The sequence below is a fragment of the Plectropomus leopardus genome, chromosome 19 (assembly GCF_008729295.1).
Source record: "Plectropomus leopardus isolate mb chromosome 19, YSFRI_Pleo_2.0, whole genome shotgun sequence".
Lineage (NCBI taxonomy): Eukaryota > Metazoa > Chordata > Actinopteri > Perciformes > Serranidae > Plectropomus > Plectropomus leopardus.
The window spans coordinates 14,631,103-14,885,650 of record NC_056481.1 but is presented as its reverse complement, the minus strand read 5'-3'; the positions used below and the strand labels follow the sequence as shown (position 1 = coordinate 14,885,650).

At 38.7% G+C, this 254,548-nt stretch overlaps 10 protein-coding genes across 16 annotated transcripts in view; 7 read left to right on the top strand and 3 right to left on the bottom strand.

Moving 5' to 3' along the window:
* Positions 1 to 843, top strand: part of LOC121959060 (pancreatic secretory granule membrane major glycoprotein GP2-like) — a 7,051-nt gene extending 6,208 nt beyond the window's left edge. The window contains exons 2-4 of the mRNA XM_042508242.1: positions 163 to 322; positions 413 to 515; positions 618 to 843. Of these exons, the coding sequence (XP_042364176.1) occupies positions 163 to 322; positions 413 to 515; positions 618 to 709 (355 nt within the window). The 3' untranslated portion in view covers positions 710 to 843. The remainder of the gene's footprint in view (positions 1 to 162; positions 323 to 412; positions 516 to 617) is intronic.
* A 2,336-nt stretch (positions 844 to 3,179) lies between these two features.
* Positions 3,180 to 20,233, top strand: LOC121959171 (alpha-tectorin-like). The gene is made up of 23 exons (XM_042508382.1): positions 3,180 to 3,222; positions 3,480 to 3,625; positions 3,916 to 4,194; positions 5,082 to 5,177; positions 5,288 to 5,453; positions 6,292 to 6,692; positions 6,785 to 7,361; positions 7,443 to 8,026; positions 8,243 to 8,795; positions 8,875 to 9,473; positions 9,581 to 9,738; positions 9,874 to 10,274; positions 15,326 to 15,522; positions 15,611 to 16,006; positions 16,118 to 16,401; positions 16,480 to 16,757; positions 16,910 to 17,029; positions 17,300 to 17,484; positions 17,623 to 17,783; positions 18,491 to 18,742; positions 18,891 to 19,050; positions 19,866 to 19,959; positions 20,142 to 20,233. Exons 1-23 carry the CDS (start codon positions 3,180 to 3,182, stop codon positions 20,231 to 20,233), a joined length of 6,222 nt encoding a protein of 2,073 aa, XP_042364316.1.
* Positions 20,234 to 42,879: 22,646 nt separating this feature from the next.
* On the bottom strand, positions 42,880 to 78,868 carry ngfrb (nerve growth factor receptor b). The gene is made up of 6 exons (XM_042508223.1): positions 78,539 to 78,868; positions 72,431 to 72,572; positions 66,050 to 66,406; positions 50,902 to 51,148; positions 49,494 to 49,654; positions 42,880 to 47,761 (listed from the first exon to the last, which is right to left on the bottom strand). Exons 1-6 carry the CDS (start codon positions 78,590 to 78,592, stop codon positions 47,418 to 47,420), a joined length of 1,305 nt encoding a protein of 434 aa, XP_042364157.1. The 5' UTR covers positions 78,593 to 78,868; the 3' UTR covers positions 42,880 to 47,417.
* A 13,600-nt stretch (positions 78,869 to 92,468) lies between these two features.
* On the top strand, positions 92,469 to 105,623 carry LOC121958711 (band 3 anion exchange protein-like). The gene is given in 18 exon segments (XM_042507808.1): positions 92,469 to 92,513; positions 95,678 to 95,851; positions 96,214 to 96,349; positions 97,626 to 97,698; positions 97,935 to 97,977; positions 98,110 to 98,294; positions 99,444 to 99,654; positions 99,784 to 99,987; positions 100,533 to 100,591; positions 100,593 to 100,682; positions 101,287 to 101,481; positions 101,604 to 101,852; positions 102,571 to 102,660; positions 103,122 to 103,288; positions 103,390 to 103,631; positions 103,736 to 103,905; positions 104,885 to 105,058; positions 105,147 to 105,623. Coding segments are annotated over 17 exon segments (2,526 nt in total). The 5' UTR covers positions 92,469 to 92,513; positions 95,678 to 95,694; the 3' UTR covers positions 105,228 to 105,623.
* A 1,141-nt stretch (positions 105,624 to 106,764) lies between these two features.
* LOC121959059 (nucleolar transcription factor 1-like) lies at positions 106,765 to 115,192 on the top strand. The gene is made up of 15 exons (XM_042508241.1): positions 106,765 to 107,117; positions 107,262 to 107,437; positions 108,961 to 109,038; positions 109,917 to 110,072; positions 110,167 to 110,231; positions 110,328 to 110,382; positions 110,644 to 110,708; positions 111,625 to 111,766; positions 111,881 to 111,919; positions 112,697 to 112,749; positions 112,877 to 113,066; positions 113,158 to 113,205; positions 113,303 to 113,386; positions 114,668 to 114,739; positions 114,833 to 115,192. Exons 1-15 carry the CDS (start codon positions 107,084 to 107,086, stop codon positions 114,878 to 114,880), a joined length of 1,305 nt encoding a protein of 434 aa, XP_042364175.1. The 5' UTR covers positions 106,765 to 107,083; the 3' UTR covers positions 114,881 to 115,192.
* A 1,410-nt stretch (positions 115,193 to 116,602) lies between these two features.
* On the top strand, positions 116,603 to 122,321 carry atxn7l3b (ataxin 7 like 3b). Of its 2 annotated transcripts, none has more exons than XM_042508135.1 (9): positions 116,603 to 116,693; positions 117,202 to 117,249; positions 117,356 to 117,479; positions 117,586 to 117,718; positions 119,087 to 119,258; positions 119,717 to 119,817; positions 119,962 to 119,984; positions 120,145 to 120,190; positions 121,351 to 122,321. In XM_042508135.1, the coding sequence occupies exons 3-9, from the start codon at positions 117,429 to 117,431 to the stop codon at positions 121,428 to 121,430; spliced, it is 606 nt and encodes a 201-aa protein (XP_042364069.1). In that variant the 5' UTR covers positions 116,603 to 116,693; positions 117,202 to 117,249; positions 117,356 to 117,428; the 3' UTR covers positions 121,431 to 122,321. The 2 variants fall into 2 exon arrangements, with proteins under 2 accessions (XP_042364069.1, XP_042364070.1); XM_042508136.1 differs by lacking the exon at positions 116,603 to 116,693 and adding an exon at positions 116,786 to 116,871.
* Positions 122,322 to 124,174: 1,853 nt separating this feature from the next.
* Positions 124,175 to 137,129, top strand: smarcd2 (SWI/SNF related, matrix associated, actin dependent regulator of chromatin, subfamily d, member 2). The gene is made up of 13 exons (XM_042507989.1): positions 124,175 to 124,762; positions 126,902 to 127,098; positions 129,299 to 129,341; positions 129,737 to 129,859; positions 130,543 to 130,662; positions 131,372 to 131,467; positions 132,699 to 132,800; positions 132,917 to 133,078; positions 133,453 to 133,550; positions 134,281 to 134,416; positions 134,523 to 134,645; positions 135,632 to 135,733; positions 135,834 to 137,129. Exons 1-13 carry the CDS (start codon positions 124,613 to 124,615, stop codon positions 135,885 to 135,887), a joined length of 1,506 nt encoding a protein of 501 aa, XP_042363923.1. The 5' UTR covers positions 124,175 to 124,612; the 3' UTR covers positions 135,888 to 137,129.
* Positions 137,130 to 138,012: 883 nt separating this feature from the next.
* psmc5 (proteasome 26S subunit, ATPase 5) lies at positions 138,013 to 147,941 on the top strand. The gene is made up of 12 exons (XM_042507675.1): positions 138,013 to 138,074; positions 140,812 to 140,883; positions 141,209 to 141,278; positions 141,392 to 141,489; positions 141,577 to 141,633; positions 142,531 to 142,761; positions 144,467 to 144,593; positions 144,677 to 144,867; positions 145,782 to 145,880; positions 145,966 to 146,076; positions 146,160 to 146,246; positions 147,792 to 147,941. Exons 1-12 carry the CDS (start codon positions 138,051 to 138,053, stop codon positions 147,843 to 147,845), a joined length of 1,221 nt encoding a protein of 406 aa, XP_042363609.1. The 5' UTR covers positions 138,013 to 138,050; the 3' UTR covers positions 147,846 to 147,941.
* Positions 147,942 to 148,029: 88 nt separating this feature from the next.
* On the bottom strand, positions 148,030 to 179,981 carry LOC121958621 (MAGUK p55 subfamily member 3-like). 6 transcript variants are annotated; one of them, XM_042507668.1, is made up of 19 exons: positions 179,805 to 179,981; positions 177,916 to 178,040; positions 176,691 to 176,768; positions 176,414 to 176,494; positions 175,855 to 175,992; positions 173,662 to 173,743; positions 173,155 to 173,240; positions 172,969 to 173,043; positions 171,861 to 172,057; positions 171,239 to 171,297; positions 168,615 to 168,632; positions 168,285 to 168,326; positions 167,245 to 167,310; positions 166,885 to 167,043; positions 166,577 to 166,657; positions 165,372 to 165,465; positions 165,169 to 165,277; positions 148,783 to 148,902; positions 148,030 to 148,661 (listed from the first exon to the last, which is right to left on the bottom strand). In XM_042507668.1, exons 1-19 carry the CDS (start codon positions 179,839 to 179,841, stop codon positions 148,482 to 148,484), a joined length of 1,827 nt encoding a protein of 608 aa, XP_042363602.1. In that variant the 5' UTR covers positions 179,842 to 179,981; the 3' UTR covers positions 148,030 to 148,481. The 6 variants fall into 6 exon arrangements, with proteins under 6 accessions (XP_042363602.1, XP_042363604.1, XP_042363605.1 ...); XM_042507670.1 differs by having other exon boundaries at positions 177,916 to 178,034; XM_042507671.1 differs by lacking the exon at positions 167,245 to 167,310.
* Positions 179,982 to 194,544: 14,563 nt separating this feature from the next.
* On the bottom strand, positions 194,545 to 251,645 carry lrp2b (low density lipoprotein receptor-related protein 2b). The gene is made up of 81 exons (XM_042507998.1): positions 251,579 to 251,645; positions 250,296 to 250,406; positions 249,954 to 250,076; positions 249,340 to 249,456; positions 249,083 to 249,193; positions 247,428 to 247,544; positions 246,749 to 246,865; positions 246,335 to 246,478; positions 245,725 to 245,841; positions 244,459 to 244,587; positions 244,046 to 244,215; positions 243,552 to 243,775; positions 242,616 to 242,822; positions 242,292 to 242,494; positions 241,156 to 241,296; positions 240,567 to 240,776; positions 240,163 to 240,355; positions 239,410 to 239,535; positions 239,172 to 239,302; positions 238,347 to 238,484; positions 237,227 to 237,502; positions 236,878 to 237,117; positions 236,612 to 236,734; positions 235,574 to 235,690; positions 234,906 to 235,283; positions 233,785 to 234,033; positions 233,165 to 233,373; positions 232,818 to 233,002; positions 232,424 to 232,652; positions 231,210 to 231,387; positions 230,726 to 230,854; positions 229,781 to 229,947; positions 229,491 to 229,634; positions 228,948 to 229,057; positions 228,184 to 228,361; positions 227,114 to 227,327; positions 225,711 to 225,947; positions 225,395 to 225,586; positions 224,699 to 225,171; positions 223,802 to 224,249; positions 222,544 to 222,709; positions 222,273 to 222,431; positions 221,884 to 222,173; positions 220,832 to 221,035; positions 220,355 to 220,597; positions 218,552 to 218,677; positions 218,308 to 218,427; positions 217,312 to 217,443; positions 216,078 to 216,279; positions 215,672 to 215,967; positions 213,945 to 214,461; positions 213,593 to 213,748; positions 213,141 to 213,311; positions 212,398 to 212,621; positions 212,131 to 212,308; positions 211,307 to 211,503; positions 210,829 to 211,074; positions 210,293 to 210,421; positions 210,069 to 210,188; positions 209,590 to 209,706; positions 209,388 to 209,504; positions 208,830 to 208,967; positions 208,346 to 208,468; positions 206,739 to 206,867; positions 205,712 to 205,843; positions 204,838 to 204,963; positions 204,479 to 204,622; positions 204,201 to 204,366; positions 203,780 to 203,908; positions 202,962 to 203,182; positions 202,619 to 202,801; positions 201,655 to 201,774; positions 200,441 to 200,528; positions 200,203 to 200,267; positions 199,925 to 200,096; positions 199,608 to 199,671; positions 197,819 to 197,950; positions 197,099 to 197,188; positions 196,390 to 196,473; positions 196,201 to 196,257; positions 194,545 to 194,577 (listed from the first exon to the last, which is right to left on the bottom strand). The coding sequence occupies exons 1-81, from the start codon at positions 251,643 to 251,645 to the stop codon at positions 194,551 to 194,553; spliced, it is 13,872 nt and encodes a 4,623-aa protein (XP_042363932.1). The 3' UTR covers positions 194,545 to 194,550.
* Between the last annotated feature and the right edge of the window lie 2,903 nt (positions 251,646 to 254,548).

Here is a 254,548-nt window from a genome sequence, read left to right as displayed (position 1 = left end):
CATTAGTGCAGAGTAAAGAAACTTTTGGAAATTCTTCTTATTTTAGCGCTCAAAGGCCTCTTTTCACTTGCTCCACCCATCCTCTCTTTAGCAACTTTGCCCTGTTTCCTTTGCAGCCCATCTGTTAATACCATAGGTCTTACAACTTTCCTTGTCTTCCAGGTGTCCTAACACAGCAGACGATAGAGTACAGCTGATTCAGAACGGTATCTCCACCGTGTCCCGATTCTCCTTTAGGCTGTTCACCTTTACCAACTTTTCATCCATCTATCTGCACTGCCAGGTTCACCTGTGTCTTTTGAGACATAACAACTGCACAGCTGTAAGTACGACTGTGTGTGTGTTTGTACTAAGTTTAGACAGATTATCAACAGATGCCTCAACAAAAGTCTGCAATGTTGTTTTCCTGCAGCACTGCTATCCAGGTTACCACAGGCAAGTGAAGAGGGACATATCCTACCATGCCACTACAGACATCTCACTAGGACCACTAACTCTGGTGCCACATAAGATGGGTAAAGCTATTTTATCTTTTTATAACTTCTGTACTCATGTAGATGACACAGAGATCTATCAATGCATTTTTTGTAACTTTAATTTTGGTTCTTCTCCTGCAGTCAGAATGGTGAAATCAAGCAGCGCTACAGGCCAGCTGACCTCGCTGATGACTCTGCTGATCAGTTTGCTGACTGCTAAAACTCTGGTGTAGGGTGATCAACAATGATCCATGTTCTACAGTCACTCAACAAATGTTTGCTCCTGGATTGTATTTCTTATCCTTGTTATGTTTTGTATTTCTGGTTAGTTAAAAAGTAGAAGCAGTTATTACTTTATCACATTAAGGGACGCCATTGTACGGCATGGAAAAGTTGAGGTCACTTTCTCCATTGTTGTACTCACTATGTATGATGTTTATCATTTGTATACTTGGTTTCTTTGTGTAGGTTCTTATCATTAAATATCTGTTATAAAAGACTTAATCATATAAAATTAAGGTTAAAATTAAAATAAAGGATATTTGTTCATTAAGTATGGATCTTATCTTTTGCCAATGAATGAGATTTACAGTTTTCTACAGATGTAGTGGAAGGTTCTGTGGATTCTACAAGCTGCCAGCATCGTTAAATAATTTTATCAACAACATTAAGGTTGTGGCGTAATATCTGCAGTAACATGCAACTTACAGTTAAACAGCACAATGCAATATGTCCTTGTAAATTATTTTGCAAAAAAATATGTAAGGAAGATGCTTCTTCAAAATATTTTGGTAAAATGATTTTAACTTTCCTTTATTGGCAAAATGCATTAAAAGTGCATGAGTTAACTCTAGAGAAACAGTTGAATGTTGAGTCTCATTCCTATGTCACAAAATATTAATGCTTTGGGTTGATGGTTTGGTCCAACTGGCACCCCTAGGTCATCAGTATTTGATGGTAATAAAATAAAAATCAAATGTATACTCTTGATTAATTAATTTACATTGATTTTTCAACCACGCTGTAAGCATTTTCATTTTGGAAATAAATTTATTTGTGAATGATCACTCTCTGCTTGCCTTTTCTTTTGGCTCGGGTATGACTGCAGATTTGTTTGAGAAGTACGATAGTCTCAGTGCAGTGAATCAATGAACACATCAGTTACTCATCTGCTAAAATATTCCCCTTGTTTCCTTATCCTGAACCTGAATCTCTGAACCAGTTTATTATTTTATGGGATAGTATTGGCTTTGCTTACAGGAGCACCAAAATGCATAAAACATAATGACAATGACAATCTTTTTTTTTTTTTTTTATCTTTCGGGAATTAAGAGGTATCTTTGAGATCGGGACAAGGCTTGGCTTTTGACAACACTGTAAAGGTTAAACAATCTTCTCTGTTATCTTGTCCAGTTGGTTTTCTATTGTTCCTACTTTTTGTAGCTGAGAATATAGGTCAACTGAAGTTTATATTTACTGCCTCACAAAAAGAAATTTGACTTGCTCCCATAATTCAATACCGTTACTCATAATCACATCAAACATTTTATAAAAGTCTACCTCAGTAGCTGACCATAAAAAATATAACTTGCATAACAAGGACAATCATAAAAAACGGTGAAAACAATGAGACCATTCAAATAAAAAAAATCAATAAAAACATTCAGCAGTATAGTATAAAACATTCAAAATACTAAAACAAAGCAGTGCAGCAGATGTGATACAATCTAAACAGGCTACACACAAGGAAGAATGCATCTGTGTAACTGTGAAGTATCACATTGCATCATAATGAAGTGATCCATTTTATTTAATCAACCACAAAATAAGAGAATGTTGTTTGCCAGTTTAACAAGATAGGTTTCTCTACCACACAATCACACATCCTCAGGAAGAAAACTGTTTTTCTGCACTTGCACACAGAGCATTTGCAGGTCTCAAAAGCAAATGTTTTAGGCCATTAGATAATCCAGGAATCTATATTTTCAGTAATATCAGCTGATATCAATTTCCCTGAAATTCAGTTGAAGCTTTTACTTTTGGTGTGCCACCCCAAGATTTTTGAGGGCAGGGCACCCTGAAGCTCATCTAGTAGAGCATTTGCCCAATGTACCATGCCTGTGTCCTTGCCACAGTGGCAGGGGGTTCGATTGCTGTCCAATCAAATAAAGGCAAAGAGCCAAAAAATAACCTTAAAACAATTCAAGAGCTCCATCAAGACAGACCTATGAAAAATATCTGGGGGCGCCATTGTTTGATATCATCAGTATTGTAACATTATCAGTTTTGGGCTAGGTGATGGATTAATAATGGTATAACCTAACAGGAAAAACAACCAGTTATTTTTTTAAATTTTGAATATGTTCAAAACCATCAATGTTAAACCATCAATGACCCAAACACAAAAGATAAAACAAATCAGTACTTCTGTAAGTACTAGAGAAAGTCAGGTTTATGGCTCTGTGCCACTAGAGAAAATCAGGTTATGGCTCTGTGCCAGCGTTTATTATATAAAGCCTGGTTTTAGCCTTGCAGTCTCAAATGGATGAGAGGGAAGCAGACAGCATACATGAACAGGTGATTATTTCAAAGAGGGCAAAATTTAATGTCAAAAACTAGATTTTACTCAGTGCTTTGTTATGGTAAAATGTTGATAACGTTCATTATGTTTGTACAGCAGATTTGATGTTTGAGCTTGACAGAATGGCCTGTCAAATCATGTTGTTTGTGCTGCTTTTGGGGATGATAAGTGAGTAATTTTATGTATTTTATTTCATTAGGCCTATAGTTTCAACAGTTTTTTTGTTATTCTATCTAACTCATCAACCTACATTGCTGGATTGTTTCAAAAACAAAATATTCTGCTCATTTATTTATTTTATTCTTCTTTCTTATTTATTTGTTTCACTACAGGTGTGGTGACTCCTCAGGTCGTAAGTAAGTTCACATCTTGAATCCTTTTTAACATTTTAATATTATATATATAATATACTACATTTTTGTTCATTTTTGTGATACACCCTTGTTCCCTAGGACCCCTCTACACAATATCTGGAACTGCAAGCTCTCGATCAGATGATGGAAGTTCTCCACGGATTGCCCTAAAGCGACCTTTTGTCTATTTTGGACGGACATACCATCAAATTTATGTATGTAAAATTTACTTACAAAATAATGTACATATAAATGGAGATTGTGAAAACATTTTCCTGTCAAATTAAGTTTCCCATCACTGAAACTGCTTCCAATATTGCAAAAGCCAAAATATGAAATATAATTTTGTAAAACTGCCACATAGTATTTAATTTTTTACACATACTCAGAAAAATCTGAGCCTTTGAATGTAGAATGTGCAGCTAATGAACAATACTCACCATTCATTCATTCATTCATTCATTTATATGTATGTATTTATTTATTTTTACTCATTTATTTGCAGGTCAACCACAATGGACACCTGACATTTGACAATCCACTCAGGGCACATTCACCTCAAAGGTTCCCGCTATATGTACCCAGAGACTTCATCGCTCCATTCTGGACAGATCTCGACAACAGAGAGATTGGTCAGGTCTACTACAACCAATACACCAGTGGCAGTGTACTCCAACAAGCTACACGGGACATTAATGACTACTTCCCAAACATGAACTTCAATGCCAACTGGGTCTTTGTTGCAACATGGTATGAAGTGGCCTACTTTCCAAATTCGGGAACAGTAAGTCAACTAAACCCAAAAGGGCTTCCAGAATGGTGAAATTACAGTGAAGTATGAAAATTTTAATGGAAAAAAAGGCTAAAATAGCACTTAACTTAAAATGTTACAAATGATCATGGTGATGAAATTGTAATTCAAATTCATTTTTTTTAATTAATTCCGGAGCAAAAATGTGGCACAAGAGGGGGTTTTCTGAGCATTATGCCTTTCTTAGCATGAAATAAAGAAATTAGGCAATTTTCACACAGTTATTCATGCAAATTTTCTAAATTTGCAATTTTAAAATTAATATTAACAACAATGAACTGAAAACTAATATAGAAGCATGAAATAATAAATAAATTATTTAATAGTGATACACTGAGACAGTGTTGCATCATCAATTTTGGGCTGGGGGGGGGGCACAATATGCAACTTGTTCTTGAAAACTGACCTATTTTTACAACTTAGTGTGAGTATTTCCCTCTGCAAATACTGTGAATGATGTGAATGATTTACTGAATTCCATCAGTAAATCATTTGACAGAGTGCAATATATCCCATTTCTAGGGCAGTAAAAGGAACAGCATAACTATTACCCACAATAGTGACTGATGTCATTCTAATATACTGTAAACTAGAGTTGAGGAAAATGTTACACATTTGGTAGAATATTGTGACACAAAGTGTGGCATTTTTCAGTCTTTTATACCAGTTGTCTAAATTACAGATTTTATTTAACAATGATTGCAATGAATTGAAAAGTAACTTAGAAATACTAGATAATAAATGAATTACCTAATGGAGGGATATACTGATAGAGTGTTGTAACAAAGTGTTTCTGAACTGCAATATCTAGTAATACATGGAAAAAGCAGCATATATGACAATTAATTAATATTTTCCAGCGTACAACCGTCCAGGTGGTGTTGATCTCTGGAGCACAGCACTCGTTTGTGTTGATGAACTATGGGACAATAGCCTCAACCAATTGGAACGTTCAGGTCAGATCCCCTACATTTCATATGTTTTGCTGTGACTAATTATGAAAAATGATAATGTATATTTCTTATTCTAACTATATTCATTTTATTTCAATTTTTTGTATTTTCAGGCTGGCTATGATACAATAAACTCAACTCATCATTTTACCATACCTGGATCATTCACTAATGCTGCAACAGGCAGTAATTCAAACTTCCTCCTGAGCAGCAATGTCAATGTACCCGGTCGCTGGGCTTTCCAGATAGACCATGGATCAAGATTCTGCACATTCAATGGTAAAATGAGATAAAGAGGTTGATCATTACTGTGTGCTTTATGCAGCATGTGCTCTACAGCAACACATATCCATGGGAGAGTTCTGTAGGGACCTAAAACTATGAAACCAGCCTTGTACCAGCACCTGTCAGACCTGATACAACTGAAACTGCCTGGTACTGCCAAATTTGAGACCCAAACCCAAATCCAGAGGCTATATATATGTTATTTCTTCTTTGATGACAAAGACATATGGTAGCTTTGGACCCTGGAAAAGACTTTCTCACAAATGGACAATAAAAGAAGTCTATGAGCAGATCTATGTAGATTTACAGACAGTATGGCACAGCAATCAACAGGCACAAAACATATGCAACTTTTACAAGCTGACAGGGCTGCAATGAATTATGAATAGACAAGAAAAAACACCAAAACTGCCATTAGATGCCAAAACATCCCCCAGTGAGTCTGAGGATACCTCATTACAAGCTGCAACAATGACACAAAATGGTATTAACTACCGGTCTCCTAAGTGGGCGTGGCAGTCTCTCCTCTGCATACCTTCACCTCTTTTAGAAGTGTAATATATATTGTGTGCATAGATCAAATACGATTCATACAATTCAACACTTTTCCTTATTTTGACTCAGATTTTAATCTGCTACCAACTGAGTCAAAAATCACGTTAATTGTTGCTACATCTCGCCAAAGTATGTTGCAAAAGCAAATGTCTCAAACAAAGTTCATTTTCTTCTAATTTGTCTGTCTGAAAAGATGCCATTTCAGTGTCAGGATTTGTAGAAGGCTTGAGGCCTGTCTTTACCCTTAAGTCACCTTTGATTTCTTGTTCTCTTCAAGGTGTACCCATTCAGCTGGGTGACTCATTCTGGAGCGACAGTACCTGTGCACAAAAGTGCACCTGCACCACAGCAGGCTTGAAGTGTCACAGCCAACCCTGCACCTTTTCCCAAATCTGCCAACCTGCTGACTTTCAGTTCTCCTGCCAGACGGTGGAGAAAGGCACCTGCAGCATAAGTGGTGATCCACATTACTATACCTTTGATGACAGAGTGTTTCACTTCCAGGGAACCTGTACTTATGTTCTCTCAGAGCAATGTGGTCATGGGCTGCCCTACTATAGAGTAGAGGGCAAGAACGAGCACCGGGGCAGTACTCGAGTCTCTTGGACAAGACTGGTCAAAGTGTACGTCTATAATGAAACAATCGAGATTGTCAAGGGACGTCGTGGTCAGGCAAAGGTTAGCAATAACAACTAAGTCTTTATTTAGTGATGTATTTTTATTTAGTTCAAATTTTGTGACTATGTTTTTGCTTGCTGTTGTGCTCACAGGTTAATGGCAACTTTGTTGCCACTCCCATCTCCCTTAACAATGGCACAGTCCAGGTTTATGAGTCAGGATTTTCTGTGATCGTCAGTACTAACTTTGGCTTAGATGTGTCTTATGACACCAATCATTATGTTTGGATCAGTGTGCCCTACACTTACCAGAATGCAACATGTGGCCTGTGTGGAAACTTCAACAATGATCCCAGAGATGACTTCAGAACCCGCCAAGGTGAGCTTGTGAGCTCTGATGTGGTTTTTGCAAACAGTTGGCAAGCATCAGGAGACGATGAGCCTGGTTGTGGACCACAGTGTGAAGGTCTGGACTGTACTACCTGCACTGATGCTGAGATAGCATTATACAACAACAATGCCCATTGTGGTATGCTCTCGAACATTTCTGGACCTTTTGCCGCTTGCCATGAGCAACTTCCCCCACAGAACTTTGTGGAGAGTTGTGTTTATGATCTTTGTCTGGGAGGAGGGTATCAACCCATTCTGTGCCAAGCCCTAAATGTGTATGCAAGTCAGTGTCAACAGAATGGTATAGAGCTGCCGAGCTGGAGGAGACAAGGCTTCTGTGGTATGTTATTATTTATTTTAAATAATCCTTTTGGGTAAAATGCCCATGATTTGAAGATCAATGTTGTTTTCTTTTGTCTAGAAATCCCCTGCCCTGCCAACAGCCACTTTGAGTCCCAAGGCACAGGATGTCCAGCAACTTGTGTCAATCCAAATTCTACCCACAACTGTCCTCTCCCTGCCCAGGAAAGCTGCATCTGCAATTCAGGCTACGTCCTTAGTGCTGGAGTCTGCGTCCCTCATGCCAAGTGTGGCTGCAGCTTTGAGGGTCGCTACTACCGCTCTGGAGAAACTGTAATACTAGATGAGGACTGTGGGAGACGTTGTAGTTGCAGTTATGGCACTATGACCTGCCGCTCCCATGGATGTGGCCCACTTGAATCATGCAGCATAGAGGAGGGAGAAAGAGGATGCAGACCTAAGAATTATGCAACATGCTGGATAAGAGGCCCAGGGACATATCAAACTTTTGATGGACTGACATACCACTATCCTGGAGCATGTCGATTGACTCTTGCCAAAGTAATGGGATTGTCTAGTCACCCACATTTTGTGGTGACAGCTGAAAAAGTGCCCAAAGGCCAACAAGGTTTTGCCCGGTTGCTAAAGTTTGAGGCAGAGGGAGTACATGTGTCCATTGAGATGGAAAATAGCAGCAGAATACATGTAAGTGACTGGCCCTTTTTTGAGAGCAATCTTGAATGCAATCATGAATCCTGAACACTTATGAAGACAAATGTGACAAAATGGTAGTGGATATGTGAGAAAAATTTAGTGACATGAATATTATCACTGGTACTTTTCTTCTGAATATTTAACAGCACATAGTACCTTTGTTTAAATCTTGTTAACTACAAAGAATGAATCTCAATGGCCCTGTAGGTTGATGGTCAGCGGATCAGACTACCCTTCAGCTCAGCATCCAGCAGAATCCAGATCTACCACAGCAACATTCACAGTATCATCCTGCGCACCTCCTTTGGTGTAACTGTGCAGACGGTCTGGCCTCACTTTGTGCGTGTCACTGCACCTGGCATCTACAGTAGTTCACTGGGTGGACTCTGTGGTAACTACAATGGTCAACCACATGACGACTTCCGTACACCCAATGGCATTCTGGTCAACAGCTCTCAGGACTTTGGGGACAGTTGGCGAGATGGCTCTCTTGCTGCACACTGTGTGGAAAGTGTAAATCAAAACTCTACAATAAACTACAATTCTAGCGAGTACTGTGGCATTCTTGGCTTACCGCATGGACCATTTTCCCAGTGTTGGGACATGGTGGACCCACAGCAGAATATGGATGCATGTGTGGAGATCATTAAGACCTCCAGAGATCCATCATCGGCACTATGTGAGGTCCTACGAGATTACGTACTCATGTGTCAACTAAAGGGTGTAGCCCTTGGACACTGGAGGAAAGCAACTAGTTGTGGTAAGCACACTCCTTTTTGGATTAAGCTTGGATATTGTATATATGATATTTTAAAAAAAAATAATTTTTTTTTCTCTAGAGCAAAACTGCCCTCAAAACAGCCATTATGAAGTCTGTGGAACCTCTTGTCCCTCCACCTGTCCCAGTCTCTCTTTCCCTTTTGAATGTGGTACTGTGTGCCAGGAGGGTTGCCAATGCAAGGATGGTTTTGTCCTCAATGGAAACCAGTGCGTACCACCAACACATTGCGGATGCCATCACCAGGGACGGTACTGGCAAGCTGGCGAACAGTTCTGGGATGGTGAGGAGTGTCAGAGCTTTTGTGCCTGTGATGGCACTACTGGGGTAGTCCACTGTGTCCCCAACTCCTGTGGTCCCCAGGAGTCCTGCCGTGTGGTGGAGGGTGAGTTTGGCTGCCATCCAAACCATCATGGCACCTGCTCTGCCTCAGGTGACCCTCACTACATCACCTTTGATCGCAAGGCCTATGACTTCCAGGGAACCTGCCGCTATACTCTGGTGACCCTTTGTAATACCACTGATGGACTCCACCAATTTTCTGTGGAGGCTAAGAATGAGCCGTGGAGTGGGCTGCCAGTTTCAATCACAGCTGAAGTTTTTGTAAATGTGTGGGGTTTTCAGTTGCACATGTCAAGAGACAGACATGGTGTGGTTCAAGTAAGTTGTTAAAATAGAATAAAACTTTTTGTACAATTTTATGTGAATGTCAAAGGATTAACAAAATGAGAAAACACACCTGATCTTTCTTCCAAACTCTCTTTCAGGTAAATGGAGAAACTAAAACTGTACCTATTCTATTGAATGGAGGTCAGGTTTCAATCTATTCAAGTGGACCTCGTGTATTTGTCAGTGCTGATTTTGGCTTGAGTGTTACCTTTGATGGATATAGTTCAGTGTTTATCTCTGTACCAGCAGATTACAGGTATCTGCCATTCAGAAGAGCTAAAAATAAAATGTCTTGACATACTTAAAAACTATTTCCAAATAAAGACACTTAATAACCCTCTATATTCTGATTTCTGACACTGAAAGTATTCAATCATTGTCATCAATGCAGAGGAAAAACATGTGGACTTTGTGGAAATTTCAATGGAAATCCAAATGATGAGTTCCACACTCCATCTGGAATGATGGTCACCACTCCAGATGAGTTTGGGGCAGCTTGGAAAGTGGAAGGCGACTATACCTGCAGTGATGGGTGTGGCTCCTCCTGCCCACAATGCACCAATGACCTCCCTGCTAGAACCCAATGTGAGGTGATTCAAGCAGCTGATGGCCCCCTCAGCTTCTGCCATGAAGAGGTGGACCCAGCACCATATTTTAAAGACTGTGTGTTTGATGTTTGTGTGTCGGGAAATGAGGGGCAAGATCTTCTATGCAGAGCCATTGAGGCATACGTAAGTGCCTGTCAGTCTGCTAATGTTCGAATCTACCCTTGGAGACAGGACACCCCCTGCAGTAAGTCAACCAGTCAATCATTAACCTAAGATGTCTTTTCTGAATAACTCATCACATATGGATAAAAGTACTTGGGTCATCTGATAATTGTCAATTATTTCCACACTTACACAGGACTTGACTGTCCAGTAAACAGCCATTATGAGCTGTGCGGTACCGACTGTGGTCACACCTGTGCCAGCAGCATTGATGCCACCTGTGAGCAGGGTTGCTCTGAGGGATGTTTCTGCGACGAAGGTTTTCTCAGGAGTGGGACAAGATGTGTCCCTGTGGAAAGCTGTGGCTGTCAGTATAATGGGTTCTACTATGATGTAAGTCACATCCATGTGAATACTAAATAATATACAGAGTTGCTCATTCACAAAAAATGAACCATGAACTTAATGGATTGCATATCATAATTGCTTCTACAAGTTGCCTCAGATCTAAAAAATATGATGTTAATTCCACTGCAGAAGAGACTTGATGATCACTAAAATTAGGTAGGGGAAAAAAGTGCACATATTGATATGGGTTTAGGTCAAATGAGTTGTTATATATCGGCATATCAGATATTGGCAAAAAATCTAATATTCTGCATCCCTAGTGTCCCCTAAATCAGAGCGTTGTAATGACTTTCATCCATGGAGACAATAATCCAGAGAGAAACAGAAAGGTATAACAAATGAAGCAGAACAGAGCAAAGCTCAATTTTCAGTAGAAATAACAAAGCATCAAGCAAATCAAGCAATAAACACAAGCTTACACTTCAACTACTCTTCTTTTCAAGTAAAATAATCTGAGAATGTCAGAACAACACAGAAACCCAGCAAGGACACAAGGAAAGCATCAAGTAAACCATGGCCACCACAGCGAGCGCAATAGGCAGTATGACAGGCGTATTAATCAAATGGTGAATAATACAATAAATATCTATTACTTAAACTTCTTTAACAGTCAATACCAGAAGATCACCACGGCGGGTGCAGAAGCAGGACACATACACACATAACCAGGGTTCCCACCCATTTTCATGGACAAAATTGCTTTGTTTTTTTAAAAAGCAAGGGAAAATGTAGAGAAAACTATATGTATAAATATCAGGATTGTGCACACATGCATGTATATTAAAGATTATGTAACAGAATTATTTTTTTTCACGTCATTCCTTGTTTGTTTTTGTTTTTTACTTTCCCTATTTTTGCCCTTTTAAGCTTTTTTTAGGTAATTTGGTCATTTATTGCTATTTTGGAATCATTTCCTTTTTATAAATTGCTCAATACCTTGTTCCCCTTTTCAAAAAAACAAAAGCAAATTTGCGCAAAAGTCAACTGATTTTGTAATGAAGAACATAGTTTTGTGGAAACAAAAAATTGCTGAGCGACCTATCCACGGCTTTTTGCATATGTGGACCACATTGGACCAGGTCCAAATAAGAAAACCACGATGCTTAGACAGGTCAAATCCAGACTTACCTGGGAAGCAAAATATTATTTAAAACACCGTTTCAGATTTGTGAAATCATTATATTTTTGAAAAATGAAGAAAGGAAAGAAAGGGAGAGAGAAAGAGAGAGAAACGACTTTTCCTGGTTTTTCATGACCGTGGGAACCCTGCACAACAAAGCCACGAAGAAAGGAACTTAAGATAATAAAAATGACCGACCTCCTTTCTTTAAATATTGTTGAGAGATCCTTCGTGTGTTCACACTGATCCATGACGATCCACGACTCCGGTATTTAATTCCTTTGGACGGCGTTCATCCTCTTCACTGCGTGGAAAGGTTTAGTCCAGTCTGGTTAATGGTCACTGTGATGACTTTGAACAGAGTCTCATGCGCAGCTTGTTGACACATTTACCTCCGAAACGTTGCATTTGTGTCACGGTAAAGACACTTTAGTGGTGTTCGTTTTTTCTCTCCACTTTCACAAGAGTAGGCTGATGTTGAGTAACAGGCTGTATCCAGTGCCGAAATCTGTTATTTAAGGTGTAATGACTTGACGAATATACCGGTGATACAAACGAAGTTTTCGACAGCTGAGCTATCCGGCATTTGTTTGTATAGCGCCGTCTTGCTAATGCTTCTTCCTAACTGAAACCGCACTGTTAGCTTTATTTACAAGTTTACCAGCGACTCCAGGATAGTTCAACAGCGGCCAGAAATTTCTGCCTCCACCAACTAGCAGAAAGCACAAGTCGTAGTAAACATTAGCCGTGTTTCCTGCTTCCGTCGGTGGCTTCCTCCATAATGGTAAGTTTTAGCTAACATACCAATAAGGTAGGCCTATGTTGGTTTTGTCCCGGACCAATCTTTAGTTATCTAAAGCAGAGCAAAAATAATGTGCTCTGGGGTTCTGACACGACAGAATGTCAACCAAGCCACTTTTAAATGATTAAAAAATCTCCAGGTATATAAATGTAGGTTTGAAAATAGTGGCAAAATAAACAGTAAAGGTACTCTCCAAACGATGCCGCGCGGCGGGTCCGTTGAGGAGTTCGGGACCTGTTTCACGAGACAACACGATGCTGAAGTCAGTTTCAGATTGGTGGCGTCCCATTCAGCGGATAAGAGGAGAGTTAAAAAAAAACAAAAACTCAACCCTTTGATATCTGAGCAAATTTGCTTGATTTCTGTTAATAACATGGTAGGAGGGCATTAACAGCTAAACAAGGAATGTCCCAAAAATTGGCAAGAAAATGATTAAGAAATTAGGTTATTAGAAAATTACCTGAAAATTTTTGTAGCACTTTTTTATACAACAGCGTAATTCAAAGTGCTGTACAGAGTAATTAAATATAAAATGTAATAAAGGATAGAGATTTACAGTAAAAGAGTGAAGAGATAATAAAGCTAAAATTAATTACTAAATGATTTATAATTTTTAAATTAAAAAAAAAAAAAATAGCCTCATATGTTTATTACTTTAGTAGAAAGCATGAAAAAAACTAAGTTCATTTTTAAAAAGTTTTATGGGACAATAATTGTGCATAAATTCAAAGGGTGTACAAAAATTTCACAGCACAGAGCAAACATCAAGAATAATTCATGTTTATGCAACTCTGTAATGAAGAGCAAAGTTCTGGGGAAACATAACTTGTCGCTGTCTGAAGTCCATTTTCAAATTTGTGAAATATTTATTCTCTGAGAAAATGCAAAAAGGGAGTTTGTACTAGTTTGAAACATCAAGACCACATTGGACCAGATAAAAACTACTACTTAGACAGATCAAATCTGGATAGGATTCTCTAAGAGAGGCAAAACATGAATTAAAACAGGGTTTAAGATTTCTGAAACCTTTATTGTCTTTGTGAAAATACAATACAGGAGATTTAACTGTGTTTTCCACATGAAGACCACATCGGACCAGGCCCAGATTAAAAATCACAATACTTGGAGGTGGTAGCCTAAATCTTGATTTCAACTGCATTTTCACACGAAGACCACATTGGACCAGTCGTAACATACTGTAGCTTTTCTATAGTAAGGAAGTGGTTATGTTCTGGATGGCTTCAGTATCATGGCAGGAAAAGCAGAAGTGGAACTTCTCGATGGTTCTGCTCCATTAACTGTGCCTCCAGGAGACTTTTCCAGGCTCAGTAAATTGAATGCAGCCTTCATTGACATATCAAAATATCCATTATAAAAAACAAGCCAGCGACTGTTTTGACCTATGTGTTGTATGTTTGTTTTTTTCTTGCCTGTTGCAGGATGGTGAGTCCTTCTGGACAGAAGGGTGCTCTCAGCGATGTGAGTGCCATGCTCCCAATGACCTACGTTGTACTGCTGCATCCTGCTCTCCAACACAAAAGTGCACCATCGAAAATGGCCAGCTGGGCTGTTTTGATGATTTGACTACCTGCACTGTGTGGGGGGATCCACATTACATCACCTTTGATCACAAGGCATACGACTTTCAGGGAACCTGCCGTTATGTTTTGGCCACACTATGTAACGACATCGATGGGATCCATGGATTTTCAGTGGAAGCTAAGAATGAGCCGTGGAGAGGGTTGAAAATTTCAGTCACAGCTGAAGTTTTTGTAAATGTGTGGGGCTATGAAGTGCATATGTCAAGGGAGAGCCATGGTGTGGTAAACGTGAGTTAAGCAACTTTCCAACACTTACAGACATTCGTAATGAAATCTAATCTACACTGGAAACAAAATATATCATTTTCAAAAGCACCAGACAGTTGCAACACAAATTCAATTATATGATTGTTCATCCACTTCTGTTTTTCTGATGTTAAAGGTGAATGGAGTGACGAAAAACCTACCTGTTCTCTTGAATGAAACTCGTGTTTCTATCTATGCAAGAGGATCTCACACACATCTCACTACTGATTTTGGCCTGATTGTCACATATGATGGATTGTATAAAGTCTTAGTCTCTCTACCTTCAAGATACAGGTATGTGGCATGTTTAAATGTTTTCCTTTAAACTAAAAAATCTTTATCATCAAATATTTGATACATGTAGCTTCAATCAATCAACTTAATGTCATCAATGTAGAGGAAAAACATGTGGACTTTGTGGAAACTTCAATGGAAACCCAAATGATGAGTTCCACACCCCATCTGGAATGATGGTCACCACTCCAGATGAGTTTGGGGCAGCTTGGAAAGTGGAAGGCGACGACACATGCAGTGATGGGTGTGGCTCTTCCTGTCCACAATGCACCAATGACCTCCCTGCCAGAGCCCAATGCGATGTGATTCAGGCAAATGACGGTCCCTTCAGCTCCTGCCATCAGCAGGTTGACCCAGAGCCATATTTCAAGAGCTGTGTGTTTGATGTATGTATCGCTGGAATTGATTCCCTTTGCGGGGCCATTGAGGCGTACGTCAGCGCCTGTCAGTCTGCTAATGTTCAAGTCAACCCGTGGAGACAGGATACCCCCTGCAGTAAGTCAGCTAGTCAAGGTCCCATTTAAAAATGACATAGATACTAATATCAGCAATTTATTTTCCTCAACATGCCTCCTGAGCAACTGTAGACTCAAAAATGTGTGTAATGGACTTTAGTGATTATCGTAATCTTACAGCCATCTCTTCTCTCCTCACTTATAAAGGACTTGACTGTCCAGCCAACAGCCATTATGAGCTGTGTGGTACCGACTGCGGCCACACCTGTGCCAGCAGCATTGATGCTGCCTGTGAGCAGGGTTGCTCTGAGGGATGTTTCTGTGATGAAGGTTTTCTCAGGAGCGGGACGAGATGTGTCCCAGTCGAAAGCTGTGGCTGTCAGTATGCAGGCTTCTACTACAATGTAAGTCAATTTCCTGTTAATACTTTCCATGGTTACAATATGCAACATTTACATGAGAAACTATTCTTTACTCTTTTTCATGTTGCAGGCTGGTGAGTCCTTCTGGACAGAAGGTTGCTCCCAGCGATGTGAGTGTCATGCTCCCAATGACCTGCGCTGCTTTGCTGCATCATGCACTTCGACACAAGAGTGCACCATCAAAAATGGCCAGCTTGGCTGTTTCGATGATTTGACCACCTGCACTGTGTTCGGGGACCCACACTACATCACTTTTGATGGGGCATTGGCTCATTTCCAGGGCACATGCTCTTACATCATTACTGAAAGTCTGAGCCACGGCACCAATGAAACCCAGTTTCAGGTCGTGGCTACCAATAATCACCGTGGCAACAACCATGTGTCATTTGTGTCAACAGTGGATATATACCTCACAAATCAGCCTGAGAGTGTGAATGTTAGGATTGGACCCAACAAAAGAGTGAAGGTAAAGTCTTTATGACTTTAAACAAAAACAACTTTCTATATCTGTCTGGTGTAAACATACCGCACAACAAAAGCCTTATGTCTGCCTCTTTCTAATCTCTGATCTCTCCAGGTAAATGGAAGTGAGGTGTCTCTTCCCACCACTGTAGGAACATTAGCTCAGGTAGTAAGGCAGGAAAACTACATCGTGGTCAGTGCTGATGACTTGATAGTCCAGTTTGACGGGCAGAGTACTTTACTGGTCAGAGTGGGCCACCATCGTCAAAACAGAGTCACTGGGATGTGTGGAAACTTCAACAGTGACCCTGCAGATGACAAAGTCCTGCCCAATGGCACATCTGCCCAAAATGACAACCACTTTGGACACAGCTGGAAGTCACCAACAAGCCAACCACAGTGAGCCGTTATGAAAAACAAATGTCCATAATTTTATGAATACTGCAGCAGACAGTAATGGCAATGTGTCTTTTACAGATGTGGATCCACAGATGAGGATAATGGTGATGGACTGAACGACTGTCCCTTCATGGAAGAATACTCTGAGCTCTGTCGTGTCATCACCAACAGTAGCGGCCCATTTGGTGCCTGTCACCTGCACTCTGACCCGCGGCCGTTTTTCACTTCCTGCGTTTATGATCTCTGCCTCTACACTCCAGCCAACGGCATGCTGTGTTCTGCAGTCTCCGCCTATGAGAGAACCTGCTCTGCTTTGGGGTTGAACATCCCAGAGTGGCGCCCTGCTTTGAAATGTGGTAAGTTGCCTTAGACTAATAAGATAATTAATGAGAAAAGGGTATACTCCTTAGAAGAACTTGCCATTTGTCCTTGTGGTGCCTAAGGGCATCTTCTCTTTTACCCGTTTTGTTTCACTTTCATCACTCCTCCTCTCATTCTTTCCTCATAGCTGAGTCAGACCCCTGTGAACAGCTGGACTGCACAGAGTATGAGTGGTGTGGTGAGAAGGACGGTGTGTACGGCTGCTTTTGTGATGAACACCACCATCGACCCAACAATGAGAGCTACGGTGAGCCAGTTCCTCCTAAACACTGCTTTGTTTTGATGAGATCATGAAAGATAATAGATTGAACTTGCTGCACTAGAGTATAAACTATAACTCAACTAGACACATCAACAATGAGGCTGCAAACTAACTATTTTCATATGTAAATGATCTGCCTTATAACTGGTCCATAAAGGACTGACAACAATTAAATGCCATCCACTACAAATGTCTCTTTTTGCCTTTACAAGCCTATAGACATATTATGTTATCACATATATCTTTCTTTCACAGACTCGTCCATCACCTGCGTCAGTAGTTCAGGCACCATGTCTGTATCGCGCTGCCAGCTGTTTGAAGCTGGCTTCCCCTCCAGTGCCCTCCACCTCCGAGATGACACCTGCAAAGGGACTGTCCAGGATGGACGACTGGTGTTCCACTTTAACAATGATGACCAGCTGTGTGGGACAGTTCTCAGGGTACAGTCCATATATGTTCTTGACACAGAATCAAAAGCATGTAGATATTTACCTCCGTATTACATAGCTTTATATGTAAAAGTAAAAAGCATATTGTATCAAAATGCTTAAACACTTTTTGTCATCTTACTCTTAAAGAGCAACGGGACCCATTTCATGTATGAGAACGCCATCCAGGGCAACGTGGACCCTCATGAGGGCCTCATTAGCCGTGAGAAGAGAATCCTCCTGCACTTCTCCTGTGAATACCCTCTAGCCCAGGCCTTGTCTATGGATGTGGGCATCAACCCTATAGAGAGGTGGCAACCACAATACCATCTTCATCACTGTTATCATTGAATTTTTGGTCAGCTGAAGCTCTGGTGGCTAAAGCACAGCTTACTTTTGCAAAAGCACATTTTATTTGTTAGTTTGTCAGGGACAGTACAAAGACATTGTCACAAGGTACAATAACAATAACGTATATTTATTTGGGGTGAACTTTTCCTTTAAACAGATCATGACATATTATCATTACCACAAGAACACTAGTCAGATGAAAATGATACATGATAAATAGTGACATTATTAATGACAATATATGTGTATTGGCATAATTTTATGGATGTGTGTGTTCGTGTGCATGCAAGCACATGTATGTATGTATGTATGTTTATCTATGTGTATCTGTTACTGTCTGTGTGTGTGTGTGTGTGTGTGTGTGTGTGTGCGCCCAAGTGCATGATCAGAAATCATTTATCACAGGTTTGGTTTTGTTTTATTTAGCTTTTTATTAAGTTTTCAGGTGAGTTTGTGTTTTATTTCCATCAGTAGGGCATTTCAGAAATATATTCATTTCACTGAAGAGGATGACTTACAAAATACTTTTATGGCAACTTTTTTGGCCCTAATGTTTGTGAATATTTTACTCATGTTGACACTGTACTTACACATTTGAAAACAAACTATCCAAAACCTAGTTTAGAGTCTGTCCTTCTCAGAATTAATCACATTTGTTTTTCCGTAGCATTGTGAACAAAAGGCTTCCACTCGGCCTGGGTCGTTATAATTTGCGGATGATCCTTTTTGAGGACCCTGGCTTCCACATCCCCCTGACCAGAAACAGGAATCTAGAAGTGGAAATGGACCAGCGGTTGTATATTGAGGTGCAGACAGATGGAGTCGATGAACAGCAGATCTCCACCATTCTGGATTCATGCTGGGCAACACCTTTCAATGACGCAAGCTACCCTGTCCGCTGGGATCTCATCACTGCACAGTAAAGAAATGGTTTTACCTTGTGTCAGCACTCTGATTCCAAGTCCCCTTACATATTCTAAAAACTTGCATATAAGATTACCCTAGACAATTATTACATATAGCTTGAAGTCGACATTGTAACTTCCACCATCTTCCCTGTCTCCCAGGTGTCCTAATTCAGAAGATGAAACAGTAGAGCTGATTCAGAATGGCGTCTCCACTGTGGCGCAATTCTCCTTCAGGATGTTCACCTTTACCAACTTTTCATCCATCTACTTGCACTGCCAGATTCACCTGTGTCTTTTGAGACACAACAACTGCACAGCTGTAAGTACAACTGTGTTTGTGTGTATTTGTATTAATGCTGGAAAAAACATCCTGTATACCACTGATTCCCAACCTGAGGGTCATGACATCCACTACAGGTGGCAAAGGTCCACAGGGGACCACAAGACCTTCTAGATTTTAATGGGTGTAAGATTTTTTTAAAGAAAATATAGTCATTTGACCCTATATCACAGTATTTAGTTCATTTATGTGGAAAAAAATCAAACTGATATTTTTCCAAGTCTAGATTTTTATTTAAGATATAAGCTTTAACAAAGACTTCTCACATGATAAGAGAATAGGCTCTATTCTCACAGCCTTGCCATGGATTAGAAAAGTTTGCAGTTAAAACAACCAAACAGCTAATAAAACAATGGTCAAGCACCAGGGAGTAGAAAACATTTAACTAAGTTACAGACAGTAATACTATAAGGTATGCATGACTGTTAAAAAAAACATTGGGCAGATAGAGCACTGTAATATAAGTTCATAAAAATGAAAACAAAACAAAACCCCAAATAATTTCTTATCTATTTGCAGCAAATAATCTGCTCAAAATGTATCCCAATAGCTTGTTTTACACAAATTCCTGAAGTTACTGCCTTCACTATTTGGGTTAAAAGTACAGTTTATCAGTTGATCTGTACTGTCATTGTTACACAGTGAATATAATATGAAATATCCATAAAATATGTTACTTAGTCAGGGGCTGTATACTCAGTGATATAGAGGGGGTCCTCAAGGAAAAAGTTGGGAACCACTGCAGTATACAAGCTGCTGTAACATCTGAAAACTTGTGATGTTGTGTCCCACAGCATTGCTACCCGGGTTACCACACAAGAGTAGCAAGGGATGTTTCACATCATGACACTGCAGCAATCTCATTAGGACCACTAATCCTGAAAAAAGGTAACTCTTACATAACAGCTGTGTTCTTGTTCAGTCGATGACATACTTGAATTAAATAGAAATACTACAAGCGGTTCAAATCATATTGTGCACGTTTAAATCAGCACAGTGTTCGTATTTGTGGAAAAATACTTTTTTTTTTATTTCAAAGCTGATGTTAGGTTTCTGTTTTTCTCTTGCAGATGACAGCATGAAATTGAGCCGTGCTTCAGGCCAGTTTGCCTCACTGGTGACCCTGCTAGTCAGTTTGCTGACGGCCAAATCTCTGAGCTAGAGAGATCCAAGATACGCGCACGTACAGTAAACAGAAGTATACATATCATATTACACCACAACATATTAATCAGTCTGCAGCAGCTTCAGAGATTTGAAGCACAGATAGATTGTATGCCTAGATTTCAGAATGAATAGTTAATTTACTTTTGTATTGCACTCAAAAAGTTATAGAATAAGACGCCCTTTTGGTTAGACAGTGATGATGATGCAGGCCTGACAAAGTTAAAAATGTTACAAAATATTTGGAAATGCATCCTCATTTATGTTCCTCAGAGGTCTTTTCAAAAGTTGAAGTAATTTTTCTTTACAACATTAGAGGGCAGTATAAGATCAAATACACATTTGGCTCTTCTCACCTTTTTGTATTTAGTATAATGTTTTAATTGTGTTTATTCTCAGGGCTGTAGCAATGATTTTATTATCATTGTATCAATATTTCATGAGTGACAATACTTAATAATAACGATTATGATAAGATTTATGATTAGAAATAGTAATTCTCTTGTGATTACTTTGTATACATTTTTTTACTCTGGATAATATTTGAATTTTCCACATATAAAAGATACTGACTTGAGTGAAGAGTGATTTCTTGAAAATACATAGAGACATCAAACAATCAGTTGTTTCAGTTCATAATTTATTTGTTACAAAGTTACATGAGGTACAACTCCAATGAAATGCGATCCTATCAGTTCCTGCAGCTTGTACACTGCAGTTTAGTTCCTATTTAACTTCTTCTTACATTGTTGGCTGCTGCTTATTTGCTGCTTATCTGCTCATTTTCTAAATTATTAATATTACAAATACAAAATAAGCTTTTGGCATCTTAATAGAATATTACAATCAATTGCTTTTTAGTCTGCTAGATACATTTTGCTGCAACAAAAATAAAGTGAGATGGACAAATTAATTTAAAACTTTATCTTATCAAGATAAAAAAGATGTTGACAAAATTTTAATATGGGGAGACAATGTACAGTTGAATAAAAAGGTAATAACTAGCAATTTATCACAACAGATGTTATCACAATACTCAGCAAATAGCAAATCATTTAAAATCACGATAATGTATGTGACTTGAGTATCATGATAATATAGTATCATGACTTAAGTGTCTTGATGATATCATATCGTGACTATATTGTATTGTGATATCATTATATTGTGACTTAAGTATTGTGATATTTTATCGTGGCTTAAGTACCATGATAATATTGTATTGTGAATTAAGTGTCACAGTGATATTATATAGTGACTAAAGCACCATTATAATATTGCATCATGACTAAATCATTGCAATAATATTTTATCATTATCAGTAAATTCAGTGATGTCATCTGTGAGACTGGACATCAATCACATCACTGGGGGACTGGGTTATAGTTTGTTTACATATCTTAACTTCAACAAGATGGCCACATGGTTGCTATCTGCTCTGCAGCTGCCTCTGAACGGCATGTAGTAGTGATCCAGAGTGTTTATTCCCATTGGTGTTGTGTGAGCTGAGAGACAGCAGCTCACATCCCCACTGTCTCACTTAGTCCTTACTAATTAGAAACAATAGACAGTAATTAAGTACGAAAACTCTACTGTGAAGTCACAACAAGTTCTGTGACGGAGACATGAATGTAACCATTACCACAATCCAAACCATAAATACCGGATGGTTCTCACTGCACATACATAAAAAAAAAAGTTGTCAGTGATACACGAGGTCAGGTTTCTCTCTTTTGTGCTGAACTTCCTTTGTCTGGCTGAGTGTGGAGGCCGACAGAGCCGATATCTCCTGTGTCATCTATTTGGGGGCTAGAATTCATCATTGTCAGTCAACGTGTCCCCAGCAGTATGGGATGAGACTTACAGTAGACATAACAACGCTTATCACACACCCACAACATGTAATTTGTCACTGGTGTTACTGCACGGTAAAGTACAAAGACTTCAAAGAGGGGCAATATGTCCAAAACCACATGGCCCAATACACAGGCTCTCCTGTCCAGTACTGTCAATCCAGATAAGTTATGTGGGGATTACTTTACAGATCATATTTCACATCTGTGGGCCTAATAGAAAAAGAATGTAAGTGTATAATCTAATTTAGCAGGTTTCATGGTCTACGTCTGTACCCAAAACGTATTCAATAGATGTGAGAGGACGAACACACCTCTTTATTTTTGGGTAATTGTTTGATAATGCAGTGTTTTTCATGTAATAGTTTAGTTCCTCTGACAGTGCACCAATGGAAGATGAATCCTGTGGTTTATGTGGCATTTATAGGCTTTTAAAGTCAATGTGTGAACATGAATGTGAGAGGGAAACGGAGACTCAAAATAAAATACATAGTTTACATTGGAGCTGATATCCTCATGACGAATCAAATGTCATGCCCAGGCTTTGCAGGAAACCATGTGCCTGAGCTCTACATATGATGACAAGGTAGGTTTAGTGAGTACGTTTAGCTCTTCACAGTTTACTGAAGGGAAATTCAGCTTGAATGAAATAATCCTTAGTTGAAAGTTGTACATACAATTTAGAAAATAAGTTTAAGGAATATTTCACCCCCAACATTACAATGTTCAATAAAAACCTTAATATTCAAAACACTTACGCATGAACAGTGGAGGCGCGCTTCTTTTCTGCGCGTGAGACTGTTTATGCAAGAGTGTTTCGATGAAGTAGTTGTGTTGTTAAACATGGACCCTTATGACTTCAGTTCATTAAGACTTTTCTCTCACCTTGGAGGCATGCAAAAAAAGAAAAAACAATCTTCCAAAATTCAACACAAGATGAGGTGAAAAGTTGATATACAAATGTTCTTTGAAGGGTGAAGTATTCCTAGCATGATGTGGCAGGATGGTTTCAGGTGAGAATGCAATCGGACAGGTCAATTCTTATTACGCCCCGGTGGACAGACAGATGACACCACTTGAGAAAGCAGCCGGACGGACCCTTTCATGCCCACATGAAAGGCGGCAGGACGGCGGCGGGTTGAAACACTGCAGGCAACAATATAATATAAGGTGTGCAAAGGTGCTCATAGGGTGGGAGGGTAGTGGATGGGTCACCAGACTTTCATGCAGGAGTCCGATGTTTGCTTCCTGTCTGTATGTGATGTTTTTTCCTAAACATTACCATGTGTCTCCTTCCCCTAATCCTAACCACCTTTTTCACCTTAATCTAACCATCTGTGCCAGCATGTGCATTTGCTGATGTCGTTGGTTGCCATGTGCTTTTGTCACCTTAAGATAACCATTTGAAGCATCATCCCATGTGTTTGTGTTGACATCACAGTTGTGGCATCCTGGAACAAAAAGAGAAAATGCAGAAGCACAACTGGAGCATAATATGTAGATGTATGTTACACCTTGGGTTGAGAGCGTGTTGGGAGATCATAATAGGCCAAAGTTGTTTAGATATTTCAATCTCGAACAAAGTGGTAGACCAATTAGACCACCTGCAGATTGACATTGGTATTCCTAAAGTTGCAAAAAAAATTAAAGCTGTGACTAAATTTGATTAGTATTTGTGAAGTCTCTACCCTAAAAATCAAAGGTATAATATATCCTCCTAAAGTGCAGTCCCAGGGATTATGCCCTTTTCTTTAACTCTCCTTTCATATATCTAATCGAATTAACTAAATGCAGTTTCTGAAGCCTCACAGATTCCACCCTACCTATTTAAACCCACCTGTGTATGTCAGACTTAACAGCATCCATATGCGGCGAGTCATACCTTATCTTGGACTTGTAAACTGCTGTCATACAATCACTCTATCATGCTCTCCTTGATGTGGAGAGCTGCTGGTCTAACGGCATCAACATTAGATGGCTTGAGGAAGAAAAGAGCAGGCTGGTAATTAACATCACACTGTCATGGATTTCTCTGCAACAACTTAACTATAGGTAACAATTTTTTCTGAGTTTAAATTGTTGTATTGACAAATCTCAGAGGACATCATTAAAGGTTCATTAAATCTCACAAGCGGTTCTCAGACATTTTGTTTGTTTTTGGTCTGGTTTCAAGGCAAAAATTGCCTACCGAGCAATTTCCAACTCAGAAGCCAAGTTAAACACTTATCCTTTTACTTCAGGCCGGTTTTTAGAAGCGGGCCTGGGAGTTTTAAGCCTCAGGAGGGCGGTAAGGAGAGAGGCAGAATGAAGAGGAAAATGGTGAAAGAAAAAGAAAAGGTGGTGGATGGGGAAAAGAGAGAAATATGAGTGATAGGTTGTTGACTTTTACAAGATGCTGAGGGCTTAGTGGGCCTAATTGGATTTGCTTGTAGATTCCCCCGTGTGGTGTGTTGGAGGGGTCAGGAATGGTCCCATCTGACGTTTGACCTCTCCTGTTCCCCTCATGTCAGCACCACTGACCACGATGCAGCTCACAGCAATTACGCCTGAACTTGAGTCTATTTATCCAGATTCCGTGGGATCTTTTATACAGAGAGGATTTATGTGAATACGTTTTAACGAGTAGAACTTTGTGGTTTTGAAAAAAAGTCTTTAAACTCTTTAAAACCTGGTTCAGCATTGGTTTTCTTGTGCTGCATTCAGATGCCTTTCACAAGCTATTTAGCTCTTTTTTTTTCAAAGACATAGCAAAAGGCATTGACCAACAAGAAATGTCCCACAAATTGTTATACATTATTAAAAGTTGTCAAAATTATGTTACAAAGAATACATACATATATTTTTCTAATTTTCTGCAATTCTTTTAGGGTCATTTTCTTGTTTGTTGGATCTTTTCCCTTTTTTTCTTCCTTTTTTTTTAAACTTTTCTTTTGTTTTTTGTTTTTCCTTTTTTAGATAATTTTCTTTTCACTTTTTTTAACCAATTTCTTGCTATTTTATTGGCCATTCTTTGTTTAGTTGCTCCCTGCATTCTTTTCGTGTTTTTGAAAGAACTCAAACCATTTTGCCCAGGTTTCAAAGGGTTAACCACTGATATTTAACTTGTTTTAAATTCCCCCAAAATTATCGCAACATCCTAACTATACTTCACTGTGCTACATGCTGCCAGTTTGAAAGACATGTTAAAGGTCTGGTTATGAGGTTGAATATGGGCATACTTAAAAGGTATTGTTATTGAAGATTAATAGAATAAGACTGCTAACATTCAAGGTATTAAACAAACAAATGAGCTACAAGTTAATTAAGTCTTTGAATACGACTATCATTCATTACCGTTTCCATTTTCCATATAAAAGCAGTGATTTAAAAAAAAAACATTTAAACAAGGCATTCAATGTGTTCATGGGATTCTGTGGAAAAAAATGTACTGATAGATAAGTGGATTGGGAAGCCTAAAAGTTGTGGTCTATAGGTTTGTATACTACAAACCAAACATCAATCAAGGTTTAATGGCCCTGAAGATATTGTTATGGGTTAAAATGGAAATGACAACACCTTTGTACTAACAGTAAGCTATTGCTGGTTTTAATGCTTTATTTTGCAGTTTTTAAAATGCTTGTATGAACATCGGTTGAAGTGTCATTTGTGTTTTGTTTTCTCTGATACTCTCCCAACAGATACAAGCAGGAGACAGCTAATTAATGTGAAGGTGAACTGAGAAATAGACATAATCATGACATTTGGATAATAAAACTTAAATATTTAATTACACATTTTAAAGGGAATGAAAACAAACTTTATTCATTTACAGTGTAAAGTGAAACCACTATGACTGTAAGAATTCAGTATAATAATTTAGTGCTAATTCTAGAAAACACCAGTTTTTACACTGACTAATATATTAATTCCTGTTAGCACCGAGTTTACTTTGGCACATCCTGATCCTGTGTGAACAGAAATTCATAGGAAAGGATATTTTTTTGTCCTTTGTTTTCCTTGTTGTTCACAAGGCCTTTTGTTTTGATCAGAGCTCTCTTGATGAGGAAATATCCGTCCATCTAGTGTTTCTGTCTAGAGTAATTAGATTTCCCAGGTGAATTCTATACTCCTGAGAAGGCTGGACAGTCAGGGAACTGTAGCTGCAATCCTAGAAGTCATGAAATCGTCTTAGCAAATCATGTGTGAAAAATCAACACTTTGTAAAAAGGAAAAATATGTACCATGACTTTTATCCATTCTGTGTTTTTACGAGATTTACAGTGACATTTTTACTATCCAGAAAATTACATTTAACCACAGCGAAATTCATGTTTTTCTTTAAAAAATCTCATCTATAGTCTTAATGTATTTCAGTAGTGTCCCATTCAAAGGGATATAAAACTAAAAATTTAATCATATCTTATCACTCCCTCTTCCCTGCTTTAGGTATAATAACTATTACATTGTGTGTGGTCATGCTTATTAATTAATTCATGCCATTAAAATCCATTCTAATAAAACTGTCATAATTATGAATTATATTGTCTATGGCATACTGTTTCCATCAGCCCTCCATTTGATATATTAGATCAGAGGTTTACCAGAGAGCTTCCTTTTGCCATCTGGTTCTGCTGTCAACCCATGATTGCATCATAGAGTCCACAGTGACTCCTTAAAGATTTGTCTCTAAAAGGGTCTGGGCATCTTACTTCTTTGGGTCTTTTTTTTTTATTGTTACCAAATTGTAGTAAGTGATACATGAAATTTACATCTCATCCTGTGAGAGCCCCCCTGGCTGCTCTCATGTGTTCTGTTTTTTCCAGTTCATGCTTCATTGTGCAACTTCAAGATTAAATATCCTAATCACATTTAAGATTCAGGCCTCAGAAGTACAGTATTGCCTTTGGCTGCTGGAATTTGGAGGTTCACAAGATGTTGATGTCACTTCTGTTGAGAACATAATGCTTTTACTTCTCGGGGTTTCCCTTTCAAGGATTTTTTATTCACTTTCTTAAAGAGTCAGATGAGGAGATCAATGACACTGTCGCATATACATGAAGCAAGAGCCAGGTGCTAATTAGCTTAGCTCAGTACAAAGACTAGGAACAGATGAAAACAGCTCCAAAGGTCACAAAGTCCAGCACTGAGACTCACTAATCAACATATCCTCATACAATGATTTATATGATATCAAACAAATAAGCACCCTACAAATTGTAAATTTGCGATGGTTAGGTTTAAGCAAGTAAAAGTAAGTATAAGTTCATGAAAATAAATGCAATGAGGACGTACCTTAAAATGTCTTAAAATTCACTAGGTTTTACAGAGGGCACAAACACTGGCAGTAAAAATAAAGAGCATGAAGATGCCTACAGGGTGGTTCGGAGGGGCACTGCATTGGTACAACAAACCCCAGATTTTCATACGGGAATCTAATGTTCACTTCCAGTTTGAATGTGAATGTTTTTTTTTCTACACTTTACTGTGTACCACCTTACCCAAATCCTAACCATTCTTGATAACGTGTGTTTGGATGTTGGTTGCCATGTGCTTTTGTTATGTTAACATAACTCCGTGCAGCGTAATCCCACTATGTGTTTGTGTTGATGTCACGATAGTGATATCCTGAAATGTAAACAGCAGACGCAAAGGATACAGATCATAATATGGTGACGCAGAAGTCCTTTGCAAAGTGGCATCATGTGACGACCTGGGAGGAAATGTGTTGGGATGATCTACTTCCACACTGTGCAGTCCATAAAGCAAGCGTACTGGAGACTTATGGCGGCAGAGCGCTATAGAATGCGTCCGAATGGCTAACCTCTGCACGACCACACAGTAAACTTAATTTAGATGAAATTATTTAATGTTGCAGCTATTATAGACTGTTTCCTGATTACAAAACAGCTCATTTCATGGGGATTGTGATGTTAAAAAAATAATATCATAATATGTATGAAAGACATCTCTTTCACCATTTTGGTTAATGAGGAAAAAGTTTTTTTGGGCCACGGGGCATGCCATGATGTTGTAATGACAGTATGGCCACTACTAAAATTGGCTTCAAAGCCAATGGGTTTTGTTGCTAAGCCAAGCTAACATGCTTTCTGCAGAAGCTTCATATTTGAGCAAGTATGCTGGTATAATGAGAAACAGTCTCACTCTCAGCTCTTAAATCATTTGATAAGACCAGATAACATGCTGTTTTCTGAGTCATTTCAATTTACTCAAAATGCTTTTAGCTAATTTGCCTACATACTCTAATTAAGTTTGTCCCAAGAATTATAAGGCTAGAGGTTGATGGAGTAAGTGATGGACTCGACAGAAGATAATGACAGCCCTCCTGCTTTCCTTTTCCACTGTGTCACCATATTCTCTTTCCTCCGCCCCAACACCACTTCACTGCCTCCAACAGTGACCATGGGCTGTTTATCGACTGGCTTCTCCTTCCTGTTTGTGGTACTAAGAGGCTGAAATTAGATCTGCATCGCTGAGGATTTGAGATAAATTGGGCAACGGATCGGTCCTAACTCAATTTTCTCTTGGTTTTGGATGGGGTAGAGGAGGATAGTCCGGTACGATGCAGCAGGATAACACCAGGTTAACACGGACAAGGATGGGGTGAATGTGGATCTGTTGAGTGTGGGGTGTGCTGAAATTAAAGATTATTATGTGATGGGTCAGCACTGGAGTTGTGTATGCAAAAATTTAGAAAACAGTTGGCATCATGATGGACATAGCTCAATAGGAAAGAAAATAATCCCAAGGATCGGGCCTCATACAGCAACATTCTCTTAAATTTCTCTTATATTTTCTCTTAATTATCTGTTTAAGAGAGATTAAAATACTCAAGTAAAGTAAAAGTTACTCAGATTTGAACTTAAGTACACTACTTGAGTAAATGTGCGTAGTTACATTCAGCTCTGGTCAGCAGAGAGATGCACAGTAACTAAAATAACAGTCACTGGGATCAGTGCACAAAGTATAGTATAATTTTTTAGCCCTAAAGTGTAGTATCCAGTCATAATAATAACAACTATAAAACATAAACTGAATTTGATTAAAAGATATTCAAGCATTTTGTTAAATGTTCCTCAGATTTTATGGCTTTTATTTATGGCTTGTGAAAATAAGATGTTTTTCTCTTAACTCGGTAAGGGCGCTCTCAACCACTCATAAAATTTATCTTAGAAGCGCAGAAATATGGAAACATTGATGAATTCCCAAAATTGGAGGTTACTAACAAAATAAGACAGAAACAGTGGATATGAGCCAAAAAAAAGAGAGAGAGAATTTGTTCGTATATCATTTCTATATCTATATCTATCTATATCATGAGGCCATTTGTCTAGCTCTGGTCCATGCTATGTAGGGCCTCATCGCTGGCTGCGTGCTATCCTCCACTGTAGCTCCCTTGGGTTGGCCCAAATGGCTGTGGTACACAGGGGTAATCGGCCGCTCCCATTACAACTCCCAGGGGAGGGGGGTTTGCTCCTTAGCTTCTTTGTATGGTTAGGAGTTGCGGTGTTGATCTCACTCTTTTCACTATCCCACTTTGATCTGACTCCAATCCCTGACAGCTGATACTGTAGCTGAACCTGACACTCGGTGCTGCCTCTGAACAAATCTGGAATGAGAAGAGGAGAATGGGATTGAGACAAGCAGAGCTGAATGCCAGAGTATCTGTTGTTTTGTGTGCCAGACAGACATGATGACCCTCTTGGTTAAACTCAGCCCAAGAGGTCATGGCCCGTACTGAAGAGGAGGAAATTCCCTGAGGGTAAACAAGTGCCTGTTGGTGTTTTTGTCTTATCTGTTCAAATGGAGGCATAAAATAACTTGGAGGTGATGGTAATATGGGATTGTGTATCAGCAGCAGCATTTGCCACGGCCTGCTGTGTCCTAATGCCATCAGACTTTTTTTGGAAGACTGGACTAAGTGTCTGTAACAGACTCATTTCAGTAATTAGTTAGTCTGTCTCTGTTTTCACCCGGTCGGTTTATTAATATGAAGATTGTAAATTCTTAATTATTTGGGGTTCTGTTGACTGTGTTGTTTCCCTCTTGTGTTCCTGTGCTGCTGCTCCCTCCTTTATACCCGCCTACACACCTGCCCTGCATCAGCCTCGTTAGTCCCTCCCTGCTCCAGAGTTTTTTTCCAGCCAGTCAGCTCCCTGCCTGTTCCTAATTACCTTATTCCCCTCACCTAAGCTTCTCCCCCCTTTTTCTCCACCTGCACTTCATCCCCTCATCAGACTTGTTTGTAGTTAAAGAGGTACTTTCAACCAGCTTTGACTCAAACAATGTGGGTTGCATATGTAGATTAACACACAGTGAAACTCCACTGAAGGAGTTTCGCTTGGTTTTGAACTTTTGCTCTACAGACTGTACTTCCACATTTTCATATTGCTCACAACCAATCTGTGGACACAAAGAGTATAGGGATGGATCAAAAGACTTACCATCCACACCTTTATTGCCTAATCCTAAACATGCTTTTGTTTACATTCCAGCATTGGTTGCCATGTGCTTTTGTTTCCTTAATATAACCACTTGTTTTTGAAGCCTAATCCCACCATGTTATTTGTTGACATCCCAGCGAAATTAGGGATACCCTGAAACGTTAAAGGTAGACGCAGAAGGATGTCTAGCGTGTATGTAATATGCAGACCTGAACCACTGACAAAGCTACAATATGTGACGACTTGGGATGTGAACGTGTTGGACTGTTATAATTTATCTTCGCCCAATATTCATTTTTACAAAAGAAGTCTTGAACACATCTTAATGTAACTCAACTTCTGTAAGCAGTCAGTTGCAGCCACCAGCTGCTAACACTTAACATTAACTAGCTCTCCTCCTGCCAATTTAAAAATGGATTAGTTTTCCACAATATCAGGGAAACATTAGGGTACATTTTGTGATCTGCTGATAGTGAGTTTTCTGCATCTTTTTCATCCTGTCGGCACCCTGGGGAAGATCTATGGTCATCTGAAAAATGTTTTATTAGTTTTGAACCATGCTTTTTAAACCGGTGCAAAATTTATGTGACACAACAGAAAAACATCGACCATTGCCATCAGTGAATGAAAGTTTGATGCATCCCTGGTTTCCAATGAGTATGAAGCATTTTACTTGCTGCTTTTGCACTGCTGAGCATCTCTCATTTTTCTGCTCTATGCAACTTGTGCTTTAGCCAGAACGAGTTAAAAATCCTTCAACTCAGAGCAAAAAATAAATTGGGATGTCGGCTTTCCGTGGTGGCAAGGCAACAAGAAGCAGCGTACATGGTTTGTGTGAAGCTAACATTTGCACACTTTCAACGTTGCCCCAGGCAAGCTGCAAGACTTATCTGAACAAATTGTCACCTTAACTACTGTCTAATGTTTTACCCACCATAATAGGTCCGTCGAATGACAGGAGATTGTAAACCTGACTCATCCTAAAATAAGCCTTGAACCAACCATCATCCCGGTAAAGCTCCTAGATCAGCTGGTGGTACTCTTTGTGATCTTTCCTCTTTCTGAAGGGTCTCATGTACCCCTACAGATATCTGTTTCTCTGTGAGCAACACACAATTTCGGAAGAGCCTCTCGCAATCAGTCATAACCAGAGCAAGTGCCCTCAGCCTGTTCTTTTTTAAACGCAGATTTTAAAGTACAAATCTATAGCGGTTAAGATAAGGATAGGTAACACTTAACACAAACGTAGCGCCTTGTCTGACAGGGGCTGGCTTCAAGCAAAAAAAGGCAGTGTGTCCTCTTGTTTTGCAGCCTGAGTAAGGGAATCCGGGCCTGAGTCTTTCTGGGTCAAATAAAATGAGTTTCAGTTTGTGACAGATTGTACATTACCAGCAGGGGGAGGGTGGCAAGAGAGAGGGGAGTAACTTGATTTATTCAGAAAGAAAGGGGTCTCCTTCATTAAAGTTAATACAAACCTGACTATAATCTACTGTTTTTGATTGATGACCAAAGATTGTCAATGCTGGTTAATTGCAGCCCAAAAGTCACAATACCAAGGAGCCTTAAGTTTGTCCTTGGGTTAAGACTACAATATTTGCTGCTAAGTCTTTGACCAAAGAAGTTCAGAACATGTCAGAGGACATTTTAACAACAAAGGAAGAGCTTAACTTTCTCATAACTTCTACAGTTCTGACAGCTGTATTTTACCTGAAGGGACATACAGACTGAGACTGAAACTCTATGGCGAGCCCTCTGCAGGTGCTACAACTGGGCCCCACCAGCATTAGCTGCAAAGCTCTTTTGGCTGAATGGTAAAGAGCCATCAGCAATCCGAGCCTTCCTGAATTAAATTGAGAGAGAAGCCTTTTAAACGGTGGCTATCCAAGATCCCTTGGGATACATGGGGGCTTTCAAAGACTTCCCTTTATTTTTGTGTGATGAATCAGCTGTCTTACGCTTGTTCACACAACAAGGCGTGCATTTCTCTGTATATATGATTAACCAAGCTTAACAAGCGTCAATGAGGTGTTTTGGGTTCCACCTTTGTTTTCTTAGAAATACTTGAAGGCAAGATTCCCACTCTCGATTCTCAACATCACCATGGTAGTTTGCATACATTACAAACAGACAAGCTGCAACACATTCTGCCTCAAGTCAACACTAAAACTGATGCTGACCGGTTGGGCCTCTTGTCTGTCATCACAGACCATGAAAATACCTCAACAATACTGTGGAAAGAACCTACAATTGTGAGATTCTCCACCATGTTAGGTCATATTTAGGACCTTCAAACCAACAGATCCTTAAGTAAAGAATGGTGCAGGATTGAGTCCTAAAAAGTGAGAAATTAGTTGTTATTTTTATACCTCCAGTTGTTGTCTTGAAGTAAACTATGGGTATTTTCAGTGGGTTTTTGGTTGGATGCCTGATATAAGGTCTGTGCAAACTTTTGTTTACCTCAGAGTTTGTTTTGGAAAAATCCCATTGCAGGGTTCCCACACAGTTTAATGGACACATTTCAAAACCTTTGACTATTTAAAGACCCATTATTGTTTTTTTTCTTGCCCAGTGTTTTTCACACATATTATATTATATTATGGAATGGAATTACTGTAACAAAGTAATTACACACACAAGATTTAATGACTTTAAGAACTTTCAATCGTTTTTACTAATGTCAAGGCCAAAATTTGATTGTGAAATTCCTGCACCACTCTATTTTCACCTTTGACTGGAGGTAATGTTAACTAAAGAATGCATGTTTCTCAGAGGCCCATTTAAAACCCATATGGTAACAACAAATTGCTAAAATCATTTTTTTATCATTAGCATGTAGGAAATTGACCATAAGGGTTGCTTTTAACCTTCCACAAGAGATTTTGGCAGCTCTAGCACAATGGTTTCTTTATTCAAAGATTGTTATTGGAAAAACTCTTGCTTTACACGGTATCAGTATCTTCAACACATGAAAAACACCAGGATGAGGTACCAGAACCCACAGGCTCTTTCTCTTTCTTGGATGTCGAGATAGATGTGGGAAAGGTCCTTGTCATACAAGAGAGCTGTATTATCTTTTGGAGTACAATAATCTGCTCCCGTGTTCTCTTCCATATCCACAGTGCAACATTACATCACTCCTTTATTTAGAGGCCATATCAATGTGACATCATGAGCATCACTCTATACCTGCATTCACCACAGAGACAAGCGGCCGGGATTGAAACTCAAGCCTGTATATTATATGAGATGCAGAACATCAACGTTTGTCCTTGGCTATTCTGAAGGCTAATCAGATTTCATGAGACAGAATATGGGGACAGAGTTCCAGTTTCCCGTACGCACTGTCCAGATAACAGAGTGGACATCTCACAAATCACATATGTCTTGAGGAGATCATTTTGGTGGTTAGCATGTCTTGGCCAAGGCTGGATTACCAACAGGGCCCAGAGGACCCCACGTGGCAATAAGTTGAACTTACTGTAGTGTCTAGAAAAAAATCATTTGTGTTGTCAATGTTCTGAAAAGTTGCATTGTCTCTCTTTGATTTTATATGTGTACGGTTATAAGGTCATCACATAACAAAGCAGTTATGAGCAAGGAGTAATTTTCAAGGCCGTAGTATCAGTACCTTCACTACCTCATACCCCCATATTTTAATTCTAACAGACACATTTCAGTACTGCTTTTACTTTCTCCATAAGACGACGTGGATGTGATTCATGTCTACAGTACTTGCAGTTACTAATATTCTCAGCATGTGCTGAAAACTACCCATCCATGATATAATAGGATTTTCTAATGGAACAAAAAACAATGTTAAAATGTAAAGCATTTCATGTTAAGCACTTATAAAGTTTCAAAGCTTCTTTGACAGGCGTTTGAAATGAACAGCTGGCTCAGAGTATCAGTGTCAGTGAAGCAGTGTGTTTGTACCTCTAGGTGCAGATCAGGCTTCGGGGGTATCGTCTTGGACCAATTGTTATCGTGTTGTAGATCTTTTTTCTGTTATGACACCAGGGCTCTGTTGGCTCACCGACTCACTTGTCAGGACGGGTGAACAAAGAATCAAAGGGAGGAAGCATGTGCAAAATATTCACATGAATGTGTGATGAAGCAAGTCAACATTTTGAACAACAGGTTCTGTCTACAGTTGACATCTTGTTAATGTAGCGACGACGAGATAGATTTTCTCTTTCAAAACAGTTTGCTGGGTGACATTCTTATGAATTCTGTCATAAACACGAGAAGCCACGTGCCTGTTCCTGAGAGTGGCTGAATACTTTCTAATGGCACATTCGATGAGTATGTCAGGCACCTGGTGAGCAGATGGGACACACAAATAGAAGCAGGGAACATATGTGGTTTTACATAAAATGCAATTAAACCAGTAATATTTTAATGGCATTCCCCACTTGCACCAATCCATGATAAACAAATAAATACTTTCCCATTCATCACGAAGCCACTGGCTGAAATGCCTTACCAATTACAAGCTTCTAAAAGACGCTGTGTGAATTGTGTCAAATGTTCCTTATTTTGTCGCTTCCTACTAAACACATTAAAGCGCCATTGTCGCTGAAAATGGAATGATTGTGGTCAATAAAATTCGTGACTCTCCAAAGCTTGTTAAGCTTTAATCACCTGTTTTAAGACCGCAGACATTTTATAACCCTTCAGTCAACAAAGATGTTGTTACTTAGGAATGCATTAACTGTTGGATCAATTTGATTCATTAAATAGTTAACTGGATTTGAATGTACTTGACAGTTTAGAACTTTTTTCCCTGTTTCTTTGAGGCCACAGTTAAAGATTTACATGCGGGAGGCATGACAAACAAACATACATGTTTTGCATCAACGCTGTTCAACAGCCATTTGAATTTGTAACAGTTGCAACAGCAGAAGAATAGTGGTGGTAATTTTGTTCAGATTCAACTTGTCTCCTTAAATTCAGCCAACTTAAAATGTTAAGGCAGCCTGGACACTAACTTTTTTAAGTTAAAACAATTAATTTCTTTTAACAGTGAGGTTTGCCTGTGTCTTGATGTTGTGATGCAGCTTCCATTCAGCACAGTGGAATTGGTTGATGGTTTTATTTGCAGTACAAAAGCTCAGAAAAATAGTAAATAAAATAAATAATAGTCTCGTTCTGAAAAATATTGCTGTTTTTTTTGCACCCTAATACTGACGCTCTTTGTGAAAGTACAACATATTCCTGAGTATCTGTAACAGTTGCAACAAGTCTGCTCTTTAACAAGTTTCCTACATTAGTTCGTCTGTTTTTGATTTTACGTAGTTGATTTGTTATGAAGAAGATTGTGTTTTCTTGGTTTGGGGGTCTCTGTTTATTCTGTGTTTCCCTCTTGTGAGTAAGTAAGTAAAGCTTTATTTATATAGCACTTCTTAAAACACGCAGTTACAAAGTGCTTTACAAACACATGAACACACACTTTAAGAAAACGAGTGGTGCTTGAAACAGTCCAGGGACTTACTGAATCTGATGGACTAGGGAAGATTGTTCCAGATGAAAGGGGCTTAAACAGCAAATGCATGATCACCTTATGTTTTGCAGCTGGGGTGGTGGATGGATGAGAGGCCAAGATTTGAGGATCCTGTGTTCCTGTGCTGCCTTTCCCTCGTTTGCCCATCTACACAGCTGCCCTGCATCAGCCACGTTAGTCCCTCCCTGCTCCTCACTTTTTCCCAGCCAGTCAGCTCCCTGCCTGTTCTCTGGTCTAATCATGTTATTCCCCTTACCTGAGCTTGTGTACCCTTTTCTCCACCAGCACTTCATCTGCTTCTCAGCCTTGTTTGCATTTAAGCCCTGGTGTTCTGTTCAGTCTTTGTTGGATCCTTGGTTTTTGTTGTGTGATCTTCAGTTTGCTTTTTCCCAGCTCTAACCTTAAATAAAGGGTGATTATTTGATTTCCTGTTGCCTGCAGTACTTGCGTTTAGGTACACCTGTTCCACAACAGATGACGTCACCCATGGGTTTGCAGACTTTTGTTTTGTCATTACTGTGGGAAATAAACTACAGAGACCAAAATCGTCAGGCTATAAACATGTTTTTTTTCAGCGGTATAGTTTGGTGTTTTAACATTAGGAGCTGCAGTTTTAGTTTATCCAATGAATAATTGTAATAAATAAATAAACAGATAATTGTTAATATTTGATTTTGGATATGTTGGTCTATGCATATATTTTTAATGTTTATGTTTTATTTACATCATATGGCAGGGAAACAACAGAAATAGGACTGTAACTGAGAGGACACAGAAAGGCACAATGCAGAGAAACAAGAGTTCAGAGAAAAGAGAAGCGTTTTCCAGGGAGGACTCAAAATCATGATGCACCTTCTTTGAAGAGGAGAGAGGGAAGGACAGGAGGAGGAATTGTATAACAGGCTGATGTGGAGGGAGGTGAAAAATGGCTCTATTATAAGCCTAATAGAATTTCCCTTGGCCCCAGAGGGACACAGAATGGACTCTCCCTCCTTCCTACTTTGCCTCTCTAGCCCCCTCATCTCTCCATTTGCCCGTGCCGGAGATATAATTTCATCACTCTTCACTTAATTGTGTGTGTTGCTGGCAGAGGCTCTCTTTCTGTTCCAGCAAACACAGGCAGGTGGGAGAGGAGAAGGAGGAGCAGAATAATAGAACAGAGTGGGAAACCACATCACTTCATTTTTATAGATGGACAGCTTGTAAAAGCGATGGGTTTCGTGGTCCCCTCTGAGTAGGCAACTGTAAACACAGACAGAACAGCGAGCGGGATCTCAGCGTGTCTTACAGGATACAGAACAGGATGGATTTACAGTTACGCACTGTTAAACACTGACATAATTATTGCCTTTGTTTACATTCTATTGATTAAAATAGTTAAGAGAAAATGAAACATATTGTACTGTGCATTGATGAAGTGTGGTTCGAAAGATGATTTTAACACTTTAAAACCTGGATCGGCATCTTTTTCCTTGTGCTGCTTTCAGATGCCTTTGATATTTAAATCTTTGAGCCCTAAACAAATTGATGCAATTTATTTGGAAAAGTACAACTTGGTAAGAAGTGATCTGGGATTTGCAACAAATCAGTCAATTTCGATTTCGATAAGCCCATTATCCCAAATCACAATACGCCTCATACGCCTTACAACATGCAACATTCCTCTGTCCTTAGACCCTCACAGCAACTAAGGATTCCCCCAGACAGATGTGCAATAGATGTTGTAAAGAACAATAAAATTACAGTACATGAAATATATATATATCATTTTTATTTTAAAAAAGCAGAGGAAAAAATGTTTAGGGATAAGAGGGAAAACAGACATAATCATACCCACAGATATAAAATTATATTACAAAATTAACATAACTTTTTTTTTTTTTACTACTTTGCTTGCATACATGTTGCCTTATTGCATTGTTTTTGAAAATTTTCAAACCTTACTAAAGGGGACAAACAGCTGTGAGATACTTACTTTGGTGTTCAACTTTGTCATGTGTCACAATCACAGTCCTCAGGTAAAAAAGAAACGGCTTTGGTTCATCCTTATTATCTGTGTCTGAATATTACTATATTGTAAGAGAAGAGAAATAAACAGTTTCTTAATTAACCTGCTGTATTGGGAAGATGTTATATCAAACCTGGCTGGTACAAATTTCAATATACTGTATACAAAACAGGATGTAAGTTTAAAGTGACCCACCAAAGAAAGAAAAGAAAGTTGCTCCGCCTCGTCAGACATCAACCTTTGACCTCAGCAGAGATCAGTCACTCCTTCCCTACTGTCCTGCTCGAGAACACCATGTTGCTACTTTCAAAGGTTGCATCGTGCATTTGATCTTCTGTTGAAGTCCTCCGTGACCAAAGAGAACACGTGTGGCATCGTCTGCAGAGATGTGCAGACTTGCTACAGTCAGTCATACATCATCATGAGCGTCTGCTCAGCTCCTCAGAGAGATGCTCTTCACTTGGTTGTAAAGAAGATGCTTCTGACCTTCAACCTCAATCCCATAATTGCCTTTTTAAAGAGCATTGTGCTAACTTGTATGGTATGAGGCATAAAAAGCATGGAGGTTAGGAGGTTGGGGTCAGATATTTTACTGTAACATAAGGAAAATGACTTACAAGGAGCTCTTAAAGGAGCTGTAGGACATTCAGAGTATTTATACAGCAGCAAACAACTATTTGTTATGTCAAGGTATAGTGGAGTAATGGTGTCCAGAGCAGAAAATAAAGCTATGCTACCTCTGTGTATTTTGCAAGCTGGAGCTTATCTGTTTTTTTGTTGTGGTAGACAGTCTTGCCGCGTGTCCACATTAGTGCATGTGAGTCCACTCATTGCGCTTATGGAACGGTTACCACAGTAAGCTGCTTCCTGCTGTCTCAGCTACCTACATGTCAACATGGTCTCACTCTGAAGTCATCACATGGTGACAGTCGGTCAGTGACCTTCCACGTCAACCTAAGACATTTTAGGTATCCCTGCTGCATCAACGTATGATGTTCCGAGTTTGGAGTGAGAACAGGTCGGAACCACATAATATAAGGAGCGAGGAATGTGGGTGGAGAGGTGGATGGGTCCCTCAAACAACCCACTTTCGTGCGGAGTTTTGTAGTTTGCAACCTGTGTGTGTGTGTGTGTGTGTGTGTTTTTCTACACATTACCATGGGCCTTTTTTGCCTAAACCTAACCGTCCATGATTGTGGTGCCAAATCCCAACCAATGTGACAGTCCACGCTGTTGTGTGAACATAGAGACCTTGCTGTGTCATCCCACCACTAGTGCATATGTTGACATGACGATAGTGGCATCCCGGAGCATCATAGGCTGACATGGAAATTCACTAACTGACCATATGACAAGTTTGGAGTGAGAACCTGCTGTACATGTTGAGTGCTGTTTGCAGACTGCATGACATTTGCAGACCGATACGTTCTGGATGTCATACAGAGCTCCTCTAAATCTGCTTCACATGCAGATATGGTGCTTCTGACTCTTCAGTTTTACTTTTTTTTTACATAAAGTCTATAATTATGATTCAGTCAGCATAACTTGCCATGTCTGTATCTGCAGAAATATTTAGGTTGAATGCTGTTAAAGGAAATGTTTGACATTTTGAGGAAATACCTTTATGGTTGAGAGTTAGATTAGAAAATTAATACCACTCTTGGCCAGAGTGTGTTATCAATCTCCCCATCTAACACAGCAAAACAGCAAACAAGCATATTTCCTCAAAAATCCCAACTATAGCTTTATGACTGAATCTTAATATCTATTTCTTAGTTTCTTCTCAACCCATCTACCTGATACACCCACATTTTCAACCATCACTACACCTCTGCAACAAACCTCACAAAAAACAGGGCTTTGCATGATCTTGATTTTATTTTAATTAGATGTGAAGGATGAATCTTCAGAGATTATTTGGTGTTGTTTGTGCAAGTCCCACAGAAAAGGTCTTTTTGGGGCAAAGGTTTCACAGCCTAACACTTCTGGACAATCCTAAGGGAATCCCTTTCCCACATTCTCACTTTGTCCCAGTGGTGATTTGTAGAGAAAATAAGCTATATGTTACTCAGAGACCACACTGAGTCTGAGCCATAAAACTGACCATAAAATGTTGTAAATTAGGTGAGTTAAAAGTGTGCAGCAGGTTGGCATATTACATGAAAATCATCACCTACTTGTTTTCCCACTACTATAACTAAATCATGTAATGACAGTTTACTTTATATAAGCAATAAAAATCATGTATATATATACTGTGTATATATATATATCTTGCTGCAATATATATATATATAATCCTCTCCTCTTGTCAATGTGTTGTTTTGTGACTTTAAATTAAAAATACAACTTTTATGTACTTTGATCAACCTGATTATTAATTTAGCTTATTGTGCTTTATATATGTCTTTTTTTTTCAATTTTATTTTTGACAGAATAAATGGCAGCATTAAAGTGTGACTGAATGTTTTTAACATTAAATGTAACCTTGCTGCAAAATCTGGACAGCTTTTAGATCCATCTTTTTAGTGCGAACCACATTAGGAAGTAATCACTTAAGAGGAACGTCAGTAGGGATTTTATCATCACAGAGTAAATAAGCTTATGTTTAAGATAATGAAAAGTTTCTATTAACACAAAAGTTCTGATTATTATTGTGTAGCTCTACAGACTAACAACTTTTCTTCACTCTGTTTAACATGAACCTGAAACTCAACCAGTCACCCAAACTCAACGTGGCCTATCCTCTTTCACCACCACTTGTCACTGCTGCACACATGGTTCCCTTCACACTTCAAACATGCCCAGTAACGACTCACTGGAGGTTAGCAGCAGTTAGCAGGGGAATGTGTTTTCCATTTGAGCCACGGTTCAATGAGAAACTGATCCTGCATACTGGGACTGAGTCAGAACCTGTTGATGCCATTTCTGATCTGAATAAGTAGAAACAGGTCGGGGTAGAGAGAGCAAGAATGCAGCAAAAGATTGTTGTTAACTTAAATCAAGTTTAATTGGATTGGGAGAAAAGTGGAGCAGGAAGTTTGTCTTTCCCATTACAGAGTAATTTTGTATGATTTCGAATGTAAGAGAAATGGCAGAGTGGAGTGAATGTGAATGAGAGCGCTAGAGTAAGAGAAAATGAAATGCAAAAGCCATCTGAGGAACAACAATAGCAACAAGAAGATGAAATTTTCAAATTTGGATATATCATATTCTCAAATTGTATTCTTACTTTGCTCTTGTTGTAGTTAGCAATAATAACAATACATATAAAAAAATTAATATAATGAAATATTACTGTATAATAATAATGGGATAGGGTGGAAGGGACTTGCCTAGGGTGCAGAATGTGCTAGAGCCAGCACTGACTATCTGCAAATTAACCAGACTAAGAAAGAAGAACAAAGCTTCTTAATTTATTTTTCCTATTTAATTTCCTCATATATAGTTTTCTTTCTTTGTTTATACCTCTTTAGATTGTTTTATGTCCTGTTGTAATATGCCAGTTTCCCCTCTGGTAATCAATGAAGTCTTATATTGTCTTATTTTACTTCAAAGTTTGACATTATTTTTTCTCAACTCACATACAAATTACAACAAAAGCAAATATTTACTTTTAAACCATAAAGTACACTAATCCATCACAATATTTTACTTGAGCACACAGTGACATAAAAATATGAAACCAGTGGGAACCAGTGTGCCAGCATGTGTCATTTCATGGACCATTACCCTGCCGTCACTCACCAGAGTAAGTCTAATTGCGTCGACAGGCTGTTAGTTTCTATTATTATAGTATTGTGTTGCGGTAGTGACACTGACCACACGCAATGCCATAATTCATGCAGTCAGTTTGATGAAGCTAGAGAGGAACACGTCCATCCTACTTTGCCTCCCTCTCAGTCCCCCCTTCCTCTTCTGTCCCTCCTTGGGTTGCAACTGTTGACGCTTCCAGTAATCAGTCTGTCTCATTTGGCTTGGATTACCTTTCAGAAGGACTTCAGTGGCTCTTAAGGAAAATGCACAGACCTCCATCCTGAGGGCAAAACACAAAAAGAATCCAGGGCAAATCTATGGATCCCCAAAGTGTGCAAGATTGAATAAATAAATAAGTATGAAATTAATAATGCAATGCGTGACATGAACCAATAAATTGTAACTCATTTATCAAATTAATGAGAAAAAAAACTTATTTTGAAATGTTACTTCATCCCTCTTATGTTAGCAATCTTGACAGTAACAATTTTATTGTAGCTCTTTTTAATTGCTTTAATAAAATGTTTTTATTTAATGTAATTTTTTTCTTAACGTTTTCAGTCTATTTAATGTCACATTTCTCCACTTTTTATTTTATTAACAAGGCTACACATGCTAAGGTATTTAGCTTGAATGCTAACTATGTTTTCATGTGGGAATACATTATTACCTGTTGTTAGCAGCAGCAGCTAGCTGGCTAATAGAGAGGGGTTTTTTTGGACAACGTAGTGATTCTGAAGATGTTCCTCACAAACAAAAAAAGAACCGTGACTTGCAACATCCAGTCTGTCTCTGTGGTTTCTCAAACCGTCGGGAGTGAACTAACAGATGTTTGTGTTTGCATTGTTGAATCAATACAGGATATAAGTGGTTTAAGAGCTTTATTATTGGTTTTACTGCTTGTCTGATGTAGGAATTTTGCAAATTCACATTAAGTATAGTACAGTATATGTATTAGTATACAAGGAACATTCAGTATTTCTCAGATCTGTACAATTCAGTCCTGGTACACTGTCGGTCTTGTCACCATGAGTTACATTACCAGGGCTTTTTTAAAACCTACCCTCCAAAGACGGTCTTTTATCCCTCCCACCCACCCTAAAATCCCCATCTGCATGACTACTTTGTTACTCTCAAGTGCAATTTTATAACATGTTCACCTTCAGTTAGGTTTACTGTACACACAATTCAATGTTTGGTTACCTAAACAAATACTGTCCAAGGAAAAGGCCTCCAACTTCAGTCACAGTTCACAACTCTGAAGACAGTGTTGAGTTAATTATAGTACAATGAACAAGGGGCTTTCAGGAAAGGTCATTCTCTAGAAGGCATGAACACATCTGGCAAATCTCTTCAATCCTGCTAACTGCTAATTTGCCAGTCATATTTTGCTTTGTGTAACTTTTCAATAAGTCTGTCTTTTTGGTAAATATATGGTTATAGACAGCTACCAGTTAGCTAAGCTTAGCATAAAGACTGGAAACAGGGGGTCACAGCTAGCCTGACCCCGTGCAATGGAATATAATCTGCCAAAGTGCATCAGAGTAGTTATGCTAGTGGAATTACACCATCCGGGTCTGCACATGATGCCACTGGGCCCAAGATTAACTTATTTTAATCCCATTCAAGATAGCAGAGTGCTAGACTGGAAGTTAGCTGTTAGGCTGGCTGAAGTTAGCCCCTTGGCTGCACTAAACCATTTCTGGTGTTCTTGCCTTATCGGCCCCCTAATTTGGAAGATGCAGATCATTTCATACCATGGCAACAGAGCTTTTTCAGTTTCATAAGCCACTGAGCAACTTTCATATGAATAAACGGGGCCCTGCGTTGAATACTGTAGCTATCCAGTTCTCTTAATACATCCATGAAATCACCACAACTTTTTGTTCTCACACTTACACATTTAAAAAAAAAATGAGATGCTAATTGGTTATCGTGCTAACTTTAGAGTTAGTGGTATGCAGATTTTGTTACCTTTCTACAGAGCCAGGCTAGGTGTTTCCCTTGTTTCCAGTCCTAATGCTAAGCTAAGGTAACCACCTGATGACTGTAGCATTGTATTGAACGCACACATATTTGGCTGATATCTATCTTCTTATCTCACTCTCAGCAAGGGAGCTAGTAAGGGTATTTTCCAAAATGTCATAGGCAACTGCAAAATGATTGAGTTTCTGTACAGGGCACCTATACTGAAATTGCATTGCATCTTATAATAAAATTGTATAGTTGAGTTTGGTGATGTTTTTACAAATGGATTTGTAGAGCATTTCCAGTTCTGATTAGCCTTAAAGGTATTTTGAATATGTGTTCCCTATTTAGTTCAGTTGTAATGATGCACTGCATTTATACATCTGATGGGCCTAACTGGGCTGAAAAATGGGCCCTTTATGGGATTATCCACAGGGTCCACAATAGCATGGGTAGGTCTACCCATGTGGGCCCCATATGGGTTATACTAGGGCTACCAGGTACCAGTGGGCATGTGGGCATGTGTCTAATGATAATCCTATGAAGGGCCCATTTTTCAGCCCATTTACAATCCAAATGGACCCCATATATAAATGTTGTCTGATCTGCCTACAGATGGTTTATAGAATAGGCCTATTTGTAACATTTCAACAGATTATGACTTGAGATTCAAAAATGTAACTGTTTCACTTTATTCTATCTGATGTTAAACGGTATATGTGACAATTGATGGACATACCTACATATTTTTATAATAATTTTGTTGGACTTTCACTCAGCCTAGGCAGCGAAGGTTGAGTGAAGAGTTTAAATTGATCTACATTATTCAGAGAATATATAGTGAGTTGTCACACAGGCTCTATAATATAGGTCTACAGACAAAGCTAAACTTTGAGTTGCAAAAATTAATAAGATGTTAAAATGTTACAAATACTCCATTAACTATCTGTAGATTATCCGAATAAAGTGTTACCAAATAATTTGTTACTTTACAAAGGCACCTACCTTCCTTTTGCCCTTCTTACCCTTTTAAAACTAGCACAGCATTGATATTGTAGTCCTATTCACATAGATATTGTAAAGTGGCGCCCTCTCGGCTTTAACTAAAATAAAAACTAGAAAAAGACAAACTATTTACAAGTTAAAAAAAAAGTCAACTAACAAAAATGTACTTACAAAAACGGCGAAAAACAGCAAATATACAACATCAGTGGACACCTGAAATAGTTCCCAGGCACTTGTGATGCAAGACAGACATAATTACATATTTATGCACTAGAATCTATGACAATAACATAAAAAACCATTAAAATACAACAACTCTTAGAAAGCAGAGTGAGAATACCTTCATTTAGAGTAATACTAAAGCATGAATCTCAGTATGCCAGTGGTTAGTAACGATGTAGAAGTAACAGATGAAGTTGGTGATATAGGTAAGTTTAGCACAGTGGACTATTTGCTCCTTCAAATATTTTCCCCAAAAGGGAGTTAGGGGTCCTCAGTTGGCAGCATAATATATAAACTATGCTTTGCTAAATTCAACACAAATAGGTGCAACAGAACACAGTGTAAAAAGCATGTACTGCCATGAGCAGAGGAATGCATGCTTATATTTAAATAAGCTGATTAATGTAAATGTTGAATTGGGCTGGGTTTCACCTTTACATTTAAGTAATCTGAACCTGTTCTGCTCTCCCTCAGTCTGATCATCCCACATCCATTGACTTATGTCTCCACTGACTTGCCTTTTATCCAGAGGTCATTGTTGCAAACAATGAGGAAACAAGACACCCTTTTTCTTTTTTCTCTGCCAGGTTTCCCTCGCTTATTCACCTGTTTAAAGGATTGTCAGTCGCAAGAATCACTGCTGTGGATAAAATATTGATGTAGTAACACAATCATTTAAGATACCCTGAGAAATAAAGCAAAAACAGTTAGAAAACCCTGGATTTTTGTTTTGAATCCTAATTATTCTGTTTGTTGGTTGAAATTTGTGCACTGGTTGACAATGGGTTGTTAGTTTCTACATGCTGTTTACTGTTAAGGTAGCATTTCACCATCTAAAGCAAACATTGCAAATTATATGGATTTTCGGCATACTTTAGGACACAGAGTTACCTTATATTGGCTACTAATAATGAGATTAAACAATACAGATACAGCCACCTACAATATCCTCTCACTTGGTGATGGGGCCCAGGCAGATCTGTGGTCGATCCCTGCTGGGACCTTGCCAGGCTCTTGGCTTGAATGTGATCCCCTTCAATGATGTACTCAACCTGAGGCTGACTTGTAACACCTCAAAGCAAAAACAGTTAGGCAGAGCAGTGATTATGGAGGTTGAAGCGGTCAACTGTGCCTAAAATCAGCTGGGATTTATTGTCAGCTGAAAGGCCTTCGGATGAAGGGAAATTCTCAGTGACTGCATCCGTACATGGTCCGCTCATAAGAGTGTCCCATACAGTATATGGCAGGTTCTGAAGTTTTCTGTCTTCTACAATGAGTAAGAATGTAAATGTATACATTGTCTGTGTGTGTTTGTATTGTACATGCATGCATGGTTACACACTGTATGTCTGTATGTGTGTGTGTATATATGTATGGTATGTGTATGGTGTGTGCCTATGTACATACAATATACACAGTTGTTACTGAGTGACTCAAGTTTTGAATTCCACATCCCTCTGTTTTCTTGGCCATATGAAGGAGTTTGTGTGGGAGCTCCTGTGTTATGCAGATAAACCCGAGCACATAGAGTAGTGTCTCATGTTGCCTTGGTCAATGACCTGCCTCACAGACCACCTAGTCGGCAAAGTCTCGCCAGCAGTTCTTATAGCACTTGTCGGAAAACAGTAGAGTCTGCAGAAACCACTTAAGACAAAGCCAATGTTGAGATTAATTCCATGTGTGCTGCAGTTCAATGTCTTAAACCTGACACAAGCATTTAAAATGAAAGTAAATAGCTGGCTGGACTTTTGTTTTTGCTGAGGGAGAACAGGTTCATTTGAAAAGTGTCCAAGCATCCTTCCTCAGGTTGTCATGTTTGCAAAGATCCAGATACTCTGCGGTATGCAGACCACAACGAGCAGCAATAACAGACGCAAGTCATCTGACAACTTAAATTCAAAAAGTCTAACATGGCATGTAAATAATGTTGCTTGTCGGGTATAGTCTCCAAACATTTACTCCTCTTTGGTAGCATGGATCTGTAAAGTAACATTTAAAGATACAACACTGGCTTATGAATGCGATAAGGAACAAACTGACTATGAATGTTAATGAATAAAGATGCAGAAGATAGAGATGTAGGAATGAAAGAGCTGGGTATCCACAATAAATTCAGTCTGTGGTCCATTGCTGCTCCGTAGTGGTGTGGGAAGGCAGGTGGATGTCCAGGCTCAAAAATGGAATGATTATAGATGATTTCCTTCCACATAGGCTTTACATTGTGTGGATTCTTAAAATGTGACGAGTGATTATAAGCACATCCTGATGGTTAAGTGAAGTGTTTTGACTGGATTACGCTGACTTGTGATATTTGACTACTGGCTTCAAGAGGGAATAACTTAAAGCGGTTCTAGCATGAATTATGTGGAGTGAGGGAGGCCATGGAAGAATATTAAGGTTCAGGTGGTTTGCTCACTGTTATGCTTTAATCACACTACAGAAGTGGCGGTGGGCTTTGGGGCACTCGGGCTCAGCACCAGACTCTGGGCGATGTCGTCACGGTTGATCTTGCGCAGCGCCGTGCACAGCGTGTCGATGCTGGCGCAGTCCTTTCTGGCCCAGTCAGACAGGAGTGCACGAACAGGATGCTCTTCCTGCCGGAATGTGGCAATCCGCTCCTCCTCGTATCCCAGGAGGCCCGCTAGGTTGCACCAGTCACTGTCCTCCATGTGGTTACAGTCGTCTCCTTCACTGCCCATGTACAGCAGCTTCTCCACTTTCTCTCTGGTGTGGAGAGGAAGGAGCAAACAAGGCTCTTCATCCATTGTGACCACTGCAGAGGAAAAAAGAACAAAAAAAAGTTCATTTCATTGTTAGCTAAATATGATGTGAAAGAATACTAAATCTAAGAATAATTACATTTATCCTTGAACAAAACTTTTAAATATTTTACAATGTATGCTACACAAAAAAGGGATACTCTGAGAAATCCATACACATTGCTTTCTGTGGCTGACCACTGCATCACATGGTGATTTTATCTACATCTTGTTTATTAGCATTTTAACGGACAGGAACAACAGTGGTGTAACTACAACTTTCATGTCCATCATGTGATGCCATAGGGACTCCCATATACTTGCACTGGGAAAGAGAAATCTGTAAATCAGTGGATACATTTTTTGAGTGTCACAATTCCTGCAAAATTCTTTCGTTTTATTATCAGGATTTTAACCAATTGTTTTTTTCCTCCTTAAAATTTGGTGAGGGCTAAATCTGACGTAGCTGGCTCACTGGCGGAAGTTAATCACTTGACCAGCTACCTCTCTAGTGAGCTTTCTCTTTAGGCCCAAAAATACTCAAGATCTGCATTATCTAACATCTAAGAAATCAAAGTTTTTTTGGCTTCATGTGCCAATGAGCAACTTTCGTAAGAATGAACATGGCCCTGCCTTCACTGCTGTATCTGGTTCTCTTTATGCATTCATGATATTCTATTGTTTGGCAGCAACCTCTAGTTACCATAGAAATATAACTGAAGCAAAGGAGAATGTCATGTGACGTAGTATAAAAAGTGAAAGTCTGCGTTGGGATGAGGTCAGGGTGATGGCAGGGTCAAACAAACACAGGATTTTCACCCAGTGGACCACTTTTTATGTTCTGTGTGAACATAAATGTTTTAAATAAACTCATTTTAAGCCAAACCATGACCCTTATCCTAGACCCAACCAAGTAGATCTGGATCAAAACTGCAGCCATTAGTACATGCACTTGACATTGGTACACCCCAACTGTTGTATATGTCACTGTGGGAGTCATTTGCAAATGACCTATTCTGTTGTTTAGGTATGTGGATGTGATGAAGCACACTGTAGCTGCTTTGCATGAGCAGCAATAGCTTCACTGGCTGACCAGTTTGATGAAAACATCATTACAGATAATCCAAGAAAAAGACATTCTTTGGCCACACTGTCTGACTGTCAACACAAGTCAACAGCTTGTTTAGCACCCAAAATGCTTCCACACATCGCACCTACTACCACTCCATTACAACAATGCAAACATTTCTTCTGTTTGTACCACTTTGTTTTCTTCCTTTACTATAATCTGGACAAGAATGTGCTTTCTTAAAGTCTTTACTTCTCTCAAACTGGTTTGTCAGGGCAGGACTGGAAAATGCCAGGAGCACATGTTGCCAAAATGCAATCACTACAGCTCTGTCAGTGCTGTAATCCCTGTTTGCTGACTTGCTACAGTAAGTTTGAAAGGTCGTATTCCAGGAGGAGTGGATGAGGCCACCAGACGCTTCAGTCCTGAGGGGAAATTCTTTTCTTTCGACCAATGTGGGAACAGTTCGGTGCAGTCTGTGTGTTAATTCACAGAAATACATCAGGCTTATTTATGGATTAGAAGAAACTCATTATCACAGGAATTTGGTGCCAAATAAACACTGGCTTTTGTGCTGAAATGTGCTTAATTTAGGTGCAATAGTCTGATAAATGAGGCCTATTGTATTTCTTGTTGAGATGGGAGTGGCCTCTGTTTAGGAACAGGTAGTGTGTTACCTGTCTGTGCCTGAGTCTGGCCCTGCTGCTCCTGCAGACTTTGGCTGTCCACAGAAATGCCGCTGTCACTGTGCAGCTTCTCCCCCTCAGGTGACGTTGTCTGGTTCTGGTTGGCTGTGCAGTTGTTGGCGCCTTGCTTGTTCTGCTTACAGCTGTTCCATCTAAATGAGAGTGCATCAGAAATGAAGAAAACTCAACTCAAAAAAAAAATGCAGGAAATAAACAATAGTGCAGAAACAAACTGTGAACACATCATTTACATTTTAGCACCCATTTAGTTGATGTGGTGAGTTAGTTCACGCACAGTTGCCTACATCCAGGAGAAATGAAGCAACATTAGTATAACTTTAAGTTTTGTGTAGTTACCATAGACTGTATATAAAAATGAAAAACATGACAGCTCCCCCAAAGTGAGGCAATTCCATTTTGATCACCCCTGGTGTCAAATAAATTTTTCCCAAAGATGGTTTCTGTCACTGAAGGTAGTCATCACCCTGATGTTTCTTCAAGTGTTTGTTTTTATAATAAACTCAGTTTTAATGAGTTTTTAAATTATACAAAGGGGGCTTTTCCTGCCATGATTGACAGCCACAACAGTCAACCAATGTGCTCGCATTCAATTGAGCTGCTCACGATTGGTTGGATGGGTGTTTTGGCGGGTACTCCACCACCATGGATAAGTGGGGCCTGTTGTCCATCTTTATACAGTCTATGGTAGTTACCTGATAAATGTTATATCAATATTCAGTCTCCACCGACTCCTGAAGGAAATATCTGGCTTTTTAGCTTTTGAATGCTCCATGATGTCCACGACCTAGTAGTTAACTTTGTCTGTATGCAATCTGGTGCTGGGCAGGTATGCATTGGGGCTTTTTTTGTTTGTTTGTTTGTTTGTTTTTTAAGCTTTTTTGCTATGGCAAAAAAAACAACATGGAAATAGAAACACAAATTAATGCATAGACTTGTAACACTTGCCTTGCCACACAACATAGATGGATGAACATATTGTACTTTTTTTTAAGTTATCATGACTATAACTTTTGATTTTGCTCAGCAGACAGTGAGAACAAAATGCAAACCATACACTGTAAATCAAAGCATCACAGCAATATGGTTTGTGCCTTAGACCACAGGTTACCATCCTGGGGGTCAGGACTACCCATGTGGTCTAAAGATATATTTAAGGGGTCACAAGATGGTAAAGATAATAATATATGTTGCAGTTACTCAAATGTTTTCATTTTTAAAAGATTTTTCTCAAATTTCTCTTTTATTTTTCTTTTAAAACATTAGGATATTTTCACCTAGAATTACAATATTATGATTCAGCAGTGGGTCTTCAGTCACTATTATGCATTCCTTTTCTGTGTGCTTTAAAATTTGTTTCTGTCTTTAACTCTTTCCTCACCTCTTGAAGATAATGAAGGCCACAAGGCCAACAACAACAGCTGCGAGGATGGAGCAGTAGATGGGGATCAGTTTGTCGTTCAGATGGTGGATCGGCTCCTTAGTATCACCATTAGTGGTGGTGGTTGTGGTGTCTGGAAGGCCCTCTGGTGGGAGGCCTCCTGGCAGGAAGTCATAATAGGTGGGCGGGGAGTTATCCGTAAAAGGCGTGGTAGATACTGGTTCTTCGTAACCTGTGGGAGCTGGGACTGTAAACCAAAACAGTGAAGTTAATTGGTGTAACATCATCTTTAATCAAATCAAAGGACTTTTTTTCTCAGAGACAAAGTCCTCCAAGCTAAAGGTTTGCCCACCATCAGTGGCAGCAGAAGGAGAAACATGCTGTAGACCTTATTGTTTTTTTGTGCTTTTTTTTAAACTCCTGTTGTGATGTTATTATTGTACTCATGTTTTGTTCTTTTTACCTTTTTCTTTTTGCACTGCACTTTGTAACATTTCAAAAGGTGCTATATAAATCAGTTGTACTTACTTACTAGGCCAGTGATATTAATGATAAAGTGCCTGGTGGCCACGCCAACCATTACCTAATTCACAATATTTATTTTTTTTTAATCAAAAGAGAGTGCCAGTGGAGAGTCGCCCGTACCCCCGACAAAGGTCCTGGCTAAACCCATAATGTCCTAAAACCCTAAAAGTGCCCTGAAATCCTAGAAACTTCCTAAAATCCTAGAAATGTCCAAAAATCTGAGAAATGTCCTAAAATTCTGGAAACATCTTAAAATCCCAGACATGTCCTCCAAGTGTAAAATCATCCTAAAATTCTTACAACATCCTAAATTCCGAGAAGTGTCCTAAAGTCCTAGAAATGTCATAAAATCCTAGAAACATGTACTGTATAGGGCTGCTACATCTGGCCCCTGGCCTCCTGTCATTTTCCAAACATACCCCTGCTGTAGACCCTTTGATACTCCTGCAGATCAGGACATTTTCATCTTAAAGATATGTCTAAAAAATTGCATCCAAGATTTAAATATGGTTACAAATACGACAGATCATCTATCTTCAACCTCCTATCACTATTTTTACCTCTACCCACCATAACCAGTATAACCATAAATGTCTATCATGCTGCAAACACATACAACAAGCACACCCACACATTACATCCCGCATCACTTGGGTCCTTTCCCCTCCTCCCCAGGGAGCCATTAACATGGGGAAGAGCAAGTATGTCCATCCAGTCCTGCCCACTTTCCTCGGACCATTAACGCTAAGCAGACATGTTCGCTTCTCACCACGGATGTGGAAACCTATCCTCGCCTGTCACTTACTTACAGTTACTCACATCATCAACAGGAAATCATCCCGTTGGCTTCCAAGGACTCTAAAACCCTCAGGAGAGAAGCTGAATGTGAGGCGGTCATTTTTTTCCTCTAATGAGGTGAAAACATTTTTAATGAGAGCTTATTTAGATGGATGCACAGAGCAGCTGAGGGCTTTTAGCTGAAGGAATTTGTGATAAGTACTTTATGGTGACACCAATATACTGAACATCCCATTAACTTCTTATGCCGGACGTCCATCATTCTCACTCCTTAACCTGTCAAGACATTGGTTTGTTTCACTAAAAAACTCTTATGATGATGTTGATGTCATAAGGCTAAACAGAAATGATGAAGGTGACACTTTTAAGTGTTAAGTATTCACTATTTTCATATCGGCCTGTTTGTCTTGCTTGTTTGCATCAGTCTTTAGCCTGCTTTATACTTTGACGGGTCAGTGAAGCCTCCTCCTGCTGGGTTCAATGAGCCGCAACCTCCAGGTGTTTTCAGCTCTCTCAGCACAGTACATGTTACTTATAATTGGCTTTCTAAAGTCAGTGATCTCTCTTACGCTCTTAAACTCTCCTGGACCAATCACTGGCCCCTGTGTTTCAGCTAAATAATGTTCAGATCCATATAAACTTATTTTAAATTCTATTGGAGATACCACACTTCAAAAAGCTTGAAAATTAGCAATTTCCACCAAAATCTTGGTGAACAGTTTATAAAATCTAAAATTTATTGTGACAATCAATTATTTCAAAGGTTAAAACTATCAAAATTTAATTGTTTTACTGCTTTTTTGGAACAAACCAACTTGTTTACATTTCTGTAGAAACAAACTCATAACAATGGCTGCCTATATACGTGTACAATATTATTTTTAACAAGTTATTTAGTCCCAGTATTCTGTTAAAATAATATTTTGGGACTGAATATCTTGTTAAGAAGGATAGCTTGTTTGTAAACAAGTTGTTAGTTTGGTTTTACAAAAATTGTAAGCAAGTTGGTTTGTACCAGAAATTGATCAAATAATGCATTGTTTTGTTACAGTTTTAACCTCCGAAAGCATTGATTTTCACAACATTTTAGTGGAAATTCAATTTTTTCTAGGTCCCATCTGGTAGTTTTGGAAAGTTTGGGATCTCCAATAGAATTTAAAATTTGTTTCAATGGATTTGAGCAACGTATAGCCAAAACACAGGAGCCAATGATTGGTCCAGCAGAGTTAAGCAAGTATCAACTGGGATTGAGGACTACAAGTTTGAAAATGCAAAAAAATCATTACAAAACATAGGTTTTATGTATCCACTACATAACATACAAAGTTTTCATATCCACAGCTTGCAGAAACTTACAATACCAACATTTATTCTGGCGACTGGGTTGGTATAACAGTGTCACAGCTCTGGCAGTGAACTTAGTTTTTTCCTGTTTTCCTATTGTTCTCCTGCTCCCCCTCCCCTCTTTGTCAGAGTGTGTCTGTCTCTGGAGGGCGTGGCTGCTGCCATCAAGCACCTGGCCGAACCTCACACCTGCAACTCATCCCCCTCTCGTCAGCCTCAGTATAAGAACCCGAGCTTCACCTCTGCTATTCACCAGGTTATTCCATCTGCTCCAGATAGTAGTTAATGTTGGCTGCTCTAACCTCTTTACAGTTTGTGTGTTTTTCTAAGAGCTACCAGTTAGTTTTTCTAATGTGATTTTTTTCCTCATGTTCACATTTCACCAACATCTACTTCTCATGTCTGTCCTCACCTTCAACCAGTTCAGAGAGGACTCAGTCAGAAGAAACTGCTCAGTCTGCCAGCTCTCTGCCATTTTGCCTCAACCTGCCTGCCTACAGTCTCCGTCAACCCCACCTTGATCATTCTGCTTCTGCCAGCAACCAGCTCTACAAAAAAACTCACTGAACTTTTATTTTGCCTTCTGAGTCTGCTTTAAGGCTCCAAATATCATAACAAACCTTAACAAACAGACTTCTGTAGCCTGCTCCCCATCTCTAATTGGGGCTAACAGCCACGCAGTCTCCCGCTGGACTGTCAGTGATTTGAGTTGCATTGTGGGGAGGGTATGCATCATGTTTTTTAAAGGAAGAAATAAAAAAAGATCTCTGGTGCCACCACATCAGTTTTGATCTTTTTTTCAGTGGTCGTCTGAAAAATGTTATTGGACGGCAGTATTCTTGGCTACAATGCCAATTTCTTGAGCTTATATGTATAAATGAAGTGCCTGAGAAACACTAAATACATGCATATCATGCTGATGATGCACTGCAGCATCTGTTTTTCTCTTAGTCTTTCTGAATTTGGAAAGAAAGTTATGAGTGGATATAAATGAAACTTGTGGTTGTATGCACAAAAAACCCCTTCCCATCCTATATTCAATATCCCAGACAGCCATACACACCAATATGGGTTGTCTTTTTCTACCCGAATGTTTTTGATTCCTATCCACACACACACACACACACACACACACACACACACACACACACACACACACACACACACACACACACACACTCACAAACACACTTGAAACCAGACACCATTCATTGACAGAAATCTTCTTTGTCCAGCACAAAAAAACCCTCCCCATCTCTCCATCCTTCAATCTTCTCTCTATTTTAACGAAGGCTGCACTTTTGCTCGCTCCAATCAGGTATTTCCTTTCTATCAATCAGTCTTATGATCATTCAGACACCACTTCTTTTTTTTTTTTTTGGTCTTTTCACCTCCCCATGAGCCCTTCCACTGATGCTAAAACACAGCATCATTGTTGTCTACCCTCCCTGGTTATATCCTTTATTCCTTTTGTTCATTAACCATTTATCTCACTCCATCAATCCCATCGTTTACTCTCTACATTACTGTGCTCTCCCTCCCTCTATGAACAGTTAAAACAAGGCCCTAAGTGCCTTTACTGAACCTCTCACATTGGATTGTCTGGCCTCAGAGGGGAGTGACCTTCTCCTGCTGAGCTCAGCTTGTTTCCACTGTGCAGAGTGGTTACTGGACCGCTGCTCTCAGAGTCGAGACATGTTTTAATGATCGGCACAGCAACAGCTCCCTTATACTGTACCCTCAAGTCACCAGCTGCTTGTGTAAAATCATTTCCATTCATGTACAAGAAATGAAATGATTGTTAAAAATAAATGTACTGAATTAGGAAAAAAGTGCATGCATGCATGCACCTTAAGCTACAGACTGAGAAAATATAATTTAATTCACTATGCCGCTCAAAGGACACCACTGGCAGGAACTGGCAACTTTTTAGATGATTTTTAGAGTCAGAAATATTCTGTTTCCTTACTTGGAGAAAAAGATGCAGTAATCCGGTGTGCTCCTACTACACCCCTAGCTGCAATATTTGCACATATCCATAAAGCTGTTGATATCAGTGTGCGGCAAACTTTGATAAAAGCACCAAGTGAGGTGCATATGTGCTGTATACTTGTCCAAAGAATGCTCCTACTGCTAAACTGCAGTAATATCAGCATATCCCACTTGTCTTAATCAGAAAATACTACATTTGGAATATCCAAATGGAAGATAATCTTTGTTTCCTTGTTTCCTCTAATGCTAATGTATATTATTAAAATTTATGTCATGAATCCTTATGCTATATCTCATACAGTATATGCCTCATCAAGATGGTAATATGTTCAAGTCTTGAAATGGTCTTCAATGATGCTCTATCCCCGATCCCAACACCCAAAGAGGACCCACACATAAATCTCACAGTGCTTTCATATACAATACGGCATTCCCATTTTAAAATCATAGGACTGCACATGTGCCTCTGTGTCACAGTTTAAAATGTGCCAGTAGCTTGTCATTAAGATCATAAAAATTTAAAGATGTGTAACTGTCAAAATAACAGGTTCAGCAAACTGTAACTCTTGTCAACAAACCATTTACTGTATTTATTGTTAAGCGTTATTTGGATGTTAGTGAAATTACTGGAATTTTCCTTCCGTCTGTTAATGACTAGCGTGTAACTGGAAATCCGGGCACATGTGTACTTGCCAGCATTAGATGAGTAATTATATAGAGAGAACCCCACCCGTCACCTATGCATGCAGTGAGAGTGAGTCTGTTTGTGTACAGTGTGTGTGGGCTTTTCTACAGCAGCCACGCCTGAGTAAAGCTCGTCATTCCAACCTCTTGCACACAGGTGTTGCTGCTATGTCGACACCATATACTTTAAAAGCTGACTTTGGAGTTAAACAGAAAGGAAAAGGAGGGGTTTCTGACATGAGTCAGTTGGTTTTTTATTATATATCATTACGCGTGAGCTCAGCCGTGACTACTGCCAGGACCTGTCCAACCAACACCTCAACAGTGACTGACAAATTTTAAGGAACAGTTCACCCCCATAATCAAAAACATTTGAAAACACTCTACTCAAAAAAAAGGTCTGTTGATTATCTTGACCGACTGGGTCATGATTTCTGGAAGGAAACACTGCTGTTGAGCTCATCAAAAGTGTTTCTTAGTGCTTTGAGCACCACAAGCCGAGTGCTATCTAGCTCCATTATATTGGACAGAAGGCAGACATCTCTACAGCTCATATCTCACTCTGCAACTCACACCAAAACAATGTAAATTGCTAAACAGCGCGACAGGTAGGAGGAATAATATGCATTTTGGGGGTGAACTGTCCCTTTAAGGAATTTATGTTGCTACAACAAGCACAAGTGAAGGGTTAAATGAAGATCACTGAATAATGCTGTTGCTCCTGCTTTGTTGATCCACGTTCAACACTTGTAATTTCTTTCGATCCGATATCTCTCCCCTCTTTTCTCACACGTTCTCTTTCTCCTTGAGGCCTCGGTTCCTACCTTACATGACCCATCTCATTTTTCTGTCCATGTGCCGCAGATTGAACACACCCCTGAACGTGTGTGCATGTTTGCGATTTTGTACAGGGTGCATGTGTGTGCACAGCTGTGGCTTTATGTGTGTGTGTGGGGGGCCTGTTCTGCGGCAGAATGTGATCAGCACTCGTAGAGGTCAACCAGAGAAACCTGAGAGTGTAGAGGAGTAACTCCATCGCTTTTATCGATCAGGCCACATTCTCAGCATCTGTTCGTTCTCTCCACTCTTTCAAGCTTCCTCCATCGCTTTGTTTTCTGAAGCTCTCTGTTCACTTTTCTACGTAGTAATTTTTTGCCTTTTTTTGTTGTTGTTTTGTGTCTGTGGTTATTTCGCCCCTTTTTGTAGTTATTTTGTTTCTTTGTACAGTGCCTTTATTTTCATTTTTATTTTTATTTTGTGGTCATTCTAATATAAGTGACATTTTGAAGGTGGAGGCCAAGGGGGCCCTGACATTTTGTGCCTATGCCTGTTAGGCTTGTTCAGTAATCCATCCATGATCCTAGTCGTTTTACACATTTTTGGAATAACTAAATCTCTAGAATTTTAGCTGAGAATTTTGAAAAAGAGCAAATTGTAGAAAATCCCAACATCATTTTTCACAATGACAGACATAGAGCATCAATCAAGTCATCAACTAAAAATTAAATGGAATTCCTTCTTTTCGCATCATTGCAGTAATTTAGCTAGAAACCGCTATGACTGATAGAAAGATAAATATCTCTGAGAGAAATTCTTGGCTTGGCAGAGACACAATCTCCCGGCACATACTATAAATCCTCACGAGGACAAACCTTTGACTCCCCAAGTAGAATTTTTGGCAAAGAATGAACGGCACGAGCGAAAGCGCGAGTGTTGTGTTCACCCTTGGACCAGAGCGTCCTGCTCATGCCAAATCACCTCCAAAAATTTCCCCCGGAACGTCGAGGGGCAAATTCCTGGAGAATGGCGGGCAACTTCAGGAGACTGAGTCATTGTCACAAGGGGTCGATTCTTGTTTGGGAGCGCAGAAAGAGACACAGACAACTTTAAAACTTCCGTCGTCGTTACAATGGTCGTACTGTGTGGAGCAGGAGAAAGAGGATTTAAGAGAGAGGGTCAACTGTGGCCATCGAGCCCAAGTCAGCAGAGATATAAGTCAGTAGATGTGTCGAGACCAAGCTATGGCCACACAATGAGTGTCTGTGCGATACAAAGACTGTGAATTGTTTAGTCAGACTGGGGTTGGTCGATTCTTCAGAACTAATGATGTGGTAATGCTTTGGACGCAGGAAATCAGAAATGTCGATGGCATTTTTTCCTTTATCATTTTTCTCATTTATCTTTCTCTCTTTAACCATCTGTCAGATGCTGGAACTGACCATTCACTCAGCCGCACCTACGCACAGTGATTGTCCAATCATAGCTTCTATAGGCATCCGATATATCCACCACTTGAAGTGGTGGCATAGGGCTCACGAAAAAGCAACACAATATTTTAAGATTTTGGAGGGTGCTGTCTTTTGTAAGCATTTGCAAAACTAAAAATACAGAAAAAGTTTAAATGGATTAAACTGTGTGCTTGTCTGCTCTACAATAAGCTGCATTGGCATGTATAGAAAACTACCTTGCTACCTACAAGACAACTTTGAGTTACAGGTAATGTAAAAAATATATATCTATATAAATTTGAAAAAAAACATTGTACTATCTGATATTTCTTTCACTGGAAGCCAGTCCTGGGCCCTTTTAAAGTTTAGACCCTTTTAACGTTAGCGACGCTGTCCTGCTCTTTGCTGGATTCGGATACTCTAGTGACCCCTCATGTTTTTGTCCTCAATAACAATTTGATAGCATTGATACCAACAATAACATTGATAACATTTTACTGTAGGCCTATAATATTTATGTTGACTAAAGCTCTACACCACATTTCATAATTTTTATGCCTTCTACATGAATCATCAACTGTTGAGGATACTGACTTTTTGCCTGTGACTTGTTAACGTTAGCCTCTGTAGTCTTTTAGTATATAGGTGATATAATAATAATAATTATTATTATTATTAAGGACAAAAAAAAGGTCCTTCCCCTACTACGTAAAAACAATAGTTTATCTACAAAAATACAATACATTTTTTTAAAAAAAACAGGAAATACACAACACTACATATTTAGCCACCATAGTTATGACCTCTTTTACAATATCCTGTTTTTTAAATAAATCATCTTAAAAACATTTTCAAAAGTCTGCCAAAGATGGGTTTTGCTTTTGTCTACCTCACAGTTTAGAGAATTATGAAATTTGATAAGTGATTGTGGCATTCATAATTTTAGACTGCTTATTGCTGCAGGCGCAAATCTCCTATCTCGAAAATTGCTATTTTTCAGGATTTAGAAAAAACGCTGTATTTTTAAAAATGATCCAATGGCGATAGGTTTAGTCACAAGCTTTTTAAAATGTTATTAAATAAGCGTAGTAAGTAGAAACCCTCTTTTTGTTACAGGCCACTAAACACACTAGATTAAATGACGAACTGGATCTGTCTGTTTTTTTGTAAATGGCATTTGGTTTCTTTAAATTTGAATAATATATATTAACTATGTTATTCAGTTGATGTCATGATGTTACCAATTGTTTGTTGAGTTACGTTTTGGCCTCAATAGCACCATCTTTTGGACATTTAATGTGCTGACATCCTCTGCAGGCCACAAACATATTCCCAAGACGATATTTGCTATTGGGGGAGTACCACTTTAAAAGAGACCTATTGTGTACTGACATCAGTTTGCTTTACTTCCTGATGAAGGCTTGATGCCGAAAGTCAAAGTTTGTTTTTAAAGCTTTGCATGACATAGCCGTGATATTAAAGCCATTTTAATAGTTTGAAGAGAGTGCCTTGGAGTTTTTCCTGTACTTTTCATAAAACAAAGCTCAACAGGTGTGGCAACAGTAAGGGCAGCGTGGCTGCGCAACTGGTCAACTGCACAGGCACCAGTTCTGCTGACATATATCAAAAAGTGAAAGCTCCTCTCCCTCATTCATTACCATCTTCCCCCTCTCTCCTTTCCTTCCTCTATCCCTCCACGTTCTGTCCTCCTCTGTCTTTCTGTCTTGATTTGGTTAAACTGGTCTGGCCCTGAGTGCTGTGCATGGGGCTGGTTAGCAGATCACACTCTCTGATTTCTGTCGATCATTAAGGTCAACCAAACTCAGGAAGGAAACAGCTCCCTCCTCCTACTAACCTATCAATTCAATAACCAAATGCACTTGGTTCAATCACCCTCCCCTGCACCCTCTTGCTTCCTCTCAGCCGCACCCACTCGACCTTCATCCTTCCATATGCTGTCTCAGATCTGAAATGTTCAATAAGTCATCTTATTGATTTCAATCCATGTGTAGGAGCAGGAGTATCGGTGCCCGTCTGCTTATTGCTCTCTGTGTGTGTGTGTGTGTGTGTGTGTGTGTGTGTGTGTGTGTGCGTGCGTGTGTGTGTGTGTGTGTGTTTTATGACTCACATTTGAGTAATCATTCAAAGTTCCTTTCTGTGGGTGTACATTTGTGAATTATGCTGTAAACCAAAACCTGCTGCCCCTGCTTCCACAGGACCAAAGACCCAGGCTTTGGGTGATAGGTCAGCCCACATATGTGCACTTGATCCTAGGTACAATCTCAAACGGGGAACAGGGTCAAGGAGTGAAAATCTCTTTTTCCTACAAGCCTTGAGGGCGTTTAGCCAAAACCTCAGGCTGATAAGAACAGGCAGCCATTACTCTGTCAAACTAAAGCAAGGCTCACTCAACTTTAACCATGGTATGAAAGGGCCTTGTCAAAGTGTGTTAGCATTGGCTGACCATTCCTATTGTTAATGCATTTTCAAATAATCTCTCTGGGATTGACAAGCATCACCCCATAACCAATCCTACTTTATCATTGGTCATATAAAACACCGGTTTCATACCCAGTTGTGTCCTCTGCAAAAAAAACCAAAAAACACTCAAACTCTTCATCGCTGTCACCTAGAAATTGCATTTATAAAGTACAAATTAATCTATTTTATCACTTACATTATGGTAAAAAAAAAAAAAATTGCTGAATATTATATTATACTCCAATTTCTGCAAATACCTCCCTCTAAATCCTACATACTGGATCTTTAATAGAAAATGTATTCAGGGCAGCATTACATGAAAAAACAACATATTTTTAGTAGTTGCATACATAAATTCTAACAGACAAAATTGATCCATACAGTACAAGTTTGTCTTGGCTGATTTATGATAACATGGTAGATGTCACTTCAAGGAGTTGGTAATAAGAGCACTAATCAGCTTCACTTGTCTCTGTGTTGCTGTGACCCCTAAAGGGATTGTGGGGATTATGCCATGTTGTTCAGCGCACATCCCCAAGGGAAACTCACACTACCTGATCTTCCCACAAAGACCCCCTGCTATGACCTTTAACCTCTGACCTCGCTCAGCAGCCTACAAGAGTGGAAGTCATATAACACTTCTTTAGATAGACATCTTGTCTTCGACCCTCAACTCTGTTGGTCTGGTTGGTGTAAGCATGTTTTACCGTCAGAGAGATGAAGAGAGTGGGTTTTTCTCTCATGTAAGATTGAAAACAAACCACTAATCCCTTTGGAAGTGTGGAAGGAAATTAGATTTTCACCCCATGTAACAGCTGAGCTTGTATCCACATAAAGGGGAGAATTCAGCACTGGCCTAAACTCAAATATGACCCAAACAATCACAGCAGTCAATCCATCTTTCTCTCCAAAGATAACCTACAGTACAGTCAAGGTGATGGTCCTGTCCCTCCACTTGAAGTTAAAATATGTCTCTAATGTCTCAAGTTACGACTTGCCTTTTCACAGGCAGTGGCCTTCTCCTTGCGCTCACTCCACCCTCCTGGCTGCATTTAGCCTTCAGGCCTGTGTCGCCTGACTCCTAATGGATATGGATGTCTGGCAGCACTACAGATTTGTAAGTGCTGATAACGCTTGTGCTTCGGTAAAAAGATTACATTAGAAATAAAGAGCACATGATTGGGTTAGAGTGAGGAATAACATATGATGATGAAGCCCATACACAGTGAGCTGTGTGCCTGGAATTACAGCAAATTCACATTCATCATGAAGTATACTGCGTTAGTTATCTAAAGGATGTTTTAGTATTGGAGCTCTGGCTCCTTAGATCTTGATCTTGGATGAATCATCTCTCCGTGCACCACTCTTCTCTTTCAAACCACAAGTTGAATCAAGCTGCATTAAAATGGCATCCTCAATGGAAGATGGATTTTACAGCAGAGGGGCACTTGGTAAAAAAAGCATCACTACATGTAATGTCCACTTCTGCTTATCAAATGACCCTTTATGTTTGTGGTATTTTCCCAGGTTCTTATAAATCTGAACAGACACTGCAATTTATTAATCTTCTACATAACCACTTCAGACCCAGGCGCACCAAAGCAGCATGAAAGAACTTGTGTTGACAAAGGCCAACTCTTTTGCCGTTTTAATTTGCCTGTGTCTTGACCAAAAAGTTACACTTGAACACACACCAAAGATTACAGCCAATGAAAAACTAGCATGTATGGTGTTCACCTGCGTGTGGGGAAAATAACCTCTAACCGGCAGACGGCAATTGTCTGTATTGGTCATTTAAAAGAGAAACTGGAAGTTAGCCATTTAGCACATTGACAACACAAGCTGATGTTAAAAAAACAAAGGATATTTGCTGTGTGCTTGCGAACAATTAAAATCAATCATGAACTACTTCTGCTAAGAAGCAACAAAAATAATCTTAACTACTAAAACAAGTTTGTTTCTATCTCACGCCCTCTTGACTTTAGCCGTTATTTTACTTTCCTCACTTCTGTTTCAGTCTTCGTGTGCTCAGTTGAACTACCAATAGGAGTGACGGGCTCTGCTGTCTCTGACGCTGATTCAACATGCTTAGTCAACTAAAAAACAAGAGACAAGTGCCAACTAGTGTGGGACCACAAAAAACAAGGGCGACAGACATCCACTGACAGCCCATCATTGACCAGTGGCGGATCATCGGCTTGGTGTGTCAGGGCTCTTGTATGTTCCCTTTGCAATTTGGTTGAACAATCACAGATTGGGTGATCACCAGTGTTGAAAAATGTAATCAATTGCTCATTACGAAATGAACACATTATTTAAATAATTACTAAAAAGCCTAAGTAATTACAAGAGAACTCCAAGCCACTCTCTTCTAAACAATTAAAATGGCTTTTGTAAAGGCACACTCAGGCTGGACTTACAAACTCCAGTGGGCTTTGGCATCAAGCCATGGCCATTAAAACGTAATGTCAGTAAGTACTACAACATGTAAAATGCTACTCCTATAGCCCAGCCAACAGCCAACAGCCATTTCATTGATATTTGAAGCAATTCATATGTTACCATGTGCCTCCTAAAATGAATCCGACCTTGTGGAAATTTAGCATGATTCTAAAACCGGGTTTTATCCATTCAGTTTCTGCACAGCTCAAGCAGCCAACTTTAATCACCTAAAAGCCTTTAAATAACACAAATACTCCAGCGTGACTTAAATAAAGCTCAAAGCAAAGCATAAAAATCCCCCAAACAGGAAGAAATAGTCACAACTATACGAAGGACAAATCTACATTAGTTTCACTGTCTGTTTTACTCATTACTAGCTCCTTCAAGAAGCCCCATGGGCTAAACTGAGAGCCCTCGCAGGCCAACGGGATCATGGGAGAGGCACAAAGGACTCCCTTTAGCCTGAGACTTGCTCTGTCTTCACCACTGTGATAACAGCATCCTTCAAACTGCTGGCCCAACAGACTGCATGGCTGATCAACAGACTCCTTTTATTGTCATTTCACAAAAGCGTTGATATAATCTGAGAGGCATCAGGTCATTGGAATGAGCGGTGACAGCAGTCATGAGGAATTTGTGATTTGGAGTGTGATACCCACAGGGTGCAATGATATAAAAGAAATTCAGAGGCCCGTTCAGAGATATGACCTCCTCCTAAACCCTCAACATACGAAGAGTGTGGCCTTTGTATCTGTTGATGGGATGAGTCCATGAAGACAATGAGACAAGCTTCGGCGTGGCATTTAGGTTGATGAGCCGACAATGTCTATAGTGTCGCACTGAGACCTTCTGATTATTTGGCTGAAGATGCGGATGCCCACACTGTCTGTTCAGTGCTGCAGAGCGAATGTGTGGACCGATTCTGTTCAGGCCATCATGACCCCGGGCCATGCACTCCCCCATTCAACTTTACTAGCTCTGAACAGAGGTTCATGGTAAACTTGCCCAGTGTTTTGATAGGGTCATCCCACAGCCATTTACTAAATAGTTGAAATATAAATAATAAATCTCCGAACAAGTGAATTAAGTATCTGTTAAAAGAATAAATCAGTTTTGGAGGAATTTCTCGTTTCCTCCAAACTCAGAGTAAAACAATTTTATGAATGCCTTATTCATCTCCCTGCAGGAAGTTTAGTGTTACAAGTGTTGAACATTTTGAACTTTATGGCCTTTTATTCAATAGCCAGATCTACCCAACTGCAAAAGATATAAAGACACTTGAGAGCCAGACTAGCTGTTTTACTGTTTCTAGTTTTTGTGCTAAGCTAAGCTTAATGGCCTCAGCTCCCTGTCTACTGGGCATATTTGAGAGTGGTGTCCATCTTTTCATCTTCCTACTTGGCAAGACATCGATCAAGCTTATTTCCCAAAATGTCCAGCTTTTGCTGTAAATATAGTCAGCAATTCTGGAGAAACACCTACACACTTTAGCATGTGCCAGATTTCTCACTCCCACTGCCTTTCTTTTTAAACATCCTTGGCCTTTCCCCTGTCCTGTGCACAATCAGCATTTTCCCCTGTTGCTGGAATAGTTTTGTTTCCCATTTACAGAGCCAGGGCTACCATTTTTTTTAGCACATGCACAAAATGCACAGCTAGTGGAGGAGATGTTTCCTGAATATGATCAAAAAGTGTATTGAATTAGAATCACTGACTTCACCTTTATAAGAGCTCTTTATCATATTTAGAGCATTAACATAACAGCAGACAACTATTTCATAAGACAGTGGTTAACAATATTAACTGATTGGTGTTAGCACCCTTAGCTGCTAGCCAACCACCTCCATGTTGACAACTGTGTGTGTACAATCTCTGAATCACTAATATGCTCTGAATGTTGAAGGGTGAGAACCAGAGGGGCGTTAAAGCAATATTATGCAACCTTTAGTTGATTGTTGAGTCTCATTCCTAAGTCGTCAAATACCAGTGTTTTGGGTTTGTGTGTGGTCTGACTATCAACCAAATGTGGTCATATTTGACAACCTCAAAATGAGACTCAAGAATCAATAAAAAGTTGCATAATGTTGCTTCAAGTGACATCTGATCAACTTTACAGAACAACCAAAACAAAACATTATCGTGCGGTATCTCAACTTTGTTTATTGATTTTAATCCTTAATAATCCATATTAAGGATCCATCCATAAAAAAATGTGGATGACAATATACCTAAAGATCAATATTTAGACTTTTTCTTTTTTTTAAGTGTGTAAGTGCACTTATGGCTTTTTTTGGGCGCAAATAGTTCAGTGTTTTCAGTGTTATGTCTTTAGGTTTATCGATTATTACTCTGAATTCGTTTAAAATTCACATCTATCCCTTTGGCAAAAGAAAAAGCTCACCAGGAGCTTTCAATTGATACAAATAATTCATTCTTGCCCAAAATGTCACCGATGCCCATTTGGCTCTCATGCCTTGATACTGAATAGAGCAAATTTAACTTGTAAACATCCATGTAGCTGAAAGGAGCCACATGACATACATTTAAACACGTGATTTAATGTATGAGAGTATGTCTGGAGAGCAGAAACCTAACGCACAGGATCATGTCTGTTTTGGAATATATCAGGGCCTTAATTTGGTCCATTGTCTTACCTTGACAAACTGTATCAGAGAAAGAGGTACATGGCTGTAACGTTTCCCCGTCATCACAGGTGGAGCAGGGCATGCAGGGTTCCCGAGAACTTTCCTGGTCGGAGTATGTGTCCCCAGTGCACTCCTCACACACAGTGTCACGGTCAGACTCACAGTTAAACAGTGTGCCGTGGCCTTCAGGACATTTGGTGCAGGGTACACACTGCTCAGAGATTTCATTAAAATAGTAGTTGTAGTCACAAGCGCAGGTGGCGTCGTTGGAGTCTGTGCAGGGCGCCTTCATGCGGAGTAGACCTGTGCATATTGTACACGGCTGACATTCCTCTGTGTGACTGAAGTTTTCTGAGAAGGTTTCACCTGAAAGGAAATGGGAAAAAAGCAGTCTTTGAACTTTTTTATCTGACAGAGGCCTGACTTCTGTTTTTTCAACCATCCCTTTAAATGCATTTACAGTGTATGCATCATATTTCCCCTCCTGCAGCCTTCGTATATCATCTGTCCAAATACCTCTGAGCTCAAAGCAGAAGTTACACACTTCCAGTCAGAGACTGATTGTGTCTTTTGCAAAGTCACCTTTGGTAATATTGTAAATTACCATCCAGTCAGTTGTCCCTTTATTACTGTAATACATTTTTAAAAGCCTGTGTCTAAACTCTGGATTTTGAATCAACAAAAATTCTCAATTCTACATTAAAGGTGCAGTGTGTAGGATTCATTGAGGTTACAGAATTAAAACTTGTTCCCTGTGTCCAGCGTGTAGGAAAACTTCAGTGGCTGATGCAAAAATGTAAATGGCCCTATCTAGATCCAGTGTTTGATTTGTCCTGTCTGGGCTACTGTAGAAACAACATGATGGACTCTGTTGAAGAGGACCCTCTGTAGATATAAATGGCTCATTCTAAGGTAACAAAAGCATGACAATTCTTAGTTACAGGTGATTCAACACTGATGAAAACATATTGATGAATATTGTATACCATTTCTGCCAATAGATGCCCCCATGACCTTTTAAGGAGTAATGTGTTATATTATATGTGCCCATTTATTCATTTTTTGTTTATTTTACTTTACAGCCGTTGTTTTAAATGCCCTTTTTCTCAACTCTTGAATAGCTTGTTTCTGTGAACCAATTTGGATTCAGCTCACACTAACATGGGAATTCAGTTTTAGGGTCATCTCCCTTGGTAGATATGTGACTGCAGAAAGATCACTTTGGAAAAGAAATTATCCTGAAAAAAATATGTTTGAGCACCAACATCCTTTTTTCAAAGGATTTTTTAGATGATGAACTTACATGTATCATATATGTTTCATAAATGCTTTATATACCTGACAGATATATCAGGAGAGGACACAATCAATATTGCATGTTTTATGGAATTGTATTTCGGCGGGATAGAGAACTGGGAAACACACTAAATTATGCAACAGACCTATTTGTAAGAGCAGCTTGTGTGTGTGTGTGTGTGTGTGTGTGTGTGTGTGTGTGTAAGAGAGAAAGAAAGAAAGATGGGGAGATGGGGGATAGATTGTGAGAATATGACCTAAAATCTATCACACAGTATGTCTGAACAGTTGACAAGCCTTGTTTGTACAACGCACTTCTTATTTATTTCGAGCTAAGCGTTTAAATGACAAAACAATTAAGTCAGTTAAGTGATTAGTGGATCGACACATGAATCATCTGCAACTATGTGTAACATTTTTCAACAATAATACCAAATATTCTCTAGCTTCAACTTTTCATGTGTGAGGATTTTCTGCTTTTCTTTGTCTTATGTGACAAAACTTTATATCTGAAGTCAGTAAAGCGTTGATCGGACTAAACATATTGTATTTCATTTTTTCTCACATCTTCATTTTCATAGATCAAACTTTAAATTGATCAAGACAGCAATAAGAAGATTAATCGACAATGACAGGGTTGTTATTTGCAATACTAATGTAAACTAAAACTTGATTAAACCTTCCTTTAAAACTCTAGTTTAAAACTCTGTTTGCTCAAAATCTCACTTTTCCAGATCTTTCCTTTGTTGTGCTGTCCATAGAGCTGCAGCTATTTTTTTCAGTACTGATTAATCTGCTGATTATTTTCTCAACTAACACTTTTGACTAATAATTGTATTGTGAATTTTTCAATATATTATCATATAGGACAAAAACTGACAAATGTTCACCTTTTGGCAATTGGTACCACAGTTTGGGGGATTTTAACATTTTTATTAGAGCTCATAATGAACTGAACTGTGTGTGGTGGAGGACAGAAGGGAGCTGTGTTTGTCTCATGGCATATCAAGTTTTGGGTCTGCGTCACTGGCCCACCAACCACAGCGAACGCTCCGATGATGCAGAGATTAAAACTGAGATGAGGAGAGATAGAGGCTGACACAGAGACACCGGGACAAGTGGAGAGAAGACAAGAAAGCAGTAACTGTGTCATTTGAGATGAATCTGTCCGAAATTGGTGGTGTCCAATGTAGGTCCTTTTTTGTTTAATTCTGTCTTGGAGGAAGTGGACAAACTATCGTCCAGTCTAGTCACCCACCCCCTCACCCCATTATCTCCTGCATCACCCTCCCACTCTTCAAACAGACATGCACACTCAGACTACCCCCCCACCCCCCACCACGAGTGCTCTCAGAGCCATTATCATAATGCCATGCATCAATAATGCAAGTCAATACATTAATAACGCTAGCCTGCAGCATGGAGGGGGGTTGAAGGAGGAGGGGGTGAGGTGATGGGGAGGGGAGGGGGGTACAGACGGTCTTTTCCTGGCTCAGCATATCGTGTCATAACAGTACTTTTCCCTCTAACGTTCAATCCTTTGTTTTCGACACCCTTAAAAGGACTCCTGACTTCATCCGCTCGACTACTGAGCAGCATGAGGTGTGTGTGTTGGGTCAATGTGTGGGAGTTTTGTGTCTGTGTGTGCGTGTGTGTGTGTGTATGAACCATTAGCTGCTGTCTGAGAAGTTGTCTCCATTCCAGCTGTACAGCTGTACTTGGTCTGTTTCATCTCCGCCCATCTGTTCATTCATCCAAACTCCTCCATGTGTTTTAGCTGGCTGTCCTTTTTAGCACATCAGCCTGGCCCCTGTTACCTATTTGCACTAAATGAAGCCTGAACGCTATCTGGAAACCTCAGTCTGTCTCTTCTAAATGGATGCTTGATGCTATCAGCTGTGGGCGACCAAATAACTCACGCAAAGACATATGACGGGTGGGAGTTGATGTTGACAGAAAATTAGTAAGAAAAATTGCCTGACACAAGATGTGAGGAATTTCTGTTGCGAGGTTTTGTTCACACCTCGCAAAAGATAAATTTTGTATAGGCTAAAGATGAACAAAAGTATTTCCATGTTCATAAATCAGGAAATATATGTAACTCCTCACAAAATATGCTACGAAATGCCCTTGGCTAGGTTAAGTTTGTTAAGTTTTTTTAAACACTTTTTTTAATAAATACCTCCTATTAATTTTTCTGTTTTAAAGAGAATCAGCCCTATCCAAGCTGTTGATATATGCAGTATCACAAAGCTTGATAGACCTATTATGCCTTATTTGCTTAGCTATTATTGGACAATGACTGTTTCAGGGGAAGGGTTTGGTGAGTGGTCAGCTGACAGGAGCCCAAATGACCGTCTCATGGCTGAGACAAGTTGTTTTTTTCAGCTCTATCAGCTTGCATTACTGATCTAATCAATGTGTTTGATGTGTTCTTAAATTATCATCTGTTATCTGATGGAGCACTATCCGCTTTGCATTTCTCTTTTTCCATGAGTCAGTGCGGAGCCTGTCAGGCCTCATGACGGCTTTGAGAGCCTGTCACAGTCTGTTTGTTCAGGTCTGAGCTAAACAAGCACTGCGAGAGTGAAAGTTATCACCTCTAAAGCCTTTATGATGTTGTGAAACAGAAAGCAACCTCAGAGACACAATCAATGGCAATAATTAAATCATTTTGAGCCTAAAATATAGTTTTAATATAGTTTTTATACAAACAGAACATGGTGAGCAGTCCAGGGCTTATTTTTTTCTGTACGAGACAACAATATGTAATAAAGATCTAACTCTTGATCCGAGACACACTTATAAAAGCACAAATCATTCCAGAGAAGCCCCACGAAAATACAAATAAATGATTTTCTCCATGTCCACATTCTTTGTGACTTCTCTCATGACCTTAAGTCTGAATTATTTTCTGAGCGTGGGGCTCCTTGGCTCAGGGATTGCCATCCTTCACTGACCCAGAGAGGTTTACAACCACTTCCTAGAGTGGATGCAGGATAGTCAAGAATTCATAAAAGGGAAAACTCTGGGAACAGTAGAGGATCTGGCTGTGAACCAGCCCTGGCCTCTGCAGGCTCAAGCTGACCTTTAACCTCAAATGATAGAGTTACAAAAAAATAAATCCTAAATGTTGATTTGTTTCCAGCAGAAATGTACAGAATATCCTTAGATATCCTTTGAGCTCTTCGGTCAGCAGTGATGTTTACAAAATCAAAATCTCCACTGCTTACTGTCTTAATCACTGTGACATAACAACTTGTCTGATGCTTTAAATATCTTCCACTGCAACAACATTTGGAGCTGGTCCCACTCTTGTATCCTCTCAATATCACTGTCCTCATAAAGTCTTTCAGTCCAGTACAGCCTCTCTCCCTACATGGCTGGGGCCATGAAGAGGGCGGTAATGCTGGAACACAGTAGGGTCTGGCATCTAGTTTACTCCGTAACATGCAGCAGAATAAGTTGGAGGATTTACAGGCTGCAATCAAAAAACTAGGGCCTGTTTAAGCCACCCTTGAGGCAATATAAGTCAGTTGGTCGGTTTAAAGTGAAATATCTACACAAAGCCGAGGCAGATTGCAATGATATTTGGTGCAGATATCCATGGCCCCAGACGATGAATCATATTGACTTTGCTGATCCTCTGACTTTCCATCAAGCACCACCAGCGCAAACAACTTTTTATTTATCCTGTGAAAAATCTCTACATTTTATGAATGGATGGGCATAAAATTTGGTATCTACATACAGCTTCCCAAGATGATCCCTCCTTTAAACTGAACTTGTAAGCTTGTAGTCACGACACGACATGCTATGCATTCGAGTCCTGAGAGCATTGCTGTCAACTGCAACATGTCAGCATGTAGAGGCCACTGAGGCTAACAATTTAGCAAGCTAGTAAGCAAGAACCACAGGAATGAGTCCTGAAACCTGGAAATCAGTTATCATTTCAGCACCTTCGGTTTCCTCGTCTCAAAGTCGGTGGGGTTTAATTTTATGAATGGGTTTTTGGTTAGAAACCTCAAAGTAAGGTCTGTGGTGAACACTCGCTAAAGAGACTTTTACATTTTGTTCTATGACATTAAATATGTCGTTAAATACCCCGCTTGTGAACTTTTTAGCATCATCAAGTCGAACTGCGCTAAACACTCTTTTACAACCTCATTGTGGCGGTGATCCTTAGTTGTGAGAGCTGGTGCAGTTCATTTAAAAGCTAACATACGCCTTTTATTTCTGGTGATTGCATTTAGGCTTCAAAAATCCTAAAAGTGATAGTGTTAGTGAAGCTTATCTTGCAGAGCAAAACTTATATGTACCATGCACGTTTGGTAACCGTAGAGCTTATTTTCTGCAAAGATCCAAAATGGCAAAATCCTACAGGCTTTTTGACAAAAGAAGCAGGGCAACTTTAGCTTCTGGGTTAGTCTACAGGAAAAAACATTATCCCTGGGGCACTCTATTGGTTAGTAAGTGATGACTGAGAGGGATTGCTTTTGTCTCAGTCTTTTCATTGCTTTTTTTCTTTTCTTTTTTTAAGAAAATCCTGCAGTATACCTTTCACATTCACTTATGCCCAAGAGTGGGATCCACATAATGCTTACAACCAACAGAACTACCACCACTAGACAAAAGAAAGACAAAACTATTAATGTCATACTTAAACAAGATCGCGTTGCCAAAACTACAGACACCATCATTGTCATGTCCAGATTGACTGACTTTTTTAGAATCCAGCAGCACAATCTTGTATCCTAATTCAAATTTTGCAGAAGCACTGCTGTAATTTACGACCCTGCAGACCTAAAACTGCAGTTTGAACCATGTGTCCTCTCCAGGAGCAGCAAGTACAGTAGTGGATTTTCATGAGGAGGACATAACTTACAGAAAGAATGTCACAGTGGCAGCACTTTAATAGTTTTTTTGTGTCAGATGAAACACTAAATCACTTCAACTGTTCAATACATGACATGATGTATGTAAGTGTGTTTCACAATCTCTGCATTGAGGCATGCGTCCAACACAGCTCCTCTATCTGTGTGTGTGTGTGTGTGTGTGTGTGTGTGTTTGACAGCTGTTTTTTGGGTTACTCACTGTCAAGGCAGGGGGCGCAGACAGTCTGTTTGACTCCACATGGTTTGATGACGCCCTCACCGGGCTGGCACTGCTCACAACATTCTCCGCTGGTTGTATACTGGCCTGACGGACAGACCTCCTTATTGGCCAGAGCCCCAACCTGTCAATCACCAGGGATATCATTCAAAGTGGGACAAGCATAGTAACATTTACATCCATCAGCGACCATAAGATTAAAAATACTGTCTACAAAAAACTTTTATTGTCTTAATCAAAGCAATGTCTGGTATTGTGCAATGTGAGCAACCCAAGGGTGTTTTTCCTTTATTTTCATCATTTCCTGAGGCCCGAAAGAGGTGCAAACATTCGGTATTTCACAAGAAAAAGCAGTAGAAAGAAACACTTTGTCTTTAATCATCCCCGTAGATTTATTTTGGAACCACTAAACCAGCGGTTCCTACTGTGTAGGCGTCAAGATCGAGCAACAGGCAAGTTAAATCTAAGGGGGTGTGGATGATTAATGGATAGGGAAGAAGAAAATGCAGATTTCAGCATCCCATAATTGTCTATTGTTCTGGGTTCTTTATGTATTGTCTATGTTCTTGGGGAATATTAGATAACTTTTCCTTATTGAGTTTTAAAAATGTTCAAATGAAACAATCTAAGGAGGGAAAATCACTCTTAGGTTGAACTGCTTACAGCTCATAGACACATGGGACCTATAATGCTTATGATAGAGTTCTGATTTTATCTGTGTAGTCTGCTTGCCATGTTATTGCCTATTTATCGCTTTATATCTATGGGTGTTTTCTCTGTTTTCAGATTGCTTTATATCTCAAGTTGTATGTACTCGAATTTCATGTCTGCACTGTTTTTATATCTTATCTGTAATCTGCACTGTATTTCAATGTGCCGGACCCAAGGAAGACTAAGAGCACATTCTTGCTTCTGTGTGACGCTCTACACACTCATTCCCTTGCTGCAAGTACACTGCTACATGTAGCTACAAACTAAAGTCAGAGAATCATGTAATCTTGGTTTTGGATCATATTCCTGCTGGAACATGTCTGGTTGATGATTAATGATATTTCACAGTAGAAGATGTCACTATACTCCATCAGTCATTTCCCAAGCAACAATGATGGTCCAAGCCCCCAGGAAGTGTGCCAGGCTTTGAAAGTGGAATTACACCATCTGGTACCAACACGTGATGCCATGGGAACCAGAAAGACATTTTCTTTTGACTTACATTAGGAGAAAGATGTCTGTAAACCAGTGGATACATTTTTGTGAGCATAAAAACCTCAGCAAAATGACTCATTTCACTACAAGAATTTAATCTATTTAGTTCAGTAACATTTGGAAAGTCCAAAAGAGCCACAAGATTAAATGATTTGACCGCCATTCAAGCTAGCAAAGCCCTAAATCAGAAGTAATTTGCTCCGGCAGCGGAAGTAACCCGCTGGGGTACAGTGCATATGCTCTATGCTCCCGGAAATGCGGAAGATCTGGGTACTTTCATGCCATGGAAATAGAGCATTTTTTTTTTTTGCTTCATGCGCCAGTAAGCAGCTCTTATAGGAATAAATGGGCCCCCACCTTCATAGCTGTATCCAGATTTTCTTAATACATCCATGGGTGACAGCAAGATGTGTAAGAACAGGAAATGCTGACCAATCAGAGCATATTAGGCTTGCTCGGGATGGGGGATTTAAAGAGACAGGCACTAAAACTCAGACAGAGGATGAATACAGATATTCCAACACAGACTGTATGATGAAAATAAAATGTTTTTTGGCCATTAAAGCATGTAAAAATGTCCTAGTAGAAACGTGGCACATGGCAAAACGCATTTTAAAATTCACATTAAAAGTCACAGATACAATAAAGAAAGTAAACAAAGACGTACACTCCAGGTAATGCTGCATAATGTCTTCTCTGCATTCTTCAAACTGTGACCTGTTGAGAGCTCTATGTTGGCCGTTGACAGGTGGAGATGTTGCTGCGTGCCTTTACATTTGCAAATGCATGAGAGCACGTACACACTTGCAAACTCACTCCCCGACCTGGATGTTTCCAGAAGTCTGTGTTTATGTGACCTTTTGCATTAAATCATGCTCAATCTTTCCTCTCTGACAGTGGGTCTTTTTCATCTTCCTGCTCACCTTGATCTCCAAAGCAAACCTTGATAAAGGCAGTGATTGCCCTCTGACACCGAGCCAGAGGAGAGGTCTGGTTTTCATTCTATCTAGATACACAAGGAGGGGTTGTTTTTAGGCCTTTATTTATGAGGTTATGATGGTCCACTGTTAGACAGTGTATCTGTCACTGGTTGACAGACAAGCTGCAGACCAGAGGGCAAAAGAAAACTTAATTTCAAACTGGTTTTGATCCAAAATTTCAAATAATAGAAGCAAGTGTGGAAATTTAAAGAATATTACAGTTTCTTCATCTGTGTCATTTTGCTCTAAATTGATTTGAATATTGTTCCAGGCTCATGTTTAGCTGCTTAGCAACATTGAGCCACACACTTATTAACATAGTTTCAGTGTGTGTGTGTGTGTGTGTGTGTTCATGTATATGTGTGTGTAGGAGGTTTACCCGACATAAATTGTCAGGCGTCAGGGTTCAGGTGTGTGTGGAATGCTGCTGACAGGAACGAGAGGAGCTCTAAAAAACATCAAGTGTCCCCTCAGGCGCTTCTGAGTCAGCTGGTAGATAATGTGTGTGTGTTTGAGTGTGTGCACACACACATGCCTCTCTCTTGCCCTTGATGATGTCACAGCCCATTCACCTTCAAGTCTCTGGTATTCAGTTAACCATGTTGTCCATGTTCAAGAAAGCATCTTTGGCTTTGTGAGGAAACTGACTTGAAATGTTTCATCAGACGTGCCTGATAATATCTGAACATTTCTTAAAACGTAACGTTTTTATTAAAGGAAAACTTTTGGAAAACAAAAACATCGATCTTATCCTGAAGAGCCCATGAGTTTTGGTGATTTTTTGTTTTAAAAGGATGGTTCTGATTTTTTGAAGTTGGGTTGTATAGGGTACCTATCAGCGTATTACATACAAGAGATGTCAGTTGGCAAGACACCAAGAAGACTAGAGTCCGACATGGAAGCTAAGTAATGCTGTGGATGGGGGTCAGAAACAAAACGTACTTTAGCCACCTAAAAAAAGTCCCACCTATAATATAACAATATCAGTTTAAGTGTACGCTACATTTAGAGTATTTTCTGTCAGACAGCCTGTTTTGACAGGGAAGCTGTTAACAACCTCAGTTCCCCATCTATGCTCTTTTCAAAGGTACCGGACTCCACTGAAAAAAACAGTAATTTTAGCACACTGTACACAGGAGCTGCTGGTGTACCACTGCTTTAATCAGTTAGTTAGTTTGTGACATTGTGTGACTTTAGTGAATCCAAACCAACACTTACAGATGCAAAAGTCCCACAGTAACACAAACAACATAACTGTTCAAGGCAGCAGTAGATCAGCAGCTTCTGTATTCAGAAATATTAAATCACTGTTTTTCTTAGTGGAGTCTGGCTTTAAAGAGAGTGATATAATGGCTTCATTTTATTATTAAAGGCCACTTTCTGACATTAAGGTGAATAAGTAAAAAATACCCTCAACATAGTGTGCATTTAAACAGGCACTGATTTTATTTAAGGTGGAATTTTTTTAGAAATTAAATTAATTTTTGTTGCTGATGCCTCCACAGCAGTACATTGTTCAGTTTCCATTTCAGACTCCAGCCTGCTACCCCAAACTGGTGTCAACTGACATCTACTGTATGTAATAAACTGCCTATGGATAAGCAGTCCATACAACCCCACTTGAAAAAAGGCCTGAAACTATCTCATTAATTTCAATTTAATTAATCAATCCTCCGCAATTAAACACATGAATCTGTCCTCAGAGCTTTGCTGACCTTACTCTGTTTATTTCTTTACCTTGCACCTTATGCAACAAGCATTCATTAAGACATGAATCAGTTCTGTCATCACACACACTTCCCCTGATCTGTCTCCTTATATGCTGTACACACCCATCGGCACGCAGACGCTTGTGAACAAACCTGCTCAGAAGCGTCTGACTGACACTTTTGAAACTACTCCAGCTCTCGGCTTCTACTTACTTTTTCTGTGACCTTACTCTAGCTCCGGGTGTGGGTGCAACACCGAAACAAAAACTCAGATATAAGTGCACTACTAATGACAGCTAAGTTGTGCATACATTTGAATTAGAGTGTAATGTGATTTGAGCAAATAGCTCTTGGAATGAAAGAAAAAGGATGCACTTAGCAAGTTGCAGCTCGATTTTCCTGTAATTGGTCCTGAGATGGAAGTATGAGGGTTCAACTTTTGTCTGCTCCGTGAAGCTAAAGCAAGTCGATCGCGTCAACAAATGCGTGTGCAGGAGCATCTGGACACATAACTTGAAAGCAACCAATCTTACTAATGCTGCAGTCAATTTTCAGTTGGAGGCACTTAACCTCTGGACCTCAGCTGTCAGCGCTTGTTAAGCCATTATAGAGTTCCACTATACAAGCCGTCCAATAGGCCCTAATTTAAATCCAAGCATGGATCCTGAACTGCGACACCACAATGACTTTACAGCTAAGCAACATCGTCATCTCTTATGAGGCGCGAGGAAGAGACAGACAGATGGAGAAGAGAGGGATGTGAGTGTGAGGTAGTAGGAGAGGAAGTGTGTGTGTGTGTGTGTGTGTGTGTGTATGCGTGTGTGTGTGTGTGTGTGTGTGTGTGTGCGCGCGCGTGCGTGTGTATGTGTGGAGGGTTGGGGGTTCAGGCTGTATCAATATTGCATGCGCTGAGCCAGCAGAGGATGCATACCCATCAGCGGGAGCAGCTGTCATGTATCAGTGATGCAGCCTGTTCTTTAACCAGGACCTTGACAAGCTGTGCAGCCCTGACTGACCGGGTCCTGTCAGATACTGGGAAATATGCTTCCTTCCTGGGCCTGCAAAGCCTCAAGGGAATTAGAGATAAATCAGGGAGATTACAAAATGTATCCTCTCAAGATTTTAGTTGATTTCTGCTAGTGAAGTCGGGGATGGGGGGAACCCACCTCATCAGTGCAGTTTATTGGTGATATCCCTGCACAGAGGCCACTGCGACATTGTTATTGTCCTGCTGTCTGCAGGGCCACATGTAACTGAGAAGGGTGGAACTACGATTCCAGCAACTGGAGCTATAGAGTAACAACCTGAAAGGCTGCTGCATACATCCGCTCTGCTTTATACTGAAGACAGGACAGGTGCAAGGACACCGACTCTTATGGTTTTCAGACTTAAAAGAGCCACTAAAGATATTTGTTTACCAGTAGCATCACAAATGTGAAATTTAAACAGTTAGTAAGTTAACTGTTTGAAACCTGGATCGACATCTGTTTTCTTGTGCTGCGTTTAGACGCCCTTCACAAGCTGTTTGACCCTTTAAAACCTAAACAAAATGATTTGATTTCTTCTTGAAAAATGGAAAAAGGCAACTTGACAAGAAATGACCTTAAAATTAGCTTTAAAAAAGGGGGGAGAATTATTAGAAATGCATTAAAAAGGGGGAAAATGTACTATATTTTTTATTATTATAATTTCATATTTAAAATGATGTTAGAAGTACATAATATGATAAAAATAGAATTTAACAAATACATACCCTATATATTTTTTTATTATTTATATATAATCATATTATTATTTCTATATCATTTTATATTTTATTTTCAGCACTTTTTAAAGGTCATTTTCTTGTTTGTACTTGTCTTTTTTTTTGCTTGTTCTCAGATACTTTTCTTGTAACTTTTCTTTTCATTCATTTTTTTGATAATTCCTTTTACCATGTCTTGTTAATTTACTCCACGTTTTTTTGAAAGGAATCAAACCAATTTGCTCAGTCATCAAAGGGTTAAATCTCACTTTTAGGCAGAGAAAAGCCAATGATTTCAGAGATTTTTCTGTAAATCTCCTGTCAATATGTGATGTGTGCTGAAGGCTGCACCAAAGAGTTAAGTTTCACCTGAACTTATGGGGCTGCGTGGTTGCGCAGGTGGTATCCAAGTGCAGTTTACGGCTAACACACTTTGTAAGAGACTACTCACCACAACAAATAACACTGCAATGAAAGCGGACTTCATCCTGTATCTCCTCTGCATCCTCACAGAAGGGTCAGTCGGATCGGATGCGGCGCAAAGAGATGCGGGTCTCAATCACTTCGAGGTGACACAAACTCTGCTGTCATCGTTGCGCTTCTTTTCAGTTCACTTCAAGAAAAAAAAAAAGAAATTCTCCAGGTAACTCTTCGCTGCCAGTCGCAGTGAATCACTCAGTCCACAGGCTGTGATCGTGCATAGGATCCCGTCAGTAAACTCAGCTGAGATTGACCCATTAGATGTTCGGCTCTGGTGCGCTTTTCTCCAACTGGACTCATATGTCAGACGTGCTCAGCTCAACGGCTTCAGGGAAGGAGCCATCTCCCTCTCCACGCCCACTGCGCGCAGACACGCACACACACACACACACACACACACTCACACACACACACAAACCGGCTCTCCCTTTAACAGCTTCAATCATGCCCCTGGCTGTTCCTGCTGAGTCGGACAAACCAACCACCTTTATCAGCTGACAAATTAAGTCTTAAATAAATCGTCCGTTTAGCGTGCGGTTTACAGACTGCCAACTGTGCCAACTGAATTAAAGTCTCTCTACAAACTAATGAATTAAACGTAATTTTCTCCAACTTTCACTCCCTTGAACCACGTTTCAAACTGCAGATTGCTGTCTGTTTCTGCCTGCCTGCTCATTCCCTGAAGCATTGAGCTGACCTTGCTTAACCCTTTAAAACCTGAGCAAATTGGTTTGATTTCTTTCAAAAACATAGGGGGAAAGCAACAAGCAACTTATCAAGACATGGCTCGAAAATTAGCACAAAAAAACCCTGAAAATATGCAATCAAAAAAAAAAAAAAGAAAGAAAATTACATAGAACAAGTGATGAAAATAAATAAATAAGAAACAAGAAAGCTTGTTTTACTTTTAATGTATTATTATCTAAAATTATTATCATCATTATTATTATTATTATTATTATTATTACTTACATTTACATTTATTATTTTGATCACTTTCAAAGGTAATTTCCCTTTATTTCCTCTCTCTTTTGTCTGTATAGCTAATTTCTGGTAATTTTCTTACTGTCTTTTTTTAATTGCTCATTGCCTGCAAAAAAGAAAATCAAGCCATTTTGCTCAAAGGTTTAATGGACAAAAACAGTAATAGGCCTGCTCCATTATGCAGCTAATTATCATGCCAGGAGTCATTTTTGTATGAGCACCAACTAGTTTGGCTTTGCCTTTGGGGTAGTAAGTGTTTTGGCTGCACCACAACAATTACAAAAAAAGAAACAGATACAAGATAACTTATTTCGCTGCAGGGAAATTCAGTTTGTTGAGATCGTGCACAAACATCAAATACTGTATAATAAGCACACCTTAACCTTGCAAATAACTGCCAGTCTCCACACTGAGCAGGGTGGCATGTTTAGTCATGATCGGAGCCCGAATAGAACATGGCAAACTCCCTCGGTTTATATGAGGCCAACGTTTGGCCTCGGGTGTCAACTTTCCCGTCAGTGCCTCTTTTTATGTATAAAGGCAGCAATGTTTCTGATAAGCCATCCTGCGATTCCATTTACTGTAAAGTTTTGAGTGTCAAACACTGAATTTTTCTGCATTCTGGTGATTTTTATGCACCACTTTGTGCCTTTTCTGCATCAGTTTATGGTAAATCCTCTGCTACTTTCGTGTTTCTATCATAGGCTGTAAATAATCTACGTAGCTACCGTGATATCAGCCATTAGTTTGTGGACTGCCGTTTTTAAGCCTTGGTGTGGCATTTCGGCCGTTGCCACCTTGGTTTTTTAGAGCAAGAAGTGGCCATATTTGGGCAAGAGGCTGGAGCTGTGAATGAACGAGGGGTGAATCTGACTGGACAGGACACTTTTGGCAGACAGCCTGTCACTTAAGCAGCCCTGCCCTTAAATATGCATAATTTGGGGCCTTAATAAAATTTAAAAATGAGTAAAAAATCTACTCTTTATTCAGTTGTCATGAATGTTAGCTGAAGTAAATGAGAATATAAATAATGTAACATAACTGTGAACATGTTTATTTCTGCTGTAAACTTGGACATTTTAACATGGGGGTCAATGAGAATTTACTCTGGTTTTAAGCCAGCCTCAAGTGGCCAGCTGATGAATACCAGATTTTGGCATATTTGCAATCGCTTCATTTTTCAGTCTCTTCAATGTCCCATCAGAGACTCTTATGCCTGACAGACATTACATTTGTTTGGAAAATTTTGGTTGATAAAACTTCAACTGTCTAGTGTCTTTAGAATCTTACATTGTGTGGATGATAACATCATTGTTTTTATAGTTGCTGTTAGAGGTTGCAGTGATTGATGTAGACTGTGTAAGGACTGAGGGCAGTGGGGGACATTGGTCGGCGGATGAGGAGAGAGAGCAAGCTGGGTTGCTATGGGTGGATAAATAAAGCATGAGAGAGAAACAGACAGACTGAAAGAAAGAAAATCTGTTTCAAAATCTGTCACTAATGTGGGCCAAAATAGATTAATCTAATTTTCTATGCAGCTGCAGTGTATCGCGGAAAAGAATCACCCCTTCTTTTACCTGAAATGACGTTGTAAAATTGCAGATTATTTATGCTGAAATGATGCAAAGACTACTTAAATACACAGCACACTAACTAAAAAAGCCTCAAAGAGCACATTAACAGGAACACAGGTTGCTCTCTTTTGGTAGCTATGAAAGAAATCAGATGATAAATTATCAAAGGAGACTGTAAGCAGCTGATATGAGATGAAACTTTCCACAACGTTGTAGTTAACATGTGGTTAGTTTTAGGAAAAAGTTCATGTTTTAGCTTAAAATACCCAGTTTTGGTGCTTAAACCACATCAGGGAATTCCTCAATGTATTACTATACAGCAACTGGATGTGCTGTAGACGTATAGATGGCCCAGAGGTGCTCGATTCAGTCAGCACCTCTGGGCTGATTAAGTACCGCAAGGATTTCACTGGCAGATGTTATAAGGGCGGGGGTTACAGTCGATTGAAGTTCTTGCCGATACTACATTCCTAACCTTCATCGCTTCATATCGCTCACCTCCCGTGGCTGCCCCCAGCATTTTGCATCCTTGAGCACACACATTGAATTTTTAATGCCTGTTTGGTGTAGAAAGAATTTAGAAACACCTGACTACATGTATATATTCATTTAAATGGTGTAGGTGCCAGTAATAATTTGTGAATGCTGACAAAACTTTCAGAATTATAACAACAGTTGAACAGTTATGAATATTAGGGACACTATAAAAATGAATTTATTGAAGTTTTTCCCAATAAATATTCCTCAAAATTGTACAAATGCCTTTAAAAAAAACTCTTATAGGACACATTGAAGAAAATGAAGAAAAGATTAAATGAACTCAATATATAAGAAATATGAGCAATTGAATGTATACTCCTCCTCTGACATGAATTGTCTTCGATGTTTCAATTAAAAAAATCCTTTTCCTGATTATGACTTCAGTAATGTTTTTTGATGATTTTTAATCGTAGGAAGTATGTATAAGTTTCACTAAAAGAGCAAAATGATTTTCTCACATTGACACAAAGACTATGCTCACAGTCATGCAGTCACACAGATGTGCACATACACACACACACACACACATACACACACACACACACACACACACACACACACACACACACACACACACACAAACACACACACACAGACCATCTGTCACCAATGAGTGGACAGAGGATGGGTGGTCCAGGAGACATTCACTGTCCCATCTCAGGTTCCAAGTAAAGGATCTGTTCCAAGTGGCCGGTCCTGCGGAAAGAAGTGTTTATGATTGTGTGTGTGTGTGTGTGTGTGTGTGTGTGTGTGTGTGTATCTTTGTTACAACACAACATGGAAGTAAAGAATAAAATGTAAAGAAGTGTAAAGTTTCACGTATTTGCCACATATTAAACATACAAATTGAACATATCTATGTTTTGCTGAAACCTACGATGCCAGCATTTATTGTGGCAATTGGGCTGACTTATCCTCAGCTTGTGAAATAGTTTTTCTTTCTACCAGCACTGGCCACCTGTCACTCATACAACAACAGCAGCAGAGAGAGCACAGACGTTTCTGGCAATGGGATCCACAGCCTCTTTCTTGCTAGCTTTCCTTCTAATGCACTTTAATAGATGGAGAGGCATCATATGACGAGCCAAGGAAGCCCTTAAATTACTCTGAGAGCACTCACACCAATAACTGGCATGAGAGTGATATCATGTTGTGTTGAGAGAGCACTGCAGTGCCAGCAGTGCATTCCTCTTATGTGCTGTATTTGGTAAACAACTTCAGGTTCAACAAACCAGCATCATTATGCGCAATAAAGGTTCAGGCTGGTGAGTCGTTGCAGATATCCTTAATTTGGTTGTGTGCCCGCTGTGGGGATGAAATGGTTCAGCTTATTTTGTGCCAGAGTGAACCTCGGACAGGCCAGATGGCAGCAAACCCCACTTCTTCCCGTGGGACTCCCTCATCTGCGCTTTATTGATCTGATCTGTCTATCCCCTTTCTCTCTCTTTTTACTGTACTCCCTCCATCCTCTGTTCACTGGCTGCTACATCTCAGAGAAAAATTTTTAAGCAAAGCATAAGCATATAAAGCACAAGTTGATTTAACATCAGAATCTGGACGTTTTTTATTACCTATTCATCCTCTTCAAAATCTTTCTAAATCTGTGATGCCATTTATCAGTCTAGACCGTTTTGGTGTGACTTGGCGAGTGTTAGAGATATTGGTCATAGAAATGTCTGCCTTCTTCCAAGTATAATGGAACTAGATGGCAATTGGCTTGTTGTGCTCATAGCGCCAAAAACATATTTGAAAAACTAAACAGCGATGTCTTTTTTCAGAAATCATGACCTGGTTACTCAAGATAAGTCACAGACGTTGTTGTGACCAGTTTCATGAAGGAACTATTTTATTTCTAACAAACTACACTTGCCAACCATATCACAGGGAAGAAGAAAACGTGCATCTACAGCTAGTTCTCTTAACACCGAGCTAGCAAATATCACAGCTCAGCTGAGGGTGCAATTAATGTTTACATCTCCCTCTCTCACGAACATGAACCTCTCTTCCATGAGTAGATGCACGATTCCTGCTGTACAGTGATGCAGTTGACAGGTGTAGTTCGGTAGGAAGGAAACTGCTATATACAACTGCTTACAACAAGAGGAGTTTTTGGACCAAACATCATGAGACAAACTGGGGAGCTCAACCAAGAACCACATAGCCTACTTTTTTTTCTGTTGTCATTCACGTCACCAATAGCAACGCTGAAGTGATGTACTGTAGGCCCACCAGCGATTGGTATAGCACTGTCATGTTCGCCGTGATAAATCAAAATCGTCGATCATGTCGAATTTTCACCATCACCTATATGCTCAGTAAAGCTTTGACTTGATTTTTAATTAATTTGTCCATTTCTCCTTCCATTTCTTTTCATTTCAAGCTCTTGTTTGTGTTTTGTGTTTTTTCTTTCTTTTTTTTTAAATGGCTGTTTCCAGTGCTGCATTGGGCTGTGTTTTGACCAATACGCTTACGACATATGGACCAGTCACCATATACTTACAAAGGTCATGGTTTGTCTTGTGCTGAGACAGTACCTCTGAAATAGGAAATTAAAAAAAACCTTCAAACTGTGTCCTAAGAACTACAATGATTCCTTGTTCTTGCCATGTATATACAACAAATAACAAATAAGGGGGTTCTTAGAACCATGAAAAAGTTACTCTGGTCTGAAAACGCCTGCGGTCTGTGAATTATCTTGAGTAACTGGGTCATGAGGTTTGAAAAAGAGAACATTGCTGTTAAGATTTTCAATTTTATTTATTTATTCATTTATTTATTTATTTATTGGCACTTTTAGCACCACAAGCCGAGTGCCATCTGTATCCATTATGTTGGAGAGAGGGCAGACATCTCTACGGTCGATATTTCTAACACTCGACAGCTGATACCAAAACAAACTACATTGACGAATAGTACTACCGGCCAGCTGAACAATAATACAAATGTAAAAGCTCAAAACAAATATGTGTTTCTACTACAAGATGCTCTAAGGTTTCATTTTCTGAAAATTGCTCACAACTATTAAGAATGAATGAATGAATGTATCTCGTCAGCTGAACAACTTGGTGACCTTTTGACTCCGATCTGACACGAGACAACACGAATCCCACAGTGTCGGTGTTTACAGCATGTGTGCATACTTTCTATCAGCTGATATTCTCGATGTGTCTACTGTCACATCTACTATTCATGATGATGTCCACACATTTGTGTAAAACCATGTTTGCTTATCTCCACTGGATCAATAATAAATTGATTTCAAAGTTTTTTGTTTTCCTATTGCTGAAGAGAGCCAAAATTGAGGGACTTTTTTGGCGTGGTGAACAGGCCTTTGTATTGATCAGATTTGGGCAGACACAGTTCGGTTTAACACAGACTGGGGTAAAAATGAGCCTTAGGCTGTTGACTGTCAATGCTTTCCATTATGCATTCAGAGACACAGATTTGGCTGATATGACGTAAGTACATGCACTCACAGAATACAATAGTAACCTGCTGGATTCAGACACAGAAATCATTAAAAATGGTTTATATTGTCCTTTTAATGATGTGTTTAAGTAAACGTACAAATACCACAGTCTAAAGTACTCTGTGACAAGTAAAACTCCTCAATTCAAAATGTAACTTAATTAATAGTACACAAGTATTATCAGCAAAACTTACTTCATATACTAAAAGCAAAGGTAGTTGTCCTGGAGAACGGCCTTTTACAAGTATTTTTAAATCTTTGAACCCTGAGCAAATTCATGCGTTTTCTTCCAAAAACATGTGAAAAAAGGCAAGAAGTAACTTGTTAAGAAATGTTCCACAATTTGCCAGAAATGAGTAGATTTAGAAAATTGTATGTATTTATCTATCTATTAATTTATTCATTTGTTTAAATTTCAGATATTTTTTCTGGTACTTTTTACTAATTTTTGGTAGATTTCATCTTTTGCTACTCATTGCCTTCTTCACCTGTTTTCAAAAGAAATCAAGCCACTTTGGTCAGGTTTCAAGGGGTTAAGAGTTTTCTTGTATGTTGTAATTATAGAATATTATCATTTGGGGTTTTTTCATCTCTAATGAATACATGTGAGAGTATTTTGTTGTAGCTTGTCAATGGAGCCAAATATAGATGATTTATTTATTTATTACTAGATACAGTAAGTAGTGCCGTGCAATAAAGTAATTGTAATTGTCAGCTAAATTTAGCATAGTAAAAAGTACAATATTTGCCTCTGAGATGAATTGGAATAGATTCTTATTTAATTTGCTGGGATTTTTTAAAAAAATCGATCACTTTTTATTGCACTTGTTACAAGGCTGCAACAAAGAAGGGAGACAAGATGAGTATACTAATTAGTGTATTTATTTACAAAAATAACAATTAAGAACAGAATAAAAGTGTCAGTAATCACTTGTGTACGCATCTATGGGTGTATGGAAATATCTGTAGTAATCAAAAGAAACAGCAATTGTACCCTTAAGGTCAGTCAAAATCTTCAATATATTTAGTTTTTGTTGGTGTTGTTGTTTTGTTTTGTTTTGTTTTTATTTTATTTTTTAAAGTGATTTAATGGAGGAGTTTAGTGAAACTCTTCTGGTCATAAATTGTATCATTTTCACGTTTTCCTATTAGAGCATGTCTTGGGTGAAGAGGTCTTAAGTGTGGTGGAGTAAGTATATATTCTGATTTCAAATGTTCAGTGTAGTTTTCTTCTTTTATACTTACTATTCGTTGAAACTTAAATTAAAGAATCAGTTTTATATACTCATAGAGTTTAGTCCTGCTCTCGCTGATGATGCTGCTCCACGAATAAAGAAATGCTGCCCTCTGCTGAGCTGAAGACCATCATCCGGTCAGAGATCACAGTTGATTTCACAGCTGACACTCGGTGTAACAGACACTGATTTACAAAATGTTTAAATGTGGGGTAAAAAAAAGTAATGCTACACCAGTCAAATCAAAACTTGGCAACCTAAAATTTGTCCTCGTGAATTCTTTATTAACTAACTAATTCATGGTTTCTCAATACTAATCTACAAGCCATTGATGAATTACAATTGGTGTGTCTATTATAAAAGCTATCAATGAAGCAATTAGAAACCCGTTACTATCTAAAAGTTTAATAAAACAAACAGCACAAAACTATGACTGAAACATCATTTCATGCCCTTGTGATATTCTGGTGTACAGTAAATCAGATTTACAGTGATGCCTCATCTTCCCTTTGCATCCTCTGCAGATTTTTTATCCTCCATTGATCCCCTGACATCTCGTCATCTGCCTCCTGTCTGCACAGCTGCTGCTCCTCGGCTCCTCAGACGATGATTTTCCGGATGTTTTTTGCCATAAGCGTCACCCAGCTGCCTCCTACCCGTTTCCTCCTCTGGCTACCTGTTGCTGATGTCCTGATGGTTTTTGAAGTTTGCCTGATGCTGCCGGTGACCATCTGTAAGCCAAATCTTAAACTTCCTTTAACCCTTTCTGTTTTGTTCATGTGTCCAGTAATGTGAAATCTGCTGCCAACAACAGCAGCTTAAAAGATGAGGAAAAAACAATCATTTAAAATGGTTCAGACAGCTCTCTCCTTTTTTTTTCCAAGATAAATGATGTCTGCAGGAAGTGACATGGACCTACTGATACTCTCCGACCTCTTTCCATTGACTGTGATAGTACAATATTTTGAGTAGAAACACTTGAGGTTATCTTCAGCTCTGGCTCCATTTGTCAACATTTTAAAACTGCAGTCGTGTGAAACTTAGTGTGTATGTTTCCACATTGTGAGGCATTAATCTGTTATGTAAATTATCCTTATTAGCAAATACTTGTTCTTTTATTTTGTTTTTTAATTAAGCCAAATTACAGTCATTTAATCAGCAAACTATGATTGTGTATCAAAATTAACCATTATGCATGATTAAATTCTTACAAAAAAGCACTAGTGATCTCACGTGAAGCACAATTTCTCATTTGAGAGTTCATCTTAAAATTTACATTTGATAAGAGACAACATATTTTTGCCACTCTACATGTGAATGCAATTCTTTAAATGCGAAAAATTTAATATCACATTAGAAGTGAAACATTTCACATCAATTGTTGTGATTCATCAAACCTTTCTTTAGAAGTCAATTTATTGAATTACGTTTTATTTTGCTTTTGTGAAATAATAAAACATCTCCAGTGTTACAATGCAAACTTAAAGGAAAAATACAACATTTACACTATTGATTTTTACCGTCCAGAGAGGAATTAATATAGGTGTGCAGTGACTGCATGCTGCAGGCTTATTTTAAATGATAGCTGCTTTTGTTCTGCTCGTTCTGGCTTGTTGCTGCACACTCAGCAGGTGAAGCCTCTCCCACTGTTATGTCGTCACTATATTATCAAAATTACCCTGTGAGTCGTCATATCAGCATCATGCACACACAGCAACTGCGACAGTGCCTGTTACAGCTGCTCTGGCTCAAACCTCAGTGTCAAATATCTTCCCCTTGACTTATTAAATTGGTATAAATTTGATTTAATTAGCACCACAATTGCCATTTCCCTTTTCCCATTTTAAAATCACTTTTACAGCAAACTGAAAACAGTTACCAAATTTTTCACATGAATCACTTGTCTTATGTGTTTGAATGCTGTTAAAAGTTTTTGACAGTGCTGGTTAATCAACCTCTACAGAGAACGACAGTAATGAGTCTCAAAACCTGGACATGAATTAGCATTTCTGCACTTCCAGCCATAAATAAGGTCTGTGTTTAACACAGGCTGAAGAGACTTTCACATTTTGTTCCAAAACATAAAAAACATCAGTAAATGCCTCACCCGCAAACTTAAAAGCTTTATAAGGCAGTAGTTTGCTCTAACCTAACAATAATTTTTTACCTCTGGCAAGAACATTTAAGCTTCAGCAATCGTGGAAGTGGGGTTAATTTGTGGAGATTATCTTGATAAACAAAATATGTAAGCATCATTAATGTTGGCTTACAGGAAAAAGGTCATCCCTAAGGAACTCTATAGACTCGCTGAAAAGAATTTATGAGTAACCCCAAATTAAGGACACATTAAAAGCCCCACTGTCTCTATATGTATGTTCTTGGTGGCCTTTTTGTAACGTTTAGAACTGAGCATCTACCTGTGGCCCCTGGCTGGGTGTGGTGGTCAGGGAAGGGTTCTTTTCAGCTGGATAGCCCCTTATGTGAGCCAGATGTGAGTGGTTGATAGCATCCTGCGCCCCTGGACAGCTGTTATCTTGCTCCTGTCTGAGTGAGGGAGGGATGAGTTGCTGGCCCCTTTAAAACAGAGCCTGTGGTCTGAGGGTTCTGAGGTCAATTTATATTGAACAGCAAATGCTGAATGCGTCCTAATTATGCTCACCACTAATCAGTGGTTATTATAAGATTACATTAGGGGCACATTAGGGTCCTGGGAGCTTCACATGCAGCACCAGAATGATTTTTATTTGATTTATTTTTTTATTGTTGTATGTTTTGTTGTTGTTATAATATTAGTATTAGTATTTTACTGTTACTGTTTTACAGATAACCAACTGCCATTTCAGGTTTTTGTGTCTCACAGCCCATATTAATGCCAGGATTTCCACTAGACTCTAAGCTTTGAAAACATTTTTAGGAAAGTAAAACCCTGGAGGCAAGGAATCTTACAGGTTTCATTCCTCCATAAAATGGGACAACTAATAAGGGAATTTAAATAGAAAGTTCACCCCAAAATTAAAACAACATATTTTTCCTCTGACCTGTTGTCCTATTTATCAGCCTAGATTGTTTTGGTGTGAGTTGCTGAGGGTTACAGATATCGGCTATAGAGATGTTTGCGATCTCTGGAACTGGAACAAGACGGCACTCAGCTTGTGGTGCTCAAAAGTGCCAAAAATACATCTGAATGCAATATCTCCTTCCATAAATCATGGGTAACCCACAGACCCTGTTGTGAGCAGTTTCATTTAGGAACTAGTTTCTATCTACAGAAATAAACCCGCCAGCCATGTAGCAGAAGGAAGTGTGCATCCACTAATCGAAAAGAGGCTTGTGCTCGTAACAGTGCAAGATGCCAACATTAATGGCATCCTCCTAAACTGAGCTGTAATGTTAGCTTGCTCAGTGGTGCTAGGTGAGCTTGCAGATGCATGCTTCCTTCTCTGCGGTGATTCTGTCGTTGGTGTAGTTCAGGAGGCAGAAAAAAGTTTCAACATAAACTGCTAGCAACAAAGACTGTTTATTATTTTGAATAACCGGGTCATGATTTCTGGAAAAAGACATTTTTCTGTGCTTTGAGCACCACAAGGCTGAGTGCCATCTAGTTCCATTTGAGAAAAGGCAGACACCTCTAGGGTCAATATCTCCAGCCCCTTGGTAACTCACACCAAAAGAATCTAGACTAATAAATAGCACTATAGGTAAAATGAAAAATATGTATTTTGGATTTTGGGGCGAACTGTTCCTTTAACATTCATTACAAAATGCATAGTAATACTATGGAGGCCCTCAGCTACCGGAGTCATGAAGTGACACACTACTAATTTAGCCTGAGAGGCAAAACATCTTCAAGACTCCACTCAGGTTTTTGTGTCATATCACATCTCAACATTTGGTCACACGGGCTATACTATAAAGAAGTAATATAACCAGAATGTCCCTGATCACAAACTCAACCACAACAAAGTGAAGACTAAACAGATGATAATAATACAGTCCTTACAGATATATAATGTTGCTTGACAGGACGCTGCTGGTGTCCTCTATTTACACTCTGTACAGTTTCAATACATGTATACTAAACACCTCAGTGGAAAGGCAATCAGAGTGAAACATTTGTTGAAAAACATACTGAAAATGGGTGAATAAAGCCTTCTCATTTTGCCTGTTTTGTCATACTGAGGTAAATTAAATTTTATGATGACAAATATGATGAATAAGGTCCACTTGACTAATCTAGAATATTTATCCATTAAGTAGAAAAAATCAAAATTGAAGTACTTGTACTTTTCTACTATTTAAAACACTTCTGCATGAACAGTCTCGGGTACAGATGAACAGTGGGCATGCACTGTTTATGCTGGGGTGCTTTAAATAGGGCTGGCATAAAATCATGATTATCGTGGCCAATAGAGTTCATTCATCTTTCACGTTTGTTCTTTTTTTTCTATTTGGCAAATGAATGACACTTTTCTTCATAAGAAGAAAACTTTTTGACAGTTTGCTTTATAAATTTGACACAGGGTGAATAATTGACATACAACTAATAATAATCATTATGGGGGGAAGTAGAGTACTTATTTCGGCATTAAACACAGTTTGACAAACTGACGAAAAGAATGGTTTGAAAACCTATTATTTATTCAAAATCAGATGGAAACATTGCAAAGAATCATTTATTAACTTATCAACATTTACGTTTTTTTGTAAAATCTGTGGTGTCTCACAAATTGCAAAGACTGGCTGACCGTTCCAGTACCCAAACTACCAATCTATATAGTACGGTAAAGAAAGATTTAATATGTCCCAATACATAGTATGTAAGATGCAATATGCCAAAAAATATCCGGATGTTCCACTATATCTGGCTGGATTTTGCAGTATTCAAGCCAGCATGCTTTTCTGGCTATTTTGACCCACAATCCTCTGCACAGTGGCAGATATGTCACATATTGGCAGCTGGTTGACAGCTGATTTACAGCTGTCAGAAGGTGCACTGATACATGACAGCACATTTGTAATATAAATTAAGTGAACATTTATAAAGATGACCAACAACAAAAAAGGGGAAAAAAATGACAGAAAAATGCATAAGTAGGCTAATTTTTACTGTCATGAGTATAAAATGTTAGTATCTTAAGCAGCTATAACTTAAAAGTTAAAACTACATTCATTGCAAAAAGAAAAAGTCTGTGATACAGAATCACCCCAAGTAACACACACTGTAGCTTGACACAGGTATCCCATCTGTGGCCACACTTCTTACATAATTTTCAGACATCAGACACCTGTAAAAAAGTATAAATATACTGTAAATGTATGCATGTGTGCAGCCATGCACGTGTAAATATACACAGTACGTGTGTATGATATCCCAGGTAGAATCTCTAACATTCAGCACAGTGTGAAGGTTACTACATCTCTGAGATAATCCTTTAATGAATGGAATCCAGATGTCACTAAAGCATGGAAAATTGGGTTTCAATATGGTTAAATGCATATTTTCACTTTAACAGACCCAAAATGAACCAGAGTGCTCCTTCTGCATCCCCTCCAGAGGGTAAGTACCCTAACTTTTTTTTAACCAGAACATTCAGTGTCACACTCCAATGTGCAGGTGACTGACAGTGCGTTTAAAGTTTGCCATGTCTCAGGCCTCAGTGTCAGGAGATTTCGGCCTTCTGAAAGGGAGAAGCAGAGAAGAAGATGAAAGGCGTCCAAAGTTTCACTCTTCTCCCCGGCGGTGTTGAAGGTGAACATGCAGGGCCGCCACTGTAATCCAAGCCTATGTTGTCTTCACAAACACAGACATTAAATGCGATAAGATGCTGGTGGGATAATGACACAGTGCGACTGGTTTTCTGCACATACCAAGTCGGTTTATTTACTATCAATATTATGGGTGAGACAGAACACATTGCTCTGCTGGATGTGTGGTTCAGAGAGAATTAGAGTGTGCATGTCCATGTGTGTGTGTGTGTGTGTGTGTGTGTGTGTGTGTGTGTGTGTGTGTTAGTCCCACCCATTATCATCAGGCAGCATGCACCCACACATACAAACAGAGGCTGCTTTAAAGAGGTGGTGGTTAGTCACGCTTTTTTGCCACTCCAGGGTCAGTCACTTGTCACTGCTGATTGCCTGCAGGAGGTAAGTATCACCTTTTCTGCTCAAGTCATGAATGACATTAGTGCAGTAATATATAAAATATATGACAACTTTTTAATATCTTATAGTCAATGCTGCAGTAGGATGATTTGCAAAGAATTGTTCAGTTGTCTGTTTAGTCTTACTCAAATTCTGACCAGCAAAGTAAAACACTTTTCAAGAAAATCTGAGCCATGAGGCATGAAAGCTGCAGATTTCTTTCAGTGATAATGTGGGACAACTGAGGAGGAAATTTCTAATGTTTTACAAAATGCACAATAATACCATGGAGGCTCTCAGCAATCCAAGTCATGGAGCGGTCATTCAAGCTGTTGAGCCTAAGGGGCAAAACATCTTCAAGACTACACAGCAGGCTTATTTTGATGATATATTCAGACCATAAGTGTGTAAGTGAGATGCTCACATTTAATGATTCAGCTGATAGAGTTAAAAGAAGGCCCCTGTGCTTAAGTGAGAAAAATACCCACAAATTCTGTAATGTTGGTTAAAAAAACATATGAATTTGCTGAAGAAATTTTACATGCCCAGTTTTAAAAGATAAGTAATTTAGGGTGTGGACATTAATTGCTATCTTTCCACACGCATATTGGTGTAAGGGGGCTTTTGTGCACTTTGGACACATGCAATAAAAACTGTGTATGTGTGTTAGATGCTTATTTTCATGCAAAACTGAACCAAGGGAAGGGCCATGGGAGCTAGCCAGGGCACCTAATGTTCTAGGCCCAGCACTGCAGATACATCTCCACTTGTGTGCATACTGCACCTACAACTACTAATGTAAGGATTGATATTTATTTAAAGAACATAGAAGAACATGCATATTTGTACTTGATAATTCACATATGCACACAGGCATGTGCATACGCGCGCACACACACACACATACACACACATGCATGCATGCACTAGCGTCTAGTTGGTCTGATCTGAATCTTCCACCCCTTTGCTCAGCTGTGTTTTGGAAATAAATTTTTCTGTTGTCACAGACAACTTCAGCGCTTTGGTCTAATCTGAGATAAAAATGGACACTCCAAAGATATGTTACATAAGACTAAACAACAACCTAAATCCATATTTCCTATAAAATGTATGTCTTTGTTGCAAATTTAAACATGAATTAATTTAGTTCATGTTTTAGTACTTTTCAACAAAGCTTTTAATAAACAAATTTAAAAGAACCACATTATTTCTTGATTGCCTAAATACACACATTTTATTCAAAATTTAAACTTTGTATTTGTATAAAATGTGTATGGAAGTTAACTGGGGTCATGTGAGGAACATATTCTCAGTAATATGTTAGTGGAAAAAATATCTTAGTGTTGAAAACCGGAGTGTTTTTTAACTGGATCCATTGTGTCTGGTCCAGCTGCCTGAAACATAGACGCCAACCCCAGTGCAGAGTGACGGGTAAGAAGCGCACTCGCGCGCACACACACACATACACACACACACACACACACACTGTATCCCCACTCCAGGCACACGACATGTATTGACAGTCTAAACATGTCCAGGGTGAGCCGTCATTCATGTCCACACCGGAAACGAGCAGTGGCCCAGAGCCTGGAGCCTGCTGGTGGCTGAGACGGGACACAGCCAACATGTTTACCTTATAGACACAGAAGTGTCATCTGGACATCACCTTTCCACATTAGTCTGATCCATATCCACATTGTTGCTGCCAAGATGAAATTACAGTAGCTTAATGTGACACTTGGGTGGAAAACAATACCCAAAATATCATCAGTGTTTTTATGATGCAGTGAAGCATGGACATGGTATATCTGATCCTGTTTGAGGTGTGAGGGTGTCTCTTTAAGGGGCCATAAGGCATGATTATATCTCTGTCATCTACAAGTATGACCTTAAGCTGAAGGCAACACACTCAGGCATAATCAGCAAGGTTTGTTCAAAGTCATTGTGGGTGGCTTTCACTGTAGTGAAAGTTACTCTTGATAAGAAATTAAACTGAATACCTGAAAAATGCACATAGCAACACCACATATACAGCAACAGGCAAGCCGCCTTCTAAAAATCTCACTTTTACTGGAAAAGTTTTCTGTTTTTATCAGCCTTCACCATTATGTCCATTTTAATACTGTTATTTTTTTTTTAAATTATTCAGTTTTATCATTTTTATTCTTTTAATTTCATTAATCTTCCCTTTGCTTTAGCAAATGTTACAATTTATCTCAGTTTTGCTATGTTGTTCTTACTGTGAAACTTTTTATTAATGAAAAGCGCTGAATTTTTATGATACATTCATTAATATCCTTATTAATACAAATAGAATGTTACACATTGTTTTAATTACAATCAAGTATTGATTCACCTGAATGTTTATAGTGGTAAAAATAATCATCTTATTCATAGATGAAGGATATGTTTGCACTTTTTCAAGTCAATAAAGCAACACACATTCAAATTAACACACATTCAAATTAAAAAATGACTTCTGAAGTTCAAGTGAAACAAATATGAGGCTTTAACAGTCTGAGTATGTCAGATCAAGAAAAAATCTTCCAAAATTAAAGACTTATAAATATCAAATTCCATCTTTGTGTCGCTTGATTCTTTGTTAAGCTACAGTGAGAAAAGGCTGAAATAATTTGATACAAAACATACTGAAACTTTGGTAGGAAAGGAAAAAACTGTAAGAATTTGTAAACAAATGTTTTGATATAACTTTGCCGTTGTTAAACGTGGACTTTATTACTCCAGTTTATCAAGAATTTTCTCAGTTTTTGGATTGTTCACTATGGAGGCATGTAGGAAAAAATAGATTTATTAACAACATGGAGTGAGTAATATGATCATTTTATGATCATTAATATGGACCTTTTCTTTAACCAAAAAAAAGCCTTAAATTTTCTTGATATAAAAGCTATTTGTACTTAAAATTTCCATTTTAAGGTTGGATGGAGACCAAATATTAACTCACAGTGACACAGACAAGTAGGAAGTGGCTATTGAAACCACAGTTGTGGAAACACATGTTTACACTGTAATTGTGGGAGGTGCAAGTTTAATTCATCCACCTGCCCCGTCCAGATTTTCACTCTGTCTCACATTGTTAGCGTCTGTCTCCCATGTTCATGTCCATCTCAGCCATTGTTTACATCTGTGTCTATCTGTGCTTTCAGAGGAACTGAAGAAGCTAATGAAGGACCAAAAGCAGCAGACCTACTGGCAGGAAACGGGCCGATGGGCGGGCTACGAGGAGAGCTTCGACCCTCAGGCCGGGGTGTGGGCGTCCTCCAGCATCTCCTACCTCACCTTCAAGAGCCTCGTCCAGCTTCGACGCACCATGAACACAGGTCAGAGGAAATCAATCAGAACATGTTGCACTTTATGCTTCACTACAATACTCTGAGATGGCAGTATTATTCTTTTTAATTCACCATACATTGACTGACAGCTTAAGTTACCTTGTGAATTCAAAGTATTATTACCAAATATAACAAACAAATGTGTTATTTTAGATTAAACTTCCAAGCTGCATTTTTTGTACAGATTTTTTTTTTTTTATCACGAGAGTGCCAAACCCTTAAAACCTATTTTTTTTTGGGACTTTGCGCTTAGTTCTAGCTTTAGGTTTTGTCTGAAGCTCCCCTCACACTACAAACACACCAGCCTCCTCTTCTTCACAGTTATCTTTGACTATGTCTCTTTGTCAAAGGTGTAACAATTTTCGACTGTGAAGAGCAGACACTGGCCACCATCGCAGAGAAGATGGTCACAGAGATGGTTAACAAGAGGGAGATCAGGCCAGGGGACCGTGAGGGAGTGCTGAAAGCTCTTCTTCAGAACCGCAGGTATCCCTCCAAGACATCACCCAACCGTGACTCAAACACAAATGACCTACATTTAGGCTTTGAGCTGATGCTTTTATCTAAAGCTGAGTTTAACTATCTTGCTCAGAGAATGTTGAACACAACACGTACGTAGCTATTGTTGAGATCAAACCTGTAATTATGAAACAGCGTCTCTGACCACAGAACCATTGTGCCTGTAAGTCTTTATTAAGGTGACCAAATCGTACTGTAGTTACCTCGCACTTCACCTTCTAAAAGGGTATATATTGTCATTGTGTTTCCAAATTCTTGTTCAATAAGCATAGAAATCTAAATGAAAACTGCAAACCTCAGATACGTTACATTTGTTCATTATTATGTAGCCAGTTCTTTGAAACTTTATGTTTTGTTTCAAAAAGCTGTGGTTAACAAGTTGATAGGATGAGGCACAAAAAAACTTGGTTATGGTTAGGAAGAGATCGTGTTTTGGCAACAAAAAACATTTTAGTCCAACATGTTTTGGGTTTCCTGCTCGAACCCCACCGCCAGCTCAGCCCTCTCCTCTTCTCTTCCTCTCCCCTTTCTCAACCACAAGAACTACCAGCTGCCTGAAAAGCACCGACAACTGGAAATACCCAGTACATGTAAACAAGATAGTACATATACATTTTTATAAAATACTAAACCAAAGTTTACACTGTTATGTTAACCTCAGACAATTTAACTCTTACTATATGATACCTGTAAAATATGCAAATGTTAATATTCATGGCAACTGTGCTGTAAGTTGCCCGAGTCTATTTTGCTGAGATGTAAAGGTTTATTCACAAGAACAAATGGCAATCTGGTCAATTCCTTTTGTTTTGAGTCCAAGCCAACCTCTCGCTCCCCTTTAAAATTTATTCTAAATATTGTTCCTTTACACTGCTTGATAAGATCCAGTAATCAGAAGATTATATTATCTATTTATTGATTCAGTATTATATAAGGGATTTATTTCATTTTCTTCCTTTGCCTGAACAAATTCAGACTCTAAGACTGGCTTTGAATACAAAAAACATCTCACAATCAGATCAGATTGTGTGACATTCTTAGAAATATGCTAATATGCTTTCTTGCTGAGAGTGGCTCTGTCCACAGACAACATCTGCCTCCTATCACCTAATCACATATTTTGTTGAGTGACTGTTTTGTCAGGTGAATGTATACATACACAACTTTCCTCCTGTCTGTCTGTCATCGCAGCCACTCAGTCTGACACAAAAACAGCTAATGACATGTGATTTTCTTCCTCCAGCCAATCAGATGACCCAGAGAGACAAGCTCTGACTGATGGTGTGGACCTGCAGAAGTTTTCCGTTAAGGATAGGGTAAGTTCTTCCAATGATGAGATTATCCATATGTCATTGGTGATAACCTGATCGGATATCATGATAATGGTGGTATAATGACAAAGGTGAAAGGGACTTCTGGCATCAGACCGTTTCAAAAGTCTGACAGAGAAACTTTCAGAGGAGTCTGTTTTTGGATTTGTTTTGATGCACATTCAGATTTTTTGTTCCGATATACATAACCTCAGTTTTGGATTCGTTCTGTGTTCCTTCAGAGAGATGAATCTGACAGCGTTGAGGCCTCCATGGTGCTAGTAGGTAAGCCAGTATTTGCTTTTCATTAAGGATCTGGAGTAGAATATGTGTCTGGCTATGGAAGTGTTTGTGTGCATCTTTAATGTATATGTGTGTGTTCATCTGTGGTAACAACATTTCTGCATCTTGAACCAGGAGCCTTGGAGTTCCTAGAAAGGCCTACAGTCGTGTTTGTGCGTCTGAAGGAAGCGGTGGTGCTTGATTCGGCATTGGAAGCCCCGGTGCCTGTACGCTTTGTCTTTGCTCTGGTTGGCCCCAACAAGACTGACATGGATTACCGAGAGACTGGCCGCGCGATGGCAGCACTTATGGCAGATAAGGTAAATGAGCTGATAAGCTTTTTACAGACCTAAAACATGTGAGCAGGGACACATTAAAAGAATATTTCATCTCCCAAGTGAACATTTGTTCATCAATAACTCACATCATAAATGTTGAATTTGTGAAGAAAAAGTTGTTTGCATGCCTTTGGTGAACAATGAATACAAAAACAGAGAAAAATCTTGATGAATTAAAGTCATAGTCAGCAATGCCGTATCACAACATCAAATTGAAAAACTCTTACATGTTATCCAAATTTTATTTATCCAGTGTACGCTCAGTGCTTCTCAAACAGATAGCCCTCCTGAATTTTATCCATGCTCTCTTCAAAGCCAGATTCCATTGAAAAAAATAAAAAAATAAAAAAACATTTTAAAAAATAATTTCACCTCACTGAACACATGAGCTGCTGGTCTGCTTTTGCCTTGATCGGTTGTTTATTTGTGTTATTGTGTGAATCTGGATTAACTGTTTAAAACACCAAAGTCAAACAATAACACAAAGAAGCTGCTGACAGGATCACCAGCTCCTATGTTCAGCGAGATAAAATGACTGGTTTTGTCAATGGAATCTGACTTTGAAGAGAGCATTAAATTTCACTTTTATTTCAATTACAGGGTTTTCTGTTAGGAAGTTATGAGCATCTGACTGAATAAATGAGACTTCAATCAAACTACACAAGTTGTGTGAGCGTGTGGAAACAGAGACTTTAGTATAGTTTAGCTGTTGTTAAATGCAGATCTCCATGACTTCAATTCATCAAGATTTTTTTTTTCCATTTTGGGATTCTTCTTTCATGGGAGGCATGTAGGAAAAACAAGGTTTTCTCCACAAATTCAACATAACACATGGTGAGTAATTGATACACCAATGATCATTTTGTGGGGTGAAGTATTCCTTTAACAGAGCACATAATTGTTAAAAGACGTGATGACTTCTGGTACAAACTAAAGCCCTGATTTTGGTCATCATATTTAAAGCCACAAATGAGTCTAAGGAGTCAGTCTGAGTCAGGATTTATTGCTACAAACACTCCAAACAATGAAATTGTGCAGACAAAATCAATGTTTAGAGCATAGAAATGCATCGCCACTCTTCCCCAAAGCCAGCGTGCAGTCTTAAGATCCTCTTCACTATCTCCATCCCAGGTGTTCAGTCAGGCAGCGATTCAGGCAAAGAGCCCCCGCGAGCTGACAGACGCTGTGGCCGACTTCATGGACTGCAGTATCGTCATCCCACCCACAGAGATCCAGGACGAAGCGATGCTCAGCTCCATTATCAGTTTTCAGAAGAAACTCCTGCAGGACAGGATCCAGTCTCCCGATTCCATCGTCCGCAAGGACTCCACACCTCGCAGGGGTGAATGCTATCAATTCACACCCAATACTATCGTCATGGAACTGATATGATATGACAATTATGTACAGGAGCTGTTTTCTAGTTTAAGTTTATAGTATTCATATTAAATTGGAATTCTTTTCCCCCCAGTATCCATCTCTACTGGTCCTCCACCTGAAGACCCCCTGTCCCGCACTGGTCGACCATTTGGCGGGATGATGCGAGACATAAAAAGACGCTACCAGCACTACAAGAGTGATATCACAGATGCTCTCAATGCCCAGGTTCTTGCTGCCATCATCTTTATCTACTTTGCCGCCCTGTCTCCTGCCATCACCTTTGGCGGACTGTTGGGTATGAATCCATATTGGTTTTATTTGCTGATTCCCGCACAATTTCATAAAATTTCAAAACATTTTCATGATTTTTTTTGTTGTTGTTGTTGCCCAGCATTTTTCACAAATGTCAGATTAAAACCGCTATTCGGACATAATGTCAGCTAGCAGTTGCTTAAGGTGGCACTTTGGCAAAGGCGGCAAAATGTGAGCAAACTAGTCATGAATAACCAATAACAGTAACTGCAGGCTCCAAGCATACTAGGCAACGCTTTCTGTAGGCACATTGAATTGAGACATCTGTCACGCTGCACCTGCGTCCGTTTGATGCATTATTTGTAGCGTATATGAATTTGCAAATTGGCCTGCCTTGTGAGTCATGCAAACTTTGAAACTGCATGACCATTTGCCTTATATATAAGCCGTACAAATGAGATTGTGAAATTCCATGTTTTTCCAGGTTTTCAGTGATCATAGTATCATAGTATAGAATCAATGTATTTGTATGAGACTATTGTTATTGTATGCTACATTACTACTTTCTTGTGATCTTTGTCACTACAGCCGATAAGGTGGACAATATGATGGGCGTTTCAGAGCTGCTCATTTCCACCAGCATTCAGGGGGATCATCTTCTGCTTCGTTGCTGCTCAGCCTGTCCTAGTCATTGGATTCTCTGGTCCTCTGTTAGTGTTTGAGGAGGCCTTCTTTGCTGTGAGTTATAACACTGAATCATTATTTATATTCAGGAGAGCTTTTGTGATCCATGTCATCCCATTAAAGTGACAGCTTCCATACTCCATAGCCATTATTTCTTTAATTCATTTGAAACCTGCACAAATTGGCTTGATTTCCTTCAAAAACATGAAAGGAAATTGGTAAAAAAAAAAAAAAAAAAAAAAAAAAAAAAAAAAGAAAAGAAAAGTTCAAGAAAAGTTTAAAAAAAAATACCTTAAGATTAGCAAAAATGAAAGGAAAGGGAAAAAAACAAAATAATGAAATTACTTTGAAATAAAAAGGGCTTAAGAAATAACTGTAATTCTGTAACATAATTTTAAACACCTAATTATGACAATTATATATTATTTATTATGACAGTTTATCATATACTTTAAATCCCCCTAGCTCTTTTTAATTTTTTTAAATCTACTTCTTTTTTTTTTTTTTTTTTTAAATGTGGTGCAATTCTTGTAAGTTGCTCTATGCCTTTTTTCCATGTTTTTTTTAAAGGAAAGCAGAGCAGTTAGCTCGGGTTCAAAGACTGAAATTTTTGTAAAGGCATCTTAAGTTCATCTCATCCCTGGTTTCCTCTATTCAGTTCTGCAAGTCCCAGGACATTGAGTACATTGTGGGGAGAGTATGGGTTGGTGTGTGGCTGGTCATCATTGTGGTGGTCATTGTGGCCTTTGAGGGCAGCTTCCTGGTGCGTTTCATCTCCCGCTTCACCCAGGAAATCTTCTCCATCCTCATCTCTCTCATCTTCATCTATGAAACCTTTGCCAAGCTGGGGAGGGTAAACTATCATCATCAATCTCACGTTTCATCTGTTCAAATAAAATCGGACATTTAATTGCTGTGTTTATAGTGCTGTGATTATATTGTTTCTTCTACTACTGTCTCCTGACCTCTTTTTAGACTTTTAAAGCTCATCCGCTGATTCTAAATTACGATCATCTGAATGGAACTCTGGAGAATCCGTGGCACCCAAAGGTGGAAGAGTTATTCATCTATGACAATGCTACCGGCAACACAACTATTATCATCAACACCATTAAGCCACCTTACCCCAACACAGCGCTGCTCTCCATGTGCCTCATGTTGGGCTGCTTCTTCATTGCTTACTTCCTGCGACAGTTCAAGAACGGCACATTTCTTCCTGGAAAGGTGAGTTGGCTCTACAGGCCAGATTGTTTCAGCAAAGACCTTTTGCCTTTTATAACTGAACAGGTTATTCATGTTATCAAGCATTTAAAGGTGTACTTTGCAGGAACTGGTCTGTTATTGTGTAAACACAACATTCAAACTTGGTCCCATCCTCATTACACTGCTTGTTTGTACACTGCAAGCTGCTTTTGTAAGGGAAAAGCTAATACTTTAGGAAGCAAACTATGCTAACCGCCGACACTTACCTGTTCCAAAATTTGCACAGAATTATCAACTTCGACTTACAATGGAGGGCAGCATAATGCTTCTGCAATAATTACTGTTGCCACTAGAGAGCAGCTCCTCATAATGAATATACTGTAGGTATGGGTTGTAAAAGGCTGCAAGCATAGTCTACCTATGTTGGGAGAGGAGGTTGACAAATCCCCAATTTTGCCGCCATGCTGTCATTGGCTGGGGGCTACACACCACTGCCCAAAGGTTGCAGCCCAGGAATGTCTTAAATACAGCCAAATAAGAAGACAATAAGAAAATCCAAACAGAAGGCAGAGTCTCTGCAGATAAATACATCACCACACACTTGTAGTTGGTCATAAGTGATAATTGAGAGAGATTACTTCTGAAGGAGTCTACACTTTTTTTTAAGGAAAATCCTCTGTAATATACATCCAATTAAAATTTTACCTTGATAATCATTAATCTTATTTGTGCTCACCAGGTCAGACGTTTGCTGGGTGACTTTGGTGTGCCCATTGCCATTTTCCTCATGATTGTCGTGGACTACAACATTAATGATACCTACACTCAGGTTGGCCCATCAGTCTAAGCTATAAAAGCCCGGTTTATTGGCTGAATACATGTATAATCCATCTGAAATGGTAAAGGGATAGGTTTACAATTTTTAAGAATACCTTAAGACAATACCCAGATGCCCATATGGACGCTGAAACAGGTCTTGTTTGCTGTTATCATTCCTCCTGTTCATACTGGTCAGTAAATTGTCCCTTCCATGTACTTTCACTGTAAGTAATGAAGGACAAAATCCATGTTTCTCTTTCTGTGGAAAACAAAAAGACAATTCAAAGTTAATCTAAAGCTAATACAAGGCTTCAGTTTGGAGCTCTTGTTGGCTGGTATGAAAAGGTGGCAAAATCTGTTTCTATGCACACTATTGTTTTCATACAAAAGAAAGATAGAATGAAAACCTATCCCTTAACATTCATCAAATCTGATAGATTTAATCAAAAACTGGTGCCTTTTTCTGAACAGAAACTAGTGGTTCCCAAAGGTCTGACAGTGTCCAACCCATCCAAAAGAGGCTGGCTCATCAATCCTTTTGGAGAGCACAAGGCTTTCCCTGTGTGGGTGATGTTTGCCTGCTGTGTCCCAGCCTTGCTCGTCTTTATTCTAATTTTCCTTGAGTCTCAGATCACAACGTGAGTCTTACATCACAGCAACATCAATCACTGGATTATCAAACTTTGATAACATTTAATGGCCTGTCCTTAACCGAACTTCATGCTTTACCTCTTTACAGTTTGATAATTAGTAAGCCAGAGAGGAAGATGGTCAAAGGCTCTGGATTCCACTTTGACTTGCTGGTTTTAGTTGGCATGGGAGGGCTCAGTGCAATATTCGGTGTACCGTGGCTCAGTGCTGCTACGGTGAGATCCGTCACTCACGCCAACGCCCTCACCGTCATGAGCAAAGGAGCAAAACCTGTGATTGAGAAGGTGAATGAGCAGAGGGTCAGTGGCATCGTGGTGGCATTGCTGGTTGGTAGGTACTTTCTAATCACCCATGCAACTTTTCTTTAACTGCAAGTCTACAAGTCTGTTATTAATAGTGCACCATCCTTTATCTGAATGCCTGTTTGTGTCGAGGTCTATCAATTCTGATGGAGCCAATTCTGAAGTTGATTCCCATGTCGGCCTTGTTTGGGATCTTTCTCTACATGGGAGTAACGTCACTCAACGGGATCCAGCTGTGGGATCGTATGCTGCTTCTGCTCATCCCTAAGAAATACCACCCTGACGAACCCTACGCCACCAAAGTGAGAGTCCCGTGATTCCATGATAACTAAAGTGCATGATGCTCTAGAATGCTAAAGCTGGGTATACACTGTTCAGTTTGAACCTATTTCAGACATGTTGATGTTTCAGTTCAACTCTCACTCTAGGAGTAAATCCTCTGTAAAGTAACCTCAAACCTCACAATTTATGTCCTCACACTAAACGGACAGATCGACAAGCCACAACCTGTGTGTTTACAATGTGCATGTAAAATAAAATGATGCAGTTAAGTGTCATTTTAAAGCACCGACGTCAGGTTTGTCTGCTGGCAGAGGTCTGTAACATAACACCAGTACAGTTGACAGTTGTTGCCGCAGCTCAAAAACTAAACCATCATACTGTCCATCTATTTGGTGCATCATGTCGCCATGGCAGTTTCAGAAGCTCTCTTTGTTACTTTTCGCCGGCGCATTGGGGAAAAAAAAGCAATGATGTTGGGGAATCCACTAGTGGCTCTGTTTCAGATTTGGAGAGCCTGTCAACAGCAGACCAAATTTCAGACATGTCAGAATTTTATTTGAAGACGTGGGACACTTAGGAGCAGTTGAATGGACCCACTCACTTTCTTTTTTTCATACTTAAATTGGCTTTATTCAGTTGTACTGTTATCAGTTCTCAAACACAAAATGTACCCATATACTCAGAAATCCCAATTTAATATTCACAGAGCAGCTCCAGACTTTATACTTGATGACATCATACATATGAGTTTTAGCTCTCCGGTTTTATTTGAGATTTGGGAGAGTTGTTCATGTTCACTATTTTGGCTTTTGTTCGACAAATGGGTTTATTTCCCATTTAAGAATAATAATGTGCTTTACAGTAACAAACCCATATGTGAACTTATATCGTATCATGTCATGTGTTGGCTGCTGTTAGAGCCTGTAAATCATATCTGAGGGCAAAAAGTATCCATGTGTGCAGTCATGTCTGACTGATATTTTGACATGTTTGCCACAGGTGAGCACAGGACGCATGCACTTGTTCACAGCCATCCAGATAGTGTGCCTTGCAGCTTTGTGGATTGTGAAGTCCAGTCCAGCTTCCCTCGCACTACCCTTCATACTCATCCTAACCATCCCTTTACGCATGTTTATGACCGGCCGTCTCTTCACTGAACTGGAGATGAAATGTGTAAGTGGTTACCTTGTGTCATTTGAATAAATGAGAGCAGATGTAAGCATTATTTAGGAGTTATTTATTCTGTCTGTTGTGTTTGTAGTTGGATGCTGACGACGCCAAAGTGACATTCGAGGAGGAGCCGGGGCAGGATGTATACTGTGAATCTCAGATGCCATTATAGATTACTTCTATGACAGCTATCATGCCAGCAATACTTTTATTTTGAAAAAAAAAATATTTATTTTATATGTGCCTCAAATTAATGTTTCATCCACCTCTGAGCACAAATATGTTTTTTTTTTGTTGTCGTTTTTGTTTTAATATATCTTTATTGTTTTCTTTTTAGAGTTGAATTACAGAGGAAAAAAAGAGAAAAGATTAAAATAAAATCAATTAAAAAAGAACACAGCATAAAAGGAGGAAGAAGTCTAACCCCTATTGTGCCTCTTTTGATTTAGACATAGAATATTTTCCCCGGCCTTTTACAAAATGTAATATTGTTCTCCAACATCCACAGTTGCTTCCATACGTCCCAATTTTAAAACAAGACATAATCAGGGAGTTTCATAACCTGGTATCTCACACAGAAATATATATATATATATACCATCCCAGAAGGGCTGTATTTTAATGGAACTAAGAAAAAAAATGTGTGTGTGGTTTGGCACCATGTGGTCACATAATAGTCTCCATCTTGGCTGTTGAATATTTTGTTTACTTTTAATTTTGGGTGTCATGAAAAACCAATTTTGAGTCTTCCAAATAAAGTCTCTCACTGTGTAATAAAGTCTGTCCCTGTGCAGTGGTCTGGTGTATTTTCATACATTACATCTTTTCCTCAATCACTTATTGATATTTTAGCAGGAATTGTCAAACTGACAACACTGGAGAGCAATGTCGGGAGCTTAAAAATTATGAATTTTTCAGTGGTTTTAGGACCTATTAGCTCTAGTCCTATTTTAGTTCGGTGTGGCAGGCTTTTGATTGGTGCAAGCAGGGACCAATTAAAGGTTCTGTTGTTCCTATTGTTGACTTTTATTAGAACATTTACTTAGAACATTAATTTATTGTGGTGTTATTGGGGTGCAATGTTGTACAGACAATGGATGGATACATTTAAATCCCTAATTTTTTAACAGTCTGCAGTAATGGAAAATGAGGTAAGATAAGAAAGGAGAAATTTGTCTTGGACATTACAGAGAACACAGACAACATGGCCACACATGTAGAATCAAACTGCAATTAACATACAGTATCACCCCCGAATCCTATTGCACAGTGCCCTTGACCCAGCTGTTGCATAGATGCTCTACCTAAAATAATTGCACTTGCACACACACACACACACACACACACACACACACACACACCACAGAAAGTGGTGGTAAGAATGAAGGTTAAAAGGGCTGATGATAAACCAGTGGACATGTATTTTTCTCTGGACACACGACAATGGCAATTACAATTTTTAAAATGTATTATCTAATTTCGATTTTTTGTGATTTAATAGTATTCAGTTGATTAAGTGCCATGATTTAACACCTTCCGCATCAATAGGTGGCGCTTTGTAACATCAACGCTGCTCGAAGAGCCAGTAAATACGAAGAAGAAGAGGAGCAAGCTTATTGGTTGTTTGGCTATTTCCGGTGACGCTCTTTTTTTTTTTTTTTTTTTTTTTTTTTTTGCTCGTTTCTGATTGGTTGCTCTCTCAACTGACCCGCCTACTAAACACACAGAAACATAACATGTTGGCACAGGGATCGTATTTTAAGTGTTGGCGGCTACAAAAACAACAGTGACGAATGTTTTTGTGTAGCTCCATGTGGTGTTTTTGTGCTGCTTTTGAGCGTTACGGCAACAACGGCAATTCATATATATCGTAAGGCGGGATAACGCTAGCTCTCAGTTAACTTGCTAACAAAGCTAAGCTTAACAGGTTAGCTAACATGCTAATGTGTAGTTCAACATGGAGTGAGTTTTGACTTTGCATCCAGCTGATAACAAAAGACTTCTGCCGAAAACACGTTTATTTGAAAAATGGATCAAACTAAAAAAGCGACTGAAGAAGCTGGTGGGTATAATAAATGGCTTTTATTATTAAGTAATTTATCATTACTTAAATTACACAAATTACTTAATAGTAGCTTTTCTTTGCAAGACGTGTTTGTTATTGTAATGATTGACTGTACTTTCTGTACCTGTGACATGATTACAGTGTGGACCAAGGAAGACCTCCAGAAGCTTCTGGCTGCAATCAAAAGCAACATCCCAGCACAGGACAGGATGACTGTATACACCAAAGTACTACAGACTTTAAACTGGAGTGAGGTGGCTTTCCCCCCTTTCTCTCCTGAAGACTGCAAAGAGAAGTGGAGACAGATTCTTCAGAGGGTGAATCACAATTTAACTTTTAGTTGATGAAACAGTTTCACCACTCAGTAGCTGTTCTGAGATTTCCAGTGATGTCACACAAGATGCTACAGCCGATGAGGTTGGCAGGTTGAAGAGGATGAGCTCTTAATGCCAGTGACTGTCCGTTTTATATTGGTCGAAACAGTTCATTTCAGCATCATCTGATTTAGGTTTCCTGACTAACTTGAACATTTTTTATACATTTTATACGTAAAATGTTAGACTAAATTCACCTTCGTTTATATAGCGCCTGTCATACACACATGCAAAGTACCTCAAGTGGCAACATTGAATTAACACAGACACAATTTAAAGGACAAAACAAACAGCTAGGGATTGACAGCTTATTAACCTGGCTGATTATCGGGGCTGATATATGGCATTTTGCCGATTATCTGTATCGGCATTTTATTTTAATAATCTCAGATCAAATTAATTAATAAAAAAGTGTGCATATTCCACTCAACCAACACCAGGAAAGGCAAGTATCAGCATAGGGGGAACTTTTATTTTTCAAAACCTCAGGGAGATATTTTTATTTATTCATTTTTTTATTAAAATGTTCAATTAACTTTATAAAAAAAAAAAGCTGGGAATTCACCGTATTTGTTGTTGAAAGTTTCAGTTTTGATTAAACATTTGCTAAACAATCAAAACAAAAATATTTTCATTGTTAATGTTCATGCATATCAGTTCAAAATATAGGTTTTCTGTCTCATTAAGTAATTATAATCGGTATCATATCAGCCCTGAAAAACCAATATCATTGGTTTATATAATAAAAATTGTGTAAAATGCTGTAAAAACCAATGATTAAAACTTTAAATTAGGACTGTAATGTTATCCCAAATGAAAAAAAAAACATAAAAAAAACAGATCTTTAATTTACTTTTTTTTTAAAAAATATACCAAAAATACCTGCGATAGAATGCAATATCAAAATATCAAAAACATATATAACAGATTTGAATTCTGAATTCAGAAGTGAATCGTTACTTTTAGGATTTCATTAACTGCTAAAGGGGAACCGTAATTGTAATTGTAAGGGAGCATGCTTGTTTGGTGCATACCCCAACAAAAATCAATATAGCAATATCTGTCAACGTAATTGCAATATGTATTTTAATTTTGCATAATGTGCAGCCCTTTATCTTGATAAAAGCTAATGTTTTTAACCCTTAAGGTATTTTTTACCCTCTTGCTCTTGGTCAGGGACACTTAAGTAGTGCAGAAGCTTGATTCTGGATCTCCAGATTAAGGGAAGACTTTCCTGCTCATACTTCCTCCGTGGTGTTTTTTTCTGTTCCTTTTCCTGTCATGCTAGTAACAGTACACACTGGTTTTCACTGGAAAGTTTGGCAGGTTTTTCCAATTAAAAAGTCACCAAATGTAAAAGATGTTCCTGCAGAATGAGGAACTGCAAAAATGTACAATGTATTAAAATATTCCTTGAAGATATTCTATCAGTTCTGTCAGTTGAATGTGATGTCCTTGTTCTTCAGATGCGTAAGGTTCGGAGCCTCACAGAACTCGTTGTTGAAGCTGAAGATTTAATTTCCTCTCCTGTCTCTGAGATTAAGGTAAGTACAGCATGTTGTAAATACTAAATTGTTCTGCAAGGTCATATATGAAATACCATGGATGTCACTGTCTCTGCTACTGCAGAATTCGTTAAGACAACATCACTCATCTGTTGAAACAATGCACACCCATTTGTGTTGCCGGTCAGTTGTGCAGTGTTATGTAGTCAGTGTATTGCTTGGTTAATTATGCATGTGCACTGAAAGTCCCATAACACCTTTTTACCCAGAGAATATGCTATGGGGCCTTTGCTAAGTCCTTTCATCATGCATCCTTTGCATTTTTACACAGAATCAAATGACGACAGCATCATTCTGTTCCAGTCAGTGATTTTAGACAGCATGCCAGCATCACTGAACCAAAGAGGTGTGAGTGCCATAATTGTAACACAACAGCGTCGGCCTCTAGTGTGACATAAAACATACACATTGGCAGCACTTTATAAACAATAGGAATGGCATAACATGGCAATAATGTTTATTTTGAATTATCTTTTGTTATATGGTGGCTGTTTTCATTCTCTACTCAGAGGGTAAGAAGCTCCTGGCAGTTATTTTTTCCAGATTTGCGGATATTTACAGCTGCAGTTCTTCCTCTTTGAGTTAGCTGCTAACTGTTAACAGATAATTTTTAAATGTCTTGCAGTGGATCGCAGGCATAACACATCGTCAAATGTCACCGCCATGCCACTCATGGCGCGGTCCTGATTGCTGTCCTGTTTATAAAGACACCATTTTAGGGCTGTTATTACCTCCTATCGCAGTACCTTGTATACAGAAGGGCAAGACGGCATAACAGCGTGATATCCCCGCCCTGAATGGGCAGTGTAAAGGGGCTTTTCATTCAGTGAGTTGACAGTGTGTAATTCTACCTGCAGACCCATCTGGATCGCCCGAAAAAACCCATCCGACCACATATCAACTTTTATGAGGAGAACCGTGCTGAGTTTCTTGAGAAGCACCCAGACCTTGGCCGCCGAAGTCTGTTCGAGCTCCTAACGAAGAAGTACAGGGAGCTCCCAGATGAAGAGAAGGTACAGTCAGTGAAAGGCTGAAACGGCACCTTTTTTCATTTAGCGTTGCCCAGAGAGTCAAATTTTAAAAGGTGAATTAACTGACATTTTCCAGGCACCGTATGTGGAGAAACACAAGCTTGCAATGGACAAATACAAAAAGAAGATGCTGGAGTTCAGGTTGTTGATTAACGCACATCCTGTTCCATATCGACTCATGATTTAGTCCAGGTTGCGCAGGTAAATTCAGTGTCAAACAAACTCTTTGTCTTTCAGCAAACAATACAAACTGCGATCCAAGGGAGAGGGGCATTCTGCAAACGCTCAATCAGTAAGTGACGGTCACATCTGCTACACCTAGACATAAACACTAGTGTACTGTTTGCATGGACAGCTGGGTTTATTGTTTTCCCCCAACTACCTATATATATATATATATATATATATAATTTTTATACGATTTAATATAGTTAATATGACAGTAGTTATTTGGAAGGGCAGATGTTTGATTGTAGTTATATAACACTTCTGGCAAGGTTCTCATTAAGTAATTGTCATCTTCAAATTGGTGTTTGACCTCTCTTTACTAAAGCATGTTGAAAGGCAAGATGGAGATGAAGATGAAGCTGCAAACAAACTGCCTCCCAGGCCTCCTTAGTAAGTGTCTCACACACACACACACACACACACATGCGCGCGCACACACACACACACACACACACACACACACACACCAGTGAGAGTATATATATATTGACGGGACTTTAATTTTGAAGCTTCATCTAAGTGAATGAAATAATTGTCGTTACTGTTGTGGATGAGGATGTCATTGGAGGCCCCAGTTCAGAAGGTGCAAAAAGCAACGTGCGTTCATAAAGGGTGTCTTTGGTATTTTTCAACCTGGACCCTATTTTCTCATACTTTTGTATCAAGTGAATAATCGAGACAATATTTTCTGTGGGGTCTGATGGAAAGAGGCTCTCTTCCTGCTCTCTCTGCTGGCACAAGCCAACAAACAACAGCAGACACTATGCCGTTAAATGGAACCAACAATCTCACGCCAAAAGCGAAACAGCTCAACTCTGTCATTAAACCCGTTGATAAACGATAATGTTAGCTGTGAGAGGCCAATAGTTATTCCTGCGTGTGTGTGTGATAAAATGAGATTTGACCCATTCTAAACAGTCATATTTAGCTAAAGTTACAGTGATTGGTCACATTTGCATGGTCTAGCAAAATTCATGTGGACTGGCTGAATTTTTGGTAATTGTTGCAATCATGAAACCCTTGAGGGACTGATTTGAAAGGTAACCTCATTCACGTCCTCATCCATTATAGGGCATGGCATTTCCAAAGATGCTCAATATTTCCTGCCATCATTAGACTTGAGGAAGAAGAAAATTTTAGAAGCTAAAGCGGATTTAGTCACGGCCTTATAAATGTAGCTTGATTACAGTTTTTTCACCTGTTATGTCTTAATTTTTCAGTAATGGACTAAATCATCTCAGGCTAATAATGATGCAACCAGGGAATAAACTGTCAGCTGAGCATGTGTGTGTATTTGTGTCTTTAGCAATGGCTATATTCTGTTCTGCAAAGAGCAAGGTACATCCATGCCATATTCCACAACAACTACCATCGTGCGTGTGTGGGCCCAACGTTGGTGGGATTTGACTGAGGAACAGAGGAAAGAGTACAACTCACGCTGCAAAATGGTATCAGCACACACAATCTGGTTCATAAAGACAGTATTGCGAAATATTGGCATTTTATGTTACAGAAAAAATATCACTTGAATCTGAAGTAAATACTTTGGTCTTTTCTTTCAGCTGCAGAATCAGTACTCAATCAAGCTGAATTCTCTAAGGGTGAGTAATTTACAAGATTACAGTTGCAACGTTTAGCTGATGATGTTAGTCTTTGTGTGACCATGTTGTTTATGTTCTACAGAATTCATTTCATGTTTCCTGCACATGCACAGATCTGGATGGTTTTCTTGATGTCACAATCTCAAAGATTTAAGTTCTGGTTGATTTTGCAGCACCTGTAGTTACTGGTGGTAAATGCAGTTTAACACTACAGGTCAAAGAGCTCTGGGGCAGCAAAATAAAATATTGTTATTTTAACATGGAAGTCGGGCAATGGTAGTAGCAGTAGTGCTTATCTCTCCAACCAAAACACTGCATTTCTTGTGACTACTTGATTATAAAAATCAACTTATGTTTTACCAGGGAAATGTTTTTACTGTTAAAGCTGCAGCAGTAGGAAATGTTTTCGGTTTGCTTTTGGAGTGACTTGATACAGCCTTTTTTCCACAGACGACACCCCCAGCACTGCAAATATATCAGTAATGTAAAACTTTCATCAGTGGGCTGTCACTTCCCATAAAGAAACGCTGTTTTCAACACTTGGTTGACTAGTGTGGTAACAATTTTCAGGAACTTTGATTTTATTGAACCTATTTGTTCGCTTCTCCAGCTACCAGTTGTTCATTTTCTGTGTAGTTAAGGAGTCTGTGTTTTTTTTACCTCATTTTTGCCTCATACAAAGAACAGATTTTACTCAGTGGATGTTTGTGATCTCTCTTCACTTAAAAAATACATATTTTACAAGTTTTACAAATAAATCTTGTCATTTACATGCAGGTCAGAAAAAAGCATCCAACATATCTTCCTGGCGAACCCAAGAGACCACCTCGGTGAGCATTACCGGAAAATATTTGTTGCTTTGAATTACCCAGAGTAAATGACAACTTGCAACAAATCAAATCCGTATTTGTCTACTTGCAGACAAACTCGTGACTGATTTTTTTTCTCTACTCACAGATCTGCTACTTCACTTTTCTGCAAAACTCAGATGGAACTTCTGAAGAATAAAATCCAAGACCGGAGGGAGCGCTTCGCAAAGAGTAACAAATTGTGGCACAACCTCTCCCTTCAGGAGAAGGAACGCTACAGAAAGAAAGCACTAGAAAGCAAGATAAAATATGCGATCGAGCTGAATAAATGGTTTACGGTAAAAAATAATTTTTTTTTAATTCAAGGCAGTTTTGTTTTAATCTTCAGACCAGAAGGTCCTAAAAATCATCCCCTTTTGTATTCCTCAGACGTTGCCAATAGCAGAGCAGATCACTTACCGGAATACCAAGCCCAGTGTAAGCACTTACACAAATTCAAGAACCCATTTGTTTCTTTAATTATAGGTTTCTCTAACTTTTATTTCTAATATTAATAATCTGTCTCTATTTGCAGAAACAACAATACCTCTTTGTCACCCAAATGGAAATTAATCAGTTAGGCAGAGAAGAAGCCTGTGATGCTGTGTACAGACCATCAGTAAGTTGACATGTTGATGCAACACATATGAAGTAAACAGTTCTTAACCACACCAATGCAAAGCTCTGATAGTACAGCTGTCTTTCGCCTGAATTCTACCTGTGACTTATTTTTGCTCTATCCTCTGCTGTGCATCATACAGATGTGAATTTGCAGATTTGATCATTTTTTCCTTGATATTTATGCTCCTACCTCAAGTAACTAGGCTATGTAGTTGCAGCAAATAGTTTCTTTTTTGTTGTTTTTAATGTGTTTATTGTTGTTATTTCCTACTTAGGGTTTCCCACACATTTATTTGTGGCAGGCTGCCACAATTAAAACATCTGTCACCAAAAATAAATTTTCTAGCGCTATTAAAATATATATATATACCGTGCAGTTATTTATTGCACCAGACTGTCGGAGTGCCGAGCATACTGTTATCACAGATGGAGCAGCAGAACACCAGGCAGTGAAAGTGAAACTGTGGTTTACTTATTTACTTACTTACTTACTTATTTTTTATTATTAGGGATGCACGATAATATCGGTAAGTCGTCGGTATCAGCAGATATGGGCTTTAAAATTAATCTGCAAAGATGCTTTTTACTTTTTTTGTACCTTACCTTGAAAAGCATTGTATTTCATGTCTCCATCTGCTGGTGGGCCATCACGAGAGCTGTATGCACAATATGGCGTTAATTCCACCACAGAAGAAACTTGATTATTAAAATTAGGTGGGGGAAAAAATATATCTATTAGTATCGGTTATCAGCCAAATGAGTTGTTACATATCAGCATACCATCAAAAAATCCAATACTCTGTATCTCTAACATTTAGATTTAATGAGGGTTTATTTTGAAAAATGACTGTATGTGCCATTCCACTCTCTGGCCAGCTTGATCTGTTTTGTGCGACTGCGTCAAAAATAGACAAGTATTTTTAGCAGAACAGAACAGAGAGCTGCTACTGGAACGTGCTGCAGCACTTCTGGTGAAATCACATGTATTGTTTTGAGAGGCCACAGTCGGCTCCTCGTCTCACCCCACAGCCACTTCTGGTGGAATTGGGATTATTGTAAAGTTTCAAGTAAATGTAATTCATTGGAAATTATTCTTTAGGTTTACTTATGACTCCTATATAATGTTAGTTGATGTATGCTAATTAGTACATACTCAATTAATGCTTCAAAATAAGGAACGTGGCAATAGTTTTAGGGTTACTGTGATTTATGTCCAGAATATCTAGATGCTGCACTCAGGTTTAAAAAGCTCAGTAAAAATATGTCCTTTGTTACACAGGATTCAGAAGATGAAGACATAGAGGACAGCAGCAGCAGTGATGAAGAGGAAATGGATTTTAACACTTCTGAGGTTAGAACTCTTAAAACTTCTTTTTTTTTGTAGTTTTTAATTATTTTTTTCAGTTCAGTTTGTTTGTTTTAACTATCAACTGTTGATCTACAGGTCGAGGAAGAAGACGATGACGATGTCGTCATGTTTGAGGTGTATTAGATTGTGACGCGAGAAGAACAACAGATCGCCACATTGAGTTCAGAGCTGGATTGTTCGACAGATGGCCTGCACACTGGATCACATTTGAAACGATGGACGATGTTTTGCTCTCAGATTGACTAATTTTATACTCCGTGTTCTCAAAGTTATGTCTTTACCACCTGTTTTTTTTATTTAATTTTTATTATTTTGTGGAAAAACAAAAAAATAGACTTTGTCAAGTATTGTTTTTTCACTGGTATAAACCCTTGCACATGTTGTTTGTAAATACCAGAGAGAAGAAATGGTTCCAATAAACATGATTCATCTGGATTGCCTTATGCTGTGCAGTTCAAATAACAAGGCACAAACCGAAGCAGACCACAGTTTAAAAAAAAAGGATGGTTTATAATGACAAAGCCAAACAAAAGGCCAATATAACCCCCAAATTATGCAGGGTAACATGCAGTCACGCTGGCCTGGATTCAGTGGTGGAATGTTACTAAGTACATTTACTCAAGTCCTTAAATATGAATTTGAGGTACTTGCACTTTCTGTGAGTATTTTCACGCTACTTTATAGTTTTTCTGTACTACATTTTAAAGGGAAATATTCTACTTTGTACTTCACTTTATCAGCTTTAGTTACTTTACAAATTAAGCTTTTTGCATTAAAAAATAAGTGGTTCTAAAACATGTTTTGTAATAAATTAACAGTTCAAACAAGCACAGTTGCAACAATTAGCTGATTAACTCTTTTAAACCTGGGGGGAAAAAAATCTTTAAAAAACAAAGTACAAGAAAACTCTGAAATTTTGTAAACAAAAAAGGGAAAAAGTAGGGAAATGACCTGGGAAAAGAGCTTAGAAATGATTTTTAAAACATTGAGACATAATTTTAATTTTGTCAGTGTGATAATTTCACAGTTTTTCTCAAGTTTTCCTTAATTTTTCCTTAGACATTTTACCTTGCTTAAAAAAATCTACTAATTTGTGAATCATTCATTACCAAGTTACTCATTGCCTCTTTCCCATGTTTCCAAAAGGTATCACACCATTGTGCTCATGATTCAAAAGTTTAAATACTTGTGAAATGCATCTGAAAGCAGTAAAAAAAACAAAGTGATGTCTCCAGGTTTCAAAGGGTTAACAAATCAGTTGATTAATGATAAACTAACTGCCAACTATTTAATGACTTTTGTTTATTTTTACAATTTTGAGATGTGGAGTGTTTCAGCTTTTTTGTGTTTTTTCCCTTCTTTCCTTTTTAATAATATGAGGTGTTTATATATGTGTGTGTGTGTGTGTGTGTAGCCTATTTTCTTTACAACATTTTGAGCTGGGGTGGTCTTTACCTTTAACCTTTTTTTCATAATTTTATTTTTTCATCATTTTTGAGTTGTTTTTTCGGGTTTTTTTTTTTTTTTTATTTATTTATTAATTTTATCTATTTAATGATTTGGGGCTGGGCTGTTTTTTTAATTTTGAAATGTTTTGGGGGGTTTTTATAATATTTTTCTACATTGTATAATTTTACGTTTAATAATTTAAGTACATTTTCCTGATTTTGCATACTTTTAATTACTTAAGAACCATATCCAGCGCGCGGAATATTGTTTGTAACAGTATTTTCACAGGGTGGCATTTGTACTTTTACTGAAGTGCGGGATGTAAATACTCTTTCCACTATTGCCTGCATGACAAACACGCTCTCAGTGAAGTAGATGGGAAAAGCTCCGGCAGTGCTGCAAAGGAAGCGCTCGGTGGAAACTCGTGTAGCGATCGATTGCTACTGTCTGATCCCTGTGATGTAAAGATGGATGCCTGCCGAAATAGGTAAATAAACACAATTAGTGAATTTGCGTGGCTGTGATTGCGGTATTCCTCGTGGATAGGGTTTATATGCGGATAAAAGCGTGATTTTGGATCATTCGGGGTTTGTGCGGGGAGCTGAGAGGCGAAAACAGCCGCAGTGCAGCAGCGGGTCCGGGCACAAGCCTCGCTGTGGTCAAATGTAATTCTTCAACAGCAAAAACATGCAAACAGCTACAAATGTGTGACATTGTTTCTGTTTACTCAGTCGAGTCTGGTACATTTTTGGACACGTTTAGCTCGTAGCTGCTGCTGGTGGGGGAGGATACCGCCTCTCTTGTAACGTTAACCTCTTGGCATGTTCAATTCCTCCTGCCTATTCATAGCCACGCTCTTTGTTTTCCTCAGCAAGCTTTTGGCTAAGCTACCTTCATTAGACAGTAACTACTGGGGCCAGCAGGGTGTTTAAAAACTGAGCTAACGTCATGTTTCTCCGCAGTGCTACAGTTATTGTGTCTTGTGTTATTCGCAGGTTATAAACGTGGGAAGTGAAGTCCCTGGCAGTGTTCAACGTGCAGTTGTGAGTAGCTGCATCACATCTGAGGCGTCAATTGTTGCCCATGCACTGATTTAAATGAACTCTAATGCCACTGTGTTGCTAATTGTGTGTTTGCCTCCTGCTGCAGCCCTGTTTTGGCCAATGCTTGCTGCGCTACAGCATGACCACAGCAGTGTCGGCTCATCTGGTAGTTCTGGCAAATGAAAATGGAGGAGGTTTCAATGTCCAGCCTGGACAACAGCAAGCTGGAGGTACAGTGGAGCAGGGACACTGTGATGGTGCTTCAAGCAGCTTTGGAGGTGCACATCTGCAGACACACAGACAGACAGTGGGCTGACTTGTGTCTCTGTTTCTCAGGGCCTAGCTCAGGACATCCTGTCTGACCTGGTGGAGGATGCATGCCTGGGTCTTTGCTTTGAGGTCCATCGGGCCGTCAAGCAGGGCTATTTTTTCCTGGATGACACGGACCAAGAAAGCATGAGGGACTTTGGTGAGCACAGAATCTCCCTAGTGAGATTAAGGTGACATAAACAATGGTAGTGGAGTAAATTCACAGTTTTCTGTGCATATTAAAGGTCCAGTGTTTAGGATTTAGGGTCAGATCTCATGGCAGGTATTGTATGTAATAATCATAATAAGTTTTCATTAGTTTGTAATTATCTGAAAATACGAATCAATGTTTTTGCGTTATCTTAAAATGAGCTGTTTATAAAAAACATATGAAGAGTCTGCCATGTTCTACATCATAGAAACAAAAGAATCGTGACCGGCATTATGTTTAATACAACAGCATCTGGCTCTGATGTGATATACAACTTTTGTGTCAGCAGCTATTTCTAAACAATAAAAATGCTATAATAGGGCAATAAAAATAATTTACCATCCCTGATACGTGGCAGCTGATCGTGTCCTCTGCTCAAAGGGTAAGAAGCTCCTAAATAACATCAGTGGCTGCTGTTCTTCTTTGAGTTCGCTGCTAACAGCTCTCAGTTGCTTTTAAAATCTCTCGCAGTGGGTCATTAACACATCATCAAAACGTTACACCCTGTCCATAATCTTGCCCCGCAGGCTGTCCCTTTTACATAGACCCAATTTTGGCATTGTTACTGGGTTCGCACCATTTTCACACCAACGTAGGCTGAGTCTGCACACCATTTGATGGGTATCATAGCCGGCAGATACGCCACATCCACTGCTAAATTTGAGAGATGAGAGCACGAAATCACGACCGCGTCCAATACAAACACAAACAAGTCGAGAGATTGAGAAAACAGCAAACTCTTGAATGTTGTTCAGGCTTAAATAAAATCATTTTGTGAACATTACTGTCCTTGCAGGCATCTGATTTGTCAACTAGGAAAGCTACTGTGGCTTTTGTCCTGTCAAACGACATTGTTGTTTGTTTTGTCAGCTGAGTTATGTAGTCTCTGCCGTTGGCCGACAAATGGCACTCCATCTAAACAGCTCTAAACAGTTTTGAGTTGAGCGGTGCACCAGTGCACTAAAATGGAGCGCACCAACCAGCTCAGGTGCCAGCTCAAAGGCGAGACAACCCTTTCTGTGATTGCCACTGCCTTGAGTGTGAAAGGGACTAAAGACTGGCCAATCACATTTCATATTTTCACATTATCATGTCGGCAGTCGCTCACTCGGCACACAGGGGAAGTGTCAGTTCTGTATCGTCACCACTAGATGCCACTAAATCTTTCACACTGGACCTTTAATGTAACGATAACAGACAGAAACAATACATTTAGGCAATAAAATCTCTGTAAACCAACAGTAAGTTTGTGTATTTTAAGTTCTATGCAACTATATCTTAAAGCGGAGCCATTTATTGCTTGCTTTAAATTTCCAGAAATTGTGGACCAGCCGGGATTGGATGTGTTCGGCCAGGTGTACAACCAGTGGAAAAACAAAGAGTGTGTGTGTCCCAACTGCAGCCGAAGCATCGCTGCCTCACGCTTTGCCCCACATCTGGAGAAATGCCTGGGAATGGGACGCAACAGCAGCCGCATTGCCAACCGCAGGTATGAGAGTCAACTCAGATCAAAATCAAATCAAGTATATATGGCACATTTAAAAACAAAAAGAGATGACCAAAGTGCTATAAAAACTTTAGTCAAAAGTTGCACACATCTCTTGTCAAAAACCAATATAAACTCATGCAGAACGTTTGTTTACTGAGACATCTCCTCTTTTGTCTTGTAGGCTCAGTAAAATGCAGCCTCCTGTGAGCATAAAATTAAGATTTTTTCTGTGCACAAGTGCCATTTTCGTGTTGTTGAGATGTGATCCCACTTTGTAGTGACTGTATATTCAGTGGGGATATAATGCTCCCTTTCTGTATTCCTCATAATAGAACGATGCAAACTTTTCTAAAAGTGTTTCAATTCGGACTGTATTTGTTTTATAATCAGACTGTTGGTTGCAGTGAGTAATGCTGAGTCATTGTGTGTGTCATGCTTTATTCTCTCCTCTTTAACAGAATAGTCACCGGTAACAACACCAACAACAAGTCCGAGAGCGACCAAGAGGATAATGACGACGTCAATGATAATGACTGGTCTTATGGGGCAGAAAAGAAAGGTGACATACTGGTGCTTCTTTTTACCTCTATTTTTAGTAGTGCTGAATGCTGATTGCCAATATAATACTCCAATGACGTAGTTAAACGTGTATGAAATGACTCACGATTTTAAAATTCTAAAATATTATGTCTTTCTCTTACAGCCAAGAAAAGGAAATCTGACAAGGTGCTTTTATTTTACTCCTAACAATTAATATAACAATGTTGTCGAGCATTGCACTGTTTTATTATCCTTACCATCTATTAATTTGTATAAACACACAGTAAGTATTTCCTCATTATTCCTAATTTGTCAACTCAAAGTTGTTATTCTTTTTCCACCTCAGAATCCAAACTCACCCAGAAGATCCAAATCATTCAAGCATAAGAGCAGTAAGTGGAAATTAATTCCTGAAATTCTTCTTGATGTCTGCAGATTTTACTTTGTTTATTTATGTAATCTAATACTAATTTTCAATTTTAAGGAAATCAATCACTTTGTCTGCTATTTTTAGATAAATTTTGCCAAATGCAGCCTTATAGTTGATTTAATTGATTTGAGAGTGAAGAAGTGAACCCCTTTTTTTTTCATAAAATCATGCCTTAATGAGGGCTTGGTTCGTTTCTGTCAGTATTGTTTGAAATCTGTCTCTTGGCTATGTCTCTAACATGTCTCACATTGGAGTTATGAAATTAAATAAATGCATATTTAAAGGGACAGCCCACCCAAAAATTAAAAATACACAAATCTTTTTCCTGTTACCTATAGTGCTGTTTTAAATCTACATTGTGTTGGTGTGAGTTGAGTGTGAGAGATATCGACCGTAGAGATGTCTGTCTTCTCTCCACTACAATGGAACGAGATGGTGCTGGGCTTGTGGCATTAAAAGCACCAAAAAAATACAATTGAAAAACTCAACAGCGATGTCTCTTTCCACAAATCATGACCTGGTTACTGAAGATAGTCCACAGACCTTGTTATGAGAAGTTTCATGTAGGGACTATTTCTTTATACCCTACTTTCACCTGCAAACCGTATCACCTGGTGGAAGGAGGTGTGCAGCAACACTGAGCAAGCTAATGTTACAACTCAGCAGAGGGGAAGGATATCAGTGTTCATATCTCGCGCTGTCAGGACTACGAGCTGCTCATCAGTGAGTAGATGCACACTTCCTTCTGTGCAGTGATACTGTTGGTGGGTGTATTTCAGTCAAGAGAAAATAGTTCCAGTGTGAAAATGCTCACAACAAGTTCTGTGGATTATTTTGAGTAACCAGGTCATGATTGCTTGAAAAAGACTTGCTTTGGGGTTTTTTTTTGTTTTTATTGTTGATGCTTTTAATTTAGTTCCAATATATTTGAGGGAAGGCAGACATCTCTACAGCTAATACCTCCAACACCAGACAACTCACACCAAAACAGAAGGAGGTGATAAGTAGCACTACAATTAAGAGGGAAAATTTGTACCATATTTTGGATTTTTGGTTGAACTGTCCCTTTAAATTTCTGTTATTATCTGGTATAAGTGAACAGCCTGCTGTTTATTCCTGCAGGCATGATGGGTCCTAGACGTCGCATGGACAACCAGGAGAGCCCTCGCATGCTGATGAAAGATGAGGCATTCCCTCAATAACGCACTCTGCCACAAACACACATTCTCTTACCATCGTGTGTGCACATACACACAGACACGTGCACACACATGGGAAGACCAATAACACTTCACCTTTGGTTCTTTATGTTGTAAAATCAATGGACGTCAATGTTATAGGTGACATTCATGGCGTTTGCTGCTCTGCAGAAGCAGTCCAGACCTCCCACTGTATACTTGACAGATTTTTTTTCACAAAATCATCGTACAAACATTTGATTTTTCTTTTGTTTTCGTTAATTTTGTATCCGACGTTTTTTGCTGGAGTCCAAAATAATGAAGATCACTGAATACGATTTCACTGCACAGGTAGATTCTGGTGTCCTTCATTCAGCAGCCGAGCAGAGGCAGCTGTGTGAGGAGAGAACACGTGCACATACAGTATGTTGTTGTTTTTGTTTGTTTTTTAAATACAGAAATGATTAGGCATTAGGTGTACTTCTATTTCTTCACCTTTTAAAATCTTGTTCTTTGAAAAAATAATGTCAAAGACAATCATTACTAATGGTTTGTCTTTTATTTTCACATTCACCGTCAGGCTCATAGTTGAATCACAATACAGTGTTTGAGAGAGAAGCACCTCTCAGTTTGTCATTCACCTGTGGAGATTTGTTTTAAACATGTTCAGTAAATGAACCCCTAATTGTACAAGCAGGTATTTGCTGCAGAAAGCAGGTTTGTTTCATTTTTGGTGGATAGGTCGGCTTGTTTTCTAGCGTTCAAAACTGTCTTTGTATCATGTGTTTACATTGTAAAGGGTTACATATATCTTTGGTGTGATGTGATAGTGTAAATATTCCAATAGTTGAATTGCTGCTATCATGGCTCAGTTTATTTCATCTGTCTAGCATAATAAATGATTTGTTACCTGTCGTTACGTCTCGCGTTTACTTGGAACAGAGTGTGATTTTGGCAGCAGCCCTGCTCAAGTAATCACAATTAAAGACTGAATGACCAACAGGGGATGCTGTTGATCAAATATAAAGGTCTAGAGATGTTTCAGTCTTATTTATTTATTTATATATTTGTGTGACATTGTAAATCTTAATCTTAGGAAATTGATATGTAGTAAACACAGATGCTCGCACAGTTTTTATTAAAGGTAAATTCTGCGTTGATTTCCCAGACCTGAAAACTGCCAGTTACTTATGCTGCCTTCAGGTGCTCCTCGTGAACTCACAACATCTGAGCTCTGATACATTTGGGTGTCAGGTTCCTTAACGCAGGTGTTTTGTGGACCTTAAGGCATGCAGAAAACATTGCCTCTAAGATATATTATATGTATGGAAGCCCTGAAAGGCAAGGTTTAAAAACATAAAGATATTGTCTGTGTAGGAAATAACACATTGAAGGAAATCATGGCCCAGATTTTCTTTTTACTTTGCCTTTCAGGACTTCCATTCACATGACTCAGGCAGTATTGTCTAAAGATTTTGAGATATTTTTTTATAAATTTGATGACAACAATGCATCCGTGAACAGCTGTCTCCTGTGGTCGAAGGGGTCAACAGTCCAATATTTCTACAAAACAAAACAAAACAAAACAAAACAAAACAAAGATTAATGGGTTGTCCAAAATATGAATATGCAGTCCTGTATCATATTTTTTTTTTATTTTTACACATATCACAAGCATATTATACCCTATACTTCCACGGAACTACATTTCAGAGAGAAATAATTTAGCCTACTTTTACTCCACTACATTTATCCAACAGCTGTTACATATTAATGAACATCAGTATAAAATACAAAAATCAATATGCCAGAGTCAGCAGGACTGCTAATTTACATCTGTAGTCCCTTTGCAGAAAACACATAATAGAAAGAGAGAAAACCAAAACCAAAAAAATAAAAATAAAAATAAAAGGGAATATTTAAAGTTATGATACAAAAATATATTTATGTATTATTTTAACACCATTGTCGTGTTGTTGTTTTTTACTTTTGTTTTTGCCTCATTTTCAGGAAATTTTCCTTTAACTTTTACTATTTTTTTGCTATTTTTTGGGGTCATATCTTGCAAAGTTGTTCATTGCCTTCATTCATCATTGCCTCATGTTCAAAAAGAAATGCCTTCTTCTCAGAAGAAACCAGGCCAAATAGCTTTGAAACTGGGATCTACATCAATTTTCTTGTGCTGCATTCAGCCACCTTTTACAAGCATTTAAACTTTTGAAACCTGATCAAACTGATTCATTTCACACACAAAAAAACACATGGAAAAAAAGAAATGTGCATCTTTGCAAGAAATTCCCTAAAAAGTAGCAAGAAATAAGTAAAAGTTAGAAGGAAAATTTTCTGAAAGTGAATGAGAAAAAAATATTAGAAATGTATCTTTAAAAAAAACAACCAAACACCATGGACAAATGTAGACATGACAGTTGCACTCATATGTATTATAAATATATATATATGCAAAGTTATGTTGCTGAAATATATTTATGTATTATTTTGCCACCCTTTTAGGTCATTTCCTTGATGGTTTTCGTTTTTCACTTTTATTTTTTTCCTCATTTTTAAGGAAATTTTCCTCTAACTTTTATTAATTTCTTGCTATTTTTTGGAGGTCATTTCGTGCACAGTTGCTCATTGCCTTCTTCTCACGCTCTTAAAAGAAATGAAGCCAATTTGCTCATGTCTTGAAGGGTAAAGCAAGGATAACAGTTAATGTGCGCTGAAATTTGAAACGCGAAATTTCTGACACCCATGAAGGCATCATTTGGCATCGCGCGTGTAGGCAGTTACACGAATTCTTGGTTTTGTTTTAGACACACAGTTTGTCTTAAGTCGCGCGTTATTGCGTTTTTCATCTGCCTCACAGCGAAAATAACTGTTAGTTAGCGATGTTAAGACTTAGGAACAAGAAGAGGAGGTGACAAACTACGGAACAGCCTCCACTCGGTGCTCAGAAAACAAGCGGCTGTGGGCAGAAGCAGATCCCGGAACTTGAAACGGTCGGAAACGAGCTAACATTAGCTAGCTTTTTGTTGACAGAGTGCTGCTGTCAAACCAGATCACCGCCTTATCTAAACTCACTGTAGGCTGTTAGCTAATCGCTTCACAACTTGTACCAGCGACGTTCATTTAGTAGGTCGCTAGACTCGTTTTTAGAGCGAAATTTGGTAGTTTCCGTCACTTTTAACCACTTGTGGATCTAGAAGATGGCATCAAGAGGAGGAGGATTCACACCGATGAATATGAATGTGAACCCCATGAACGTTGGGCACGCTGCGGGCATGAGGATGCCAGGTATGCCCCAACCGACGGCGGGATACTCCCGGAGCATGCACACCGCTCCCCAGTACCCTCAGGTTGGTTTTTCAACTTAATTTCTCATAAATAAAGAGGGGAAAGTCGAGTTAAAGGTGAGGTTATTTGTTAAGTTGGGTTTTTTTTTCACTTTGGCTTCGAAAAGTTTATGTAACTTTAGCTGCTTATAAGAGTACATGCTGTCCTTAATGTGGATTTAAACAAACCTATCAAAGTGAAAATAACATATAAACGTATCATGCTAAAATATCAAGGTGTGGACACTACTTCCGCATTTGAACAGTATGTAATTACTTGCTGCCACCCATGAATTGAATGCAACATTTTTAATATGGTGATTATAATGATTGATCATGGTGCCTTTTGTTGTTGTATAATTATTTTTATTTAATTTCATGTTTTCCACCATGGGGTTTTACTTACAATCTCATTCCAACAAAAACAAATGTAATACTTTGATGTATAACATAGTACACAGTATACTATCCGAAGATGGTGTTATGATTATTGTGTACCTTATGCTTAACTATAATTAGTGTCACAGATCAATGTTTTGTGCATGTGTGAAAAGAGAAAATCACGTGGCTGCTCTCAGCCTCCTGTCAGTCAACGTGAAAACAAAAGTAAGTTTATCATGACCACCATCTGTCAGAGCTAAGCCTGCATATATTATCCCAGTTTTAACACCATCTGCAGCTTCATGTGGTCTTTTGTTAATATGCACTATTACAGATGTCTCATGTTTGTTTGTTTGTTTGTTAGAGCCATATGGGCTCAGATATGTGTTTTACTGTTCAAAAATGGAGCAAACAAAGCAAACAGCAGTGTAAAGATAAAAACTCCACATACATTGTAGAAAAATACAATTAAACTTATATTTTTCAGACTACAACTGAATCCAAAAACAAGCTGAAGACTGGAACATCAAGAAATTGGCTATTATACCCTAACATATATAAAATATAATTAAAAAAAAAACCCAAATATATATATATATATATATATATATATATATATATATGTCACCAAAGACATAGATTTTATTTTAACATGATGGGGGGGTGTCTGTACACGTAACAAATGGTCCCATGCCAGAAATTTTGAGCACTTATTTTTCTGCATTGACTTGTGAGTCTTTATGCACCAATTTGTGAGTTTTGCAAGTTATTGATTAATAGTCTTTAATTTTGTCAAAATAATAGCCCTCTGCTACTGTTATGTCTATATTGGTACAAGACAAATGCACATGTTCTGAACACTGAGGAACAGAAATCTACACCTATGCATGTCACAGTGAAACATCATAACTAACAACGTAGCTTTTGGTTGGATTTACCAAACTGCTGTTCTCTACGTTAAACAATCTACACGTACATAAGTGATTTTTTTTTGACTGCCTCATTTGTTTTTTATTTACTGTAACTATTACAAAATGTTCACAGGTCCAGTAAGATGTCTTACATGGTCTTAAAATCAGTATATCATATATAATCAATATTATATATAATATAAGGACACATGTTAATCACCACAGACATTTTATCTGGTTTAATCTATCCATCTTTTAATTTATTTTTGTCAAAACGTGTCAAGGCCTTCTGTGTGAAAATGCATTTTTCTTTTGTAACAAATATTTCAACCTAATACTGTCTTTTACTTTATACTAACTTACCTGTTGGCAAAATGTAGATTTACTTTATTCACTCTCATAATCGTATTCCCACATAAAACCTACCTCTGCACAGGACCACACATATACCACCAACCTTTACTAACTGCAGTGCTTGAATAAGAAAAAAAGAATTGTGAATAAAATTGTCCAAAAATCAGTCTTAAATTTGGTTAAAGTTATCTTGAAAAAGCGTTTAAAAGCATTTAATATAAATGTCTGATGCATGAAAACACCCTGTATAAGCTATAGTACACACATTCAGTGTACAACTGTGAAAATAAAAAATTCTATCCCTGCAATTATCCGTTCCATTATCCATTATCTAAACATCTCACTGGGAGCATAAACCCATCTTTTGTTAACAAGTACTGAGTTAGGAAAATATAACAAAAGCATCCACATACATGCTTGCTTAATGACCACAATTTTCTATGAGTAGTGAAAGTTCTGGAGAAAGACACTTGTTTTTCAGTACTTGAACATAATTCTGAACCTCCTTTTTCTCCAGCGCCCAGGGATGCCATCCAACAGAGTGGGGGGCCCCATGGGGTCAATGGGGGGTCAGCTGCCTGGTCCCTCTTATGGTGGTGGGAACATGTCCATGCGGCAAGGCATGGGGCCTCCAAGCATGGACGCCTCGAGGAAACGCTTTCTTCATCTGCATCAACAGCAGCAGCAAGAGGCGCTGGGAGGCCTCAGACGAGGGTAAACTGTGGAGATGAGAGAGATCGTGTTTGTGTGAAAGGAATAATGCCAAGGTTGATTGATCAAGACAGCCTGGGGCCAAATCAGGGAATGACACTGCCTGAGATTAAGAGCTGCGAGTAACTTATTTTCATTGTTGATTAATCTGTCGATTCTTTTCTCAATCCGTTGTTTCGTCAGAAAAAAATGGGAAAGAAAGCAGTTTCTTAAAACCCAAACAGGGTGACATTTTCGAATTACTCGTTTTGTTTGGACAGCAGCCAAAAGCCAGCTCATTAGTTTTGTGATGACATAAAGCAGAGAAAAGCATTATTACCAATTAATTGATCGACTCAAGCCACTTTTTTAATGGTAAGAGCACTAATATAGTGAATAAACAGCAAATAAATATTTCCCTGTAATTATTGCTATACACAAATATTTGGCTATTCCATTATAAAATAATTGGGTAGGTATTCGGTTTTCAATTTAGGCATGTGGATATTAAAAAATAAGTAAATGAATATATTTTAAAATCATAACAATTATTTAAAAAAGAAATCAATACATCTTAAACCTGAGGTTGTTGGAGTGAGGATGCTCTGCCTCTGTTTCACAGACTGAAGCTCGGTGCACTCCTTGACAGTTGAAATGTCAACAGTATCACATGACTGGCATATGCAGCAAGTTGGCGGCATAAAAGTCATGGCTGTTGAGTAAATAATTATGGAAAACATAGGAAAGCTTTAAGCATCAAAATTCAATTTTGTGCATTCTGTTAAATTTTTCTTGCACCAATTTGTAAATGTTCTGCATCAATTTATTGTGTTAATGTTATTAAGTTTCTGAAAATAAAAGCTCTCTGCTACTTTCAGAATGGTATTGGGGCGGACAAATGCGTGTTCAAAATATTATGTTCCCTGCGCCCCCCTCAAAATTTACACCTATCCATTCACTCCTTTTTTCAGAACTTAAGAGATAAACAAATTTTCTGACTTTGGGCGTACAGCCATTGTCTGGTCAAACAGTTATGTTTCTTCATAGCATTGTTATTTTAGTGCTTTTTATGAGGTAATGATACTGGAAAAGTGTTTAAGAGGATCAAAACAGGAACATCTGATTATGAAAATGTGTGTTTTTCCTCCTTAATCACAACACAGGTTTAAAGCCAACATGTTTTCCTCAAACATGATGAAAACTGCATCAGTTAAGATTCTAAAGGAACATAGTGACATCCAATGGGAAATTAAAGTTATAGCTATTGGCAAACCAAAAAATTGTATCTTTTTATTGAATTTTATATATGTCCTCTCCATATATAACAATGTGGTAGTCATAGAATCATAAAGGGTCATGCTAATTTTCCTGTTTTGGCTCATTAAGAATATAACAACAACGCTCTTCATTCAGCGTGTGTTTTTCTCTCTGCAGTTTGTTTGTGAAGTCACTGTGCTGTTAAAAACACAGCTCAGATCACACAAACACGAGGATAGGAATATCTCATGACTGGCCTCTGCTTTCAAAGCAGCAGACACGACTCGAGGGTATTTTTGACTTCAAACTGCTCAGTGATGCCACGCTCGTAAATGTGACAATCTGTGCTATGAGGGAGCATTTACTGCTCCATTCACAACGAACCTCTTGTCTTTTAAAGCTTTATCTCATAACAGAAGTCTCAGGACTGCACGACTGGCGTTCCACTGAGCTTGAAGCAACAATCTAATTTCACATTGAAGAGCTTGTGAATTAGATTAAGTCATACTGAGGGGGAACTGTGTAATTAAGTTGAAGAAACAAAACAGCTTTTATGGAGTCAGTTCAGTGACAAAGAGTCAGAGCTCAAGGTGCTCATTAGGGGATGAAGATTTTGTTATCGCACTGCGGAGCTTTCACAAATAATTGATAATTAAACGAAGTAAACAATGTCTCTCTGTTAATAGTGTGTTAGTGTGTGGTTAGTTTCTCGTAAATTTGTTAGTGAAAGTCCCTTTTAAAAGGGCGACTGCTAAAAGATGACACAACATTAACAACATCGTACTGTATGTAATTGTTCAACCAGGAGATGTTTTTAGCCATTTGATTATCTTTATTTTAGAGAAGGCCATAGCTCATGTTGTGGTCAATCCATGTATATGTGGGGGTTTGTTTGTTTTGGCGTAAATGAACATGATATAGTACTTTGGAAATCATTTTGTTTATTATCTTTTCTTTGTGATTTTAGGGCAAAAAGACGCAAGATGGCAGACAAGGTTCTCCCACAGAGGGTAGGATACTTTTAATTACTTTTAGATGAATTAAGGATTGCAACTGTATGAGATTTTTCACAATACAATAACTGTCTCAAAAAAATATAAGATACAGTTCTAATGTTTTCAGTCAGAAATAACGCAGTGTAATGTTACAAGTAGGACCTAGAGGTTGGAGTAATGGCTGGAAGTATGTTAAATGCGCAGTGTAAGCTATGTAGCGTTAAACGTCAATATTTTTTTGGAGAGTACTAGCATTCTCAATAATACTAAATGTGAGTACTGTAATGTGAAAATTACTTTTAATGCATATTCCTAATGTGAGAACAGTATACTGCTGCAACACCCAGATTCAATTTGTTTATACTTGGCTTTTCTCCCTTTTTACTCATGTTCTGCTGTCTGCTCTTTAGATCCGAGACCTGGTCCCAGAGTCCCAGGCCTACATGGATCTCTTGGCCTTTGAGAGGAAACTGGATCAGACCATTGCCCGAAAGCGTATGGAGATCCAGGAAGCCATCAAGAAGCCCATTATGGTATTTCTTCATAATAAGAGCATTATCTGATTCTCACATAATGAAAAGGACGTTTTGATTTAATTTAACAGTTTTGATTTAACTTTACGGCTTTATGAAGTGCTGCCAGTGCCTGATCACGAATTTAATGTTATAATCCTTGAGTTTTTTAACAATGGATTACTGCATTCATGGTTTCTTGTGAATCCATTGTGTTTAGCTGTAGAAATATGCAGTATAGAGAGGGAATTTAAAGGTTCTATGTAACTTTTCAGTGTTAACATATCAGTAATTTACTGTGTAAAGATATAGTGGGCTAATGGCATCCAGAGCAGAGAACGAAGTCGGGCTCCCTCTGTGTGATGTAATCTCAGCTTCTCTTTGGTTTTTTGTGGTCCATTTCTGCCTTAAAGACGCCCCTAAATCCTTCACACTGACCTTTAAATACTGTTGAAGAAAAAAATGCAAGCTATAAATATTATGAAAAAGCAGTTTTATCTCAAGGATTATGATTTTAAACTGTTTTGATTGACCAAATTATGACTTCTATGTTTTGTTCAAGATCTGTCTTTACCACTCAGCAAGTGAATTAAAAAAAAGTAATTCCCATATAAATCTTATCCGAATATGTCATGATTTAGTTTGATGAACAGCTTTGACCAGAGTTTCTTATACATATCTGCTTGTTCATCTCTATGACACAGCAAAAACGCAAGCTCAGGATCTACATTTCCAACACGTACACTCCCAGCAAGCCGGAGGGCGAGGAGGCCGAGAAGGTGTCCTCCTGGGAACTGAGAGTGGAGGGAAAACTTCTGGAAGAAGTATGTGAATATCTCACTCCATTTATATCTTTTTCTTCTGTTTCGCCTTCGTCCCAGTGTGGTCTGACTCCAAATATTTCAGTCCGTGTTATTGTGTTTCTGAAAACTTCAGTCTATCAGCTCTGGTTTGCCTCTGTCTTTGGCTCAGACCACGCAACCAGATGTGTGTTTACAGCTCTCCCCACTCCACCCCACAACTCCTTACACACACACGCAGGCACACACACACACACACACACACACAAACACACACTAGCACAAGCTCATGTTCTCTTTTGAAACGAGGAATTGAAACCACTGGCCGTTACATACCATGAGCTGACAAGCCTCCCCTCCCTCCATCAATTCCAGCTCAACTCATTGTGTCATCTGAGGCCACATGAAGGAGGAGGTTTTTTTTTCAGTTAATTTTTCTCCTCTGGCTCATTTAGGCATGCGTAGGAGTTTTGCATGGAGTACCAGAAGAAAAAAAAGGGATGTGAGGGAAGGAGTGAAAGGGGTCATGTTGTGCAAACAGACTTAAACAGGCCGTTGGAGAGGGCGGGGGCGCAACAGCTTTTTCTAGTTGTCTACAGTTTTGTGCTTCGCCACCCCCAGTGTGGTCAGAGCTAAACAATGCGGCTGCACAGGCTGACACAGCACAGTAAGAAGAAATTGATAGATAAAAATCTTGTTGTTCTGTCTTTTCACACTCACTTTTTGTTCCCAGCCTGGCAAGCAGAAGAGGAAGTTCTCATCTTTCTTCAAAAGCCTGGTGATCGAGCTCGATAAGGAGCTCTATGGACCTGACAATCACTTAGTAGAGGTATGATGTCATTTTAAAGGCATGTGATGCAACCAGCCTCAGAACATTTTAAGCGCATGAACACCAAAATGTTGTGCTATTGGTTAACCAGCCCCAGTACATGTTTTTTTTTAGCCCTGGTCAGAAAGTGGAGTTCAACTGGAAACAGTAATTCCTTTTATTAAGAGCTCTTGAATCTAATAAATGTCCCATCATGTTTAGTCCAACCTCATGTGACCCCTGTCTGAATTCACCCCACAGAAAGGGTTTAGTGTTAATATCAGTTTGTTTGCAAATATCTTCTCTCATATTTTAATTAACATTTAAAAAACATGTTTTGTCATGGTCAAGAGTCCAATTTCCATAGTCTGGCACAAAGTCTTTCTCAGGTCTGATTAATAAAACCTACTCCCGAATTGGAACCACAGCGTACATTGTCGCTCCGGCCACCCTGCCCAATTAGTTCCACAACCCGATCCGACCTGCTGACACAAGATTGGTGGCCCCTGTATCCTGTAATAAAATATATAATAGTATAATAGTATGATATAAAATACTACCTGCAAAGCACATTTTTTTGCACATCACCAGCCAGGTACCAACCCAATGCAAGACTCTGGTCTGGCTCACAGGATGTAGACTGTGGGTATAAACCTGTCATAGACTGCCTAGTATTTTTGAAATCCCAGTTACTACATAAAATTAATCTTACATTAAAAAACTTTAAACATGTAGCTTGCGAGCTCAGGGGTTGTTATGGAGATAGGTCTGGCTGTGCTTTAGGTGGCGATTTCTTTTGTGGGGATTTAGTCGTTTTAATTTAGAGCTCAGGTCCCCATTTATAAATGTTCAACCCAAAACAAGTTCCCTCCCAATACTATTTTACAAGAGAACTGTCGCTGCATGCTAGACATAGTGCGTAATTGTGATTTGTTAAAAGAAATACAAACAACAAAGCCAGACCTCTATGCTGTGCTGGCACCGTGCAGGATAGATCTGGTCATGCAAGACTATATTTATATAACTGAGTATCATGCACACACAGAAACACACACACACACACACACACACACACACACACACAAATGTCATTGGAGCAGTAAGCAGTGGGATATTTAATTATTTGATAGGAATTATTTGAATTAATGTAACATTTTATTGTATAAACATATTTCAGTTGACATTAATTTAACTAATAAAACATTTTTGTTTGTTATTTTTGGGGTTGTTTTTTTTATTCCTCATCTTTCAGTGGCACAGGATGCCCACCACTCAGGAGACCGATGGTTTCCAGGTCAAAAGGCCTGGTGATGTGAATGTTAAATGCACCCTCCTGCTCATGCTCGACCACCAGGTACCCCCTATTGGCTCAGTTACCATTTTGCCAACAGTCCTACATCTGGATGCTATGACTTGCTTAGCTTTTACAACCAACATTTTCTTTGCCTCGATTCTTTTTTTTTTCCTCAGCCCCCTCAGTACAAACTGGACCCACGGTTGGCTCGCCTGCTGGGTGTGCACACACAGACGCGGTCCAGCATCATGCAAGCGCTCTGGCTCTACATCAAGAACAACAAGCTGCAGGACTGTCACGAGAAGGAGTACATTAACTGCAACCGCTATTTCAGACAGGTAATGGGTGGGTTTTGAGACTACAGTGAGCAGAAAAATGCAAACTCACCACATATGCATATATTTCCCAGTGTTTCTTTGACATTTAAAAATTATTTCAAAGTCATTTTGTGTTTGTATTGTATCAAAAATAAATGTATGCATGCAATTAAAGAATTTGTCCTCTAAATTAGTCATTTATATTGTAAAATGAATCATTTGTACAAGGTATGATTATGCACTGCACTCCATGACTGTATAGGATTTCAAATGTGCAGCTGATATACTCATATTGGGTTTTTGATGTTTTAATGCTTGTGGGGAGAAAACCAAATGCCAAAATTGAATCTGCAGCCTTCCAAACTTGCTCTGTTTTCTGTTCAAAAACTGTCCAGATCTTTGGCTGTCCTCGCATGAGGTTCTCTGAGATTCCCATGAAACTGGCCAGCCTGCTGCAGCACCCTGACCCCATCATTATCAATCACATGATTAGGTAGGGGAGTGTGAATCATCATCACTCTTCTTGTGTCTGTGAATGTGGTGTGTGTGTGTGTGTGTGTGTGTGTGTGTGTGTGTGTGTGTGTGTGTGTGTGTGTGTGTGAGTGAGAGAGAGAGAGAGAGAGAGAGAGTATGTGAGTGAGTGAGAGTCTGCCAGGGCCTCATTTATTATAAGAAAAACTTTTATTTTACCAAATGTAAAATCTTTCAGAGTATTTCCAAAGTCTAAAGTTTTTTCTAAGTGTTCATTTTCAACTGTAATACATTTATACACGGTTTCCAGGGTCATGAAGAACTGGAATAGTCATGGAGTTTCACAATTTTACATTCCAGGCCTGAAATTAGTAAAAATCATTGAATGTTTTGGTAAAGCCATGGGATTTTTTTGTGTCATGAAGTTATTGTTACAGTAGTCTTCTGTGGATCACCTTCCATGTAATATAACAAACATAACTCACCATTAGAGATTGGGGAAGGTTGCTGTTTAGTTTTCATTCAATAATTAAAATTTGGAAGAAAGTGTACCGTACAGTTCTGTTCATGTTATATGTTGTGAGTGGTCATTAAATTTGTTTATGGGCCCTTGAAAAGTCATGGAACAGTTTTGAAATTTTGTCTGCAAAAATGTGTGGGAGCAATGTTTATAAAAGCCACTTTTCATTTTATTTAGCTTACAGTTTTGTAACCGTCTTGGCTTGAATTCTGTTTTACTCTCTCTGCATCAGTGTGGACCCCACAGATCAAAAGAAGACAGCATGCTATGACATTGATGTGGAGGTGGATGACCCACTGAAAAGCCAAATGAACAGTTTCCTGTCCTCTACAACCAACCAACAGGAAATTGCTGCACTGGAGATGAAGGTAAGGCCTGTCAGATGTCTGTTCCTCACTGGCTTTTAGGATGAAAATACATTTTGTTTTTGTTTAAATGTTTTCTCTGTCATGGAACTGTTTGTGTTCACTGTAGATACATGAGACGATTGAGTACATCAACCAGCTGAAGACAGAGAGAGACTTCATGCTGAGCTTCAGCAATAATCCACAGGACTTCATCCAAGACTGGCTCAAGTCTCAGTGCAGAGATCTGAAGGTAAACATTTAGTCGCACCACGTATTTACTGTACGCGTTTCTCTACAGGAGTCTTTACGGGATATCTTATGCTGCTGTTTCTTTGTCGTATTGCTTAATTATATAATGTTTTCAAGTCTAAAAACCACAGTTTGGACCATTTTGTTTTTTAAGAAAACACTTGATAATGTGTTTCAGTAAAGCTGTACTGTAGTTATCTAATTTACTCCACTGCTCCACTTTTTAAAGCTTATATGACTGTTGTATTATTACAAATATCTTCATGGCAACCTTAACAAATGTTTGGAATTGTGCAAGCATTTAGTGTAGTCACTTGTTTGCTTTCTCTGATTTTGAAGAGTTTTATTTTGCTGCCATGCTGACAATAGCCGTGGCCAAGAGGCATCATAATGTCAGGTTTCACGTCCGCACATCCATACGTCTGTCCCATTCTTGAGAACGCAATATTTCAAGAAAGCCTTGGGGTTTTTTTTTTTTTTAATTTAGCACAAATGTCCACTTGACTCAGTGATCAATTTAGATGTTGGTGGTCAAAGGTCGAGGTCACTATAACCTTGCATCCATCTCATTCTTGTGAACGCGATGTCTTGAACACCTTGCGGGAATTTCTTAAAATTTAACACAAACTTTCACATCATTTCCCAGGATAGCTTTATTTTCTATTTGTAATAAAAAAACATGCCACAAAATATAAAACTATTGTGCATGCAATGTTGATAAGTCAGCCAGTTCAATAAGGCAAATTAGAAGCTGACAAAGACCCATAATTCCCTGCAGTTATGATGCACTTATGCTTTATTAAACTGAATTAATCGGCATGAAAACACAGAACTTGGAAGCTTAGATGGAAGCAAACACAAGCTAATTTTACAGCATTGTTTGCTCAGATTAAATGAAGAGACCTCAGTGTCTTGATTGCAAAATTAAATTGACTGTTTATATTATTTGGGGATTTGGTAATTAAACAGTTTTCTGTATTCCTTCAGTTGATGACGGATGTGACAGGAAACCCAGAGGAGGAGAGGAGGACTGAGTTCTACCAGGCGCCCTGGGTACCAGAGGCAGTGGGCAGATACGTTTACTCCAAAGTGAGGACTAATGTGCTGCTTAACAAAGTACATGTTTGGTAGATGTTTTAGTGTGGATTGTTATTAATTCCGATATATTAACACTACCGTTTTGTTTCAGGTGCAGCAGAGAAGACAAGAGTTGGAGCAGGTTTTGGGTATCCGACTCACCTAAAGACACATGCCAGAGCTCAAGTTTATTCAAAACCTACTAAGTTGAAATTGAAATTTTCTTTGAAAGATATAAGCTAATGCTGCAGCTTAAATATTCACAAAGCCATCTTTACTGGCGTGGTATCGTAACCCACCTTCCCACTGGGATAAATGTAAGATAATAGATCAAAAATCAACAAAGTGTATATGGGACCAAAGTGATGATTAACATGTCCCTAACAATATGTTTGCCTTTCATTATCTGTCATTTTGAGCCTGTTCGAAAAAAATGTTGCTGTGTTTCACAATATGTATTTTTTAAGGTACAATATGCTTAAGACATTTTAAGCATTGGTGCTGTCGAGGTGTTTTTTACCGTCTTATTTTGTGCTGTTTTGAAAAGTTAAGTTTACCTTCATATGTGAAAGCCATAATCTTCAGAGAGGAACAATATCTGTTGATAGAATTAAACATTTTATTGCAAAATATACATCCATACTGAATGCATTTCACACGGGAAATGTTTTTTATTCTAAAAATAAATTTAGAAAATGAGGATTATATTCTAAAAAAACAGGAACTCTTAAGATTCCTCATGACTTGAATAGGAACTTACAAGAAATTTGTCATGCCAGCAATATTTTAGGTGCTGTTTTTTTGTATTGGTGGATGTATGATTTGCAATTAAACACTTCTTTAATGTGTAAGAAAGCAGGACAGCTCCACATTGGGACAAGGGAAAAGGTTGAGCTCCCTACTTGGGTCCACTCTGTCCAGCTGTAATTCAGCATTCTTCTTTTCTTTTTTGTACTTCTTGGATGTTTACATGCTGTTTTCATTTGTTTTGGGGGTTTTAACGCCAGGAAGAGGAACTGTGGCGGCTCTTGGGATTGAAGCGTTCTTCCTTGGAAGATCCAAACCTCCCACGGTGACCTGGTATTGATAAAATAGGAATGCAGTTTTAGTGTGTCAGTTAAAATCTACCATTTTTTTATGTACAGTTTATAGTTTCATGAGTTAACTTTTCACTGAGTTGTTATGTTTTTGGATGAGAGGGTTTTCTGAATCTCTTTAAACATTCCATGTTAAGATATCGCTGTGCCAAAATTTGTTTTGTGAAGAAGGCACTTAGAATTTGAGAGATGTTGTGTACAATATTTTTGTACAGCCTCTTTGTAATATGTTTCATGTTGTGTATCAATCAAATGCCTTTATCTTTTCTACATTTGGAGTATTTTTTACAATAAATGTACTTACAAATGTCTGTTGTGTTTTATGATATTAAAAAAAACTATTTCAAGGAAGGAAAAAAAACTATTTTGTATAAAATGTTGCCCATGGGCATGTTTAGATTTACAGCGTAGGTGCATATTCATATCTTTCACTGTGCAGACTCAGCTGTCTGATAAAAGTTGGGCTCGTGCCAGGAGTGTGCATGTTAGGGCTGATTGAAGAGCTCACGGTCCTCAGAGCAGCAGGAGCACAGGTACGGCTGGTCTCACCCGTCTCATGTTTACCACTCCTCAAATAGCGGTCAAAAGCAAATACGTTATTTTCAAGTAAATTTCTTTTAAAATTCTACTAATGTCTTGATAATTTTAGGGCCATTTCTTGAATTGCTCATTGCCCTTTTCCCATATTTTTGAAAGCAATCCAACCAATTTGCTCAGGTTTTCGTGAGTTAAGTGAGTTTATGATAATGCCTATGTGGAAGCATAACCTCAAGAGACGTTTATTTAATATGGAATGCCATTTGAGTCAGTATTAAACAAACAAATAAATACAAACATAAAAACATCAATAAGTAAATATGGCTACAAAATATAAATAAATAAATTGGGTTAAAAAAAAAAAACAGTCATAGATTATTTATCCAACATCATATTAATTTATTTTAGGGCACTTTTATCAGCACGCCTTTATTTTGTAATGGCACATTTATTTACGTCTCTTTTTTTATTTGCAATTTATTTCAGTGTTGTAAAACAAACTGCAGAGCAAGACGGTGAAAAAACATTAGATACCCATTATTTATTTATTTATTTAATTTTTACTAAAATGGCACTCTTTTTAAAAAGGACTGTAGGTGGCGATGTGCACATTGGTTTACCAAAAAAAAAAAAAAAAAACTGAAGAAGTCTTCCGGAAATACGCCTCTCCTCAAGCGGAAGTTAAAAATTTCAAGATGGAGGTGGACGGAGTCGATCATGTAGGTGTATTTTTTCAGCCGTTTTGTTGGTTTAATTTTTACACTATCAAAGAAATGTTACTATTATGCTTTGAGTCGAGTAGTTTCCTCGCGCCGGTTGTGATAAGCAATGCCTCTGTGACTTTGTTGTAACTTAAATAGTGAAAAGCCACTTCATTCAAAACAAAAAAAGCAGTAAGCTGCTGCCGGTTTGCTGTCTCATTGTAGCTAACCGAGCTAAGAGCCGGCTAGCTCAGGCTCACTGTCTGCTGTCTGAATGACTGACAGCCAGAGCGTCCTCCATATCAAAAGAATACTCAAGCGTCAAGTAAAATGTTTAAAAAATATATATTAATACAATAGTAAGTTTTAATGATCGCCAAACGTTAGCTAAGCTATCTCCGCTAACGCTAAGTCAGTGTGAGTTAGCTAACGCTAGCTAGCCTGATGTTATTTAGCAGATACACTAGCTAACGTTGGGTACTTGTAGAGTGACGGGTGACGCTAACTTTTATCCAAATCTATCTTTGTATTCCTGCACAAACTGGGTCTAGGTGACGTTATTTTGCTATCTAAAAGAACTAAATTGAGGCAACTCATTTAGTTGTGCTAACCAGGCGTGATGAGATGCTAGTCAGTGTTCGCAGGTATTGATTACATTGTGTGGTTAATGAAAATTAAGTAACAGTTATTCAGGGTTTCCACGGTCATGAATAACTGGAAACAGGGTTCCCACGAATCCTTAATAAGTTTTAAGGCACTGAATTAACTAATGTAAAAACATGGACATAGTCAGTATTAAAATGTCTTAAGTCAACCTGTCAAAATACTTCAAAATGTTTTTTTCTGACATTGCGTTGCAAAGTCTCGAAATAATTGACGATAAACAACTTTTAAGTGTTTTCGTCAAGTAACGAAATGTCAAATGATATCATAAATGAAATCAAATGATGAATTAAAGCGTTTTTTGTTTTCAAGGCAAAGCAAATGGATACTTCATCAGTTATATATGTTTCCCATGTGTCTGTGAGTTTTAATTTTTGAAGCATTCTAAGTAGATTAAACAGTTTTTCAACTTGACCAGAAAACTTGCGTTTTATGTTGCAGTGAATATTTGGACAAAACTGTAATTGTAAATAATGTGTTTGCGTATTTCTTATAAGCGTAAATTTGGTTGTAAATTTATCTTCAAGTGGCATAAAAAAGTCTGAAATTTAACTTGGATCTGTCTGTAGGAACCCTGTGGAAAAGTAATGAAATTTCAAGCTACAGTTTCCAGGCCAGGAAAAGTCATGGAATTATGTTGTGTATAATTAACATAGTTAAAACAGTCGTCCTAAGATAACCTTTCATGGGATGTAAATTTAATGTAAATCAATTTTATGTAGCTTTCAACCTAATGTAGCATTGGTGTGCATTGTTTTGTCAACCATCAGGTGTTTTGTAATCTTCTCCCTGTGTTTGTCTCTCCCTTCATTTATGCCTGCTAGATGAATTTATTTTTGATAAGAATTTGCATCTGATATGTTTGAAAAACACCAGGCAATTGAGGCATGAAAAAAAATCTTCACAATGGTCCTTGAAAAGTCATGGAAAAGTTTGGAAATGTTGTCAATGAAAATGTGTGGAAACCCTGAGCAATTGCTTAACTGTTCATTTATCAAAAACTCTGATATATTTTTAGCATCTAGCCTCTAAATTATGAGGATTTGCTTCTTTGTACAGTTTCATATTATTGTAAATTTGACATCTTTGCAATTCAAAATGCAATACAGAGCAATAAATATATTAACACTTTAAAACCTGAGCAAAATTATTTGATTTCTTTCAAAAACATGAGGATGGCAACAAGCAATTAAACAAGATTTGGCTCAAAAATTAAGAAATTAGTTAAAATTAATTACAACTGAAAATAAGCACACAAAAAAGTTAAAAAAAAAAAAAAAAAAAACATTGTGTGAGTGTGTTTCTGTATCATATTTTAAATATAAGATTTTTTACTCAATAATTTTTTCATTTTAATCTTTAGATAATTTTCTTGTCCTCTTTTATCATCACACAATTTGTGATACCCTCTTGCCCAGTCATGAACTTTTTTTCCCCATGTTTTTGAAAGAAATCAAACCAATTTGCTCCGGTTTCAAAGGGTCAAATGGCTTGTGAAGGGGTCTAATATAGCACAAGAAAACTGATGTTGATCTGCTTTAAAGGGGTTAAAGGATAGAGACAAAAAAAAAGGACAGAAAATATCCATTTTAAATTGTTACTAAAAACTTACATTGTTTAATTATTAAAAATAGCCCCAGATGTTGTGAGGGTCATAGATAGATATATTTTGGCGCTGAGACACAGTGATTTGTACACAAGTAGCAAGATTTTGAAATGAATTCTCTGAGGTAGCCATTGTAAGGATTTAACAGGAGTTGAAGGTGTGGGTGAGACTTTCAGGGTCTTGCTTTGACAGTATTCCTCTGACTCTATTGATGTTTTTTAAATGGCACTAGGCAGATGAAGTTGCTGATTTGATGTGGCTGTAAAAATTTAAATATGAGTCCAGGATAACCCCAAGGTTTCTTCCTCAACTCTTAGTTAGTTACATAGACATAGACTCTTAAGACAACCCTGGGACGCTGGGAACTAATATTGGATTTGTATTTATTTATTTATTTTTTTGTTTTTTTCAGACCGAATAAGGAACTTCAACTGTTAAATCTATGCTTAAGTTAAATAAAGTTTGATTTTTTTTTTTCATTGACAGATGGAGATGGGGGAGAGTAAAGGTGGCTCAGGTCTGCGGCAGTACTACTTGTCAAAGATAGAGGAGTTGCAGGTAAGGAAATGTTATCTTTATGAAATACGGCAACCTTTTACAGACCACTTCAGTTATACGAAATCCTCTGATAAGGGTTAAGATTGCATCGACCACTTTTTTTTATTCTTTTAAATTGTATTTATTTATTCTCTCTTTTTATTGTCTTTATTTTAACCCCACTCTTTTGACATTACTTTGTACGTGTGCATGTGTATAGAGGTTTACCTTAATTTGTGCAATATTATGGAAAAACAATAAAAACAGTAAATATATATATATCATGTGCCTTAGATTGCACGACTTGTGCTTGCATGTCAATCATGAACCACGGTTTTCTCAACAGTTGACCGTAAATGACAAGAGCCAGAATCTTAGACGTCTGCAGGCACAGAGAAATGAGCTCAATGCCAAAGGTACACTGTTCCTCATCTCTGCAGCATAAGTGTATTTTAAAATAATTCATTCTATACTTACGTAAACATTTCGCATTAGTGAAAATATTAAAGTTCTACTTTCCGTCTCTCAGTGCGTCTCCTTCGTGAGGAGCTGCAGTTACTACAGGAGCAGGGGTCCTACGTAGGAGAAGTGGTTAGGGTCATGGACAAAAAGAAAGTGCTGGTCAAGGTATGTTGCGTACTTGTACTTTGTACAACACTATGTTTAGAGTACAAGTTGACAATTTGAAATAACATGTCTCCTCATGATTTTCAGGTGCATCCAGAAGGAAAATTCGTGGTGGATGTGGACAAAAACATTGACATCAATGATGTTAGTATTGTGCTTATTGTTATTTTAATAATGGCTGCTAGTCAGAGTACTTGAATACTCTTCCCAATGTTATATTTACAGTAACAACAAAGAACACTTGCAAAACAAACAGTATACCTTTTTACTTACAGCCACTTAAGCACAAGACTGAATCAATCAAGCCATATTTGCTCCCCTGTAAAGTCAGGCTTTATGATAAAGCACGATTTCATGGTAGGAAACCTTAAACCTGAAGTATCCTACAGGGTTCCTGTGGATCCTTTAAAGGTCTTAAAATGCATTGAATTCATTAATCTAAAAATAAGGCCTTAATTGGTGTTAAAAAGACTTGAATTGACCCTTTAAAAGTCTTAAAAATGCACAGATAGGGGAAGCAGGATTTTATGAATTGTTTTTTTTTAACAAGTTGCATTGTAAGATCTTAAAATAATCGGTAACATCCATTTCTTTGTTAAATAATTAAGAAAATTCCTTTTCTTAAACTCGTCATGATGGGAATCCAATCTGTGGAATCTCGCATGCAGATTTAGAAACACAAAATTGCACAGAAAATCATCCGGAAATGCCAGATATTTCCCCTTTTGTTGGTAAAACAAAAAGATACTTTTATATACTTTTAATATATGTTCATTGTTTTCCACATGTTCCACTCTAAAAACTGTTGTTTTTTTCAACATGTGCCATAGATAATTAACTTTTTCACTTGACCAAAAAAGTCATGTTTTATGTTAAAATAAACATTCGGACAAAATTGAATTATCCTTCTGTTTTAGTTTTTAGAAAAATGGTCTCAAACTTATCTAAGAGGCATTAAAAAGTCTTAAGAGGTCTTAAATCAACCTTTCCTTAAGCTGCAGGAACCCTCATCCCATCATCCCTCTGTCATTTCTGCATCAGGTGACTCCCAATTGTCGGGTGGCTCTGCGTAACGACAGCTACACCCTACACAAGATCCTGCCTAACAAGGTGGACCCTCTGGTGTCGCTCATGATGGTGGAGAAGGTGCCGGACTCCACCTATGAAATGATTGGTGGCCTGGATAAGCAGATCAAGGAGATCAAGGAAGTGATTGAGCTGCCTGTCAAGCACCCAGAGCTGTTTGAGGCTTTAGGCATCGCACAGCCAAAGGTGAGTGATTGACAAAAGAGCGGAAAGAGCTGTACAATTACTTTTTTGTACATGTACTAATTTTTAAAGGGGACATTCCTTTTTTCTTTCCTCCTTTGTAAGAAGGTCAGGGAAAAGGCTCAGGTCTAAATACAAACGTTTTTCTCCTGAAACCAATAGGGAGACATTTCAGTAAGGCAGATATGATGGGACACAAACCATGGCCAAGTGTCTAAGCCAGTATGTATGTTATTACTTTGTTTGATTCTTTTTTTTTTTTTAGTTAAACATTTGAGATTAGTTCAGAGGTTGCCGGGTTGAGAGTGTTTTCCAGCAAAACCCTTAAAAAAAGATCCAGCAGCATTTACCAGCTAAAGAAAGACCATCGATCGAATCACAATGTTTTTTTGTCATATAGCTCTTTTAGGTAGAAAACCCCAACAATTCAAACATAAAATGATACTGAACAAATGATGTCACAGTTTATTGGGTTTTGGCAGACATGGAAAAAATTCTAGAATATTGTACTTAAGTAAAAGTACTGTTACTTGAAAGAAATTTTACTCCAGTACAACTTTAAGTACTTGAAATTCTAATGTAGTCAGAGTGCTAATCTGTTACATTTTTTAAAGCAGGAGTATGTTAATGTACAGTAATAATACAGCATAGTATGTTTTCAGTATATTATAAGTTTTTAGTATAGTATTCTTTTAGAGACATTACTTTGCAGCCTGTGCACAATATTTCATATAATCAGTTTAGCCTCATAAGTATGAACCAGAAAAAGAGACAAAACTCAGACAAAAATGGCTGAAAATAAAAAAAAAGTTCATGAAAACTAGCCGCATGTGCAAAAAAAAAAAATCACTGAGGCAGACAACATGGAGCCGTCTGAACATTGAACTGCACAACAGCTACAAAAATATATTTTACAGCAAAGGAGACACTACAGGTTACATGTGGCGAGTACACACAATATTATAGTAGTGGTATTTCTAATGCCTTCCTGAAATTTTACTGGGGTATACAGTATATAAGAAACACAGTATATAAAATAACAGCAGAAATGTCAGAGAGGTAACACCAAACACTTTATTTAAAGTTTTTTCACTCAAATGGAAATAGCAGGACAAATCATATCATATCAAGTTGACAAGGACACTACCTTTTAAAAAAAAGTCAAATCAATCATCAGTTGTCTACCTGGAAGTGATTGTAGTTTGTGCAACATCAGGGTGATTCAGACCATTTGGGTTACTTAGAGAGACAAAGATCCAACATGACGAGAGCGATATGTCAGGCTGCAACTAATGGTTATTGTCATTTAGAGATGCAGCGATTAATCGATTATCTGACCAACATAAAATTAATTAGCAATTATTTTCATGACATTTTAGTCATTTTTGAAGCAAGAATATGTATTCAGGTTCCTCAAATGTAAGGATTTGCTGCTTCCTTCGGGCTTACACCATAGTTAATTTAGTATTTTTTTGGTTTAGCAATGTTAATTAGACAAAATCAGACTCCTGATGAAGTTAATTTAGGCTCTGTGATATTGTAACAGGCTTTTCTCACAGTTTTCCAATGCTTTGTAGATCAACTGATTGATGGAGAAATAATCTACAGATTACTAAATTGCTGCTGTTTGATTGTGAGCAGACCAATCCATTAATCTAGAAAAATATCTACAGATGAATCTAATTAATCCCTGTTTGAATGTGTGCAGGGTGTGTTGCTGTACGGTCCCCCAGGCACAGGGAAGACCCTGCTGGCCAGAGCTGTGGCCCACCACACCGACTGTACCTTCATCAGAGTGTCCGGGTCTGAGCTGGTCCAGAAGTTCATTGGAGAGGGTGAGCTCCTCTGTCTCCTCTAATACTTCTGTTAAATGAACTTCATTCACGACTGATTTAAAAAACTCCCTCTGTTGCCGCAGGTGCCCGTATGGTGCGTGAGCTCTTCGTCATGGCCAGAGAACATGCTCCCTCCATCATCTTCATGGACGAGATCGACTCCATCGGGTCGTCTCGCCTGGAGGGCGGCTCGGGTGGCGACAGTGAGGTGCAGAGGACAATGCTGGAGCTTCTCAATCAGCTGGACGGCTTCGAGGCCACCAAGAACATCAAGGTACCCCCCCCACACACACACACACACACTTTTACTTTTTGTTGTTTATCACATGAACCTGTCACACATGTAGCTCCTATGGTTGATGTGTAATATTACATAGAGGCCAAATCTGGGCCCCAATAGCGCACTGGGTGTCCCCCCCAACCATTTTCTAATGTAAAATAAACATAAAGTGATTTACACATGGAATTGTTTTTGTACTTTTAGTAAACATAAGGTTCAAAACAGCATCAAAATAGAGCGAGTGCCTGTGGAGAATCCTCCGCACTCCCCGACAGAGATCCAGGCTAAGCCTTCAATGTCCTAAAATCCTCAAAATATCCTAAAATCCAAGAAATGTCTTGAAATGTCCCTAAAATTTTACAGACATGTATGGATGGGGCAGCAAGTTGAGTTTCCCTGACATAGTAACTAACTCCGTTACTTGAATTCTTATTATGCATACACAAATGTGGTTTTATAGTGTGCATAGTGCTGCCCCTCCCTCAGTTACAGTATTTTCTTTGGTAACAAAGTACTTCAACGCTAATCTGTAAGCAGTATATCAACATAATTAACTATTACACATATATAGTTAGAAACAAACACAGACATTTTTAAATGTTTATCCAGTACAGTATGTATTACAGCTGTTATTCATTCATCTTCTTATACCGGAGTATCCAGTTATGGATTCTTCACAGTAGGAGTTCAAATTGCTGACATATCAATAAACATGTGAAAATACCTTATATCTGCTCAAAACTACATTGTTATAAATCATTTAAATGTCTATATACTGATAAGTTATTTTACACTGTTCTCAATGTACATGCATGAGCAGTAATTATTTATGTACTAATATCCTCCAAGGATTCTGATAACTTTTTACATTTGTTTTGTTTCCACTTGACTAAAATTCTCTGCCTCAGGTTATCATGGCCACCAACCGCATTGACATTCTGGACTCAGCTCTGCTCAGGCCAGGCAGGATCGACAGGAAGATTGAGTTCCCCCCTCCAAATGAAGAGGTAGTCACTTGCACAGTATATACACCAACTTAAACGCACTGCGGGGGCGTTTGTGTTTGAGCATGTCATCATTCTGCACCATTAGGCTCGTCTGGACATCCTGAAGATCCACTCCAGGAAGATGAACCTGACGCGGGGCATTAATCTGAGGAAGATTGCAGAGCTGATGCCTGGAGCCTCTGGTGCTGAGGTCAAGGTGAGAATCAGCCAGCGAAATAGCAGCAGTTGTGTGGTGAATGAAGGCTTTTTCTTTACATTTCTTGTGTGTGTTTTTTTCAGGGTGTTTGCACTGAGGCAGGGATGTACGCTCTGAGAGAAAGGAGAGTTCACGTCACCCAGGAGGACTTTGAGATGGCTGTCGCTAAGGTTTGTGCGGCTACTCTCTTGTACTATGTATCCTGGCTCACAGATCTATTGTGATTTCATTGCACTTTTCACACCACTTGCCCTCTATCCACCTACTTAAAGCTACAGTTGGCAACTTATCATGTGACTAAGAAATTATATTCCTCTGCCTGCTCTATAGACCTTAAAACAGCCACAGCGGGAGTCTCTAACACAGCTGTCAATCATGTCAATCACTGTTTCTAAACTACTAAGCAGCACTGATCAAATATGACTCAAAATTCTGTTGCTGCCTTGTATTTTCTTGCCTCAAATGTTTTGGTGCACTTTTTAGCACCGTCACACCACTCACCAGCTGGACCAACTCTCTCATTTTACACCAAAACAGCAGGCTAAAATATTTCTGACAACATTTGAGGTGAGAAATAGGTAATGACTTTAAAAAAATCTTGATTCATATTCGGTCGGCGCTGCGTATTAAACAGTTTGACCACAGCTCAGAGTGACCGACAGCTGCGTTAGAAGCTCCTTGGCTCTGATTGGGTGATTCTAGAAGATGCTGTTAGAGCCAGTAGGAGGGACATGATTTTTCAGACATATGTACTTCTTTCAAAATAAATTTACAGTTTCAGCAAATGTGACAATTATTTTCATAAGTTTCCAAATGTAGCCTTATAGGAAAACCTAACCTTGCAAATAACCATTTGTGTATCAATTACGTGCCCCATTAAATTCACAGTTTCTCACCTCCACCTCAAAAATTGAGAAATCTTGATAATTTGGGGGCCACATCTAACAACAAAACTATAACAAGACCTGTGTTAAACTCTCAAAGCTCATGCAGTGTGATCTAAAAGTTGTTTATCCAGTCATGTACTCAGTACTACCCAAACTAAAACCTTACTATTTAAAGCTGAACTGACAGTGACACTTATCCATGTTCTCCTCAAAGCCAGACTCCATTGATAAAAATAGTAATTCTACCTTGCCAAACATGGGAGTTGCTGGTCTCCTGCTGACTTTATCAGTTAGTCTGTTTATGTTATTGTGTAGCTTTGTTGAACCCAAACAAATCCTTAAACACACCAAAGTCGCACAATAACATAAACATCAAAACAGTGGTAGACCAACACCTCCTATGTTCAGCGAAGCAAAAGTACTGTTTTTGTCTATGGAGTCTGGCTGTGAAGAGAGCATAGTTCAGTTTTAAGTAGTAAGGTTTTAGAAAAAAAACATTATGTTTGGCAAAAACTGAGCATACAAATGGATAAATCAGACTCGAATCACACAGCACAAGTTGTGTTTGAGTTTGTAAACACATTTTTTGATATAGTTTTGCTGTTAGGCACGGACCCTTTTGACTTCAATTCATGACTTCAAACAATTTTTGGACTCCTTGTTCACTCGAGGCATGCGAGACGAAGTTGTTTATTTACAAATTCAACATAACCCGAAATAAGTAATTGATATTCACAGTCATTCGAGGGGTTGAGTATCCCTTTAAATTGTATGATGAATGCCTCTACTAGTACCTGCTTGTTAACACTTCCCTGTTTGATTTACCAGGTGATGCAGAAAGACAGCGAGAAGAACATGTCCATCAAGAAGCTGTGGAAGTAAAGGGCCTCCTGCACACAGAGCAAAAACATGTATATTTTCCTTTTTGTTTATGGTTTGGTTTATAATTGTCATTCTAGAGTAAATGGTTTCCCCAAATTCTGGATAGTGCACGGGTTTTATTCCTAATTAATGCAAATAACAGTGCCAATCGATTCAACACGTTTCTTATTTAATACAGACTTTCGTCAGAGCCAAGTCAGGTAACAGTTACATGAGAAGATGGTCTGCACACTTATTCTTTCGTAATGCTCGATATGGCATTTCACCTTGTAGCTGCTATTACAGTAGATGTTTTACATATTTGATCATAGTGAGTGCCGCTCTTTGACGACGGCTTGATTACAGAACTTACCTCCTACATGCGTGTACCACATGCTGTCTTACTGCCATTGTACACTTCAGATATACAGTATAAGAATCTAAAACAGAAAGGCTCGCTTGATGTTTATACTGATAAATTAGCTAATCTCTTTCATATTTTAGCAGCTACTGACATGACAAACCTGTACGTGTGGAATGGTTAGTATGGCAGTAAACACTGGATGACTCCAACACTCAGGAGGCTTCCTGCAGTTTAATCTGTCCTCCACATGCTGCGGTCCACTGATCCAACATGGACCAGTCAAGCTCAGCAGGCTAGCTCCGAACCCAGGACACAGGCACCCACTGACGCTCCATCTGCACCCTCTCCAGTAGGACCTGGAGCTCAGCTAAGGCACTGACTGGGTCCTCCTTCACCAGGACATAGTCCACCAAAGGGCCATAGCACTCGTCCATCCGCTCAGCCGAATGTTTCATTTCCTGTAGGTCGTCCTCCTAGTCAGCAAAAGGACAGAGACGTGTTTAAAAAAACAATGCACTCAGTCCTTAAAATCACAGTAATTTTTGCAAAGGCTGCATTAGGACTTTTATGGTGAAGTTGTCCTCCATAACTCACTGTGATCCCTGAGCTGAGTGAGGAAGAGGAGCCAAGTAGTTTCCTTTGACTGTCATAAATGCGAGGCCTCACGAAGATGACATATGGTTTAAACTCGGCAGTACGCAGAGTCTTCAATGCCTGAAAGTGGAAGGAAAAAACAAAACTATTTATTTGCATAATGATACTTTATTACAACCATCAGAGAAAAAAGAAGTGCAACTTCAGACTGTCGTTTCAGTGAGGTTCTCCAGCAGCACAAGAACGGCTGTGATTAGGTACAACTGGCTATCGATGGCATCCATACCACTAATTCATCATGTGCCTGTAGAGTTTACGCTGAAAACTGTTGGTGATATTTTTTATGCCACAGTTTGTCATGTTCATCATAGTATAGTATAGTTTTTACAATATGCTATGCTATATTAGCTTCAGCAAGGTATTTTAGCTGGTTTTCAGCTGTTTTTGTTCAGCTGTTTTTAAAATATGTCATTTTTTGACGTTTTTTGCCATACTATAGCCTTGCATTTTGGGTCAATTTTTCAGCGTGCAATTTTATGCTAGTTGTTTTTGGCCTTTTTTGCAAAATGTTTTGCTATAGCACGCCTTGGCACGCGCTATTTAAAGATTGTTTTCAGCTATGTTTTCAGGTGTTTTTGGAATATGTCATTTTTTCACATTTTTGCCATACTATAGCCTTGCTTTTTGGGTCAATTTTTCAACATGCCGTTTTATGCTGTTTTTGGCCGTTTTTGCAAAATTCTTTGCCATGGCGTGTCTTGGCAGGCTATTTAAAGCACTTTTCAGGTGTTTTCAGGTGTTTTTGCGATAGGTCATTTTTTGACATTTTAGCCATACTATAGCCTTGCTTTTTGGGTCAGTTTTTCGACATGCCCTATTTTATGCTGTTTTTGGCGTTTTTGCCAAATTCTTTGCCATGGCGTCTCTTGGCAGGCTATTTAAAGCACTTTTCAGCTGTGTTCAGCTGTTTTTGGAATATGTCATTTTTTGACATTTTTGCCATACTATAGCCTTGCTTTTTTGGTCAATTTTTTTGACATGCCGTTTTATGCTGTTTTTGGCCGTTTTTGCCAAATTCTTTGCCATGGCGTGTCTTGGCAGGCTATTTAAAGCAGTTTTCAGGTGTTTTCAGGTGTTTTTGCGATAGGTCATTTTTTGACATTTTTGCCATACTATAGCCTTGCTTTTTGGGTCACATTTTCGACATGCTACTTTTTATGGTGTTTTTGGAGGTTTTTGCAAATTCTTTGCTATGGCGTGTCTTGGCAGGCTATTTAAAGGTTGTTTTCAGCTGTTTCAGTGTTTTTGCGATATGTCATTTTTTGACATTTTGCCATAGTATAGCCTTGCTTTTTGGGTCAATTTTTCGACATGCCGTTTTATGCTGTTTGGGCTGTTTTTGCAAATTCTTTGCCATGGCGTGTCTTGGCAGGCTATTAAAGCAGTTTTCAGGTGTTTTCAGGTGTTTTTGCGATAGGTCATTTTTTGACATTTTGCCATACTATAGCCTTGCTTTTTGGGTCACTTTTTCGACATGCCGTTTTATGCTGTTTTTGGCCGTTTTTGCAAATTCTTTGCCATGGCGTATCTTGGCAGGCTATTTAAAGCAGTTTTCAGGTGTTCAGCTGTTTTTGGATATGTCATTTTTTGACATTTTTGCCATACTATAGCCTTGCTTTTTTGGTCATTTTTTCGACATGCCGTTTTTATGCTGTTTTTGGTGTTTTTGCAAAATTCTTTGCCATGGCGTGTCTTGGCAGGCTATTTAAAGCACTTTTCAGGTGTTTTCAGGTGTTTTTGCGATAGGTCATTTTTTGACATTTTAGCCATACTATAGCCTTGCTTTTTGGGTCAATTTTTTCGACATGCTATTTTATGCTGTTTTTGGCTGTTTTTGCAAATTCTATGCCATGGCGTGTCTTGGCAGGCTATTTAAAGTTTTTTCAGTTTTCAGTGTTTTTGGATATGTCATTTTTTGACATTTTGCCATACTATAGCCTTGCTTTTTGGGTCAATTTTTCGACATGCCGTTTTATGCGTTGTTTTTGGCCGTTTTTGCAAAATTCTTTGCCATGGCGTGTCTTGGCAGGCTATTTAAAGCAGTTTTCAGGTGTGTTTTCAGCTGTTTTTGGATATGTCATTTTTTGACATTTTTGCCATACTATAGCCTTGCTTTTTGGTCAATTTTTTCGACATGCCGTTTTATGCTGTTTTTGGCCGTTTTTGCAAAATTCTTTGCCATGGCGTGTCTTGGCAGGCTATTTAAAGCAGTTTTCAGGTGTTTTCAGCTGTTTTTGGATATGTCATTTTTTGACATTTTTGCCATACTATAGCCTTGCTTTTTGGGTCACTTTTTCGACATGCCGTTTTATGCTGTTTTTGGCTGTTTTTGCAAAATTCTTTGCCATGGCGTGTCTTGGCAGGCTATTTTAAAGCACTTTTCAGGTGTTTTCAGTGTTTTTTGCGATAGGTCATTTTTTGACATTTTGCCATACTATAGCCTTGCTTTTTGGGTCACTTTTTTCGACATGCCATTTTATGCTGTTTTTTGGCCGTTTTTGCAAAATTCTTTGCCATGGCGTTCTTGGCAGGCTATTTAAAGCAGTTTTCAGGTGTTTTCAGGTGTTTTTGCGATAGGTCATTTTTTGACATTTTTGCCATACTATAGCCTTGCATTTTCGGTTTTTTCAACATGCTACATTATGGTGTTTTTGGCTGTTTTTGCAACATGCTATGCTATAGCACACCTTGGCATGCGATTTTAGGTAGTTTTCAGCTGTGTTCAGCTGTTTTTGGAATATGTCATTTTTTTCACATTTTTGCCATACTATAGCCTTGCTTTTTGGTCAATTTTTCGACATGCCGTTTTATGCTGTTTTTGGCGTTTTTGCAAATTCTTTGCCATGGCGTGTCTTGGCAGGCTATTTAAAGCATTTTTCAGGTGTTTTCAGCTGTGTTTTCAGGTGTTTTTGCGATAGGTCATTTTTTGACATTTTGCCATACTATAGCCTTGCTTTTTGGGTCACTTTTTTCGACATGCCATTTTTTATGCTGTTTTTGGCTGTTTTTTTTTTTTTGCAAAATTCTTTGCCATGGCGTGTCTTGGCAGGCTATTTAAAGCACTTTTCAGGTGTTTTCAGGTGTTTTTTGCGATAGGTCATTTTTTGACATTTTGCCATACTATAGCCTTGCTTTTTGGGTCAATTTTTCGACATGCTATTTTATGCTGTTTTTGGCTGTTTTTGCAAAATTCTTTGCCATGGCGTGTCTTGGCAGGCTATTTAAAGCAGTTTTCAGGTGTTTTCAGGTGTTTTTGCGATAGGTCATTTTTTGACATTTTGCCATACTATAGCCTTGCTTTTTGGGTCATTTTTCGACATGCCGTTTTATGCTGTTTTTGGCCGTTTTTTTGCAAATTTCTTTGCCATGGCGTATCTTGGCAGGCTATTTAAAGCAGTTTTCAGGTGTGTGTTTTTGCGATAGGTCATTTTTTGACATTTTTGCCATACTATAGCCTTGCTTTTTGGGTCAATTTTTCGACATGCCGTTTTATGCTGTTTTTGGCTGTTTTTGCAAAATTCTTTGCCATGGCGTGTCTTGGCAGGCTATTTAAAGCAGTTTTCAGGTGTTTTCAGGTGTGTTTTTGCGATAGGTCATTTTTTGACATTTTAGCCATACTATAGCCTTGCATTTTTGGTCATCATTTTTTCGACATGCTACATTATGCTGTTTTTGGAGGTTTTTGCAAACATTCTATGCCATAGCACACCTTGGCATGCTATTTTAGGTAGTTTTCAGGTGTTTCAGGTGTTTTTGGAATATGTCATTTTTTCACATTTTTGCCATACTATAGCCTTGCTTTTTGGGTCAATTTTTCGACATGCCGTTTTATGCTGTTTTTGGCCGTTTTTGCAAAATTCTTTGCCATGGCGTGTCTTGGCAGGCTATTTAAAAAGCATTTTTCAGGTGTTTTCAGGTGTTTTTGCGATAGGTCATTTTTTGACATTTTGCCATACTATAGCCTTGCTTTTTGGGTCACTTTTTCGACATGCCGTTTTATGCTGTTTTTGGCCGTTTTTTTGCAAAATTCTTTGCCATGGCGTGTCTTTGGCAGGCTATTTAAAGCACTTTTCAGGTGTTTCAGGTGTTTTTGGAATAGGTCATTTTTTGACATTTTGCCATACTATAGCCTTGCTTTTTGGGTCAATTTTTCGACATGTTTTTGCTGTTTTTGGCTGTTTTTGCAAAATTCTTTGCCATGGCGTGTCTTGGCAGGCTATTTAAAGCAGTTTTCAGGTGTTTTCAGGTGTTTTTGCGATAGGTCATTTTTTGACATTTTTGCCATACTATAGCCTTGCTTTTTGGGTCAATTTTTCGACATGCCGTTTTATGCTGTTTTTGGCTGTTTTTGCAAAATTCTTTGCCATGGCACACCTTGGCAGGCTATTTAAAGTTTTCAGGTGTTTTCAGGTGTTTTTTGCGATAGGTCATTTTTTTGACATTTTTGCCATACTATAGCCTTGCTTTTTGGGTCAATTTTTCGACATGCCGTTTTATGCTGTTTTTGGGCTGTTGTTTTTGCAAAATTCTTTGCCATGGCGTGTCTTGGCAGGCTATTTAAAGCAGTTTTCAGGTGTTTTCAGGTGTTTTTGCAATAGGTCATTTTTTGACATTTTGCCATACTATAGCCTTGCTTTTTTGGGTCAGTTTTTTGACATGCCTATTTTATGCTGTTTTTGGCCGTTTTTTTTTGCAAAATTCTTTGCCATGGCGTATCTTGGCAGGCTATTTAAAGCAGTTTTCAGGTGTTTTTAGGTGTTTTTTGCGATAGGTCATTTTTTTGACATTTTAGCCATACTATAGCCTTGCTTTTTGGGTCAATTTTTCGACATGCCGTTTTATGCTGTTTTTGGCTGTTTTTGCAAATTCTTTGCCATGGCGTGTCTTGGCAGGCTATTTAAAGCAGTTTTCAGGTGTTTTCAGGTGTTTTTGCGATAGGTCATTTTTTGACATTTTTGCCATACTATAGCCTTGCTTTTTGGGTCAATTTTTCGACATGCCGTTTTATGCTGTTTTTGGCCGTTTTTGCCAAATTCTTTGCCATGGCGTGTCTTGGCAGGCTATTTAAAGTATGCAACTATGCAATGGCATGGCTTGGCAAGGTATTTTAGCTGGTTTTCAGCTGTTTTCAGCTGTTTTTAGAACATGTCATATTTTCACATTTTTGCTGACTTGCATTTTCGGTGCAAAGAACAGGAAACTACATGCGGAGGGGTGGAAACTCCCCTACAACAGGAGAAGGAAGCTTCTACTCACACCTACCAGCCCATTGCCAGCAAATGAGGAGAGATGGACAGTGGAGAGTGATGAGAAGACAGAACTCCAGATAAAGACGAACAGCACAATTTGTGTGGGTTCTTCGGACTTCGTTGGACTTTCCTTGCTTCTGCGTTATCTCACTTAGACCTTGTGTAAGACTGTATATATGTAGCTTCTGAAATAGGGAGCATTGTTTTTGATTTACGCGTTTAACATATTTGTCTTTGAATAAAACCTGCCAGCAGTTTTAATCTTTTTTTAACCATCCTTGGGTGTTTTTGCATGTTCAAAAAATGCTGAATACCACTTAGAAAAGCATGTAGGGGTATGTTTTAATAACAGTGTTGAAAAAACATCCAAAACCAGCCCAAAAGCTTATAAAAAATAACATGTTGTGAAAATTACATGAAAAGCAAGGCCAGAATGTCAAAATTTGACAAGTCCAACAGCTGAAAACACCTCAAAACAGCATAAAATAGCGTGCTGAGACGCGCCATAGCATTAGAACGTCCAAATATGTCCCAAAACACCTTAATATAGCATGTTGAAAAAATGGCCGAGAAAGCAAGGCTATATAGTATGGCAAAAATGTCAAAAAATGACCCGTCCAAAAAACAGCTGAAAACACCTCAAAACAGCATAAAATAGCGTGCTGAGACGCGCCATAGCATTAGAGAACGTCCAAATATGTCCAAAAACACCTTAATATAGCATGTTGAAAAAATGGCCGAGAAAGCAAGGCTATAGTATGGCAAAAATGTCAAAAAATGACCCGTCCAAAAAACAGCTGAAAACACCTCAAAACAGCATAAAATAGCGTGCTGAGACACGCCATAGCATTAGAACGTCCAAATATGGCCCAAAAACACCTTAATATAGCATGTTGAAAAAATGGCGAGAGAAAGCAAGGCTATAGTATGGCAAAAATGTCAAAAAATGACCCGTCCAAAAAACAGCTGAAAACACCTCAAAACAGCATAAAATAGCGTGCTGAGACGCGCCATAGCATTAGAACGTTCCAAATATGTCCCAAAAACACCTTAATATAGCATGTTGAAAAAATGGCCGAGAAAGCAGCAGGCTATAGTATGGCAAAAATGTCAAAAAATGACCCGTCCAAAAAACAGCTGAAAACACCTCAAAACAGCATAAAATAGCGTGCTGAGACGCGCCATAGCATTAGAACGTCCAAATATGTCCCAAAAACACCTTAATATAGCATGTTGAAAAAATGGCCGAGAAAGCAAGGCTATAGTATGGCAAAAATGTCAAAAAATGACCCGTCCAAAAAACAGCTGAAAACACCTCAAAACAGCATAAATAGCGTGCTGAGATGCGCCATAGCATTAGAACGTCCAAATATGTCCCAAAACACCTTAATATAGCATGTTGAAAAAATGGCCGAGAAAGCAAGGCTATAGTATGGCAAAAATGTCAAAAAATGACCCGTCCAAAAAACAGCTGAAAACACCTCAAAACAGCATAAAATAGCGTGCTGAGACGCGCCATAGCATTAGAACGTCCAAATATGTCCAAAAAAACACCTTAATATAGCATGTTGAAAAAATGGCCGAGAAAGCAAGGCTATAGTATGGCAAAAATGTCAAAAAATGACCCGTCCAAAAAACAGCTGAAAACACCTCAAAACAGCATAAAATAGCGTGCTGAGACGCGCCATAGCATTAGAACGTCCAAATATGTCCCAAAACACCTTAATATAGCATGTTGAAAAAATGGCCGAGAAAGCAAGGCTATAGTATGGCAAAAATGTCAAAAAATGACCCGTCCAAAAAAAAACAGCTGAAAACACCTCAAAACAGCATAAAATAGCGTGCTGAGACGCGCCATAGCATTAGAACGTCCAAATATGTCCCAAAAACACTTAATATAGCATGTTGAAAAAATGGCCGAGAAAGCAAGGCTATAGTATGGCAAAAATGTCAAAAAATGACCCGTCCAAAAAACAGCTGAAAACACCTCAAAACAGCATAAAATAGCGTGCTGAGACGCGCCATAGCATTAGAACGTCAAATATGTCCCAAAAACACCTTAATATAGCATGTTGAAAAAATGGCCGAGAAAGCAAGGCTATAGTATGGCAAAAATGTCAAAAAATGACCCGTCCAAAAAACAGCTGAAAACACCTCAAAACAGCATAAAATAGCGTGCTGAGACGCGCCATAGCATTAGAACGTCCAAATATGTCCAAAAACACCTTAATATAGCATGTTGAAAAAATGGCCGAGAAAGCAAGGCTATAGTATGGCAAAAATGTCAAAAAATGACCCGTCCAAAAAACAGCTGAAAACACCTCAAAACAGCATAAAATAGCGTGCTGAGACGCGCCATAGCATTAGAACGTCCAAATATGTCCCAAAAACACTTAATATAGCATGTTGAAAAAATGGCCGAGAAAGCAAGGCTATAGTATGGCAAAAATGTCAAAAAATGACCCGTCCAAAAAACAGCTGAAAACACCTCAAAACAGCATAAAATAGCGTGCTGAGACGCGCCATAGCATTAGAACGTCCAAATATGTCCAAAAACACCTTAATATAGCATGTTGAAAAAATGGCCGAGAAAGCAAGGCTATAGTATGGCAAAAATGTCAAAAAATGACCCGTCCCAAAAAACAGCTGAAAACACCTCAAAACAGCATAAAATAGCGTGCTGAGAGACGCCATAGCATTAGAACGTCCAAATATGTCCAAAAACACCTTAATATAGCATGTTGAAAAAATGGCCGAGAAAGCAAGGCTATAGTATGGCAAAAATGTCAAAAAATGACCCGTCCAAAAAACAGCTGAAAACACCTCAAAACAGCATAAAATAGCGTGCTGAGACGCGCCATAGCATTAGAACGTCAAATATGTCCAAAAACACCTTAATATAGCATGTTGAAAAAATGGCCGAGAAAGCAAGGCTATAGTATGGCAAAAATGTCAAAAAATGACCCGTCCAAAAAACAGCTGAAAACACCTCAAAACAGCATAAAATAGCGTGCTGAGACGCGCCATAGCATTAGAACGTCCAAATATGGTCCAAAAACACCTTAATATAGCATGTTGAAAAAATGGCCGAGAAAGCAAGGCTATAGTATGGCAAAAATGTCAAAAAATGACCCGTCCAAAAAACAGCTGAAAACACCTCAAAACAGCATAAAAAATTGCGTGCTGAGACGCGCCATAGCATTAGAACGTCCAAATATGTCCAAAAACACCTTAATATAGCATGTTGAAAAAAAAATGGCCGAGAAAGCAAGGCTATAGTATGGCAAAAATGTCAAAAAATGACCCGTCCAAAAAACAGCTGAAAACACCTCAAAACAGCATAAAATAGCGTGCTGAGACGCGCCATAGCATTAGAACGTCCCAAATATGTCCCAAAAACACCTTAATATAGCATGTTGAAAAAATGGCCGAGAAAGCAAGGCTATAGTATGGCAAAAATGTCAAAAAATGACCCGTCCAAAAAACAGCTGAAAACACCTCAAAACAGCATAAAATAGCGTGCTGAGACGCGCCATAGCATTAGAACGTCCAAATATGTCCCAAAACACCTTAATATAGCATGTTGAAAAAATGGCCGAGAAAGCAAGGCTATAGTATGGCAAAAATGTCAAAAAATGACCCGTCCAAAAAACAGCTGAAAACACCTCAAAACAGCATAAAATAGCGTGCTGAGACGCGCCATAGCATTAGAACGTCCAAATATGTCCAAAAACACCTTAATATAGCATGTTGAAAAAATGGCCGAGAAAGCAAGGCTATAGTATGGCAAAAATGTCAAAAAATGACCCGTCCAAAAAACAGCTGAAAACACCTCAAAACAGCATAAAATAGCGTGCTGAGACGCGCCATAGCATTAGAACGTCCAAATATGTCCAAAAACACCTTAATATAGCATGTTGAAAAAATGGCCGAGAAAGCAAGGCTATAGTATGGCAAAAATGTCAAAAAATGACCCGTCCAAAAAAAACAGCTGAAAACACCTCAAAACAGCATAAAATAGCGTGCTGAGACGCGCCATAGCATTAGAACGTCCAAATATGTCCCAAAACACCTTAATATAGCATGTTGAAAAATGGCCGAGAAAGCAAGGCTATAGTATGGCAAAAATGTCAAAAAATGACCCGTCCAAAAAACAGCTGAAAACACCTCAAAACAGCATAAAATAGCGTGCTGAGACGCGCCATAGCATTAGAACGTCCAAATATGTCCCAAAACACCTTTAATATAGCATGTTGAAAAAATGGCCGAGAAAGCAAGGCTATAGTATGGCAAAAATGTCAAAAAATGACCCGTCCAAAAAACAGCTGAAAACACCTCAAAACAGCATAAAATAGCGTGCTGAGACGCGCCATAGCATTAGAACGTCCAAATATGTCCCAAAACACCTTAATATAGCATGTTGAAAAAATGGCCGAGAAAGCAAGGCTATAGTATGGCAAAAATGTCAAAAAATGACCCGTCCAAAAAAACAGCTGAAAACACCTCAAAACAGCATAAAATAGCGTGCTGAGACGCGCCATAGCATTAGAACGTCCAAATATGTCCCAAAACACCTTAATATAGCATGTTGAAAAAATGGCCGAGAAAGCAAGGCTATAGTATGGCAAAAATGTCAAAAAATGACCCGTCCAAAAAACAGCTGAAAACACCTCAAAACAGCATAAAATAGCGTGCTGAGACGCGCCATAGCATTAGAACGTCCAAATATGTCCCAAAACACCTTAATATAGCATGTTGAAAAAATGGCCGAGAAAGCAAGGCTATAGTATGGCAAAAATGTCAAAAAATGACCCGTCCAAAAAAACAGCTGAAAACACCTCAAAACAGCATAAAATAGCGTGCTGAGACGCGCCATAGCATTAACGTCCAAATATGTCCCAAAAACACCTTAATATAGCATGTTGAAAAAATGGCCGAGAAAGCAAGGCTATAGTATGGCAAAAATGTCAAAAAATGACCCGTCCAAAAAACAGCTGAAAACACCTCAAAACAGCATAAAATAGCGTGCTGAGACGCGCCATAGCATTAGAATGTCCAAATATATGTCCCAAAACACCTAATAATATAGCATGTTGAAAAAATGGCCGAGAAAGCAAGGCTATAGTATGGCAAAAATGTCAAAAAATGACCCGTCCAAAAAACAGCTGAAAACACCTCAAAACAGCATAAAATAGCGTGCTGAGACGCGCCATAGCATTAGAACGTCCAAATATGTCCCAAAACACCTTAATATAGCATGTTGAAAAAATGGCCGAGAAAGCAAGGCTATAGTATGGCAAAAATGTCAAAAAATGACCCGTCCAAAAAACAGCTGAAAACACCTCAAAACAGCATAAAATAGCGTGCTGAGACGCGCCATAGCATTAGAACGTCCAAATATGTCCCAAAACACCTTAATATAGCATGTTGAAAAAATGGCCGAGAAAGCAAGGCTATAGTATGGCAAAAATGTCAAAAAATGACCCGTCCAAAAAACAGCTGAAAACACCTCAAAACAGCATAAAATAGCGTGCTGAGACGCGCCATAGCATTAGAACGTCCAAATATGTCCCAAAACACCTTAATATAGCATGTTGAAAAAATGGCCGAGAAAGCAAGGCTATAGTATGGCAAAAATGTCAAAAAATGACCCGTCCAAAAAAACAGCTGAAAAACACCTCAAAACAGCATAAAATAGCGTGCTGAGACGCGCCATAGCATTAGAACGTCCAAATATGTCCCAAAAACACCTTAATATAGCATGTTGAAAAAATGGCCGAGAAAGCAAGGCTATAGTATGGCAAAAATGTCAAAAAATGACCCGTCCAAAAAACAGCTGAAAACACCTCAAAACAGCATAAAATAGCGTGCTGAGACGCGCCATAGCATTAGAACGTCCAAATATGTCCAAAAACACCTTAATATAGCATGTTGAAAAAATGGCCGAGAAAGCAAGGCTATAGTATGGCAAAAATGTCAAAAAATGACCCGTCCAAAAAACAGCTGAAAACACCTCAAAACAGCATAAAATAGCGTGCTGAGACGCGCCATAGCATTAGAACGTCCAAATATGTCCCAAAACACCTTAATATAGCATGTTGAAAAAATGGCCGAGAAAGCAAGGCTATAGTATGGCAAAAATGTCAAAAAATGACCCGTCCAAAAAACAGCTGAAAACACCTCAAAACAGCATAAAATAGCGTGCTGAGACGCGCCATAGCATTAGAACGTCCAAATATCCCAAAACACCTTAATATAGCATGTTGAAAAAATGGCCGAGAAAGCAAGGCTATAGTATGGCAAAAATGTCAAAAAATGACCCGTCCAAAAAACAGCTGAAAACACCTCAAAACAGCATAAAATAGCGTGCTGAGACGCGCCATAGCATTAGAACGTCCAAAATGTCCCAAAACACCTTAATATAGCATGTTGAAAAAATGGCCGAGAAAGCAAGGCTATAGTATGGCAAAAATGTCAAAAAATGACCCGTCCAAAAAAACAGCTGAAAACACCTCAAAACAGCATAAAATAGCGTGCTGAGACGCGCCATAGCATTAGAACGTCCAAATATGTCCCAAAACACCTTAATATAGCATGTTGAAAAAATGGCCGAGAAAGCAAGGCTATAGTATGGCAAAAATGTCAAAAAATGACCCGTCCAAAAAACAGCTGAAAACACCTCAAAACAGCATAAAATAGCGTGCTGAGACGCGCCATAGCATTAGAACGTCCAAAATATGTCCCAAAAACACCTTAATATAGCATGTTGAAAAAATGGCCGAGAAAGCAAGGCTATAGTATGGCAAAAATGTCAAAAAATGACCCGTCCAAAAAACAGCTGAAAACACCTCAAAACAGCATAAAATAGCGTGCTGAGACGCGCCATAGCATTAGAACGTCCAAATATGTCCAAAAACACCTTAATATAGCATGTTGAAAAAATGGCCGAGAAAGCAAGGCTATAGTATGGCAAAAATGTCAAAAAATGACCCGTCCAAAAAACAGCTGAAAACACCTCAAAACAGCATAAAATAGCGTGCTGAGACGCGCCATAGCATTAGAACGTCCAAATATGTCCAAAAACACCTTAATATAGCATGTTGAAAAAATGGCCGAGAAAGCAAGGCTATAGTATGGCAAAAATGTCAAAAAATGACCCGTCCAAAAAACAGCTGAAAACACCTCAAAACAGCATAAAATAGCGTGCTGAAACACGCCATAGCATTAGAACGTCCAAATATGGCCAAAAACACCTTAATATAGCATGTTGAAAAAATGACGAGAAAGCAAGGCTATAGTATGGCAAAAATGTCAAAAAATGACCTGTCCAAAAAACAGCTGAAAACACCTCAAAACAGCATAAAATAGCGTGCTGAGACGCGCCATAGCATTAGAACGTTCAAATATGTCCCAAAACACCTTAATATAGCATGTTGAAAAAATGGCCGAGAAAGCAAGGCTATAGTATGGCAAAAATGTCAAAAAATGACCCGTCCAAAAAACAGCTGAAAACACCTCAAAACAGCATAAAATAGCGTGCTGAGACGCGCCATAGCATTAGAACGTCCAAATATGTCCCAAAACACCTTAATATATAGCATGTTGAAAAAATGGCCGAGAAAGCAAGGCTATAGTATGGCAAAAATGTCAAAAAATGACCCGTCCAAAAAACAGCTGAAAACACCTCAAAACAGCATAAAATAGCGTGCTGAGACGCGCCATAGCATTAGAACGTCCAAATATGTCCAAAAACACCTTAATATAGCATGTTGAAAAAATGGCCGAGAAAGCAAGGCTATAGTATGGCAAAAATGTCAAAAAATGACCCGTCCAAAAAACAGCTGAAAACACCTCAAAACAGCATAAAATAGCGTGCTGAGACGCGCCATAGCATTAGAATGTCCAAATATGTCCCAAAACACCTTAATATAGCATGTTGAAAAAATGCCGAGAAAGCAAGGCTATAGTATGGCAAAAATGTCAAAAAATGACCTGTCCAAAAAACAGCTGAAAACACCTCAAAACAGCATAAAATAGCGTGCTGAAACACGCCATAGCATTAGAACGTTTAAATATGGCCAAAAACACCTTAATATAGCATGTTGAAAAAATGACCGAGAAAGCAAGGCTATAGTATGGCAAAAATGTCAAAAAATGACCTGTCCAAAAAACAACTGAAAAACACTTCAAAACAGCATAAAATAGCGTGCTGAGAAACGCCATAGCATTAGAACGTCCAAATATGGCCAAAAACACCTTAATATAGCATGTTGAAAAAATGACCGAGAAAGCAAGGCTATAGTATGGCAAAATGTCAAAATGTCAAAAAATGACCTGTCCAAAAAACACTGAAAACACTCAAAACAGCATAAAATAGCGTGCTGAGAAACGCCATAGCATTAGAACGTCCAAATATGGCCAAAAACACCTTAATATAGCATGTTGAAAAAATGACCGAAAAAGCAAGGCTATAGTATGGCAAAAATGTCAAAAAATGACCCGTCCAAAAAACAGCTGAAAACACCTCAAAACAGCATAAAAGAGCATGCTGAGACACGCCATAGCATTAGAACGTTTAAATATGGCCAAAAACACCTTAATATACAATGTTGAAAAAATGACCAAAAAAGCAAGGCTATAGTATGGCAAAAATTTCAAAAAATAACCTGTCCAAAAAACAGCTGAAAACACCTCAAAACAGCATAAAATAGCGTGCTGAGACACGCCATAGCATTAGAACGTTTAAAATATGGCCAAAAACACCTTACTAGCATGTTGGAAAAAAAATGACAGAGAAAGCAAGGCTATAGTATGGCAAAAATGTCAAAAAATGACCTGTCCAAAAAACAGCTGAAAACACCTCAAAACAGCATAAAATAGCATGCTGAGACGCGCCATAGCATTAGAACGTCCAAATATGTCCAAAAACACCTTAATATACAATGTTGAAAAAATGACCAAAAAAGCAAGGCTATAGTATGGCAAAAATTTCAAAAAATAACCTGTCCAAAAAACAGCTGAAAACACCTCAAAACAGCATAAAAGAGCGTGCTGAAACACGCCATAGCATTAGAATGTTTAAATATGGCCAAAAACACCTTACTATAGCATGTTGAAAAAATGACCAAGAAAGCAAGGCTATAGTATGGCAAAAATGTCAAAAAATGACCTGTCCAAAAAACATCTGAAAACACCTCAAAACAGCATAAAAGAGCATGCTGAGACACGCCATAGCATTAGAACGTTTAAATATGGCCCAAAAACACCTTACTATCGCATGTTGAAAAAATGACCGAGAAAGCAAGGCTATAGTATGGCAAAATGTCAAAATGTCAAAAAATGACCTGTCCAAAACCAGCTGAAAAAAACACTTCAAAACAGCATAAAATAGCGTGCTGAGACACGCCATAGCATTAGAACGTTTAAATATGGCCAAAAACACCTCGATATAGCATGTTGAAAAAATGACCGAAAAAGCAAGGCTATAGTATGGCAAAAATGATCAAAAAATGACCCGTCCAAAAAACAGCTGAAAACACCTCAAAAAAGCATAAAATAGCGTGCTGAAACACACCATAGCATTAGAACGTTTAAATATGGCCAAAAACACCTTAATATACAATGTTGAAAAAATGACCAAAAAAGCAAGGCTATAGTATGGCAAAATATCAAAATGTCAAAAAATGACCCGTCCAAAAAACAGCTGAAAACACTTCAAAACAGCATAAAATAGCGTGCTGAGACACGCCATAGCATTAGAACGTCCAAATATGGCCAAAAACACCTTAATGTGGCATGTTGAAAAAATGACCGAAAAAGCAAGGCTATAGTATGGCAAAAATGTCAAAAAATCACCTGTCCAAAAAACAGCTGAAAACACCTCAAAACAGCAGAAAATAGCGTGCTGAGACACGCCATAGCATTAGAACGTTCAAATATGGCCAAAAACACCTCGATATAGCATGTTGAAAAAAATGACAGAAAAAGCAAGGCTATAGTATGGCAAAAATGTCAAAAAAATGACCTGTATGGCATACACATTCTACAATCATCAAGAATTTTATGATGACTTTATCACATACTATGATTATGATAGCATGACTATACTATTTTTTTCGCATGCTATTTTATTACTTTTTTTTAAATGACTGTTTTTAACACACTATGTTATAAAATTTTCTGACTTTTTAAAATTAATTTTTGTGGCATATTATAATAAAATAAAAATAAAATAAAATAATAAAATAGAAATGTGTTATTATTTTCATGGCATAAAAAATGTGAATTCATACGATATACATGACATTTTTTATGACATACTATACCTAGACTTTTTAATGACAATTTCAATGCAATACCATAACATTACATTTTTCATTTTTATGGCGTACTGTATTATGAACTTTTATGATACACTATGACTATTTTACCTGTATTTATGGAACTATTTTGTAGAATTTTATTACTTGTTATGGTAAACCATACAGTGAATTATTATGAAATAATCCACTGTGACATTTTATTTTCATACTTTTCTTGGCATATCATACCATGACATTTTTTAGGACACTTTTGTGGCATACCTTATTATTAAATTTTTATGGCATGCTATATCAGACTCATAACAGTTTTCATGGGTATACTATATATACAAAACTATGTCATTTTTCATGATGTAATATACTGTGAGTTTTGTTTTTTGGTAATGTATTTTCTGTTCTGCAATAATTTATATCCCTTCTGTTGCATTCTGTATTAACTATCAGGGATTTTACTGAGACAGATGAAATGTGTTACAGTAATGTCACTGTGATAAAATAAAGCATCTGTGACAATCTAGATAATATTTTGCATTTTTTAATGATTCCGATTTCTTCTTTCTGTCTCTGGATTTTGTTCCACGTAAATCACATATATCATATATTGGACCCTATGTCTATGCATGCTCCTGTGAAAGTTTTTCAGGACAGATTCTTGCACATTTATCAAATCTCAAGTATAGGTACTTGTCAAGTAATGCAATTGTAATCAGACGTGTATTTGGTTGGCGGTGCTGCATGTCAGTTTTTATACTTACATCTGGTTGCACATCCACCAGACAGACCTTGTTTTGATCCAAAACTCTGTGAATGGACTCCAAACTGGTGCCATAAAGATTATCTTTATATTCCCCGTATTCAATAAACCTGCAAGATACAGCGCCAACAACAATTTATTATACAAACCATTTGTTGCCCTTAATTGGTTTACAAGATATAATATCCAGCGTCCAATACTTACTTCCCATTCTGAATGTCTGCCTCAAAAGCCGCTTTGGTGATGAAGTGATACTCCACTCCTTCTCTCTCATTACACTTCCTGGCTCGAGTGGTGTCTTCAGGTCACATGTTCAAACACACCCAAGATGAAGAAGAAAAGGGGGGGGGGTAAACACTTTCTAGTAAGAATACAAAACAAATGCTAACATAATGCATAACTACAGTATGAGTCATGGCATTGTCTTAACCATGCATTTGATTACCTCCTCTAAAAATATAGATACTCATCTTTTAGATCAAATTGAGAGCTGGAGTAGAATATTTCAAACCTGGGGTAAATGTTTGCATTAATGAATTGTGGGATATTTGTTGATTGATAATCCATTAAAGGGAATTTAATTTACAACCAGCTCTGTGATATTGTGTGTGGGCATGGGCAGGAAGCTCCAGGTGCTGGCAGCACAGGGGGAAGCCAAAACACCATTAATCTGCACCCAATGCCATGACAAAGAGTCAGTTAAAAATCTGCAAAAGTTTCCCTTTTACTCGTCACACAAACTCATAGTAACTCACAGAGATAGTCCATAAATTACTCATGCCATGTTTTGTTGACTTCGTGAAGAAAATGTTTTTCTTGTAGGCCTCCCTGGTGAACTAAGTTCAAGCCTCATATATTCATTCATATGCTCAGTGCTTCCCCAACACATGCATTTTTGCCAAGACCTTAGAGTATAAAATTTAAGTGAGAGTGAATCTATGCTCTCTTCAAGTCAGATTCCTTTGAAAAAGAAAAAAACAAAAACTTACATCGCTGAACACAGGAGCTGCAGGTCTTGGTGTTTTCAAGGGTTAAATCAGTTTCACCAAAGTTACATAAATAATGTAAACAATCTACAAATTGTGGAAGCAGTAGACCAGCAGCTTCTGTGTTAGATGCGGTAAAATTACTGTTTTTGCAGTGACATTTGGATTATTCTGTAAAAGTAATGTGAGACTTTGTAAAAGGATGTTTTAATATAGTTTTGCTGTTGTTGAATGTTAAATCATATTACTATAATTCATTAAGAATTCAACCTGAACATGAGATGAGCAATTGATCAACCAAGAGGCAATTTGGGGATAAAATATCCCTTTAACCACCAAAAAAAAAATACAAATCCCTCATGCATATTCAATGTGAGAGTAGGATTTAAGAATGGGTAATATTTAAAAAGGAAAAAGACTTACGAGGCACAGCCAAACCATAACGCCGAGGATTTTCAGCGATAACTTTCTGTTTAAGCTCAGTGATCCGAGCTCCCAGGGAACCTGTGACCATAAATTTACAGAATAAAAAAACTGAATAGACAAATGATACAACACAAAACATCTGCATGCAGAGGGACTTCTCTCAGAAAACACTTAAATTTACTCTCTGCTGTGTTTTCACATGAGACAGAACCAGACTCAAAGGTCTCACTTAGGAGAAATATTCCTGGATCTAGATCTGAAATAATAAGCAGCTCCATTGTAACCAGTCCCCACAGTGAGCCTACCTATCAGTACTATAAGACGAGGCCTTTCACCCGGACGAGGCAGGTACTGTGTTACTTCTTCATAAATGAGGAACTCTGTGTGATTGGCGTCTGGAGTTTGCGGTTCTCCTGGCGAAGCCTGGCGGTCTTTTCTGAGGCGGAAACTCCTGCGCAGTCCAGCTGTGTCCAAAAAAAATGCAAATACAAATGTAAGTGGTCTTCATGTATGTTGCATACATGAAGACCACTGCAGATCACACTGACACTTAAAAACCCAGACTTTTTCAAATCAGTACTCCTCTGATTAAAATTAAAATCCTGTGCCATTCATCACACAACACAGACACGCTGGACAACACCATTAGAAATCAGTGAGAGTACCTGAGTAAAAATCCCATGAGAGAGCATGGCCACAGAAGACAGGCGCTGCCTTACTCTTGGGAGAAACTACAGCTCATATTAGACCATTTATTCAACCAGCTTAAATCTCATCAACACAACAGAAGCTTGGAAGCCATGCATGCTGCGTCTACCTCTCCAGCAAACACAAACTTTAGCATGTAGCATGAGGCCTTTTGTGAAACACAGTGAGATAAATGAGCCGGCATGAGGTGCCACAGAGACACTGTGAGAAGCTCGGTGGCTGGAGAGTTCAGCACAAAAAGCCAGCCTGAGTAACAAGTCCACACACATGAAGTGCTGAGCTTCTTGTAAACAAAGCCATTCATCCACAACAAAACATACTAATACTTATCAATCCTGGCATATTTAAGAGTAAAGAAACTCAGTGACTGTTAAAGCAGAAGTCAAGCTATTTTCAGCCTTTAACAGTTTTCACATCATTGTCCATCAAACTGATCAAAATCATTATAGTTGTTTTACTGTAGATGTACTTGCATATTAGTCTTGTTCATTGAATAATTTTTATGTTAGCTATGTTTAAGGGGTCACCAACGATATTCCAAGTTGAGGGAAACATAAATGTGTACTATGAATTTGATGGCAATACATCTAATAGTTGTTGTGATATTTCACTGAAAACCCCAAATATGGTCCATGGTGTTTCTATAATGCCCCTGCAAAATGTTGCAATGATAATTATTCTCACAAATTCCCCCAATCCCTGTGAAATATGAGCTACTTTTTTTGTTCCATTGTTGCAACTTTTCCACAAATTTGACCAATCTTAATAATTTCCTGTGAGTGTCACTAATCATAAAAGTCCCTCACATCATGTCACTAAACTCACTTCCTTGTTTCTGGTTGTGAAGATGCACGACAACAACATCACACCACATGTTGCCTTTGACTTAAAAACACAAAAAACAGCTGTTCTAAAGAAGGCATGGATTTGCACACAGATTGAGCAGAAATGTGATGTTGCAGTGATTAGTATAAAATTATTGATCGTGCCACCTCACCTATGTCCTTTCCATTCAGAGCACCCTCACTGTCACAGTCTTCTGCAGGATAGCATGCAGGACGAGAAGACGGGGAAAGGGGAGGGAGGAGAGGTCGATGTTGAGGGTATTTCAATGTCTGAACACAGCAGATTAAAGAGCAGTAACTACTACATTTTGAGGGCATAATGGCAAGGGAAAAATGGGGGAAATTGTGGTGGAGAAAGTACAACATAATTTGTGTTTTAGGAAGGGTGCTGATAGAATTTCATTCAGAAATTCTGACCATGAAAACATAAAGACAATGTAGGGATGAGTGCTATTTTCCAACATGAGGGGTTGTCCACGTACCTCTCTCAGCACGATCATCTTGGGTTAGCAATGCAAGGAATAACAAAAAGTATCATTATAGACAGAGAGAGTATTACAGCTGCTATACTGCGATATTACCTTGTGTACATTTAGATCCTAAACTATTTTTCTAATATCTGTGATCCTTATCATGTACAAAAGCAGATAGGCGGGTAAGGAATTTTTTCATCTACTTGTCCTATGTCATTTTTTTTTTTTTTAGATTAATTAAAATACATTATTCATTACACTTATTACAGTTCAAAGAACAACACCTTCAAAAATACATTAGACTGCAACATTTTTTATTAAAGGGGACCTTTTATGCTAATTTCCTGGTTCACACTTGTATTTTAGGTTTCCACTTTAACATGTTTAAATGCTTTAATGTTCAAATAACCGTTATATAATAGTTCATTTTCCTCAAGGTGTCTTTGTGGGAACACCTGTATCACCCTCTGTCTGAAACGCTCCATTTTTGCGCCTGTCCCTTTAAGTCCCCCTCTGAAAAAGCCTATTCTCTTTTTCTGAGTATTTACACTGATGCAGATACTGCAAGTACTGCACAAATGTTGCTGGTTGTGGGGTGTTTTCATGGTGTATAAGTATATGTACTTGAGTAAAGGATCTGAATACTTCTTCTCCCTCAGCTCGAATCATAATGTTATCTTAAGTTAATGCATTTCCATAAATGCATAACATATGAGTATCAGGGGATGCCAGCAAATGCTTAAATAAAGCCATGAACGAAATTTGATCAATAGTGTAAAACATACAAGACAACCAGTTGCATTTAACAAATTGTTTTATTATAATATGTCAGGGGAGGGGGTGGACACATTTTTGTGAATGGGCAGTTTTCAACCTCCTGCAGAGAGAGAGAGAGAGAGAGTGAAGGCAGAAAGCAGGCCAGGAAATGCACACGTGTTAAAATCACTAATGATTAGACTAGATGCTTTTACAGCTAGTTCCACTTCATAGGTAAACTTTGCTATCAGGAAAGATTACTGCTGAAACCTGGTTATGGATGAGGTTTTTATACCTCAGCCCTGCAGCCCAGCACTGAGGTCCAGTCTGTTCCTCCACCAGGGTCCTCGTCTCCTGATGGTGGTATACAGGTCTGCTGTCATCCCTACTGACAAACCTCAGACCGGACACACAGACACACACACATCATCATATTGTTGAAATACAAACTATTCAACGCTCTTACAGACCCATCAGTGTTTTTAGCAGAATATATCGTAGCCTATATTTTACAGACTGCAGAAATGACGTCACTGTCCAAATACATATGGTCCTGACTGTATCTTAAAACATCTCAACTATCTAAGTTATATAAACATTATAAAAAGTTTTGGATGCTACAGAAATAACTGACAATTACATTTCTTATTGTTTTTTGGATCCCGTGTGGCTAGCTGCTTAATTTCAGCTCTTCAGCTGTAATAAATGTGAAGTTATTAACTCACTTCAGTTTACTTTCTTTTTACGATGACCCTCCACATTTATGCTGTTGACTGGACAAAAGATAACATTACCCATGTAATCTAGTACAGCAAGCTACCAGTCAATGTAACATAAATTACATGTAACTTCTAATACAGTTGCAAGTAAATGTTGCTAACTCTAACATTAATCTAATAAACTCTGTAAGCAAACAAACACCGATAAGGGCTTTTATTTTATGTAAAGCATTGTACCAATAGCACTGGCTATAATTAGGATCTAACTATGGTAGCCAATATCTCAAGATACAAAAAATACTTACTTATGCATTAAAATGTTCAAAAATTGAGTGATTTAATTAACTTACCGGAGAGCGAGCCTCAGGATCATGAAAATGAAAGGGGCTCAGTGCTGGAACTATCCGTCCACGTGACTTCCGCATTTCACGATTACAACAGGTGTCTATGGGAGTGTCGAAACTCTCTGTATTTCTAAGGCACTGGGTTAGGGTATCAGAGTTAGCCAATCACAGGGAGAGTGAGAAAGAGTAGGGCCGATTATGGCTTCAATAGCCTACAAAATGCAAATTCACTAACAAGTCGTGTACCAGCAAGAATCTGATCTAAATTCAGGGAGAAATTAACAACAGCAGCAACCAAGGGAACAAGGTTCCCTGACAACAGCATGTAGTTTCATAGAGCAGCGTAGTCTACGTGATGTAAACACTTGCAGTAGCCTGCCTGCAGCAGATGGCCATATAGAAATCGATCACTATCGGCTTTGTAACATTATATATATATGACAGAAAAAATAAGTAAAAGAATAATAGGTCCCCTTTAAGCTCAGGGAGATTTTGGAAGTTTAGATTTTATGCAAACAGACTACAAACTGGAAAGGAAGTGACTTAACCACAAGTCATTTTTCAAACCTCTTTGTTTCATTTTACTTTTAAATTGGATCAGGAAATGAGACAATGGATTACATTTTATGATTTGTTTTAGAGAAACTAACCTCAGATCCTCTATTCACTTTCCTAATCTCTGTATATCCTTGACTAGAATAGATCTGACCTGCAATACAAGCTGCACCTGAGTATTTATGCTTCTTGTACGTTTATGGTTTCACTGTAGATTATAGGTGACAATTTTTGATTTACAGAAGTGAAATGAACTTACATGCTTTTGGGGACATAGGGGCAGGGAAAGAACCCATTTTCATCCTGTATCTCAAGCGCCTGGGGACAAAAAAATCAATAAAGTGAAGACTTATTTTTAAACTGAAAAAGGCAACCTGGTGAGATATTTTCAAATCATATACATGGTGACTTCAACCCTCTGAACCTTAGGCTAATAGGCTTGTTTTTCTTTCAAAAACATGAGAATAGGGCAATGGGCAATGGACGAAGAAACTACCTAAGAATCCGAAAGAAATTCATAAAAAGTACATAAAATGGACCTGAAAATTAGTTTTAAAAAAAGACCTGGAAAATTGCTTGAAAAACAATAATTTTGTTACTAAAAACTTCAATATGTAATTATGAAAAATACCAAGCTCTCCCTAGCTTTTTTCTTTTTCCCCTATAGACATTTTAAGGAATAATTTTCACAATATTCTAATTTCTTGAAATCTGTAGAACATTTCTTACTGTTTTTGAAAGAAATTGCACCAATTTTCTCAGGATTCAAAGGTTTAAATACTAGTGAAAAGCATCTGAAGGTAGCACAATTAAAAAGCGATGTCGCTGCAGGTTTCAAAGGGTTAAACAGCATCATTTATTTGGCAGTAGAGTCGATGTACCTTTCCTGGAACTGTGTGGAGGGGATGAGGGCGGCTCGCAGGTTACAGTCGCCAATCCTCTTGGCCTGCCACCAGGTGGCGTCCTCCTGGCTTACAACCTGAAGAATGTCCCCCCTCTTGAAAGGAAGTCCCGCCTCTTGGCACGGCGTGGCCTTGTCCTCATACGGCGTGTAGTCAAACAAAGCCCGGAGGTAGACCTTTGAGAAGTTTGGATATAACTTAGTAGAGGTAACTCTGAAGCTCAGGGGATCATTTTTCTGTCGCCACATTGGCGGAAGTGGCGGTGTACGGATCAACAACAAATGAAAACAAACACTTCATTTTGGGTAGTTACGCGTCATGTGACGTTGTAAATGTAGTAATATCACCTTCGGATGTCCCGAGGATCAATATCAGACCCAATCAACACATTTTCTAGGTGATCGATATTGGTTATTTTGAACACGCGCCCGATCCGCCACATGGACGTACTGTAGTGAAGTCAGATCCGCCATCACTCAGGTGCCGTAAAGGAAGAGCACAATTTGCGACAGATACTCGGGTTTTATCGTAATGCTGTAGAAACCTAGAAACGTTTTTTTTCCATGTTTACATTAAGTTATATTTTTGTTATTTTTCGTCAACTAGTTTTACTATGATGCTTCAATATGCAAAATTGTGACCGGTTTTTATTTGTTTTGACTAGGAGCGTTAAAGTTCAGCTTTTACATTACTTTGAAACGTAATTGTGATTATATTTCTCATTTATTTGTTCTGTACGTTTATTACTATGCTGCACTAAGTGGATTTGAGAACCATTTCTCAAGGCATGTTTTCTTTATTTTTGTAAAAATAGAAGAATTAATATTAATGCAATTGTTCTAATTTTTTTTTTTCAAAAACCTTAACCTTTTAGGATGCAGACATTTTTCTTGTACTGCATTGCAGAGATAAACTGTAAAGCATATAAACTGGATTGATTTCTAAAACTTTAAAGTACTTGAAGTGCGATTGTGCAGCTGTATTATCCAGGTAAATACAAGTATCGGATCAGGATTTGGCAGCGGCAGATATACTCAGTATCTAATACTGTATTTGGACTGAATATTACAGACAAAGGAGTCCTCACCCTGCTTTCCTTTAGTTTGTCTTCTTCTACAACAGCTGGAATGATTTTCAGTGTGATGGATCCCTGTGACTGCGACTGATCAGAAACATCACAGCAGCATCATCATCAATCCACAGTGAATAATCATACAGTATCTGCACAAGCACAATGCGATGTGACTAAAACCTTTTTTTTTTTTTCATTTACCAGAATCTGACTAATCTCATCTGGCCTTTTATGGGTTATCAGGTTTCCGTTGACCTCTCGAAGCTCATCCCCAACATGCACCAGACCTGTAAACACAACACACACAAAACAAGTCCACTGAACACATGCCTACTAGTCAAGCAAAATAAAGCACAGAAAATCCCAGTGTGCGTGTGTAGTACCACTAAGAGTATTTTTAGAGTGCAAGGCTCAAAATATTTACAAAAAAAGACAATTTTCCATTGGCAAGAGGTTGATAACATCTCCATGGTAACAGCCAGGGGCAACCCGTGTTTGTAATCTCAAAATATGCAATCTTGGGCCACTAATCTCAAGGATTTGCTCTCTGTTGACAGTTACACAACGTAATCTTCTCACTTCTCTATCAGTGTATCAGTAGAGACAAGAAGTCCTGTTGGGTGAGGTTTTTTTTTCATCAGAGGAAATGCAAGAATACAACTGACATTTAAATTATGATATATGTTGTATGAAGACTTTTCGCCTCACCGCTGCGGTCAGCTGCCCCTCCCCTCATGATTCTGGCCACGATCACAGCTCCTGTCGCCTCGTCTCTCCGGATGGTCGCACCCTGGTGGAAAATCACCAGTGAATCAGATTTAACACATACTATATCTCATCTCATCTTGCAGCAGCAAGATGCTCATCTAAAATTGCACATTTTTTTTCATATCAAAATAAAAAGTGCCATTTTGACTATGCTTGTGCCGCACAGTATAGTGGGCTTCCCCAAAAGATTAAAAATAAATTGCAGGTAGCACAGAATGGTGTCCTCTGATACATGCTCAATGTTCCTCCCAGGACACCTTTAGGACCTTTAGAAATGGAGCACGTGGGATTGTTACCTGAGTTAAACAGCTGAAACTGAAAAATGTGTTTGATATAATTCATAAAAAATATATGAACTGTCAAATTGGCATGCTTGGAAGTTAACATGATTTAGAAATACTGCGTATGCACAAAAGGAGGCAGAAGTCCCTTTCAAAGCAAACTTTGGGATTTATAAAAACACAAACTTGCCAGGAAAATGTGTGGTCTGCCACAGATATTTTGTGTAAAATAAATTGAAAAAGCACCTCTCACGTATCATAAACGTGTATTTGCAAAAACAGATTAATACGAATGAGTGTGCACACGAAAAACGTGATTTAGGATACTAAAAAAAGTTGGGATAACTGTTAATGTAAAAGAACCTCTCAAATATGTCCTGTAATTAGTAAACAATATTTGCATGTTATGAAATGTATTCTCATAAATAATAAGGTGAACAGGATGACAAATGATGTGTGATGCTGCAGTTTTCAGTGCCCCAGTCCAGCAGATATGAGTGCATAGTTTCATAGTTATCATATATCATGTTTTATAATGCGTTCATGTTTTGTCTGTGTGTTAAATGTGTTTAATTCATTGTAAAGTTCTGGGTAACTGTGTTTTGAAAGCTGCTATACAAATAATGTTTAGAATTACCATTACTGATATTTTTATTATCATCATCATCACATTTTTGTTGCGCAGAGCTGCTTGACAGTTTGCGTTTCCTCCACACCTGTCGCTTTTCAGATACAGTCAATAGATGGGTGGATATAAAAAGGCAATCACAATGCGTAAAGACGCACAGTGACTTATTTGGCACAGTTAGAGGATGAGGCGTGCGGGAGACTCATGAGGGAAGCCCCGATGATCCCTGCCAGTCTCTCACACACTCTGTCTGTGAAGGGCAATGCATTTTTTGGCCTCCACTTTAATTACGGACCACTTCTTTTTAATTTCGCCCACTGTCCGACCCTCTGGGGTCACAGCATGTACTGCATCTGCCACACGCTTTTTGGCGTTTTGGCATTCCCTTACGTGTGTCAACCTCCCCAACAAGACCTTCAGCTCCACACTGTGTAAAATGTCTTTTCTTGCCCTTCTTCTCAGTGTTTGCAATGCTTGCCTTCATGCAGGTAGTGTGAATGAATATTAATTAAGGGTGTTGCATTTACAGGCACCTGAGGGTGGGACAAGACGCTCGCTCATGTGCGCCAAATTTGAGTTGACCAGTGCTGCTAGTAGAATCAGGTCGGGGGCGCCCAGTAGCTCAGTTGGTAGAGCGGGCGCCCCAACCCTGATTCTACTTTAGCAGCACTGATACAGGTAAACATGTTATTGTCTTCAGGATTTGGCTCAGGCTGTGACTGTAGCCTCCAGCAAGACAAGAAAAATAGCATTACCAAAAATGTCAAAGTGTTCCTTTATGTCCAACCATCATATGGGTTGGACACTATCATCTCCACATAATTTAACATACCAGACAGACGAGCAGCTCTACCTGTGAAAAGAATCAAACATATTTGGGTTGAATCGCTGCCCTCTGAGGGGACTGGGATTTAATGAATGAATTAGTTAGTTATTATGTGTGCTTGCTGCTGAAAAACTGGTCTCACCGCAGGTGTTTCTGACAAGTTAACACCAAATCTATTTTCTGTCCTTTGCTTTAAGGATTTCCTCGAGAATGGATTTTTTTATAGCCTCACACAGGAGGCACACATTCACACCTCTGGGCTCGCTAAAGCCTCAGAGCTGCTCCATTAAAGTAAATTGAGTTTTTAAAGCTTCACTTGAGGGCAAAGAGAATAATAGCTCTTAGGGGAAGGAAGAGCTCGTATTTGGTTATGTCCTCAGGTGTGAGGTGGCACTCACCAGGGGTTCTTTGTTCTTCACCAAGCGGACGATCTTGACCGACTCTTCCTCCAGATCGTCGTCCAGATCCTCCGGCAGTGGCGGCAGCACCGGGTCAAAGTTCTTTTGGGCCACTGTGTCGTGAGCTGACAGCACCGCCTTTATGAAATGACACGAATACAAAAGCACACATTTAAGAGCCTGAAGGACAAAAAGACAGCAAGAAAAAGCAAATAATACACGACAGAAAAAAAGTGAAACAAATGTGCGTTCCAGTTTCACAGCCGTCATCTCTTCTGGCTCACCAGAAAGCCAATAAATCCAACAAAATACCTTGATTAGAGTGATTAGCCTGTCTTCTCTGTGTCTACGGGGAGAGACCACTCTGACTGTGGTGTTATGTAACACATGATCAACTTAGAGGAAAATCGGAGCAGCTCAGGGTTAAAGCCCAAAGAAGCAGTGGCATTAAAGAGCTCGAGGAATAAGAGGATGTGAAAAGGAGGGAAGCACTGTCAAGCATTCATTAGTTTGTGTATGTGTGCGGAAAGACACAAAACGTGTATGTGTGAGTGTGTACCTTGAGGTGAGGAGTGCTCAGCAGGAGAAGCAGTTCTCTCTCATCGTCCTCCAGGGGACCGTTCTGAAGCTCCTCTGCCAGCTGAAGATTTGAATCAGAAAATCACTTCTTGAAACAATAAAATCTCCTCATGAAATAGATGTACTTCAGACAATTACCTTTGCTGGATTACAACACATTTTTCCACCACACGTCATTAAATTTGTTCTTAGACAGTTATTATTAAGATTAAACTTCAGTTTGGCTTTGAAATATAAAAAGGAAATATTTCACTTACATCCTCTGCCAGACAGGTGGCGCTGTGGAGAACTGGAGTCGGACTGTGTTTCTCATACTGCTTCAGTTTGTCATGAATCTGGGAACACAGACAAGACATGCAGATGCACATTCACAAAGAGCGACTTGATGACAGTGAAGTATTCACGTCTGTTACTTAAATAAAAGTGGCAACATTACAGTAAAACATAATACAGTAAATAGTAAAAGTCCTGCATTCACACCTCTACCTGAGTAAAAGTACAAAAATATTGACACAAAAAATACTCAAATTACCAGAAGTGAAACTACTTATTATGCACGATGACCCATTTTATAATCACAAGTATTATATTACTGGATTATATTTACTGATGCATCGACGTATTTATCATTTTAATGTTGCAGCTGTTAAAGGTGGGGCTAATTTTAAAAGGTATACTATGTGGTACTGTCGGTTAATATTTATGCTCACCAGCGAAAGTAAAAGCAAAAATACACCTCCACACACTTCTAGTTGGTTGTATGTGATGACTAAGAGGGATTACTTCTGAATGAGTCTATACATAGTTGTTGTCTTTTATTAAGTAAAATCATGCATAGCATGTCTTTAATCTCTAATAATACAAAACAGTGTTATAGCATATTCATATTTTGTATTAGGGTAATAACAACTTAAGGCAAATTAAATTTCATACATTCAGACTTTCTTGATGCCACAAAGGATGAACTGTAAGACCCATTTTACGATAAAAAAAAACTTAAAAAAAAAAAAAAAAACATTATTTAATTTAAACCATTGATTTAAGACATCTTAATTCCATGGCCTTATTTTTAGATTAATGAATTTGCCTTTTTAGACACTTTAAGGATCCACAGAAACCCTGAATAAAACAAATATCCACGTAACTAATAACCATCCATACCAAACAGAAGTGGTGAAGTAAAAAGTAAAACATTTGCCTCAAGAATAAAGAGCAGTAGAAGTATGAAAGAGTATAAAATGGAAATACTTAACAAGTACATATATTAAAAATGAATAATAAAAATAATAATGAAAGTTTACTTTACTTTAATTTTACAGCACATTACTTGAGTAAATTCTATAAACTGTAAAACTATTAGTAGGTTCTATTCTCTAAAGATTTTTTTAAAGGCCAATAAATGCAGTACGTGACCAGACATGGTCTGAGGCCACAGTCAGACCAGAAATAAGGAGACATCTGCTTCATTAGTGTCTGCTGTACCTTCATGAGGTAACCGAGGCTTTTTTCACTGAAGACATCTTTGAGGAAGACCAGGTCCTCTTTATGGTTGGCATCTGGGCGAAGCTGAGAGGTGAGCAGGGCCAGAGTCTCATGCAGCCCTGTGACTCATTGGAAAAAAAAGAAAAAGTTAAGTATCAATCACATGATCAAACACCAATTTTATCTGTTGTATGGGATATAGACGCTTTTCTATCATCACAAATTCATCATTATTACAGAAAGAAAATGAAGAGTGTTGTGTCATTACAGTTTCCAAAATCTGTGTGAACATGTTAGATGCATATTTCTTCTTTAGGGAACAAGAACCAAAATCATTTAGATCTGGAATATTAGGTCTGTTTTTTAAAACAGCAATACCACGACACTGCACAGACTGTCAGGAAAACAACAACCACATTTGCAGAACTGTGGAAAAGTCTTAGGCCACCATAAATTTGTTGTTTTAGCACAGATGCGAAGAAGATATTTAGTTATTTCTCAGTCTCTTTATTTGGATACAAAGAATACGGAGAACATGTAAAATGCATTGAAACACCAAAAAAGTCAAAACAAAAGAGCTTCTTTAGACTGAAGTCAACATTTAGTCCCACCCCTCTTTTCATCCAGCACCTCTTGAACTCTCTTGAGCAGATTAAAGTTTTCTTTAATAATATTCTGGCAGGAGATTAGTATTGTAAATCTCATATTGTCTGCCCAAGAGTTTCTAGTTTCAGACGTGCTAAGCGCAAATGGAGATCACACTAAATACTTGCAAATTTAGCCGGTTGAAGTTGTTTTATTCTGAAATATTAACATTTTTAATACTGTATACATATTTCCTGTATCTTCTGATCATTATAACTGTGCTAAAATAACAAAGTTCAAGGTGGCCTTCGACTTTTACACAGTACATTAGATCCAAATAAACTCACTTTGAAGTCCATTTTCTCTCTACACAGGGTTCCTACAGCTTAAGGAAAATTAAATTTAATACTTAAAGACTTTTTTAATGCTACTTGGGATGAAAATCAATTTTCACAATATCCTAAAAAATAAAAAAAACAAGAACCAACTGATTTACCTCTTTTTCTGCCCGAACATTTAATGTGTCATAACATGGTATATTTTTTGTAAAAAAGTCAGATATGGTTAGAACTGGATAATACCTAGCATTTATTTTTGATTTTATTACTGACATGTACCTTATGTACCTCCTCGCTCTGTATTGAATATTATTTCACTGCTTCAACTCCTATCATGAAGAGTTTAAGAAGAGGAATTCAGTAAATTATATATAAAAAAAAAGTAATGTTTCCTTTTTATTTTGTGATTTTACAATGCAACGTCAGAAAAAAGCAATTTCATGACATCCTACTTCCAATGTCTTTGCATTTTTCAGACTTTTGAAAGACTGATTTAAGACATTTTGATACCAATTAAGGCTTACTTTTATATAAATTATTTCAATGCCTTTTCATACATTTTAAGGATCTGCGTGAACCCTGTTACAATAGAAACTATATGGATTATTATATTCCCTCAATGTCTGTCTTTGTAAACTTGAAATGCTCCCTCCTCCCCAAATTTCAGTGACTATCCAACTATCATCTATTAGAGATTGTTTGTCAGGCTGCTGTTTGGGTGCATACAGGTTAAACTGGCGAGTCTTAGGTGACTCCTTTTGTCATGCAAAGACATATAATAACTTCACAGAAAAAATCTGTGGGCTCTTTTTTTGGTTTATTTACAGTAAAAGCATTTTTCTTTATTTTCTCCCAGTTTAAGCTCCAGTAATGTATGCTTGATATATTAACACGTGCATTATTCAGAAGCATATATGAAGCATCAGAGAGAATAAACTGATAGCTTGAGCATATGCCTGGCTGTACCTGTGCTTGCAGACACGATGGGCATGGCTTCAATCATTCAGAGGAGGCAGGAGGGTGCAGAAAGGGGGAGAGCAGGGAGGGAGGGGAAACAAAGCCGGTGAACTCTCTCCACTGGCTCTGTCTGTTCCTCACGTACAGACGAGGTGAAAAATCACAGACACAGCTGGGGATGAAAAACAAACACAATGTCACTCTTAGAGGAGCATTTTTGAAAAAGTGGATTCAACTAAGACTTATCAGAGATTTAAAGTCTTCCACAAAATTGTGATTTTATTCTGAGAACTCCTTTTTTATTCCTGGATAATTTTAAGTCAGTACAAAAAAGGAGTTCTCAGAATAAAATTACAATTTTGTGGAAGACTTTAAATCTCTGATAAGTCTTAATTCAGAGGAGGCAGGAGGGTGCAGAAAGGGGGAGAGCAGGGAGGGGGGAAACAAAGCCGGTGAACTCTCTCCACTGGCTCTGTCTGTTCCTCACGTACAGACGAGGTGAAAAATCACAGACACAGCTGGGGATGAAAAACAAACACAATGTCACTCTTAGAGGGGCATTTTTGAAAAAGTGGATTCAACTAAGACTTATCAGATAGAGTTAGTATTTGTAAAAACCACCCTTAACTTTTTTTGCAGCTATCAGCATGGAAATGACGACTATATATATATATATTTATATATATATATATATATATATATATATATAAATATATATATATATAGTCGTCATTTCCATGCTGATAGCTGCAAAAAAAGTTAAGGGTGGTTTTTACAAATACTAACTCTAGGAGCAACTAGAATAACAGCTTTGCAGTTGCATGTCTCCATGAATCAGTCTAGTTGTAGTTTACACCCATATAAATGGCCATTTGACAGTGCTTCAAATATGGATGTTGTAGCAAAGGAGCTACATACTAAAATGTGGATGCTTCACACACATATTCAACTTGACAGTACAGAAAATACTTACAATCAGCACAGTTTCAAGTTTCAGTTTTCACTGAAATTATGTCACAGTGAAGTTTACCTTTGAATTCTGGATGTAAAATCCCATCACCAAGATTTTATCTATGAATCATAATTAGTGTATAAATTCCTTAATTATTACCCAAACCACGTTTTTTGCAGTCACAGTGACCTTTGACCATCCAATTTTGATCAGTTCATTCGTGAGTCCAAGTTGGCGTTTGTGCCAAATTTGAGGAATTCCCCAAAGGCCATCTTGAGATATCATGAATAAGGGAATGAGATGGACCCAAGGTCACAATGACCTTGAGCCTGGACTACCAAAATCTGATCAGGATCAGTTCATCGTTGAGTTCAAGCAGTCGTCTTGCTAAATTTGAAGAAGGTCCCTCTAGGTGTTGTTAAGATACTGTGTTACAGGACAGACCAGGTCACAGTGACCTTGACCAACAAATTCTTATCAGGTCATCATTAAGCACAAACATTTGTGCCAATTTTGAAGAAATTCCCTCAAGGCCTTCTTGAGATTTTGCATTCACGAGAATGGGATGGACAGACAACCCGAAAACCTCCATCTGTGGCTGTTGCCTGTGTGGAGGTATAAAAGTCTTACCTCTTGTGATGATCATGGACAGTGAGGTGAAACATATACGCCTCAGTACGTTATCAAAGCATATTGTTTTGTCATTTAAAATAACTTCTACATGTTATCGCATTTTGAAAGGGCAAATGGCCAGCTGTGCTCGACAGTGATAAATCGACCCATTACTGGGCTGACGTTTCACCATAAATAATAGCTGCTTTCATTACTGAGGCATAAAGCATTCATTTCTAACTGTTTGACTGTCAAACTGGAGCAAAGTATAGTGAGATTACACCCAACACTTTGGTCACATAGGATGCTTCACCTATTTCTGTCAACATGGCAGCCCCACAGTGATACGGTTGGGGGGTGTAATTTGGTAGAAAAAAAAAAAGTTCCTACATGAAACTGCTCACAACAAGGTCTGTAGATTATTTAGTTTAAATGGGTCATACTTTTTTTTAGAAAGAGACATTGCTGTTGAGTTTTTCAAGTGTCTTTTTTGGCGCTTTGAGCACAACAAGCCGAGTGGCATCTAGTTCCAGTACATTGGCGAGAAGGCAGACATCTCTACGGCCGATATCTCCAACACTCGACAACATCAAAACCATCTAGATTGACAAAAGGCACTACAGGAAAGAGGGCGAATATTAAGTTTGATTTTGGGGTGAACTGTCACTTTAAAGCATAATTTCCCAAGAGGAAACACATTTTGGCATACATACTAAAATTTATCAAAGGCTGATACTTAAACTATATTTTACAGGTTTGTCCCCTCTCTTTGGATGATGCACATTTCCCTTCTCAGCAGACAGGGTGAATACACAGTACTGCATACGCTGTATAGGCTGTATATAGTAAAGTACTGCATAGGCTGCCTGATAGTCAATGATCAAGATTCTTAATTAACAGTCCCTGACTCGCTGCAGTAAATCATGTGAAACAGCAGTATAGTCTTCACCTGCTGCAGACCTGCTCTAAACTTAAAACTGCCCCTGGAGCTGCTGGCTGTGTAGGTGGGAGAGTCGCAGTAATGACATGTCAGGTCAACATAGTGCTTTCGAGCACGCTCTGTCTTCATCCTACACATATCCCTTTAATATCTGCAGGGTGATTTTCTGCTTTAGAGATCTTTTTTTTCCCCTTCATTCCCACAGATGTGACATCTCTGTCTTAACATTTCTTGCAAAGAATAACACTTTTTTAGCTGTCTGCCAAACAGTAAACATCAAATTCTGCATTGTTGAGTATGTTTTCCACACAACAGTGAACCAGAATTCCTACAGCCACTTGTTGCCTCATTGAGAATCTGTATTAAGTCAAATATAATGATGCATTTAACGGCAACAACCAGGCATGACTCATCACAAATTTCTCTTTTTCAGTTTTTCAGGGCTCGAAAAGGCTACTAGAGACACAAACAAATTAATTACAACACTTGACTGGTTGCTGGCCCATGAGAAATATGTGCTGCAAATGGAAAAAAAACAAACTGAAAGCAAAAGTCTGCAACATTTCCTCTGAGATTTAAAGCGCAAATCAATCCTGCAGCATTTTCTGGCTTATTGTTAGACATCAACAATTACCACAAACATACGCTTGAGGTCCGTGAACAAAAGCCAGGAGCACGTGATCAGCATGTTGGCAGTGTAGCAAGCTGTCAAGCCTTTTTTTTATTTACTATTTAAGACAGATGGAGGCATCTGTCAGCCTTATGAATGTAACTGCTGATTACATTTGCAGAAATCAGTTATAGAGAAAAGGTTTACACTATGAATAGGAGTTTTTAAAAACAATTACATGTTCTTGTTTTTCTGTCATCCTATGACAAAAACTTTAAAAAAATGTCATCAAAACTGTGATTAACAATTGTCTGAGGTTAATTCTTTGTCATGTCAATTCATCATTTCCCCTGGTGGGCTGATGAAAACAACAACAAAAAAACAGCTGCCAAAAGGAAAAATAGTGTGGGGAAAAAAACTGAAGGGGCAGGACGGCATTGTGCCAGAGTGGCAATTAGAATAAACAGCGACAGCACAAACAGACCTTCGTTAAGCGGGTGACAAGTGGTCATGACGGCCAGGTTGAAGCCATGTTTAAAATGTACTGTGTTCAGTCGCGCATTAAACTGACAACTGGTGATGAAAAACAAGCTTTTAAAGCTGCTCTGAAAGGAGCTATTACACGTTATAATTGACTGTCTGTTGTAGCCTATCAGCAGCATGATGGCATCATTACAATCATATGAGATGTAAGACATGGTGGCCAAATTCTCAGTCATCCAGGTTTTTTTTCAAGAAACTCAAGCAAGTCCTGTTGGCTACAATATAGCATTTAGAGAGTGAGATATAAAATACGATACCTTCCAGAAAACCTACTGAAGCTGTTCCTTCCTTCAGCATTTGATATCATATTCTATTGTAGAAATATTTAACTTTCAGCCTCAGGCATTTTTCAATTGACAAAAAAAATAAAGTGATTTACACTGGGAATTGTTTTTGTACTTTTAGTACACATAAGGTGCAAGAGTGCCAGAAAAGTAGAGCTTGTTTAGCAAAAACAGTGCCAGTGGAGGATCCCCCGCAATCCCCCAACAGGGGTCCTAGCTAATCCCCTAATCTCCTAAAATCCTAGAAACGTCATAAAATCCAAGAAACATGCGAAACTCCTAGAAATGTTGTCCTAAAATTCTAGATGTGCCCTAAAATTCTAGAAACTTGTTAATATCCTACAAACATGTATGTGGCCGCTGCGCCCGGCCCCTGGCTTCCTTTCATTTCTCAAAAGTGGCCCCCAAGCAAAGCATGTTGAGTATCCTTTTCTACTGCATAAAAGGAATATTTGCATTCAAGGATTTTGCATTTTAGGAAACACACCTAAATATCAAAACAACACTTTGAGGTTTTATGGCTGGCCTGGTTATTTTTTTTTGCTCTCCAGGAAGCACCGAGCCAAGAAATAGCCTGGATCAAGAACACAAATGTGTGAATTTCCCTAAAATTCAAACTGTTCCTTAATTTGAATGATCTTTTCCTGCTGTCCCCGAGTAAACAAACACATGTTGATAGATAGACTTCCATCATCAGTGTCTTGTAAAGAAGTCATTGCAGCACCACTGCTAGAGTATGACATGACCTCTGACCTCTCCCAATGAGTGCACCTCAATCAGAAATCAATAATAATACCCCCAGATCGATCCAGTCCCATGCCGCTGCACCATCAGCATGTCCCTTCATTATTTCACTCTGTGGGGCATTGACCAAACAGTGCTTTTAAAAAATCCATTCTGCATATTATCAGTAGAGATATATACTCTGTTAGGCCTGCATAAATAACTAAAACTATATGGGGGGGAGTGTAATCAAAAAACAGGGGAATAGTGCCCAAATTATTATATTTAGATATTTTCATTTACTGTATTTCTAAAATTAGTCTATTTTTGGAACTTTCTTAAGGTAATTTTCTTATTTTATTTTTTCATTTTGGATTGTCTTTGGGATTTTTTTGTTTGTTTTTACCTTTCCCTTTTTGTTGTTGTTTCTTATTTTCAGGTCATTTGTTACTTTTTACTAATTTGCTAACTAATTTGTTAACTTGCTATTCTGGGGGCCAATTTGCTCAGGTTTCAAAGGGTTAAGATATGGCCAGTAAATAATCAGGTACTCTTTCTCGAGCAAATAAACTTAAATATGCAAGAAAAAAAATGCAGAAAAAAACAATACGCAGGCTTTACTCTGGTGATAAAATTATTAGCCTAAAAGACATAAAATAAAAAGGTATTATAACATTTGTATTGCCTGCTTTACCACTTTTTTCCCTCAACTTAGACTACTGCTCACTGCCTTTGTAGGGAAAAAGTTTCCTCTAGCTATAATTATTTCTAAATTTAGAGGTGAATTATCTAGAATTGTTTGGATTAAAACACATTTTCCCTGTCTTAAAATGAAAGTAGATTTTGTTTTTTTGCAGCATGCTGGCCACCACACAACCCCTCTCCATTGAGAAAACAAACTAACAACAAAGCTAACAGTTGTGGGATAAATCCTCTCCGCTTTCATTCAGCCTCCTCCCATACACACTTGGCCACAACCCTGACCTTCTTTCTCTCCATCGCTTTCTCCCTCCATCCATCCCTCTCTCTCTCTCTAATTACAAGAGGCTGAGAAGAGCTTAAAGCCGACATCTTTCTGTGTTTTTATTTTTTCCCCTCTCGCTCGCTGAGTCTATCGTCTAAATACTTAAGGTTACCACCGGCCATATGGTGGTATTATCTAGCCTCCTTGAGTTAAGACGGCAGCGCTCACGGCTGCATCGCTGAGGATTTCAATGAATACAATGAAGCAGATTAGAAAGAACTGGAAGATTAGAAGAGAAACTGAATAGCAGTCAGGATGTAGCCGAGGCTATACTGAAAAGCATTTAGTTACCTCTAACGATCCATACGAAAGTGATTTCGTATACTTGTATTCACAGCAAGAAGAACTTAGTTGCAAATGACAGAAAATGAATATTCAACATGTTTAATAACCAATTGATCATTTTAATACAATTATTATTATTACTTTCAAATTAAAGTACTATGGAAACATAGCCTATAAGATTCTGCTTTTCCAGTGTAAGGATTTGCATTTTTTTTTATTAATCAGGATCAGTTATTTTGAGCACACACGCCGCCCGTCCTATACTTATGTTCGCCATCACACAGGTGTTGTAAACGGAGAGCACGATTTGCAGCAGATATTCAGGTTTTATTGTAATGCTGCAACTCCAAAAAGTGGAAATTGATTTTTTTTTTCAGGTTAACCTTCAAGCTGCTGCACCACTTTATGTATGTTTTTTATTTTTAGTCAGTTTAGTTTTACTATAATGCTATAATAAGCAAAATTGTGACCGATTTTGTTTGTTTCAACTGGAAAGTTCAGCTATGTAAATGTTTGGATGCAGACATTTCTACTTGTATTGCACTGCAGAGCCATTAAACTGTGAGGCGTATGCACTGGATGGATTTTAATAACTTTAAAGTACATCCAGGTGAATAAAAGTATCTTATCAGGACTCGATATCAGCAGATATTAAATATCAAAAGACTTGGATCAGGGGCAAAAAAACTTGATCAGGCGCTCCCTACTTGTTATCACTTTGGTGACCTCGTATCTTCTCCGCTTTCCCAAAACTAGCAACCATTAGCACGCTCATACTGAACAAACAAGGTCAAAATAATTTTAAAAAATGATGATGTAGTTGTAATCATGTTGGCATGATATTAGCAATTGGAAGATGACCTCTGGGGCTTTAGTAAATTGAGATTGACATTTTTTTGTACATATCTAGCCTAGAACCTCCTTACTCCCTTATGAATCAGTCACTTACCTTTAGTATTGGTTTTCTTTCAAAAACATTTGATTTTGATTGATTACTCTCCACTTACTGTGATGCACAAATCTGAGTACTGAATCCTGAGTAAAGTCTCGTACAAAGAGACATCATCTTGTCCTTGCTGGAAGACACTGCTGTCAGCTTGACTGTAACTCACAGTGCGAGCAGCATCAGTCGATTGGCTTGCTCTCACTCGGTAGTCAGGTTCATTAATTACTATTTTAGAGTCTGCCCTTTACAGCATTTGCATACAGATTTTAATCAAAAATGAATTATTCATGCTTTGTTGACCTCAAGTTTTTATTTTAATTATCTCAGTAACATCTGAGGTTAGAGTTACTCAAGGATACCTCAGTTCGTCTTCTTACATCCTAGTAAAACACTTGATTATACTGAGGAACAAATTGTTATTAAGAGTTTGGACCTTCTGGTTGATACCATGGAGATCGCTACTGCGTAAATTCTGGCTCCAAATGACGTCATCAGCGCAAGATGGCAGCAGCTGTATCCAGGATATTTTGGCTCATTTTTTTGACAGTGGGGGTTAATGAAAATTAATCGTCCATCTTGATATTCAGTCTATTGGTGAAATATGACAGAGTAAGCATAGATGGTATCACGGTATTAGGGCATACCAGGGTATTCAGAAACCTATTATGTTTTTCAATACCGTCATAAATACAGACGCTCCTCTTTCTAATAAACGTATTAAACATATATTAAATGTAGTGCACAGCACGCACCACCAGAGCTTTGTCTCTAGTTGCTACTGGTGGAACAGCTGAGCTGAAAGACACCGCAACACCTGGTGGTGGAAGGAGAAGTTACAGGACTGTAAACAGCCGGCGGCCACCAGACAGAGAGAGACCATGGGGAAGAACAGCATGTTTTTATACCTAACTTGGAATTAAGGATTTATTTAGGCCAAACTGGAGCTGGTGATTGTTGAAATGGCATACTAACTAGATTATAAGCATGAGAAACCAAGGGGGTTTGGGTGAGTTTTATTTTTTTGCCGTCAAGTTTGAATTAAGTGTGTTTTATGAGTTGATGAGGCAACTGAGCCTCCTCAGTCCTCCACGACCGAGAGAGTTAAATTCAGAAGGTGTACGGTTGTATATTGTTTTTTATGGAAAACAGGTGTGAGAATATTACTTTTCTTAATATTTTGTGAATTTCTATTGTGTATTTATTCGTCTGAAAAGCTGAAAATAGTAGCACACTCACCGTAAGGGGTGGCTTATACCGTAACATATCGTATAACCCCAGTGAAATACCAGAAAGGTAAGAAATATTATGTACTGCCCATACCTATGACAAAAAAAAAAAAACAAAACAAAACATGAGTGTCATGTTTATGGCTTCTTGTTACTTGAATTATGAACAGTTAAGAATAACATATAGAAGTATCTGTTTACTTTTATTATGGATAACTACAAATACTTTGTTTTCAAACTGGTCAGACAGAGAGAAAAAAATAAATCATGTACAGATATAAAACATTTTGATGCATCAGGATGCACGGATAATTGTTTCATAATTGCACTGTATCCCTCTGAATCAGAATCAAATAGGGTTGCGAGTACTTTTGAGATTCCCACCCCTCGTAATCACTGGATCATTACTACTCCACGTCCTAAAAGCTCAGTGATACAGTACAACTGTCAGCTGTGTGTTTCTTATTGTTCTGTTATTGCTTTTCAATATTATTTCATGCTTCTTCTCGTTGTTTACCCCTGGCCGCCAGCGCTCACGAGTGTGCTGGATCATGACGACATTTTGTATTCACATTCCTCTTCTTAGCGTCCTCTGACAGACAGTAAAAGCCTCGCTGATTGTCCCTTTCCTACTCGTTAACATCATCCCTGGTGTCTCTGCCTCGTTGTCATTTATTTTCACAAAACTTGAGGATTGTGACAAGATTACGACTGAACTGCAATCTACAGTCAAGTCAGCGTTGTGCTTTATTATACTGACATTGTGTTCGGAGAGCTTAACCTTATGTCACTGTCCTCTCTAGTCACATACACAAACATACACGCCACCTGTTTGCCAGACTCATTTGCTGTTGGACGGGCCCCGAGAGGGAGACAGAGAGGGGCGAGGTCGTCAACATACTGCTGATGCCATCTGCCCACCACTCTGTGTGAGAGTGTGAGTGTGTGTGTGTGTGTGTGTTTGTGTGTAGTCCACCAACCACCTATGATGCCACCCACATGGCTAATCTGACATATCTGGATATGACAGATTTCATTCCTTTTGGAGAAAAAAAAATGTTGCCTGCTGTACATTTCACAAGGGTATTGAGATAATCTATAGCAAGATTTGACATGTTCCTCATTTCAAAATGATTTCTATTTGCTTTTACAAAATGTAAAAACAAAGGTATTATGTGGGGGGTGGGGAGAAAATCAATACAGTATTGCCATATTTTGTAAGGCAATATTGTATTGATACATGGAAACCAAAAATCTATTTTGTTTTATTCCATAAATTATTGATATTGCAAATATATATTAAACCTTTTTCGATCCACTAAACAAATTTTCTGCAATTAGGGTCGCAAATCGTAAGCACTTTCCTTAATAAATTATTGGTTAAAAAAAAATTTAACTATCAATTAATCATTGTTTGAAAAATATTAAAACTTGGCTCATTTCAAACAGAATCAAATACTTAATTTCCTATTTTATTTCAGATGTGGCTGATTAATAGTTATCATCCCTGGCTGCAATAAAAATGACTGAAGTGAGAAACTGTATCTTTAAAATATTATATTCTTAGATAATACAGATTTGACTGATTTTTCCCTTTCAGAGATAATTTAGAGTTGAAAAGGTAATAAATTGCAATACATGAAATTGCAGTACTTAGCATATTGCAAAATGTTTAAAATCAACAAAACATTGTATCGTGACTAAAGTATCACGATAATATCATATCATTGGGCCGTTGATTCCCGTCTCTAGATAATTTAGTCTATGAAATAACAAAGAGTACTTCCAAGAGCCGCTGACATCTTCAAATGTTGTTTTTATTCAACCACGAGTCCAAAACGTTAATTGTTAATTTTTAAATCATATCTGACAAATAAAAGCAGCATATCCTCTCATTTGAGAGGCTTTAATCAGTGATTGTTTGGCTTTTTTTCACTATGTTTGCCTGAAAAGACAAACAACAAAATAGTGGCCTTTTTTTTTTTTTTTGGTAATCGACTAATTGTTTCAGCGCTAATCTTACAGCCCGTCAACAGCTGAAATAGTATGTAAGCTCTCAAAAAAAAGAGGATTTTTATTTTATGCTACTGTAAGAGAGATTTTGCTCAGATTTTAATTGTGCTACTAGCATAAAAAATGCTGGAAACGCCATACAATGCTGTGCAGAGGAGGTCAGGAGCCAGACGGCTTTTAAGAGGCTTATAAGAAGAACATCACTTCAGAACACCTTCCACTCACTCGCCCACTCTGAGACACAGCTGGGCAAAAAATTACTTCCAGTGTTAGGGGACTGAATTTGGCCGTGGGATGGAAACTTGACAGTTGTGTGTCTCATTTCAGGATTTCGACAGCCAAATAGGTTTTTAGGGGCAGAGGAGGAACTTGACATGTTGGCTGATTGAGTGCCAATCTGGCTGGTGGGGAGCCAAACTTTAGAGGCTTTTTGACTGATGGCTGGTGTTAAACACCCACTGAGCTTATAATATGTGTAAATGCACCAAAAAAAACAGGGTGTAAAACAGAACTGTAAACAATGTCCTGTCCAATCAATAAATCTGTTTTACTTGCATTAAAAACAGCATATTTTACCCAAAACATAACAAAATAATCAGAAAAGGAAGATAAACATCTAGATCCAAGACTCCTGTTAACCTCAGCCTAAGTTTAAGCACACTGGTGCACATTTTTCCTTGAGTATTTGTTTACTAAAACCCTCTGTGCATAAACCCTGACCTTCACTGAATCTCTCTGGCTCTCCTGCACACCAAAAAAGCCATAAAACCCTGTCCTGCCCTGCAGCAAAGCATGACCAAGTCACTGCTGAAGGCCTGTCCTGTCAACCACCATTAACCGTGTCTCCCTTTTAATTTATCAGAGGGAGAATTATGAGTCATTTAATTTGCTAATTTAATAGTCTATGGTAGTGCATGAGCACGTGCAATAATAATCTCTTTCAGGCCAGTTTAATCTAATATTGGCAGTCAATCACAGGTGATGCACATCCCTCATTTACATGCAGCACAGGCAGGCAGCCACATGGTTTAACTCAGACATGTGTTTGTAAACCTCAATTTACAAAAAGCCAAAATAACGCAACACAACAGCGGGGGTTTTGTATTTGCATGATTCACGTTTGAGTAAATTACCTGACAGCGTACCTGGAGCTGTCTTGACCGGAGGTAAAGAGCAGCAGAGTTCAGTCAGTGCGCGTTAGAAAAAGCGTCCTTACCTTGTTGAGGTCCTTACCTCCTCGCGGTTTGTAGCGACGCCGCCTCTGTTTTTAACGCGTGCGTTTTTATCTTTCTTCTTTCTTTCTCTCTGTGTTTCTCTCTGTTCACTCTGTCTTCAGCTTGCTGGTTTTGTTTCCCTGCTGCTCTGTCCGGTGTGTCGCTCAGTGAGCCGCCCCTTCCCCCTCTGTCAGTCAGGCGCTGTGCGCTCGCCCTCACTCGCGTTCTCCGTGCTGCCTTCAGGGGCTCCTCGTAATCTCCAACATCTGAGATTCAAACATGAAAATGGATCAATGCTGCTGTTTGCTGGTTTCATTTATTTGTTTTACTTTTTATTAATAGTTTTGAAAACAGAACAAAAATACAAAAAAATTACAAATAGAAATAATGAGACAAGTAGGAACAAACCGGACAGACAAATAACAGGTATACATTTTCGTTAGCGCCTTTATCAAACTACTTAATACTAGTGTGTGTGTGTGTGTGTGTGTGTGTGTGTGTGTGCGCGTGTGTGTGGTTTGGCATTGTGTAATATCTGACATAGGGTATATGAATTGACTTATGCAGAGTGTGTGTGCATTTCTTATTGTTGTGTGTGGTTTTATTAAGTGTAGGGCATGTGTCCAATAATCTTGTATGGCACTTTAGTGTAATTATCATACATTAAATTTAGGGCATTGTGCAATACTCTTGGGGTGTATGGAATGGTGGGGTCACTGTGGGTTAATTGTAGTCTGACTGTATGTGTGTGTGCGATCACGTCGCCTGTGTTCTCTTGACCTAATGTGTGGATCCGGGGAGGATACTGTGTGTTATTTGTAGTGTGACTGTGTATTTGTTTGGCTGTGTGGCCTGGGTCTCTCCGTTGTCCAAGACAAATTTCTCCTAAGGGAGGCAATAAAGGGAAGGCTTATCTTATCTTATCATAAAATAAGGTAAAATAAAATAAAATAGACGCAAGGCAAGCAGTACAATGGAGGATAAGGGCCATGTTAACGAAAAAAAAAGTTAGATTACAAGAATATAGTTTTATTTTTATGAGAAAGGTGATATTATGCTGCCAGCAAACTATAAAACAGATAAGAGCACAGGCAGCCTCCTTGGGAACCAGGGACAATGGTTGCTGTCTGTTTTCCAGTCATTGTTTTGACATGGTGTAATTATTTATACTTTATGGAAAGTGATCATTTTGACTTATATTACAATATCACATAGCATGTCATAATTTGGACTTTGACTTGCCATAAGTTTTTTTTTTCATCTGATTGTTCATTTTCTGTCAGAAAAAAAGCTTCCATACAAACTATAACCTGATGTAATCAACCATCCTTTTTCTGTGCTGCTGAAATGGCTTCACTTTTATATTTACACATATTGGTATATATCAAATATTAATTAGCATCTCATCATTTTGACTTATTATTTGACTTGGCTTTTTTTTTCAGGGTTGCTCTTTTGAAAAGATTTTTCAGCATTAGTTGCTTTTACTTTTAATTCTTTAAGTACATTTTCCTGATCATTCTTACCTTCACTTAAGTACCAGGTTCAATGCAAGACTTTTACTTGTAATAGAGTTTTTTTCACATTGTAGTATTTGTACTTTTACTCAAGTAAAGGATCTGAATACTTCTTTTTACCACTGCTCTTATTACATATTCTGTAATAAAAAAAAACATATTTGTCCTAACCCTTGTATTCCCTCCCAAAAAAAACCTCAATATGATCAAAAATAAATAAAATAAAATGAAATTTTAAAAAATCCCGATCAATTATGAATCATAGAAATCGCATTGTTGGATGATTCTTTCTCCGACAGCTCGTGAAGGCAGCACAGTGTGCACACATGCTGCAAGCTGCACGCCTCTCTGGTCCGCCCCTCTCAAATCCATCCATTGCTATTCCTCCCCTCCCTCCATGTCTGCCTCTCAGTGAACGGCACGGTACATGTTTTGGCTGACAGTCAGAGATGCCTTGTGGGGGACCAGCGCTATAAAAACATGGACTATGAATCGTCATGGACCACAACAGAGAAACACCAATCACAGCTGCCTTTATATTCCTCCCTATTGTATGTACATTCTACTTTTGTCCCTGTGTCTGTCTTTCTCTCCTCTCTTTTGTCCCTTTGCTCATCTGCTTGGCCTAGTTGTTGCAAGCTCAGAGAGACCTTGATGTGTTCAGACACTTGTGACAGTGGGAAAAAAAGAGGAGCAGTCAGTGCTGCCCTGTCACTGCACTCTGAAATTGTGGCTCGCCGTGTTATTAAATGGATGATGAGAAAGCATTTCATATTAGCTCAGTGGGTCAGATACAGTAGCTGAGGATCAGAGTCCTCTCGATGATGAGCGGGTGGATATAACAACAGTTGGAGCTTCAGCCTCAGTTGGAGGGCTGTCACACAAAGAAAGGCACAGTCGGGGGGAGAGACTGATAACGTTCAGTATCAGGGGCGTCATCTTAAGGTGTTTTCAAAAAAATCATACCAAACAGGTATACAGTGATGATAACAGCAGTTTTAATATCTTATTTTCTAACAATCACAATGTACATAAAGATACGCAACAAACAAATCACAAACATATCTATTACAAGTTTCTATTCACCTCATTCACTTATTGAATGAGTCTCACATTAGTTACATTAAATCACGCCCGTTAAAGATTTTCATACAAACAGCTGCATTAAAATTAATGTTAATTATCCCCTTAGAAACTGAATCGAAAACAGTTTTTTGATGCCTTTCTCAAACATTTAAACCTCTTGAACCCTTAAAAAATTGGTTTGATTTCTTTTGGAAACGTAGTGAAAAAGGCAAAGAGCAACTGGGCAAGAAATTTCCCACTCACTGCAAAAAATTATCTAAATTGACTTGCAGTTATAATTGCAGGGTTATTATTAGATTTGACCAACAAATAGGGAAAATGTCAAAAAGCTATAATCATAATTTTCATTAAAAATGATGCCACAGTATATACATTTTTATTTTATTTCATTTTTTTGTTTCTTTTTTGCCCTTTTTTCTTTATTGTTATGGTTTTGGGCTATTTTAAGGTGATTCTCTTGTAACGTGTTACTAATGAATTGCTAGTTTTTGGGCCATTTCTTGTTGGTCATTGCTGATTGACGTTGCCTTATTCCTCTATTCTCTTAAAGAAATCAAACCTATTTGTTCAGGTTTCAAAGGGTTAAAGCATGTAGGTAATACAAAAAAAATCTTTCTTTTAAAAACTGTTTGTCTCAGTCTGTCTGATTTGTTCCCAGTCTGTTCCCAAAATGCTGTGTTTGTTCAGTGGTGCTGTAACTTCAGCTATGCTACATCCTCCAGTGACAAGGTTTCCAGTCCTGAAACAGGGTCCAGTCTAATCTCTGATGTTGAGGTCACGTCAAATGTCAGAGTCTGGAGTCTTCTCCTGTTGGGAGATCACATTTACTAACAAGACCAGCAACGATATAGATTGTTTCTGCTGCTTCATGTTATATACAAACATGTTATATGCAATATTTATACATAAATGAAACCATCTTGCATTTTTAACATTTTTATGAATAGCCAGGATGAAGGGATAGAGTGGATTCTTAAAAGTGGGTTTGCTAAGGGCAGTAATTCCCAGCTGGTAGGTGGTGGTCCAAAAGTGGGTCGGAGGTCCACTGAAAGTGACTTGCAAACGTGTCAAGTTTGTAAAAACACACTTATTTTGAAGGACAGGCTAACAAACTTTGTTAAGGGCCTACTTTATACTGTCAACTTTTTTTTTTTCGAGTACAGTAACTATTTTATTGCTCTTTTCTCTGTATTATTTGTACTAACATGTTCTACTTTTGCTTTTATGTCTCCAGTTTTGAAGAAATTATATGCACTTTTCTGGTTGGAGCGCTACTTACAAAATGTGAAGTAACTGCACTTTATTCTTGGAATATGTTGTATTTCACTGTTGTACGCCCATTTGTTTACATTTTGTGGGATAAAATTGAATATGTGGTAATATATTATATATGCTATGTAGTCAGTGTATTACATATAGTAGCGATCAGTAAACATGCTCCCAGTTTGGAGGAGCAGGCTGGAGTCCGACAAGTAATCTAAGCAAAGGACTGCGGTGGAGGGGTCAGCAACAAAATGTTTTTAAGCCAAAAATGTTTAATATTAGTTGAAGTGTGTACTATACTGAGAGCATTTTCAGCTCTTAACTTTTCCGTCAGACTGCCCAACTCAACAGTGCAGACGTTATCGGCTTCAGTTTTACATGTAAGCTCTCGTCAAAGCCACCAGACTCCATCAAGAAACACTGTAATTTATTTATTTTTCTTTACCTGAATACAGGAGCTGCTGGTCCTCCACTGCCTCAATCAGTTAGTTTTCTGTTGTGTAACAGAACTAACCCTTTAAAACCCCAAAATCACACAGTAACACAAACAAACTTATTGAGGCAGCGGTTGACCAGCTGCTTCTTTGTTCAGCGATGTTAAATCACTGTTTTTCTCAACAGTCTCGCTTTGAAGAGAGCGATAAATTATCCCCATTTTCCCCGTTGGAAGCCACTGGCTGACATTAATGTTGGCAATGAAAATGCTTTTAAAGCAGCATCCATTTAAAGCGATAGTTTTTTTAGGTGGCTAAAATATGTTTTGTTGCTCAATACCATCCAGAGCAGTAAATTGCTGAGCTTCCATGTCGGACTATAGCCTGCTTCTCCAAACTGGGCTCATGCCAACCGAATTCTTCTGTTTGTTATATACTGTGTATGGATAAATACCCAATACAACCCTACTTAAAAAAATCTGAACTGTTCCTTTAAGTATGAGACTAAAATCATCTTAGAAATGTAAATAAAGGACAATGTAAGCTGTGAATTCCCATCGAGACTGGCAATTCAAAATTATCATTAAAAGTAAAAAATAGACATACATGTCCGGACTTCATGGCCATCATGTGCAGAACTTTTACAGCTCTGAATGTCAAAATGAAATCTAACCAGTCCTGTTAAATCCAAAGCAATTTATACGGTCTGAGTTTATTGTCATTGTGGACTCACCGTGTATACGGGGTTTTTGAAAGACACAAAACCGTTGTCCCCAATGGGTTCAAACTGCTGAAAAAAAGAGAAATAAAATGCTTTAGTAACTGATGAAACATAAACCAGCACATACAAAGCTTCCAATGCCTTCACATCCACTGAACAGTAAACATTGTGTAACATTTTGACATGTGTCGCCATGGCTACCTGTGTGCTTGATGCAGCTGGCTGTTTAGAGGTGAGGTCAAAGTCTTCTGTGTCTGAGCCGTGTGCTGGCTTCTCAGAGGGCTCCTATATGGTCATAAAAGTACAAAAATTCATTATGGTTTAAAGGGATATTAAAACGTGGGTTCATCATTATTATTATTATCTGACTCTATTCTATTTATTTATTGAGGTTTTTATATAATTATGTGGCTCCCTTGTAGTGCTATTTATGTGTTCAAATCCAAACATTCAAATTTTGGTCTAAATACGCATGTTTTAGAGTAATGGTACATGGTAAATGGCCTGCACTTGTATAGCGCTTTTCCAGGCTTTTGACCACTCAAAGCGCTTTCACACCGCGTCACATTCACCTATTGACACACGAGTGGCCGAGTCTACCGTACAGGAGACACCTGCTACTCAGTAACCAATCACACGCACTCACACTCCCAATGACGCAGCAATGCGAGCAAATTGGGGTTCAGTATCTTGACCAAGGATACTTCAACATGTTGCTTGGAGGAGCCGGGCATCGAACCACTGACCTTTCAATTAGAGGACGACCCACTCTACCTCCGAGCCACAGCCATGTACAGAGTCAAAATGTTATTTTTCTAAAGTCTTTCAAAAAATATTTCCCTTGTAGGTAATATTTTGAGCTGTGGGGAACATGATGTGACATTTAATTAGTGATAAATGTGAAACTAACCTCGCTGGCAGCTGCAGGCCTGTTTGCACTTTTTGTGGGCTCGTCCACAACTTGAACTTCTTCCACATACAAGGTGTTATTAAGGTTCTCCTGAGGGAGGAAACAGTATCACAACAATGAGCGAATCAAAATACATCAAAATATGAAACTTCTATTTCGATCTTTTCTAAACTTGACAATATCAACTTTCTAAAAGGTCCATTTATGTTTCCTGTTGAAATGCATTAGAGCGCCCAAAGGTATGAGTCTTAAAACCCGGAAATGAGTTAGCATTTTAGCACTCTCTCGTTTCAGAGTCAGTGGATTTCTTGAATGGGTTTTTGGTTTGATGCCTAACATAAACTTAAGTAACTTTTTCATTGTATCTACAACATAGATACACTAATTTCTGTAAGTGTTTTAATCTGTTTTTACATTTCTCTGAAAAAGACTAAGGAATTTATATGTACCTTACCTCATCTGACATAAAAGTGAACAGAAAATACTTGACAGCTTCTCTGAACAAAGGTGTTTTTTTGTGTGCAAAACAGCACATATAAAAATTACAGCAAGTTTATATCAAACAATTGCAGAACGTGGAAAAACCCATAAGGGAAAAATGTGATCTCAACAATATGGCATATAATCTGAAACTGTTATTTATATACAGCCACCAAGCCAGAGGATGCATGAGCAGAATCAATGAACTCTGCAGGCGAGCAGTGATTTCTATTCATCGACCTTGTTTCTTCCACTGGGGGCCGAGGCGGCGGCCATAGTGCTCCTGGCTGCAGGTTGTTGTCCAGTTTCATATGCTGGGTTCTCAAAACTCTTCCCGTCTGTTTCCACCATGGACACAGACATACAGGGAACCTGACGCCAGACGACAAGAAGACACAAGTCAGTGACTATCTAAAGAATAAATCACTGACATTCAATAACATGTCTGACATGAAGCATTTCTGTCATGAATAGGGGTGCCCCCTGAAAACTAGCTGAAATCAGTTTAAAATACTAAGAAGGCTTTCCGGCTGTGACGACACCCCTGACTCCCAAACCAACCCCTCCTCCTTCTGTCCACATTAGCAGTGAGAGGGAGGACATCAAAGGACAGGATGAAGGAATGATAATGTTCTTTAATCTTTTAAAACTTCAATCGCTCATGGTTCCCACACATCTTTAACTGATGCATTTTGAAAAACTTTTCCAGAATCTTATTACTCTTTCCCATGAGATTAAAATGGGTGGGCCTATATCGTGAGTTATACTTTATTAGACACTCACTTCCCGGGCATTTGCAGATAAGCAAAATGCTAGCAAATTTGAATTACTTCACTCATTAAGAGCTGCTTATGCCGATGGCACATGCAGTAACTTCACAAAATGTCAAGGGTGCCCCTATTTTTCAGAGGATTGGAAATCGAAGATGTAACCGCAATAAGACATTCTTACACATTTATTTCTTTTTAAACAAATGTTTAACAGACAAGTCTAATAAGTGTTTTGCAACCCTGCCTGAACCTAAAAGTGTAAGATACCCTAATAAATTAAGGCTGATCAATGGCATGTCCCATCATGAGCCTGCCACCATCCAAGTGGATCAACGACCCGATACAGTGGCCAGATATGGCTTATCTAGACATCTATACATATATAATACCGGCCAAAATAATGTGCATTTAAAACTTTTCTAATACATTCTAATCATTCCAAGTGCAACATTTGTCATATTTGCTGTAACTGTCACTACATCCACAAAGTATCACTTGAGACAGTCTGTGAAAAAAATCCCTGTCCTTTTTCTACTGCCACAAATGGCATTTGCCAAAGAAAAAAGTTGCCAAAAAAGTTTGTAACCTGGCTGCCATGTCGGAAACAGTCAAGCTGAAAACTGAGCACCACCCACCTGCCAGACCAGCGTTCTCATTTTGCAGCTCAACAGCACGTTAAAATAGGTTCCTGAAAACATTTGAGGCTAGAAAAAGGCAATGTAGTAACAGAAGTTTGATTTCAGTTGATCAGCGCTGCTTTTTTGACAATATGACCACAGTTCTCAAGCCATGATTGACATGATTGACAGCTGCGCTGGAGACTCGTTGGAGATTCTTATTGGATGTTTTGGTTCATGGACAGTAAGGCCATCAGAAGCTTATCAAGGGGGCATTTTTTTTTACACAAAATCTCTAACTTATTTAGTGCTATGTCAATAAAATGACAGTTTCAGTAAACATGACAAAAAGTTATTTTCATAAAGTTACTAACTACAACTTCACAACACTACTATTTTAGATTTGTATAGTTTACTGAAATTGTTGCTGCTCTAAAATCACTTTTATGTTATGTTTAAAATATAACTAAATCCTGATCTTTTTCAAAATGTTTTTTTTTTTTTTTAATGAAAGACCTAATCAGGATATCAATAGAGAACCACACCAATAAGTAGTTTCAATAATTGCAGGAGTATCGATAAAATCCTAATACACTGACACCCGTCATTTGTCATGAACGGCTATTTTGTTTTGCTACTAACCTGTTCAAAATTCAGCCTTGTTTCACCGTCTTCTGTTTTTGGCGCATTTGCAGACGAACCGTTTCTGGAAATCATCAAGACGCACAAAAGATTCAGCTTTAACACGATGCTGTACATAACATATTAACACACATTCAATCTAACAGCACATTAAAGTCTAACTTTCTCGAAAGTTAATTTAACTTGCTTTTTGTTGAGTCTTGTTTTGTCGTAAAATTGACTGCTTATGAACATTTAGGAGAAAAAAAACCTCAGATGTAACATTTCTGACTGTAATAACCATCTGTTGTATCTTTTCTCTGTTGGCTTCATCTCACCTAAAACTTGGCAAGTTGGGCATGGAGGGCATTGAGGGCATGGACGGCATACTGGGCATACTGGGCATGTTGCTCCATACCCTCTCCAGCAGCTTGGGCTTCTTCCTGGCAGCATAGACCAGAGCGACCAACAGAGCCACTATCACGACTGTCACCCCAATCCCAATCGCTACTCCAACTGAGATGGAGGGACATCGACAGAGGAGGAGCAAAAGGCAATTTATTAAAATCAAATTAAATTAAATTAAAATTTTTCTGGCTATTAAAATCAAATATACTTGAGGGTGGGACCACGTAGTGTCTGCTTTTCTCGCAGTAATCTCCTATCCAGTCTGGAGGACATCTGTCAAAATAAAAACAAACAACAGAATTAAAAACACTGCACCCATTTACAGTACCTGTTGACTGCTTTTGTTTGTGCATCACTTTTTTAAAGTTTGTTTTATATTGTCTGATGTATATGTATCTGCATGAATATTTTCAATTCTTGGCTGTAAAGACTAAAATATTTCGTACTTGCAAAGAGCCTTGTTGTCATCAAAGTAGCAGGTGCCTCCATTCTGACACTGACATGGTGGTGGCATAGTGGGCAGTGGATCAAACCCTGAAATTATTTACATGAACAACAATAACAACATTACTGCTCCATGGCAGAAACGTTTATGTCATCTGGACAGCAACAGGGATGTAATATAATTTTAGGCATATTTGTGACTCTACACTTCCTCTTTCTCTGTGACCACAACAATAAAAGCACTACTTCACTTTCCATGGATAAAATCCAGCATCACGATATTTCTGACCAAATATCTCAATATCAAGAGTGCGACAATATTGTAGGGTTTACTGTTGCTTTTACAAAATGTACAAAATAAATTTTGTAATAAATACATTTTTGATAAATAATCATCAGATGTGTTGAGAAAAGAAAAGAAGAGAATAGAAGAGAAGAGAAGAGAACTAGGAAAACTCACACATTACAGCAGCTCAAGAGTCAGAAGCAGAGAAATGCAAAAAGTGATTTGACTGCAAAAATATATTAAGTATTACAAAATACAAATGAGATAAAATAAAAAATAAAATATAATAATATAAAACATAACATCTGTATACACTTTGAACACATTTTTCTTATACAAATACTGCATGTACATCATTTTTAGTTATACAGAATAACTAAAATACACACATGGTGTGTGGTATATTTACTGTAAATATATAGAAATATAGTCTGTAAATCTTATTGCACAGCAAGTGCTATACAATAACTAAGTGGGGTAAAGGCAAATAATAAACAGCCTGAACAATCTGTTAAGTTCAGAAAATGTCATAACTTTGCTGTAATTCAGCCTTTAAAACCTGAAAAAAGACAACATGATGTTTAAAATCTGAGACTATATCTAGTAAAACAATATCAATATAATATCCATATATAGCCCTGTCCTACTTTCCCGCCAAACATGCTTGATGACAAAGCATTTCTCATTCTTATGGTAAATTGCTTCATATTACCTCCTACTAGGCATACCTTCATTCTACATTAGCTTCACTGACATCTATAGTGTGAATTTATTGTGTTGCAGGCTGAGATTATGCAAAGAGAAAGGAGGAGATGATGTAAGTTGCATCAATATGGATGCAATTCAGGTCATAGATGAATTTCTGAGATTTCAATACATGAAGCCTTATGTTTGTAAGACACAAGGAAAATATACAGGTCATTTTCTTACCGGCATCACATTCAGTGTTACTGCCAGGCACGAAGCTGGTGCCCTGGGGGCAGGCGCAGGTGTAACCTCCCGGCCGGAGCAGGCACAGGTGGCTGCAGGTTCCCTTACACGGATTCTTCACTGCAGAGACAGTGAAATGTGTTTTATTTCATTTCAACAAGTTAAAGTGCAGGATTGCTTTACATGAAAACGGTATTCTAAAAAGACTGGCATTGTTTTTTGTGTGTCAGTTGAGGTCATTGGAGCAGGCAGCAATTTGCTATGTCCATTCTCTATCGATATGACCATGTCTCCCTGTAGTAACATTTTTCTTTCTTGCAAATTATGGCTGATAAAATCTTTGATGTTTTTTTTGTGAATCAAATCACTGGAAATCCGTGATGAGTATATGTGTCAAGTATAACAGAATACTAACATAATGCATCAGTCAACAATAAAACAGCAGAAAGAAAAAAATTAATGTACAAATGAAAAAAAAGGTCCTGTGATTAAGTTCAAGAATTTTGGGCCAGGATACATGATAATCTTTGCGAGATTTCAGCAACTCAAACTGAGCTCCAGTTTTAAGTGATGGATCTGTTTTAATAGGAGGAAATAAACACATTACATGTTGTGTCCAAACTAGTATCATGATCAGCAGACAAATTCATCTCAGAGGATGGAGACAAAATCTGTGTCCGCTGCATATAGTGGTATGTGATTATGTCAACAACCAAGGCCAATTGTGCATGGGTGGTTGGCGGGGGGGGGGTCGGTGTTTGTATGTATGTATATTGCATATCTTGTGATTTATTTTGTGATACATTATATTCTGTATTATGTTGAGAAAAATAAATATTTTGAATCCTAAAAAAATGTATAAATTAAAAATAATCTACAGAAAAACATCTACATGCAAACGTGATTCTATTATGGTGATAAAAAACAAAAACAACAAAAAACATAAACTAAGTGTGCAGCTTACTTGCTATGGAGTTGTATCTCTGCTGCTGGTACACGGAGATCTGCGTCAGCCACGGCCCGGCAGTCAGCAGCTTGGTCTTGGCTCCGCGGCCAAACTTGTCCTGCCGGAAGACCTCGCCTTTCTCCTGAGTACTCCAATAAACGTGGTCCTCGAACACACTCACACTGAAGGGGTTTCTCACATCTGGACAAAAGGCAACAAAATGTGAATGATTCGACTGAGCTCCAATGATGGAGAGACATACTGAATGTTTAATTGCATATGAACATGTTCTTCTTTAGATAAAGCCGCATTTAGGACCTCATTTCAGGCTTCTTCGATGACTGTCCCTCCTCATCCTCACCTATGTAGACGGCAGTTCTGCGGCCGTCTCCTGAAGGCAGAACAGACTCTATGTGGCTCTCTTTGGAGTCAGACCAGTAGATTCTGTCATCGTTGGTGAAGTCGATTGACAGACCAGTGGGCCAACCCAGGCCGTCGGCCACCAGGACTTTCCTCTCCTGACCATCCAGCCAAGAGCACTCGATTTTGGCTGCCTCCCCACGGTCAGCCCAGTACAACATCCTGCAGAAACATGGTGGAGATTCGAGTTCTGGGCTCTGAGATATGCTGCGTTAAAGTGCTTTCATTTTAAATTTTCCATGACAGGTAAATGCAACAGCAGAAAGAGAATTGCCATGGGAGGAGGAAATACAAAACTGTCTGGCTGCCATATGTTACCATTGTTAGTTCAGGGACTGCTGCCTTTACAGGCATGATAGCCACAGTGAATAATGCCCCAAGCAAGGCTCATTTTAGAGGAGCAACACCTTAGAGGAGGTGGAGGGTACTCGGGGATGAGGCGTTTATGTATGTGTATACTGGATTTCTGAAACGAAAATGTGAATAGCCTTGTCTACAGCTAGTGTTTGGTTTGTCCATTATGGGCTACAGTGGAAACATGGTAGTGCAACATGGCCATCTCCATAGACACGAACCCACTCCTTAAGTAGATTTAAACGGCTAATTCTAAGGTAACAAAAACACCACGATTCCTTTTTTCAGGTGACTGTACCCTAAAAATAACACACTTAATGTATTATATTCCATTTCTGCCAATATATCCACCTAAAGCCTAAATACTGGACCCTTCAGCCAGGTGTGGTAACTCGTCTGTCTCACCCCAGTCGTGGATTGACGGCCACAGCAGACGGGTGGCCCAGATCAGTCTTGACTAGGTGCTTCCTGTAGCGTCCGTCCAACATGGCCACCTCTAACCTCTTTACCCTGGAGTCTGCCCAGTACAGGTTCCTACAAGCAGAAGAATTACAGAACTTCTAACCAAATATGCTTTGACACATGCAAACTTTCAATGAAAAAATAAGATTCTTTAGCAATCAGAAGCATCACAGAACAAATGCTTTGCCGTAAGAGGTGCTGATGAAGGCTCTTCATTTATAGATTTGAATGTTGTTGTTTTTTTGCAGAACTTTCATGTAAATGAAATCAAACTTTCTACTGATAAACTAATGATTAAGCTCAGAGTACTGGAGTACTGAGGGGATCTAATCAGGTAAGTTAAGAAATGTCGGCGCAAACAAACCTGCCCACCCAGTCCACAGCGATGCCGTCTGGTCTGGTGATGTATTTGATGCCGAGGTCAACGGCAGCTCCGATGTTGTTACTGCCATCATCCACAGAGGGGATATATGCTCTTTTAATGGCACCTGGCACAGAGTCCTTACCGGCTACAGTGAAGTACACCATACCTGACAAAACACAAACATCATTAGACAAGTTCCTCTGATTTAAGCTGTGTCATTACTGTACTCTGTGTGGACCTTTTCTACAGTTTCTAGTATTAATCTGTGTTTGACCCACTGAATCCAGTATTGTTGTGGTCCCAGTCATAGTCCAGAGCCATAATGTGCTCCTCTTCTTCTAGGAAGTCATGGTAGGTCTCCATCTGCAGGTTGAACCTCCGGATACGAATGTTCTCTGGTAGAAGCAGCAGGGGAGTCGCTCCTGAGGAAACACAGATATTTACACTTTACCTGTTCTGCGCATTCTTTAAATATATATTAAAAAGAGGGAGCAGCTATTACTCATATTTGTCTAATGAGTCTTTTTACCTCTAAGTGAAGTAAAAAAAAATATTTCAATAAGCATTCAAATCAGCTGTATTGTTTAAAATTTCTCCTGTTTTAAACCAAGGCTCATAAAGAAAAGTTTGCTCTCACCCTCAGCTTCACACATCTTGCCGTCGCCCACCTTTCGGTAGCCGGGAGCACACTCACAGTGGTAGTTACCCTTGGTGTTCCTACAGACCTGAGGACAGGTGCCATACACCTCACACTCATTGATGTCTGCAGGAGGGGGAAAAGATTTTAAGAAGTGTTAACGTTTTTCATGATTTTATCCACGGGATCTGTAACCAAAATGATGATACTTTTTAAAACACTCTTTGGCTGTGTGTTGTTTTTTTTTTAACCGAATTTAGAAGAACTGTCATAATGTGTTCATCCACGTGCTGTCATTTATGTTTGAGTTATATAAAGGAGGACTACTTTCTTCCCAGTGAGTGTTTGCTTTTGTGTGTTAGTGTAATTTTTGGTAACAAGCAACAACTAAACAAAACCAGGGCTGTCAAACTATTAAAATTTACACAATTAAAAAAAACACACAAGTAATTACAGAATTTCAATAGTTAATCACAATTAATCACATCTTTCAATCACATGGTTACAATTAAAATATTTTGCATTTCAAAACAGTTTTGAAGTCCATATTGGTAAGATAAAGCAGTTGTTACCAGATTGTCTTTATTAGGAATCAAATGACAGCAAAAAACTGCATGGGACTGGCATAGTGTGCATGTCTTTCAAGGGGAGACTCATGGGTACCCACAGAACCCATTTTCATTCAGATATCTTGAGGTGAGAGGTCAAGAGATCCCTGTGAGTTGGCCATGCCATTTTTCCATCACCAAAATGTAGCCTTACATTGAAGCCTATCATTGCAGCCCACTTACTGAGAAGCTAACATGACATTTGACACAGGACTTAAGATAAAAAATAAAAATAAAAGTGGACAAAACTAATAGTGAGTGTGTACCGAGGCAGGTGAAGGTACTCTCAGGGTTAACTCTGTATCCAGGCCTGCAGGAGCAGATGAAGCCGGTGCCGTTCAGGTTGGTGCACTCATGCTGGCACAGTTTCTCCTCACAGTTGCGATCGTGGCCAAAATCTGGAGCCAGACAACACAGTAAGAGCTAATACAAGAGCTGCTTACTTTTGATGTAATTCAACATTGGCTTTGTTTACATGGGCAGAATAATTTAACTATTGACTACAATCCATGTCACAGTGAATCCTTGCCCCTTGATGACCGATGAACCTTCATGTATTCATAAATAAATTGTGCAACAGGATATTTCTGTCCACCTTTGGTGTTGTGGGCACAAAAAGAGCAGCTCTCTGTCTTATTATCTTATTATGAGAGTCTTGTCTTAGAGATTCTTGTCATGCAACCGTCATCATGAGAAATCTATCTCAAAATGCACCTTTTATTTAGCTAAATAATAAGATTTTCTCATAATTACACAATTTTCACCTCATAATTGTGAGACCCATACCTTGTAATTACAAGCACTTTTCTTAAAGTTATATGCTGCTATATTATAATCAGGTCATAGCTTGGCCCTGGAGAGGCAGAATATGGATAGATAAATGTATATGACAAAATTACACATAATAGAAGTCATTATTATAAACATCTCCAACACCTTTTTACTTGGAGGATGCGATGTGCTTTCATACAAGACCACACACAAATTATACTTATTATTCAACATGTATGTCCTAATTATGTGATCTTTTTCTTGTTACTATTAAATTGTTTTTTCTTCTGGTGAACATGATGAGCTGTGCACCTAATGTAGCTGTAATTTAGTTTTTCAGTGCCAAGCAAAGCATCTTACACCTCTACTTTAAAATTCTACAGATGCAGTTGACTGTAGTTTGGAGACACTAGAGGATAACTGTAAGGTCACATTTAATAGCAACATTTAATAACTGATTTCAAAGTGACACTGAAGGAGGATTTCTCTGGTGAGTGAATGAGTGTTTGTCGTGCTACTCACTGCAGCCCAATTCATCGGTGCGATCTCCACAGTTGTCATTGTGGTCACATACGTAAGGGAGGGCCACACACTGCCCGTTGGTGCATTTAAACTCTTCCAGTGTGCAGGGCGGCAGTGTGGGCTCGCGGCCTGAGAAGGACACAGTTACAATGAGTCATCAACACAAGTACTCAGGGAAGGTTGAGTGGATATAGAACCCATCTGTGGAAACATGTCCACCTCCGCCAGTCTAACACTGAATTCAGAGCTTTCTGTACAGTGTCTCTCTTCACTCCCCAACTGTCTAAAGATGGGGAGAAAATGTGTTTAAATTAGCGGACTGCCCACACTCGTAGATATGCACAAAGACAGGCATGCTCCCACACAGTCAAGCACTCAAATGTAGGCATATACTCTAACATGGCCACATACTATACTATATTCACTAAATATCCAGCTGAAGGCTTCTCCACAGCCGCCCCTCAATTTGTCTTTACCATCTCCTCCCCAAACAACAAACAGCTTTAGATGAGCTTGTCCACCTCCTCTCCGAATCTGACTATTTAATCTCCTCTCAAAATAATTTGCTTTGGTTGATGTTTAAGCTGATTGTGTAACAATTCCATAAAACAGACTATTTCCTTATCCCTTGTATGTTTCAGGCTTTGTGTCCTGTGCAGACACAGATATCATTTTGGGATTTCCCCATTTCACTGGCCTCAGGGACGAAGGTTCAGGAGGCATTAGTGATGTTCCAACTAATCCTTGAGGGTCCCAGAAACGGTTGATTAGTGTAGCATTCGCTGGACCTGAATTTATCACAAATCTGGTTTTGGCTATGTTTAAAAAGAGGAAGAAGAGAACATTTTCTAATACTGATATATTTTTATGCATAACCTAATTTATGTATATAGAGACACAGTGTCTCTAAATACAAATTCTGTTTACTGCTGCATGTGTGTTCAAATTTTTATTTCTGCTTGTTTCTGTGTTTACACCTCTATACCTAATGCTCAAACTTCTCTTATTTGTGTGTGCTTGTGATAATGTTAACTATTCTTTATGGTCTTGGAAACAATGTGACTGGACATAAACAGTTGTTTCCCGCTCTTACCTGTATATAATAGCTGCAAGATCAAGTTAAGCTTAATATCTTTGTTGCTGTAGAATGTCCTCTGCACTTTGTTTAAAGATATTAAGAGCTAAAGAGTCACTACTGTAATCCTTGGCTGTAACTTTCTGAAATAATAATAGCAGTTTTTAAATTAGGGTATACTTTGTTGATTTTCAACCAGCTCTGTGTCACCATGTCACCTGTCTGCCAGCCGAAATCCACAAGATGATGTGAAATTCCATGTTTCGCATCATCTGACATCATCTGGCTGGCAGATGGGCGAGGAGCTCAAGGACAGAGGGCGCTGTAACACTGTTCATCTAGACACACTGTCAACACTAAGTTACACAAAGCTGGTTGAAAATCTGCAAAGTGTCCCTTTAAATTTGATTCAGGAGGATTTGAGAAACAGATTTGGTATACTAAGCATGCACTGGCACTTGGTAAGAAGCAGTGTTTCCATTAACAGTAACCCTGATGAAGTAAACAGACAAGTAAACCTGTAGTGTCTTACAGAGTTCTTCCTTCTCATCGCTGCCGTCTCCACAGTCGTCCCTCTGGTTACACAGCAGGCCGGAGTAGATACAGAACCCGTTTGCACAGCGGAACCTGGACGGCATCTCACAGGTGACATTCACTGGTCAAACAAACACAAATCTGAGTTTAGACCAACCTATGCAAGTATAAACAATTAAAATTACACTGTTACTTTTAATCGTAATAGCTTGTAAAGTTTTTGTTGATTTAAATATGAGGTAAATTTAACAAGAGGAAGCAACTGCAGAGCTCCAGATTGACACTTTACAGTATAGATCAAATGGCATTGTTTATTCTCAATAACTTCTGGGTAAAAAACAGCATCATTTACATACAATTTAACAACAGCAAGAAATAGCTAAGATATCTTGACTTGTCCTGCATGGGTGTGCTGGGTAACAATAATGACTGAAGAAGGGTTTAGGTTTTTTGCCGTATATAATAAACAAAATGTTTCTCACAACACAAAGTGAGCTGTTCATCAGAGCGGTCCCCGCAGTCATCGGAGCCGTCACAAACCCAGCCCTGGCTCACACACAGACGGTTCGCACACTGGAATTGGCTCGGAGGGCACCAACGGCCTCCTGGGTAACGAGTTGCTGTAATGGTAGGAAAAAACAGTTAAATAGTGATAATCTGATATAATCTGTTCGTGGATTTTTTTACTTTAATAAGATCTGTTGATTATCTCTTTTTCATGGTTTTTCAGTTCTCTCTTCCAGAGTCTGTTCTGAGGACATGTTATGGTTCTTTTAGATAGTCGACAGTAAATGGATGTCGGGAAATAAATGGGAGTAAAGAAACGGGAATAATGCTTGCAGCTTAGGTCCCTTTCCAGACTTAAATTTAACCATACAACATCCAGACTAACTAGACTTGTTATAAATCTTAACACTGGAGTCATTTCAGACTTAGGGATGCGCAGACACTTTATATGCACACACTTATAAAAATAAGAGTGCATCAAAATGCTGTTAGGGCCAGGCACTTTGCCATTTTTTTTCATGTTGTTTACTTACGACAGCTGGTCTCGTCTGAGAGGTCCTGACAATCAGGGCGGCCATCACACTGCAGAGCAACGGGGATACAGTGACCCGAGTCACACTGGAAAAACCCTGGACGACACGTCTGCAACTCTGGAAAAGAGCCAGGATGGTTAAGTTTGTGTTTTATGACAATTAATACTTCAAAGAAGTGAGTTCATGTGCAGCATCTGCTCACCACAGTCCCGTTCATCTGAGTTGTCCCCACAGTCGTTGTCATGGTCACACACCCAGTTTCCAGGGATGCACCGTGCGTCGTCACATCGAAACTCACTTTCAGAGCAAGGCCTTGGCTCTATAGACAACAGTCACCGTAACCAAGAGACACACATATCTTAAGTGTGAAATCAGGATGAGGTCTTTCAGCTCATGTATAATCTACACAGGCTCAAACTATTCAAAGACAGGTTTTAAAATCATTTCAATCTGCAGCAGGATTTCTTCCAGTATACAGTGTAAGAGTAAGTACGTGTAAAAAAAGACAGGTTAGGTCAGCATTAAAGAAATCTGTAAATGTTCTTTGCAACTCCTAACCCAGAATATAGGGCTAAGTTGAAAAATAAGACTAAAAAAAAAACAATTTTGTAAACCTAGTGGACACGCATCTCTTGCTGGATTGTGATGGACTGAACTGAAAATATGGAATACATCACTCACCGCAGTTCCTTTCATCTGAGCCATCACCGCAGTCGTTGGTGCCATCACACCTCCAGCGGATGGGGACACAGCGGTGGTTGTCACATCGGAAATCTCCCAGAGGATCGCAGGTCACAACCTCTGTTGGGGGTCAGAAATGGACAGATAAAAAGATGATTTAACATCTGGTCTACGTTCAATGACATAACATAACATAACACATCTGCTGACACATAAAAACTAACCGCAGTCTTTCTCGTCGGTTTTGTCGTAGCAGTCCTCAGTACCGTCACAGCGGGCCCACTGAGGAACACACTGATAGTTTGTCCTGCAGGAGAACTCTGTAACATTATCACACCTGTTTTCTGGACCATCTGGACAGATAAAGGAAGAGAAACGTGGGAAAGAAGGTAGGAAAGAAAATAATGAGTGAGTGTGAGACACAGAAAATTATGTTATGAGACAACAATAACATAGAAAATGAGCAATGATGGAGACAGAAATGAGACAGTGAGTAAGAAGCAGATGGAAGAGGATGAGATGGGAAAAGATCAACAGTTTGAAATTTAGTAAACAGAACATAATTCATTCACACATATTCCTCTTGAGACTTGAATGAGTCTAAATTGATTATACATACAGCTGGAAAACGAATCTATGCTTGTTTAAACCGTTTAAATTCCTGTCAAAGCCACTGAACAATTTTCCTGGCTCATCAAGATAAGATCCTGAGTTTTGGCTTTGATTCACCAAAACTGTCATCTCATAATGTGTCACTTACTGCAGAACTCATGTGGCTCATCAGATTTATCCCCGCAGTCATCCTGGGTGTCACACACGTAGCTCTGGGGGATACAGTGCCCATTGTCACACTGGAACTGTCCAGGTCGGCACGTCTTCTGAGAACAAGTATCTGCGTCCTCGTCACTGCCGTCTGAACAGTCATTTACACCGTCGCAGTGCCAGGAGACAGGGATGCACTTCTTGTTTTTACACTGGAACTGGTTTTCCTGGCATCGGTGGTCACCTGCAGGGACAGACTGCAGCTTGACTTGTGTTTGAAAATTTGAGGAAAGTCCAACATGGACCATCTGCCTGAACTTAGTCTTAAGTGTCCTGAGATAGTAAATCCTGGCCAGAGCCTGGACTTCTACTTTTGAGCAAAGTCCAAACATAAGTGAAAGTTAAAAACAATCTGACCTAAAATTAAATCCCATTTAATTTTTACACTGTAGCAAAAACTATGTTCATTTTCATACTGCAGAGAGCTGCGTCCTCGTCGGAACTGTCAGGGCAGTCTGAGTGGCCGTCACAGATGAAGCCGGAGTAGGTACAGTTGCCATCTTGACACTGGAACTGGCCAATGGGGCAATAACGAGGCGGGCAGGTCTGAGGTTCATCTGAGCCGTCACCGCAATCTGACTGGCCGTCACACTTCCACCATATTGGAACACACCTGCAAGAGAGCGCTGACAGGTTAGCTTAGAGAATACAAAGGTAAAATGAGTTTACACGTTTTTTTTTTCTTAGAAACTTGCCCCTTTTTCAGCATTTTATACTTTTTTCAGTCTTTGGTTCTTATGATTCAGTTGTCAAATTCTTTAGCTTTTTTTTCCCATAATAATTCTTAGTCAGAGACATCGAATTTATGTTCAAAATAAAAAAGATATTCAAAAATCTTGTGTCAGAGACAGTAGCATATAGAAGAAAATGTATCTGGACGAATCATATAGCTTAACCCAACTAAAGACCTCACCTTTTTTCTTACAAATGTATCAACACTGAACTGTAAATCTAGGTAAAACCTACAATATCCTACAATATTCTCAGCCTGTGTCCCTACAAAGCTTTAAAATATCTTAAAAAAGCTCCCATTGTGTTGTTTGTGATTAATATAGATAATCAAATAAATGTGAAAGTTTAAAGCTATCAGAAAATTCTGTGTTGTTTTTTCAGGGCGTGCCAAAAGCACTAAATATAATGGTATCTTTTTAAAAACGGTTTCACATAAAGTAGATAGTGGAGTGATCTTGGATAGCTGAATGGAGTTGTGAGAACAAAAGTGCTTTTATATCCGACTCACTTCTCATTGTCCCCACAGCGAAACTGGGTGCTGGAACAGTCGGCGACACACTGGATCTTGAAGCCCACAGAGAGACCGATAAAGTGGTCTGGACAAATGCAAGAAGCTTCCTGTCCACCAGGAGCAATCAGACACAGGTGACTGCAGGTCAGATGATGGGAGGAGCAAGGGTTTTCACCTGGGAAATTAGTTAAAAATAACATATTGGTCCATTTTGATATGCAGTCTATTGAGACAATAACAATATAAGCATCAAAATACACATACTGCGAGGCTGTCTGTAGGGGTGGTAGACAAGAATGTCATATGGCCGATGCGTGTTGTTGCCCATGACTGTGCGCTGTTCGCCAGTGTACTTGTGGGCCTTCTCCACTGTGTGTGTGTTCCGATCCGTCCAGTAAACCCAGTCCTCAAAAAGGGACACAGCGAAGACATGGGGAAGTGTACCAGCAATGGCCCGGTGTCGGTTCTGGCCATTCATGTCTGCAAAGCTGAAGGTTGATACATTGAAGTTTTAATACATGTTAGTGCTCCTGGTACTATTACAGGGTTAGTGCAGCTAAAGGCAAATAATACTTATGTTTTTTGATTTTTTTTTAAATGCCTCTCAGACTAAAGTTTAAGACCAAATTTCTGATAACTACAATTAAAGGACAGTTTTATTTTGCCCGAATGTTCATTGCAACATAAAACATTACTTTTTTTGTCCAGTGTAAAAGTTAGATTATCTAGATCTAATGTTAAAAAAAAAACAACCATTTTAAGAGTTGAACACATAAAAGACAATGAACATATTTAAATACACTTACATTATGATGATTTTAAGAAGAAATCTTTATTAAATTATTTGACAAAAAATAGATGTTACCAATATTTTTCGAAATTTTACGATGCAGCATGAAAAGATTTATAAAACCCTACCTCCCATGTCTGAGCATTTTTAAGGCCTTTGAAAGATTAATTTAAGTCATCTTAATACCAATTAAAGCCTTAGTTTTAGAAAAACTCACTCCAGAAAGTTAAGGTGGGAGTCGGCAAAGAAGATCTTGTTGCTGGTGTAGTCTATGGTCAGAGCGCTGGGCCACACCAGTTTGGCTGTGATAATGGCACTGACATTAGTTCCGTCCATGCCAACTCTGCCGATATATGCTGTGTCACCCCAGTCCGTCCAGTACAGCCATCTGGTGGAAAAAATGGAAATAAATAAATAAAATTGCAGTGAATATTTACTATAATTATTCCTCTCAGCAAAAAGCAAATGGCTAGTGATACCTAATATTGTATTTTGAAACACATTTTATTGCCTTTTTTTTTAACTACTATTTAACTATTATTCAGTTTTTCAATTGGAGCTACAATAAACTCTGACAGAAGAAAGGTTTTTGTGATATTATCAACTGCAAATATGAGGTTTTGGTGTCAGCCATGGATCAAGGGTTTCTGTGTGTATGTGTGCCAGTACCCATATTTAGGGTTAACAGCCACAGCACGAGGTCTGCTGATAAGATAAGTGGTATTTCCATCTGTGAAGTGATCTGACAGCAGTCTCTTCTGGTAGCGGCCATCCAGCTCCATCACGTGAAGTGAGCCGTAAAAAGCATCCACCCAGTAAACCTTCCTGCAGCAGACAAGAAACATTTTCACTCATAAGTGTTTACAAAAAAACAGCTACTAGTTAAATGAGAGAAGTTCTGCAGATTTGAAATATATTTTTGCACAGATGCAGACTGGTTATTGTTTCTTAAACTCTAAAATAATCACTTATTTATGAACAAAGACAGCTTTTACAACAAAGCTTCTCCCACTTCACACACCTGCCCACCCAGTCCAGTGCCAGGCCTTCTGCTCCTCCGATATTTTCATCCACCAGCGTCTCCCTCTCAGTCCCATCAAACCGCATCCTCTCAATCTTTCCCGCCCCTGCATCCAGCCAATAAAGCCTCTTCTCATAGTCGTCAAAATCTAACGCCACCACATTGGACAGCCCCTGCAGGACTATACTCAGATGTGACCCATCAGTGGTCAAATTGCGGATGTAGTAGCGATTAGTGTACAACAGGTAAGGGGCAATGCCACTGTTCTGACGACAGGTGCGTCCATCTGGTTCACGTATGTACCCCGGGGCACATTTGCAGTGGTATGAGCCAAAGGTGTTCTCGCAGATCTGGCTGCAGACGGCAGGTGTGCTGATGCATTCGTCAAGGTCCTCGCAGGCTTTGCCATCGGGCATGAGTTGGTAACCAGGGTTGCAGGAGCAGTAGTAACCGGTGAGGGTGTCTGTGCAGATCTGGGCACACTTGTGGACTGACGGGTTGCGGCACTCATTGATTCCTAAACAGGAGGAGGAGAAAAATTGGAGGAAAGACAAAAAATACAAGGTGACACAGATATACGAGTTGAAAGGCCTTGATTTAATTTTATTTGACTGAAATTAAGTTGGAACTATAACTCAAGAAAAATAGTCTACATGAGCCGTAGAAATTTAGAACAATGGTGGAAATGTGTTTATTGCTATTCATCTAACGAAATGCTATTTATGTTCATACGATGGTTCAAACTTCTGAAATTTGAGCATATATTGCTTTTCTTTACTTTCTGTCATTGTATCCTTGAAGGAATGTTTTACTCACATAATGACCATTTGTAAATCAATTAGTCATGCCATGTTACCTTGAATTTGTGAAGAAAACAGGCATTTTTGCTAAAATGTTACTTTGTTAAACAGAACTGAAAGTGAAACCTACTGACCATAAGAGTGGATAAATGAGATTTCGATTAAACTGTATGAGTTGGGTGAGAGTCTGTAAACAGATCAATCAATAACTTAATATATTCTCCATTTCTGTGAAGGCATGGACATTCAAGGTAATGCAGCTTGACTTATTGATCTACAAATCGTTATTCTGTGGGTGAAGTATTACAGTATATTCAACACTAAATATCTTTAGGTTTTGGACTGGCGTGAAAAAAAATTAAAGATGTTGGACATTTTTTGGGATGTATGCTATTTTAGCAAATAAATGTTCAATCAATAACTTAAAATATATGAAAATGATGATAAAAACAATTATCATTTGCTGCACTAAAGTATCTGTGTACATTCATATATTCTAACACGTCTTAGTACTTGGATATCTGTTCTATGATCATTGATTTGTTCAAACATTGGAAGTTGTATATAAAATAATATAATATATGAATGTACACAGATACTTTTGTGCAGCAAAAATATAATATAATATAATAATAATATAATATAGTATAATATAATATAATATAATATAATATAATATAATTTAATATAATATAATATAATAACAGAAAGGTTTTGGTTAAATTGTACCCAACTGGACATAAATTGAAGTCATAGTAAACCTAGTGACCTGTTTTTTGTCTCCAATGAATTAAATCATTAAAAATTAATGATGGCTTTTCACACTAAATATCCTGCCTGGTCGTGTGCGAGGGATGTTTTTTCCTCTGGTCTCACATCAATTCACATCAATGTTGTCATATAATGTCATATTTCCGTATCTCTCACCGCAGCCTTTTTCGTCACTGTTGTCCTGGCAGTCCTTCTGTCCGTTGCACACCTTACTGAGCTCGATGCACTCGCCTGACTTGCACATGTAATGCTGAGGAGAACAGGTGGGCTGAGGTGTAAGGCACAAGCTATCCTCCTCATCAGAGCCATCCATACAATCACTTTCCCCATCGCAGGTGAAGGAGGCGGGGATGCACATGCCGTTGCCACAGGTGAACTGGCTGCTGCTACACGTATCATAAGTACAGCCCAACTCATCACTGCCGTCCCCGCAGTCGTTCACGCGGTCACAGCTGGGGAGGAGGAGTAATTCATTACACTCTATTCAGCCACAAGAGAATTAGTTTTTAGCTCTGGTAAACAAATGTCTACTTTTATTTACTCACACACACTTCCTACTTACTGGTAGGGGAGGAGGATGCACAGCCCGTTGGAGCAGGCAAACTCGTTCATATGGCAGGTGCGGTTAGGACAGTTCTGGAGCTCATCAGCTGCGTTGGCGCAGTCTTTCTCCCCGTCACACACAAAGGTTAACGGCACACAGCGTGGGTGGCCGGGGGACCAGGTAGGGCAGGTGAACTGGTTGGAACTGCAGGTGCGTGTGCCTGGGAGACAGAGAAATATAATACCATAAATATGTGCAAGATCACACATTAAGCTGTAAAGACTTTAAGAGCACACAGGATAAAAGAGAGGAAAAATTCAGATGGTGCACGGGGTAGAGCTAAGAAAAAACAAAATCAGCTAATATATAGTTTCCAGTAGGTCTGTGCCAATTGGTTTTTCCTAAACCAATATTAATGGTTTAATTTTAACTAACTTACAATTAGCGATAAGATGTTTTTAAAATAACCTCTAGAATTTGCACCCTCCTGTGCATTTAGTGATGTTTTTGGTTGAGTCCAAGGGGATGTCTGTGCCAAATTTGAAGAAATTCCCTCAAGATATTTCTTGAGATATCTCATCTACAAGAATGGAATATACAGAAAACCCGAAAACATATTGTCTCCTGTCCTGGCTATCACTGCCATGGAGGCATAAAAAGAGAGCTGCTGTTTAAATAGAGGAGACATTGCAATTTAACTTTTTTTTTTTAAATAATTAAATGTTTAAAATAATTAAATTTCTTTTAAAAATGTTTATTTGTGTAACTTTAACTGTATTGCTTGCAGAAAACTTCTGCTAAAAAAACACTGAATAGAGAATAAATTATTTAATAAAAAAGAATTAATATACTACTGCTGCTATGGATGCTATCATTAAGATAATAAAATTATTTTACCAGTAGAAATGTGTTTGTTCACCCATAAACAGGTCCCAATAATCACATTCAGATAAAAAGTCACTTTATTACTACTCTCTGAAATTCATAACATACCTAAAATGGACAACTGCACAGTTCAATCGAGAGGTCCATGTTTAAAAGTAAAGTGCTTAAATTCCAAAATCATAACCTCCCTCACCCCCTCCTACTCCTGTGTCCCCTGGTGATCTCAACTAATCACATATGGGCGTTATGAAAATAGAAAACGATCACCCCACACTTGCTTTTTGCTTCTAACACATCACATAAAATAAAAAGATAACCACTGTTTCCCCCCTCTGCGTAATGAATAAATGTCTACGTTCTGTCTCACCACACTGAAGTTCAGGAGCCTCGTCACTGTTGTCCCAGCAGTCATTGTTGCCGTCACAGACCAGTATCTGGGGAATGCAGTTTCCATTGGTACAAGCAAAGAAGTTGGGACCGCATGTTCTGATTTGATCCTCTGCACAGAAACAATAAGATCAATTATTTTCAAGAGGCATTAAGAGATCTACTCTGATAATAGGCCACTAATCAGCCACAAAAAAAAAACAGAAAATCTGATTTGAAAGTCAACAAGATTAGCAAGTGGTGAGATTTAATTCACTGTAAATAACAGGTCATTGATAACTATCCTTCTTAAACACTGTGGCATTTATTCTGATGAATTGACTACTGGTTTAATGTAATGCACGACCAAGTGAATGTATCTTAAGGTTATTGTTGCCAATTTATTAGCGATGACAGAATCAGAGAAAAATCAGTAACTAAGGATACACTTTCTTGAGTTACAGGCAACAAATGAAAACATATCGTGAGTTACTGTGTGATGCATCTTTTGTGTAGCTTTGTATTGTGTGTGATTTGCTTTTCTGTGTAGTTTTATGTTGCATTGTCTGTCTTGTGTCTTCTTTGTATCACTTTATATCATGTGCTATTGTGTGTACTGTTTATCTTGCGTGGGGGGTTATTTTCATCTTTTTTTGTTCAACTTTCTATTATTATGTCATTGTGCTGTTTCTTTGTTCAGACCTGTCGAGGGACTGCAGATGCGAATTAGCTATAATCTGGTGCAGTGTATCGAATGGTAACATTTATATTTTAAACTGTACTTGGTCCCTTTTAAATAAAATGAATTAATAAATAAAATGAAAGGTGTCACCCAAATGGCTTGACTCACTAAAGCAACTAAAAATCATACGAGAAATACAAAAAATGGCATGTAACTACATAGTCAAAAGTTTATCTCCTTCAAGATATGAAGACTGAATAATGTTGTAGCTGTTTAAAAAGCCCAAAATGTAAAATGCAAATGCAGAGAACTCACCACAGGAGGGAGGTTCATCTGTCCCATCAGTGCAGTCCCGGATGGAGTCGCACACCCAAGATTCAGGGATACACTTCCCAGTGTCGCAGCGGAACTGATCAGGAGAGCAGGTACGACCCGCTGTTGCACAGTAACACAAATTCAGGCACAAATTCATAAAAAGTTCTACTGAATCGACTCAGCAGATACAACATAAACGCTGTAAGTGATACAATTCGTCCCAGCAATTGAGTGTTCAACTTACCACAGAAGAGAGGATTCTCATCGCTGTTGTCTCCACAGTTGTTGTAGCCGTCACACAGGCTTTCAGGGTAGATGCAGATGTTGTTCCGCTCACACTTGATCTGGCCTGCAGGACACGTCCGCACAGCTGGAGAGGAGAGAGTGAATGTGTGAACCACAAGGTCAAAAACACATTATTTACTCAGCTACACAGAATCACATCTGAAAGGTTGATATAACAACTGTGAGATGTTTCTGTATTAGCTCAGACATGCTTTACTCAGGTAAATCTCATCTTGTATGACAGAGCAGGTGGTATACACGTAGTGGAACAAATGATATTAGAAGAACAGTCTCCATGGATTTGGTGCTGAAATAATTTAAAGATTATGCAGGGGACTTCAGAAGCTTAAAAAACAAGCACCACCTACACATGAAAGAAAAATGGGAAAGGGACACTAACAGCTGCATTTCAGAGGAACCATTTATTTTGAATTTCACTTTGGGGTGTCATGATATGCCGGTATTGACAGCAACCATGATATTTAAAAAACAAATACTAAAATCATGTTAGTAATACACATATAAAAATACCATTTCATTAATCAATTGCTTTTTAAATCATTTTATTTTCTCTCTGTTTCTTGCTTTGTCTCTCTCCCACAGCACCATCTGGTTGCTATTTCACTGTTCATTTACTGTAATTGTTCTTTTTTTTAACACTTAAGTACAGTTATGGGTTTCTGTCCACCTCCCTACACTCGTATTTTAAGTGTAATTAATTTGGCAAAAAAGGCAAATCGCAAAATGAACGTTTATAAAGCTACGATATAAATATGTTTTAATAGCATTTAATAGTTTAGTTTAATAGTTTTCTACAAATGTCACAAAAATGTAGCTATTGCATTGTGAATTTTTCTTCCTACATTAATCTTGTAGTGAAAATCTGATGTCATGCCAGCACTTACTTTGCCAGAGGATATCAAGCTAAATCTCATAGAGAGTGTTTGGCTGGAGGAGTCTTCGCAGATATTTTATCACACTTGCTCAGAAGTCTCACCACTCAGGCTCTTCCAGCTGCTAGAGGAATTGTGGCTCAAATGAAGCCAATCACTATCACTTGTTTTGGACCAGTCAAAAAATAATAAATGCTGTTTGGATTAAGATTTCTGCAGAATAATTGACAACATCATTTGGGACAAAAATGATTTTAATTGAGACGAACTCCTTTTTGTGCTTCAACATTGAAGATTTATCTCTCACTCACTCTCCAAAAAAAAGAGAAAGAAATCCCTGTAATGGAAAATCACCTTGAGGCTTAAGGAATTAAAGTTGAGGAAATTTGGAGGAAGTGGAAAATGTATATTTTCCTTGCACAAACACCCTGCTTTTGTTTGCATTATCATTTATTTATTTAAAGTATCATGGACACCCCATGATCTGTTTTTTTTCCTTTTTTTTATTTTAAGATTTTGTTTTTTAGTCGCTTTTTTGCTTTTATTAGGACAGATCAGCTTAAATGTGAAAGGGGCAGAGAAAGGGGATGACATGCAGCAAAGAGCCACAGCCTGGATTTAGGTGAGCTACTGGGCGTCCCCCATGTTATATTGTTTGTCTTCAACTGTATAATTTATATTGTAAAAAGCTGAAAAGATTCTGTAAAAGTATGTAACTAAAGATGACTGTGTGCACTGCTCCTGTTCAGTGATCCCAAAAAAAACAATTTAAAACCATTTTACAATCTTGCAGCATGTGTTTCTCATTTTCCACCATAACGCTCCATCAGTTTACAAACCATTAAATGATCGGCCTAATCATTACTCACGGCAGTTGATTTCGTCAGAGGTGGCGTTATCTCGGCAATCGTTGTGACCGTCACAGACAAAGGCCGCACTGATGCAGCGTCCGTTGGTGCAGGTGAACTCGGTGGCGGGGTTACATGTGGGGAAGGGGCAGCCTCGCTCGTCACTGTTGTCACCACAGTCGTCTGTGTAGTCACAGATGTAGCTGAGCGGCACACAACGCCCGTTGTCACAGGTGAAGTCCATAGCTGAGCAGGTGTGGAATGCTGGCAAAAACAAGAGAGAGCTGATTTTATTTATGTTTTAGCCTTTATGCTTATTGTCATTTATTTCTAAGAGCTACAAATGTGTAGCACATTTTAGAACTTATGGGAGATTCAAATGCCAAACAGATCATTATAGCATTTTAAAATTTGTTTGCTTACATGGTTTGCTTCTGTCTGTTCACCCACTATGGTTACCATCTACTGTTTAAAGTCAGATCAAACCTCATGTCTCACCACACACTCTCTCCAGCTCATCCGAGTTATCCTGGCAGTCATTGTCGCCGTCACACTTCCAGCGTGCCGAGATGCAGTTACCGTTGAGACAGGTGAACTGCTCTGGCTCACAGCGTTTCCCGGTGTCTTTGATGCAGTCTTTGCCGTTGTTGGCCAGGTACCAATTCCCCTGATGAGGACACTGGCACTCTGGGCCCAGGGGACCTGCAGGAGAGATTATGGGAGGTGAGAGAATTAAAGAATGAAGAGGAACTGAAGGGAACACAGAGGTAATTTGTATTTTTAATTAGTAATACTGTATCTCTGTGTTGTTCAGGATGTTAAGAACTTTCTCTACTTGCTCTGATATCTTAGTGAGCAAAGTTCAAACTTCAATTTAAAACACCTTGCGTCTGTCATTGTTAAAGGTTCAAAAGGTTTCATGGAAGATTTTTTTTTGGTTTTAAAGCAGTAGTTCCTTCAAGGTCCACACAGTTGAATATATTCAGCATCACACTAGCGTTTGGCGATGTAGTCAAGCTAGTTTGCTGTCTGTGTTATGTAGCTTCCTGTTAGTGATTCACTGCACACCAGAAAACGGTAGTTAATAAAAGCTCTGTGCCAGAAATTAGATGTATGTCAAAATAAAGTTGGTTTTTTTTACAAATTTGACATGTTTGCAAGTCACATGTGGACCATTCAGAAATGACCCGCGTTTGTTTGTTTAGTGTTTGTTTGTTTGATTTGAAAGATTTTTTGGGGCTTTTTGGCTTTTATTAGATAGGACAGACTAAGCATGAAAGGGAGAGTAAGTTGGGATGACATGCAGCAAAGGGCCACAGGCTGGAGTCGAACCTGCGGCTGCTGCAGCAAGGACATAGCCTCCTTACATGGGGCACCCGCACTTAAAGTATTAAACTTGGATTTAAAGGCTCCAAAAAGTGAGTCAAATGCACAAAGTAACGGTTGCTTGTGCTGCAACAGCTTTGGTGATCTGTGCAGAGAAATGTGTATTCACAATTTTAGATTTTTTGAGGCAAAGTCAGTAAGAAAGAGTGAGGTTCTGCTCTCACCAGGAACACAGATATGACTGCAGCCTCCATTAAACTGCTGACAGGGGCTGGAGCAGCTCTCTTGCTTAGATGCGGCATAAACATGGATGTCGTTAGGTCGATATTGCAGGTCCTGGGCCAGCACTGTGAAGCCAGAGCCATCGTCCTTCCCAGCTCTAAACACTCCTCTCTCAGTCCAGTCGGTCCAGAAGATGTCCTGTTGGAAGACGGTCATGGCGTACGGGTACATGACTCCCCGCAAGATCACTTGTCGGTTCTCACCAGTCAGAGTGGCCCTCTCAATCTTATCTCTGCGGGAAGCAGTTGGGGAGAAGAGGAGTTTTTTTAAAAAAAATATGAGGAGTATGGGATCTGCTGCAACGTAGTACAAATAAAAAAACTAAACATACAACGAGGCATCAGCCCAGTAGAGCATCCTTTCCTCATAATCAAGAGACAGGCCATTGGGTGTTGACAGGCTGGTGCTAATGATGGCGGTCCGGAAGTTTCCACCCAGTGTGGCTCTCTCGATCTTAGCTGGAGAGCCCCAGTCAGTCCAGTACAGGTAACTGGGTAGCAAGAGCAAAGAGAGAAGGGAGGAGAAAAGCTCCATGAGTACAGAAATCATCTATGTCCAATCTGTAGACACTGGGTGATGAAGAAATGGTCTGCTGCTTTTACCCATAGCAGGGGTCAACAATGATGCCTCTGGGACGGTTTGCATGGGCGATAATTGAGCGATTCATCCCATCCGCCCCAATGGACTGGACATTGCGTCTATAGTAGTCAGTAAAGTAGAGACGCTTGTTGACCCAGTCATATGCCAGTCCCTCTGGGTCATCCAAATCTGAGCAGTGTTAAAGAGAGGCGAGGATATTAAAAAAAGAGAGACAAAAACAATAAAGGAACCTAGAAAATGAAACAGACTGAGAGAGAAAAGTTCAAAATAAAAATGGAAGAAAAAATATTACAAGATGGTAGGGCTGCCCCTTAAAAGTCAGAGATTTGAAGCATCAGTCCCTCAGTAAACTAAGATTGCTTCAACTTGAGCAATTGTTTTAAGCTTTTTTGTCAGTCAGCGTGTTGTGCAGTGTACTTCTAGGGACATTCTGGTCCTCAGATTTTACTGCAGTGTGACTTTCATACTACTCATTGGAGCTGCAGACATAAAGGCAGAGCACAGATAGCTGCACAGAGGAGGAAAGAGGAGAGAGGGGAGACTTTCTGCTTGAAAGTGGTGAATTTACAGCTCACAGCAACTAGATACGTTACAGTCTTTTGTTTGATATCTAGTGTCTGCAAAAAATGGTGTTGAACAATTACGACCTGTCGTTAGCGTCGGTAGCTTGTTTGCTTTATTAAGTGAAGTGCCTCTGTCACACTGACCGTCCTGCTGAACTATGGAAATACAAAACGAATCATTGAACATTCTTATTGAACAGCCAAATCCAATTCCACTGAAATAGACATGAGTATGGTACATCCCTACAAGATGGAGTTCCAATAAAGGCAACACAGTAAAAACTACAAGTGCACTCAGAGAGCGCAGACCTACGCCAAGGCCAATTGCCCTATCTCACAATGTTAAAGGGGCAATATATGACAATCAGAATGTTAAAACAGAGAAAAACTATTATTATTCATGTACCCATTGGCAAGCAAATCATCGCCGCTCTGCACTGCACCCTGAACAAGACCTGAGCAGGAGAGAAATGCTCATACAGGATCATATGAGAGTACCCAGTTGTAAACAGAAACTCTGCAAAATTTAATGGGTTCTTCCTTGATCCATGGCACAACCTTCCAACACATTTCATGCGAACTGGGCCAGTAGTTTTTCCATTATCCTGCTGACAAAAAAAAACTCGCAAACAGACAAATGCACAAACCGTGCCAAATACATGAGCTCCTTGGCAAAGGTAATTAATGTTTAACTCACTTGTAGCAACAAAGACAGGTGGGCTGGTGATGGATGTCGTGGTGATGTATCCAATTCTGCTCCGACCTATGCCCATATACTGGGTGAAGAAAATTCGCTTCTCTTTGAAGTCATAATCCAAAGCCATCAAGTTGTAGCCCAGGTTCACCGTTGGATAGGGGGTGCTGTGATCCGCAGGATCTAACCTCATGCTATTCAATGTGTAGTCTGTGGTAAAAACTAGAAATTCTTCTAGTCCGTAACCGCATGTTACTCCATTATTGAGGAGTGACCCATGAGCACAACCACATTTTGGTTTCTCCTGGCCTGGTATGGCGAAACAGAGCTGCTGGCAGCGTCCGTTGTCTTCTTGACATGGGTTAAAGCCCACCTGGTTGGCAGATGTCGGCTGGACATGAGCGTCAAAGACGGCAACATCCATCAGCCCATCAAGACTGTCTCGAATTACCTGTTACAATTGAAAAAAAAAAAAACGTTTTGTTATGAACGTTTTGCTTACAAAATCATTCCCAGGGCACAAGAAACTTATGGTGCTACCACATTATTACACCATTATTGTTGCTTACTGCCAGGCTTCAACTACAGATTTTTTGTTCATTCCAGCTTCTTAGATATATATAATTAGAAACTGAATATCTCTGGGTTTTAGGCTGATAGCCAAATAAAACCAAAACAGTTTCTATAATTTTATTGACCAAAGGATTAATCAATTAATTCGGAATAACCTGCAAAAATAAATAAAAATGAAAATAATCAGTCGTTGCAGCCCTTGTAAAAGTGTCATGACAGTGTTTATGACTTACTGGATGGAGTCCTTGTTATCCAATTTGTTAGTTATTTCATTGTAAGAGCACAAAACAGCATCACCATGACAACTAAAACCATGTTATGTCTCACCTCTGGCTGGTCGGTATTGGCTGGGTCCTTACTGGCCTGTAAAAGCTTCCCAAGCCGTTTATCCACCCACAGCATGTAGTTTCCAAATATAGCCATCCCTGCAGGAGATGGATAGCGGCTCCCATACCTGACAATCTGCCTCTGTGTGCCGTCTGTGGCCATTCGGGAGATCATATCAAGAACATCATCTGTCCAGTAGAGAAAATCATTTGTGTAATCTATGGTAAGGCCACGGGGTGATGCTAGACTCTCTGATGCCAAAACAGTGCGATTGGTGCCGTCCAGCAGCGCGCGCTCAATTTTGGGTGTTTGGCCACCATCGGTCCAAAACAGGTAGCGAAGCTTAGGGCTGACAGCCACGTCACGGGGCTGGTCCTGGGAGGACTTGAGGAGAATCATTCGGTAGGTGGTGTTGATGGCAAGCACCTCCAGGAAGGTCTCAGTCTCAAAGGCATTGGTAAAGTATAAGTTACCTAAGAAAGTAAAATGATAGATGGTAAAGACCAGGAAAAAATGACTGCAAGCAGAGAGATATACAGCTATAGTGTACAGGGTTCTGCAAAAAATAGATACACTTTAGTGAATTACTGATGTTTGATTTGTTTTATCCGAAATGTAAGTACTAGTTGATATCTTTGCTCCTAGAGCCTTCCTGTAACGATAGACAAATGAAGGGATGGTCAAGTGGCTTCATACCAGCAACCCAGTCGACAGCAAGGCCCTGGATGCCTCGTCTTCCAACACCTGAGTTTAGGACGGTGCTGTAACGCCCTCCATCAGTTTTTGCCCTGAAGATGCCCCTGTATGAGGTGGATGTGCTGTTGTCAGTCCAATATATAAAGCCAGAGTCGATATGGAGGTCCAAGTTGTTCTTAGTGGAGTATGAAGCTGTAAAGATAAAAATGCACTTTTATTAACTGACTATTAACAGCCAAAAATTTACTGAAAAAGCTGTACCATATGCAAAACAGGCTAAAACATCATAATGCAGAACAATGTCAAGCCAACATACTTCCACTGACAGGTACCATAGCCTCAGAGTGGTCGGAGCTGTTTATGTGGAAGCCACGGATGTATTTGGGAGTGGTGACGATTGCGAAAGACTCAAACTGTTCACAGCGGGAGCCATCTTGAGAGGGGTGAAAGCCAGTGGTGCAGGCGCAAGTCTTTTGATTGCCTGGTTTGGGTAGACAGAGGTGCGGACAGCCCCCATTGTTGGAGCTGCAGGCGTTGGTGGTCCCTGCTGAGTCTGAGGTGGAAGCGAGGAAGAGAGTGGTGGAGGAGAGCGTTAGTGGATCATGTGAGCCCATATTACTGGAATGCACCGCAAAACAGAACAATAGAACATAACAAACTTGTTAAATCACCAAAATACACTACAACCTGCAGAACGATGAATTCATGGAGGCCAAAAAGAATAATGTACATGGAAATAAAAAAATAAGTCTTATTTTATTTCTGTGATTACTATTCTAACATTATGTCACTGAATCTCCATCGTAGTCCAGGGACAAGACACCAGACATCGTGACAGCAACGCAGCAGTGCGACACGGCACTGTGACCACTGTGAAAACGTTTTTTTTAAATACAGCAGCAGATACCTGTCAATAGGAGATGCATCGACTTCAGCTGAAGAAAAGCCTTAGTTTAAGTCTTATTTTGATGCAAAGATTTTTACATTAACAGGAATGTTGCACAACATGGAAGTAAAAGCAGTCCTCTATTTATTTAAATGTGATAGTGCAAATAAAAATATTTTGTCTCTGAAACCAATGAATAATCGTGAAAAAATTGTAATCTCAATATTGATCAAAATAATTGTGATTATGACTCTGGCCAAAATTGTGCAGCCCTAAAAGCTTCATAAATAAAGTCTATAATCATTATTATCAACATTTATTATCTAACTATTTCTCTTTTTATGTATCTATTGCATGTCTAAAAACAATACATGTAGCACTCTGAATATTCAGAAAAACAGTTGTGACTTGATACTATGAAATATTGTAATTCAAAGATCATTTAAAAGATATTTATCCCTTCATTTACCATGACATTATTAAATTGTTTTTTCTTATTACTTATGAGTAATACACACACGGATGAAAAGGAGAACAAACCTTCTCCCAATCTTCAAAAATATCTCATTATCTACTTATCTTGTTTCTAAAAAGAACTATGACGACTGCAATGGTAAAAGGCCAAATTATCACAGAGTCTACATTCAAAAGAAGAAATACAAGTGGTGCTTGATCCCACTGTGTTCTGTCCTTGAGGAGGACACAACACTCCTACTCTCACTCACTGGCAGTAATTATCAGTTACGTAATATAACAGTCCGGGAAAAAATACCAGAAAAAGCTCAAGGACAGACACCTCTGAATAAAAATTAAAAACCAGTGAGTCCACATACTGTCTCTGGCGTGCATTTTGAGGGCTCGCAGGCCAGACATGCCACTCCTCATCACAACCATATTGGCACCGGTGTCCTTGTCCACCCTTTCAATGACCTCGAGGTCCAGGTCGGTGTAGTAGAGGTGATTCTGGTATATTGTCAGCCCCCATGGATGGGACAGGCCACTCACAACTGTCACACGGGCTACTCCGTCCATGGTGCCACTCTCAATCTGAGCAAACAAGAAAGGCGAACAGAGAGAGGTTACGAAACGTAGTTCAATCAGTGCAACATAAGAACAAGGAGAATGGATAAAATAATACAAGCTTGATCTCGACACATCACATTATTGAGGTAGAAATTACTTTCTGTAAAGGGAGATGCTGGTAAGTAGCAAAAGGATAAGACGTGTCTCATTATGAAATGTATCTAAAAGTTTAGTTAACTATAGCAGAAAAGAAAGGGTGGGTACTTTTACCACAAATAAAAAGGTGAGTCAATTCAGTTGAGGGAATTTATTCCCATCAACATCCCAAAAATGCAGTTTGCACTGAAATGAACAATAAACGATCAAATTTTTTTTCTTATGCTGTTTTCACGAGTGAACGCAACACCACCTACATTATCACAAAGTCGCAGTTGAAGTGTTGCTCAAATGCATGTTAATGCAGGTACATCTTCTCAGGCTTGTGGTGTCTGCTACTTGCCACAAAGCACCTTGTCTAAACTTCATCTAAAGTTTGGATTTAGTCCCAAAAAAAATCTATGCTTTGATTAGTGTCTGAGCCCTATTTAAACATCACATTTCACCGGCCTAGTCTCGATCCTCGCACACTCTAGTCTCAGTTAGTGTGGTCTTGACTACAACACTAGTTGACACTTCACCGTGTCACTGAATCGCTGAGTTGAAGCTCAATTTTGTTTTGTGGCATGTCGCCCCTGTACATAGCAAAGTTTCGGGTAAAAAGTAAAGTAAAAAGATACTTTCAGGTATCAGTCCCCAGCCTCTACTGAAAATGACTTGCAGCCTGTTGTTGTGTCCCTTGCAGTGTGATCACAGCATTAGTCTACATGTCTACTGTACATACCACCCCTGAGCCCACCACACCCCAGTACAGTTTTGTGGTAGAGATGTCAGCAGCGATGAATCCTATATTTGCCAGGTTGCCTGTGTAGAGGTTCCTGAGGTTTCCTCCATCCATGTCAGCGCTGCCGACCTTTGGAGGAACTCCAGTGTCTGACCCCTTGTCTGTCCAAAACAATTTCCTGTCAGGGGAAAATATAAATGTGAGAAATAACTGAAGAGAGTTAGCCATTATGGTGTTTGTATCAGATGTTGTTTTAAGTTAATCTATAAAATCCCTCTGTTATTAAATCAACAATCAGAATTCACATAGAGAAAATAGCTATTTCTACCTTCTGTACAAAATGTTAAGACACAAGCAAAAATGTCTGTGTTACCTTTTGTTGTTTGTAGTTTTTGGTAAATTATTCACACACACAAAAATGATTGAGATGGATATGTTATTGCCTGAGAAATAAATCCTCTTAATTTCCAATTACGCTTAATAGTCTTAAAACAATGAGATCAGTTTGTCTTTGTCAGCCTGCAGTTTTCTTCTTAATTAATGCTGTCCAGTGAATCACATCCTGGTTTACTGGCTTTGTCTTTCAAGTGTCAGCAAGTATGTATTGATCTCACCATCAGAAAAACACCAAACTGATTTAAATTTGTTCAGTCATTTTACACACAGAAACTGACACTTGATAATTTGTTCCTTCAATTATTTATCCCATGTCAATCAATTCAAGTAGTAGAGGAAATATTCCATATGTTAAACAGAGGCTTTACCCTCGGGCTGGATCCAGGGCTATGCCAATGGGTTCCCCTGCTCCCTCTGGTTTACCAGTGGAGGCGATGAGGGTCTTCCTATAGTGTTGGTCTCCATCCACACGGATAACCTGACAGACATGTAAAGTTTTGTAAATTTACTTGCACAAAAATGATTTACAAACAAAGATTAAGTGATAAAACACTGACTAATGGCAATAAAAAAACCCTGATATGGTAAACTAGAAGGGCACTCAGAGAGTGCAGACCTCTGCGAAGACCAAATGTCCTAGCGGTATCTCACAATGTTCCCTCCTTCCTTTGTGTTCATGTGCAATGCAACTTTTATGAGAGTAAAAAATGATTCATGTATCTGCCCTATGATGTGGATCCACTCCAAAATTGAATATCTTCTTCCTTGACATATGCTACATTCTTCCATCATCTTTCATGAATATGAGTTTAAGTCATTTTTCTGTAACCCTGCTGACAAACAAACAGATACACAAATTAAATCAGATCTAAAAGAAATCTAATATACATCTTTAATGAAAAGGTGCTTACCTCTATGGTTTTAGCAGTGGGATTAGTGTAATACATTATTCGGCCTATCCAATCAAAAGCCAGACCAGAAGGCGTGCCCATGAAAGCAGCTGGAGCAAACTCAGACCTGTTGGTGCCACTGGTTTTCACTTGCCATATAGATCCCTGACATGAGAGCAAAACATGTGATATGATTCACACCATTGACTGTAATAACACATTTTAATCAAAAGCTTTCCTTCCATCACAGTAAATTCATTCTACAAATGATAAAACATTTCTCCAACGTTCAGTTAAAAACGTCCACTCACACTGCTCTGCACCCAATAGATTAACTGCTGCTGGTCATCAAATTCAATGTCCCGCCCCTGGCTGATGCCAGACACGGGGGCCATTGCATTGTTGGAAGGGTCAGTCGGGTCCAGGGGAATGCCAAAAATCACTGAATCTCTGACCACCATCAAGAAAGGAGTATCATCTAGGAGAGAAGAGAACAGATGTACAGATGATGAGAGGAACTCACACGCAAAGGGGGAGCCAAGCCGTAGGAGAGAGTAGAGATTTTGGCAGAAACACCCCATAACTTTCATCCAAACTGAACTAGAACTAGAACTAGTGAACTAGAAATTTAAAAGTAGAGACAGATAAAGTTATATAAGCATTAAGTTTTAAGTGAACAATGATTGCACAATGTAATGCCTGTAGAATAAAGACACCATCCGCATTTAGATTGGTTCAAAAAAGGGTTTTTGCAAAACATTATGGTGTAACAGTGAAGTTGACCTTTTACTTTTTGGATACAGAATGTCATCACTTCATCATTTATCCTATTTTACATTTATTTATTTGTTTTTTCAAAGATTATTTTTTTGGCTTTTTTGCCTTTATTTGATAGGACACGGCTACTTACGCCCCCTATTTTACATTTATGTTAAATTATGTAACAATTCTCATATGAATTCTTGATTGATGCATGAAAATATATTTTGTGGCTGGTCAGAAGGCGGTGAAGTTTCAATTGATTGCTACAGTGAGTTAAAGAAAATATATTTTGTGAAGTTATAGTGACCTTTGATCACCAAATTCTAATAATTTCATTGTTGAGTCCACATGGACATTTGTGCCAAATTTTAAGGAATTCCTTCAAGGTGTTCTTGAGATATTGTGTTTACAAACAATGAAACCAGACACACAACCCAAAAACATCATGCTTCTTGTCACAAGTATTGCCAGCGCGGAAGCTTAAAAAAACCTACCTTTAACACAGGTACGTTGATCAGAAGCCAGCTTCCAGCCAGACTCACAGTGGCAGGTGTAGAACCTGGGTCTGATGCCTGCCAGCAGGCACAGCTGAGAGCACAGGTGTTCGTTGCATGGGTTGGTGGCTAAACACAAAACCACAGTGTCACCTTCATTTAGACCCTATATGACATTCATTATGCTATTTAAACATACTATCCAAGCCTCTGACATTACAAAAGTGTTCTTTTTCTGTGCATGTGAGAATTTTTGTAATAAAATCTGTATTCCTTTAACATGTTGTTAGCATAACCTTGCGGGCCTGCAATCACGAAACATATACAGTCAGCCCACAACAACTCTAAAAGGCTCACTTTATACTGATAAATTACATAGATTACATGCTTTTACCTGCCTACACTGCTACATCAACACACATTTTGATACATTTCTACAGTTTACAAGTATGCAATTAAGATGTGCTATCAAACAGAAAATTACCCATTGGCTGTTTGACGGGATGGTCCATAACGATGCCCATGGGTTGGTAGACGCTGCTCATCAGAGTAGTAATATTGCCACCGTGGAACTTGTTTGTCCTCATCACCTTGCTGGTGTAGCGCTCAGACCAGTAGATGCTGTCCTCAAAGATGGTCATGCCATGTGGGTGCTGCAGAACCTGGTTTGAGATGGGCATTCACACGGGTCATGTTTGTTTAACTTTATCCAGAATTTAATTTTAAGATCAGATGTTCATTTCAGCCTTTCCCTGATTTATGTTGATATGTTTGCACTGCAGACTATTTATAAAGATGGACGACACATTCCTCCCACTATACAAAAAAGAAGCTAAAATATCTCTGATATTGGTGCTGTCATTTTGTGCTGTTGATGCCAAATGATGCCAAGGTCTGTGCAGTAACAATCGGGGAGTGGAGCTGCATTATCATGTTTCCCCCCAAACACCTGCCCTACTGAATCGCAAGCACACACACAACTATCAATCATGATGTCACACCACCTTTATAGAGCATCAAATAACTAATTAAAACCAAGCTTGTCAGAAAAACAAACACTTGAACATCCAGCAGCATGATAAGAGCTACCTAAATATTACACAAATAATAGAAAAAAAGTATTTTACTTCTACCATCTCCCATCTGCTATACTGGACAGAGCAGGATTTATGACTGCAGCCAGGGGCGATTCTGGATGTTTTGGCTTCACTTTTGGGTAGCTGTCATGTCGCCCATCTTTACATAAAGTCTATGATTGCAACAATTAAAACGTGGAAACTTCCCCTATCTTACCGTGAATCATGGTAGTGTTCCACTTGAATTTTCCCTGAATTGTACCATGTCTCAACTACTAAGGATTCCAACTCATCTACCGCCATTAGTTTGTCCAAGTCAGTGAAAATGATACACGTATGAAGGAACCAAACTTATTTAAGAGACAAATAATTATTTGTATAACTGGAACTGGAATTATTTGTTAATTATTTTCAAGTATAATTTTAATATATCCATAAAATAAAGATAATAATATCTGACATGAAAAAGACTTTGGAAAAGGTATATTTTACTTTTGGTTCTTTTGATCTTCTTGCATCTAAGTTTCAAACAGCTTTTGTTGTTTCTGGTTAGTGATTTGGCATCATGGGCAAAAATATACACTTTGCTTCTTTTCAAACAGCATCATCAAACAAAACCTACCATGTCACTTGCCATGACCTGATGCCGGTTGCGGCCATCATAGTCACAGTAGTCAATATATTTGAGGTAGGCGTCAGCAAAATAGACCGTGCGTGTGGTGAAGTCCAGGGCAAGGCCGTTGGGCCAGTAGAGCTTGGTGCTGACAATGACTTGTCTCCTAGCTCCATCCATGTCGGCCCGCTCGATCCTCGGGTTCTGACCCCAGTCTGACCAGAACATCAGGTTGATACTAGGAGGATTGACAGAGTGATAAGAAGCTTTGACATTAATGTGCTGTGACTTGTTGTTTGAAGGCTAAAAGATGAATTCTGGAGCTAAATATTCAATTAAAACGACAGCAATGTTATATCAAATTAAAAACCATCTAAATTCACGTTTTAGTTTCTCTAATCACCTGGTACGGGCATCTAAAACCAGTCCGCGGGGGCTTGTAACATTCTTGGTGAGGAGGACTTTCCGAAAGCGACCGTCCAATGTGGACACCTCAATGTTCTCCATGACAGAGTCGGTCCAGTAAAGGTTACGACCCACCCAGTCCACAGCTATACTTTCTGGTACCATCAAACCACTGGAGAACACCTAAAACATCAGAGACATATTGAACACTGAGAATATAGCACAGTTTAAATTTGTTTATGTAGATGTTTGTGTTCAAGGTTATGTTCAAATTTTACCCTTCGGTGAAACTTGGTGACCCGTGGTGTAAATCTGTTCTAATGCACGTTATGTCATTTCTCTTACTTCTCGTCTGTCCGTGCCGTTCTGGAAAGCACTCCATATCTTCTTCTGGGAGGCATCAGCCCAGTAGATTCTGGAAGTTACGCGATCAAAGTCTACAGTCACGATGCTTGAACCGCTGATCACTGGATGCATCTGAGGTGGTCTCATGTTGACCCGGTTCGCAATGATCTGGCTTCGCTTGGCAACCAGAAGTACAGCTGCTAGAGGGTCTACGGAAAAACATATTGTTTATTACCAAAATCTCTTAACTAAAATGTATCTTCGTATATACAGGTCCATGCTCATCATAGAGAACAATTTCACATATAAATACTTAAAATTAATAGTATCCCACTTTGATTGCATGCACCGTATAATGTTTATACTTTGAGTTCCTGTACATGATGCATTTAGGGATTGTTTAAATTACAAGGTTATAGTGACCTTGACCTTTGACCACCAAAATCTAATCAGTTGATCCTTAAGTCTAATTGAACATATGTGCCAAATTCCCTCGAGCTGTTCCTGACTTATCACATTCAAAGCATGATGGCTCTTTTTTCTTGGTATTACATAAAAGCAACATTGTTTAATTGCAGCTTTTGCAGCGGCACATTTGTTGTCTAATGTTTGTTGCTTACCTGTGGCTTTGCAGGTGCGTCCATCAGGCTCAAGGAGGTAACCATGTGAGCAGTGGCACCTGAAGCTCCCTCTCTCATTGTAGCACTGCTGACTGCAAAAACCTGGGATCAGGCACTCGTTAATGTCATCACAGGTCTTGGAGTCATTGAGGAGCTGAAATCCTGGTGGACAGGTGCACTGAGCCCCAAATGGTCCTTGGACACAGCCGTTACTGCAGCCCCCGTTGTCCAGTGCGCAGTCATCTTGGTCTTTATGAAATTACATGACAGTGAGTTAGTATTAGACATTGTGCTGTATTTGTTGTTTCTGGCTTTTTAGGGCTATACTGTCATTTTTGAACTGTCATTTGAAGCTTCTAATGAAATTCTGAAAGTCTGTTGTCATATTTTATGTCATCACCCTAAACCTCCAAAATTTGAATCAAGTGAGTCATTAGATTAAATGGGTTAGTCTTTTTTAAATCAAATCAGATTAACTTTCTTCAATGAATAAATATAATTTGTGGTGCTACTAGATTGTTGCTGCACCCTGTCAGGATAGTCTAACGCAAGTGGATCTGCTGCTAGCATCATACAGCTTGTTCTTATCTTAGGGAGATATCTAGTCAATGGGGACAGCTTGGTGCTGTGAGGAGAAGCTCTGCTCTGTTTGTCTGTCTCTCTCACTGCACTGCTGTTGGCCCATCAGCTGTTTGATCCGCGATAACGAAACGCCGGAAAGCACATACAACTCGCTTATAAAATACTAGGCTGCAGTCTGGAAGCAAAGTCGTTCACTGCATTACATAATTGTTCAACACTGTCTCAGTCTTTTGGCAAGAGATTTACCTTGGTGTCGTGAGAGCGTGAGACAGAGCCCAAAAGTGAGACTCATGTCAGATGCATAGGAGTTGGCAACCCCAGTGGGGAAAGGATTAACAGAATTCTTAAATAACCGAAAAAAACAGCATATGCAAGATTAAGTCGGTTAGAGGTTCTGAATGTTGGATCAGATTATTTTTCAATTAATTGCCCAGCTCTGTGCTACAAGTTTCACTGTATTCTGACAGTAGTAATGACTAGGAATAGTCGTCACTGAGGGATTAATATGACATGTAATGCATTGTAGTTTAAAAACTCACTGCAGATAGGTGACTCATCTGCTCCGTTTGGGCAGTCCCTCTGGCCGTTGCACACCTTGTCAATGTCAATGCACAGCTGGTCTGTGGGACACTGCCACTGTCCAGAGGGGCAACTAAATGGAGGGGTGGGGCAGTTCTGTTCATCACTCATGTCCCGGCAGTCATTGTCCCCGTCACACAACCAGCTTGCCGGGATGCACAACTTGTTGGCACACTGGAAATTGTTGGGTCTGCAGGTGATGGCAGGGCAGGAGTTGTGTTCATCGGATCCATCCTCACAGTCCGGGTGACCGTCACACTCCCACTCATCTGGTATGCAGAAACCGTCGGTCTGGCACTGGAACTCGTCATCATGGCAGAGGCCTGGGAGAGGAGTGGCTGCAGAGACAACAAATATTAAATAAAAGGCTGTGAAAATAAAACTGCAAGTAACTCACCAACAGAAAACTGAAATACTTACAGGACATTATTTTGACACAAAAGTGTAATATGTATAAATTAAGGTTTTATCTGATCTGTGTCGACATTTTGTGACTGATTAAAAAGTTATCAACAGTAAAGCTACAAGAGTTTCAAGTGGTGCAATCATTCATAAACACATCACCAATTAACGAAACAAAGATAATTAATTTTGTTAAAAATATCCTCAGTCAGTGTTGTTTGCTTACGACAGTTTCGTTCATCAGAATGGTCCCTGCAGTCAAACACTCCATCACACTGATATCTCTTACTGATACACTGGTCCCCACTGGCACAGGCAAACTCATGGCTGTCACAAGCAAACTCTGCAGGTTGGAAGGAGAGAAATATATGGGATAAGTAAACTGAAAAAATAAACTTGTCCCCATCCTACTGCAAGAAAAAACATTAACAACCCAAAAACAAATCTGTCTGGTTAAATAAAGAGGTGTCCTGTGTTGTGTAAATTATCAACATGAAGTAAAATTACCAACTCAGGTTGTATGCCTCTGCATACCAGTAAAATTACAGCTAAAGTTTACATCCATGTCCATCCAGACTCATATGTAGCCATGACAGCTGACAATGTTTCAAATATGGATGTTGCTGCATAAAAGCTACATATTCTAAAACATGGACGCTTCACTTTCATCTTCCTCCCAGCAGCATTGATGATCTAAGAATCAGCACAATTTAAAGACTGACACCCAAAATCAGTGCCACCTTTTCAGTGTCTGACCAAATATCTCACCTTCTATCTCTGAGATATGGCGCTGGACAGATAATGGCCAGATTAGTGTTTCTGCAAACATTCATCACTGAATCGAAGCAAATGCTTGTGCCAAATTTGAATTCCCTAATGGTGTTCTGGAGTTACCGCCCTCCAGAAAATGTCTCCCCTTCTGTTCCTGAGTTTTGACATTGAATACTGGCCAACAAAGGGATTTTGCAGAACATTAAGATGTCACAGTGAAGTTGACCTTTGACCTTTTGCATATAAAATGTCATCTCTCCATCATTTTATCCTATTACACATTTAGATGAAAATGTATCATAATAGGCAAATAAATTCTAATGGCCATATGAATGGATTTACTTGTGCCAAAACTGAAGAAATTCCCTCAAGGTGTTCTGGCGATATCGGGATCACAAGAATGGGACAGACGGACTGACGACTCAGAAACATAAACGCGCAGAGGCATAATTAAACAGAACATAACATAGATTGACGTTACAGTGATTCCTACCGCAGTTTTTCTCATCAGAACCATCCAGGCAATCCTGGTCTCCATCACAAACGTAGGAGTTGTAGATGCAGCGGTGATCCGGACATAGGAAGTAGGAAGGAGGGCATGTCGTGATGGTTGAATCTGACAATCAGAGACACAGTTCATTTATCAGAATTTTGTTACATTTTATATTCCAGATAAGACCTGTTTTAATAGTATTTATGTAGCAAAATCACACAGAGCGAGGTGGATGAGCTGAAAATAGTCGGTCCCTACATACTTACTGCAGTTGCGTTCATCAGATCCATCCCCGCAGTCGTTGTCACCGTCACACACCCATATTTTTGAGATACACCTGTTGTTATCGCAGGTAAAGTAATTGGCGGCACAGGTTCTAGGGACACGAGTGGGACAGTTGATTTCATCAGAACCATCGCCGCAGTCGTCTGTGCCGTCACAACGCCAACTGGAATAGATGCAGTGCTTGTTGTTGCAGGTGAATGCTCGTGGAGAGCAGGTCGCTCCTGGTAAAGATACATGAGGCAGGAAGATGGATTAATCAAATGGTTTGCTAAATAATTTCCTTCCACTATTCCACCAACACACACATTTTCTGTAATATTATACATTCACCTGTATCTGTGCAGTTGGCTTCATCGGTCTTATCTATGCAATCAGCAATTCCATCACAGCGGAAGGAGTTGGGCCTACAGCGTCCTTCGTCACACTCAAAAGCGTAGTCACCACAGTTGTTGTCAGGTGGGGGAACAGAATCGTCCTTGATGCACTCTCTCTGATTGGCCTTAAGTTTCATGCCATACGGACAGCCACACACTCGACCATTGGGAACCGGGAAACAGAAGTGGCTGCAGTGCCCGTTGGGCCCCTTGCTGCAGGGGCTGGGGTAATCTGTCAGGAGGATGATGAAAAAACAGTCAGCAGGTTTCTGGATATTTATATCTGGCTGACTCAGTACAAACATCACCATGGCCCTAATGTCACTGAGTAATCTGCTTCAAGAATGCAACATGCATATGATCTTTTATATCGTCACTGCTCTCCCTGCCTTCTAGCAGTTACATCCTCTTGGTCTTGTTCATACAAAGTTATATGAACAGTCAGAATTTTGGTCTTTACAGAGTCGTCAGTTCCAATTTATGAGCGAACCTGTTTGAATTATCCTCATTCTAACTGTTCTGTGCATGAAAATACAGTAGAAATTGCATCTTGTTCTGAATCAGTAAGAGCCAGTGCATTTTATGGGACAATGCAGTTTTGTGCCTGATCAAATGTGTTTTCTGTTATTTTTTGTATTTCACCTCTGATGAAGAGCAGCACACAGCCGCTTAAACTTAGTCTCATACAGAGAGTCCCATATGGGGTTCTGTGTCAGACGGTCTGAAGGGGATACTACCACAACAGCAGAGCAATGAAGTAATGCACAGCAGACTAAGGGTAAGTTGTTTTTTTTTGCTTGAAACATTATGAATTTATTTTATTTATAATGTGATACATGATGTGATGTGATGTGATAAATTCATGCTATGTTTTAAAAGTAGCAAGCAGTTACACAGTGAGACAAAATGTCTCAGAATCATGTATAGAAAGCAAATTTGAAATACACATTTTATGATTGTACTGTAGCCCTCTGTATTGTAATCAGTGTATGAGGTGCCTAGATATCCCATCCCTGCTCTGCATTATTTACCATAGGATGGACTGTGATCTATACACTACCTCTGTGTGAACTTACTAATGTCCAAGTCAGCTGTAAAGGCCTTGACATTCATGATGCCAGTTATTCCTTGTCTGATTATAATGTTTCCTCCTCCATCCCTCTTTCTCAGTTCAAATACTGCTCTGGTCCTTGTATCTGATACATACAGGTAGTCTGCAAGACAGAAATACACAGTTCAGCATTTTAAAAAGACAAGCAAAGGCACTCAAAAAAACTGAGTCTCGAGTAGCTCCATTAAAGCCATTTTAAAACAGGCCCAATAAATTGCTTATTAAAGGAGCAGTGTGTAGGATTTAGTGACATCTAGCGGTGAAGTTGCAGACTACAGTCAGCTCAAACTTCTCCCATGTGCCAGTTTTGATTTCTTCACTGTTCATTGTTTAGGAGGTTTTTACTGGGATCTGAATTATCTGGAAAGGTCTCCTCCTTTTTAAAACAAACAGATCCGGTGAATAAAACCAGTAAAAAGCACTGAACAAAGCAGTTTCAAGTTAAAAATTGATGTTTTCCCAAAGAAAGTTTGGGAAAATGTATTTAATGAACAACTCCTATATGGCAGAAAGGAAATATTTAAACATGTGTTTCTAGTATTGTGCATTAATTGTTTCGATGGGATATACTGATATTATACATTAATTGATGTAACCCTTTTTTCAACACTGTTTAGGGTTGAATGCATATAGTTTCACAAATAAGGGGTTTATAATAAACCTTGGGTTTTACTGTATAAAGCTTAAGTTAAACCTGAATAACATCAAAACACTGTGAATGATATTATGCATGTGTAATGTACGTGTAATATTATAAGTGAAAGTCATGAGGACAGAGCAAGAGACCGACCAGAATAAACTGTTAAAGAGTAGGGTTGAGTGATCTGGCCAATATTGGTAAACATCTGTCTGTTATTTCCGTCAATGCCAATGTGCCCAATCTGGTCCAACTGGGAATCCACCCAGTACAGCCTGTTCCACCTGTTTAAGACCAATCACAAGGAAAGCTGTAGTCCACACAACATACATTCTTTAAGTGCTTGAAAAAAGCTGGATAATTGTTTACTTAAGGTCATGACTGTGCTTACTCATAGTCAACACAAAGTCCATACGGCCATCCCAGTGTGGTGTTGACCAGAGGAATAGCATTGCTGCCATCGGTGAAGCCTCTCATTATGACAGCTGGACGGTACCAGTCAGACCAAAACAAGTAGCTGTAAATAAACATTTGATAAGACACACAAGGACAGATCTTTAGTCTTGTGTCAACAATTAAAAAATATATATAATGAAGTCAGTTGGATGGAGGGAGTCTGTGATTCTGGAGAAAGACTTATGATAGTTGAACTCAAACAAAAAGTGCACCCCTGCTACTTCAGAAACTGGTAATATCTCTGATGGTATTTACATTTCATTACCATGAGGATGTAGCCAAGTTCCTTATGGCCAAAGATGTGAAAAGACGTGAAGATTAAAAAGTAAGAACTAGTGTTGTATATCTGAGACACTTCATTTTAAATTTACGTGTATTCAACTTTGGCTGAAATTGGCAATAACTGACTATTCACAGCAAATGAAATGAAAACCAGTATTTCTTAAGTACAAGCAATCTAAACAACTGAATTGGAGTAATGCAGATCACATTTTACAAAATGCTGCACACATACGTGACATTAATGAAATATACTGCTGCACTGCCATCACTAGACTGTGATGTAAACAGCTGAATGTGCTGTAATGATTATTGTGTTTAATTTCCCTGCTGTCCCTGCAACCTAAAACCTCCTCAGATCAATCCAGTGTCAGCCCAGTGTTTACACCTGACAAATGTGAGCACTCACCCAGCCCTGGGATGCACTGCAATTCCTTTTGGGTTCCTCAGTCCTGTCACAATGTCTCGTCTGGACTTGTCTGTGACTTTAAAGGCCACCACTGACTTGTAGCTGCTTGTTGTCCAAAACAAGACTTTGGAGGTCCAGTCATAAGCCATGGCGTCAATAATTCCCACTCTGACGCCTGTCAAAATCTGTTGGACTGAGAATGCAGACAGAAAATCAGTAGAGAGATGTGTGAAACACAGAATTACAAACAGAGCTTTTGAAGACACGCTGTAATGCTATGATTATACCATATAGGCATTAAATTAACTTACAAATCCATTTTGCAAATCATAAACATTTCTTTTATATGTTATCTGTGTGCCTTTATGACAGTTCTTAACAACACAAGTGTGATAAAAACTCACCAGTGCCATTGAGGTTGGACTTATAGACGAGGCCTCTGGACCTGTCATTGTAGAAAAGGGCTTCATCCTTGCTGTCAAACTCCACAGCAGAGCCAGAGAAAGACGTCCCGAGTCCTGTGAGGGGCAGGGTGATGTCCTCCTGGAGGGACAAGTTCAGTGGGATTCCCCGCACCCCCAAAGAGGTAGCCAACAACAAGTACTCCTTCACCTCTGTTCAAAAAATGAGTGGTGATGATTGTTAGCAGGTAAACATAATGTCTGAACAATATTGTTCTAACTTTTTTACCGGTTGTTTTTAATATTTGAAAAAATTCAAGATGGAAAAATATGCAACGATCATGCACATTATGGCTTAAATGTGACGCAAACCAACAAGTATATACTGTATATCATTTTATGAATATTGTTGGTAAATTAAATAAAATCACTGCAATTTAGAAAATGTGTCCACAATATTTCATTGGCTGTTTTATGACTAATTAAAATGACAAAAAACATATGACAGCAGAACACATAAAATATTATAAACTGACTAACAATCCAACTCTAATCAACAGGTTATTCTGCACTCAAATTATGAGGAACTCACTGAAGCAGGTCCGACGGTCAGAGTGCAGGTCGTAGCCATGGCGACACTTGCAGCGGAAACCCAGACCGTCATTGTCGAGGCGATGACTCAATACACAAATCTGCTGACAGCCACCATTGTGTCTGCCGCAAGGGTTCATCACTAAAAGACATGACAGTTGTTGACATTTTATGACAGCACTGTTGTTTTTCATATCAGTGTAGTATCAATTCATAAACATAGTGAACTACAAAATTGCGTAAGTGGAGTGCAGATGTCAGCCAGGTGTCCAGGTTGCTGCCCAGACCAATCAAGACAATTGTTGTCATTCCAGACGTGGCAGAGAAGCATCTCAGAAATACACGCTTCATCTAAATTTGATGGAGCTCCAGCATGTTGCGCAGTTTTCCTGCTACATGCACTGTTTGATAAAAAAATATAGATAATTTTGAGGACGAATGTATTTTTAACAACTAGAGCCCAATTACAAATATTTGACCCCTTAAAACTGGACTTTTAACAGCATTTATATTTAGGCTGCAGCACAACAAAGTGGGAAATAATTAAAACAGACCAAAAATAGGAACCATTTAACTGCTTGTTTACTTACTTAGGGTTGAAGGAACAGCACATATATCAAGGAAAATTACCGAATCAAATCTGAAAGTCTACAATATTGGCAGGTAAAACACTCCACTCCTGAAACCCTGCCGGTGTAGAATGTCAGTGTGCGGTGGACAGAATCAAACTGGGTTGTGGGCGGACCACAGAGAGCTGCAGACAGTGGATTTGTCCCTTCAGGCTCTCTTACAGTCAAGACGGCAGCAAAGATAATAAAACGGGGAATAATTTATGTTGTATTCTGCCTAACTTAAGTTGATCCTAACATATCAGATATAGAATTAATATACAGATGACCCAGTTCAAAATGAAACCAAACTTTTGTCAGTTTTTTTATGTCAGTTTTTTTAGCCAAGACGAAGGCCAAAGTGTGGCATGCAACAGACAGTAAGGCTTGTTATTTTCAGCCAAGCTGATTTCCAAAACATTTATGTCGCCTCATGGCCCATTAATTTTATGCCTGCTGCAGAAATACTGGGTCCTCTCTGACCACTGTGCTCACTCTGACTTGTTACAGTGGAAGTGCGTTTCCTTACCAACAGGCTGCAGGACAGCATGTGAGACAACAACATGGCCCGGGCGATTTGCAGCAGTATACAGGAATTCTGGGTTGTTGTCTTTGAAACGATTGGCTTTCAGCACACCCATCTTGGCCCAGTCAGTGAAGAATACGTGGTTTTCAAAAACAGCAATTCCAAAAGGATGCGGCGCCTGCGTTCCACCATTGAGGACTACTTTCCTGGGAAACAACAACACGTCAGAATGGCCATCAAGGAGAACACAATATGGATGCACCATTGTTACTCTACAGGAAGGGAGAAATCTTTAATAACTGACAACATCTTGAGTACAACCGTTACCTGTCCAGACCATGGTAGGTGACAGTCTCCACCGTGTCAAAATGGCTGTCAGACCAGTACACCCTCTTGGTGACAATATCTAGAGTAATTCCTGTTGGAATGCCGAGTCTGCTCTTCACCAGCTCTACACGATTACTGCCATCCATGAATGCACGTTCAAGCTTCATCTGCTCACCACCATAGCCCATGTCTGTGAAGAACATGTAGCTGCAAGCAAACAAAAAATAAAGACTTAACGAGATGATATTTAAGATATATCATGCTAGGTCAGATAAATGTAAAAACAGCTCGACCAGTTGGGAACTGCTAATCTACTGTATGTAATACACGGACCATGGATAAGTACTTCGTACACCCTTGCTTAAAAAAATCTAAAAAATCCCTTTAACTAATAAGCATAAATAATAATGACAAAAAAATAAAAATTTCATATCTGACAAATGACATACAGCAACCTTTGGACAGCCTTTACCTCACTGCATTACATATGTTTCATTTAAAAAGAAAATAAAAATAAATGACAGTACTGACATTTATTGTTACACAGCATTTTGTGCACACATGATGATGTATGATAATATTGGCACCTCATTGGTATCGGCTGATATTGGCTTTAAAATGACATTCTAAATTGGCCAAAATACTGATTTCTGCCAATATTACAAACAAATTACATTACATTACAAAGTGAACATCCACCCTAAGTTGAAGTATTGTTTTATTTTGCCCAATGAATGAATATTTCATACAACAGTATGTGTTGTATTTTATGTCTAAGAGACTTGATGAGCCCTGAAAATTGGTACCTGTTATCAACCAAATGAGTTGATATATTATGGCATATTGGCATATCGGATATTGGCAAAAAATCCTATATCATGCATCCCTTAAAATTTGATATATTAACTTGCAACTCATAAAATGGTGTAAACATACCCCACTGTCGGATCCAGAACAAGGCCATGAGGAGTCTGCAGGTTTTCTGCTACCAGTGTGACCCGATTCCCTCCATCAAAGTCGCACATGTCGATACGCTCCATCATAGCCTCTAAGACATAGAGTTTGAAGTTGATCCAGTCCACGGCGAGGTTCTGGACGCTATGGACTGCAGCCGTCAGAACTTCCTTAACGTCGCCCCCATTGTAGTTGGCAGAGTACACCTGAAAAAAGAAAAAGGGTTTAGGATAAGTGTGTTTTTCTCTCCAACTCAACAACTGCCTTATTGCCCTTAAGAAAAGCACATAACTACAGCTGCTCTAGCACAGGTTTCCAGTGGCTAACAGAAATCACAGCTGAACTATGGTGCAGTTCGGATACACAGGCAGCTGTTTATCTGAACTGTTTCACAGTCATTTATAGAAGCTATGAAAAAGGTGAGGGGAAAGAATACTGCCATCACAAAATGTCATCAGACAACGATCCACACTGACCTTTTTGGTAAATGTATCACTCCAGAAGACTGTGTTGCTGTGCCAGTGGTATGCCACCCCTACAGCATAACCTTTTCCCTGCGACGGCACCACAGTTCTGAAAAAGCGTCCGTGAACATCAGCCATCATCACATCCCCCCCGTTGGTGTAAATTAGCTGTGGCATTCCAGCTGGAAAAAATAAATATCACCTCAGCTGTCATATTACTTCCAAAAGTTCTAGTCGTCGTAGATAATTTTACAAAACATGCATAGATTAGGAAAAAGGTCAATGTTTTGCTGAAAAGAAAAAAAAAGAAAGAAATTATAATCTTTATGAGCAACACACCAGAGATTGCAATTTATACCCTGCAGATTATGTAGCAGCAGATATATATCATATGAATCTACTATGTGATGTGTGACTTACTGTACCTGAAACATTGGCTTTGCAGATATGACCCTGCTCCAAGAAGTACCCATCAGCACAGCTGCAGTGGTGTGTCCCGGGACGATCTTCACACAGCTGGTCACAGATCCCCCAGATCTGACAGTCATTATAATCTGGACAATACAACCAACAGCCATTTTTTTATGTTTCAGCCATTAGGATGAGGATCTATACCAGTAATTTGGAACCAGAGTACCGTGAAATTACGCCAGTAATTTGGCTATTCAAGGCTGGCACGTTAAACAATTTGACCCAAAGATCTATGCTCCCTTTATTACAACTAGCTGAAATTAACACTGAAGATGTGGAATACTTTGTAAGATATTATAAAGATTAGGGATGTCCCAACCAAGTTTTTTTGCCACTGATCCCTATCTGAGTCATTTAATATTATCACACCGGGTCCTGATCCAATACCTCTACTTTCCAAGATAATACATCTGCACACTTTCAGTTCTTTAAAGTTATTAAAAATCAATACAGTACATATGCTTGACAATTTATTAACTCTGCAATGCATTAAGAAAAAAACTACCCTGCAAAATAAAAATCTTTATGGCCTTGTCACTGTCTGGAGGGAGTTTCTCTGTCTCCTTCAAAGGGTATTCTCTATGGTTTGTTGCTTCAGTGCAGCCTTTTCCTGAGTCGCCTAATGAACTGTATTCCATCGAGTGTTTATTTTCATCAGCTGTACATCTTTGCATGGATTACATTAAAAAATGACCTTAAGTGGCTTTTTTGCTGATGTTTGGTGATACACCTGCATTGGCATGGTGGATGTAGAAGTGTCCACGATGAAACATAACGGGCCACAGACAGTAAAATGAAACGAGTACTCATAACTTTAACTTTACTGTAAGCTTTGCATGTAAAAAAGCTGTGTGTCAGCTGACGTAAAACAAAGGATCATATCAGGCTTTGCATGGCTCAATATGGCCAATCCCAATCAGTTAAAAAATGCCTTGAAATGACCTGATATCGATCTTTGAGATCAAACGATACATCCCTAATAAAAACACACCACAGAATATTGCATCCCATGATATACTGATGTACACAGATCCCGCAAAAATATCAGGAGATCTCAGAAATGAACCTCTCCAGATCTAACTTCATCTATAACCACTTTGTTAGTAAGAACTGTTTTCTCGAATGGCACCACTTTGTTTTGTTGTTTAACTACAGTCAGGTTTTATATATAGATTCTAGATTTTATTTTTGCAGAAACAAATATGATACATGGCACTCACCGACACAGGAACGGCTGTCATTGGCTACAATAAAACCATCAGGACAGTAGCAAGCACCCCCCTGAGGAGACGGGTGACAGAGGTACTCACAACTCAAAGTGGAGCACTGCTCCAGGCCTGCGAGTCAAAACATACAAATCAACATCACAGTCGAATCTAGGTCAAAAGTTTTACTTGGAATCATCATCATCTACGCAGCTTTGTCTGACTATCAGTATGCCGACCGGCATTACAGCCATCATCAACTGAGTCTAGAGGCCATTAAGCGTCCAGAATTTCCTGAAGAAGGTTAATCTTAAACCAGGTGTGTGTGAAGACAGCAATAAAAATGGTGAAAACTATGATCATATCAAACTCTCAACAGCTGACTTCTGAGAAACATTTATGAGCACAATGCAGTAAATTGTCTAAAACCTTTTGCACCTAAATTTATAGCTCTATGTAAGTGCTGTAAATATGTGATGTTAAACGCGTGACTTGATGTCTCTCACTGAAGCAATGCATAATTCAGTTAGTTTCTTGTAATTTGCTGTAAATATAATATGCATACACAAAAGAATTCTTACAGGTTTTCTGTGGTATAGTGTGGGGCTCATACAGTGTGACTTACTGCAGGTATGCTGTGCTGTGGAGTTGGTTTCATCTGTTCCTTCAGGACAGTCAGGTTTGGTGTCACACACTTTTCCTACTGGTATACATGCAGTCGAGAATGGGCAAGCCCACTCACCAGGGTAACAGTCTCGAGAGTTACTATCTAAAAACCATAAACACTTGTCATTATATCAGGGACTGGAAACATTTCCACATTACATTCTTAGTTTTTGCAAAAAGCAGTTCTCAATTTTGATTATGTGTCAGACTACTCGTTTGTTTCTTAAAATTGTTTTTAATTATTTCTTAAAGAAAGTCCTCAGCTATACCAACATGACTCATTCTTGTGCAGTGTTTTGAAGTAACTCTTAATTTTTTATACTGAATTTCCAGTCAAAACTATTATTCCAAACTCAAGAACAAGATTTCTCACCACATCCTCTCTCGTCACTGTAGTCCCCACAGTCGTTGAAATGGTCACACACCCAATTCTGAGGAATACAACGTCCACTGGTACACGTGAATTCACTGCCACTACAGCTCGGGTATGCTTAAAAATGAATAGATAAGACACATTTATTCTGGCGTCCACCAAATTTTATATTTTAATAATCAAAACACTTTTTTAAAAATGTCTTTTTTAAAAAAAAAGGGATGTTGTACTTGTGATTATTATTATGCTGGTTCTGGGGATACAAGCAAAAAGTCATGCAAATTGTCCCTTGAAAAAACATCTTAACAATAATTAACAATACTAAAAGATAAGCCTTTTTTGGAGCACAACAATTGCACTTACAAATTCTCCAACAGCTGAATGAATGAAATCATTTTTGGATTCAAGAATTATTTGAATAATAAAGAATTTGTTATCTCTACAAAATATATGTTGCCCATGTTACATATAAATATATATATAAATACATGTTGTTACTAAACATAGATCTATCTTGCTTTAATTTCACAATTATTGTACATCTTTGCCACTTCTTATAGTTTCAAAGTGCAATATTTACATACTGTATACAAAACCCTAACTTAAGAAAACAATTAATTTGGTTTATGTTTCAAAAGCAGTTTCTGTTAAAACTCAGTTGTGTCATTTTCATCCTTACTACAGCCTTGCTCATCGCTGTTGTCCCCACAGTCGTTCCAGTGGTCACACACAAACGAGTGAGGGATACAGAAGCCATTTGCACACTCAAACTGGTGAATAGGACAGTGCTGTGTTGCTGAAAATAAAACACACAGTAGTGTACAAATAATTTATGAATACACCTGAAGTAAAAACACCTTCAGCTTATGTATGGGCAAACTAAACAGAAGCGACAGCAAAATTTAAATATCAGGATTCACCAAAAATCACAAGGAGGCAAAACTGAAAAAGAACCAAAGTTACAAATGCTGAGTTTTTTTCTATAATCAACAATCGAAGAAGTACTCAGTACTCAGATACTTCAGTAAAAGTACAAATACCACAATCTAGAAATACTTCACTACAGGTAAAAGTCCGTGTTACTATGCCTAAGTAAAGGTATAGAGGTATTATCTGCAGAGGTAACGTATCAAAAGCAAAAGTACTGCATAATCGCATAATCGGTCTTTTTTATAATGTTTAATCATATAATATCATTCTGTTTTTCTAACCAACAAATACACGCTAGGGTATTTAAATACGGAAACGCTGGTTAGTTAATGCGCAGCCCAATTTTAGGAACTACTAGATTATTAGCAGTAGTACTACATCATATCATGTTAGAAAAACGTATGTTAAAACATTTATAAAATTATTATTGCGATTAGTGCGAAATAAATGTAACACCAGTCGAGTAAAAAGGACATTTTCCTCGGAAGTGTAGAAGAGTAGAAGTTATAAAGCGGCCTGCATAAAATGTAAATAAGTAAAGTAAAGTTACAAGTGTGTTAAAATTGTACTTAGGCACAGTGGCTAAAACTGCTAACTTTAACTTAAATTCTACCGCTGTAAGAAGCTAAAGACTTAACGTTAGCGAGAGAAAAGACAACAGAGCAATGGCTAAAAAGACAAAATGATGATTAACGTTAGCTAACCTTTCACGATAACATTACGTTAGAGTTACACTAGCCATACTGTCAGAGATAAATCGACGTCGTACCAAAAGTTTCACAACACTTACGACTGTTTTTAAGATATCCTCACATTGTTGAACCTCTTTTCTATCCAGCTGGAAAGAAATATAGTCGCTGTGCAGCTCAATAACAAAGATTTCTTTACTGTTTTCTCTTGTTATGATTTAGCTAGTTAGGTAGCTAACGTAGACGTAACTGTAATGGCGGCCGGAAGTGATATTCCCCTTCCTGTACACTGTCACTGGTCATAGCAAATATTACTATAGTAAAAATGATGGATATACTTAATAATACATTTTTTTCATTGAAGAGCTAATGTTGATATTTTACACATAACCCAGTTTGAAAAAAATATGTATAAATGTATGATTTTCATAAAAGAGGTGACGTGACTGTTTACAGGGTTATTGTTTATTAATTGTGTATTTAATATTTATAATTATTCTCTTTTTCTGTAAATAATAATGAAAAATTGTAGATATTTGATTTTGAGTATGTGGGTGTATGTATATATTTAATTAATTACAGTATATTTGTACTTTTACTCATGTATGGCTTTCATGTACTTCATCTACCACTTATTAATAATACCCATGTGTTTTATGGTCAACATGGTAGACATTGAAACTTTGGGGGTTTACTATGAGTCCTTTCTACTCACTGCAGTTATATTCATCCGAACCATCTCTGCAGTCTTGCAGCCCGTTGCAGCGCTGAGAGTTGCTGTAACAGGCCCCATTAGTACATGTCTTCTCAGTGCAGCTTGGATAGTCTGCAAAAAACAAAAGTTTATTATGTTAATTTAAAGTACTATCATGTATGCCCAATAATGCAATAATGAAATGATCTCTAACATTCGAATAATTAATGATTATGAGGGTAAACAAAAATATGTGACTGTAGATGCAAAAGTCTTACTGCAGTTGTTTTCATCAGAATTGTCTACGCAGTCCCTGACATGATCACATCGGTATCTGCTGGGGATGCACTGGTCATCCTGGCAGGTGAACTGGTCTGGGCTGCATGTCCGTCCATCTGAATCAAGAGTATGTGAGTGGCTTTTGTTTTGAAATTCTATGTAGCAGACTTTTAATTTGGAATGTGAAATGACAATGTGCAAATGGATCAGAATTAATCAATCACAGTAAAACCTTGAAAATACATAGGCCCAGAAATGTTTTCTACTAAACTACTGAAAGTAATAAACTAAGGAAAGGAAATTGTTATTTTATCTCATGTATGATTTATTTTTCAACTTTTAGTGTAAAGTTTATTAACATGTATTACAAGTTTAATTTGGATTTCCCATTTAAAAGGTTTAGTTTTATAGCAAGTTGACATGGCCACCTAGTGGTTTTACTCTTCATTACTGCACATGAGCGGGGAGCTTTTTTTCCTCCATGATGTCCCTTAAGCTTCTGAATGATATCAGTGTTTACGTGCTCTACCTTGAGCCAGTTTTCATAACATACATGAGTTTTTTTCAGTGTCTTGTTTATTAACAACAGCACATCAACAATAACTTTGCATACCACAAGCTCTGTCTTCATCTGAGCCATCAACACAGTCATCCTCTCCGTCGCAGACAAATCCCAGAGAGATGCATTCTCCACTTGTCACACATTTAAATTCCTCTGAGGTGCATGCTGGAGGTGCTACCAAAAAGATCAAAACATTGAAAGACTTTACACATAAATAATAGTGCATATGGCTCTGTGTGTATGCATGATTTTATGTTTCTGTACAACTCTTGGTTCCCTTTTTAGCTGTCCAACTTTATTTTTCCTGGGTGGTGAAATTGTAAAATTGCCGAGTTTTTATCATGGTTTTGCTTGGTGCTATGTGTGTTTCCAGTGACTGATTGCAATACTCACGACAGTTCAGCTCATCTGAGTCATCTGTGCAGTCTTTAGTCCCATCACACCTCCACGCTATGTTGATACATTGTCCATTGGTGCACTGAAATTGCTCACTGCTACAACTTCCTGCAGAAAAACACACAGAAATAGAAGGATGGACTTAAAACATCTGTCATTGTTCATTTTTCTGTGGTTATGATGTGGGTTCAACTTGTATAGTTTAAGATGTCATCAACACATTTAGTAATGTCACAATTTAAGATGCCTTTGTTGCTTAAATGAAAAAGTGCATTTTACAGTTTCCTTGACAAATGAGTTACCACGTTTATGACAGCTGTAGACACGCTTTGTGTGCAAAATTTGAACCTTAAAACATGTGATTTGACCATTAAAAGATAGTTAATTCTTCACTGTGAATAAACAGTACATCCTATGACCTTGGAGTATACAGCCAATCATTGGGAAATAGATCATAGATCTCTTAATCAGCACACAGGTGTGTACTTTGTATCTCTTGTGGTTTTCAGTCATTTCCATTCATCCATCCATTTTCTGTAACCACTTGTCCTGCCAAAGGTCACATTTACACCCACGGTTAATTTAGAGTCACCAATAAACCTAACCCGCATGTTTTTGGGAAGCTGGAGAATCCAGAGAAAAACTACACCAAGAGAACATGCATACTCCACATAGACGGGCCACAGCTGGCCAGCAGGTTCGAACCTGAACCCCCCTTGCTCTGAGACAATTGTAATTTCTTATATTTAATTCTGAATTAAGCCCAATACTGACACAAATAGTTGTTTTTTTTAAATTTGGCAATGTAAAATTATGACTACCCCAAAACTTTGCATGGATGTGACATTTGAATTCCCTTCAAAATGCTTGTAATTTTATATATACTTTACCTTTTATTCTTTGCATAGTACTTCAACATATACCTTTTACAACTAAAATTGCACAAATGAATAAATAAATATAAAAATAAAATAAAATACAAAAAAAGTTCTTTAATAATCAAATGACTGTTTTATATAACTTTTGTTATTCTTTGTGTGTCTCAAACTTTTGAGCCTCAATTAAGCATTAATCTCTGTGCATCTTTGTGGAGATCAAACATGACTGTGATTTCGATCCTTTAAAACTCAATATTTCGGTATAAATAGCACTTTGATGATGGTAAAATCCAATCTGTTATTACTATTCATTGACATGCACTTTTATTTTTTTCATGACTTAGCTTTGACATATTGATCTACAGAAAATAAATTTGTGCAAAATCAAGAGCATACACATACCTTGAGCAAGATGAATTTCTTGGGACAGCAGTAGAAGACACAGAAGATGAAGACCGTTAAGGCCCATAATATAATTTTGGTGTTAATATGACAAAGTATGTACACTCATGCTAAATGTCACTCTCTCAATGAGCCTGGGGAAGATACTGCCGATGGGATGGAGATGTGTAACTCAGAGCCACCAGGAGACCAATGATGTGACATGGAGTAATACAGCTTTTTATGGCTCGCCCCTTTACATAAAACTCATCTAAGATTAACTTTTACCTGTTAGCATGTTGTCTACATCAGCAAGAAAAAGTAATTACTCAGTTTTGTGTGACACTGAGACAGGAAGTTAACACTTTTTGTGGCTGAAACCAGAGTTGAGATAGATAATTTAGTTCTTGAATATAGTGATCATGAGTGTTTTTCACCAGCTTTTCATCAGTTCTTTACAACATAAGAACACAATTTATATTCTTAAGTTTTTCAAATATAACTGCAGTAGTGTAGTATATAGCAAAAATATGATGGGGGCATGTAGCACCTTTATTTAATTGCAACCAGATATTTCTGCAAAATTGATGGTGACCTTGTAATGGCATACAGGGTAAAGCTAATTGGATTTGATGTTTCAGTCCCCCTGGTAAATCAGCACTCCTGATGTTTGCAGTGGGACTCCTGTGGTAGGTTAGGTCCATCCTCCTGCTCTGTCTTCATCAGCAGCCTAGTTACTGTGTTTCATTTAAATATAAAGCAATTTGCAACTATTGTCTGTTACATTTGAAATGGACTTGATTGCTTGTTGGAGGGAGCAACACCTCACCCTTATTTTCTTCAAAAGACTGGTCATAGATATAGTACCACTTCAACCTTAACTTAATTTTTGTCCCTGGAGGGCAATTGGTTGAGGGGGCACACAATGAGCTGAAACACCAGTAGACATTGGAATACAGCCATTGCAATGTAAAAAAAAAAAATAATAAAAAAATACTGTGCAAATGGAATGATTCGCAGCACCTGAAGTACATAAGGGTAAATAAAGTGCATAGTGACCCTAAAAGAAAGATAGGATGGATTACAAGATTAACATCTATTTCCAATAGGAAGCACCCTAAATATTGATAACATCTAGAAAATGTGTTCACCAGTAACAACCATCATCATTATAATCATCATCATCACCGTCAACATCATCATCAATCATCACATAAACATACCAAGAAGGGGAAAATCTTGGTCTTCTAGTCCTTTTAGGCAGCTTCAATGCCAGTCAAGAGCGCTTAGTCTTTTCCTCTCATAAGCGTCTTCAAGACCACTTCCATAACATATGCCAGCTGGACTGTTGTGGATCATGTCTCGTTGTAGACACATGCTGGGGGGAAACACAAGCTTTTTTCCCAGGTCCCACATTCCTGTACAGTCTGATATGATGTAAGCATCCAAGCCACCTAGTGGAAGGTAAATGCCCAGCTCTTTTTCTGGCTGTTTACAGTATATCTATCTATCAGCGAAAAAGATACTCAAATATATAGAAGAGTATACCAAATTCCTCCTTGGTAACCTACCTATCTACCTAGTAGTATACCTATCCCATTAACTACCACTGTCTATCACTCCTTCGAGCTTTTCTACTTAGTTAGTGGGGATTTCATTCACAGTTAAAAGCCACGTGAGTCTTGGAAGTAGCCATGCCAAACTGGAGGCACCACAGCTTGAGTTTTCCTGTCAGGAGTCTTCTAATATGCCAGCTGTGTGTGTGATGGTATTCTTTATGGTTTGTTCAGATTGCTTGCTGTCCTTGAGCTTTGCATCATACCATCGGCCCGAGCTCATCACCGGCATTTCTGAAACAGTCACCTGGTGAGCGGGGGATTTACAATGGCAGTGCTTGAGCAATGGTTTGGTGGTACAACTGTTATGTTTTCATATCAGTTACACATAAGATATTTTCCAAGAGAGTATCATTAACTAACAGGAGCTGTGTGTCAAGTTAATATCAAATATTGTCACATCATTGAAATATTATTATTGTACAGTTATCAAACAAATTGCATATTGGCAGTTTCTATTGGTTCTTTATTGCATTTTACAGTGTGCCTTGTCAAGATAAATCTGTTTAATTACTTTATTGCAGAAAGGAATTTTGCTTTGCGACCAAAACGAGAAGTGCCAAAAATCTGCTGGTGGTAAATGCTGCATCAGTGAAAGCCAAATTGAAATCGCTTTATCCTCTTTAGTGCAGTGAAAGAAAACTGTAACGAATCTACACTTACAGCTACTGAATATTTTGACTATCTGCTGCGGCCGGAGGTATATGAGCAATTCAGCAAATGATACACCTGCTGTGCATTTAGTCACTTTTTCTCTATAGTTCTGTGTTATGAGAAGATACATTTGAATATAATACTTTTAAATATGAACACTGTAGCACAAGAGTGCTCCTTAAAGCACAAGAGCGGACTTTAAGGACATTTTTTGTTATTTGAAACACACACACACATACACACACACACAAACATAAATCAAAGTATATTTGGACTATTACCTGTTAACTGTTTGTGTATATCAAACTTTCGCACCCTCCAGTGGCAGTACAAGAAAAGACAAGAAAAAAGCAGTGCACACTGCGACGGCCTCACAAAGGGACGTATTCCAGTCTGTGATGATTCAAAATAACTGTTTATTTTACTCAAAATATCATCTAACTGAGGTCTGTTGACCATAAATTCCCCCAGTTAAGTCAAACTGGTGATAATGAATTGAAATTAAGCTGGCTTAAATGGTGTCACAAGGGGGTGATAATTTTTTACTTTTATACTGCTTTTCTTAAAGTAATTATAATCATAGGTAGTGATTTGTCATGAAGCTGATGTAGACAGTAATTTTCACAGGCGATAATTTATACTTTATAAATAGTTTAAACAGACCCTGTCCAATTTGATCCGGGAACACAAAAGTGAACAGAAAGACAATATGATGGTTAAA

Coding starts and splice junctions, on each gene's coding strand:
- LOC121959171 (XM_042508382.1), top strand. CDS start 3,180: ATGGCCTGTCAAATCATGTTGTTTGTGCTGCTTTTGGGGATGA. Junction 8,027..8,242: donor AAAATAGCAGCAGAATACAT/GTAAGTGACTGG, acceptor ATGGCCCTGTAG/GTTGATGGTCAGCGGATCAG. Junction 19,051..19,865: donor GACACAACAACTGCACAGCT/GTAAGTACAACT, acceptor TGTGTCCCACAG/CATTGCTACCCGGGTTACCA.
- ngfrb (XM_042508223.1), bottom strand. CDS start 78,592: ATGCAGAGGAGATACAGGATGAAGTCCGCTTTCATTGCAGTGTTATTT. Junction 66,407..72,430: donor CTGCGCCCCCTGCCTTGACA/GTGAGTAACCCA, acceptor ATTTCCTTTCAG/GTGAAACCTTCTCAGAAAAC. Junction 49,655..50,901: donor GCCTTCATTATCTTCAAGAG/GTGAGGAAAGAG, acceptor ACTCTCATTTAG/ATGGAACAGCTGTAAGCAGA.
- LOC121959059 (XM_042508241.1), top strand. CDS start 107,084: ATGGATCAAACTAAAAAAGCGACTGAAGAAGCTG. Junction 110,383..110,643: donor ATTCTGCAAACGCTCAATCA/GTAAGTGACGGT, acceptor TCTTTACTAAAG/CATGTTGAAAGGCAAGATGG. Junction 111,920..112,696: donor TCAAGCTGAATTCTCTAAGG/GTGAGTAATTTA, acceptor ATTTACATGCAG/GTCAGAAAAAAGCATCCAAC.
- atxn7l3b (XM_042508135.1), top strand. CDS start 117,429: ATGAAAATGGAGGAGGTTTCAATGTCCAGCCTGGACAACAGCAAGCTG. Junction 119,985..120,144: donor AGAAAAGGAAATCTGACAAG/GTGCTTTTATTT, acceptor TTTCCACCTCAG/AATCCAAACTCACCCAGAAG. Junction 120,191..121,350: donor ATCATTCAAGCATAAGAGCA/GTAAGTGGAAAT, acceptor TTATTCCTGCAG/GCATGATGGGTCCTAGACGT.
- smarcd2 (XM_042507989.1), top strand. CDS start 124,613: ATGGCATCAAGAGGAGGAGGATTCACACCGATGAATATGAATGTGAAC. Junction 130,663..131,371: donor AGGGAAAACTTCTGGAAGAA/GTATGTGAATAT, acceptor TTTTGTTCCCAG/CCTGGCAAGCAGAAGAGGAA. Junction 134,646..135,631: donor CTCAGTGCAGAGATCTGAAG/GTAAACATTTAG, acceptor GTATTCCTTCAG/TTGATGACGGATGTGACAGG.
- psmc5 (XM_042507675.1), top strand. CDS start 138,051: ATGGAGGTGGACGGAGTCGATCAT. Junction 144,594..144,676: donor CCAGAAGTTCATTGGAGAGG/GTGAGCTCCTCT, acceptor CTGTTGCCGCAG/GTGCCCGTATGGTGCGTGAG. Junction 145,881..145,965: donor TCCCCCCTCCAAATGAAGAG/GTAGTCACTTGC, acceptor CTGCACCATTAG/GCTCGTCTGGACATCCTGAA.
- LOC121958621 (XM_042507668.1), bottom strand. CDS start 179,841: ATGATTGAAGCCATGCCCATCGTGTCTGCAAGCACAG. Junction 166,658..166,884: donor TCGTCTTATAGTACTGATAG/GTAGGCTCACTG, acceptor TTATGGTCACAG/GTTCCCTGGGAGCTCGGATC. Junction 148,662..148,782: donor CACTCAGCTCAGGGATCACA/GTGAGTTATGGA, acceptor TTTGCTGACTAG/GAGGACGACCTACAGGAAAT.
- lrp2b (XM_042507998.1), bottom strand. CDS start 251,645: ATGGGCCTTAACGGTCTTCATCTTCTGTGTCTTCTACTGCTGTCCCAA. Junction 229,948..230,725: donor TCAACGTACCTGTGTTAAAG/GTAGGTTTTTTT, acceptor CTTCTCTCCTAG/ATGATACTCCTTTCTTGATG. Junction 201,775..202,618: donor GAGATACAACTCCATAGCAA/GTAAGCTGCACA, acceptor CTGTCTCTGCAG/TGAAGAATCCGTGTAAGGGA.